At 42.4% G+C, this 288,358-nt stretch overlaps 1 protein-coding gene across 1 annotated transcript; it reads left to right on the plus strand.

The window, feature by feature from the left end:
• Positions 1-23,147: 23,147 nt before the first annotated feature.
• Positions 23,148-117,880, plus strand: KLHL4 (kelch like family member 4). The gene is made up of 11 exons (XM_090060634.1): positions 23,148-23,776; positions 90,959-91,132; positions 91,588-91,724; positions 93,182-93,378; positions 95,731-95,943; positions 97,862-98,048; positions 103,176-103,400; positions 106,658-106,820; positions 110,439-110,651; positions 112,838-113,009; positions 115,416-117,880. Exons 1-11 carry the CDS (start codon positions 23,355-23,357, stop codon positions 115,473-115,475), a joined length of 2,163 nt encoding a protein of 720 aa, XP_089916760.1. The 5' UTR covers positions 23,148-23,354; the 3' UTR covers positions 115,476-117,880.
• Positions 117,881-288,358: the final 170,478 nt, after the last annotated feature.

Raw genomic sequence — 288,358 nt, forward strand, 5'->3', positions numbered from 1 at the left:
TGGGGTTGCTGGCAGGGCCTCTGGGTGGATAGGTGGTGTGGCATGGTGCTGGTCCAGATGGAGAGGGCATCCCACTGGGTCTGTCTTCACTGCCCCTTGTTATAGGGGCAGACCGTGTGTGACAGGAGGCATGCCCAGGCAAGGGTCAGCCCCTGGCATACTGAGCATGTGTGCTCCATGCAGGGATGCGCAGTTTCGGGTGTCTGTAAAGGTGAGAGTTGCTGTTTCTGCAGGGTCTTTTGTCTTTCAGATGCTGGTTTTGTCTCTGTTCCTGGGTGAGTTCTGTGGTTCCTGGATGAATCAATGTGAGGTGATGGCCTAGTCATTACAGGCCATTCAGTAGAGGCCTGCTACCATTGTATTTCAATCATTCCGAATCATTCTCATTCATCTGGGAACCAATTTACATGGGAGGAGTACGTGACTCATACAGTTGCAACATGGGATGCCCAGGCAGAGGACACAAGATGGAGGCTTGATATAAAATGGAAACTTGACATGACTTTGGTTCACTTACAAACACAGGCCTAAACCATACTATAACCATATGAAACAATAAAAATCAATACAAAAATGATAATATTACAATATACAACAGTAAGAATCAATACAAACCTAATAATAATACAATATAAAACAGTGGATGTCCAAAACCAAAAACTTGCTAGCAAAATAAAAATGTTTGAAGCTTATCCTAAGTTTGAACTCACTTATATTTATCTATAGGGAATAGAGAGGGAGAGAAAAGTCAGAAATGGGTGGGGAAGGGGAGCGAATGCAATAAAAAAAAAAAAGAAACTGCAAGTTTTGCTACAGGATGACTTCATCACTGAAATACAGCCCAGCTTTCTTACTCCTGCTCTTAAGAACAAATGCCTCACTCTGTATGGCTTCAGTGACAATGAACAAAAGCCATTCTCAGGAAGATAGATGTTAGATCTGAGAGAATGAAAGACTGACCTTAGGCAGAAGTCCTTAATCTGTCAAGACTGAAATGTTATTTGATGTACTGTACTGATAAGTGCGAAACTTATATACCAGCTATGTCAAGGGGTATGTCAGTTCCATTCTGTACTGTTTACTATTCAGTGTTAATAATTAGTGAGTGAATAGGGGCTTTTATCCTAGAATGCAAATGGAAAAATTGAGGTATGTTACACATGGAGATATCAACTACCCATGGAAGTTATAACACCTGTACTCTGATTATGTACCTGTGCAATGGTAATTCATATTTTAGTGGAAACTTACCCAACATTTTTAATTAGTTTGTGGAACATTCAGAGCATGTTAGGTACTGTTCAAAACACAAACTATATAGATATCACTTAACAGTAAATTAAATGCCCCTGTATAGGATTCTACAGTAGGTAAATATGCATTGGGTATTGAGACTGAAATCTTTTAGCAAATGTATCCATTGGGGTGAAAATGCATTCTACACTTCTTTTAATTTTATTTTTAGGGTTTCAAATTTGAAAAATATCCAAGAGTGTGTTTTATATGATCTTTCTGGAGAAAGGAATCTCAGGTAATTTCATTTTGGAAAATTTGCTCAAACAAATCTCAGTCTAGTTTAACCAATATTTGTCTTTTAAAGTGGAGGAAGATAGGAGTCTTTTCAAAATAATGGTTATAAAACCTCCCTGACACCTTGGTCTGATCTACAAACTGTTTTCAAAGCTTTTGAAAAACTCTATTGAAAGCTTAGTGGAGTAGTGATGAGTAATACAATTACTTGTATTTTCCCTCCACATCCAATTTCAAGATGCCTGAACAGTTTCCTGATAAATCTTAGACCTCAAGTTTTTATGCTATAGATATCAACTGAGCTCTAGTAGAGTGTGGCCTAAATTAATAGGGAAGGACAAGCTTGTTCAGTTTTGTTCCCATTCTGGAAAGGCATGAGATACCAAAAAGATAAAAAAAGCAAAATAAGAGATATTGGTACTGTATGTAATGTCTGGAGGTGCATTTTCATAATTGGTACTCTTGCCTCTGCTATCAGAGAATACAGAGCCAGTAGAACTTGGAGAAATAGGAAATAGAGGTTTTCAGTACAGGACACTCCAGGTCCTTGATAAGCTGAATGTCCAATAGGCCGGGACAAAGTGGCTAGTATTTCTTTCGGATTCAGATTTGGCTGATTCAGTGGACAGTAATTCGATTTGGTGATTTGAATCACGTCCTGAATTGATTTGGCCAAATCTGAATCAGGCAAGCTCATCCCCAGCCTGCTCTCCCAGCCCTGGCAATGGCTGTCCTGCCTGCCCCAGCTCAGAAGAATGCATCTTCTTACAAAAGAAACAATGGTTCATGGTACATCAGTGATGCCCCTCATACTGGGGTGCTGCCAATGGGACTATCAACTCAGATGAATGAGAATAGCAATAAGTCTGAGTGGTATGGCTTTGATTGGATTTAGATAAACAGTATTAGAATGCTGAGACTTGGGTCTGTTCCTAGGCACAGGATAGAAAAGATCATGAGGCAGAATCAGATATTTTCTCCTTCCTACCATGGGCAATGCACCTGCCTGGCTTTGTGGAACCTCTCTTGTGCAGCCCTGGATTGGGCGCTCAGAGTCTGCATAGGCTGCTCCTACTGCCATGATGCTTGGTTGTGTTCTCCCTGAGGGATACCCCATACTCACCTGTCACATCTTGGTTATTATGTTCCATAGTGGGATTCCCTTCTACAGTGGGGGACACGCTGGGCATCGTCACTCCTGGGTGTTCCTGGGGCTCCATCTCCCCTACCCCCAGCTATGCATTAGCCTTTTGGGACAGCCAAACGATGGACAGTTTGGCTCCACTTAGGTGTTGTGTCCCAATCCCTCTCCATCTTTCTGGCCCTCATTGATCACAACAGTTTTCCTCTCTGCCATATGGGAATACTTGGGGCAGTGAGGTAACCCTGGTGATTGGTCTGGCCGATCAGCACCAGGGTCCCCTGAGCGGGCCCGGCCCCCTCAACCCTCAGCATACATCCTGTGGGCCTTTCTCCTGGCCCTGGGACTTCAAAGTGAAACAAAAGATAAACAAATGATTGAAATTTCAGGGAGGGGCCTCAGCCCACTCACATGTCCTGTGTCTGACAGCTTGGCCATCCTTCAGGTTCCTCCTCCAGCCTGACTCCCTTGCCATTTGGGTGATATATCCCTTTTAATTATATCCTGGACCCCTCTGCTAGGTCCCTATTCAATCTCTCTTTGTACTTGTTCGGAAGCCCCTGCTTGGCTTGGGGGGTGGTCCTGCAGCTACCTCCCTGGTGCATCCTCCCAAGCTGATTCCCTGCCGCTGGCTTTTACCCAGCTGGGCAGCATTCTTTGATGATGTCATCAGGCTGCACTGGCCCCAGCCACAGAGAAAAATGACTGCTGAACTGTGCGGGTGCTCCAGCCCTCTGCAGGTCATTTAGCCCAGCTGCACCTGTGGGAGGTAAGTCTGCCCTATTTTCAAGGGTTTTCATGCCATGGGAGGGGTCTCCTGCCCCTTTCTTATCATCCCCCAAAGGCAACAAGAGCCTTTCACTGATGTATAGGTGATAGAATGAAACATGAATTTATGACAGTCTTTTAAATATTGAAAACTGTACTTATCTGAAAACACTGCAGATACAGTTTACCACTTCTACTCACAATTCAAATGGTGCCACAGTATGTTGCCATAAGAAGTCCTGAAAACTAACATTTGAAATGACTCATATATCTGACCATAAAGTTCAATCACTTGGTTGCATTTGTTTTTCTTTACTAGTATGGCTAATTTTATGAAGATAGGATCAAGGCAGCTCACCTACTCCTAATACAGTGCAATGACACTCTACCACATGTGCAACACCCTGCAGTTGACTGGAGAGGTTTTTTGTTCTCAAATTTCTATGAAATGTTTTATTTTTTTCCTTTTGACAAATTCTTTTGATTGTTGACAGAGTTTGAAAAAAAATTACCTTTCTAAATTCCCTCATATTAACAAAGTAATATGCAGTCTCTAGAAAAAAGAATTCTAGATAAAAGCAAATAACTTTAAACTGTTTTAAAAGGGGAGGGGATGTTGTTACTGGACATTGCACATCAGCTGGTATTCTGTAACTGTATGATGTACATCTACATTCTCTTGTAGTGATAGAAATGAGATAAATTTCTGTAAATCTAACCCTGAAGAAAAGACGGTTAGAGTTGCAAAAGTTTTTCTGTGTTTGTATCATTAAAGAAGCAAGCAGATGTAACAGTTACATTACACAATCACAGGTCAACCTTGTGTTCTCATAACCACATAGGGACTGGTCACAACTTGTGCAGTTGTTTGACATTCTTATAACCTAAAATTTCATTCTTCTATAGAAATTGTTACATTTTGCACCTGTAACTACTATTTTGAGGTTAACAAAGAATTCTGATTTGAAATTAAGTTGAAATCTTTTGAAAAAACATATCCATTTTCAAGCAAGTGTTACCTCCTTAATACAGGTTTCCCTTGATTTACCTGGTACACATGTTTCCAGAAAACTGCACATAAATTGAATGTGCATAAAGGGAGCCCAGTTTATAATCTAAGAAATAGGGATGCATTCCTAAGGTAGTGAGGGAAGGAGGAAATAAGGTTGGAGTAGGGAAGGGGTGGGGAGAAGGGTGCGATGCAGCCCATCAGCCGCTCCTGGGGCTGCAGAAGCGAGCAAAGCAGAGGGAACTGTAAGTGGGTGGGGGGCATGCATTGGCAGGACATGGCTCTTGCTGCTATGTATACCCTGGGAGGGTTGTGGGCTGGTGGGCTGTGCCAGGCTCTTCCCAGGGGGCGGGTGCTCCTGCATCTGCATACAGAATAAGAGCAGGCTGTTGCTGCTGGCTGTGGCCAGAGGCAGCACCAGGCTCTTCCCTGCACTCAAGGAGGGCAGCAATGCTGGGGGATGGGGCTGCTAGCACCCCAAAATTCTCCATAGCCTCCTCAACCTGCCCTTCCAGTGCCACTGCAAAGGGCCTGGAAGAGTCTGGTGACACCACTGACCTCAGCCTGCAGCAGCAGCCTACTCTTGTCTCACATGCAGATCTGGGGGCATATATCCCCCAGGAAGAGCCTGGTGCAGCCTCTCAGCCTGTCGCCCTCCTGGGGTGGGTGCAGCAGCAAAAGCCCCATCCCTCTGCTCCACATCCCATAGCTACTTACAGCTGTCTCTGCTTTGTTCCCTGCTGCAGCCCTGGGCCTCTGCTTCTCCCAACTCACCCTAGTCCCTGCTGCAGCAGCCCCAAGGAGCAGCCAACATCAGCAGCCTGCAGCCACTGACCTGCACTGTGCCCCAAACCCCCAGGGTTCCTCTTGTCCCCAATCACCCCAATTCTTGCTGCAGCAGACCCAAGAGTGGCTGACATGAGCTGCCTGCACCATGACATGACACAGCCCAGGAACTGGGGTGAGTGGAAACAAGCAGAGCCCTGGGGAGTTTGGGGCATGGTGCAGCCCAGCAGCTTCAGGAAGCTGGTGTCAGCCACTCCTGGAGCAGCTGCAGCAGGGGCTGGGGTGAGTGGGGCCCTGGCCCCACAGCTCTTTCCCCTACTCCCACAGACTTACCTGCTGGGGGCAGGGATAAGCCAATTGCATAAGAGTGAATTTACTTTGCATATAATGAATTTGGGGTATAAAAAGTGTCATCGCAGAAGAGCAAATTCGCATATACAGAACCTGAATAAATCAATGGAAATCTATATCACCTCTTGTACCCTCAACCCACCCCTGAAAACAAACAAACAAAAAATACCCAAAGCCTAGAATGTACTGAAAATTGCTATTTGTTAAAAAGATTTTTATGAAGTATCCACTTAATAATGTTATTCATTTGGCAATACTAGATTAAAATATTATTAACTTTTTTGTACTGGAGAATATGGAAATCAGTTCTCAATCAATGCAACCTTAACCAGCAGTGCCCCAATGGCCTACAGCTACCTCTACGTAGAGACAATAATTCTTGGCTACTCTGCTGGAATTACAATACTTTTTACTATTGGTAGTACAGTACTTTGCTTTATGTAGACAGCTTTATTCTGGCAATTGAATGAAAAATTGCTTACTTTACATATTGCATGCCACAAAAATCTTATACATCGCAGACTTCTTCCAGTACTGACTTCAATTAAATTTAAACTGTTGACTTAGAAATGATATACTCCAGATCTTTTTACTAGTCATGAACCTTCAGACTCCTTTTGCCTCTTTAAATTAGTGCAACCAATATTATTGCCATTGTCTTATGGAAATTACAGCATCTATCTTTGCCCATATGCACATCCATGGGAATGATCTAAGTCCTTCATGAAAAGAAAAAAGGGTTCTTGCACTATAGGATCCTATTACTAACATATACACACTATTATACTTCAATGGCTGAAGGAAGTAAAAGATCGGACCTTAAATGGAAAAAAAAAAGAACATTGTACATAATTTTTAATTATGTATGTAAATGTTCTATTTTTTTCTCCAGGATCACCTCTTGGTCATCTGAAATCCAACTTCATTTTATTCAGTCCTGAAGGAAAAAAAGATTGGCAATAATTCATTATTTCTTACAGACAGGACTGAAACTAAATTTAATTTAAAGTCTTTTTCCAACTTCCATGAATGAGTAGAAAGGTGCAAGACCAGCACTTTTCCTTATTTGAAGATAAAACAAGTGAACACTAGCATTTTAAAGAGATACCCTAAAGTCTGACTAATTTATGAAGGGCTCCTATGTGCTACTGTAATCCACATGATAAACTATAAAAACTTTATTTTAGATTCTCTAGCTGAATAAAGAATAAATGGATATATAATATTAGAGATTTATCATTGTATTTAAAGGTGAAAGGTCACAAGGTACAGGTGGAAAAAAATCACATAATCCATGGCAGATACTTTATGAAATTTGAAAACAAATCAAATGAATGATAAATAATTTTAATCATACATACAACAAAGATTTAATTTATTGTCCTGGTTATACTAACTCTCATTAAACACTATTGTGTATTTTGAAATTTGTACACTGTGGACACATCTACTGTAGAATAATTTACTGTGTGGTAAAACATCACCATGCAGGCACTTACTGCACAGTAAATTAATCTACTGCAAGTCATAGTTACTGTGCAGTAGCACATGTGTAGATACTGAATGGGAGCAAATTTGCTCCTGGTCTGCCCTATAACAAGGGGGACACACTCAGGCCAGCCCCAGGGCCATGGGACTCAGAGGTTCTCCAGCCCCAGGGCTGAAGTGGCTCTTTTCCTGCTTCAGCCTGGCCTTTGTAACTGCAGTGACCTCTGCTGCTTGCCTGTGTCCAGTAGGTCCTGCAGCTGTGGCCCCAAGCCAACCATGGCAGCTTGCACAGACCTTGGGGCTGGCCCCCAGCCCAGTCCCACCTCTTGCCTGCCTGTTCTGCACTGTGCCCCTGTGTTGTGCATGGCAGGCACCTTCCCAGGCCTAGTTGCACCCAGGCTCTTGCCTGCAACCCGTGAGAGCCATTGAAGGAACCGTACTGGTGTCATCTCAGATACCACACACCACATCCTGGGGGCCTAACTGGTCCCAGGATGCAATCACAGAACATGTTGTACTATGGGCATGAGGCTAAGGTCCAGAGCTCATTTGCCTGGGGCAGGCACTCCAATGCCCACATTTGTGAGAGCCTGGTGGGCTGCATGTGGGAGTGTGGGCACGACCAGTCAGCATGCCAGTGCTGCATAAATGTCAAGGCCCTGTGGGAACAGTAGGTCTGTCACCAAATATAACTGCCAGTCAGGGGCTGCCTGCAGGACCATGCCCTATATGTGGTGCCTGGATCACAGCCTCATGCCTTGGGAACCTGGGTGGATCTGTGCCATGTTGTCTAGCACAGACAGCCTGCCAGAGCCTCTGCTGCATCCTGGCATTGGCAACAAGTTGTCAGTGGGAGAGGACCCCTCAGGGCACCAAGAGCATGTCCCATCATGATCCCTCCCCCCAGCATCATACAGCAGTTCTGGCAGTCCAGACCAGTGCCTGCCCCACCAGCTCTGGGTTTGCAGCCTTGCCCAGGAAGCCAGCCTGAGGATGGCACCACCCACCCTCACAAGTTGAAGTACCTGCCCAGAGGGGGCACCCGCATATCCATCTGGGCACTATGTGCTTGCATCCGAGGATGCCACCAGCAGTCGCACATACTTACCTGGCACGGGAAGCAGTGTGACCACATAGGCGGGCTCCCCAGGGCAGGTGATTGTCTCTGATATGTCCTCCGTCGGAGGTCTATATTGAGCAGATTCTTTTTGGTGTTGGGTGGTGGAACCAGAGTTTGCTCCATCCACTCCATGCATTGACCTGGTATTCCAGTGCTTCCAGGACTGGTGCAAAAAAAAACAGAAAGAAAAAAAAAATCACTGCCAGCAGGGCTAGATTGGGGTCCCTGGACATGCCTGGTATGCCCACATGGTAAGCCCTGCACTTGGAGGAGGACCGTCCCCACCCACTCCCCCACCCCTGCTCCCACCCCTCTTTCCTGCCTGATCTGGCTAAACTCCATGCTGGCCCCTGAGTTTCCTCCCACAGCATTCAGGGAGATGGGAAGCAGTGCAAAACTTTATTGGGCAACTGGTGACACCTCAGATATGCATCTACAGACCTCTCACACATGAAGAAATGTGTCAATGCCTGTGGTGATGTCTTCCTCAGTAGTGGGGGCAGGGATCCATAATGCAGGCACAGGTCCCTCTCCAGGCAGCAGAAAAAATTGTAGGGAAGTCCAGGGTCCCACACCAGGTTCTCAGGTGTGCCTGGGACACCAAGACAATCAGCAGCCACAGGGTAAAGTGGGTTGGGCAGGTGTATGTCCATGCAAACACAAACACTTCGTCACAGCACGCTTGGGGCACTCTCACCAGAGGCACACTCAGGGTGCAGGCATGATGACCCCTGGGGTGAGGGCAGGGGTACCACCAGCTCTCTGTTTCAGTTGGCCAGGAGCCTGTTGCCCCTAAAGCCTGTGTGCCATAGGCCTGTAAGCAAGGGAGGAGACTGCCTGGCCTGCAGGAGGAGAAGTGGATAATGGGTCTGGAGCACCCACAGAAGGTGCTGCCAGGAACCAGGCCAGTACTGACTTGGAAGGGGGTAGGGAAGACAGACTGCCTGTGGCAAGCACCCAGAAGCCCACCTGCTCCTGTGGAATGTGGAGGTGGGAGGTTCAGCTGAGCCTGTGCCAGGGCCTGCCTGGCTGACTAACCATGGCCCCTGGTCACTTGTGTATACATGACCCCTAATCTGAGGCCAGGCAGGGCATGGCCCCCAGTATAGTGTATGTTATCTCAGAAATGTGAACTCCAACAAACAGCCTCTTTCTCCTGGTTCTGCAGGTCCAGCAGCTGCACATGGTGGGCAGAGCAGTGGAGGCCACAGAGGAAGGCCATCAAATGCTGGACCATCCTGGCACTGGCAGTCACCTTCATTCCACCCACTGCTATGACCACATCCCTAGCCCTGCCTGGCCCCTGGCTTTTGCCCACCACCCAGCTGAGAGCCCCACAGTGACCTTGGACTGAGGTGCAGTGGGACCTCCTGCAGCCAGGTCACCCTGCTAGCCAGCCCCCCTGCCTAAGACCCCCCCAGCACTCACCCTGATTCAATGAGGCTGCTGAGCAGAAGCTGCCTGCAATGGGGCCAGCACTGCATGTGGGTCCTGCTAGCAGTAGCCTCAGGCTGCAGGAAGGGGAGCTGGCCATGCAGGTAAAGCAGTGGCCATATTCACCTGGGGGCAAGCCCCCCCAGCTGCTGGCATTGGTGGTGTGGTCAGGGTGCTGGCTGGCTGTCCCCAGGCTCCACCCAGCAGGCACATCCTCCCCACTGTTCTCTCACCCCAGGAGAGCACAAAATGCACCCCAGAAGGGCACACTGTACATAGTCTGTATGGGGAAGAGGGTGCTTTATAGTTGGTGGGTGGGGAAGTTGGGGGTGGGGCTCTGTTGTTCAACAGGGAAGGCAGGACGGGTTTTGTGTGGTGGGGAAAAAAGTGTTTTGCCGAAAGCTGCCTGCAGTGAGAGTGATACTGGGAGTGTATGGTGGGGCTAGGGTCTGTGGCTGACTGGCTAGGTGGCCTACAGTGGTGGATGCAGATGGAGGCAGTCTGCCAGTGCTCTTGCCCCTCACTACTGAGTGTGCCACTTGCCCAAGGTCCCAATGAAGGTACCTGTTGCTGTTGCTGCTAATGCAGCTGCTGCTCCTTCTGCCAAGTTTCCTCTATCCACTATGCTTTCTTTGCCCAAGCCTCATGGAAGACCTACCCCCAGGCCTTGCAGATGTTCACCTGGGGGATGATCACTCAGGGGATGCTGGCCTTCTCAACTTTGAGGCAGATGATAAGGGTGCACCAGTGTCCCTTCAGGTGGCTGAAGGTGCACTCTACTAACAACATGGGTGTGGCCATGACACCAGTTGAATTATGCTTGGTGGGGGCCAATCTGGCCAGTGTAGGACCACATGAGCTAGAGAAGGAGCAGGTAGGTGGGTTTCCTGATGAGGAGAAGCAGGACTGCCACTTTGCCCACTCTCCACCAGGGCTGGCAGGACAGAGTTGCAAAAGATATGGACATTGTGGGTGCTGCCAACCCAGCTGGTGCTCACATTGGTAAAGGTGCCATGGTGGTTGATGATGGCCTGCAGCACAATGGATGAAAAGCCCCACCAGCTGTAGTAGGAGCACTCACCACAGGGCAGGCAGGTGACAGGGATATGGGCCCTGACCAGGGCTCCAAAGCACTGGGGGAATGCAACCTACAGGTTTGTAGGGCATGGAACCCTACAACCACGTCCAGGTGGTTTTGGACCCAGAGCACGATATGCCCCAGCACATCCTGAAGGGCACCACACACCTGCAGAATGGCCCATACTGAAGGGGTGACTGACAGCGCAGGCTGGCAAGTTAGGCCTATTTGAGCAGGGCAATGATCAGCCAGGTCTCTCTTGGGATAGGTGGCCACATAGAAGTGTCCTGCTGCTCCAGGTGAGGACAGAGCTGGTTGAAGAGCTCCTGGAAGGTAGCCAGAATGAGTCCAGACACTGCTCATTGTTCCAAGTGTGCTGGATGCTGTGTAGCCACCAGTTCTGGCTGGGCAGGTGAGCTGACAGGTGGTGAGGCTGGAGCCCCAGAAGCTCATGGATGGCACCAGTGGTTGTGTCCCAGCATGTGCCAGTGGCTTCTGAACCAGGGGCTGGGCAGTAGCCCAGGGGCTAGGCAGTATCAGCATGAGGGCAGGGGCCTCAGATGTAGCCCTGTGGGGCCAGGCCAACCCTCAGGATCTCAATATTGCACGGTTAGACAGGAGGGCATGGTGTACAATTGCACATGCACACATTCAAAAATCAATTAGGTGCATACACACACATACACACACACACTACCAGCTCAGGCACATACACATCCAAACCAGCCTAGGCACGTGCATACCTGTCACCAATTCAAGCACAAACATTATACACCCCAAAAGTTAGACACAGATCACTAATTCGTATATCATGCACACAATGAACATATATATACATACACACACTCACCAGTTCATACACATACAACCTACCTACATGTACACACAGGTAAGTTTCTAACTTGGATGGTACAGTATGTATGTGTGTGCTTAGGGTACCTGGGGAGAAGGTTCAGGTGAAAGAGAAAGAGAGTTAAAGTTGCCAGAAACAGGATTAGAACCAGTGGATTACAAAGAAGCTGGATGAGAAAGTGAGGCTTGGGTTTACTTAAGGTGGACTGGGGCTGGAAACTGAAGCAGACAGCTGAGATATTTGGGGGGGAGCGGGCAGATAAGTGGTGGCAAGGAAGAGACAGCCAGGAAAGAAACTGAGGCCGAAACCTAGTTGCTCAGGGGAAAAAGAAAAGGCAGTGGGGATAAGAGAGTGGCAAAGAAACAGGGGATTTGTCAGCAGAGAGGAGCTCAGGACAGTTGTTGGAGGTGGCAGTGTGCTAGAAGCAGGAGAGGGAGAAATGAGACAGAAGTTAGAGTGGCGAGGAGAAAAGATTGGAGCAGGGGAAAACCCAACTTAGGGGTCAAAATAACTGTTTTATTAAACAGACAACACACTACACAGCTCCATGAAGTTATTGGTTCACACACACACACACAAAAGCACTCACAATGGCAGCAGGAGAAAGAGACTCAGTGGAAGGGCTGAAGTCCAGGTACGGAAGAGAAGCAGAGTCCAAGTCCTTGGCTGAAGATGGGGTGGTGGGATGTGATAGCTACCTATCCCAACTGGAAAGGGGTCCTTAACCAGTAGGTGTTGTCCAGAGCGGGGTCGCTGGCAGGGCCTCTGGCTGGATAGGTGGTGTGGCATGGTGCTGGTCCAGATGGAGAGGGCACCCCACTGGGTCTGTCTTCACTGCTTCTTTTTATAGGGGCAGACCTTGTGTGACCCTAGTGACAGGAGGCATGCTCAGGTAAGGGTCAGCCCCTGGCGTACTGAGCATGTGTGCTCCATGCAAGGATGTGCAGTTTCGGGTGTCTGTAATGGTGGGGTACAATGGTAGAGTTGCTGGTTCTGCAGGGTCTTTTGTCTTTCAAATGCTTGGGTTCTTGTCTCTGTTCCTGGGTGAGGTCTGTGGTTCCTGGATGAATCAATGCAAAGTGATGGCCTGGTCGTTACAGTCCATTCAGTAGAGGCCCGCTACCATTGTATTTCAATCATTCCCAATCACTCTCACTTATAAAACAGTGGGTATTGATATCAAAATAGCAGGGAACTTATTTGCAAAGAGGAGAGAGAAAAATAAAACTTACTATCTAAAATAAAATGTTAAAGTTTATCCTACATCTTAGCTTACTTATATTTATCTATAGGGAATAGAGAAGGAGAGAAAAAGTCAGAAATGGTTGGAGAAGGGGAGGGAATGCATATTTAAATAAATAAAAAAAGAAAAACTGGGGGGGTTTGCTACACAGATGCAATGGTGAGCCTCGCCACTTGGTTGCGCAACACAGGGAGGCAGGCAGGGCTGAGGCTGACTTAAGCCAGGTGGCAGTCATCATGGTGGTGAAGTGCAGTAAGCAGGGTGGCAAGCAGGAGCTTGGGCCATGGGTTGTCATTCCTGGGTCCTGGGGGTGGAGCAGCCATCACATAGTGGGCAGAGACTCTGGTGACAGCGTTGCAGAGGGCAGTGCCAGCACGCTACAGACTAGTCTGGGCCAGAAACACAGGTGGCTAGGAAGCACGTCATGGAACTGCCTTTTAATGAGTACTCTTGGCACCAGGCAGCTGTGGCTGGAGCCTCCAGCTCTTCCTGGATTCCACAGAGGGGCAGAGCAGGGTCAAAGGAGGCCCGAAACACATAAAGAGCAAATCTGCTCCCAAATGGCTGCACATGGCGGGCAGGTTTACTGTGCAGTAAACCCATATAGCATTAATTGTACATCAGTAGATGCACTCTGCATTCTAACTAACTGTTCTATTGGCCTGAATGGTGAGGAATAAGTCAGCATGCAATAAGGAAATGTACACTAAAAAGTGTATTTTGGGGGTTTAAGATAAACCAAAACTTTCTAAATTTATAGGAAGAGTTTTTCTGATGATATTTTAATGGACCAATTGTATAGGTAGGAATGATATTAAAAATCTTTCCAACCCTACTCAAAATGTATAGACAGTTTGTATTTTAATGATGCATCCAATTCTTTTATTTCATAATAAATGATGCATCCAATTCTTTTATTTCATAAATAAACATTTAGAAACATTTATTCCACAAAAGGAACAAAATGGCAATAAAAATATCATCTACCATTAACCCATTCACGGATGTTTATGAGTGTGTAAATTAGTGCACCTCCATTCACTTAAGTGACCTCTTGGTATATAGGAAAACACAGGTTAATTTGATTTTACAAAAAATTTCCATAGAGTTTAGGTAGCAGTCATATCCTCAGTAATGTTGTACCTCAGATGTTGAGTTTCAGCATCCAAAATTTAAAAAGATGCTGAAAAACAGGATAAAATGCAGAGGAGAACAACTAGGCACAGTATACGAACTATGGGATCTAAATAAAGTCTCTCTAATAGAGACAGGACAGATTCAATGCTATTAGATTCTTTATGCAGTAATACAGGATCAAATGCCTGGAAGTTGAAGCCAGAAAAGTTTAAATTGGAAGAATGTGAAAACTTTTGTCAGTGAGGGTAATTAACCACTGCAACAGATTACTGAAGGTGATCAGAATATTTCAATTATCTGGAGCCTTTTCTATCAAAATGAGCTAACTTTTTAAAACAGTGTTTTCAACTGAGCCACAAGAGTTTGGGCTTAATGAAAAAATTGCTGAGTGGAAATTCTATAGCCTGTAATATGGACATGGTCACACTATTAAATCACATGATATAGCTGCTATCTTAAATTGCACTGAAGGTGTGATGAATATGCCTAGGAATGAATACATCTCTAAAGGAGGGTTTTTCCCTATCTTTCTAACAAGAGAGAGAGAGACTTCCAAGTTGAAAACTATATATATTAATGAGTTATGGCCTTCCTTATGAGAGGAAAAACACTAATTTTTCAAAGGACACAGACTGATTAATCCTTTAGAGACTGCCATATAATAAATTAAATTAGAAACTGCATTAGAGGAGAATCAACTGGGCATTGAGTGATATTCTTGAAGAACAATAGCATTTTTAGTCTTTGGAAGTTTGGAAAAGAGATGGCATGTCTCAGGGTATTATCATTCCCATAGATCAAAGTTCATTATGGAGTATCCACTGTCACTGTTAAGCATCAAAGCATAATTAATAATATACCAATTACATACAATTTGCTGGAGTAATTAAGAGTTAAAGCAAACTATCTCATTACTTACCAGGTCCTCTGGCAAAAGAAAAAAGGCTGTATTTTACACAGTAAGTTAGAAACCAGACTGTAAATAGAGATTGTGCTGAATTGAATGTCACTATGGCTCTTGTTGTAGACTTCTTAAAACCTCATCCTCAAGGGAATTATTTAGTTCTTTGATGCAGAATACTAGTGAAAGAAAAAGTACTCTGCCATCTCCTGTAAGAATTTTAAAGAAGGGCTGAATATTTCAGCTGGTAACACATTTAACAATCAACCAGTATAGGTGTATTTGCAGGGAAAACTTTTTGTAGATTGAACCACCACCATAAAGGGAAAAAAAAGTCAATACTCAACTGAAGTATAGCATATTGCATATAACATATTGCATATAACTATAATATCGGCTTGTTGTCGCAAGTAGATCTACAGATATCATCTCCAGCTGAACATATTCAGTCAGTACATATAATTTTTCTCACGGGCAACTTTCTATAGTATGAGCACTAAAGGCAACATATATTCAAACCATAAATGACTAATAAGAATTTAAGCACATTTCAATAGATGACAAACAAATTCAATTCATGTATGATTTAATTGTGTTTATATGCTAGTAACAAAAGAAGGCTTATATTATTTAAAACAATATGTATGCAAGAGCTTTATGAAAAGGTAATTACTGACCACTGAAGGGAGAAGGCAAGGAATGTGTTTTGGATGACTTGTAATTCTTAGAACACTTTGAGTACATATCTTGCTAAAGTAAAAAATTGCTGAATTCATTTGAATTATCCTTTCCATTCATTACTGAGAGATCTGACATTTCCATGGTACTCAAAGTTAATAGGGACATAGAAATACTTCCTTTCTTCTTCAAAAGCAAGGCATTTTCTTTTTTCAAACACTATATATTTTCCAGAAAATTTAAACTGTGAAAATAGCTCTGGAGAAAGGAGAAATTGTTTTCCCAGTTCCACTAGTCCCAACTAGCAAGTTACACTCAGATGTGCTGTATAATGCTTGCTTGGTATTTTTTTTTATTTCTGGACAGGGCCAGCATACATGAACTTTATGCTAAATAAAATGGTGAGTGTGACATATTTGTTATATTCTTCACACATAAATATAGATTACCTCTAGAGTGGTCTTACTGGACTTCTGATAGAATGAGTCACAGATTGCGATTAACTGGCATATCAACTAATTTTGTTCTGTTGATTTTAAAGTGCTATATGCTGTAGAGTATTTATATTCAAGTCTCATAATGATCACTAGCTGTGCAAAAAGACTAGTTGATTTTTTTATATCCCACAATCATTATTTTAAGTTGAGAACTGACCAACTGACCATACCTTTATAGCAAGCAACAGGTTGAATGAGTTCTTCCACTACAAAAAATTATTCTCTTATTAAGACTGCTTCTGTTAAAAAATAAACTTCAGTTTATTATGACTATTACTGATACAATAGACAGATGCTTTCTCCTCTTAATTTTGCATTATAACAAACTGACTTAATATTCCAGGTATTCACTGTATTTAATAAGATTTCAGATGCTATTGCTCTAGAAACATTGTAAAAAGCACTCCACAAATGAATTCTAACAATATGGCTCCCATCCAAATACCATGCATTGCAGACTGTCCTTTTCTTCTGGTCACAGATGTTGAAAGAAGCCACCTTATTTACCTTCCACACAAACCTAACCGATGTATTGGTGCACCTCTAGTATTTTGAGAAACTCTACAATCCTCTCTGAAATCTGCTTAAGAGATAGTTGGGGGACAAGAAAAGTCATTCAGAAGGTTCATAATATAAGTAATTTCCTAAAACATCATTCAGGATCCTTAATAAAGAATTACAGCTTTAATCTTCTTAAAACTCGTTTCTGATCTTATTAGCACTCTGATTAATAAAAGACATCTTTAAATGGTTTGTTAAAGCAGTTTGCTGATCCAAACTTTTGAAGATTCCCACCTCCCATCTTTCTACCATTATTTTTAAACCAGTCAATCTCCAAAACAGGTTCAGACTCTTCAGAAACAAAGGCTTCCCAATAACTTAATGGACATTTGTAAAGAAAGCCACAGTCTTTTAAAGCTAATGGAAGGATTCTTGGGAGGAGGGAATTTAAAGTCTCACATTGGAAAAGGCAGTAGTCCTTAGGCAAATTCCTCCTATATTTTGAATTGTAGGACCTCTAGAAGTTATCCTTTGGGGACTGTGCAGCTGGTCCACAAGGTTATGATGCAGTTTTTGTAACATGTATAATTGACTTGCACCTTGAATGGTCCCTTCCTAGTCATCTATCTTTGTCAAATATCAGCACATGAAATCCAAAATGTCTTAGGATTACCTGTTCCAGTCTCATACTTTTTAGAGCCGAAGTTAAAGAAAACATAGTTCTGTAGAAATTTTCATTCTTCTAGATGTTAAAAATGACTCAACATTACAGTTGTCTTTCTCTCAAATTTGCATGAGACCACAATCTTGGGTTTATCTAATTCATATGTGAAATTATCATGTCAGCAGACCTTAAAAATGCTCCATACTTTTTAACAATGAGCGCTAATTTCTTCTCCCTACATGTTTTTAATGACTATGTTTCTGCTCCACATAACAGGTTTCATCACTATCTCTGTGATACTCATATCACTGTCACACTAACAACCATGATCCCAAACAGAAGGATTTACAATTACTGAAATGCTACTAGTGACCAGGGGCCAATCTGAAATATGACTTTTCATTCATAAGTACCACAGAAAACCTGATAACACAAGATTAACTATTGCTCAATTACACTTTTCTACCTTACTACTGAGAAAAAAACAAAACTAAACAGTGTCAGTAAGGCATGTGCTTGGCGCTATCATTAAAAATAGGAAGATGAGGAAGTGGTGAAAGTTAAACTGCTTTTTCCTAACAGGTAGTATTTTCTGAAGTTTGATTGAGATAAAGTAATTGCACCCCCATTTTACACAAGAATTTTTTTCCATGTGAAAGACATGGATTTTTTTCCCACTGTTGTTCTTCCATGAAATTTGATTAATAACTTATGCTATTTTGGTGAATACATCTTTATCACAAGTCAAGAAACAGATCAACCTTTTATATGAAACATTTTCTGGTAGAAAGTTTAAGCTTCTCCAGATTGAATTTTTGATAAATGTACATAAAAATGTACTAAAACTCTTACAAAACATGTGATTATGGTTGGAATAAATAATGGACATATAATAAAATAACCTGTTATTTTGACATTTGCAGCCCAAATAGGTGAAAATAAGCATTCAGAGTTGTGTATAATTATCTAAATAAGAGCAAAATTGTATCTCTCTTATGGCTTGTTCAGCACAAATTCACCTTGTCTACTATAGGTAGGATTGGGACTAACAATACTCAGTAAAAATGTTCTTTTGATCTAGAGAGTTGAGCCCTGTTAGAAATAGCCCTGCAAAATAAAGTAAATAAAGTAAATATTTACAAAACCAAAATATGTGTGACTCAGGGCATGTCTGCACGTTGCCCTACAGTGACATTGTTATACTGAGCCAGAAGTACTACTGCTCTGGAAGTACGGTTTACTGCTTTTGGAAGTGCTAAAGCACGGTGCAGTAATTACCAGTACAGTGCCATGGTTATTTTTAGCAGCTACTTCACCATAGCAATGCGCTATAATGGGGGAACACACCACTATGGCAAAGTAGCTGCTAGTCATGTGTAGACACCTGTGGATGCTATGTTGCCATTGCATGTCGCTGTGGCAATGTAGCACCACATACAGATGTGCCCTCTGAGTGCCAGCAGGAATGAGGAACTCAAAGGGGTTTTAGGGATTTGCTAAAGTAAGTACTTTAGTAAGGCACCATGATATGTGCAAAAATAATATGAAGTCATTCAACATCAATGTAGAAAGGTGGGAGGAGTGTGTAGAATCCCATACAATCTGGAAGGAACCTCAGGTACTGGGTACAGCTCAACATGGAGTGATTTTGAAGGTTGGCAATTATTTGGGCCTGTGGGCCATATAGGGTCTTTTGGGGAGCTGTTGTAGTCCAGGTCAGCACCCCTTGCTCCCATGCAACATCTCACCAAAACCTCCCTATGTTGGATGGGAGCTGGCATGGGTAGGGGTGGGCTGGCATGGTTGGAGGCAGCAGGGAGAAGCTGCAGGACTGCCATGGCTTGGGCTCTGGATCCCACTTTTTCCTGCCACTGGCATTCATCATGACCTGGGCAGGTGGGTCTGGAGTGGGGACTGCACAGTGATCTAGGGCCAGGACCAAGGCCAGGCCTCTATGCTCAGCCTGGAGCTCAGGCCCTGCCTGTGCAGGCTCTGAGGATGGGCTGGAGCTGCTGGTTGGCTTCAGTGGTGGTGGTCCCTGTAATGGACATGGCAGCAGCAGATCCTCCTGGCTGCTGCCACCGCCAACAGTGGCCCTGATCCCATGGAGTCCCACTGGAACCTACATGGGCAAGGCCTACATAAATAAAACATAAATAAAACAAATAAAGTATAGTGGACACAAGTTGTGTAAGAATAATGAGGTTATTTTGTACTTCAGCTGTATTCTAAGTTTCCAGATAGTATTCTAAGATAGCTGTTCAAAATGTGTTCATAATAAATTTTGCATCTGTCTGAACATGTTCTGAATTAGCAGAAAATAATCTGCACCTCAAACAGGAGCATATGTAGTATATTCTTAAGCAAAACTGAAGTTGTGTGGTTTTCTTGTTCTACTAAAAGGGTTTCATATTAGGAAGAAAGGAAATATGAATATAAATGTTGAAGCTCTGTAAGACAAAATATAGAATAACTATAGCAGAGTTGTAGCAGAACTAACAGAACGGTTGCTATAGCTCAGCAACTTGATATGGCAATATGATATGACTCTAGTCTCTGTCAATCTCAACACCATTTTACCCACAATTTGATATATTAACCTTTTAATTTGTATAGGATAGCCACTAATGTGGTACTTGCATTGTGCTAAGGCATATGTAAAAATTGTCATGTGTTCTTTGTTGCTTCTGCAAAAGTAATAGGAGAATATCACAGAATAGGTATTGTTGTTAAAATCCAACAGTTAACAAACTTAACCTTTAAAAATGTAAGTTATTACAAGATAATGTAATTCCGTCATATGATGGAGGAAATTAATTTCAACTACCAAATTAAAAAGAAAATAAAGGCATCCATATAAATACAACATAGATCATGAATTGTTTGCACAATTGACTGGACTAGTTCATAAAAATGAAAAATATTTTATATCATCATCATCATCATTAAGTTTGCTTTACCATTCTGATAGATGTCATAACATTGTTAACTAGCTTTCCAGTGGAGATGTATAACTGGAACCAAATACGGGCATACTTTTATTAGTGATATGACTTGCATTTAAAGCAATCCCTTCTTTAAAGAGTCTCAATCCAACATAAGTCCTCATTGACCAGAAATAAATTCAACCAATGGCTACTGTAGAGAATAACTTCCCTGTAGCACGTCATACTTTTTACACAGAATTTTGTACCATTATACGAGATATATATAAGTATTTGTTTTTTATCCTTACTAAGGGAAGCATTGTTAAATATGATAATATTAGTAGTAGAAGAGTTTTACCAATTTTGGTAACTATCATAGTTGGCCTGGGAGTTCTCTTTTCATGTGGCATGCATCTTATGGTGTAAGCCACAATAAGCAGAAGAACAACAGAAGTCTGTTTCTAGCAGAATTGTAGCCAACCTACCAAAAAGCATGTGCATATGAACAATGAAGATGTGCATAGCTAGTGCTTATATTTCTTTCAGTAAATGCAATGTTTCAGACTACATAAGATTGGGGGGGGAAGGGGGGAACAGGTTAAAAAAAGAGTCAGGCATAAAGACCACTTTTCAGGAAAATACAGATACACTTCTCAAATACATAATATTTTATGAAAAGGAAATTAGAAATGGTACTTTAGCACTGTTCAGTGAGAATTAAGAACCACTGTATTTAACCTGAGTCTAAATCAATCCTGAACTAAACCTGGACCCTCCCCCTCACCCCACAAAATAGATTCTATATATGGAAAATGTATAAATTTGTTTTAATATTCCAGGTATAGAATCTATTTATCGAAAGGTTGTCTTAAATTTATTCCCCTCCAACTGTTACAACAGGGAAAATAGTGACTGGGGGGTCAGGTTCCTCCCTTGTCCTTTTCTCCCTCCACTTCTTTCCTCTGCCACTTGCACCCCCACACTCCCATTTCCTCACAATCTCTGACTCTTTTCCCCCTGTTCCCTGCAGCCTGTGCTCCTCAGGCTCTGTTCCCTCCCAGAGCCATGCAGCAGGGTCAGTGCTGGGCAGGGGAAAGAGTTTCTATGTGCTCCATGCCCAGGAGAAAACCCAGCCTGTGCTGGAGCTGAGCTGAGCTGTGCTTGATTCAAATTCTCATGTTCTACTAAGTATCAATATGAGAATAAAATTTGCTTGCAATAAGGTCCCATATAAAAGCAAAGCAGTTATGACCTCCACCTTAATAGCTAACAAACAGTTAGACAGTTGTGCTCCAAAATGAGCTCCTGTACTCGTTAACTACCAAGCCTTTTACTTCCTCTGACTGACACAATCATATATTAACAATATTTTATTATATTATTTTAGTACCAACAATAGGGGAACATGTGTTTCAAAGTATCTATTCTCCTGCCTTTGCCTTCCTTCCATTTTTATAGGTGCCTCTCTTCTTGACTTCAATTTTTGTTTTTCCTGCAAATAAACTTTCTTCTCCTTTATCATTCTAAATCACTCTTTCCTCTTCTATTATTTCACTTTTCTCCACTTCCTGAAACCCTCTCACTCAGTGTTGCTTAATGTTTTTCACATTCCTCCAAAACATAATGTAATACAACTCTTCATCTGGATCCTGGGAGTAGGAGTGGACACTCTACTCTGAGCCTTTTGGGTAAGGTGGGATATAAATCTAATAAAAAAACAACATGCAAGCGTAAAAAGGCTGATGGTTCCTCAAGCCAGTTCCTCATTCATTTTGCTTTTTTCTCCCCAATCCTCTTTTGACTTTACCTTTCCCCCAAAACTTAAGGGGCACAAGGCAAAGGTAACATGACTGAAGGGAAGCCAGATTTGAGCCTCTTGGGACTGTTGGACAGAGGCAGTTTGGACATAAGAAGATAGAAGCATTGAGAGAGAATGATGTAGGTATACTGGAAAAACAGAGAGAAAGAATGGCAATGGGGGAGTTCTGTATTGAGCTTAGGTCAGTATTCCCAATTTTCAGGACTTATACAAACCCGTCCCTTTGAGGTTTTCATATTGCTAGCTATTATTTAATAATCCTTAAATAATGGCGTAGACTTAGACACTGCTACAAAGGAAGAACAAGCAAGCTGTTTGTTTTTCCCTAAGACTGCATGTGTTCGTATATCCAGATGTTATATGCATTATAGTATAATATTTACAGGACAGTTTACATTGTCCTACAATATAATATTTATAATACAGTTTACATCATCCTGCATATTAATGCATGACTAACAGTGAATCTACGTAATCTACTGAATTTGTTCAAAACATGTTGTGGTGCACACTATACTATCAAAATAATAATATTAATAATAATAAAACTACCTTTTGCATAGTCTGTGAGAATGTGGGGCAGGATGGCAAGAGGGTGTTTACACAGGCACTTAGCCAGGAAGTGCTGTGTTTTTCACAGATATGGTAATTTATGGAAGGGTTCTCATCTGCTTTTGCAAGCATTCTCTCTTTTCTTCTACCCACAGTGAGTCATAATTATATATGGAATTCTATCTCAACATAAGAATTTTCTTCAAAAATACTGTGCAATGTATTTTAAATGCTGCCTGTTTTAAGTAAGCATTATACCACTCTGGAGCCAATTACATAAATTTCACATAGTAAAATGAAGTATGTTGCAATAAATGCAAGGAATGGCATGAACTGCAGGATGCTTACCGATCATTACCAAAAATCTTCATAAGGAGAACATACTGAGTGCACCATGAATACATCCTCTGTAAAATGCAGCATTGTTTATTATTACGCTTTATGCAAAACCTCATGGGAAAGAAAGTCTTCCCACTTAATTTGTGTGTGCTTTCCTGCATCTTAAGTTGCTGCCTAAGATCCCTTAGGAGCATGTGAAGCTAGGTTATATATTAGAGAGCTGTGCTACAGTGCTGTGAGAGTGTATAAGCCTAGCAGCTGGGTAGTGTTATGGTAGCTGCTTTCCTGTGCTAAGCTGATTTACTTGTTTAAGGTCTGACCTCATCATCCTGTCAGTATGGATTCCCACCTATACAGTTAGCAGCAGCTTAGCAGCAGCTTGAAGGGCTTGCTGTGTATTAATCAAGAGAAAAAAGAGGGCTACTGGTATTTCTTCTTTTGTTGTCTTTTCTTAAGAAGAGGCAGAGAAAGACAAGGAGATAACAAAGAATACATTTCCTTTCTAAAGGATATCCCTTTGTCTTTTCTTCCTGCAACAATGTCAGTCTCTGGAAAGAAGGAGTTTGATGTGAAACAGATCCTAAGGCTACGCTGGAGGTGGTTCACTCACCCCTCACAAGGCTCCACAGGCACCGGAGGCTGCCTTCAGCAGGAAGGATATGAACATAGAGGAACACCGGTTCAGAACAGGTTGAAGAGTCACTCTCGGGAGAGAAATGGTCTGAAGAAAAACAACAGTCCTGTTCACCACAATATACTGGCACCAGTACCGGGTCCAACCCCTGTACACCACCGATCTATTCAAACCTGGCATCAGCAAAACCTATTAGAACAACTACAGACAAATGAGGCTATCCATAAAGCAAGCACAGAAGAAAATTTTATTAAGGAGGATTCAAGGAAAAACACACAGGATTTGCAGATGATCACAGAGGAAAACACAGATAAATCCACTGAGAGGTAGGAGAGTTGTCAGCACTGTGAAAAATATACTCCTTTTAAAGTTACTGCCCGGTATAGTCTTTGTTTCTAACTAGAGTTCTTTACTGCATTTTGTAAACTTGAAATATAAAAATACAGACATTGCTAATAAAAGCAAAAATAAGTTTACAATCAAAATAATATAAACCTTACCACAAAATGTTGATCTATTTTATTTTTAACATCTCGTCGTTTAACAACTACTTCCTTAATGAATAAGACTGTCATAGTTTATCAAATTTTCTTTCTGCCATTTACAACAACACTGAAGAGCATGTTGTTATCTTGTCCTGAATTCCTATGCACACTCATGGTACAAACTGATCCATCACAAAAGACTGTCCTCATTCTGACTTTCTTAATAAGTGCAACTTTGACAAATGGGAAACATTGAGCTGTACAAATTGTGTTCTTGTCACTCTTACAATAGTATCCTCACTGCCACTTTTTATCATTAATGTTGAACCAAGTGGAAAGGGAGCAACTTTACTTGGCTTTTATAAGGTTTATTTCAAATAACATTACTTTCACAGGTAGTTTGTTATATTGAGAGACTAAGCAAGCTTAGGTAATAAGTTATTACTTACAGCTTTGTGATTTTAAAACAGGAAAAGTAGAGCATGAATTCTTTTTAAAATGTTAATATTAAGGGGAAAGTACTCTGTGCAAATGCTTTGATTAAGCATGACATAAATTAGCAAAAAAAATCACCATATTTTCAAAATAGACACCAAGAGCATTAAATATATGGAAGCAATTTTGCTTAGGCTAGTAAGACTTCTCATAAAATTGGACAGAGTAAGTGTATTTTAATGTGACCTTTTTAATTTTGTGGGTGTGCTATAACACTTCTTTACACTATAACTCAAAAATAAACACCTAGTTTACTCATAGTTCAACAGCTGACAGTTTGTGTATTTTTAGCAGTTCTTAATCAAGTTGTGTTATGTGGCAAAGTGAACATCTGTGGTTCCTTAAGTATGTCTGTACAAAAGCCTGCATTTTGAAGTTTCTTGCCTGAAACTTCATCTCAGGTAGGATATTAACAGGCAATGTTATAAAAATGAATCATGAAAAATCAAAAAGGTATCAGTATATACAGATAAATACATTGCCTTTGCATGTAAATCAGTCCCTGTTAAGACCTTCACCTAGCTGACCTATATAGCTCCTAATCATTTGTAATGCATAAGAAACATCTGAAACATAAACAGAGAACTATATGTTGTTTCACAAGTATTTAGTGACATTTTGACTCTTGAACAATCCAAGTTGCATATAAATAATTTTTAATTAAATGAAAATATTACCAAGAAGACAGGAATTGTATCAGATTTTTGTAAAACCAGTGGAGCACCAAACAAACCATATGTTTCAAAATCCTTCCCATATCAAGTGAAGAAGGGGGGAAAATCATCCCTAAATTAATTCAGTTATGAAAATGACTAAGTCTGCATATGGAAACATCAAATATGCTTACTTGTCTATTCTGTACATAGCTATTCTGTCATGATCTGGCAGAATTCTGTGACTCAACACATCTGATTTAACAACTTCTTTGCCCAATCTGTTTCCATTTACAGTCTTTTAAAAATGTTGCATTTTTATTTTACAAAAATTATTGGGAAAAAACCCCAAAAGACCAAAACCCTCCATCAAGTAAAGTGAAATAATGCTACTTTTCAAGTTGGTATGTTTTCCACTGAAGTGTTGGGGAAAGATACGAGTTTTATGTGTTTGAGTTGATGTTTTCAAGTTTCATTTAAAAGGGAAATACCTTAATTCATTTATTTTAAACCATAAATTAGAAAGCCAAAATTAAACTTACAACTTAATTGAATAAAAATAAGTGAGCATGAGGATGCAATTATAATATACCCCAGCAATCTTAACTTAGCTGTCATGTCAACTTATAGCATTGAAAAACAAATATTTTTGCATCCCATATAGCATCATACACAGACCACACAATAATTTATAAGCTTACAAGATTTACAATAATTTATAATTTACAAGAACAAGAATAAGATAACTGACACCTTATAGTTCCTAGCAAACGAACAGACTAGACCATTACTACTTTTACAATAAAGATTTTACTATTATAAAATGACAGATACATTTTCATTTTTATGACAGTAGCTGTTCAGATACCCAGGCCAGGTTTTTCTTTACATGTACTAGGCAACCCCAATTTCAACTGAAGTCATTCAAAATCATTGCTAGTGATCAACAATTGTGAAAAATTCAAGCCCATGATCTTCTGAATCTCCTAAACAAATCTCTCTACAGCATGAAATTATGGCATAATACATTTAGAGATAGATACAACTTCACTACAAGTTACCTGATTACACCTCGGTATTAATCAAAGGGTTACTGTAGCAATAATTACTGTCAAGTAGCATATTGACTCCTTTTGAATTCTTTGCTGTCTGCAGAAGTCCTTTTCCTGAATGGGCATTTAAATAGAGGTTAAGAACAAGTAGGAAGTTGTTAAAGATTAACAGTACCAGAAAGTGTGGAAAAAGGGCAAGGGACTAGGCCAAGACATCTTATGGTGAGCAGACTTTTAAAATCTCTCCTATATGGCAACTGAATAGAAAAGAACTTTTAAGACTCCACTACTACTGTCCTAGCATCATCAGTAAACAAAAACAAAAGCAAATCCCATGACACCTTGCCTTAGAAACCCAGAAGCAGTGCTGTTTGATGAAGGTACTTGAAGCGCAGACATACCTCCATGTCCTGCTTGAAGAAAAGTGCTTGACTGAGTAGAAAACTGAATGGATAATCTATGAAAAAAAAATCCACAGAACGGTTTTGGCCTTGTGCATGCTGAGATGACTAAGTTTACCCTGACTCTATCTTGCAGAATCTACCTCAGTGCTCTGGGGTCAAGAGGAAATGGAGGCAAGGCATAAAGGAGTCCTTTCCAACAGTGAAAAGAAAGTAAATTGCAAGATTATGGATCCCATCTGAACAAAAGAAAAATTCAGACATTTGTTATTCTGACTTCTAGCAAAAAGTCTTGTGCCTGGATGATCTCACTTGACAACTGGTAGACAGACAAGCCAATGAGGCTTTTAGTGATCTCTCATGAACATCCATCTTTTTTACTAAGGTTATCAATTAAGGTGTGTCTTTCCCATTCATACTCGCCAGATGGGGAGCAGATGAATTGCTTCTTCACAGGGAGATGAATGAGCACTGTTGTGTATTCAGGCATGCATCACAACTTATTAACTTCACCAATTTCCCTTCAGTTATGAGGGAATTATATTTGAGAATAGCTTGGTGGCTGTCTGTTCTATTCAGTTTGCATAGGTTCTGAACTCTTTTGTCTGCCAAAAATCAGAGATGTTCAAAGGTATCCCGGTTCTATTATTACCAAAGAAACAGGTTAAGAGAAATCACAGTGTCTTCCAGAATCATCCCCAATAGTGAATATTTGACTCTTTGAGATGTTAGCATGTCCAATTCACCAAAATGGGCTTCCATAGCACTTCCAATTATTCTTGTAAAAATTGCATGTGCAAATGTATAGCATTAAAGTATAATAATGTCGGATAACAACTCCACTAACTTAACCTGAATAGGATCATATCCAGTGGCTTAATGAGATATTGGAGCCTGTCCTTACATGGCAAATGAAGCAGCCATTTAAGCCAGTTAAAATTTCAGTTGGTGCTGAGCTAGACCTTCTTAACTTGCAGACAGATGGAGTGGGGCAGAGAGGGGGACAGGAAGAGAGAAAGTGGGATGAACCACTGAAACATTAAACTTTAGAAATACAGCTTCTGTATAGCACAAGGGATACCTAGAGGATTTGCAATGCCAAAGAATCAAGACTTGATTGCAAACTTTCCAGTGATTGCATGGATTAAAGCCTTGAACACATGTGAATTGCTGCTAGTTCAGAGATTGTTATATGAACTTGAGGCACAGCGTTAGTGGCCAAGTTGTGTCTTGTCTGGAATCTAAAGAATTGCACCCATAGACCTGGACAATAAAGAGGTCAGTGCTGATAAAATGAATGTTCATGGAGAAAGTCAACTTCAGACTTGAGATTTAAAGAGACAGAATTCTTTGAAGCTGTCAGCCTTCTCCCTCAAAAGAAATAATCTAGAAGTGGCACCGGACATTTCAAGGAAAACCCTAAAGGATTTTTGGACACAGATTTAGAATGATTTTTTTCTGTCCTCTGAATTATACTGGATCCAGGATGTAGCTCTATTCTAAAATAACACACACCTTCATGCCTACAACAGCTTAATATCAGCAAATTCACAGGAATGGCTATAATACCATCTTCCTTACTGTTTCTTTTCTTTCCAACAAGCTCTACAGCAATTTTCACAAACATTGTTCAGGATAAATACTAGTCAGTAGGCCTGTGCGAGTAGGCAGCTATTTGATCCAGCATCATATCCAGCCATTTTGGATGCCACGGATCTGATCTGGAGCTCTGGATCAATTTCACGCTTCGATCTGGCCAAAGCAGCTCTGAAGCTGCGGAGCTGCCTTGGAGAGCCAGCCATAGGGTATAATGGGGAATCAATGAAATATCTATAGCTTTGTTTTTATTTGTCTGATTTGGATGAAAATTGCAGTAGTGGTAGCTGCTGCTAAGAGCATGCAGCCTGCCAAGTTTCAAGAAGATTGGTGAGGGGTGCAGGGGGAGCTGCACCCAAAATTTTTGAAAGCAAAACTCATGTCAGGTGTATGTGTTAAACCACATGGAGGTGAAAACTTCAGGGGTGGTAGCCCCTAATGAGGCCACAAAGCCTGCCAAGTTTCAAGAAGATAGGTGCAGGGGTTTGGGGAAAACTGTACCTCAGGCTGCTGACAGGCAAAACTCATGACATAGAAAGTCACCAGGACCGGGATTAGAACGGGTAGATTAGAGGGGCCTGTGATGAAGAACTGAGGCTTGGGGGTAACTTTAGATTAATTGATCTTAATTGATTAAGACAATGCCCAAAGCCTACAGAACAGGGGAACGATGCCGACACAGGGGCTGGGACTGGAGCCAGAGCTATGGGGGAGCTGAAAAGGTAGGTGGGGAGAGGGAAAATGGAACTAAGGGAAAGTGTAGGTGTTAAAGAGGGGCTCTGGGTGTGGGGAGCTAGAGGATGGCTCCAGGGCAGCTAGAGAAGTTGCAGGGAGTGGCATTAGGTGCTGGGAGCTGGAGAAAGATTCCATCTGCTGGAGAAAACTGCAGGACAGCCATGAGGAGCTGGGAAACTGTGGGAGGGGGGGATGATGACAGAAGGTGTGGGGGAAGCCTGAAAACAGAGAGATGGACAGCAGAAAATCACAGGAAAAGCAGCAGGGAAGACTGAAAGGTGGCAGGGCAGTGGGAAAGCATAGAAAGGCAGCAGAAAGTCACAGGGAAAAGGCAGTAGATGTCATGAGATGGACAGCATGAAAGCAAGGAGAGGCTGAGAGGTGGCAGAAAAGGGGATATGGAATTGGGAGGAGATCTGGAAACTAGCGGGGGGGCGGGCTGAAGCTGATAGGGAAACGACTGGGATTCAGTAAAACATGACCCAACTCGGGGTTGCAGATGACAGTGGTTTTATTGAACAACGGAGATGGTGACACAATGTCTTATTGGTTCCCTTGCACTCACACACAATGGCAGCAGGGGTTAGAGAAGCTTGGTGCAGGGGCTGAAGTCCAGTGAAGTCCAGGAGGAGAGAGAGACACACACACACAGAGAGTCCAAATTGTAGGAGGAGGTGTGCAGGTAATATCTCCCTATCCCAGGCTTTAAAGGGGTCCTTGTTCAGGAGATGTTATCCAGAGTGGGGTTGGTGGCAAGGCCTCTGGTTGGATAGGTGGTGTGGCATGGTGCTGGTCCAGATGGAGAGGGCATCCCACTGGGTCTGTCTTCACTGCCCCTTTTTTTAGGGGCAGACCTTGTGTGACCCTAGTGACAGGAGGCATGCTCAGGTAAGGGTCAGCCCCTGGCATACTGAGCATGTGTGCTCCATGCAGGGATGTGCAGTTTCAGGTGTCTGTAATGGTAAGAGTTGCTGGTTCTGCAGGGTCTTTTTTTTTTTCAAATGCTGGTTTTGTTTCTGTTCCTGGGTGAGGTCCGTGGTTCCTGGATGAATCAATACGAGGTGATGGCCCAGTCATTACAGGCCATTCAGTACAGGACTGCTCTTGACCATTGTATTTCAATCATTCCGAATCATTCTCACTCATCTGGGAACCAATCTACATGGGAGGAGAATGTGACTCATACAGTTGCAACATGGGATGCCCAGGCAGAGAACACAAGATGGAAGCTTGACATATAAAATGGAAACTTGACATGACTTTGGTTCACTTACAAACCCAGAGTTAAATCATACAATATCTATATGAAACAATAAAAATCAGTACCAAAATGGTAATAATACAATATACAACAATAAAAATCAATACAAACCTAATAATTATACAGTTTAAAACAGTGGATATCCAAAACCAAAAACTTGCTTCCAAAATAAAAATGTTAAAGCTTATCCTAAGTCTGAGATCACTTATACTTCTCTATAGGGAATAGAGAGGGAGAGAAAACGTCAGAAATGTTTGGGGAAGAGGAGGGAATGCATTTTAAAATAAATTAAAAAAAAAAAAAGAAAAACTGGGGGTTTTGCTACAGTATTTTCTTCCTTTCCAGTCCTGAAAAAATGTGTGTGTTGATGCAATTCACATAGCATTCTTTCATCAGATTTTATTTTTGCATTTTATTCCCTATGTTGCTTTAATAAATTCAACATCTACACATGCATTTACTATGGCCCAAATTTACTGTGATGTAACCTACTCTGGAGTAAGAGTTTTTGGGCAGGCATTTTTATGTGCTGGGATTAGAGGGTAGATTTGCACCCAGTTCCCTGCAGCCCTGCAATGGGCCTTGCTGCCACTGGGGGGAAGCTCCAGACATCTCCTGGGTGCTAGCCCAGGGGTTGGCAGGGAGCCTCAGGTCAGGAGATTTTGCATTTTCAGGTAGCAAATTTATTCAGGATTAGGGAGGTTTATTGTGAAGTAAGCATGTGCATGTGTAGATGCACATGCTTACTTTGCAGTAAGTTATTCTAATGTAAAGTTAAGCATCTTATGTAGATATACCCAGTGTGTCTTTATTTTCCACATTGGGGTTTATTCTGAGTAGAAATTTATTTTTGAAAGCACATCATAAACTATACTGTGCATTTCAGAGATGTGACTTTTTAAGGGATTTAGAAAATATCCTTTTAATTTTGGCTGAACACACAGGATTGTACCCCAAAATAACAAGTCTTTTATTGCACTTGCCTTTATGAAAATGGGTACCTCCATCAACTCTGAATTTGTTTACTTAATAAATTAGGGTTCTCTCAATCTCTTCTTAAAAGTTGAAATTGTGGTATCAGGATACCTGTGCAGTCTATTAACTATGACTAACTGTGACCTCTAAACAGATGGGTGGCTTTGAAAATTTCAGCTTTGGAGATTTGCATGCAGAACACACATTACTTGAATCTACAAGTCAATGGGGTAGGATGGGATACACCTGGGGGTGCTGAGGTGATTGCAGAGCTACTGGCCATCATCTTATAAAACTCATGGTGATCAGAAGAGGTCCCAGATGATTGGTAAAGGAAAAATAGTGCCCATATTTAAGAAAGGGAAAGAGGAGGATCCAGGAAACTACTGACTATTCAGTTTCACCTCAGTCCCTGGAAAAATCATGGAGAAAATCCTCAAAGAATCCATTTCTAAGCACTAGGAGGAGAAAATGGTGATTAGGAGCAATCAGCATGGATACACCAAGGGCAAGTCATGCCTGAGCAAGTTGATTGCTTTCTATGATGAGATGACTAGCTCTGTGGATGTGGTGAGAATGGTGGTGTACCTTGATTTTAGCAAGGATTTTGATATGGTCTCCCACAACATTTTCACAGGCAAGCTAAAATGATGGCTGGATGAATGGACTGTAGGATGGATAGAAAAATGTCCAGATCATTGAGCTCAGAGGGTAGTAATCAATGACTTGATATCTAGTTGGTAGCCAGTATCAAGTACAGTGATGTGGGGTAAGTCCTGAGGCTGGTTTTGTTCAATGTCTTCATCAACACCCTGGAAGATGGCATAGAGTGTACCCTCACCAAGTTTGCAGATGACAGGGTGGCAGGGAGTAGTAGGTACACTGGAGGGTAGGGCTAAGATTCAGAGTGACCTAGAAAAATTGGAGGATTGGGCCAAAAGGAATCTCATGAGGTTCAACAAGAACAAGTGCAAAGTCCTGCACTTAGGACAGAACAGTCACATGCACCAAGAATGCTAGGGGCTGACTTGACTGGGCAGCAGCTCTACAGAAAAGGACCTGGGGGTTACAATGGACAATAAGCTGAATATGAACCAGAAGTGTGCCCTTGTTGCCAAGAAGGCCAACAGCCTATTGGGCTGCATTGATAGGTGTGTTGCCAGCAGGTCAAAGAAAGTGATTATTCCCTTCTATTCAGCACTGGTGAGGTCACATCTGGAGTCCTGTGTTCAGTTTTGGGCCCCCCACTACAGAAAGGTTGTGGACAAATTGGAGCAAGTCCACTGGAGGGGCAACAAAAAGGGTGAGGGGCCTAGGGAACATAACTTATGAGGAAAGACTGAGAGAACTGGGCTTATTTAGTCGAGAGAAGAGATGACTGGGTGGGGATTTAATAGCAGCCTTCAAATACCTGAAAGGGGGTTCCAAACAGGATGAAGTTAGACTTTTCTCAGTGATGGAAGATGACAGAAAAAGGAGCAATGGTCTCAAGTTTCACTAAGGGAAGTTTAAGTTAGATATTAGGAAGAATTTTCTCACTAGAGAAACACTGGAACAGATTACCCAGAGAGGTGGTGGAATCTCCATCCTTGGATGTTTTCAAGACCCAGCTAGACAAAGCTTTGGATGGGATGATCTAGTTGGGAATGGTCCTGCTTTGAGCAGGGGATTAGACTAGATGACTCCTGAAGTTCCTATCAACCCTAATTTTCTATGATTTTTATAACTTAGATAGCTTTAAAACTGGCAAACAACCTAAAGGGAAACAGTTATACTCAAGAAATACCCTTCTCTTGTGAAGCAATAGAATCATAGAAAATTAGGGTTGGAAGGGGTGTCAGGAGGTCATCTAGTTCAACCCTCTGCTCAAAGCAGGACCATCCCAAATTAGATCATTCCAGCCAGGACTTTGTCAAGCTGGGCCTTAAAAACCTGCTATTTGAGACCAGTGCTCCCTGTTCTGTCATCTGTCACCACTGAGAACAGTCTAGCTCCATCCTCTTTGGAACCACCCCTCAGGTAGTTAAAGGCTGCTATCAAATCCCCTCTCAGTCTTCTCTTTTGCAGACTAAATAAGCCCAGTTCCCTCAGCTTCTCTTCGGGGCTAGGGACAGACATTCAAAAAGCCTGAACCTGAATTGATTAGTCTAACCTGAATTGATTGAAACAGTTTGCAACTGCACCGATATTCACTCTGGACTGAAGAAAATTCAGGCACATGCCTGCAGTGGCTCAGGCTAGGAGCTGAGGGAAACTAGAGCAGCCCTCCCTTCCTTTCAATAGGGCTCACCCTCAGAGCTGCTAAGCTGAAGGTGGGGGGTAGACCCCAGCAGGACCTCTGATTAGGGAGAAGTTTAAACCCCCATCCTGCCTGTACAATCCCAGGCTTTTCCCCACTCACTCGCTGCTCAAGGGGCAGGAGTGTTATCAGACACCAGACCCCAGTTAGCACTCTGAGGCAAAAGGCAGGGAGGGATGTGTAGTACATGCATCTGTTGATGATACCGAGCTTTTCAATCTCCCTCCCCCTGTTTCTTCATACTGTCTGAAAAACTGACAGGCAAGAGAGCCAGCAGGGGGCTAACAACACAGCATTTAGCTGCCCATCAACAAAACAAAAGACAAATTCAAGCTCATTAGTTCAAGCTCTTAAACAGCTTTTTCCAAGGAAAGAAGGGAAGAACATTACCAGCTGACTTGTTGATTAGCTCCAAAATCCCCTAAATTTTGTCTGCCTGTCCCAGTGAAATTACAGACACAGACACACACATCCACCTCTCAAAATTAGCTAGCATACCACATGCCTAGAGTTTGTGCGCTGTGGGAGATAGGAGGGAGGGAGGGTAAGAAGGAGGGTCCCTGCTTGAGCAGTTGGTTGGGGGGGGGGCACGGGGGGCGGGTAGGGGAAAGCCAGGCAGACTTTGCTGTGACTGCAGTATCCACCAGAGCTCTGGCTAGGAAGCAGAGGGGTGGAGGCAGCCCTTTTCTCTGGAGCAGACAGCTCAGCCCAGCCCAGCCCAGGGATGCTGGGAGACTCTCCTTTAAATTAAACTAGGAAGGGGTCTGGGACATACATTGCATAAACCAGTTTGACTCAGATCAGTTAAGTCTGATACTACATTCAACCAGGTTTATCTTAAACCAGCTTCAGCCATTTTGAAACTGGTTTATGTGCACTAAGCTTATGTCCTGTTATAGTTTTAAACTAGTTTCTGATCACTTAACCTGGTTTAAATGTAATGTCTGTCCCTAGCCCAGAAGTCATGTGCCCCAGCCAACAACACATTTTCATTGCTCTCTGCTAGACTCAATCTTGTTTATCTTGTCCATATCCTTTTTGTAGTGGGGGTCCCAACACTGGACACAGTACTCCAGATGTGGCCTCAGCAGTGCAGAATACAGGGAAATACTTACTTCCTTTGATCTGCTGGCAATGGTCTTACTAAAGCAGCCCAGTATGTTGCTAGGCCTTCTTGGAAACAAGGGCACACTACTGACTCATATCCATCTTATTGTCCACTATAACTCTCAGGTCCTTTTCTGTAGAGCTGCTGCTTATCCAGCCAGTCCTCAAGCTAGAGTAGTGCATGGGATTCTTCAATCCTAAGTGCAGGCCTTTGCACTTGTCTTTGCTGAACTTTATGTGATTTCTTTTGGCCCAATCTTCTAATGTGTTTAGGTCACTCCAAACCCTAGCCCTATTCTCCAGTGTGCTTACTGCCCCGCCCATCTTGGTGTCATCCATGAACTTGCTTAGGGTGCAATCTAACCCATCTTTCAGAACATTAATGAAGGTATTGAGTAAAGCCAACTGCACCCTTTCATGCATTAGAAGGTGCATCACGAGCAGGTCAAAGGAAGCTATACTTCCCCTCTAAGTGGCATTGATAAGACTGCAGCTGGAGTACTGCATCCAGTTCTGGGCACTGCACTTCAAGAGGGATGTAGATAACCTTGAGAAGGTTCAGAGGAGGTTACTTGTGTGGTTATGCACCTACAGGTAAGATCATATAAGAAGAGATTGAAGGACCTGAATCTCTTCAGTATCTGCAAAAGAAGGCTGAGGGGATCTGGTAGCTATCTCCAAATTCATCGGAGGGAGAAACAGCAAGAAATAGGGGATACTCTGTTTGCCAGGGTGCCCCTTGGAGTTACTAGGAACAATGGCCATAAACTGACAGAGGGCAGACTTAGATTAGACATTAGGAAAAATTTCTTTACAGTGAGGGTCGCCAAAATCTGGAACAGGCTTCCAAGGTAGGCTGTGCTCTCCCCTACCTTGGAGGTCTTTAAGAGGAGACTCGACCCCAGCACTCTTTACTGCCCAGGGCAGGGGGTCAGACTTGATGATCTACTGAGGTTCTTTCTGACCTTAAAAATCTATAAAATCTATAAAAACTGGCCCCAGGACTCACCCTGGGGCAATCTACTTGATTCTGGCTGCCAGCTAGATAGTTTCATAGTTTCATAGTTTCTAGGGTCGGAAGGGACCTGAGTAGATAATCTAGTCCGACCCCCTGCCATGGCAGGAAATAATACTGGGGTCAAACAACCCCAGCAAGATGTTCAACCAACATCCTCTTAAAAACCCCCAGGGTAGGAGCCAGCACCACTTCTCTTGGAAGTTGGTTCCAGATCCTAGCCGCCCTGACCGTGAAGTAGCACTTCCTGATATCTAGCCTAAACCTTCCCTCTGCCAGCTTGTGACCATTATTCCTGGTCACCCCTGGCAGTGCTCGGGGGAACAGGGACTCCCCCAATGCCTGCTGATCCCCCCTGACTAATTTATAACAGGCCACTAGATCCCCCCTCAGCCTTCTCTTGTGGAGGCTGAACAGGTTCAGGTCCCATAGCCTCTCCTCATAGGGTCTGCCCTGCTGTCCCCTGATCATGCGAGTGGCCCTCCTCTGGACCCTCTCCATGCTGTCCACATCCCTCTTGAAGTTCAGCGCCCAGAACTGGACGGTACTCCAGCTGTGGCCTGACCAGTGCCGCATAGAGGGGGAGGATCACCTCTTTGGACCTGCTCGAGATGCATCTGCGGATGCATGACAAGGTACGGTTGGCCTTCCTGACTGTCTCCCCACACTGCCGGCCCATGTTCATCTTGGAGTCAATGATGGCTCCAAGATCCTTTTCCGCCTCCGTGCTGAGAAGAAGGGAGTTCCCCAACCTGTAGATATGGTGCCAGTTGTTCCTCCCCAGGTGCATCACCTTGCACTTGTCTGTGTTGAATCCTATCCTATTCACATCTGCCCACCTAGTCTATCTAGGTCTGATTGAAGCCTGATGCTTCCTTCTAGTGTACCAACATCCCCCCACATCTTAGTGTCATCAGCAAATTTGAACAGGGTGCTTTTTACCCCCTCATCCAAATCACTGATGAAGATGTTGAACAGTGCAGGCCCAAGGACCGAGCCCTGCGGAACCCCACTGCCCACGTCCTTCTAGGTTGAGAAGGACCCATCCACTACCACCCTCTGGGTGCGGCCCTCCAGCAAGTTGGCAACCCAATTGACTGTGTGGGCATCGACACCACAGTCCCCCAGTTTCTTAATGAGAACGGGGTGAGAGACAGTGTCGAATGCCTTCCGGAAGTCCACTGCAAGACTATGTTCACTGCTACCCCTGCATCTAATGATCTGGTAATCTGATCATAGAAGGCCACCAGGTTGGTCTGACAGGACCTGCCACTGATGAACCCGTGTTGGTTGCCTCTAAGTATGCAGTCCCCCGCTGGCCCCTCATGGATGTGTGCCACTATAATTTTCTCAAACAGCTTGCCTAGGATCGAGGTAAGACTAACTGGCCTATAGTTTCCTGGGTCCTCCTTCCTCCCCTTTTTGAAGATGGGAACCACGTTGGCCCTCTTCCAGTCCTCTGGGACCACACCAGAGCACCACAAGTGCTCATAAAGCCGTGCCAGGGGTCCTGCAATGACCTCGGCCAATTCTGAGCCATTGATTACTACATGTTGAGCTTGACAATCCAGCCAGCTTTCTATCCACCTTACAGTTCATTCATCCAGTAGTTTTTCTCCAATTCAGTTGTTTGGCTGTTTTTGATTCTTCATTTTAAGAAGTTATAGAGAGTAAAGCTCTCCTTGAGGAAAAAAAAGAAGAAAAAAGAGAAAAGATATTCTTATATATGACTATAGGAGTTGTCTTACAAATAAGAGATTTACCAGATGTGAAAGCTCATTTGAAATAGCTGATGTTTTTGACAGTTATAATAATCACCACCATTATTATCTAGATAGTTTTACTATCCCTACAGTTGTACTGAGAGGAGAGTGAAATACTATGTACTGGATAATGGATCAATATGCCTGTCCTCATCCAAATTTCCTATTAATTTTTCACCAGCACAGACTGTTGCATTTCCTGTTGATAAGCATGCTTCTGTAGGAGCTTTCACACCACATGCATTTAAGTTTGCTCACATATGTTCAATGACACTTGATGTCATCTTAATTTTGCAAAGGCTAAAGGTCAGATTCTAAGAGAAAAAGAAGATAATCATTAATTTCCTTGACAAAAAATAGAATATAGAAACAGAGTATTTTCCATGTTGGAGACTCTGCCCAAATCTGAGGAAAACTGTTGTCACATCATTTCATTTAAATAATGCCAATGCCAACCAGAAACTTGCCACCACTTTCTGTGGACAAGAGGTTAAGCATGAGAAGTTCCCAAAATACCTTAGTGTAACTCTTCATCAGAGCCTTACCTTTCATGAACATCTATGGAATGTTGATAAAAAGAATGAAAGCAGAAGTTAACCTTGTGCATAAACTGGCTGGAATGACATGGAGAGCAAATGCAACCACGCTTTGAACAGCCACTGTCATGCTTCTTTTTCCTGAAGCAGAATATTGTTCCCCAGTTTGGAACATAAGCATACACACAAAGACAGTTGACACACAGTTAAATGCAGCTATGTGGATTATATCAGGAATACTAAAAAGTATACCATTGCTATGGCTTCCAGTCATAGAGAACATTGTTCACCCACAGCTCCACTGCAATGCCTCAGGTATGAGGGAATACCATAAGGCTATTGGTAACCCAAACCTCCTAATCCACAAGGACATCACTATGCCACCACCAGATAGGCTCAAATCTAGAAAACCCTTCTGGAAATACGCCAAAAAGTTCTATGATTATAAGAACATTGAAGAACAATGGAGTTGAAATTGTGCAGTTTTTCAGATGGTGCAACACATTGTGAATGATTGCCTAATTAGATAATTTAATGGAGATCTAAAATCAATCCATGAAGCAGTTGAATGGCTGTAGGTATTAATCTATGAATATTGTAATCCTAAAATGTTGAGAGAGAGAGAATACAGAAATTCTTTAATAAGAGCATGTCCATACTAAATAGCTTTTTATACTGTGATTACAAGTCTTGGTATCCAAGTTAGTAAAGTTCCAGTGCTGTTAATAACTGCTGACAGGAAAACCCCCCAGATATTTGACATATGAATAGCATATAGCATAGGACAATGAAGTGGTCACAAAAATAATGTCATCTATACATTTAATCATTATTCATTAGAGTAGGCTACCCACTAATTGTCACTATGAGTAGTAAGACAAAGGTAATAGTGATAAGGCAACCACTTTACAATTTTGACTAGTACATGAAATGGATCATGACACATGCAGCCAAACATGAGAAACCAGTGTGCTCTAGAAGCACTGTCAGTTAACTGCATCCCTTGCGGAGAGTAAGGATTCAGACTTACATGACATTTCTGATTGTAAAGATTACATTTAGAAACTGCTGTTGGCAATCTTATCCAGGAACACACTTTTATTTTTAAATGAAGATATGAGAAGATATTTTATCACCTGATTTCACTACAAATCTAATGTTGCAACACCTAAACTTTAGCTTTCTAAATCATTCACCAGTGTAATGAAGAATACTTGAGATATGACTGTATGAGGAATAGCTTTTTCTGATCTTGAATATCTGAAAACTGTTATTTAAAAAATGTTTGCTGGATGTTTGTTAAACAGATTTGGAAAACGTTAATAAAATCTAAAGGGTCATAAGACTGAACAAATATTCATATAAAGTCAAACAGAGAAATCTGAATGATAGTAAAGCTTTAATATATTTTATCTGAGAAGCTTCCTTTTTATGAAGCATTTAAAATATTAAAATTTGACTTAATTCAGAACTGGAATGAAAAATGAGTTTTTTAAAATCTCAACTGATAACTTTAAAAATGTCTAGGGTTAACTAAAATACTTGGCTTCAAGAATTTGATTGTGTACTTTAAAATAATGTAAATTAAAAGCAGTAATTTGGAATGAGAAAAAAATCAAAGCACTTCATTATAAAATGTTATAAACATGTTGATTTGATATTGGAGAAACTCTGGACTGTCTTCTACATTTTTCATTTATCAATAGAATTCTGGCAAGAGCTATCCAATTTCCATGTCATTTTTGATTTATACATAAATACATATTTCATTGGAATACGGTTCCATTAGAGGATTTTGACATTTTTAGTATCTAGCTTTATAAACTCTCCCATATAAATCTTTTTTAGGTAAAGTATGTAGAAGCTCATGAGAACAACTATTTTAGTGGAAGGGTTACGTATTTTAAATCATGTTTTGTAATACACGCTAAATGTCTTTATGATTGATGAAAAGCTTATTGTAAATATTCCTGGTTTGCAGGGATGCCTAGACTTTGCCTAAACATATCCTATTTAGTCATTGTGTTTTTACCTAAGCAGTGGTATAGTCTTAGAAATGCTCAAAATTTTAGAAAATGCTTTGGGCATCTATGCTTTCTTTTGCTGCCCTATTCCACCCTGCTGCACTGTGGCTACATATGCATATTCAAACAATCTGGGCGAATTCTCTCAGGTTTATTCTCCTGGTAAAAAAAAACTTCAGAGCCGTATGTACAGACATGTGAATGCTGATCCCAGAACAGTGGTGCCCATGGTCAGCCTGTGTTTCCTTGCAGCACAATGTGGGGATTGTGAAGAGGGCATGTTCTACTCCCAGTTGGAGAAGCAGACTTCAGCAAATGACATAGTGTCTCCCTGCAGGTGGAGAGAATGGATGCAGGGGGCCTATCATCTCTTTTGACAGAAGTGCAGTGACAGCATTTATAGGCTTTTGCTCTCCCAGAAGAAACTCTCTTGGGAGTACTTTAACCCTGGTTGTTCACAGGTTATTTTTCTCCTGGAAAGACCATTTTTGCCCTGGGACAAAAAAGCCTGAATATCTGTACAGTTAGGGTGCGTCCACATGAGCACGCACATGTCTCTTGCCCCTCCTCAAACCCCTTGGAGGCAGGGCAACAGGCATGTGCAGGAACAAAAAAATGCTTCCCATGTTGCAAGTTTGCAGTGTGGGGAGAAAATTAGACCCCTGGATATACAGGGGTCTAAAAAAAGTGAAGTTTAAAAAAGTGGCGCAGGACACAGTCACCAACCATTCCCTGAGGCAACCGGAGGCTGGGTCCTCCATAGAGATGCTTTGGCTGCCACAGTGTCTCTATGGTTGCCCCTCATCCTGATGCTGAAACACACTGCTGCCCAGGCCGTGTGTTTCAGCACCAGGGCTCGGGTGCCAGTGAGTAAGGGGTCAGAGGGGCTGGAGGAGGGGGAAAGGGACTGTAGGGGGGACCAGAATCATGTAACTGAAAATTATTCAGGTAATCCATGCACTTCTATACCATACCATTAACATTTCTAACTATCTTCTGCAAACACTATAGAAAATCAGTTCATCTGAATCATGGGCAATTTGCTTGTTCAATGATGTCAAAGAAAAGAAATGCAATCAAATAGAAGAAATGCCAGCTACTGATAGAATGCATTCAATTAATTTGAGATGAGATGAGTTTGCCTGTAAAATATAGGTGACATGTTAACAGAAGTTTTCCACTCTACAATAATATTTACATAGATAGAATTCCAGGAAAATTCAGGGTTTTTCATTTTTCCTTCCAGTACAGTTTATCATATTAGTGGAGCAGAAAATATTTTTACCTTCAGGAAATCAAATTCAGTTGAGGCAGAGTAAAGTACATAGTGACCAGTGGTACAGTCTCTGTTGACACATAGGCATGGTCCACAATGAGTGAGGGTTAGGCCCAATCCAGAATAGGGCTGTAAGGCTTTGTGACAGAATCTGATGTAGTTGGTAAAGGGGCTTCACATAAGCAATTTCCTACAGACCTTTTACCTTTCTTTTTCCAGTATTCAAACATCAAAACTACATTAACCACAGAGGAATGCCTGAAAACAGAAAGATAAAACATTTGAAATAATGAACAGACTGAAAAAGAATAGAAGCAAATATTAGGTGTTGGGCTACTCAGACATTCAGATGAAGTAATGAATGTGATATAAAGAACTAGAATCTAGCAGCATGACTTGGTACAAATGGAAATTTCTTAGATTTTCTACTGATATTCAAAAGCTTAGACACCCTTGGCATTGTAAAAAAGTTCACATTATAACTGAGAAAGTTGATAGTCCTACTCTTTTTATGCCACATGAAATGGCAGTATTGCATTTCTATAGCTAAGTGCAATTGTATTGACTTTTTAGTCATAGTTATCTTCTTATGCAGACAATATTGATTCTGATTATCAAGGAATGTGGCCTCTAGCTATGACTTCAAGTAACTATCTTCCAATAAGATTGGGATCATCTACACAGAAACTCATCCAGCTGTCCACTACTGTGGACATTATGGATACAAGGTTGACAAGGTGAAGGGTTCATACCTTGCCTTTTAAAAAGGCAAATAGAATTATCTGTGTCTACTTTAGTTCCTGGGCCTCCTGCAAATGCTGGCAGAAGACTGCCAGTGATGAATTTAGTAAACTTTACTTTGTTGCAGAAATACCTCTCTCACATATATAGTCCAGGTTTAGCCTTATTTACATACAGATAGTTTCAGATTATACATATAAAGCAGGATGTACAGAAGTAGAAAACATTTTCTTTACATTATCCTAATTAATGCAGTTACATTAGAAATGTATGTGGCTCGTATCTGTAGTACCACCAAGAATTTCAAGGTCCCTTAATATATAACAAACAAGCAGGATAGCATAGGCCAAGTGACAGATTTTCCAGTCCATATTTAATCAATTGAATGCCTTCTGTTTTGAAGGTATTTAGTTTATTTTGTTTTTTGCTGTATCTGATTAATTACTTGGTACTTATAAAAAAAATTTAGTAAGTTACCAAGATATTTCCTACATAAACCATTATATTGCATTGATTTGCAGCCTTATATGTGTGCACATATATATGCAACTTAATAATACTACTGCGTATACATTACATACATAAAATTATGCATATTCATAGATGTTTTAATCCCAAACAAGAGCCCCCCCTCCCCCATAAAGTACAGTATTATTTGGCCATATTACCCTTCAAGCAGATGGACAAATGAATAATAGGTAGGGACTTGTGTCCATCCATCTTCATCATTGACTGTTCAGAAAAGCCAAGTCAGTACAGGACAGAGACAATAGCTATAGGATAGGACAAGAGTAGAGTCATGAGCTGGCAGCAAGAAAGATGGTGGTGATGAAGGAACTGACTTCAGAAACTATCTGGATTGTTACACATGTACTTCAGGATACTTACGCTTAGTATTGCCAGCAAAAGACAACACTAACTAAAACCCTACGGAATGAACAATGCATGCCTCAGAGGCTGTGGGGGCATGGCAACTGTCCATAGGTGGTGGGGGCATGGCAGCGGTGAGTGGGGAGCTTCTGCAGGCAGCCATGGCAGCGTTGGTGGCTTTGGGGGTGGGGGCAGGGTGGCAAGCACCAACCAGCAGTTAGTGACCACCCACAGACGCTGCTGGCAATGTTGGAAGTGGCCAATGGTGATTGACAGCTGCCCACAGATGCCACCAGCAGTGTCAGTGGCAAGCGGGGGGTGGTGAGCAGCAACTGCCCACAGGCACCATTGGCAGTATTGGTGGCACATCTTTCAGGGGATGCACTGCCAATCTCAAGGGGGCATGTGCACCCCCAACATGTCACCAATGCCTATGCAACCCCTGCCATTTTCTTCTCTTTATGCAATTTTCTGTTGACTTGATAAGTTAAATTGATGAAGGTGTGACTCCTTCTCCTTTAATTAGTAAGCAGCAACCAGAACAAAATGAAAAGTGGGGGAAGAGGACAGGGAGTAACCTTAGAAATATTACTGGTACAATTCCTCAAATCTGGCATCAGAGTATACCTCTGCCTCAGTCATATCATGTACATGGCAACTTTTTAGCTGGGTGCAAATAATTTTTCACCCACTTCAGTATTTTCTCCTCCTTCCCCAGAAATGTATTTATCATTCACACTCAGTTCAATATTAATTAAAATATGCAGGCTGACTCCTATAGTTTCACTCCCCATAAGGTTTCTGTCTGTTCAGCAAGGCAGGGAGGGTGGTGGGGGAACAACCTGGTGCCAGGTATTTTTCACCTACTTGATGTGACAAACCCCCTTCCATAACAATCTCTTCAAAAGAGCTTTCAGTTGTATCACCACCATCTTAGCTATTTGTTGCTTTTTCACGTCACTATTTGGGAGATAGGTGATTAGTCATAAGTGAGAGTTACTTCTTTGGACAAATTAAATAGCATGTTAGCTTCTAGGCTGCTAGAAACTCATGATATAAATGGATTTGTCAAGCAGTAAAGTCCCCTCTATACATTATAGGTAACATGCAATTAACTGGTTAATTGCTCAGTTACCTTGAGACCAGATACACATGCAAAGTAGCTATCATATGATAAAAAGTCCCAACCAGCTATAAAGTTAGGCTTCAAAAACGTGTATTAACTTTATAGCTGGTTGCTATTGAGCTTCAGTTTGTACAAGTAACATGGTCTCCCATGCAGCTGGAAGCCCCATCAACTGACAGGGCTCTCAGCCACAGGGTGCAACCCCCAAGCCCTGGGGATCCTGATTACCCTGATCCCCAAGGCTCAGGGGATGTGTGAAACCCCTGGGCTTACACAGAGCTCTTGGTTCCGCTATACCCCGTGTGTAGCCAGGACTCAGAGCCCCATCACCTGCGGGACTCTGGGTCCTGGCTGTGCATGGCCCCCTGTGGCTGGGAGCCCCCTCAGCAAGGAGGGCTCCCAGCTATGGGTGCCTACTTCATGCTAATACAGGGAGAGCCTAAGACTGTGTTCTCCATACACTAGTAATAAGGTATGATTGAATCTAATGTGAAATCCCACAATTGTGCCTCCTGCCATGAGTGAGGGGGGAAGGAGTTGGAGGCCATAAAGCTATCCAGGACTGCAACATAACCTGAGGCAGCAGGGAATGTGGTATAGAAATTTGATAGACTGGTTTAGCCTAAATCACTTAAGTCTAATATTATGTCCATCCAGGTCAATCTTAAACCCATCTACGTGCACTGAACTTTTGTACGGTTACAGGTGTAGACCAGTTTTCTCAGCACTTATACCAGTCAAAGTGTAACATCTGTACCATAAAGTATAGCCATAAAGATTAAGCAATTTATACTTAACATACAACTTGGGAAATTGCTTCCCTTAAAGTTTTCTCCTATTCAGTCAGTTTGATGTTGAAGCAGTTTAACTGTTCAATTAAAATGAAATGTTCATGAGAAAAGTGAGTAACATCCAATTTCTGACTTTTATTTATTTTAAAACAAACAAACTAGGTACACTTTAGAAACTGGTGTAATAAACATCTATAGAATTTGTCCATTTTGTAAATGATTGGTAAAATCAAGCCCATGCTTTCTAATCCAATCTCTGGTTTAGAATTATGAAAGGATGCAGGTGGAAGGGATCTCCAGGCTCATCAAGCCCAAACCTCTGTGCAAATCCATGTTTCTATTTTCCCAGACAGATGCCCATCTAGATTCCTTCTGAAAATGTCTGATAAAAGCGATTCTAAATCTTCCCTAGGGAAGCTTGTTCCATCGCCTTATTGAATTTTATCCAAAGACTAGTTGGTGTAAAATGCATAAATAAAATCAAAAACAAGAATCAGAACTCAGGCATCCCCCCTACCAAAGGAATGCCCTCTTCGCTGGACTACAGAATAAGATTGCATCTTTCATAACCTCACAGAGGTTGTATTTCTCTCTGCTCGGTGGCCCAGGAGTACAAAAAGATTGGAAGAAAGATACTCTAAATACTTTCTGGCTGTTAGCCTTCCAACTAAGGTTCTTTCCTGGTAAGTCAGAGATGTTGGTTCACATTGTCATTCAGGCCATCTAGGGCCTAGAACCCAGATCTCCCATTCCTCAATGAATGCACTAAGCAGGTGTGTTTCTCATTGTACTCCTTTTCTTCCTAATTAAATGTCTTCCTCCAGATTCTTTGAATTCTAAGACGATAGAGGTGTATCATGTTTAGCCTGAAGCAACATACACACATTCAAATAATCTAGGAGAATTCTCCCAAGTTTGTTCTCTTAGTAAAGAAATTTACCCAGAGCTGCATATACGGACATTTCAAAGTTGAGGACCTGAAGAGTGAAGAGTGAAGAGATTGCAGTACTGACACTATGCAGCCATGTGGGGGTGGGTAGTTCATACATCTCAGCATACTCTGCAGGCTCCCTCAGTCAGCCTGACAACAGATGGCAGCAGTGTATAGAGCAGCCCTGATTGGCTGAGCCAGACTGCCCACGGTCAGCCTATGTTTCCCTGAAGCATAATGTGGGGATTATGAAGGGGGCATGTTCTGCTCCCAGATGAAACAGCAGAGTCCAGTGAGTAGCACGGTCTCCATGGGAATGATAGGGGCAGACTCCTGGAGGATGATACTCTCTTCTGAGAGAAGTCACAGAAACTCTCTTGGGAGTGATTTACCCCTCGTTGTTCCCAGATTGTTTTTCTCCTGGAGTGACCGTTTTTCTTCAGCAGAAGAAGTCTGAACATCTCCTGGAACATCAGTAACTCTCCTAGAAGAAAATGAACATCTGAGACAGACTCCAGACAGGTGCGAGGTTATCCATACCCTATGCCTGCATTTTCTATTGGTTACTTATTGAGAACTCCTTATTCACTGTTTTCATGCTCTCAAGGTACATAAGAATGCCTGTGAAAGAGAGAAAGAAAGAAAGATCTGTGCTAATTTCAGGATAGGATAGGATCACTTTTTTGAGGAGAGATGCATTTATTGGAGGGGGGGCTGGGGGGGAGATGAAGCAAATGGCTGCATAGATTTAGATATCTCACATGTGAGACAGGATCTGGGCCTTAATATGTTTGATCTATTGAATGAAAAATATATCAGATACCACTATTAGTAGCTCATATATTGTAGATAGTTTTGTTACTTGAAAAAAATGTTATTCGCCCCCTCTTCTATAATCTATAGTAGACTGCATCATAACAGGAACATTTTTTCTACACCCAAATGTACAAAACAGATCTAACACTCACTTCCTCTTAGATGTCAGAGCATGCACAGACATGCTTGACCCATAGTGCAAGGTCTTCTCTCTCTCTTTCTCTCTCATGTGGTGCCTTTTGCAACAAGCACTACCCTTCAGCACTGATACTCTAATCATAGGAGCATAGAAGTTATCCCATCAAGCCTCTTGCAATACCAATTCAATCTTAATTTGCTTAATACTAACTTTGTTTGTTCCCCAAACTTCTTACATTACTAGAAAAACATTAAAGATACTGTGTAGACTGCCTTGCTGTTTTTCCTCTTGCATCTCTTTTAACCTTTTCTTGGCTTTCCATCCATTCTCCAGAAATGATTTCCTCCTCCCATTCCCCCGCATATCAATTCTAACTGCATGTTAGCCAGTGGCTTTTTGTTGTCATCCCTAATAAGATGTAGTTTAAAGCCCTCTCCACCTAGTTAGCCAGATGATTGACAAGAATACCTAATGCACCACAAGCCTCTTATCTAAATGTGTCACCTTATAACTAGCTACCTTAGGATCCAAAACTCAGGACTATTCCAAATATACTGCTGTCTTGCTAATATATATATCAACAAATCTTTTTGTGCCTCAATTTACCTGGGTTAAAGATAGCGATTAATTACCTACCTCTCAAGGCACTGTAAGGCTTAATCAGTCTTTGCAGAAGATAGCCTTTGTATGAAAGGTGCCTAGGAGGTGAAAAGTATTATTAATATTTATTTGTGTATGTACTACATTGTTTCATAGTTCATATTTCCCATGACATTAATTAGCAGAAAAATCTCCGCTCATTGTATTACTCTTACATTTTCTATTGCAATAGAAGATTCTAAACAGTATTAACAGATAGAGTCCAAACTCAGACGGCTTTCATCAGCGAAGTGCAGGCATTGTCACTATTTTCTGTGCTTCAGTTCACCTATAAATTAGAAGTAAAGAGGAGAGGTACAATCTTTCAGGGTACTGATGTTTTCAAACTAGTTGACGTTTAGCAAAAATAGAGGAAATTCAGAACCTTTCAGGATTAGCCCATAGACTCCTAGATGAAAATGAAAGTTGATGTGGGAATCACTAAACTGAAAGATATCCTAAGTGTGGGAGAAAAGCTATTCTGAGATCTTACATATGGCTAGGGTTGCTAAGGAAACCTCTGCTTATACAATATGTTTAGCACAGCTTCTCAGCAGGGTTCAGTGTATCATATAATTCTGGATTTTACTGGAATATTAAGGAATTACAAATCCATACTCCCCCGCCAATAAATAATATTTGAATCCATATTTGAGTGTTTATTCTCCTATATTTGCAGTAGATTTTTCTTGCATTTTGTATCTCTTGCCATCACCATTGAGATTCAATGATTTCAGGGGCTCTGACTTATTTAAAAGATTTATTTTAAAGCTATAATTTTGCAGTTTAGATTTCTCTCACTTCAGGTTTTTTTCCCCCTAATTTTGGTCCATGTGGGTTTGCATATGAAATTAAAAGCTGTTTGGGGCAGCAGTTTTTCTTGAACCATTTTTATTCTGTGCTCAGCACAATGGAGATGTATCTAGTTCCGATGTCCATACAGGCTGTTTAAAGGGAGCAGAATGATCTGTAGTCTGGGAAAAAAAATCCTAGGAAACGGTTTTATTTTTACCTTCCACAAAAATATTTTATGAAAGTCTAAGGCTGTCCCCTCAATTTGTACTATATAAAGTACACTTAAATATGTTAACTACACATTGATCATAAATGTAATACCTTTTTGTTTGTTTTTCTTATTAAGTCTGTAACGCAACAAAAATGATCTTATCAATAAAGTGAATGAGAGACTATAGTCACTGAAATCAAAACTGTTATGATCTAGATAGATTGAAATTACATTTATAATGGATTATTATAATATTACCGAGATATTAAGTGGTGCTAATATAGAAGCCACAGTACTCTAGTACAGTTATGGACCATTCATTTATCAGACTATCATTTGATAACTTGTAGAGAAAGAAAGACATGTCAAAATATGCAGCTACAGAGCTCAGAAGTACTAAATCTCTTTATGCTGAGTAAAAAAAGAAGAAGGAGAATTGATTCCTATTATGAAGTAACCTAATTGCAGTATTCAAAACTTTATTTTTTAATTTAGGGAGCATATTTCTCACAAAATATTCCTGAATTATCTTTCTAGAGCACTAAAAGATCCAAGAGTGAAAATTTTGTTTTCTGGCTCTATTTGAGATCTTATATTTAAAAAATAATATTGAATTGAACCATAGATATAGCCAGGATTTTAAATCCAACACATAGAAGTGTCTGTGTTTTCTCAGAAATCCTCAGGAGTATGGTAGTAAAGCAGTTGAGATGTTTCACTATGGGGCCAGAGGCATGAGTCTGAAAAGCACTCTGGCCCACTCAGGCTGAAGGCCATCCCCAGTTAATCCATCTATATATAAATGGGTCACTGTGTCATTTGGGTTGGGAGTTTGACCAGATGTGATGCCAGACATTTTTCTTTTAAGACCTTAACTAGGCAACCCTGAACTTGTGATGAACTTTTGATCTTTTGTCAGAAAAATGTGAAACTTTTATGTACTCCAGTAAAAGTGTTCTGTAAAATAACCAGATCAATATGTTGTATACCTAATTATTAGATTTGGTGACAGAAGTTTGCCCACTTTCCTAATATAGTAGCCCAGGATTCCCATCATGCAAAGTGATGGCTGGCTATAACAGTTCCTTTAACTGGAACTAAACGAAGCTGGGCAGGTATGTGGAGGAAATCTGTCTTAGCATCATTTTTTCTTAAATTTTTTTTCATACATTTAAAGATTCTCATGTTAGTTCTAGAAGAAAACTAGTATCACTAGAACAGATTTCTGCTATATTTTAGACTTCCCAATCTATTTTATTCTAGTTATTCTATATTTTACCAGCAAAGACTCAATACATGAAGCTCACGTGAAGTGTGATTAAGCAGTAGGATGCAGACATATACCCTCTAATAACCTTTCTGAACAATTCACTATCTAGCTCAATTACTAGTTAGCTATGTTTAAATTAAAGCTTCATTACACTGTTTCAATTAGCATTACAGTGCATTCAGAACTGAATTTAATGCAATTAGCAAGATAAATGTAGTCAGCACTGGAATAAAAGCTCTGCCTGTCTGGTATCTGTCCTGCTTATACTTGGTTACACTGGGCTTCCCGCCCTCACCCTGTACTCAATAGCTTTCACAAAGTACCCCTGTACATTTTAAAAATACATTTAAAACAAAAATATCATAGTGGATGTTTCACTTATGCATTCATGCATAACAGACTCTCTTGAATCATACATGATTCTGTAGGCTCATAAACCTTTGTTTTATTCCTGGTGGTTTCTGCTGCGACACTATATACATTTATAATCACGGGAAGTACTATAATGTAAGTACTGATTTGATTTTTCTTTGTTGACAGATTTTAATAGGAAAATAATATAATGTACTTAAAGTTTCAAAGACAAGACTGCTAGAATTAGAACAAAGAAAAATGGTAAAATATTTGTGTTGGTTACTTTTTCTTTTATAAATTGCTCATCATGATCCTGTGTGTTGTTTTGTGTCACAAACACCCTTAAAATAAAGCATATGTGTTTGTAGCACTATCATTTACTTAAAGAATTTTTCATATTTTCCATTGATCATTTCAAAATTTACAGCAACACAAAATAAGAAGCAAAGAAGAAGAATGACCTTGACTTAAGGACTTTAAATTTAGCTATTCACAATCAGCATTTGATGCTGAATTTTGGCAGGATATAATTCTACTCCAAAAAAGACCATGTCAGTGTTTAAAGCAGTATAAAGCATATAGGAAAGGGCAGACCTCTCCTAAAATCACTACATCTTTTCTGAAAAAAGGGTATAACTACAGTAACACAAAGACTGACATGCAGGATCAGACTAGTGCCAGCTGCTTTGGCAGGTGAAAGAAAACATGAATGAAAAACTGCGTAACTTAGCTAAACAGTGCTGGGTCATGGCTCTTTTACCACAGTCCACCTTTAACAGGCTCACTTTTCACTACTATTTCCCCCCCTGAAACTTAACAAATAAACAAGTATATAATATCTTAGAGAAACCTTGGCAAAATCCATCCTCCCTGCCCTGCAAACTTGATTAGCTGGTATATTGCATATCTCTTTATAAATGGTAGTATCACATAATTTTACTTATTATTAAAGTAAGATCTAATGGATCTAAAACTTTAAGAATGACCACAAGTTCCTTTTTTAAAACTGCAATCCTTTGTTATAATAAGAGATCACAATTTTTTGCTAAGAGTTTAGCTGATGCTCTGCTTCATTTTTAAATTCTTTTAGGACCTTATACTCTGAACCGAAATGCTGATTGGTGCTAGGGCTTCATTATGCATTAGTTTTGGGTAGCTTCTGGAGTGCTTAACCCCTGGATTAACCCTGCACATTAACACCTTAAACTGGCTTAAAGCACTTGTTATGGAGCTCAAAGTTATGCCACTCCAGTGAAGGATTATCTCTTGATCCATGTAACCCAGCTCCTGTTTCATTAATATGTGGCCACTCCCCACAGATGTGTTGCTCAAGATGAAGGTATGACTGTAAGCCAGCACTAGGCCATTCAGCATTTGTGCAGCTCACAGCAGCTATATTTACATGAGACACTGACTGCACAGTAGTTCATGACAGGAAGTATGACGTGACACTGATGTGCAGTAGTCAAGAGCTATTGTACAGTCAACTGGATGAAAAAGCTGTTCCTCAGTGCAACTACACAGCAACTCCATTTTATACAAGTACTAAATGACTGTGCATTCAGCGTCTCATGTAGATACAACCAATGTAATGTGTTAGAAGGCTCTTAGTGCTAGTTCAAGTTTGAAGTCACATTTCAACCCAGCAGGGGCCTGGAGGACTGAAAGGTAAGAATATCTCCCTGACATTCAGGGCTTCTCCCCTGCTCCCTGCCCCCAGGGCTCCCCTAGTCCCCCCCCACAATCAGGATTCACCTTGCCCCACAACCCAACCTACTTCTACCTGTCTGTCCAGGGGATCAGACAGGGAAGGGTTAGCCCTCTGCTGGGCTGCTGCTTTTCTCTGTGCAGAGAGCTTTTCTCAGAGCGGAGCCTGCTCAGACAGCTATGGTGACTGGGTAGGCAGATTAGCTCTTCCCTGCCTAGTCCCCCAGGACAGACAGGGCAAGCAGCCACAAGTAACCAGGGGGTGGAGAGGGGGGCAGTTAGTGGGGATCTGTGGTGCTGAGAAGGGTGGAGGGGGGCAGTGGGCCTGACCTGGGCCAGCAAGGGAGGGGGAGGGAGGGCGGGCTACACCTTGATGTAAGGACCTTATTACATGGACCTTGTTACATGTTAATTTTGGGCCACTCCTGGAGCTCTTAGCCCCTGGATTATCTGCATGTTAACACCTTTAGATACCTTAAAACACCTGTTGTGTGGTTCAAAGTTACGCCACTCCAAGGCAGGATTATCTCTCATCTGCACAACCCAGATCCTGTTCTATTAACGTGTAACCACTCCACACAGATGTGTCATTCAAGTTGAAGTCCACTAGTGTCCCAGGATCCAGTGGCCACTCTCGCACCCCCAGCTGAGAAGAGACAGAAGCAGCAGCTTTTCTATTTTCACCTGCCTCCATCCCCCAGTTCAGGAATGGCAGTTTGGGGTACCTTTCCCCACCAGCACTGAGCATGTCTGTGTGGTGGGGGCTGGACCCCTTGCTCCACCCCCCTATCAAGCCCTGTGGAGAAGAGGAGAGCCCCCAGACCTGGCTGGGCTCCCAGAAGCCCTGAGCTCCAACCCTGTGGTCTCAGCAGCACCTTCTCTTTGCACCTGATCCATGTATAGCACCAAGAGAGCTGGTAGTACCTGCTGTGAGGTGATGGGGCAGCCTGCTCCCAGGGAAGGGGTAGCTGTGGGTGGATCCAGGCTGTGGACACAGGGGTCTGCTACTGCCTGTGTAGACATAGAACCTGGCTGTGGGTGGACTTTGCTCCTAACTGTGGAGCGAAGCCAACTTGGGTGGAATTGGTTGAACCAGCCACCACCACTGCAGCCACCAACCCTGGCCCTGGTCCAGAGTCCCTGCCCAACACTGTTTCCTCTGCTGCCACTGCCACTAGCTTCCTGGGGCTGCTGCCTGGCCTTTTCCCCACCCCAGCGGTATCTGTCCACTCACCAAATGTAATGGTGAGCTGCCCCTGCTGGGCCCAGGGGGCAAAGAGGCTAGGGAGCAGCTTAGCTTCCCTCAGGGTGAAGTTGTCCAGGCACTGGGAACAGCCTGAGGGACCAACTAGATATCAGCAGCTGTGCAGAAAAGAACCTGGGGGTTATAGTGGACAGTAAGCTGAATATAAGAAAACAGTGTGCCCCACATCAAGCAGAGGGCAATGAAAATGGTTAGGAACCTGGGGCACAAAACTTCTGAGGAGAGGCTGAAGGAAATGGGATAACTTATTTTGAAGAAGAGGAGACTGAGAGGGGATTTAATAGCAGCTTCAACTACCTGAAGGGGAATTCCAAAAAGGATAGAGCTGGACTGTTCTCAGTGGTGGCAGATGACAGAAGAAAGAACACAATGGTCTCAAGTTTCAGCAAGGGAAGTTTACTTTATATATAAGGAAAAATTCTCTTACTTGGAGGGTAGTAAAGCACTGGAACAGGATATCCAGAGATATTGTGGATTCTCCATATGTGGGGGGTTTTTAAGCCCTGGCTAGACAGAGGTTTGGCTGGGATGATCTAGTTGGGGATGATCCTGCTTTGAGCAGGGAGTTGGACTAGATGACCTCCTGAGGTCCCTTCCAATCCTAATTCTCTACATTTCTGATTCTATGATGCATGTGGCCGGGGGATGCACCTGGATTCAGTAAGGCTGAATCATGTGAGTACTGGGAACAGGAACCTGGAGGCAGGCAGGCAGGAATTTCACCACACAGCCCCTCACTGAATCCCTCAGCCTCACTCTTGAGAAACCCTGCTGCCTCCATCCATCCCCACCATTTAGAACACTGTCGCTATGTGGAAATGGAATGGGTGAAATATAGAGAATCAGAGAAGTAGGGCTGGAAGAGATATCCCTGCTCACCAGAAATCTAATAGCAAGTCAGAGCTATGTAGGTGGGGGGGCAGTTACAGAAAGTTTCTAGAATGCTAGGTTTGACTGGACAGCAACTTGGGCAGCAGTGACCACGAGATGATTGGATTTACAATCCTGAGGAAAGAAAGGATGGGTAGCAGCAGAGTAAGGACCTGGACTTCAGAAAAGCAGACTTCATCTCACTCAGGGAACTCACAGGATCACCTGGGAAGCCAGACTGTGCAGGAAGACAAGCAAGTAAGGCAGAAGTCTGGGTGGCTTAGCATGGAACTGTTCAGGAACCTAAATCACAAAAAGCTTATAAGAAGTGGAAACTTGGACAAATAACTAGGGATGAGTATAAGAGCATCGCTCAGGCATGCAGGGATTAAATCAAGAAGGTCAAAGCACAGCTGGAGTTGCAGATAGCAAGGGATGTGAAGTGTAGCAAGAAGGATTTCTACAAGTATGTTGGTAGCAAGAGGAGGATCAGGAAAAGTGTGGATGCCTAACTGAATGCGGGAGGCAATCTTGTGACAGAGGATGCAGAAAAGGCTGAAGTGCTCAATGCCTTTTTGCCTCAGCCTTCATAGGCAAAGTCAGCTCCCAGACTACTGCACCGGGCAGCGCAGTGTGGAGAGGAGGTGAGCAGCCCTCAGTGGTGATAGAACAGGTTAGGGACTATTTAGAAAATCTGTATACAAGTCCATGGGGCCAGATGGGATGCACCTGATGGTGTTTAGGAAGTTGGCTGATGTGATTACAGAGCCATTGGCAATCATCTTTGAAAATGCATGGCTATCAGGAGAGGTCCTGGATGATTGGAAAAATACAAACATAGTGCCCATATTTAAGAAGGGGAAAAAGGATGATTCAGAGAACTACAGACCAGTCAGCCTCAACTTAGTCCCTGGGAAAATGATGGTGCAGATCTTCAAGGAATCTATTTCTAAGCACTTGGAGGAGGATAAGGTGATCAGGAACAGTCAGCATGGATTCCCCAGGGGAAAGTCATGCCTGACCAATCTGAATACCTTGTATGATGATACGACTGGCTCTGTGGGTGCGAGGAGACTGATGGATGTGGTGTACCTTGATTTTAGCAAGGCTTTTGATAGAGTCTCCCACAGCTTTCTTGCAGGCAAGCTAAGGAAGTATGAACTGGATTAATGGACTGTAAGGTGATGAGAAAACAGGCTGAAGCATTGGGCTAACAGAGTAGTAATCAGTGACTCAATATCTAGTTGGCAGCCGGTATCAAGTGGAGTGCCCCAGGGGTTGGCCCTCAGGCTGGTCTTGTTCAATGTCTTCATCAACAACCTAGAAGATGGCAAAGAGTGTGCCCTCAGCAAGTTTGAAGATGACACCAAGCTGGGGGTCAGTAATAGATACACTGGAGGGTAGGGCTTAGATTCAGAGTGATCTAGACAAATTGAAGGATTGGGCCAAAAGGAATCTCATGAGGTTCAGGAAGGACAAGTGCAAAGTCCTGCATTTAGGACAGAACAATGCCATGCACCAGTAGAGGTTGGGGGCTGACTTGCTGGGCAGCAGCTCTGCAGAAAAGGACCTGGGGGTTACAGTGGACAGTAAGCTGAATATAAGCCAGCAGTGTGCCCTTGTTGACAAGAAGGCAAATGGCATACTGGGATATATTGTTAGGTATGTTGCCAGTAGGTCAAGGGAAGTGATTATTCCCCTCTATTCAGCACTGGTGAGGTCAAATCTGGAGTCCTGTGTTCAGTTTTATACCCCCCACTACAGAAAGGATGTAGACAAATTGGAGAGTCCAGCGGAGGGTGGCAAAAATGGTGAGGGAGTTGGGGGACATGACTTATAAGGATAGGTTGAGGGAACTGGGCTTATTTAGTATAGAGAAGAGGAGACAGAGGGGACTTAACAGCCTTCAACTACCTGAAGCGGGGTTTGAAAGAGGAGGAAGCTAGACTGGTGGTAGATGACAGAACACTGAACAATCGTCTCAAGTTGCAGCAGGGGAAGTTTAGTTTAGATACTAGAAAACATTTCTCATTGGGAGGGCAGTAAAACAGTGGAACAAGCTACCCAGCTTGGTGATGGAAGCTCCATCCTTGGAGGTTCTCAAAACCTGAGCGGACAAAACTTTGACTTGGATGATCTAGTGGGGGCTGGTCCTGCTTTGAACAGGGGGTTGGACTAGATAACCTCCTTAGGTCACTTCCAACCCAAACTTTCTATGGTTCTATTATTCTGTGATTGCTTTAAACTCTAAGCTAGCATTAACACTAAACAACATTTGTGGAGTTCAAAGTACAACATGTAACAAGGCCCTAACATGAGCTGGCTAGCATGTATAAGAGATAATTCTGCCCTGGAGTGGCATTACTTTGAGACAATAATGAGTACTTAAAACCAGTTTCAGATGTTAATGTGCAGACAATCCAGGGGTTAAGAACTCCAGGAGCTGCCCATAATTACTGTGTAATGAGGGTCTGAGAACTTTGATCAATACCATCTCTTAGTAAGGATCAACTGCTTTCAAATGTTTCACTTTCTTTGAATACTACTACTCTTATTACCTTAGTCTGTGAGGTTATTTTAGACAGAGAAGGAAAAGTTGAGGATTTTTACACACAATTTAACAGAAAACCTGTTTTGTTTAGTTACATATTGACAGGATACTTTTGCCTTTCAGGTTTTCCATGAGCTGTCCTCATAGAAAACAATATCATTACGAACAGAGATGGGCCCAGATCAAAATCCCACAACTACATTCACAAACTTTAAGAACATCTGAATCTGGATTTGAAACTGTAATTATTTTGCCAATAATTACAACTAGAAAAATATACAATATGAATACAGCAGCATATTTAGGATACTTATTCTGTATCATAAAATTGGAAAAAAGGATTTTTCATTATGGACATTAAAAATGATTCAACCTGAACTGAACTTTGAGATAAACATGGATTTTCCAAGCTAACTTTTTATATTACCTGATATGAATGAAAAACTACAAAATAAAAATGCCTAATATCCAAAAAAATCTATTAGATAATCAACTGCTTGAAACACACAATAATCTTATGATGATCCTGATTTAAAGACACTTTAGTAATCAGAGACTTAGCCAGGATTTCACTTCCCTTTGAAAAAATCAGTTTTGAAGATATTCATCAAAATACTTGACTGTAGCAATTAATTCTTTCTGGAACTTGTAATTGAATATTGCTATGTCATCCTTCTAAGGTTATTTAATGCAGAAAAAAGTATTTACTGCTGGCACAAAAAAATGTATACTGAATTTGTAGATCTTAGGTGGTCTGTTCATGCTCATGTGCTACCTAAAGCAGCTAGATTTAATTGATGCAATGTAATAGGCACTAAGAGACATTTTTCAAATCTTCTACCAATCATCATGTTTCTCAGAAAATAAAACAGCCTTAGTTTTGTGAAAACCAATATCATATTTATATTTGGAAACAGAACACAGTCAAGTCTGAGTGTTTGTGACTGAGGTGTGCTAGTGCTCTACTGATATTTAGAAAACTCAGAGATTGGTAGCTAAATGGTCTTGCCCAGGCTTCATTAAAATCAGTAATTTGGTTTCAGGAAGAATTTTCCTGGCTGTTGCATGCAAGGTTTAAAAGTGACTATTTTGGGAATTCTTGCGGTAAATGATTTCTGGCTAATTCAGGATAGTGGATATATAACCCAGCAGGCTGTCCTGTCACTGTGCCTAATTCTTGGAATTTACCATTATTTGGAAATGTGTTGTCAGAGTTCATTGAACTTGTTAGAATTTTATACAGCTAGGACTTTGCTGCAAGTACTGCCTGATAGTCCATAATTGTTGTTCTGTACTTTTAATCCTGTACTTCAAATTTTGGAATGGGTAAACTGCAACTGTGGTCTTTTTAACGTATTTTGAATTGAGAAATACTCAGTCTCAACTAGTTAACATTAATTTACATTAGTTCTTGGTGATCAAATTCTTTGTTATGTCTAATTCATTGCAATAAATATTTACTCTTTCCTTCTCATAAATACTTACAGGTTACCCATACAAAAATTAGATGGCAGATATGCATTTACATAAACACTAACAACACGCTCTAAGGCTTTTTTTTTCAAATTCATATTAGGTTCTGAATCCTCATTAGATATATGATTAACTGTTCACTTTTTCAAATTAGTAGGAGTCGTTTATTTTGTAAAGGATGAATGGAATAAAGAAGGAGTTTAACTTGATTGTAAACAAACTTATGGGATGGATTATTATACATGAATATATTTAAACTGAAACAAGTGGGCTAAGTATAGACAGTCAAAAAGCCTGAAGCTGAATTGATTCAATCTTTGCAGGTTAGTCTAAGCTGCATCGATTGAAGCAATAAGCAAGTGAACAGACATTCACTTTTATTCCAGAAATGCAGTGGCTCAGGCTAGGAGCTGGGGGGTGCTAGAATACACTTCCCTGCTTTGCTAGAGCTTGGGACAAGGCTAGCCTGCTTACCCTCTTTGGGCAGGTTTGTAAGGGAGGTGCAAAGCATCCTGGGATGCCATGTGGGACTGTGAGTTAAACTTGAATCTGGAGAGGATCTGAGACAGAACTTCAATAAACCATTTAACCAATAAACTAAACCTAAATCAGTGAAGTCTGATACTACATCCATCCAGGTAGATCTTAGACCAGTTTCAACCATTCTGAAAGTGGTTAATAGCTACTAAATTTCTGTTGTGCTATAGATTTGAACTGGTTTCCAATAACTTATACCATTTAATGTGTAATTTATGTCCCTAGCTATGCTGTTCAGTAATCCATCCTGACTACACATTTCAGGTTCTTGAGGAAAAAAAACCCCCATTTTAACCAATTTTCCTTATGAAGAAGTAGCCTAGTAGTTTTTAACTTACTGAAGAGTTTTAAAAATGATAAATAATAAATTATAATGGACTAGAGCTGGTAAAATAATAAAGAAGGGATTCTAAAAATATGTTTCTGAAACTGCTTTGCTATTATTTGTAGACTCATATCATTTATGGATATTTGTTGGCTATCAGTTTAATAAAATATAAACTGTAAATGTTTTAAAAATATACCTAGAATGGATTGCTCATTAGAGAAAATTATGAACATGAAAGTATTGTTCATTATTTATCATTCATCATTCATTCTTTTCCTGTTAAGAGCTAGTTGTCTATGCAGGAAGCAAAAATATTGTCAGGTGACTTAGGCTCAAGTAACTACATACCATAAATAATTGTTAAAAACAAAAATTAACAGTTGAAAATCAATCCTATTATGTGAATTTTACAAAGAGGTTGTTAGACCCCGAATCCATGCGGCGCCCAACAACTAGGGAGACGATGATCCAATTGCTCATGGATCCTGTTACTCATTAGCCAGAGCAAGCAGGGAGCAAACACTACTTGCACACATTGCTCGCAACAGCTCTATTTAGAATGGAGACAGCTTTGGGCAAAGGTCCCAAAAAATCAGCAAACTGGGGACCTGTCCTGAACATTAGTTCTCTTTACATTTTATACACCTTGATTTATACATATTAACATTCACTCCACCTATGTTCCTCCTTAGGTTCTACCCATTTCTCCTTCCATCTCAAGCTCCTCCTTGGTTTACTGTTTACTTCATTAGCATGGAATTGCCTATGCATTTGCCTCATTTACATGTCTCTCTATGAAGAACGCATGCGTAAGGCCATGAACTCGGGAACTCTCAGTCGATCACTGGTTCTTTCTGGTTCTTGCTGACTTCAATACCATCACCAAGGTCTTGCTTCTGCTTTATCTCCTGATGATAGCTGATGGACTGCATCTTATTCTTCTTACACAATGGGCTCTAACACTACTACCTTGTTAGAAAACTTATTGCCTAAGCATTTGCAAGGTTAGCTTCAATATTTCATCCTGCCTTGTGACCAGCAGCTCTGCTGAGACACAGGAAAATACTTTTGTATTCAGCTGCAAATCCAGTGCTCCCCAAAATCCAAATTATTGTCACCCTAACAGAGGTAATTGTCATATACAAATAATACATGCATGTACAGAAATCATGATTTATTCAGAACAATAACAAAAGATCTGAGTTCATCAGATATCCACTTTGTAACAAATACATTGCCCAGCTATACCTTTAACCAGTCTTTCTCACTAGTTACAATGACTAGAAATTAGGAATGATACTTCTGATTGGGACTGACTCCTCTAATTAATAATATACTAAAAAAAAGTGCTTACTATTGAATGCAAACTTTTATAATTATTCACTGTTTTCCATGAGGCCTTTCATATAAATGATACTCACCGTTTTTTTCCTGAATCAGGAACCTAAACTTTATAACAGATGTATTCTTGAACATATAATTGAGAGCTCTCAGAGACAGGGAGGTGAAAGAGCACTTTTGAGAGAGTTCTAACAGGATTAAGGAACTGTAGGACATTTTAAATCTTCACTATTCTATGTTACACAAGAAACGGTTTTATATTTAGCAACATTCATGTACCCAAACCTTAAAAATAGATTATTTCCTCTCCTGTCCTGATGGAATGGTCAGGAATAGACACAAATTTAATGACTGCCATTATACTTAACTTTATAGCTACTGTTGTCTTACTGCAGGACATCAAGTTTGTAGGGGGTGAAAAGACATTACCTGTCATGTCCTACTTGAAAATATTGAAACTAGATATTTTTCCACCTTGTTTTATTACCCATGTACTGTGGCTATGGCCACTGAACTACTGCTATATATTTTCTCATTCCACACATTCATTCCCAGGCACCATCTACGTGTCATAGGTATTGCACAATCATTTGGTTAATTGTGCAAGAACTGGGACCTGTTATGCATGCAAATACCTATTATACCATAATAGGTGTACTAACTTTATAGCTAGTTGCTTTCTAGTTTTAATTTGCACATGTAGCAGGGTCTTCCCTGTGGCTGAGCCCCACCAACTGACCAGGTACCCAGCTACAAAGGTGCACCATGCACAGCCAGGGATGGGAATCCCACAGCTGAGGGGACTCTCAGCCCCACAGTGCCCAACAACTGTGGATTCTGTATCCTGGCAGCACCTCACAACTGCTGGGACCCAGAGTCCCTAAGCTGCTTCATTCTCCCAACTGTGGGCATATACCACATGCCCATGGGTCTGGGAAACTATAGCTACTGTAATCTCCCATCTAGAGGGGCACATGGTGCTTCCTATGACCGTGATCCCCACAGCTGAAGAGGCTCCCAGCCACAGGAATGTACTGCTCCTAGCCTGTGCAGGGTGAGCTCTGCATCTGGCTCCCCCTGCACCATCAATAAGGCATTATGGGATCTAATCCCACAATCACACCTGCCATGCATGCATGGCATGGCCAGAGACATGATTGTGTGGATCCCTTCATGCCTTTACTTGCATATGTAGAGGGGCCCCACCATACATTCATCTGGGTTTTCAAGTGTATGGATTAAATCCTTCATCCTCAAAACCACATGATCAGTCACTAAGTAATCCTGTTATAACCACTATTTGTAAGATGCTTTTTCATGGATACAGTGGTGAAAGGTCTGATAATTTATTTTTTTGAGAGAGAGTGCACTTTATTTTGGGTCCATAGATTAAGAAGAGGAGGATCTACTCCCCGCAAATAAAAGAATTGGATCTTGTGATGGACTCACAGTTGAGTCCACTTTCCGAAGTTGTCTACAGATTCCCAGGGAACATAGAGGTTGCAGATGATAAAGATCTTGTTCCCTGTATTTTCTCAGAAATATGTCAACACAGTAAATTGCTGTGCATCTTCCTCCAACTCCACATCCCCACATTGTCTTTGTTCTGCTTCTTCTTTTCCACTCCCTCTTCCATTTCTTTTATCTTGGTCCCTTTAACTGTTGTACACCTTTCTCAAGTTTGCATCCTCTTCCATTTTCCCATGGGTCAGAACTCTGTTCAGCAGATTAGGGCTTCCAGCTGGGGGAGCTCTTTGTCTTTTCCCAACTGGAAACCCTGATCACCTGACCAGTGCTCCTGGCCTCCAGCCACAGATTGAATTAAAGGCACGATAGGAATCAGCCATAAAGTTATTGCACATATTTTGTGTAATAACTTTGTTGCTTATTTCTGGTTTTATCGTGGCATGAATTGAGTGGACTTGTGGCCATGTAACTACTTAAAACAGCCATGTCATAAGTGTAATGTGTGTCAGAGGCCTAAGTTGGCTAACCACTGCTAACCAATTTTTATACCAGCTTTTATTATTAGCCCAACTTTCTTCAAATTATGTATAAAAATTTAAGATAAAATGTGCAGTCTTTAGGTAAAAATCTTACTTATGATTACATTGAAAGTTTGCTGTAATACAGACTGCAGGAAACAGGTTGATTGTCGATATATGTGTGCAATATATTATCCCTCCCATACACAATGTACATTACATAGCCCCTCCATTGTATCTTACAGCTCTATTTTCATAGATTCACAGTGTGAATGTAGGTCCACTAGAGTTGAAGTAGAATGGTTCCTATCATATCTTGATAAATCTGGGCACATGTACAATATCTTTCCGTTAGGATCTTTCATGTACTTTACCTGCATATCATCAATTACATTCAGCCAGTGGTGAAGATCCAAAGTCTCATTTCTAATTTACATCAATTTAATCATTTTACTGGTACTGCCAACAATTAAAATTAGCCTTCCTACTCCAAGGAAGATTTTCAATGGCAAAAGGGAGTGGGAGTCTGGTCCTTGAATCCCATTTCTTTCTCTGATAAATCTCACCTATCATGATTTAAATTTAAGTGTAATTGACATTGTTTTCATTGCACTGTTAAAATATTTTAGAATTCAAACTATTTTCAACTGCAGAACAAATATAAAAAGCTTTTAATAAACTGTATATTATATTGTTCTTTCACCCTTCAGCCATATCTATCCACTATTTCTTGATTTCTCAATTTTTTTCTTCTTCTGAATCCCTCTACCTTGATCTGCTATCAGGCAAATAAGGTGAGTGTGGTATCACACATCAACATCACATGTTATTTCTGGGTGCCATTGTTTCTATGGAAACAAAGGTTTCCAATTACCGTGGGCAATCACAACATTCTGTATATAATGGCACTTCAGAAAGAAGAGGTATTTCTTCCCTCTTATCTCCCCTATTTAACTGATTACCACATCACTTGTTTTGGTATTGTTTTATGTAAAAATTTTATTTAGGGCCTCAGCTGAGATTAGATGTCACGGTATCATGATGCGTTAAACAAGGTTTTCTGCAGCTCATATTATAAACATATAAACTTTTCAAATTTTATATTTAAAAATTGTATATATTTTACAAATACATGTATTTTAATATTTATCTATGTTTCGTGTTTATTTTTATTATTCTGCTTCAGTTAAATACAACTAAGATACGAGCTGGCAGAAAATATCCCTTAGAATAGTTATCAGATTATTAATGTCACATTCTGTCTTATACAAAACTTCTGGCAGGTCTGAATTAGATCTGCTGTTTATTTTCAATCATTTCCATTGAAAGCTAGAGTCTTGTAGCTAAATGATACCATTTTACCTGAAAATCAGAGGAAGGTGGTTATTTTTAAAATGCTGTTATCTTAAGGATACAGAATCTTCACTGTGTCAACCCACTGAGATGTAGTCTGTAGAAAGCAGGGATTTGTGGATGTGATGATATCAGTTACGGAATAGAGGTAAAATTCGAAGGGTTTCAGTAGGTGACAGGAAGACCAAACATAAGAAGAAAGTTATGCTCAATTCTGTATTCATGTGCTCATGAAAGACTTGTTACACATTGCCTGTGACAGGATCATGCCACCAGGGAAGCCATAAGACCCCTGGCAATCACATGACTGTAGCCCCACTTGGCTCCCTGGGGTAACCTCCCTTTTTCCCCCGCCATGCCTTGATATAATTATTTTCTGTTGTAGAAGTAAGGCTGCCCCATGGTCCCTGAGTGAGCCCTAGTCTGCCTTGGCTAGTGAGTCCTTCCAGCTGACCTCCAGTCCTGTTCTTCAATGCCCCAGAATACCATTTGGCTTAATGGCTATTCATGTCCTTCTGCCCCTACAATCATATCCATGCTTCCCAAATGTTATCATAGGTCCATGCACTGACTTGCACAGGCTTCAGCCCTCTTTGCTTTATCCCACTGTAGCTGGCTGCTTTTGTTGTTGACTACCAACCTAAGCTCTCTTCCTCTGGCGTAGCTTCTGAGTCCCAGTCTTATCGGCCCTCGGCCATTCTCGCTATGCTTGGGCCCTCATGCCTCTCAGCCTGAGCCCACTCCTATCTCCCTGTTGGGGCTCAGGTCCTGACCTTCTCAGCTGAAATTCTCTCAGCTGAATCTCTGTTGGTTAGTGCAATCTAAATGCCCCAGTGTGCAAGCATCCACAGGGTTTAGGTCACCCTAAAAATGACATGCCCAATGTAAAGTTGGTTTGCCTCAGAGGTCAAGTAACTTCAGATCAGAAAAGGGTTAACCCTATATAGCAAGGGTTAATGTGGACTATGTGAATGCATTTACAGCACAGCCCTGTGGCTGGGAAAGCTCAGACTCTAGCTACAGCCTGTGCTGTGCTGTTTTAACCCCTGCTGATCCTGACTGGGCCATTCCCACACACCCTTCTCTTGCTTACCATCTTGGATATCCTCACCCTCCTGGACATTCCAGTTCCCATCAGACCTACCAACTTCCCCCAGATCTGTCAGATCCATCTTGACCCCAATAGCTCCTCTCCTCCCTGACTGATTGAATTTAGCTGCCCACACCTCCTGGAAATTAGTGAATGCCTGCATGCACAAAACCCAACTCAGATGTAGGTGGTTAACATTAAGCTGTCTGAACCTGAGCTGGGTTCTGCCATGGCTTGTTTGCACTCTAAGGATTATCACTGAATAATTTCTAGATGAGTTAATCTAATAGAGTTGTGGCATCATATTTAAACTGCACATCTCATATTTTATCATTCTTTCTGCATGTCCAGGATAATATATTGCCAGAAATCATGCAGAAGTCATCAGAAGTAATTATTGTTCTACGAGGGTATTCATGTTCTTAAAGTTTGCAACAGAAGTTCTAATTACTGATTTTTTACAGTTGTAGTGTCATGTAGGAAACAGTTAAAAACTAGACATGCTAAAATATAAAATAGCAATATCAGAGGTGAATACATTTTCTATTCAGTGGGCACATATACATGAGATGCTTTACTTGAGATTAGAGCGAATTACTGCACAGTAAGCATTGCTGTCTATACATACAGACACTTACTGTGTGGTAATTTGCTTTAACTGCAAACAAATTTGCTACCTGTAAATACAAGTAGAATATTGACTCAGGAGTCATTACTGCACAGTACAGCACATATAGATGGCTGACCAGGAGCAAATGTGCTTCTGGTCAGTTGGGCAGCAGGGGACAGGAGATTGCTTCCTGCCTCCAGGAACTGCCTGCTTTTGGTGCAGACTTCATCACCAGAGCCTGGGCAGGGACAATGTCCCCCTGCCCCAGCAACAGGGAGCTCCCAGCCTCCACCCTGCGATCATGATCCATGAGAGTCTTTTATGACCATGAAGCCAGGATTGGGAGAGACTTATCTCCCAGTCCCAGCTCTGCAACTGCTGAATAAATTACTCTAAAGTAAGCCCACCCTGGAGCATTTGCACATGTAGATGCACTCAGTAAAACTGAAATTACACAAAATGAAATATAGCAAATAGAAATCTCCAACAACAAGTATTTCAAGAACCAAGAGGGTATGAAAATATTATCATCATAATCAAATGTGATAAAATTATACGAATAAAAAGAAACTGAGAAGGCCCCAATAACTGAGAAATGTTACCATTTCAAGGCATGGTAAAGTAACATTGTACCAGAACCCATAAAATCTAAATGATGCATAAAGTATAATTGCAGTTTAAGGATACAAAAATATGTTTAAAATCATTGAAAATATCTAAAGGTAATCAAGCTCTCTCTTCCTACTATTATTCAGTTACTCATCAGCACTGAAGATAGAGACTCAAAAAAACGTTTTGTTACAAAGGAGGCTTCTCACTGTGATATTTCCTTTCTGACACATAATTTCAGTAAAATTCAACCTACATTTTAACAAAAGAACTTCCCAAAAAGTTCATTTATTCATGCTCTTATTTTATCAGATTGGTGGTCTCAAGAAAAGTGAATGTTATGGTCATTATATTCAAATACTTGTTCTCCTAGGCTTTCTCAATTATTCCTTGTCCTAACATTAGACATCTAACAGTATGATCATTCTTCCATAGCATTTTTCTATGTGCTTCCTTCTGGTAACACATTTATGTAACATTTAAGGTCTTTGATAAACATTTTTTCAGTTAAGTTTCCACCTTCAATGTTCTGGTATTAATAAGCTGACATTTTTTGGAACAAAACTGAAGTGCAGTTCTTCTCTGTAATAGACTATAAAAACAGTATCTTCTTGCTCAACAGATCTACTCCCTTTTGTGTATATTATCACATTTATTTGCTTATATGTTTGCCTGGGTGATAGTTTTTGAAAGTGTAAACATATTTAAATTACTTTTTATTCTAATTAACACTGCAGAGCTAAATCTGGCCAAAAAAAATAGTGAACCGGATCATGTTTTTATGTGTTGTCAATACAACTGTTAACTACATTTCATTCCACTACACCTGTTCAGATCCATCAGGCTTAATGTATATCAGTGAGATGATTGCTACATGAACCTTTATTATTGACATGCAAGAAGCAAAGTTTGTTTTTCATAATAAATTATGAGTTTGTAATAATGACAATATACAGAATTATATATTTATAATCTTTGTATTTAGGCTTGCTAAACTCAGCTTGCTTCAGTGGCATATAGAGGCAAAGGCCCATAAAGTTAAATAGCATGGTTACCAGAATGAAAGTCAAAAAAGGTGCCATATGGTGAACTTTAACTATTTTCACTGAGGGAATTTAGAAGGACTATCGGCTCCCTAAGATATTTATATACAAATGCAAGAAGCATGAGGAATAAGCAGGAAAAATTGGAAATCCAAGTACAGTCACAGAAGAATGATATCATCAGGATAACAGAATCATGATGGGAAGGTTTGCATGGTTGGAGTACTGTCATGGGTGGGGATAACTTGTTCAGGAAAGGCATGAAGGGGGGGGAAAGGAAGGCGGTGTTGCTTTTATATAAAAAAGACATTTCTTCCTTGGTGCAATATTAAGTGGGAAGTAGGCTTATTGAAAATTTCTGGTTTGAAGGTGAAGCCAAAGTGGATGTGTGCTATAGAACCAGCGGTTCTCAACCTTTTATGTATCAGGACCCATTTGTAACATTGATGGCTAGTCCCAAGCCAGTGCCCCTCACTCCTGACCTGCTGTCCCCGGGCCTTAGTCTCCCACTCCAGTGTCTGAGGCAAGGTGTGTGTGGGGGGGGGGGGGGAGGGGGGATAGGGAGTCCCCAAGCAACCCCTTGCAGATTGGAACTCCACCAGCTTGCAGGGGAAAAGTGGCGGTTCTCCACATTTTTCTCTTTTAAAGGAGAATCCATTTTTAAAGTTTGTTGATCCATTTTTAAAGTTTGTCCATGATATTTTCATATATTCTTGTGACTCACTTTTGGGTCATGACCCATGGATTGAGAAACAATGCTGTAGACCACAAAACCAATGGGAAAAGGTGAATAAGATTTTTTTTTAAGCTACTAACCAAAGTATCCACATACCGGAACCTGATGTTTACAGGGTACTTTAATTACTGTGACATCAGTTGGGAAGATAATTCAAGAAGTTCAGTATTTTCTTGGAGTGTGTTGGGGATAACATTTGGTACAGGTGCTGGAGTAGCCAGCTATAAAAGTTCTTCTTGATTTACTGTTCACAAATAGGCCAGGATTGGCCAAGAATATGAAATGGAAGGCAATCTGGGTGATTGTGACAATAAAATTATAGAGTTAAATATCCTAGGGAAAAGGAGGATTTCATAGATTTCATAGACATTAGGGCTGGAAGGGACCTCAGAAGATCATCGAGTCCAGCCCCCTACCCCAGGGGCAGGAAGTCAGCTGGGGTCATAGGATCCCAGCAAGATAAGCATCCAAGGAAGGGGAGGACAGCAGAATAAATAAACTGGACTTCAGAAAAGCAGACTATAACAAGCACTGGGAAATGGTAGAAAGGATCCTACATGAGTATTGGAGTATTCTGTCCAGTTTTGGGAACTACATGTCAAGAAACATGTAAATAAATTAGAAAGATTCCAGTGAAGAGAAATAAAAGGCATTAGAGGTCTAGCTAACATGATTTACAGGGAAAGGTTGAAAGAACTAGGATTATTTTTCTGGAGAAGAGAAGACTGAAGGGGAATCTGATAACTGTTTTTTTGCTTCAGGGAATAGGACAAGAAATAACAATCATAATTGCATCACGGGGAATTTGTCAGATATTAGGAAGAACCTTTTTAATATGAGGTCTGTTAATCATTGGACTAGGTTATAGAATCTCCACCTTTGGAAGGCTACTAAATTCTTTAATGGATTCAGTATGTTCATTTGCCATGGGTTTATACACTACACAAGTCAGTTATCAATAACCTGTGCCATCATACTATACTAATCAATTCTATATTATACTAACCAGTCTTACAAACAGAAAAAAAGCAATGTAAAATCATTTACTACTATTATTAATCTTACTGTGGTATTTTCCTTATATTTCCTGTATAAAACAAAGAATTCCATTAAAAGTACTACAGATATAGTTTAGCCTATTTTGAAAAGTGCTGTATTCTTAGATTGTTCACAATTAACTTGGTTCTTTGTTGCCCATAAAGAATTAATGAAGTACTTAAGGATTTGGCTAAGTCTTTATCACTATGTGGTATAACTAGCCCTGATGGGAGATCATAAACTCAATGTAGCTGCCTAGCCTGTCTCCACTATCTAGCTCTTCCATACTGCCACGCTCTTTCTTTCCTGCCTTGCCTTAATGGAACCATAACTTAATGGAGGTGTCCTGAACCTTAAAGTGTGGTTTCCTTTGGGTCACTTGGCTTCCCCCTTTTATATTTGTCCAGGCCCTAACCTTTTATGCTGGGGCCTGTTTTACTTTACCCCTTCAGGCCTAGGCCTACTAGCCTTGGGTCTTCAGAAGCAGCAGGACAGCTGGGAATGAGGTTTCATGATGGGGCTTTGGTTAAATCCCTCTCTCCCTCTGTGTATGACCCCCTTCCCACAAAGGGTGAATTTTTGCAGGGTACTTTAAGGCACCTGCAATGTGATTTCCATGTCCTCTCACAGGGGCTTCTAGTCCTCTGGACAAACAGCAGAAAAAATTGTAAGCAACCACTTTAAACAAAAAGAAAAATACTGTGTCACTGGGCAGTCATAAAAAAATCCTTTATCTCTGAAGGGAAAAAGGAAAAAGCCACCCCCCAAAAAAATCTAAAATAGAAACAAACAACTCCTCTCTGTCCTTACTCACCCAGGTTCACCTTTTGCTTCTGGGTACACCTGTGGCCTGCCTGGAGAGTTCTACCTCTTCCTAATCCTGGGCTAGACTGCTCTCCAGGCTGAGGGCAAGCCTGATTATAAGCCTTGCACCTCCCAGTTAGTTCGGCCTATTATCTAGCCTGAGCACAGGGCTTGCTTATTAATCACAGCCCTGGCACATGCCTGCCCTGTAGCTGCTACCTCCACAGCATGCAGCCACACCCTGGAGAAGAGCAATGGTGGCCTTAGGGTTATTGGGGCCCTGGGCAAGAGAGTCATTTGGGGCCTCTTAGAGGGTTAATTTGGATGGCTTATGTATTCTTTGGGGGAATTAGATAAATAGCTGATGTTAAAATGCAAATAGAGACACTTTCTTGCAAAAAATTGTTGCACAATTTTGGGCTCCCCTAAAGTGTGGGACCCTGGGTGGTTGTCCAGTTGTCTGGTTTGCCCTCCCCTATTGCCACTACTGGGCAGAGTTACTGGCTACTGCATCTGCCTTTGCCCCAGTCTACAAAAACTCTTTTTTAAGGACTTTCACCAGTTCTGTTTGCCTCATAGTCCTCTTCCACTAACAGGGCAAGGATTCCCTGTTACATAGTATCAAGAGTTAAAGTCACATCATTTAGGAACATATTTTGAACATTATGGAAAAGTTAAGATCACAATATAAAAGTGGAAGTAAGGAGGTTCTGTCTGTGTTTTGTTTTTGTCCGTTTCTCTGTTTGTATTTTGGTTTGCCTTGCAAAAGTCCAAAGTCTGGGGTACACTTAATGTACTACAAAAACATCATCCTGTACAATGAACAATAGAATATTATAGAACAGGCCTGTCCAGCTCATTTGAGTTGTTCGGCTGGATCCGAGTCATGGGGCTTCTTGTGGGCTGGACAGCCCACCTCTGTCAGAAGGGTGATTGGCAGTGGCATAATCTCTGTGTGTTGACTGTGCTCCAATTTCTTAGCCTACAGCCAAAAAAACATCCACAGCAGGGATCTTGACACAGAATTTTGGTGATGAGGCAACCAGCATCTGTATGGCCAAAGCCTCCACCTCTCACCCCACAACTGCTGAAAAATGTCTCCAATGGGGATGTCAACCCAGGAATTCTACAATGGCAGCTATATTAACCTCCTTTGTGTTGGCTCTGCCAACCCAGTGGCTCTAGAACAACGTAAGAAGATGTCTGAAGCATTAGCTTAAGTATGCCACTGTATTTTATCGTATGTGTCATTCAGATTTTCTTAGTGACCTCGAATAGGATGAAATTTCCACATCCCATAGGAATGGAGAGTACAGTATAAGCTAAACAGAAACTAATCCTGTTCTCTTGATATACGTGTGCTGAAAAAGCAAATGTGACACAGTTACCAGTGTTTAATTTTCTGCCTTCAGAAAAAAATATTTGAATAAGCCTGAGTTTGACTGCCAAAAGGTTGGCTCCACATACTGATTAATTTTAAATTATATTAATATGAATACCCAGCTAAGCATTTTATAATCTCTGTGCCCACATATAAGGTTATATGTATACCACCAGGATTCTTATTTATACCTCTCCATGCACACACCCTGCCAGTTGTTTTACCCATACCTTTATTGACAGATCACCACTTCCTTTTGTCTGCAACTCTGAGAAAAATTTCTTCCTCATGGCTCACACCCCATGATTATTCTGCAAATATTAAGTAGTTCTTTGCTAACAACAATTACACTTCAGTATAAGCTGTGCACAAAAGAAATGCATTCATCATTATATTTTTGTGTATGATTGTTATTCTCTAATGTTATCAGATCCATTGTAGTATTACAAAGGATTAGGCAATTGTAGTGAATAAGAGTGTACTGCTTTAGTAGTAATTTTCAGTAATAAAATATTTTTACTATTCTCGTGCATATGAATTTTATTTAAAAGCTGTATAAAATATTGAATGCTTAAGTACACATAATTATGGATGTTATGGTATATAGATACTGCTAACTGTAGGGTTTCTCTTTTGGTATCAAAATCGAGCATTTATTCCTATTTTTTCTGCATCCAGAGTACAATATTTGTTCTATCAAATATGTACTTCATCGAGTCCTGTCCATGACCAGTTCTCAGTGCGCTTTATTCATTAGCATAAGTATTTAATTCTTTTATCCACAAAAAGATTGCAAAAGAGCAGGAATAGTTATAACAGTTTTAATAAATGTAACCTTATAATAGACAGTACATGGTCATGACAGACAGGGAGTAATAACTTATGTAAATAACTTCTTGGACCAAGAATGTTCTTTTAATATTTGACTTTCCTACTGTATTGGACAAAGAATGACAACAGTTTCAATGACTATTCTCTTAGTCTTCATCACCATTAGTACTAACCTCATGAAAAGGATAGGGCCAGTTGGTGGGTAAATCTGGCAATGATGAGATCAGAAAATTGCAGACTTTTCCCATTATGTAATTTCCCTAACCTCCACTTAACTTATATTTGTATCATTTGTTTTCCAGTTCCTCGGCAAATAATGGGTATTTTATACAATGTACAAAAGATCAGAGCACAGATGTGTCCATTGTAGAGCAAAGTCATATCACCACAATACTAATGAAGAGACATACATAATTTATTTTCTCTAATACATTTTTAACATTATCATTCTATTATGTTTGTGAATACAATATATAGTGAAAAAAACACATAAAAGTGGCAATAATGAGGAAGCTTATAATCTTTCAATAAAACTAAATAAAAAAGAAATCACATCAATTATAGATAGAGACCTACCAAAATTGTGATTTCATAGAAAATATGTAATCCAGCATCCAGCCCCCCCCCCAAAAAAAGAGAAAACTTATGGAAAATAAAATGTTGGTTCCCCTGAGGGAGTCAGCAGTTTTCATGGTGCTGTGGCCTGGCCCCACAGTCTGCCAGGGAAGAAAGGGGGAGGCTGCCAATGCATAGGGAAGCTCAAGATGGCTGGTACTGCCACCCCTCACTACTGATTGGCAATGCAGGCTGTCTGTTAAGTAGCTCCACCCCTCTCCACCAATCAGCGTAGACTGTCTGGATAGCTGCCCATGGACACCCCCACTACCAGCCCCACACTCACTGCAGATACATCTCAGAAGAACAACAATTTTTATTCCCCTTACATCAAACAGACCCCCCTCTCCTTTCCTACCCAACAAACAGAGCTCCCCTCCTCATTCCCCCTTCTCCCAACAACAGAACCCCTCCACCACCCACCCCACCCACCAACAATAAAACACCCTCTTCTCCATGCAAACTATTTACAAGGTTGTGTGTGTGCTGTCCTATTGTGGGGGCCATGGAATGGGGACACCTAGGGGGCAGAACCCCAGGACAGGTGGCCAGCACCCTGGCCTCTGGCTATTCCCTTGTGGGTGAACATGCCATGGTGAGTCTGGCAGGCAGGGGGCTCACACCAATGTAAAGATGGCTGGTGGTCCCCCGGTGTGGGTGGCTCCCCCTCCAGCAGCCAGTGTCCAGGGCCAGCATGTGGTCCTGGTCCTGCTGCAGGCAGCTCTGTCTCTGTGCCCAAATGGATCTAGAGTGAGTGGGGGGCCTGGGCCCAGGTGGCATTGGATTTCCACCCAGCCCCTTTGGGCCTACTGCTGAGTAGTGGATGGCTGCCAGGGGACAGGTGCAGATAGGGTTAGGGACCAGGCAGTGGGTAGCATGAAGGCATCTGCCAGGGCCACCTTCCCACAAGGATCCTCTCTGGGGAGGTGCCCCAGGGTCATCCCCCACCCCCGGCACTGGCACTAGCCCCCAAGTGTTACCCTGCTTTGCATGTCATAGACACTGCACAAGGAGCTGTTTGCATGAACCGGGGGGGTGCCCGAACCACTATGTCCTGCTGCTGTTGATTGCCATGGTGCCCCATGCAAACCTTTGTACTTGGCATGGGATCCTGAGCTTTGATGGTGAAGGGGGACAAGCCTGGGCTGCCCTGCAACCTCTTCTGATGCCTGGAGGGCTACCTATGACTGTTCTACATGTCCCTGTTCCCTGCAGCTGAGGAAGACATTGTTGCTGGCATCAACACATTCCTTGATGTGTGAGAGACCCATGCCCACCTAGCTATGGGGGTACAGACTGATCAATAACATTTTGTACTGTCTTCCACCTCCCTGAATGCTATGTAGGGGGAACCCAGAGACCAGGGGAGTGCAGGTGGGCCAGGGAGTGGAGGCAGGGGGCTGGGGGCAGGGGCAGGGGCAGAGGCAGTGAGGGCCCTCCCCGCACTATGGGGCTTACCATGCATTCAGGGCTGGCATGGTCAGTGGCTCCACTCAGTCCCGGCTGGTGGCAAATGGCGTGCAGCTCTGGCCAGACACTTTGGATGGCAGGGCATGGCATACAGGTGCCTGGGCAGACCCCCCTCTCCCCCATGGAGCAGCTAGCACTGCTAGCAGCTGGCAGTGACATGGCTGACAGTGAACCATGGCTGGGGCTGAGGTGAGGAGCTGTTGATGCAGGCACTGGCACTGGTGCTGTTGGAGGCCAAATCGCAGGTGCTTGGTGGGATGGGCTGCTGTCATCCTGAGGGGCCGTCCCCCAGTGACCCAACACTGTGGGAATGGGGCCTATTTAGTCTGGAGAAATGAAGACTAAGGGAGGATTGAATAGCAGCCTAGGTGATTTCTGAAAGGTGGTTCCAAAGAGGATGGAGCTAAACTGTTCTTGCTAGTGGCAGATGACTGAACAAGGAGCAATGGTCTCACATTGCAGCAAGGGATGTTTAGGTTAGATGTTCGGTAAAACTTTCTCACTAGGAGAGTAGTAAAGAACTGGAACAGGTCACCCAGAGATGTTGTGGAATTTCTATCCTTGGAGGTTTTTAAGACCCAGCTGATCAAATCCTTGGCTGGGATGATATAGTTGGAGATGTTCCTGCTTTGAGCAGGGGTTGAACTAGATGACCTCCTGAGGTCTCTTGCAACCCAAATTTTATATGATTCTATGAAAAGATAAGTTACTGCTATTTTCTCCTAAATTAAGTAGGCTTATAACTTTTATGGTCTAAATAAAATCTTCTGAATGGGATCAGGGTAAGATATATCACTCTTTGTGTTACACTGGACATGTCTGCACATGAAATTAATGCACAACAATGAACTCCAGTTTATTTCTTTTAATCACAACACTGAATGTCACTCTCCCATTATTCTACTTGGACTGTTTTATTTCTCCTTCAGTCTATTACAAATATTTTATGACAAAAGAGATGTAAAATATGTCATTAATAAATATCTTGGGTGTACTGTGAGGATTATGTGACAGCAGATTTAAAAGCTGGGTAGGCAACATTTTTTGGTCGGAGTGCTGAAAACCCCCACAATGCCTACCTTGGAAGGTGCTGGAGTGCTGGCATGCCAGAAAAACAAAATGAAGGCAAGGGTTACATAACAGGATGCCCTGCATGTGCCCCTTGCCCCCCAGCCAAAGCCCCTGCACCCCAGCCCTGCTGACCTGTGGCTGGCAGCAGCTACCCAAAGGTGCAGCCAGAGGACTCCAAACAGCTGTGCCAGGCTCTGGAGCCCTGGCATCAGCTCCATACTGGTGTGTGCACCTGCACATCAGAGTGGGTGGTGGGGGAGGGGCCGTAAGCCTTGAGGTGGGCTGCGCTGCCCTGCTTTCTGCTCTGAGGTGCCTGTGCAGTCATTGCCAGCACAGACCTGATGCCAGAGCTGTGGAGCTCAGCACAGCTGCTTGCAGGCTGCCCGCTGCTTGCTGCAGCTGCCCAGAGCCCAGGCTGGCTACAAACAGCTGCCCTGGGGTCTGGAGCCCAGTCACCAGCTCTGTGCTGGGAGCAGGACAGAGACCGGGCTTGTGCTGCCTCAGACCTCTCACCCAGTGTCTGCTCTGATGCATGGGTGCAGAAGCTGGTATGGATCTGATGCCAGGGCTCCAGAGCCCAGCAGAGCTGTTTAGCACCTCCTGGCTGTAGCTGGCCCTGGATCTGGGTAGCTGCTGTAAGCCACAGAGCCTGAGCTTCTCCCAGCAGGCATCTGGGACACTGCAAGCCCTGCTAGGAGAAGCCTGGGCTCCAGCAGGTACCCAGAGCTGGATATGGCTGTGGCTTGCCAAGCAAAATGGCCTCGCATGCCATGCCCAGCACACGTGCCAAGGGTTGCTGACCCGTTTTAGAAGATACTCATTCATTGTTATGGAACTGAGCAACCAGCTTCTATTTTTTACATTTGCATATATGTTACTCTAAGCCATCAATGAAGTGAGTGTATGGTTTCCAGGAGGACCAAAATTTGTCCCCTTGTTCATCTTGGGTGTGTCTACATGTGCTATTACTGCACATGAGGTAATTGCAGAGTTTATTGCTCTGTTTATTGCTCCTGGGTGTGCCGTTTGAGTGTGCTTCTTGGAACAATTAATAGCAGAGCAATAAGCCCTACAGGTTATTCATGTTGTAGAAGTAATTAGCTTACTTGACTAGAAAAACAGACAAAGACCAGACATGCTGATACTGCTTAATTCAGTTAAATATTCTGAGATAAGGAATCCTGCACACCTTGGGTTATCCTTAGGTTATCTTGATATTTTGCCCTGTGCATAGATAGTTTAAGTAAACTTCCTAAATTTCTGTGTAATTTACTATTGTTTTGTTTCTCCAAGGTGTATTTTTTATCTCTTTCTCTGTCTTAAGTGTAAATACACTTGTAACTTTAAAGAGTCTGGGAAATCCTTTGAAGCAGACAAGTGGGTGATTCCCCTTGCTGTATGGAATTATCCCTGTGATCACAGTATAGCCCTAGATAAAGAAAAGCTGGCTCTGTCAGTTCTGATTCAACCACAATGTGAAGTTTGATTTCTTCCACAATGTTCAGTGTGTGGAGGCACACTGGAGCAGCCCTGGGCTGGTAAGGAGCCCCAGTCAGCCTGCAAGCCCAGGACTGCTCCCCCCAGCTCAATGTGCTGCAGAGGGAAAGCCTGGGTCACAAGGGAACTTCAGTGTGGGGTTGGCTGGCAGGCAGCCCCTGCCCTGAAGAACCCTTGTGCCCCAGCCAGCCTCTCCAGCATCTACACATGCACTGCTGTGGATTTTTTTACTCTGTAGCAAGATAGTACCTACATTTACAAGTACTATCCTGCTGCAGAGTAAATTAGTTTATTCCAGCCTAATAGGTTAAAGACAGTGAGACATTTTCTTCAGACTTGATTAGTGTACTGTGCAGTAAACATCTTGTGTAGGCACGCCCCCTGTGTAGTACCTTAGTTCTACTAATTTCAAAGGGACTACTAAAGGATAAATAAGAGTTGATGTACAATGCAGTCTGGCTTATAGCATACTGCACACTAAAGCATGCTAAATACAGTACAAAGAAAAAGAAACAATGGTCCCTGCCTCCAAAACATTACATACAATATTTTGAATTTTATCAAATGTTCCTAAGATTATTCCTTTCCTTGAGATACCTGCATTTTGATTATTGGAAGAGAATGTTTTGTAGCACTCATATTTTTTTCTCCACCTGTATAACTTGTTATCTTAGACAGCTACTCAGTTTTATTGGAAGATTTACTGAATCAGAAAACAGCACATAATTTATACCTTATTTGAAATAGCAAGAAAGAAACAATAGCATAACTGTTGGAATGTAGTAAGTGAAATAGTAAGGTAGGTAGGGTTGAAACTAAAATATTAAAATATGTTGTGGTGAAAGGAAAATTGAGACATATGAAGCTCATAAGCAAGAATAGCTTTTAAAGTGCCTTGTTATAACTTTGTTAATGAAACCAAAAAGGTAAGAGTGCTATGCAGTGACCACCTTTTAATAACTTCCATTTTACTGATTCTTTTGTGGCGCTAAAATAATAATCATATAAAATAATAATCTTATAATCAATAAATCTAGATTAGTCCAGAATAACACGAGACAATAAGTAGTTTCAATGGTTCAGTAATATGAAACCTGGCAAGACAAAGATTTTACACATCACAAACTCTTATCACCATACTTACTGGAATTTAAAACAACCCTGACTATAACATGACATGAGTAATTAGACTCTATATATGGAAAACTGAATTTGCTATAATTTTCCAGGTATAGAACCTAAGTATTGAAGGTTTACCTTGAATTTTTGTCCCTATCGCTGCTACAGTGCTACTGCCTCTTTGCCTTCTGCCTCCTGCAACTTCTTTGCTCTGTATCCCTTTCCCCACCTCTTTACTGCCAGGCCCTGCTCTCCCTATGCGCGTGGAAGTGAAGGCAATTATGAATACACTGACCTTGAAATAAACATAGCTTTAGTAATTTGCATACAAGTAAATTATTGCAGGTACCCATAGACTTAGTGCATCTAGAATTGATGCATTTTACTTTTTCTGAAACTGTGGCAAGCTTTAGTTCAGGGTCTTGATAAACACACTTTTAAGCAGCACTCTTGTACCAACTTAGAAGTGGTACAAACTGGGTGCATCTACACGTGTGCTTTACTGTGAAGTTGTCTAATTAGTTCTACAGTAAGGCATTTACATGTGCACTGGTATTAGGACACAGTAAATTAATTAACTCCACCACAGTTAATTACAGTACCATCATAGACAGTACTATCCTTTGGCAGATTATGTGTGCTGAAATGCACATGTAGATGGTGACAGGGCTGGCTGGGGCATGAGGATGTTAAGATGTGGCAGCTGCCTGCCACCTAGGCATTCACTTTAGCATTCTTGTATCCCAGCCAGCCCCTCCACTACCTGATGCCATCCCTGCTGCTCCCACCCTGGGGCTGCCATCCCTGCTGCCATCTCTGCTGCCACCCTGGGGCTGCTCCTCCCCAGCTTAAACTGCTGTGGTCCTAGGTACACATGTAGACACTACACCTGGGAGCAATTGACTCCAGTGCAAACTGCACTGAACTTCACATTGCTTTAATGGCATATGTAGATGCACCCAGTACGCGTCGCATTAGTCCAAAGCCCAAAGGCTCACAATTTATCATATAGTTCATTGGGCTGGGCCCTGGCAGAGTCAACAGTGTTTCAAGCCATGCTGACCCCACAGCTCAGCACTGCTCAGTATGTATGTGGAATCCAGATACTCCCCGCCACACCTGTCCTTCAAAGATCCACATGCTAATTAGTCTCCACTCATGACTTGGGTGTTATTCTCATGAGTCCTGGGTTTCTCCAAAAATTATCAGTAGATGAGGTGCAGGGAAAGCTGGTTCAGCTCCACCACACAGAGAGTGGGGCCACACTAATCATATGCAGCAGGCTGAGAGACAGAGGGATTCTGGGTGAAATGTTGAGGGCCCCAGTTGGTGATGCTTGCCAGATAGTTATGGCTGGTGAAGAAACTGAAATCATTGGAAACTGGAAAGAATGACATAGCTCAGCTGTTGGAGTGAAGAGGAAGTCAAAATGTAGTCAATGCAGTAGCTCCCCACTACTTGAAAAAGTTAACACTGAGGGGGGTTGCCCATAATAGGCATTATCATATATCTTATTCACATAGGCTGCACTAACCTATCCTTGTGGTAGGTTCTCATCAGTATGTTTGCCCAATATGGGCCATGTATTTCATAGTGATGCACAGGGTTGGCTGCATAGTTAATCAGTTTCATTGTTGGTTTCCATTGCTGAGCACATCACAATTTTGTCAGCAGTTTAATGATAAACAATGCATTTAATGAGTTTTCTTTGTATGTGAATATAAGGTGAGGGTCTCCCCCCCATGCTGATTGGGGGGAACCTCATCTTGTATTCGAGTAAATACCATAATTCCTATATGGGGTATTTAATTTACCACATACTTGTATGAGCAGGTCTCATGGTTAATGTATTTTAAATTTCACTTACAACTGTTCATAAAATGGATGCTCTTCAGAAAACTCACAAGATGCTTCTCAATGCTTGATTTTACTTAAATGTTAATTCATGAGCTAAACATTACAGTAGCAAAGCAGCAGGCAGCCTCTTAATTGGAGGTATTTACTATGAAATAATCTGATGAAGGAAGACTACCAACTATGTCACAAGAGGGCAGTTAGTGTAAATTGTGTGATTTCACTAGAATTTAGGCATACCTAGAATGTTTGCTAAAATAGACAGTTTGATTAAATTAAATCAGTAGCTTCTGGTACTGGACGCAGTTTGACTGTGGTGGCACAGAATTTCATGTCAGCAAATTTACTTTTCTTTGCAAGGTAAATTAACCTGTCTAAACTCCATTCTACCTTGACAAACCTGCTAAGTAGCTTCTAATAAGCAGCTCAAGAAGCAGTGTTCAGCATAGGTGCATCTCAAAATATGCAAGATGTATCATTTTTATCTAATTTTCCCTAAAGATAGAAATATGTTACATCATGAAATCCTGAAAATACATTTTATAAATCAAGAGAATAGTATTTTCCTGTAGTGCATTAGAAATGCACTCATTGCAGATTAGCTAAAACCATTATTTAGATTAAAAGAATGAAGCAAATGTTCAGGCAGAAAATACTACTTCTAAATTTCTTCAGTAGCATTAATATTGTATCAGCATAATATTAAATGGAATACTCTGGTTGAAAGTTACTCAGCAGAGAATTATCACTGTATGTATCTATTCAGGTGCTAAAACATTTTAACACAGAGATTTTAAAAAGAACAATTTATCACACTTTAAAACAACAATTAAGGCTCATGCTCAGAACATAATCAGTCTGAAATAATTATTTTGGGAAATGATACTTGCAGGGACAGGATTTTCAGGAGATTTAGTGCAAAAGATAGCAGATAATTGTATGGACCTCATGCTGTAAAGTCTAGGGTCTATAAACTGAGTATTTTTCTACCAGTAGAATCTTCATTAATAAAGGATGCCCATGATAATTAAGCAAAGATTGTCTCATCAGGTTTGAATTATGCTGAACTCTAAAACTTCCCAAGGAAATAAATATATTTTCCAAGAAACATACCATCCTTTTCATTACAAATGGAATAGATGATTAACCATTCATCAGCCATATTCTAAAAAATAATAAAAAATAATAATGCATCTTTCAATCATATACCTCATGTTAGTTTCTTTTCATAAGTAACATCTTCCTAAAATTCTCTGTATTCTGAGTTCTCTGTATTTGGTGTTTTTGATATGCTAAGAAAAACTATATCATTATTCATTCCATTGTTCCATCTACTCAACAGATTGTAGTTACCACTCCAAAATGAATTAACTCTTAATACAAACCTGCTAGTAAAGCATTAATATCAACTACCAAAAAGAAGTGTTACAAAGCAGCATAGTTTCTAGAACTCTCTAGAAATATTTTACTTAAAAAAAGAAGCATGGAATGCTACCTACTTGGTTGCAGTTAAGGATGTGTCTGAATTTCCATTATATGCATTGTTTATGTTATGACAGTAAGGGTACGGGCTAGTCATTTAACTAGATATATACAGCGTTATGTCATAGCAAATACTTTTTTTCTAAATAAATTATAAAGAAATCTCAGGAATGAACAACTGACAGATACTGAATACCTTTGTGATACCTTGCAGCTTGAAAATTATTGCTTCAAAACACAACTGTATGACCCCTATGGCTGTTTTATTATCTTGAAGGATATCTTCTGTGAAACTGCTATAAGAATTAATCTTTTTTACTCTACTGGGTGAGTTTTACATACATCCTAGATAGAAATTTAGATATTATAGTAATAAGCATAACATAAGAACCAACATAAAACAGGATTTCTTAGTAGCATGTAGAAAATTTGAATCAGTGTTTCAAGAACCAATCTTATATGCTTTATATTTATTTAAAGGAGAAGGGAAAAAATGAAAGAGTTTAAACATGGCAGTCATACTGGTGAGAATAGTTGTTGATAAATTTTGTATTAAAAGCTCTGAAATGGATGTAGAAAAATTTGAAAACATATGAGAATAAAGGAAGAGACAAAACAAAACTTTAGAATGCATCTCACAAAGGAGAATTTTGTATGATTAATATAAAAATAAAGCAAAACCTATTTTAAATTGCAATATGCAAGTTTGAAAAATCTATTTTAAATTGTAAGTTGGAAAGAAAATATTTCTAAAATAAAATTGCTTTAAATAGTATTACATTTTAAAATATGATTTTTATTTACATATGAAATTTGATGTAAATGGTGGGAAATAAAGAGAAGAATCAAGGAAGTTCTACTTTGAAATGTAGTAAGTACTTCTAATAGATAGAGCAATGGTGATGCTTAGGGGATGTATGGGGGTGCAGATGAACCCCCTGAGAGCGCCAGTGCACCCCCACCAAGCTGTACTCCCCACTCAGGCGATGGACAGGCGGGGCAGGTGGGAACACTGGTGCTTCCCCTGTGAGTGCCAGCCAGAGAGTGTGAGTGCTGGATGTAGGCTGTGGCTGCTTCTAAAAGCACCCCAGCCACTTCCGGGAGTAGCACAGCTGCTTTTGGGAGCAGCACGGCCTCTTGTCGGTTGATAAGTTTTGCCGCAAGTTGCTGCCCCCCGGTTGCTGACTGGTTGTTGAGGGGCACACACCACCCCTGATTAAGGTGGCACCAGTTGCTCATGAGTTAGAGTCTACTTCAATTTCTAATCCTTCAATCAGAGTACCTCCTGAGATGAGTGTACCAAAGTTGCCTATAATTACATTTTAGTGTTACCCTTCTGGCCATTTTTATAGAAGTAAATACCATATTTTCTTATGTATGTATGCCACCAGAATAATACATACCTTGTTTCTGAAAGGCAGAATGAAGAAAAAAATATCTTACTACAGAGGAAGGAATTGATTAGTAGCACCCAGGGAGGCAAGCCTGTTTTCTTTTCTGCTCCCTGTATATAATTGCAGATTTTACATTTGGTTTCACCTGGTAAGTAGCAGAATCTGCTCTTACCACATTCCTCAAATATAAAGTGCACTCAACTTTCCAGTAGCTGTTTTTCAGAGAAATGGTGTGTACTTTATGCAAGAATATAAGGTAAACCTAGGAACAGACACCATCTTTTCATACCATGTTTCTTGTAAAATCACAGTATCAAAATCATTAATAAAAGTTTTCTACAATGGGTAAAATAATGTATTTGAAAACCCAGCTGTTTCAAAACAAACAAAAAAAATCTCACTTAGAAATGGAGCAATTTGATGCTTCTTAGGATCTAGTCAGTCTCTTGAATCCATAGATACTTTAGTAGGATTATCTTTGGTAGAAACTGAGGTTCTCAACAAGTTTATCATTTTGCTTTTTTGGAGAGGTAGGGTGTCTTTAACTTCCACCCCATTAAAGACACCTATACACATGCCAGACATTTGTAGCAATGCATGATAATTAGCACGACTGGAGCAGACTCGATTAATCCCCACACTTCAAAATGGTGGTGCGGGCACCTTAACTAAAGCTCATTGAATGAGCTTTAGTTAAAGCAGCTTCACCACCATTTTGAAGTGCAGGATGTTGAATACATGTGATGCTACAGATGCTTTATATTGGCTCTCAAAGCTGTTCTAAGTAAAGCACTCCCCATCCCAGACCACACATAAAGCCTCCCTAAGAGGACAATTTACTACCCTAGATATCATTAGGGGACTGATAGATAAATTCCTACAATCACCTCTCAGGGTAGCTATGTTTAGTTAAGCCTCTAAAGAAGTGCAGGCTGGATACATAAATTATTTTATTTTCTAATATATGAAGAGAAATACTAGTCTTTTGGATAAAAATAATGAACATTATATTTCATACAAAAAAAGGTATCTCATGGATAAAAATTATCAGCAACATATTTTTTCCTCATAAGCCATTTTTCTGTCTCTAATAAAGATATGTTTTATAAAAACAGAAAGATGTTTTTTGTTAATCAAATACTGAATCCATCACTTTATTAATTGTAATCTAATAAGCAATATTCATGGTTTTGTTTTGAGTCCTTTAAATTTTACACATGCCATTGTTCTATCTGATAATTAGCTCAAGCTGTGTCTGCTTATTTCTTAGATATTTTATGCCCTATAGCTCATCTAAATCTCTCCAAACTATGCAGTTGGTTCAATAAAAGATATCACCCACAAAAATCCTTGCCTCTTGGACATTTTCTGAACATCATTCACCTGAAATGAAAGGATGGATGAATAGATAACACCCAATACCCCTATCTGCAATATTACAGATCATTAAATTTTGTCATTACCCTTCCTCGATTCTGATCACTTATTGAGAAAATATTCATATGAACTTTTGGCATTTAAGGGCCAATAACTCATGTTATATTTTTCTGACTATCTTGTTTAGGGTCTTCATTCTATTGATCAATTTGGAGAACTTATTTCTGGTGTATTTATTTTCTAAAGTAACAGTTAAATTCTGTACCCAATGCTAGGATTTGATTGATTCTCAGCTAAATGGTAAAGAATCTGAACAGAGATTTCCAAAGACAAGTAGGATATTTAATCATTAGGTTTTATGACCATTTGCCACTGGTCCAACTATGCAATTCTGGCAACAGCATGGGTAGACTTATATGAAAAAGGAAGATTAATTACTCTGTCTTTAATATTCTCATTCAAATTTTCAAAATAGTGCAATGTGTTAGTTTCCTAAACATTTAGTCAGCTAATTTGTCTGGAATTATATGATCTTTGTTTAATTGCTTCCTGATCTGGTTCTATTTCATGGTGTAATTTTAAGTCAAATGAAGAGAGCAATGAGCAGTCAGAGAAAAAAAATCAAACAAAATTAAAGCAGAAAATAAATGCATATTAAACTAACATTCATACTTGCTTTCAAAAATTAAATCCTTATGTTAAGCTTTAGATACAAACTATGTGAAAATATCATTACAAAAAACCCCAGTCACAACAGTTTGGGATTTTTGGCAGATCATCAGCCCATAAAACATCACATTTCTACAAACATCACAATACTTACAATCTATTTTGGACACAATCTGTTATTTTTGTCAAGCAGAAAAACAGTATCTTGGTGGTGTCATTTTATCTGTATTTAAGTTCATAATCACTATAGAGTTTCTAGCTAATACTACTCTAAAATAATTGTAAGATGGAAATGTAAGAGTATTTTGAGGGAAAAAAACCTTGCAGGACTTTCTTAGTTTCATATTTTAACTACAAGTTTTACCATATTCAAAGATTTCCCTTGAAAATACAAGAAAACCAAAAATGATTAGGAGGCTGACTGGAGGGACTTATTTATGTAAAAGAGATTAGGAGAATGTAATATATAACAGCTTGGTGCAAAGATAGCTAAAAGGACTTGGTAGTCTTCAGGTACACGTATTTTCATAATACTTGAAAACCAAACAGTGAGAAGAATTCTATAACATAGTATAAAAGAGTGTACTTAAAAGTAATGCAATTAAATGAATAAGAAGTTTTAAGGAAAATTCCCCTTCTGTAAGTTCTGTTTTACTGTGGAATATTTATACTAGGAGACTAGACAAGCAACTACTAACACATTTTTCTCTTTTTAATTCTGAGTCATGCAACAGAAGAAGTGATGCTCTGCTGATTAATCTCCTATCCCTTCCAATACTGGTAACACATTCCATTCCAGAACCTAACTGTGGGTGTTTACTACAGGCCACCAAACCAAGGAGAGGCGCTTGATCTGGAGTTCTCTCAAAAAATGAGAGAGGCCGTGCATGCAAGGGACTTGGTTGTCATGGGTGACTACAAATCACCCAGACATAGATTGGGAGGAACAATCAGCTAGGTTGGATTGGTCATGTAGCTTCTTAACTGTAATCAAGGAGCTCTTTCTAACCCAGGAAGTGCAAGGGCCAACCAGAAGTACTGCTCTCCTAGACTTGGTTTTGGCCAAAGGAGATGAACTGGTGTGTGACTTGAACATTGAGGGTAGCCTGGGTGACAGCAACCATGAGCAAATTAGGTTCACTGTCTGCTGCAAGGTTGACAAATCAACTGGCAGGATTGAAGTTCTGGGAATTAGTGTGAGGGGGCAATGCGGGAACAGGAACAGAAGGCAAATGGAGTGCATGAAGAGTGGTTGTTCCTCAAAGACACAATCCTCAAAACATAAAAGAAAACCATTCCCAGGAAGAGGAAAGGTAGCAAAAGGGCTGGCAAGCCCTCTTGGCTCAGTAAGGACATTGCGGTCCTCTTGAAAAAGAAAAAGGTGGAAGCTAGAGGCAGTCCTTATGGAGGACTATACAACAGTGGTCTGCATTTGTAGAAAATGATCAGGAAAGCTAAGGCGGTGACTGAGTTTAAGTTAGCCAAGGGAGTCAAAGACAATAAGAAGTCCTTCTTTAGGTATGTAGGAAGCAGAAGAAAAAAAAATGGAAGCATGGGGCCCCTGCTTAACACCTTGGGCAGCTGGTAGTGGATACCCAGGAAAAAAATGAACTCCTGAATGCCCACTTTGCTTCAGTATTTCACCAGACCAAGGGGAAAGACAAGTGAGATAAGGATCACAGGGGGCATGATGGGAATGATAGCCTTCCCACTGTGGATGCAGAGTTGGTGCAAAACCAACTAGAAAAGCTAGACATTTATAAGTAAGCAGGACCAGATGAATGTCACCCAAGAGTGCTGATGGAGCTGGCTGAGGTCATTGTGGAACCCCTGGCAAAACTTTCAGAAATTGTGGCACACAGGGAGATCCCTGAGGATTGGAAGAGGGCCAACTTTGAGCCCATCTTCAAGAAGGGGAAGAGGGAAAACCTGGACAACTATAGGCCAGTTAGCGTAAGGTCCATCCCAGGGAAAATCCTGGATAAACTCATTCAAGAATCTATGTGCAATATGCTCATTGAAGGTAAGAGTCTGAACAACAGCCAGCATGGCTTTGTTGTGTGTAGTTCTTCTCTTACCAATCTCATCTACTTCTATGAACATGTGTCTTGCCACCTGGACATGGGAAAGAAGGTCAACATTATATACCTTGACTTCCAAATGGCTTTTGATCTAGTATCTCATAATATCCTTGTAGAAAAATTGGAAGATTGGGGGCTTAACTGCTCAACAGTTCAGTGGGTGGAAAACTGGCTACATGGTACAACCCAGAGATCTCTCATGAATGGATCTGTTTCATCCTGGTGAGAAGTGGCCAGTGATGTCCCTCAGGGGTCTGTGCTTGGACCGGTGCTTTTCAACATCTTTATCAATGATTTGGATGTGGGGGTGGAAAGCTCGCTGGCTAAGTTTGTGCATGACACCAAGTTATGGGTAGTGTGGTCATGCCCGAAGATAGATTGCAGATACAGGCAGACCTGGAGAGGCTGGAGAGTTGGGCGTACTGGAACCAGATAAAGTTCAATAGTTAGAAGTGTAAGGTGCTCCATCAGGGGACAAACAATTCCCAAAATACCTACAGGTTCGATGGCAACAATTTGACTTGTGCCATGACCAAAAGGGAGCTAGGGGTAGCAATCAACCATTGCATGGCAGTGCGATGCTGTGGCCAGCAGGGCAAGCAACATGCTGGCATGCATTAACCATTGCATCTCTTGAAAAACTGAGGAAGTGATACTCTCACTGTACTCCACACTGGTGAGACCACAGCTGGAGTACTACATGCAGTTCTGGGTAAACCACATCAACAAGGATGTGGAAAAACTTGAGAGGGTCCAGAGAAGAGCCACCCATATGATGAGGCGACTTACAAGACAAGTCAGATGAGGAGAGGTTAAGGGATTGGATGTCTTAGGCTGAGAGGGGACTTGGTAGCCACTTACCGCTACATATGGGGAGTACATCAAGAACTCAGTGAACAGCTGATCACCAGGATACCCCTGGGGAAGACCAGGAGCAATGGATGCAAACTCCTGAAATGCCACTTCAGGTTCAATTCCAGGAATAACTCCTTCACAGACAGGGTGTTCAGACTGTGGAATAAACTCCCTCCATTGGTGGTGAAAATCTTCCAAAGGAGACTAGACAGTCACCTCACTAGGGTCACTTGACCCCTGTTGTCTTTTCCTGCCCAGTGCAGGGGGACTGGACCCGATGATCTATAAGGTCCCTTTCAGCCCCTAAAAATATATGAATCTATGAATCCATGGGAAATAAGAGTTTAGGTTCCAGATGCAGCCAATAGTTTGGTTGATAAATGCCCATGTGTGTGCACAGCTGCAGCACAGCATGCAAGCAAGGAGCAGAGGGGAGGGGAGAGGGAAGGAGTGTGTGGGGGGCAGATCAAAACCCCCCTCAGTGAAAGAGGAGTGGGACAGGGGCAGGGGCAGATGCTGCCCAGCTGGACAGAGCTGCAGCTCATATGGGAGGTGTGGGGGGGAGGAGAAATGGCTCCTGCCACTGTACACCCCCAAGAAGGGCATGGGGGGGTGGCCTTGGATCTGCACAGGGCAGGGTGGCCAGGCTGGAGGTGCAGGCTGGAGCTGGGGCTGCACTGGTCTTTTCTCAGTGGGGGGCTGGGCTTGGGGCAGGCTGGGAGGGTGTTATGAGAGCGCTACAGCCACCTCAAATTTTACTGTAGCTCCCCCCACCCATAGCTACCTTCCAGCACTGCTGCCACCTACCCCAAGCCCAGTCTGGCTCAACCCCTGCCAAGAACAGCCCCGCGGAGCCCCTGCTCCAGGCCACAATTGCAGTCCATCCTGCCCCATGCCTGCCCCAGCGCCTGCCCCACTTCCTCTCTCATCATGGGAGGGCATTGATCTGCTCCCCTATGCCCCTTCCCTCCCCCCCCTTCCACCACAATACAACACACTTACCAAATTACCAGCTACACTGAGAGCAGCGACATGGAGCGGGGGTGGGAAGTGACCAGCTTATGCTAGACGCATCTGCACATCTTGGTGACTACACTGCACCATGTAAAAGTGAATTCATACTGTAAAAATAAAGGGTCACAATTAATTGGCTGTGCATAACTCAAACCATGCAAAAATACATGCAAATTGAAGCCCAACAGTATACTTCTTCCAGTTTAGGAAGTGGTCTACAGGACATTTGTAGTTTAGGTGTTCTTTTAGCATGCAGTAAAGACTGTAAGAAGGATACTTGAATACATCATTAGAAAAGCATTCTTCAGGATCAAAACACAACCCAACCTAAAACTATACTTTCACCAAGGTGTAGCTGGCTTTATTTCAGTGACGTTGCTGTAGCAAGAAAACCAGGGCCAAATCCAATTGTCCTTACTCAGTAAAAACTCCTAATTACTTTAATGTAAATGACTATGCATTTGACTACCAATATAGTATTTAGTTTATTAGGTTCTATCATGAGCATGCAATGAAAAAGTTAGGAGGTTTGTTATCAAAAACAAGGAGGAACATTTATATCTCAGAACCACTGCCAGTATGACAATTTAGTTTTGTAGTAGCACTTAAGTTTAAAGAACATGGTTGCCCAATTTGCTCAGGTCTCTCTCTTTTTCTTTTTCACAGCTGTGTACAAGATAAACCAGCTGACAGCTGAAGCCAAACAATGTCAAATGAGAAATAAGGCACACTGTTATAACATTGACAGTAGTTAACCATTAAAGCCATTGAGTTAGCAAAGATATATTTGCCACCACCAGCAATTATTAAAAGAGATTGGATGTTTTTTCCACAAAAAACCCCCAACATGCTTCTACTTCAAACATGAAATTAACTCAGGGGAATTTTGAAAAAAAGTTTTTTGTTATATTCTAATGTAGACTAGATGATAAAAGGGTCCTTTCAACTTTGTAATCTATGATTTTTAGCTATCTCTTTAGTATACATTTTACATTTTCCCCACACCTCTTATGAAAGCCAGAAGTCTCCTCTTGAGATGTCCAACTAGATTTATAGAGGGTTGTAAGTGATGGGGACATTTCTGCTTCAATAGGCAAATATCTAGGCTGTAAGTCTGCATATCACTTGCCTGGTAATACTCTCATGGGACTTGCCACAGGCATAAGAGCAATGTTTCATCACTTTCTCCAATGAAGAAGCAGAAACAGATCCTGGGAAATGTCAAGTTTGATTAAAATTAAACTGTTACAATGTATAAGAAATTTACCACCACCAGCTCAGAATAATTACAGAAAACTTTACCTATTAAATCTAAAAATCTGTGGGTGAATTGAAAGCTGAGGCTGCCTATAATAATACAACAATAGTAGAAACCAGAATGCCAGCAGAACCTAAGATCCTCTTAAGGACTCAATGTGGCAACGATTTTCTCCTTGTCACTTGAACTCACTGTGATCAAAGAATCTGAATCGTAAAGTATAATTGTAATTTCTTTCTATCATTCTATTTCTACTCTATTCTTGAAACAAGATCATTCCCTTGGAAAAAAAAGGGTAAAGGAAGGTATTCAGAGATGATTTTCTCCTCTGGCAGCAATTTGAATCTACCATTTTTGTCACTTTTTCCTCATGCATGAAATGCAAGGGATTTGAATCACTATTTATCTGATGCTTCCCTTCTGAGTTCAGTCTTTTATTTTTATCTTTACAATACAGCACATTTGGATTGATTGAATGGATAGGCATTCAATCAAATACATAACATAAGGTTCAGTCAAACACAGAGCTGTACAGTGATTAGAACTGGGGATAATTCATTTTCTGATGGATTTGAAATTGGAAAGAATGGAAATGGTTGAACTTCATTCTTAATCAACTATGGCAGCTATGGCAAATTGGTTAGTGAATGAATTATGCTAGATGTCAGTCATGGTTGGGTATTTACCCCTCTTCAACTGGTCCTTAAGTAGTCAAATTAATCATGGGTGCAACTCCACTGTATTTAAAGGTGTTATGGCAAGGATTGATTTTCCTCCATACATTCAATGAAAAGGCAAGTATTTGTGAAAAGACTGTTCCACAAACTTGAATCAATATGTGTGCACTATAAATGTAGTATAATATAAATGTATTGCATGCATATATCTCTGTGTGTGTGTGTGTATATATATATATATATATATATATATATATATATATATATATATATATATATGCGGTATATAAGTTGTGAGCACATGCACACAATGTAGACAGAAGTAAAAATTCTCTGAATGGTAATAAGGGGTCAAGAATAAATACTCTCTCTTGTCAGATCCTGGATCTACAGAAGCCAGGGGAACTAACCACTAAATTTAGTAGTGCAGAATTAGGTGCTAGATATACTGTATTACATTGTATTTTTTAGGAGAGTCAATGATTTCTTATGGTGATCTTTTATTGGACCAACTGTATTGCTGGGATAGAGTTAGACAAGTTTTTGAATGCTAGACATTCTTCATCAGGTCTGACAAGAACATAAGATAATGCTGCATTTGGTTTGCTCTGGTTAGACCTGATGAAAAATGTCTTGTATTCAAACGCTTGTCTAACTCTATCCCAGCCTTACAGTTGGTCCAATAAAAGATATCACCCCAAGAAATCTTGCCTCACACAGTTTCTGGAACATCACAGCTACAACATCACTCCTACACTACCATTGTATTTTTAAATAATAGATCACAAAAAGTTTTTATAAGAGGTCCCTGTTTTACAAATGTAAAAACTGAAGGGTGAGGAGGTGAATCCCGTTCCCACTGTCAGTCAGCCATTACAGAGTGAAAATTAGAACCCAAGTCCCCTGAGTCCCAATACAGTGCTCAACCCATCAACCATCATGACTTTTGTTTCCTTATCTTAGAAAACGACATTAAAGTAAGGAGTAAAACTTTAAACTTTCAGCATAACCAACAGAAAGAAATGGGAAATGACCCTTTAAGTCTAGTATTATTGGATCAATACTCTTTAAGAATTTCTGTTATACTGCAATTTCTGTAACTCAGGTAAAGATAAAGTGAAAAGTGGATTCTGTCCTATTATGCTCCAGCAACTCTCTCTCTTTACAGAATTTCAATAACAAACTGTTCACCAACTGTAATGAACACCGGTGGCTCAGATGAATACTTCCAATCTGCAAATCATGCAGAACAGACGTTTCGCAAAATGGAGAACTATCTCCAGCAAAAGCAGCTGTGCGATGTTCTTCTCATTGTTGGAGAACACAAGATTCCAGCTCACAGGTAGAATTCCTCTTCCTTTTTACAGGCTTTAAAGCCTGACATTTCCAAAAGCTAAAATAATATATGCTCCTATGTTGCCTCTAATTAGTTATGAATGAAGAGGTATAATAATTACGTCATCAACCAAGGTAACTAATGTGATCACAGCTTCATAGTCACTATTGTAAATAGAAAGAAATTCAAAGATGAACCAGTAAAATCCACTTCTTTTCTCCCTTCCTACAGTCAAGCTTTAGAGAGACCAGTGAAGCAAAACAGCACAACCAAGCACTCTGAAAGAAAATTAGATTACTTAATTATCTTTTGAGCTTCACTCCCTACCAATGAAATATTCTAGTCTTACAAAATGCATTCCTATTGCACACTCATATGTATTGTATAATGGACTGAATTTCATGCTTTCTATTTAGATTATCAACTAATTTACATTTTCCTTAAAATGCTTTTATTTCAAGGTTGGTTCTTAGTGCCGTATCTGATTATTTTGCGGCAATGTTTACTAATGATGTGAGAGAAGCAAAACAAGAAGAAATCAAAATGGAAGGGGTAGACCCAGATGCACTAAAGGCTCTGGTGCACTATGCTTATACAGGTAATTCCTAAATCTTTTTTTTTTATTCTGTAAAGAAAGGTAAAAACTGTCATATATGCAAATAATTTTTCACTTCACACATTTTATATTAGGGTTTAGATATACAAATAGTTCATGGGAAATGTATTCATGAAATGCACTATCAGCTGGAGATGATAAATTTAGAAAAATAACTCTTATTCTGAGGAAAAATAAAAATACATATATGATCAATATGGCAGGACAGTGACTGCTTGTTTTCCAGCTATACTATTATCCTTTTTCATTATTCACCATACCCGTCTACCAGCCTCAACATTTTCTTCTAGTATAATCCATAGTCAACAGCTAAAAAAGACCAAACCAGAGAACTGTGAAATTATCCTTTCCCTGATGCTCTGAAATGTTCATGGGAAAATGCTGTAAAAGGGAAATCTGTTACTATAGTGTATAATCCAATTTAAAAAATCCACATTATTCCAGGATATACAAACTCTGGAAGGATGTAGATACCGGCTCTTTGGCAAACCATACTAGCCAGATAAAAGCTCACTCCACCATAGAAGCCAACCCCCCCCACCCCCAAACTGTCCAAGCTTTTAAATGTGCATGTAATGTGTCTCTTTCCTCATGACTGTGCCTTGGATAGAAAATTACTCTCCCAGAATATAGCAGTTTATTTACATCTAGAACAATGCCCTTTGCACGCACTCTGGTATGGAGATGTGCCGTCTCCCACTCAGCCAAATGTTATCTGCATTTTTAGGCGAGCTTTTCTGTTTTATTACATAATCCCCACTACTATAATCTGCCACTCCATTCTCTATTCTCTCTATTCTCTCCCTCTCAAACTCTCACTCACTAACTGGTTTGTTTGAATGAGATGCCTTTTTGCAAACAGTAGCTTCATAATGGGAGCACTGGATGATGAAGAACTGTAGTTCCTATCCAGGTGCTAGACTGCTAGTGCTTTAAAGGTAAAAATAAGTAAAAGTAGATGTTAAAAGGGTCCTTGTGTTAGCAGATTACTCAACATGCTGACGTTTGAATAGAAATACTAACAAAATAAGACAGTTCCCAGTTTCCAAGGAACTTTAATTCTACTAATTTTTGAATATGTGACTTTGCAACCTCAATAATGATGTTTATCGAAGTTTTGTATGTTGCACACAAGTCTAAAAAATCTGTGTTTTTTTAATTTTTAAAAGATCTATGATCATTACCTCTCTTTTCCTTATTTCACCTTTCAAAGCAGAATTAGGCCTAATATAAAATTAGGCCCAGTATAATAGTTAAACTCATTATCTGTGCATATATACATCCATAGCTGGTCAAATGTTTATGAATTATAGCACCTATTAGTCTCATGAACTTTCAGATGAGGAAAGTTATTGAGAGAAAATGCAAAAAGAGACAGCTACAGAGGAAATAACTGGCAAATGAATTAACTGATCAATTCCTTTATGTCAACCATACAGGTATATTAGAATTGAAGGAAGACACTATAGAAAGCCTGCTAGCTGCAGCTTGTCTTCTACAACTGTCACAAGTCATTGAGGTGTGTTGCAACTTTCTTATGAAGCAACTCCATCCTTCAAACTGCTTAGGAATTCGCTCATTTGGAGATGCTCAGGGTTGCACAGAACTCCTGAAGGTGGCACATACTTACACTATGGTAAGATAAAGAATTCAAAGTGCTTGAAACAATAATGTTAAGAAGGCATGTGAATATTGTACTGGCTCTTGCAAAATAAATGGGTGACAGACAGAAGGTGAAACTTCAGATCAGCAGAACTCTTCATTTTGTTTAGCAACAATTTAAATTTCTTTCACAATGCAAAGATGGAATATGGTATTTAAAATAAAGGCAGGAATGAAACAACATATTACTTGTATTAGTGTTACTTGTACAGTAGTCCCACAACAGTCCAAAATCTGCTATATTCCTAGCCACTCCAAGAGATTGGAACCTTCCTCCCCAGCTATTTCTTTTGCTGTAGATAGTATTATTAACTACACCCCTTTAAAAGCATGGCAGCTAGGGGTAGGGCAAATATCTGGGAGGGAAGGGAGCAGGCAGAGGGTGGGCAAGTGATAGTGCGTGCAGGCAGCTGGGGGTGGGGGGGAGAGGGGTGACAAATGGCAGGAGAGACAGGTGGCAGGGAGACGGAGACAGAAACAGATACTGGGGGCAAGGAATGGGGGGAAGGTGTGGGTGTCTGGCTGCTTTCTCTTCCAACACTTTCCCTGTTGTAGTGGTGGGGCACAAATTTAATAATTGTTTTATATACATGGAAAATTATAAATTTCTTATAATTTTCCAGGCAAGGTTCTTTGGGTAAATCTGATAACTTTTATTAGAACAACTTAAATAGTTGGAAAAAATAATTAAGCAAGCTTTTGGGTTCAAAAACTCTTCATCAGGCTAAGGAAGTTTCAGCAGTTGGTATGTGCTCTTCCTGGATGGAATGAAAAGTAAAGAAGCCAGTGGCTGGGCTGGTATGCATACAAGCTGGCAGTCAGTGAAGATGTAGATTGAGAAGTCAATGGGTGAGAGACAGGCTGGGAGAGGGGGAGAGAAGGGGGATGAATAGTAGAGAGGTACCTGGGGGAGTCAAATGTCAGGCAGGTTATAATGTGTCATAAATCCAATGTCTATATTTAGTCCATGATTTTTAGTATCCAGGAGGTTGATGAAGTGCATTTCATAGGCTCGTCTCTGGGAAGTGCTTTGTAAATTTCCTTTGAGGATTAGAACTGAAAGATTGGGGAGATCACTTCATCAACCTCCTTCATCAACTTCACTTCATCAGCTTCCTGGATACTACAAATCATGGACTAATAGACATTGGATTTATGACACATTATAACCTGCCTGACATCTGACTCCTCAGGTACCTCTCTACTGTTCATCCCCCTTCTCTCTCTCCCCCCCAACCCCTGCATTGACTCCTCAATCTACATTTTCATCCCCCTTCTCTCTCCCCGCCCACCCATTGACTCCTCAATCTACATTTTCACTGACTGCCTATCTTGTATGCCTGTTCTGATAAACAGATTATGGTATATTTGAAAATAAAATGTTGTCTTGACTTCCTGCTTCTGTTCCGCTTGCAGGTATTTTAATATCAGTTTTACAAATCTGATTTATAAAAGAAATTTAGAAAACATGCAAATGCTTCTGTCCTGATTCAGGACATGACTCTAGGAGTCAGGAGTATTCAATTCTACACCCAATTTTTGTCAATGATCCAATGTATAAACCTGTTCAAAACTACTTATGAACTGGTTTTCAGCTATGCAACCATAACATTAAAATTCATTAGTCTATAAAATGGGTATCACTTGGACATACAGAATTTAATTTTTTTTAATGAAAAATCCTGTTATTAATATAAACTAAAATAAACTTTAAAACATACTGTCAAGTAGGTTAAAAATAGAGAGTTCTCATGAAAGTGAAAAATTACTATCCCTGTCGTAACCCAAGCACTTTTTAGGAAGGTTCTTTAAAGAACTGTAACCTTCAACACAACTCCAGCCCTGGGCCTAACTCACTTTTAGACTAGTTATGTACCCCCCGCCCCCCGTCCAGTTACAGTATTTAGTGTTTTTATCCATTGTTTGGGACAAAGTAAATATCGCCTACCTGTAATTCTGCTTCTTCCAGGATATCAGCACCTAGAATATCTCATTTCTGGGCCTCAGTTTCCTATCATCAGGCTTTTCATATTCTCTAAAAGTTTTTTGACAAAGGCAGTTAATCTTCAGCCCCTTGTTGGCTTTCCTCTCCTACTGCTTCCCTCTAAAAGTTGTTTTAAGTCAATTCCTATACATACTCCCCTAAAGATCACTAGGCTGCCTTATCTGTTCAGTTCTAATTAAGAAGTCACATTGACTTAGGTATCATTAAAAATAATTTACCCAGATGCTATAAGAGAAGAGGAATATAATCTATGTAAGTATAACTCATGTTCTGAACCAAGGTATTAAAACCATGAGTTCATTGAAATATTTTTCTTTCTAGGAACACTTCACAGAAGTAATAAAGAATCAAGAATTTCTTTTACTTCCTGGAAATGAAATTGCAAAGCTTTTATCTAGTGATGACATCAATGTTCCAGATGAAGAAGCTATATTCCAGGCTTTGATGATGTGGGTGAGGCATGATTTGCAGAAGAGGCAACGAGACCTAGGAATGCTCCTTTCTTACATTAGACTGCCACTGCTTCCACCACAGGTACTTGGAAGTACATGATTAAAGGGTAATACATCTAAATCACTACGGCCTTAGAAACATGTTTAATTCATAGTTTCATAGTTTCATAGTAGCTAGGGTCAGGAGGGACCCGAACAGATCATCTAGCCTGACCCCTGCCATAGGCTGGAATGAATGCTGGGTTCACAAGACCCCAGGAAGGTGATCATCCAACCTCCTCTTGAATTTGCCCAAGGTAGGGGTGAGGACCACTTCCCTGGGAAGTTGGTTCCAGATTTTGGCCGCCCTAACTGTAAAAAATTGCCTTCTGGTCTCTAACCTAAACCTATTCTCCATCAGCTTATTACCATTGTTCCTCGTCACCCCAGGTGGTGCTGGGGAGAAAAGGGCTCTCCCTATTTGCTGTTGATCTCCCCTGATGAGTTTGTAGAGACGATATTTAAACCTTGAATTCACAATATTCAAGGTGTAAATATATATTTTTCTGAACTGGAGATTTAGTTCTGAACTAGCGAATTGTTGAGTACCTGTACTATGTTATGGTGAAGTTAATTTAATGTGCCGTAATGCTGTTGGTATTTGTAGATGGTACCCATGACTGCAAAGCTAATTAGTCAACTGTGCAATGAAGCACATGTGGGGCGTGTCCAGATGAGTGTGGTCATGCAATATGTAGCGCTGCAAACACATTTGCAGTGCCACATACCACACAGTCCAGTGTTCTCTGCACTGCAAAGGCACGGCACCCAAGCATGTGCTGCACCAAGTTTTTTTTTTCCATGGGTTTTTTTGACCACTGGTTATCTAGGGGTCAAAAAAAACTGTGGGGAAAAAAAATGGAGCAATGCATGCTTGGCTGGCGTGCACTCCTAAAAATCGGAGCTTGACTACCTGGAGTTGGCAGAATCACCACAGATGCAGCCCCAGGAAGTGCACAGGACCCCAGGTAAGGCTGCTGAGGCTGTGCTGGCCCCATCCTCCCCTACCCCATGGGAGGCAAATTGTCATGCACCAAAGCACTCGGCACGGGTGTTCCCTGGGGACAAGTAGTGACAGCACAGGGTTCACTGCCGCTACTTGTACCTGGGGAATCAAATGTCCATGCACATTTGAACATGCCTGTGGAGGTGCCTCTGGTGTTACTCATTGCTTAGATTGAAACAGATACATCATCAACATGACAATTAGAGATGGACATACAGTTCTGAAGCAAACTGACATTCTGTGGCAGCTTGATATTTGTACTGTGAGATTTTGTTTTTGTTGAGATGTGTACATGAAATATATATATGGAGAAATATGTCTTGCAATGCGATATGCAATGCCTTATGAAGTTGTTACTTCACATTGTCTTACATTGTTTATAACTCAAATATTTTCTTCTCTGGTTTGCTCTAAACTTCCTAATTGGTCAGAATCATAGATTTTTTTTTCTTCTTATCCAATGTGTTTTTAGAATTTGAGTGGAACCACAAATCACTCTGGTCTGGACTATTTGGAATGTATGTGGTGACAGAAAGAGTGCAAGGTTTTATTGTTACATATTAACTATTACTCTGGCATATATTTGATTTTAAACTTATATAAACATACTGGCTATTAGTATAATGCATAGACATTTTTGCATTAATATAAAAGCATGTGTTAAAACCATGCTACTATTTGTGTTCAAGTCTCTCTGCTGATTTCAATCAGAGTAAGACTGAGCTCATAGTTTTAACCTGATCATAATGCATAAATAAAAATATAATCTTTGAAGAATTTATTTTCTTGTATTTGCAATATTTTATGTCAGGTAATCTATTTGGACTAAGACAAAGTTAAAATGAGAGATGGGCCCCAGTTGAGGGTTAGGATTTGTAATTTTGTTTCAGTTATCAAGCTGCATCTTCCCTTTTAAAACTTGGGTGCATATAGATCAATACTTGTCTTTGCTCAGTTACTAGCAGATCTAGAAAACAGTCCCATGTTTGTGGATGACCTTGAGTGTCAAAAACTTCTAATGGAAGCTATGAAGTATCATCTGCTACCAGAAAGGAGATCCATGATGCAGAGTCCCCGAACTAAACCTAGAAAGTCTACAGTGGGTTCACTTTATGCTGTGGGAGGCATGGATGCTACTAAAGGCAAGTATGGAGGTTTGTTTGGCTACCTTATGAGCATGACAATGCATGGAGATTATATAACATTAGGAATTTATGTAACTATTTTAAGCTTTTTATTAAAGACAATGGAAGATAAGGATGGTAAGAATTAAAAAAAAATCCATTTGTCACATTCTGCCTTCTAACAGGAAGAGTGACTGAGCAGGACATAAGCTCTAGACACTGCCTAAAAGAAGGGATCTAAAGGAGTGTCTCATTCTCCAATCCCCCTCCTGCAACCCATACCTTCCTACAATATCTGCCAACTACAGGGAGAGCAGTGCAGCCACTGCTGTGTAGGAGTGCGAGTGAGTGAGAAGCATTCTGTGAAATGTAGTTTATGGTGCTGGGAGAGATGTCACCTGCTTTTTTTCTGCCCAAAATTGGTGTTCTTTTGGCTACTCAACATGCATGTCAGCAGCAAAAAGAGAAAATGACATCTTCCTCAACAGCAAACTCCCCTCATCACTGCTCCAATACCATGTGCTGCTGCTGTTGCTTTGCTGACCCCTCTGTCAGAGTTGAAGCTGCTGCAGCTGCTGCATGGGGAGGTATGTGGGGGGAAGAGAAGGTAGAGAATAGGGGAATGGCCTGGGTACAGTACTGGCCAATAATGCCTATGACCGTACCTCAGTGGGGAATTTACTTCTCAAAGTCTGGGCTTTAGATGCAGTTCACTGAGCATGCAAACATTTAGGGTTTTTGAATTTGGCTGCAAAAAGTCACAAAAAAATTATGGTATTTTCTGTTTGGAAAAAGCTTGGAAGATTTGAGACTTCAATTCCAGCCAAAAGGTTGAAATATGTAAAGGAAAAAGTATAACTCAACAATAATACATTTCTGCAACAGTTTGTTATAGGTCTGGTTCCAAAAAAATATGTACATCTTCTAAATATAAACAATCTTTAATTACTGATTAATAATAAACTATTATTGAATCCCCAGTTAGACTTATTCTATTTTTTTTGATCTTGCAACAAAATTTCACAGTTTTCAAGACTGAAAGAAAATAGAATTTATAGTTGGAGACTGACTGTTACAGCTGTTATTTCATGGCTAATAATTTTGATTGTCATAGCTGAAGTAGTTTTCAATCACAATGCCAGACAGATGAGCAAGAAACCCAGGTTGCAGGTTGTCCTTTTTGGATTACTATAAACTGTACATTGAAATGTCATTTCATAGCATTATGAAAGGAAACATTTTTAACCCCCCCAAAAAGTTCCAAGTGCAGGTTCATGAAAACTTACATCACTTTGAAAACAGAGAAGTTAATATAGTAAGAAACACAGTAACCCAGGGTTGGGCAATTATTTGGGCCAGAGGGCCAGTTAGGGAGTTTGGATCAGCTGTTTAAGGCTGGGTCAGCGTCATCCCCACCCCGATCAGGTCAGCACCCCCACTGCCCACGAGCCAGCTACAGCACACCAAAACTTTCTAAATATCCGAGGACCCCCATGATCAGGACACTCAGCTGAGGGATGAGATGGAGCTGTGGGTGGGTAGGAAGCAGCATGTGGGAGTTGGACAGGAGGATGGGGCCAGTGCCAGGATCGTAGGGCAATGACAGTGTGGGGCTGGGGCTAGGACAGGGAAGGGGGAAGACCCATAAGGGGGGCAGAGTACACACACTGGCAGAGGCAGCAGAAGGAGCTGCCACTGCTGGGGCTACTGCAAAGCAGAGTCTGTCCACTATGCCACCCCAGCCCTGCTGCATGCCTGGGGGTAGCAGTACCGGCCGTATGTGCCACAGCCTAGGCTGTCCCCTACACTCGGGCTGGTTGGGGCTGAGGGACCTGCCATGGGCAGGACAAATTCCTTTTGCAGGACAGATCCAGCCTTCAAGGTGCATTTTGCCTACCCCTGGTTTAACCTCACACTTGCTGTATGCATGAGTCTGGAAATACGATTATTCTAAAATGTTATGGGGTTACTTTACAGAACTCTTGTTCCTGAGAAAATAAGAAACAAGACAGAATGTTATAAGTAGTTTCAAGTCTAGTAACTCATTAGATATTACTGCAGTTTGCTGTATGAGTTGAATATTAATAGCATTTCAATACAGTTACCCATTCTATTTTTAGGTTAAAAGAGTGTTAAATAAGATAGGACTGTACCTCACTTCCTCATCATGTATGTATGACAGCCAATGTTAACAATAGTAAGCAAAATGTTTAATAAGATTGATGTGTACCTCCTGAAGTGCCTGGAATAGTTGTCACCCTACTATTTCTTAAATGTGGAACACAGATGTTGACACATCACTAGCATCTAAACTAAAATGTAACTTCTATGGCTGTAGCAAGAAAATTTGTTTATTATCTGCTACCAAGAATTGGAAGTTTATTTTACAAACTGGTTTTCCATTAAAAAAAAAAGTTCCAGTTTATTTTCCAAGTAGAGGCTATAAAAAGAAAGGACTTTTCAATGAAATGTGCACTTCCCGTTAGTGACTTTTCACTTATTACCTTGGAAAAGAGCCATTTGTTTGAACTTTTGCCTTTTGATATTTAGGAAGAACAGCATTTCCTCACCTCCCACTCTCTTAGTGCCATTCTTTACCACACCCAGAGCTGATGCTGAATTTGTAAATTTAAGTCAACACCCAAATAATCATTGTAAAGTGCAACAACAGCACTGGAGGCAGGAGGAGGGTAGTATTAACTACCTTCATAGCAAGCACACCCTTATGTAATAGAGAGTAAGAATGCTAGGAAAGCATGTTAGTTCTTCTCTCAGATGATATCTTGAAGCCAAGTCATTATGTGAAATAGATCAAAGAATAATCAAAACTGTTCTGGGCTGCATTATTCTAAAGTAGTAGTTCTATTCCTTGGTTTTATACTCCAGGCAATGCCTTGGAAACTGCCTGCTCTTAGTTTTCACTAATTTTTTGACTCCAGAAAAATAGCAAAGCAATTCTGTTGTGAAGAATTCAGAAGCACTACAGAAGTTCTGATGGTTTCTAATGTGACAGATTCCTATTTTAAATCTCTGGGTTTCTCTTGCAAACCACGTTTGCACACCTAACAGTGCTAACTTTGCATGGGACCCCATGGGACCCTTGGAAGGATCTCAAACCCATGGCACCCTGATTGAGAATCACTGCTCTAAAGTGTTTACGTATCTGAATCTCACTAGAGTTGAATGGATTCTGGGACCCTGTCTCCCTTAGGCTCCTTTCCAACACATGCAATTTGTTTCAGCTGTTTTTTTATGTTAGTATGCTGGATATTTATTTCAATCTCTTACTATAATAAGAGCTGGGAGCAAAAACTAGCTTGTTTTGATTATAAAGAGCATAGGGAGTATTCAGAAGAAGGAATAGTAGACAAAAGAACAAAATGGATAAAACAATGAAAAGAATAATCCAAAGGATTGGTAACTGAGGACATGAGGAGGAAAAAGGAGAAAGGAATACTATTAAGAAGTAAGAAAGGGATGATGTTGCAAGTTAAAAGAGGGGGCAAGTCAAAATACAGAAAGGTGAAAAGATATTTTAAAATACAGCTTTCAAAGTCTTGGTTATTTTAGTTTCACAGATCCCACAGCATCTTGGAATAAGATTTTCCGAACAGGCTCTGGTAGAAAGTCCTTCTTTTTAAAATGTTTTGTAAGGATTATTTTTAACAATACCTAGATTTTGAAAGGCAAATAGATCAGAACAGTTGCTATTTGTTTTTTAAATGTAATGGAAGATCCAGGACAGACTGTATTTGAGAGATCAGTATGCAGCAAATACTAATCTTTCTCTTTCTTCCCCTTACCATTCTGGCAGCAAACCCTAATTGCAAGTTTGGTGGCAATTTATATTCACCAATCAAAATTATCAGTTTTTACAAACTCCTATTGGGGGTAGACAGGAGCCCAGTTCTAATTTTCTCCTTTGGTTGTCCTTGTGAGCCTATGAATGAAACCTACCAGTCTTGTCAAAGGTACGTTACAGCTTGTTATAGGTGTGATTAACAATTGCTCCTTGACTACTTTGGCTATGGGCCAGTAGCTTTCGTGCTGTACTAAATCAGCACGTAGAGCAGCAGCAACAACAGCTGCTGGGTAACAGGAGCCATTGCTTTGAAAGGTGCCAATTCTGAGTGGCAGGGAGTCAAAGTCTTACCAATAGTAGGAAGCCTGCAGTAATAGCATTATTAAAAACTCAGTGTAAAAAGAAAAAATAAGTGAGAATATGGCTTGCATGTTATAGCAGTCTTGCAAGGCCATAAGAGCATAGCAGCATAATCAGTAGCATAACCACTACGTGCTTCTTCAAAACTTAACCCCCTGATTGCCTACATTTTAAAAAAGTATCAAACCCTACTGTGAATGGATACTCACACATTTTCTAAATGGCAGAGCTCTAGTTCCAGTTTTTGTATGCTTGTAATATTTGAAGCACAAATATTAAAAAGCACCACAGTGTTCTGATCTATCTGTCTATCTATCTATCTATCTATCTATCTATGGAAATCAAGAAAATATTTTATGGCAATTAAATAACTATGAACATAATAAGCCTGAAGAACTTCTAAAGATTACAAAGTGTTTACAAGCAATTCTGTATTTCCTAGCACTCAGTTTACACTTACAGATGGCCTATATATGTGTTAATATTATATCAATGCAACAATATATGACAATAGTATATTAATTTGATTTAATGCAATTTACTAAGATTTAACAGCAGCAGCCTAAGTATTACAGGCATTGGTTATAAGAATCAGTGAGCACATCTACATGAGTCACTTTGAGTGCAAAAGACTAATTCTACTCCACATTAGCATGGTAGGCAAAACCTAGGCTAACGCGCTAAGGCCCAGTAAATTTAGTCTATTGTGCATTAGAATCACAAAAAGACCATTTGTGCTAATGTGCAGTAGCACTGATTATGGCACATTAAGTTAGTACCTGTAATTACAGGCACTAAACTTAATGCTCCATAATTACAGTGCATTAATGATTGTGTACACGTACCCACTGGCCATCTTTTTCAATGTTTTTCAATTTAATAAAGTTTCTGTTCTTTTGGGATGGACAATCTACTAAATAGTATATATTAATGCACTATGCCCTCATCTATTCAGAGTTTCAAAGTGATTATGCTTTTAACAGGAACCACAACAATTGAGAAATATGATCTTAGGACAAACAGTTGGGAACAAATTGGTACCATGAATGGTAGACGGCTACAGTTTGGAGTAGCAGTAATTGACAACAAGCTTTACATTGTGGGAGGACGAGATGGTCTGAAAACCTCTAATACAGTTGAATGTTTCAACCCAATTACTAAAGTTTGGACTATAATGCCTCCAATGTCAACACACAGACATGGCTTAGGTAAGAGTTACGGTTTCTTTGTAATGTATAGCTCGTACCATATTCAAATCAATGCAAAAGTCAATTGACACATTTTTATAGTACCCAAAATTATAAGCATTGTTTATAAGGGATATTTTTGAGAGCTAACCAGTTTCCTATTGTGTTAAATGTTTTCCTTAATTGTTTCCATATCACCCAATTTGCACTAAAATTTTGCGAAAGAATATACATATTTCAAAATAAAAAATCAGTAGGAAATTCTAGAATCCCATGTGGCATTAAAGGAACCAATTTGGAATATCTCCCATTCCTTATTCAACTCCTACATGTACCATTGAATTCAGTTAGGGCTTCAAGTGATTAGTAACTAATTATGATTAATAAAATATTTTTTTTTATGGTTTAGTAGACCTAACTGGACCTACTTTAGATAGTGCCTTTAATATACCCACTGCATTGCTCCTTTTAATTTATTTAAATGAATATTCTACTACTTTATCTATTGTGCCATTCTGACAAAAATCTATACAACTCTGATATAACTTAATATCTTTGGGCCTTCATTCCCCTGTAAGTCCTCATATGCAGTTAATAAAGAATGTATTAAATAATCAGTAAACATCTAAATGTATACTCCCATTTTAGAACAATGAGACGGAGAAAAATTTAAGTTTGAGAGGACAGTATAAGTAGGGTTTAAAACACCAGAAAATCTCTCTCTCTGGATTGATTTGTACCATGCTTCTTAAGAAATGGACAGCTTGCTTGTGTTTTGGTAAAAACAGAAACATTGTAGGAAATCTGGGATGTGTTCAAGAAGAGGTGGGTTATTTTTAATGCAATAAAAATTAAAAGCTACCAAGCTCATATTATAAGCACTCCAGGTTTTTATGGCATGTATTACTTTTATGCCAAGCACTCTGTATTGACATGACACCTTTGGGTTCTTTCCAAGTTTGTCAAAATAATAAAAGCAAAGAGTGGTATTAAAGACCATGAGGGTTATCATTCTCATATTAGGGGTTACATTCTTATCTCAAGGAAGTCAATGGGAACATTATTATTATTCAATGGGGCAAAATATTAAATGTTAAAATCCTGTTGTCCAAGGACAAGAGCCATTGTGGATACAAATTAGTATAAAGTGCTGGATTGCTATTTAAAGTATAATTTTAGTCAATTTGGTAATTTAATTGAGTTACAGATGCTGTTTGATTAATAAAAAACTAGTATAAATGAATGTTTATTTTTCTTTTATACATACAATACCCAGTAGTATGTGTGAAAGTTAAGAACTTTTGAACCCTTGTATAAACTAATTAGGGAAATGTGACAGGGTTAATTTAATATTTGCTTTCACCCTGGGATTATTGCCCAGGAAAACTTTAATTCAGTTGTTTGTAGGCTGATAATGTTAGTGAAGTTAAGGAATCAGGTTAACTAAAAGCAGGCTAAGTCTGAAAGTGCAGAAGAAAAAAAAAAGTTGTAAAGACACTGTAAAGTTTAGAAGTCTTCTGTCCTTGATAAGAAAACAAAAAACAAATAAAAAGACAAAAAGCACCAGAAGTGTTTTAAGCATAGCATGTTGGTTTTTTTTGTTTTTTTTTCCCGAGATCCAGGCAAAAGTTTGTACAATTAGCACACAGAAATTAACTCCAGCACAGTTCATGCCAGAGTTTATTTCTCCCAGGCACAGCATTTGCCTACCTATGTCCCCAGGCCAGCAGCACACTGAGCTGAGGCAGAGGGCTTGAGGTCAGCTTGCCAGCCTCGGACTCAACTTGGCTCAATGTGCTGTGGAGGGGTTGTCTGGGACACAGAGGTGCTGCAGTGCAGGGCTAGCTGACGGGCAGCTCCTGCACTGTAGCACCTTCATGTCCCAGTCAGCCCCATTCGCCATCTACATGAGCATTTTGACATAGTCTGCTCTGCCGTAGGATAGTGCTTGTCCTGGACAGTAGTATTCTACAGGAGTTAATTAATTTACTGTGCCCCAATATGCATGTACGTGAGGATAGTGACACTAATACAAAGCTAATTAGTCAGCTCCAGAGAAAAGCGCCCATGTAGATGCAGCTACTGATGGAAAATATGACAGGCCAAGTAGCTTAATAAATAATTCGCAGAGTATAAAAAGGGGTTTTCATTTGAGATCTTTCCATCTTGAGGTGGATGAACTGCCTAATTAACTACTTTGTCAGGGTGGTAATTTACTTTTTATGATTTTTTAATTGTTAAGTTTGCGATAAACATACAGAATTTTTACCTCAGTATTGATAATTATCTAACTGAGGGCTTTTTTTTAACTGTCAGCTCCTGCTAAGCCTTTCGTATTCTAAACAGAGTCAATTTTTATCTTGTCTCATTCCAATGAAACCTGGTAAGATTGTAATAGTGCAAATTATTAAAAGGAAGAGGGAAGTTATTGGAATGACAACAACACAACTGCCACAAGTTAGGTTCCTCAACCCACATCAGCCTGATTTGCTAGGCTATTTTGCATTTGAAGCTCTATTAGCTTTTGTGCAATTTATATGGAGTGAGCGCTTATGAAAAATCTTAAATTGGTATGTTATATTTGGGCCTGCAAATATGGATTTAGAAAAATAATTTTAGCAGCAGATTGAAATTCTTTCTTCCTTTCTTTCTCTTTTTTTAAATTTTTGCTTTGGTTATTATACGTAGCAAAATAAAATCCAAAAAAGAACAAAAACAAACAAAAAACCTTCAAAGATTTGTAAGATAACTTATCCCTAAAAGGGGTAAAGCTTCTTTGGTAATTGAGTAAACATTTTCCTGTCCCATAATATGTAGGAGTAATAACATGAGCTTTTTGTAACTTGAAAGCTTATTTATATATACATTAATAAGTATTAACAGCAGCAATATTGCATAAGTCAAAAAAGACCAAAATGGACCAGTCATGGAGACAGGAATCCTCAGAGTTATAGTTGTTTTCCCCCTGAGAATTTGCTGAAAGGTAGTGTTTTTCCCAGAACTATAGAAATGCAGTACTTTCATTGAGTATCCTGCGCAGATGATTTTCATTCTGCTCAGTGACATATCAGCTTTAATACAGATGTGCTTAATTGAAGTTGTATTTGTGTGAGGAATTTTTTAAGGCAAATGAAAAGTCATAAGTAACTTTTAAAGACATAAGTAATTTTAAAGTCATAGGTACTTATGAAAAGTCTTAAGTAATTTTTAAAGGCAAATGAAACTGGCCTTTGGCTATCAGGTATCAGACTAAATTTTATCCCTAATTTTTTTCTAAGGTGTAGCAATGCTTGAAGGACCAATGTATGCAGTTGGAGGCCATGATGGATGGAGTTATCTCAATACAGTAGAAAGATGGGATCCACAGGCACGGCAGTGGAATTATGTTGCTAGCATGTCAACTCCTAGAAGCACAGTAGGGGTTGCAGCATTAAATAGCAAGTAGGTAAAAACAAAAAGATTAACCCCTTATTTTGTTTTCTGGTATTTTCTTCTTATAAATGTTCCTTTAATGAGTAAATTATGTTTTAAAGGTGTTTTGCTTATTTATAATTACAATAATTTGAGAATGATTTTACAGTCAATTTAGAAGTTAGCATTTTAACACTCATTTTAGACTTTTCATCTATTAGCTTTTTAAAGAAAGTTTCCATTTCCACGTTAAAATCAACAAAAGTCTGCTATTACAACATCTATAAACCCCTCCCCCTGCAAATTGACAGTAATCCCTATCCACCAAAAAAAGGTCTCTCTCACACACACACACACACACTGCAGCTGTGGCAAGTCCCAAATAAAAAGAAGAACAAGGAACAAAGGAAATATATTGTATACAAAGAAAGCGAAGGAAAAGTTTTATGTATCAAATTTGAAATAACTACTATCCCTAGAGTTTCTAATCCTAGCAGGGGTTTATTCTGCCCCTTTCTCATTTAACATAGACAAATTAAATTCCATGGGATGTTAGACATGGATCTTTCAAATAAAATATGGTATGTGCACTCTCCAGAGGTAGTATCTAATGAAGTGGTCTGTAGTCTTGCTGAATGAGCTAGTCTTTATGGATGCCTATACACGTGCTCCGGGGGGGAGCAGTTGCATTTGAATTAGAGCTACTCTCGGGATCTGCTCTAATTAAAATGCTGGAAGTGTCCCATGTATTCAGTGTCCTGCATTTCAAAATTGCAGTGCTTTAACTAAAGCTTGTCAAACAAGCTTTAGTTAAAGCACCCCTGCCACCATTTTGGAATGTGGGATGCTGAATATATAAGATGCTGCTGCATGCTGGAGCATTCTGATTGGACACTTCAGCAGACCCAAATCAAATCTGCTCTGGCACATTCTAATCAGAATGTGTCAGGAGACAAATAAGAGTGCCTTAAGGTGCCAGTCTGCCTTGCCTCCTGCCTGACTTCAAACTGACATGGCTAATTATCTCTCTCCAGATATACTAAAATTCTCAAGAGCTTTGCATGGAACTAGAATTTTTATCTAGGCATTTTAAACTAAAATTGTCATTCTTCCCACTCTTACACACTAATTTCTTTGGTATTCTATTCCAAAAATGTCTACATTTCACTACAGAGTGAATATCACATTGGTACAGGACAGGGTCATTTTTACTTTCATTTTTCCTTCTCCGTCATATCTGAGATTGGATGGACATAGGAAATCTTGTCTTAGACAGAGCTGTTGGAGTCAGTGTACCATCTTATCTAACTCTAACAATCCTCCAACCATGATTGTTTGAGGGGTATATATGAGCTCAAATGGGGTATGGACAGATGATCTTACCAATATCATGTTTTACAATACTATTTCATGCTGCCAAGCTAATTTATGTGGATCTAAATTCAACTGAGTTATGACCCATGGATGCGTTACATCCACCCATGGGAGAACAAAGCTCCTAAATGCCTTTATCCCTACAGATATTAAGTTTCTTCACACGATTTAAGTTACAGTGCTTAGACATTGAACAAATTTAATGCATATATTTACACAAAAAATTAGAGTAACAGAACTATTTGAGTTCCCATTCTCTTACAGAGGAAAGACCTTGCAAACATCCTTAATATAAACTTCACCAGAAGCTCCTCAGAATGTCTTCCAGAATGATATGCAGGAAATTGCTTTGTTGAAGAGGAAATTCATCCTAATGTAGCTAAGCCCTTGAGCACTCCTGAAATAGGCTGCCTGTTTTCATGAGCTCTAAATTTAAATTATGTCTGTTAGTTTTGTGAGGTAATCTACTGCACAACAGGGAATAGGGTGAGATCATGTTTGCTTTGATTTCTTCCATTGCAGCTTACCAAAAGTCTTCCATGTAGTATTTTTCCTTTTCCGACATTTCCCTAGACCTGTATTTTTGACCATCAGGTTTCTTATCTCAGCAAAAAACATTTTGCATTTTGGTAGGAAGCTATTTTGCCCAAGGAATTACTATAAACACTACCAATGTATAATATAGGATACTCGGCCTTTTCCTTGGAGAAGTAAGGCACATCTTACACTTATTTTTAAACTATGTCTACTGTGGTTTTTAGCATATAGTCTTGTGTTGTGTTATAAAGGGTCTCTCAGAGGGAGAGGGGATGGATCCTAGAATCTCTCTGTATATATGTAATATATATGTGTATCTCTATATTAGATATATACATGTTGTCCACAAGAATTATAAAAAGGTGAGATTTATCCAATGCACCAATTAAAAACCAAACAAACCAAAAACCAAACCATAGCTGTGTAAATGCCAATCAAAGTGCACCCCAAAAACAATCTACCGCCAACACCTATCCATTAAATGTTGGATTTCATTAAATGTTCATCTTCTGTTTCAACCATAACTAATGCCGCTTTCACTTGCCAGGGAACTAGATCTTGATCTAGCTCCTATTTAGTAGCAACCTCATGCAAGGTTCAAGTTATTAGTATAAACAAGTTGCCAATATAAGCAAGGCAAACTGTTTCCAAAATAATATAATAAACTTATGCAGTCTTTGGAATACAGATGCAATTTGACAGGTGTTCTCCAATGAGAAAATATACAGATGTACTCTGTACCAGCTATAGTGTTCAGGCTCTCAGCAAGTAGCATTGCTACCTGTCCAATCTGGAAGTGAAAAGGGCACAAATAACTGACAGGTTTCACATAAAAAAAACCCTTACATGAGCTATATTGAGCTCATATGCCACCACAACTGCCTCAAATCAGTCAAAGATCTATAAGGGCTTGAGGACTTATGAAGAAGCTCATGAACAAACAATTTAAAAAATGTGTTCATTCGTGGGACAAGCACCATTTCCAACATAGGTGCCTAATCAGGATTAACCTTCAGGTTACTTTGATTCAGGTCCTAACATTATGCAGGCACTGGAAAGACAGGCAGCTATTAACATTAAGCAGAAATGAGCATGTCACTCACACAGAATAATGATACATTAGTATAAACTGCCTTACTGTTTGCCCAATAGTATCACAACATGTTGAACAGAATGGATGACACAGCTGGTTCCTGAAAAATCATCAGCCTTAGGGTCTTTCAAGCCCAAGCAGCGAGATAAGGGTGGGTCAAAAATGTTGTTCATATAATATTTGGTTCGTTAAAAAATCTTTTAAATATTAAAGCATAGTAAATCTGTTTAACAAATGCTGCATTTAAAATGTCAAACAGCTACAAGCAAAAATGTTACTTGATGGAAACAGTACTGGTATTTTCCCCTTACCCCAGACTACCTGTTTCCTGTTTTGTTTTTTTAAGGTTGTGTTCCATGAATAGCTCACTTACAAAGAAGGATTTTTAATTTTCCTTTCTTTTTTTTTTTTTTTACTGCTTAAAATATTTACATTACTGAAAAGGTAACCTTCCCTCCTTATGTCTTAGGATAGTAATTAGGCAAAAAGAATTACATGGTATAATTGTTAGATACCAAATTTCAGTAATTTCTAGCATTTTAAAGCATTTTAAATGAGACTAACCAAATAAAATTCCTCTTAAAATAATGCAAGCAGTTGTGTATGTTAACAGTTCTGGTTTATCCTCATGTGGGTTATTATAGGTTATATGCTGTTGGTGGACGGGATGGCAGTTCCTGCTTAAAATCCATAGAATGTTTTGATCCTCACACTAACAAGTGGAGTATGTGTGCTCCAATGTCTAAGAGAAGAGGAGGTGTTGGTGTTGCAACATACAATGGATTTTTATATGCAGTGGGAGGTCATGATGCACCTGCTTCCAACCACTGTTCTCGACTTTCCGATTGTGTGGAAAGGTAAGGATGTTTTTATCTTCTATGGAAACAGAAGTATAAATTTGCTTATGTTGCAAAGGAAACTTCTTAACTAAAAACATTACATTTGCGAAGTGTGTTCCAAATGTTAAGTACATTTTAGAAAAATGTAAGTCTCTGCTGTAGCTAGTTAGAAGTAAGAGATTTTAAAACCAGGCAGGGTAGTCTAACTTACATGTCATAAGGTCTAGATATTGGCATGTGTTTTACAAAGATAAGGAAATAATTGAGATTGTGAAAAGGTCCAACAGTCATCTCAGTTATGTATTTATTAAGCAGAATAAAACACTATAGATTAATTTAATTGGAATTGCTTGAAGGTTGAGGGTCATGTAAAAAAAACCTTGAACAGACCCTGGAAGGTTTGGTTTGTGTACCGAAGAAGTGATTAAACATACCAATTTGAACAATTAATAGATGTGTTTTTTCTGGAAGGCAAATCGAGTGCCTTGCGTTATGATGAAACTCCTAATTTACTTGTATAAGATTCAACAAAGATCTAGTTAATTTGTTTTAAAAAACAAAAAAGAAAAGCAAAGAAAAAGTTTTAGAAATATATTAATTAAAAAAGATCATAATTTACAGTAGTGAGAACAATTGATGTTTCAGTTCTCTGAATGTTCAAAAAAATGAAAAATATGTTTTAGATGTTTAAACTAAAACTTTCAATAAATTTGTTTCATGTTATATGAATTATTGTTTTGACATAAAATCATTTGTATTTTGAGTTCCTTTTAATATTTTTCAAAAATTTTTTTTCAGACCAAAAGGTAATTTTAAGTGAAGTAATATAATTTGAAAAATGTCAAAATTAAATATTTCTACTTTTAGATTTTCTTCCCTTCTCTTGCAGCATGAATAATATGATGAAAGCAATATTAACTCAAATGAACCAAAATTAATTACAATTTTTCATTGAAGATATAATTTTTGTCAAAGAAAAGATTTAACCCAATATATTTTCCTGCTCCACTCACCTTATGCTTTCCCTAATTAAGTATTTTTCAAAAATACATTTTATTCCTATGCAGGATCCTAACCAGTTCCTATGCACCTTTAAAGTTCCACTTGAAACCCTCAGTCCTATATTCGTTGTAGCTATACATGAAGGACAGTAAAGACAGAAGGATAGTTGTTGGACGTAAATACATTTCTTGGAAAAAACTTTCCAAATTAGTTCTTATTAAGCAAAGGTAGATTTATGTAAGAATCAGTGAAAATAATTTCCATAAGAAGTACTGATAAAATATGCAAACAGTGTCTCAGAAAAATGCAAACACCATTATTATTTAAGAATAATAATATTGTTTTGTTTGCTGCTGCCCCTTATCATGGTAATGTGTGGTATGAGCTCAGAAGATAAGAGTACATTTATTCTCTGGGGAAAGAGTGCGACATCCTGTTTGACAATGACTCATCTGGCTATTTAATAAGCCCTGTTGGCAGAATGTGTAGACACTACTGTTGTAGTCTTCTGCAGTGTTGCTTTAGGAAAGGCAAGTGAAACATGGATGAACATACAAATAGTTATGGGGCTTGTTATTGTTAAATTCTACTTTCAGTCATCTTGATCTCCTAACTTCAGTGGAATGCATTCAGATTTAGAGCAGGTTAACTTCAGGATACTGTCTTGATTTATTGTGCTGTGGCCAACAGGGAACTGAAAAGGTAAAGTTTTTCCACATATTAAATCTTGCTAAAGGTCACTAATAATTACACAAGATAAGTTTTACTCATGCAATGAAATTTATTTTAAATGTAGCTTTGGCATAATACAGTGCAGGCAACTAAGTTATGAGCAAAGGGATAAAGCTATACCTTCAAATCTACAGCCATTTATATCATTAAATAAATGTTGCAATACTGTTGGTTAATACTTTGTTCATATTCAGATTGCATTACAAGAATTAAATTTATTTAAGCTGAAAGGAGACTAGAACTATGGCCATAAAATGGGAATATATATTTAATGTGCTTAAAGAGTCCTCTAGTGGTTAAACACAATATTTAATCATGTTATTTCTACTGCTCTACATGAATGTAGACAGAACAGATGAACAATATCACACTTGAAATTAACCTGAGTTATTTAGATTTTAAAATTGTGGTAATCCTGACTTGCTTCACTCTAATTATTATTTTTTCATTATTGTCATAAAATATTGTAGATATGATCCTAAAACAGATGCCTGGACCACAGTAGCACCTTTAAGCGTTCCAAGAGATGCTGTTGGTATCTGTCCTCTCGGGGACAGGCTGTATGCAGTAGGGGGCTACGATGGCCATACTTATCTGGACACAGTGGAGTCATATGATGCACAAAACAATGAATGGACAGAGGTAACTTCATATAAATAAATTAAAAGCTGAGCACTAAATTAATTAGTCACAAGGAAAAAAGAGAAATTACATTAAAAATAGAACAATAAGTCTCACTTTTTCTGTAATGTATCAAGACACTCTACTATCCTGATTTTGTTAGTATAGAGTGTTGGTTATAGCAATATAACCTTATATCTTTAAAATCACTAGCTAATTCTCAGATAAAACTGACATTAGGATGGTGTTAAGGTGGTGTGTGTGTATGAATAATTTAGAGTATAAAACATTAAATACTTTAATTATCCCCAAAACAGCTGTTATGAGATCACAAATTTCAGAAGTATTGACATTAAAATAAAATAAAGCAGGTTAAGCTATGGTACAGCACCCTCATCAAAGTTGCCATTGCTTTGGAAGTATGTCATGCCATAACTTAATGAATATTAGTATTTGTGGTCCCAGATCAGATAAAAACTGATTTTTAAAGACAAATTGAACACATTTCAAAGACACTTGTCCCTTTGTTTCTAAAGGTGTCCAAGATATTCTTGTATGTTAAACAAAAAAGGTTAACTCATTTTCTTTTTCAGTTTCAATATTAAAAATAAGTTATCATTGGCCCTGGGTTCTAGACAAACTTATGGCTACCTTTGCCACATCATACGTTCCACTGAACATAAAGGATTATTATTGAGATCAATCTGATCAACATTAAACAAAACAATCCAATTTCAATGTAGACTTTGCAGAGACTGACTGGTAAGGTGCCACATTAAGTGTTTGGTGACATTGTAATTTACTGCTAAGTTGTCTTAGACAACTACATGTTACGTATGTCTGCTATACAACATTATGAAATCCTAACTTCCTGTAGTCTAAAAGATTTTGGGACCTACAACAACAATGAAGTCCTGATTAAATGTGACTATATAAGGAGAAATGTTATCCACTAAATATTATTTTCTCCTTATATGTTAGTTACTGTTGAAGTGCAACTAAAGCTGACAATGTAGTGCTCATTCACAATGTAGTGCTTTCTGTCTCAAAATAAATTATAAGGGAATCCATCCAATTTCATGGATTTTTTTCAGAATGACCAAAAAGCTGCAATTGTCTTGAATTCTGTATTGTTCTGCCTCATATGTATATTAGTTACCACTACCCTCTACTGGAAGGATTTTTAAGCCTGCTCAATTTTTTCACTATTGTTTTCTAGAGCAGTGATCCTCAACCAGGGTGCTGCAGCAAAGAACTCAGAAAGAATTGCTCTATTACTTTTCTTTAGTCAAAAAACAAGTGAAAACTGTGAGCTGGCATTTTCTGAGGAGTGCCAGTGAAAGGTTAAGAACTGCTGTTCTATACCAGCAGATGTTATGTTAAGGCTAAGTACAGACATTCAAAAAATCCTTGGTGGAAGCTCTCAATCACACTTTACTTAAAGTGCTGTAAGATAGAGCAGGAATGAACTAGGCAGATATTCACCATTTGGTGTGTGTTGGGGGCTCATTTACTGCCTGCAATGGCCAGGGCCAGCGGGCAGGGGGCATGCCCATATGCCTCCCAGGAGGCTGCTGGAGTAGCTCCTCTCCCCAGCTCCGCACCCCCAACCAGATAGTGACTATCAGCAGCAGCAGGGGAAGGGGGGAGAAGGGAGCCCCTTCTGCTGCAAGCCCCCCCCCCCCCAGCTTCTTGGCTAGGGTCTCAGGAGTGGGGGAGGAGAAGCAAGCCAGGTCTGTGTGGCAGGGGGCCTCTCTTCTCCCTCACCCCCACTTCTTGAAAGCTGCATTCAGGAGTTGCAGCTCAGGGCTGCCTGGCCTGGCGTTTTGCTATGCCGTGAACTGGGCCCTGTGGGGAAAGAAACCCCCCTTCCATACAGCTTGCTGTATGGGGTTTCACAGTTGGGGGTGGGACAAGACTGGGATTGGCCAGTTCTGCCCACCATGGGTGGGGCGTATTCCCTCCCCAACCCCAGTTCTTGGCATAGCAAAAAGCTGGGTGGGGCACAGCCCTGTGCTACAGCTCCTTGCTGCAGCTGTCAAGAAGCTAGGGTGGAGGGGTTGGGATATGGAGCCCCCCTGGCATGTGGAGCCAAGCCATGGCAACTTCAGTTGAAGTTTGGGCCCACTCTCCCTCCCTCGCCTGGAGGGCGGGGGTAGTTTTACCTGTGTTCTGGCTGGTGGTCTGCAATTTGCTGGGCTAGCCACTTCCAGTCCACAGTGTGTCCCACAAACTCAGGAGACACCAGTCACCCCTGCAAAAAATCATGCTAGTAGCAAATATCTCATGAGTCTTAGAAAGACACACTTTAATTAATTTCCATCTGCTAGAAAAACATTGCTTTTAGAGAAAGTAAACTACTTGGCTTTATACCTGTGAATCATAGTTTATATAAAGTTAACTAAACAAAATGTTTCTTACATTTAGGAAGTCCCTGTCAATATTGGAAGAGCTGGTGCCTGTGTTGTTGTAGTGAAGTTGCCGTGATGGATACTTCTGGTGAAATAAAACTTGAGTACAGTTCCGTGAAACTGTGACAAGAGAAGAAGAAACAAGTTCCAGAATGCAATAAAAACGATATACATTTCAGCAGTCCTCCACTGTAGGGAAGACTCAGTTCTAAGCCATTATATGGTTTGAGCACAAAAATTTACTTTCTCTGCTCTGCAAAGTCAGAGGTTTTTGAAAAATATGACTCAGTATTTTGTTACACAATACACATTCGTACAATAATATCTTTAAATAGTTTGTGTCCACTATGGAAGTTTACTTGTTATTTATAAAATGCAATAGCAGCTACGGTAATCATGTGTCCCTGAACAAGTGTCAATATACATTGTTTTCCTTTCAATATCAGGAGCAATGATGACATTAAAATTATAAGCTTATTTACTATAAAGTAAATGAAAAGCAAATAATACAACACATAAAAATCTTCCTTCAACAGATAACTGCGTAAAAGAAAGTATCTTTAACAGCTATTCACTGGCAACAGAAAATCAGTAGCTGGAACTTCATATTTAAATTCAGAAATAAGATTAATTAGTAAAATATTTAAATTTGTCATATAAACAAATTCCGAGCAGCATAGAATTTGTTCTTTTTGCAATTGCATTCCCTCCTGCCCCCAAATTTTATCCTGATCCTCTCTATGCATTTGTAGGACTGGAAATATATCCATCTGAGAAACATATTAAATTAAATTCTGTAAGTCAAATTTAAAATATATTGAGTTCAAACAGTAGCACTGCGACACTATTGCTTTATTTTTTTAGCAGATACTAAAGGACATCTCATTTATTGCTACTCTAACTTTTATTCACTAAAAATTGATGATTTGACAATGCATTGATAAGTGCTATTATTATGCTGATCACAATGTGTCAGATTATTCACTGAATAATATTTGCCTACTAACCATCTGTCAGAAAGTGTTAAATGAATTTGGCATTTCTTGCAATAATCACCATGCATTAGACTTTATCACCAGTAAAATGATGGTAAAATTACATTCATAACTTACAAAATGGAAAATGTATATCATATTGATATGACAATCTATGACCTCAGCTGAAGAATGCCAGCTTCCTCCAATGTACAGTATAAATATTAGAGTCCAGGAACATGTGTACTGTGTAACAGTATGTACCATTGAAATAAGCATGTTTACATTTTATCTAAAACTATGTAGAATGCTACAAAACAAGATTAACTTCAGTGACAGAATCACTTGAAAAACAGCACATAATTAGCATGCATGCCTTTTCTTCTGTTGTGTGCTAATTTAAGGATATTGGTTTGTTTTTCTCATTTTGATCATGTCATGTACTGGAATTCTATAGTAGAAAATGTAATGTATGTAAAATGTTCTATACTGTAAAACACGTTATTTGGGTAGTGTCTATTTTAGCTTTCAAAATCCATTTATTTCACCATGAAAAAAAGTCAGAGTAAAGTAGTGAAAATGCTCTATGAACAAGTAAAAAATAACTTTTGTGATAGAATGTTGCATTTTCAGAATTCTGCTGTATGCTATTTTAAAACACTTTATACCACAAATTGTGTAGAAAACTTCTAAGAAAGAGAGATCACTGGGATATTTATAAAACGAAGCAAATAAAGGTTTTTAAATTTTAAAATTAATTTACACATTATGTTCATATTGTGGGCATGCTGGATTTAAATAAATTTTACTTTCTCTCCTAAGAAAAACACCATGAAATTCTGGGTTGCATTTAACAAGGGATATGCTTTTTGATTGTTTGTATTTCAAACCATATTGGTTTGCTTTATATCAAGTGTTGCTCAACATATCAAGTTTGCCTTCCCTTTTCTGATGATGTGCTATTACTAGAAATGATCAAGTGCTCATTCATATAGCTAAAACATTTCTAAATGGGAGAGAAAATCTAGTTTAACCTTAGTATGTTAGACACAGCTATGAGTTAAATCCATGCTGTCATCCTACTGTATTCTTGAGATACTCTCTCACTCCAGTTTCTGCATGAGGTTCAGATAATAAACTAAGATTATCTTCCTCTTTTTCACCAAGTCCTAGGAACCTCACTCCACTATTCTTTTCTGCCTCTGAGTACTAAGATGCAATACAAAAATGATGAACTTCATTGAGGCGTTCCTAAGAGCTTCCAGGCTCTCTCCAGCAGACTTGTCTGATTCACTTGCCTACGTGCTGTAGGCATAATAACTGAAATGCATGGAATGGCACAATCCAATTTACCAGATTTGAACAGCTTTCTTCAAAGCTGTAGTTTCTAAATTGAAATGTAAACCATTTGGGAATAGGGCTAGCCAGATAAAAAACTCTATGACACAAGCCTGAGATTTTGGTATTAAGATTTTTTAACATATGAGAAACTGAAGCACATATTTGAAGTTGGAATACGATATAATAAAATTGACTTTGTAAAGGTCAATGCCCTTAGTCCAGCCTGCAGTTTTTGAAGTCCAGAATTTTCCAAAGTGAAGGAAGAATGGGATACTATTGAAAAGAATCATGTGACAGACCACTGTATTAAACAGGGTAATGCATTATGGTGCAGACTGTAGAGGAAAATATGGGCATATTTGGTATCTGTGTAGACTTGCAGGGTAGGGACAGAAACTAAACATAAAGAGGTATCAATTATAAGTATAATGGTACTTTGATTACTATATGAAACTCAAAATTCTGGCTAGTTTCACTCTACTCTCACAAAATTGACTATTCTTCCAGTGGCAAGATGTATGATGCTTCTAACTCTACTTTAGCAGAAGTTATCAGCCCTTTTGTATGTTACTCCAGTTGCACAAAACTGATTTAAACCTTCTCATCTATTAATCCAGGTGGCTTTCATACCTCCAGATTGGACCTACCAAGCCTGATTTTCCCATGCCTAGACTAAAGGCTCTGGGCAAACTCATTTGGAAACTACAATTTTTTGTTAGTTACACTTGAGGCAACATATTGGAGGACCCTAGGGTGAACAGTGACTGAAAGAGTATGAAGGTAATCAAGGCTGAAGGTCCCTGCAGAAATGTCTCTATGTTTAGGGTCTTGGCAAAAAAGCATGCCTAAATTGGGAGTGGCTGAAACAGGGAGTCTCTCAGGAGTCATCTCAGGACTCTCTTCTGGTTCATTAGAAAAGAACTGGGTTGAGGAGGGAATTAAAAACTGCATTAGTAATTAATTTTTCATATCCTCTCTGTTAAAACAGTTCATTTCAAGCCTACAGAGGCCAGTAGTGGTTTACTTTCTGAACACAGAGAAAGAAGGTTGGGAGGAGGTGGAATGGTAAAGCAGAGAACGTATCCCTTCCATTTTCCACCCACAGCAGCTCAAGCCTTATTCTGTCTATATTATTTTGTCTCCCTGCCATCTGCCTTCATCATTTCATGTGATTCCTGCCAGAAATTTGTACTGTTCAGCATTTAAAAGCCAAGGAAAAATGTGGGGAACCAATGAAATGCATCTGCTTCTGCTATAAGGTCTCCCATTTAGCATTTGCCTACATCAAAACCCCTGAAATCCCTCTCAACTTCATGCATCTCTCCCTGGCATATCTACTCACCTCTGCTTGCCCCCATACACATGCCATCCTCCCTGTTAACTACAGCCTATGTTGAGCACATATGAAGAAAATGTGGTAGTACACCTATAGTTTCATACTTTCATAGTTGTTAGGGGCTGGAAGGGACCTGACAGATCATTGGGTCCAGCCTGCCCTGGGCACCCAGGCAGGAAAGACTACTGGGATCAGATGACCCCAGCAAGATGGGTTTCAAGATGTTTTTTGAAGATTGCAAATAGTCCATGCATCCCTGTATCTAGAGTCTTAAAAAGTACTAAAGCACTGTATGTTGACATTCAGATTTTCCAACACTAGGGCTCTTTCTCAGTCCCTTTCTCCAGCTATCCCCATTCTGCACTATTTTTTAAGGTCTTCACTGTTTATTCTCTGCCCTAGGCAGGTCACAGGGAGCAAGCCCTTAACTGCTTCTCTACTACTCTCCCAGGTCTCAACATTCTTTAATAGTGGAGTCATCCCCTAGGAATATCCTTTCAGACCCCAAATTAGCTCCCTTTTCCTATTTCTTCTTTCTCTGTTTAATAGTACCAAATCCAACCACAACCATTTAATTAGGTACAGTTGAGAAGCACCAGTTCTATCAGAAGTGAATAGAAACACTGTCTTTAAAGAGACCATGCCGCCTGTGTGCTTCCTGAACATACTATGTTCCACACATAATGTTAAAGAAGTAAAGCTGCAGTCTGCTGGAGCACAGTAATTACTAGGACTGTGTGAAGCTTTGGTCACTGATTCAAATCAATGATGATTTAGCCCAATTCAGCAGCTGAATCTCAAAATCCAAAATGAATCAGAAAACCCTTTAATCTCTCTGAATCAAATTGAGACCCTCCAAATCGATTCAGAGAGATTCAGAGAGAGAAATGATTCGGACATAGACACAACTTTAAATGTTTTTTTCTACGTACCTCAAGGTACCAGGCAGCTATTGAATGCTGAAATGGTGGGGTGGATGGTGCGTCCCATGGGAGCAAGGAGGGGGGGCATTCCAGCACACTTGGCGGTGGATCCAGAAGTGGACCAGAAGCACTTCTAGTCCACTTTCAGGTCTGCTGCAGAGCACTCGGAGGACCCTCCCACTGCCTCCTGGGTCTGGGGGTGAACCTGGGGTTCGACCATGGCTAATTACTGGTCCATAAGGTGTGTGTGGGGGGATGTCCCCTGCATGCTTGGTGGCAGACCCAGAAGTGGATCGGAAGTACTCCCAGTCTACTTCCAAGTCCACCACTGACCATGCGGGGGGCCCCCCACACTCCTGTGGGATGCTCCATATGTCCCACCATCTCAGTGTTTACAAACCATGCCTGATACCTCCAGGTATGTAGAAAAAACATTTAAAGCTGTGTCTATGGCCGAATTGCTGATTTCCTGAATCAGCATTTAATCTTCAGATTCAGATACAGCCGAATTGAATTGGGACAGTGCTCCGAATCAACTAATCAAATCACTATTCCCCAAATTGGGCTGAATCCAAATCAAATATGGCCCACTTTGCACACCCCTAGTACAGAGTTATTAAGTTAGTGCTACCAATGATGAAACCCTAGAAAAGGAAACATGCATTATTCCTCTACAATTCCTGATGTAATAGTGAGTATAATAATAATAATAAAAAAAATCACTGGACATTTTGATGTGTCAAAATTCATTTTCACTAATATTTGAAAATGCATCTGATATTTAAATAACTTCAGACTTTTTTGAGGGGGAATTTCTTTAAACTGTTTACATTTTCATGGAAAAAATCAGATTTGTCAAAATGATGTTTTCTGATGGAGAGCTATTTTAATGAAAAATTTCCAACCAGGTACTGGTACTGAATGGACTTATATTTAAACTCCACAAACCTCTTTCTGCCTAATGTTTCAAATGTCTAAATTTTTTAATAGTTCTAATGATAAAAATATAGACAGCCCCTTCTTTAAAGGTTTTCAGAAATATAATAGCCTCAAACTGTAAGCCATATTTTACCCCAGCTATATGGAAGCATGTGTGAGAGCTTGTTGGAAAAAGAAAACATAAACATAGTTTTGAGCATATTTTAAAGCAATAAGACTAGATTTTAAAAATGCTGAAGAAAACTGGCATTACACCAGATTATGCGTGGCTGGGTCTTGGGCCACTTGGGGATCAAGTTGCAGACCTTGGTAAGGATGGGTGAACAGCATCCAGGGGACAAACCAGGTCAGGGAGCTGAGGGAGGAATCTAAAAGCCAGGAACAGAGCGAGCTGTCATGGATCAAGTTTTGGCTTGTTGCCCTTGTGCTTTCTGTTCCTTTTCAGGGATTTATACATGGGAAATGGAGAGTTTGCTGACACCACATGGCCACTTTGGTGATAGGTTGTAGGCAGAAAGTTAGGCCTTGCTGGAGGCTTTATGCCAGTCTTGACCAGCCAGGCAGGAGGGTGGGGAGATCACCTTGAGGATGGCAGGCTGGGATGAGCAGCTGTACTGGACAGGACAATGCCCCAGTGACCTGATGCTTGTGGGCCACTGAAATGAACAGACACTTTAAGAATGAAATCAATCTGTTCTGCTTGAGTATCAATTTATTTTTAGAATAATTATTTTTAGGGTGGATCAATGAAGGTGTCTCCTGGAAGCCTAGGAGTAAAAAGGGTATCCAAAAAAGGGGAAGTGGGATGAAATTTCAATTAATATACTAAAAAACTCCATACCAACAACAAAAACCATGTTAGAAAGAAAGTATTAACTATTTTTGCATACTGATTACCTTTGCATTTAAGATTAAAGATGACATTTCTTTTTTTGTTGTTCCAGAAATATTTGTAAGTATCTGATATAACCCAGGTAAACCCAAGGGTGTGCCTATTCTGAATAGGATGGGATGGGTAGGCAGGAAGGGGTGCTATCAGAGGGATGCCAGAATTTCAAGCAGATCCCTTTTTCCTCTATACAGTTAGCCTAAGCCCAAAGTTCTTAATTATATACAATTTATTGAGTTATAATATACATAAACATAAAACTAAATATCATATGTATATATTTACATAGTGAACATTAACCAATAACCAAGGTCAAACCCTAAATAACACTATTTACAACAACATAATACAACATTCAATTACAAAATATAAGGTGAAAATATGAACAATCTTAATAACATCTATTCCTTAATATAGCAAGAGACAGTCCTTCTTCCAATGGAGCCTTCGGTGGGGGTGTCCAGAAAGCACCAGGGGCCCCTCTCCTTAGGGCCTTGACTAGGTGAGGAACTGCTCACCCGGCCCCTTCTCTGGGTTTGTCTGCCCCAAACGTCTTTTCCCTGTGGGACCCAAGGGCCCAATCACTCATGCTGCCTCAGATGGTGGAGGTCAGGGCACAGCTCAATGGGATCTCCTCTGCTGAAGCACCTCTCCAGGCCTCTCCCAAGCCACTGGGCTCCTCCCTACCCTGTGCCCCACTCTGAGCACTGAAGGCTCAGCTCCCCTCAGCTGCTGCACTACAGCTGCTGGCTTCTGGGTTCTGGGCCTCACACTGCAGCACTACTATTTCCCCGTGCCCTAGCTTCAGCACTAAGGGCTCTTTTAGCACAGGCTGGGCCCTTCAGGCTCTCTTTGTCCATCCTTACGCTGGGTGGCTATCCCAAGCAGCCTCCACTGCTCCCTGGCTCCCAAGGCTTGGAACTGCGTGCCATCCTACACACCGTCCTCATTTTCCTGGGAGATGAGGCCTGAGCTGCCTCACTGCAGTCCCCAAGGCCCTGCTGGGGTTGCAGGCTCGAGCTGCTGCTTGCAGGTCCCAAATCCTGGGGTCTGTGCACTGACCCATGCACCGCGATGGGCCTGAGCAGTCTCACAGTGCTGTCAGGGCTGGGTCTCCAATCACCGTCCCTGTGCACTGTCAACAGCTCAAGTGGTCTCGCACTGCTCCCAAGGCTGCTCCTCCAGTGGCAGCTTCAGAAGCCTTGGGCCTACTGCCTGCTGAGGGAGAGGTCCCCAGCTTTTCTTGGCCCCACTCTTCTTGAGTCCTTTGCTGCATCTGACCCTTGTGCTGGGCACACACCTTCTTTTATACACTCCAGGACTCTGTTCCTGAAGTCTTCTGGACCTGACAGTTTACAGTCTTCATTCAGGTCTGGGGGAGCTCTTTTCCCCCTTCCCTCAGGAAAGAGGCATGGCTTTGTTTCTCCTGCTACCTCCTGTTTGGGGGATGGGCTCCACCAATCAAAACATCAGGATCTTAAGCTTGGTACTTGTCACGCCCCATAATGCCAGTGCACCCTTGACCTGTGAGCCTGGGTCGGCACGACCGGCTTGGCGCGAGGAGGGGGATTTATGACTAGGCAGGTGGGTGATAACGGTGAGCAGGAGTCAGGATGATTTAAACACAGCGTGATGGTTTCACAAAAGATTTATTTTACTTATGCTTCTGATGTGCTTGCAGCGTAGGGAGAGGAGCTGATTGATTCAGTTACAGCATGCAGATATCATGTTACCCAGCATTTACAGGGTGGGTAAGACAGTTGCTTCCGAGCGATTTATATAAGCCGTTGCAGTCTGCAGATTACTAAGAGCTTTTGATAAGAAAGATAACGTCAAAGATAAAGAGATAAACAGACCAGTAAGACGAGATACGCCAGAAAGATAACGTAAGCGGAGAGATGCTCTTTCTGTTCTTCTTGAGTGTATACACAGTTCTCTGCTCTCTGTTCTCTGTTCTCTGTTTTGGGCGGAAGTTCTTTCGAAGTTATACTTTTCACAGGTGACCAAATACTATACGCCAATTATAAATAATTAATGAGTTGGCACTTGTGCTTTCTTTGTTTGCTCAGGTTTCATAAAAAAGGGGGGTTATTTTTACTTGGGTGGTACTGGTTCTGTTTGGTCACAGGATGGCACGCGTAGCATATTTAATTTTACAACTTCACTAAAGTCAGCTAATCTCGTTACTATAGGTACTTTATCTTTTGTGCTGGGCCGTCAAGGTCAGTTTGTCTCTTTCCTATGAAAACTTAAGTAATTTGAAATGAGGCACAGATAGGGGTGTGTATATGCAACACTGTTAATACAGATGCATAAATTACAACCGCAGAGTTTGTTGCGTTAGCTTCTGACCTTTTGTTATCTGACCTTTTGCCATCGGCATCTAAAATCAAAGACTTTGATCTTTGACAGTACTTAACTCAAGCTCTGAAAGATGAGCCTGATAAATGCTACACTGATAAATGTTAGAGAATAAAATAGTTTGTGAAAGGAAGCATGATTTTTTAGGATTGTTTAAAGGTAAATTGTTAGACACCAAATCAAGAAAAAGGGAGGTAGTGATGACAAAGTGGGCAGGGTAATCAAGATAGCAACTGTTGCAAAGTGAGATGGCAACATAAGAAATCCCTCTAGTAATGAAGTTATGTTCTTTAAGATTTCCTGTTCCTTGAAACAGAAGAGGAGAACGTGAGCTTTAATTACAGGAGCAGCATCATTGCTGGCAAAAATCTGTGGCAGCAGCATATACTACCACTTCTCAACTGCAAACTATGTCCCATGAATAGTTCTGGTGATAGCAATCTTCTCTTACTTCTCTGACTCTATAACCTAGACCCCCATTTATCATGATTCTTGTAACCATAATGATTACTACTTGTGCTACCTCCACTTATCTGTCCAAATTATTGGATTTCTTTCCTTTGTGGCTCTAAATCACCTCTCTCTCTTGGGCTTGCAACCAGCTGTCTCTGTAACCATTTTTACAGTCATGTATATTAATGTCATTATATAAAATATAATATTTAGTATGGGTAATAAATCATTTCTCAAAACAAGGCTAATAACATCAGCTCCACGGAGCCCTGGTGTCTTCCTCTCACCCTCAGATCATTATTCATCCCTATCTTTTTTGAACCCACTGTGCGCAGGCCATGAATCATTGGGGAGCTAAGGCAGCAGCGGGGGATGCCCATGAAATGCTATAAAGTTTCACCTCATCCAGTCCAGCACAAAGGTACAGCCCTGTTCTTTTCAGCTCCTGTTCTCCTTTCCTGACCCATTTCTAACTTTAGTCTTTTCCCATTTCTTTGTTACCTTTTTATTCCTATGGCAACCCCCAGGCTAGTGGGGAAAGGTGAAGATGGACACTGGACAGAATACACAGCACTCAGTTCACATTATCAGGATATTCACAAGCCAGTCACAAAAAAATTAATTATCCCCATCATTTGATTAACTGAATGACAGTGTATAAGGTGTACTTAACTTTTACCTATTAAATTTGAAAGAATAAGAATATGTGTGGGTGTGTGTGTAGGATCATAATTAAAAATTATCAATAAATAAATCAGTTTATGAGGCTCCCAGATTCAGAAGCCCATGGTGCACCCCTACAGCTGGGAATCCCATCATCTGCAGGTTTCAGGGGTGCATGGTACACCCCCATGGCTGGGAGCCTGGATTAGTTGACAGGGCTTCCAGCCATGGGGGCTTGCTACTAACCTGTGGAGGGGGAGCCTGGGATCTGATCCTAGATCCTGATCCTACTAGCAATAAGGCACAATGGGATATTATACTCAATTCCACAATCATGCCTCCTGCCATGCATCTGTGGCTGGCAGGAAGTGTGATTATGTGGATCCTACATCAGATCCTATTGCACCCTTACACACCTGTCTAAGGTGTGACACTGCCCTGTTTTCTGCTTTTATGTTTAATGTGAATCAAAACATTTTGTTTTTGTGTTTTTACATAGAGGTATTTACATAACAGAAAACACTTCCAATAGTAGTTATCAATGTCTTACTTTACATTTTTGGTTATACATGAGTGAATGTTTTAATCAGTTTTATTAATTTTTGTTTTAATACTGTACTGGCATAAAGTGAAATAGGAAGTGTCAAGGATAATAGTGGACCATTTCTCCCCCTGTATTCACTCCCTCAAGACAATGGGCTTAGGTAAGCAGATTACTTGTTTTGAGTGTGTAACACAGTGACTGTATGTTCACTAATATACCACATTCTTTTTCTTCCAATTCTTCTAGCTGTTAACTGTCCAAGAACATTTGCTTCATTTAAAAATGGTCAGAGATGGCTTGAGCTAATGGAAAAGACCTTTCTATATCTGGAATCCTTCAGTCCTTTCACTTAAAAGAAAATGACAGGGAGCATAGGTGATACTTTTTTTTTTACAACAATTCAATACAGCTCTGATCCCTGATATGAATACCTGTGTGGAATTTACAAAGGAAGGAGCAGAAGTTCCTAAACAGTTGAACTGGTAAACATTAAGGGTGCAGACAAAAGTAATATTTTTCACCCGGTCTGGGTCCTGAAAGTGCTTACAGCCATGACGTAACACATGTGCATGGCTGCAGAGTGCTTTTAACATGGCCAACTGTGGAAAAGAATAACTCATCAAATCAGGTATTAGATTAAGGCACTCTGCTTTATAGTTTCTTAGGAAGTAGTCTTCCTTTTAATTTTTCAGGCACGGTCTGGGCTTTCAGCAAGGACAGAGGGGGAAGTGAGCAGCATGGAGCTGTTTGCTGACCAAGCCTGAGCTGGGTGGAGTGAAGCAGAGTCTCCTTACCCACAGACCCGACCCCAACTACCCCACTGGGGTACTGAAAGTAGAAGGACTGGGCCTGCAAGATGAGGGTGCTCCATACCACTGCACACCTCCTCCCACCAGTGGCAGCAGCAGCTGTCGGCTGCTTTGCCTGGCCTGAGCTGGAGGGCAGCAGGTGGAATGGAGCTAGTCTTGTGGCTCCTTGCCTTTTGGCAATCTCTCCCCAGCACCCCAGCCAGCATAACTGGGGTGAAGGGTGAGGTGAGGGGGCTCTATTCCACTCCTCCACCTTGCAGCTCAGGCTATGCAAAGCCCAGCCAGGAGTTCCATGATCCTCATTTTCTGCTGGCCAGGAGGGCTGGCACAGGCAAGCCTGATCCCCCTGACCCAACAGTCCAACATCTGTTGGGTCAGGGAGGGCTGTAATTCATAGCGCGTTCTGTAAAGTGCCACGAGTTAGAGCAGAGGCCTAAACATCTGTAAGCACCCTAAGGTAATCATTCTGTTAATAATTTCAAACCATAAATAGGGAGAGAGAGAGATTTTTAAGGAAAAAAAGCTCATTTACCACTAAGTAGAAAACAAGAAAGAAATGGGAGAGAGAAGATTTACTACTGCCCTGCTCTCAGAAGATACTAGTATACTGCATGTGAATACATGATTTGAGAAAGCAGGTGAATGTATGATTTGAGATTAAATCTTACTTTTCACATATGAACTGCATAGGTTGTCATAATACCACAAAAGCTATATAAATAAATTAAATATGCTATGTTACAGCATGAGAAAGGGGCCAAACTGAAATCCTAGAATTCTGTGAGAGTCCACATTTTCATCCAAACTGTGCAGTTTTAGATTTTTAAAATATATATTAGCTTAGTCATTATTTTTGCAATAAAAAAATTGCTCAGAAGATGGTGCTGTGTGATAACTTTCTTAAAAACTATTTTCTCACTATAATATGTAACTGTCTTGTAATATGTTTAATTTATGTCATTATAAACCAGACAAACCTTATTCCCTATTTTACAACCCTCAGAGTCCACTGCCTTCATTGTCTCAGCTTCCTCCTCCATCTCTCCATTCTTGGGAGAGTTATATTATTGGAAATTTAAGAACAAGTTTGAACATGTCAAAAACTTCATCAGACCTTACTATTTCCTAATTTTGCCAATGTGACAGTGACTACTGTTGAACCTTTCTAAATGACTTGTGAGGCTTTCAACATGTTCAAAACTTGTGTTTGACTCTATGTCTTTTCTTTTACTGTTCTATAAATATTTCCTTATATTGTTAATTAAAAAGGTGGAAAAACCCAGATCTTAAAAATGAAAAAAGACACCACTGATTTAAAAAACAAACTAAGTAAGGTGACTGCTTACTTATAATGATCTTGTATACAAGCACACAAATTAATTGCTAGTACAATCAAATTCAGTTTGTTTTCTAAATGGAGTATTTTCAGTATTCTAATTTAATTTTTCAGTATACTATCTATTGGAAGGGTAAACAAGATATTAAGTTTTCAGCAGTTAATCAGATTCTTCAATAGAAACTCTTAGACCATGTTTGTGAAATAGGTTCCAAGAGCATGACATTCCATTCATGGAATATTTATTCCAATTATTCTTCCTATTTTACCAGAAACATTTCCTTTATTGCTTTATTCATTTTATAATGAACTGAATGTTTGACCTTTGCTCCTATTTCATTCTGTTGCCTCCAACAAACTAATAAGGAAAATGCACAGAAAAATATAAAAAAGACCTGCTTGTTTTTTTTTTAATTCCATTAACAGCAATGTATCATACATCTGTTTGCAGGGTTACCTTGAAAGGTAATAGAGAAATTAACACTATACTCTTCATTCTAAGATCTACCAATTCAAGGGAAACAAATACATTTGGGAAAGTTGTTTCATGCACCATGGCTTGTTCTGAAAGCTGCTAGAAGGCAAAAAAAGTTCATTTTTTTCTTCCTATTTGTTCTTGATCAGTCTTGCTTCTTATATTTTGTCAGAGTTCTCATGCAGGGGTGTTCCTCAGGGACAACTAGCAGCAGAAAAAATATGTGCCATTGCTATTTGTTCTCAGGGAGTGCACATTCTTGATCATGGGCTTTGAGTTACACATTCCTATAATGGGGATTGAGATGATTCTGCGGTTTATAGGAGTGGAAAGATCGTCAAAAGTATAACAGGAGTTTTAACATTAAAATACCTTTCAAATTTTTACCCAATCACATTTTTAAAAGTTAGGAAATACCATAACTAAGACTGCAGGAAAAGTCTTGTTCCACCTCAGCAGTTCTTGGCTGACACATGCACAGTAGTACTGTTTAAAGCACAATCTGCTTAATACGTAAAAGCTGTGTGCAGATGTTCAAACAGAAGATTTGCCACAATGCAGTCACAGAAACTGGTTTGTGCTGATTTTCTGTGCTACGCTGTTACTGGTCAGTTAGTCTGTTGCTAACTTGTGTATTTCTATGTTACATTGTATTTACTTCAGAATCTTAGATAACATGCACTAAATCTATGTCGGTAGAAGTTGCTAAGTGAAGGCTAGACAAAGTAGACAGACTAAATGACTTCTTGAGTCCCTTCAAGTCCACTTTTTCTGTGATCCTTTGAGCCTTTAACAAATTTCCACTGAGCATGAGGTCACTTTCAACTCTTTTATATGATTATATGACTACTTTTAACTTACAAGGAAAGTCTGAGGGCTTATTTAGTCTGTAGAAGAGAAGACAGAGAGGATTTAATAGCAGGCTTCAACTACCTGAAGGATGGTTACAAAGAAGATGGAGTTAGACTGTTCTTAGTGGTGGCAATTGACAGAACAAGGAGCAGCAGTCTCAAGTCACAGGAAGGGAAGTTTAGGTTAGATATTAAGAAAAACTTCCTCACCAGGAGGGTAGTAAATAGTTTCATAGTTTCATAGTAGCTAGAGTCGGAAGGGACCTAGGTAGATCATCTAGTCCGACCCCCTGCCTTAGCAGGAAAGAGCACCGGGGTCAGATGACCCCGGCAAGGTGCTCATCTAACTTCCTTTTAAAAATCCCCAGGCTAGGAGCCTGCACCACTTCCCCTGGAAGCTGTTTCCAGGCCCTAGCCACCCTGACTGTGAAGTAGCGCCTCCTAATATCTATTCTAAACTTACCCTCCGCCAGTTTGTGACCGTTATTCCTGGTCACTCCTGGCAGCGCACGGGGGAACAGGGACTCCCCCAATACCTGCTGATCCCCCCTGACCAGTTTGTAGCAGGCCACAAGGTCCCCCCTTAGCCTTCTCTTGTGGAGGCTAAACAGGTTCAGGTCCCGTAGCCTATCCTCATAAGGCCTGCCCTGCTGACCCCTGATCATACGAGTGGCCCTCCTCTGAACTCTTTCCATATTGTCCACGTCCCTCTTGAAGTGTGGCGCCCAGAACTGGACGCAGTACTCCAGCTGCGGCCTGACCAGTGCCGCATAGAGGGGGAGGATCACCTCCCTGGACCTGCTCGAGATGCATCTGTGGATGCATGACAGGGTACGATTGGCCTTCTTGACTGCCTCCCCACACTGCCGGCCCATGTTCATCGTGGAGTCAATGACGACTCCAAGATCCTTTTCCGTCTCCGTGCTGGCAAGAGGGGAGTTCCCCAACCTGTAAGTAAAGCACTAGGGCTGTGTGAAATTTTGCCGGCGGTTTCATTTTGACACTGTTTTGATTCATTTCAAGCTTGAATCAGCAAAACTGGAATGAAATGAAAGGCTTCGAAACAGCCTGAAAACAAAATGAGGGTGGTCAAAACAAGTTTTGAAATGTTTTGAGTTTTGAAGCTGGCCTTGCTTGCAGGGAAATAGAAACTAAGGAGAGGGAATGGCAAGAGGAGGGAAGAGAGAGGAAGGATTGCTCTCATATTGACTGTGTGTAGCTGGCCAGTGATTTGGATCCCTCCCTGAGGTCTCTTCCAATCCCAGTGCTCTGGAGGAGGGATGGAAAAACAGCATAAAAAGCGTTATTTGAACTAAGCTTTCTCTGTGCCTTCGCATTTACAAGTGACACAAGTTTTGCTCTGACCAGTTTGAGGTGCAGTTTCACAGAAACCCCTCCACCTATCTCCTTGAAACTTGGCAGAATTCATGGCTACCATGCCTGCAAGTTTCACCCAAGTCAAGCAAGAAATGTCGAAGTTATAGGCAGTTTCATGCTTCCCCATTATAGCCTATGGGTGAAATGTTGGAACAGCATCGAAACACTGAAACAGTTTCAACAAAATGAAATGAAACAGTGCTTTCAAAAAGAAACTCAAAATCAAACACAGTTCCATCAAAAAGGTGAAATGGAAGTTAAAATTAAACAGTGCTGTTTCACATTAGCCCTATAAAGCACTGGAACAGGTTACTCAGAGAGGTGGTGGAATCTCCATCCTTGATGGTTTTTAAGTCCTAGCTGAATAAAGCCCTGTCTGGGATGATCTAATTGGGGCTGGTCATACTTTGAACACGGGGTTGACTACATGACCTCCTGGGATTCCTTCTAACCATAATTTTCTATGACTTCTATTACAAGTACATAGCCAAATTATATTTACGTTTCCAATATCAGAAAGAATGAATTACTTCCACATGTAGCAGTCACTACATGGTTTACACATCAACTAATTTAGCAGCTCTGATTCTTCTCCCTTCCCAGCACACCCGCAGTCTCCAACAATAAGCAAGGTGCCCCTTTCTGGGAGAATCCAAGATGGTGGAGGAGGGAGAGGGGGAAAGAATGCACACTTTGCATGAGATTCCTAAATCTTATTATTTTACCACTCCATGAAGTTTCACATTAGTCTTACTGAATCTGGAGACCTTTGCACTCACAAAAACAGGATTTGTTTCTGCATGCACCTACCACTCCTAATTATAAAAGTACCTATGCATGTAGTGAACATTAATGCCAATGACATATGGAAAGTATTGCTATCTATTCCAACATAAAACAATAGTGTTTATGGAGAAATTATTTCTCTTGAGAAGCAGAAGCTAATCAAATATAATAGGATTTTTTTTTTCATGAAAGGTACAGCTATGTTATTCCCATAATGTCACATCAATAATGAAAGATTATTGTTCCAGGGTGGCACTACTTCTTATGCTTACCTTGAGATCTTTCTGGTCCTGAAATCCAGACAATTCTATGCTTAGAGTAAATGATTAATATTGTAGCCTGTGCCCCCACCTCCTATTTTGCACATAACCCTAGGCTCCTGAAAAATATGTTAAAGCTTAGAGGTTTTGTAAACAGTCTGCTTTTCACTGCATTTTTTTGAAAAGTAGTAACCTTCAAGTAACCCTTTAAGATTGTGAAACAATATAAGAATGACCATATCACAAAGACTAACCGTAAACTATAGGGTAATGGACTTTAGACCACAGTATATTAAAAAATAGCTATATTATACCAAGAAAGCTTAATTCAGCATTGAGTACTACCACAGACAGAATATGTCTGAATTTCACCTCCAAGGGCACATCCAGATGAGTGCGCATGTGCCCCTTGCCCCACCTCAACCCTCTTTGAGGTGGGGCAAGAGGCATGTGCAGGAATGAAAAAATGTTCAGAACCAGGGATCCAGTGCCAGTGAGTAATGGGTTGGGGGGGCTGAAGGAGGTGGGGGAGGACTGTAAGGGGGACCCCAATGGCCTCACCCACTCTCTCAGGCCCACCAACCCTGGTCCTGTCTGGTTTCACCCTCCACCAACTCCTTCAAGGCCCCCAACCCCTGCCCTGGCTGGTCCCACTCCCTGCCAGCCCCCTGAGGCCCCCAACCCCTCCCCTGGCTGGCCCCTCCCCATGCCAGACCCCCCAAGGACCCATCCCCCAAGCCCCCCCAATCTCTGGCCCTCCATAGTTAAAAAAAAACCCTGAACCCTGTGTGTGGTAGCCAAACCCCCCCTTTTGGGGGCTGAACCCCTTGTGTGGGGGCCAAAACCCCTGTTGGGGAGCCAAAACTCTTGTGTGGGGGCTGAATCCCCTGTTGGGGGGATGAGCTCCCTGTTGGGGGGCTGTAGCCTTTCTCTGGGGGTTGAAACCCCTGTTGGGGGGCCAGAACCCCTGTCTGGGTGCCATTACCCCTGTGGGAGGGCAGCAAAATATGTATTCATGAATTCATGAAACATGTATTTAGAGTTCACTTTATTATTATGATAAGAGATTTGCTTTAAAACTGGAAGATATATCAATAACACATTGTCCAAATGATTGTTGTCTCTGTCTCACTTTCTCTCTTTATAGTGGTCTTTTGTTTTACTTGTGGAGGAACATGGACTTGTGGGTATTTTACAGCGTGACTTTGGGATTTTTTTTATCAGGGATTTTTCAGTTTTCCAATAGGGAACATCAGAATTCCTGCTAGGGAGGTTAAGGTTCCCATAACCATTCATGGCACCAGAGGAGGGTGTCAGAAGGTCCCCAGGATTCTCTGAATTTCAGCTTGGTACCTCTAGACCCAGAGCTCATTCCCTCCTGGGGGAGCAACTATGCTTTTTTTTTTTTTCTTTTTAAAATGATTTTAAGGGCTATACAAGGGGAAAAAAGGTCCCTATCTGTATGTTTTGTCAATATGGACCATGTGTTCTACATGCATACTCAGTGCTTGTTGTATTCAGTGGACTTCATAGTTGCTTTCCATTACTGAGCATATGCTGCTTCTGGCAACAGTTTAATTACAGACACTGTATTTAATAAGAAGTTTTTCTATATGCAAATATAAATTGAGGGGCTTTTCTCACCATGGTGGCTAGGGGGGGAAAGCTTATTTTATATTCAAGTAAACATGGAATTTTTAGAAAGTACTTAAACACAATATCTCAATCAAAACAAACTGCAACTATGCAAAAGGAGCTTTGTTCATCCCTGAGCTCTTCAGTACATGGGTGGAGGGGGGAGGAGGGAAAGAGAGAGATTTATTTAATTCCTTAAATGAAATTTCCCAATTAATTCAATACATAATTAATTAATATTCCAGTAAATTTGCTTAAGTAGCAACTTAACAAACAATTAAAACTTGCATCTAGATGGCAAAAGAACAGGTATTACCTTGGCTTTAATTGCATTTATTAATACATTTAATAATCAGGTGTTTTTCCAAAAAGGTACATTCTAAGAAGCTGAATTAATATATCTGTCACTGGTTAGAGTGACTAGAGGGATGTGGTGGTCTACACCCAAGCTGACCACAAACCATGAGAAAAAATAGCCCAGGAAGGGCTATTGACAGGTTAAACTTACCTGCAGGCTCCAAAGCAGAGATAAAACAGTGGCACATGCTGATACCATGCTGTTTTCAAATCACGTGCTCCATGCACATTGGAGGACATGCAGGGAGTGACATATTAAGGCATTGCCTGGAGATGGAGAAAAGCCAGGTGTTGGAGGTGGCAAAAGATCACCGAGAGCCAGAGCAGGATGGATGATTTGAGAGCCTCCATGCTCTGACCCAGACATGAGCTGGGCAGAAAATACAAGGAAAACCCTGAGCTTCATTAAGCCAGGGAACCAGAGGCTCTGGGGTTTCCCTACAGAGAGAATTTGTCAGATGAGGACTCGAAGGAGTGACCACTCACAAGGAAGCAAGCCAGAGGAGTTTTGGTGACTGTTGGACCAAGGGACTGGAGACAGCCACTGAGTCAGTCATGTGAGTCTGATCCTCACAAAGCACCAGGGATAACATTCTGAAAGACATGTATATATATTTTTTTCTCTCTCTCTCTTTTTTTTTTTCTTTCAGATTTTTTTTCTATGCTTATGGATTAGACACACTGGGGGTGTATTAGCATCCACTAATCATTGATTAAAGGTCTTTCAGGACTGACACAGTACTGTTGAACTTTGTCAAGAATGTAGTTGTGGTGAACATGAGAGCTCCCCAGCTAGCCACAGTGCTGGTCTCCCATTTCCTTTGGGCATGCCACCCACCTATCTCATCTGCCACACCTTGCTATTAAGTAATTATGATTTAAATTAGGTGGGAGGCTGCTCATTGAATGCCCTATTCTCCTGGGCCTATGTATGCAGCTCTAACCACCCACTGCAGCCTCACAGATGTTCCTCATAGCAGTGCTAAGCTCCAGCCTGGGGCCAGGCCCAACTTGTCACAGCATTGAGTCTCTTCCACTCTGCCCTGCTATGGTCACACCCATACTGCCTCTCTCTCACAGAGGCCTCTCACTCTCCACTGGCTCTCACCCAGTCTCTTTCATTCCAACCTTCCTGGGCCTCACTTGTACCACCCCTTCTCTCCCAGGGACCACATTTTCCCTGCCTTCACCCAGAGGGTCCTTAGGCTTGCTACTATTCACTCCCCAGCCAGCAAGCACACAGCCTTTTGGGCATCTCCCACTACACTCATCTGACTGAGCACTGGGCGGTTCACTAAATGCTGTGCTGACTTTCCCTTGGTCTGATAGCTGGGTAACTCCCCCAGTTGCTCTCCATCAAGGGGCTGATGGCTCACTCCCTTCTCCTCCTCTGCCACCTTCCCATCAGCCTCCAGCCCATCTGCAGCTTCAGGCACCCAAAGGTTTACCTGGACCTAACTCCAGTGCCCATGCTTGCAGGGCCTCCACTAAAGCCTCTGCCCTCAGGGCCCCAAATCACAACCCTCACTCACCATGCTTCACCACTGCCACTCTTTACTCCACCCTATAATCTAGGGTTGAACACCCCCTGCAGACTCAGGTGCCACTCATCAGTGTGCCTGGCCCACAACTCACCCCTACTTTACCCTGTACTCTGGGGTCAAACATCCCCACAGTCTTGGGTACTGCTCATCAATGTGTCTGGCCAGCAACTCACCCCTTCTCATCAGGGTTTCAACTGTTATTGCCCTCTCCTACAGCCCAAACTACTCCTCTCATGGAGTCCTCCACCCCTTCAGGCTCAGGTGCTTCTCAAAGCTTACCTTTCCTTTACTAGCCCCTTTGGGGTCTTGTACCCCAATGGGCTCAGGTGTCCCCTATAGATGTCCCTGGTCCCACTCTCTCTCTCAGATGTTAAGAACTTAATACTTTCCTAAGTGGTGAGCAACCCACTGGTGCTCTGCCACAGTGATCACTCCAGACTTAGTAACATTAAGTTGACTGTATATAGAAAACAAAAGCCTAGTTCTGGAAAGTTACCATTTGTATCTTGCAACAGGAAGTTACTACTTGTTTAACAACATGGCTGGCATATGTAAAGGGTGTAGGGGAGGCAGAGCCCCAAGAAATATGCTAAGAATGAACCCTGTCTTCCTTTGAAGGGCTGGAAACTTTATAATACAAAAGCTTCCCCTTTAAAATATTTTCTATTGTAATCAAGTCATGAAAAGTGAGCAGAGAGGGACTTCATTTCCCCCCTTTTGAATGAGACCTTGGAGTGTCACAGGATGTGTTAAAAATCAATCAGTAGGTGGAAAAGGAAGTAAAATCAATGACAAGGAATCAGGTGAAGGAGTTCCTTTCCCCTAGCTACAGCCCCTAAAATGCAGCTCACTTCTTCCAGGTCTAGAGCTTGAGATGTTGGGGGGTGCCAGATTCCTTAGCTCCCACATAAAGAAACAGCAGCATGAAAACCACAGCAGAGCCTCCCTCTAGACATGAACATTTAAAACAGCATAAACATTTTTATTAATTAATTAAGGGCACATTACATTTTATAGCTCATGCCTACTTTTTCATTCCTTCAAAATTCTCATCCTGTGTGGATATTCCAAAGCTTCACCAGGCCCTCCTTTTATTTTTGTCCATCTCATGGGTTTGCTACTCCTATGCTCCCCAATTCTCATATATTCATTCCTATAAATGATGTTCTGCCCCCAACTTCTACACAATTTAGATGTTCTGATTCTCATTTTCTAACTTCACATTTTTAAAGAAGCAATTTTAATGTTGATATTGAAGGTACATACATATCAAAATTTGCAAGTAGGATGTTTGTCAGCAAATATTTATACTGGAAAGTTTTAGACATCGCAAAAAAGAGCCCAACTGGATATATCAAAATAAAAATAAAATCATCTCTTCTGCAAAACACTAAAGACCTCATCAGTTTCTTACACTCTACAGAGTTAGAATCAATATTTATTTTAAAAAAAGAACTATTATGAAAGACAGTTTCTGCACAAATTCAAGAATTACTTGGGTACCCAGAGAGTAGTGCAACTCAGTTTTGAACTGGGGGAAAAATTTCTGCAGATTAGCTAAACTAATTTGAAACTTATTTATTAATCAGTTTCTTTTCTGGGAAAAAGAACATTGTGGGTTTTTGGTGGAAAGAAAGACATTTTCAAAATAAAAAGAGAAATGAAGAGGAAACTAGAGAGTCTTAGAAATAAATTGAGGAGATTTTCAAAATGTGTTTTATCTTTAAAATTAAAAAGCTAACACAGAACGAAAATAACACATTTTTATAGTTTACTACACCAAAAGAGTAAGTATCATGAAGCAAAAACAGAAAAATTATAGAAGTATGAGGCACTTAAAACCTTTTTATACAAATAAACTTCCAAACTAAAAAGAAGCATGGTTTCTGGTTTTTGCCCCTACCATCATTTTATTTTGCAAATTATTTCTTTCATAATCTTTCATATACACAGGATAAATACAGACAGTAAAAAATCCCACTGCTGAATTGATTCAATTTTTGCAGGGTAGTTTAACCTGCATAGATTGAATTGATAAGCAAGTAAACAGAGATTCTCTTTTGATTCTGGAAATGCAGCAATCTGCCTGATGTGGCTCAGGCCAGAAGCTGGGGGGTACTAGAGCATGCCTCCCTGCTTGGCTGAAGCAAACAACTTGGGGCAAGGCTAGCCTTACCACCCTGTGAGGAAGTGGGGATTTTCAGGGGAGGTGCAAAGCATCCTGAGATGCTGGGCAACTGTGAGTTAATTTGAATCTGGAGGGGATTTGGGACAGAAGTTCAATACAAAAATGCTTTAACCTAAATCAGTTAAGTCTGATACTACATTCACCCAGGTTTATCTTAAACCATTTCTGACCATTTTGAAAGTGGTTTATGAGCACTGAACTTCTGTTGTGTTATATATATGAACTGGTTTCTGATCACTTATACCAGTTTATGTGTAACTTCTGTCCCTAGCCACAATGTAACTGAGTTAATATTCAAACATGCACAGTTACAATATACAAACAGTTAAATTTCATTTAAAATTTAGGCCTCCACAAGCTTTATCTGATTTCATCAAAAGAGGAACTAGATATTGCCCTTGTCTTTCTGTGCTTCAAACTCAGGCTCTGAGAACCTCACTTTACATATACCTTATTTACCTGTTAGTGTCCTTGTATTTGTTGTGTTGGGTTCACAGTTAAGTCTTTCTTTTTCTCTGCTGACTTGTCATCCTACAGTACTTAAAATTCTCCCAGGATTGTCAGATTTGTTCATCCCTCAAGTAGCAGATATAATGTGATTCCCACTACACTGGCACCTTGTCATAAACATACCATATCTAGAGATGAAAGCAAACTTTTGGTACAGTCATTTCAAGAACAGTGTTTGGGAATTGATTTGATAATTGTCACTGTCTTGAAAGGTTTACATCCTTACAGCACAATTTATTTGAAACTTTTATCTTCCTTGGGGAAAAAATATCGTTGAAATGTTGTCTTTATAGATAACTTGATGCTGTAAGTGACTTCTGGGAAAACCTACCTTTCTTTTGTTTCACTCAATATGTCCATAATATTTGGTATTTGACAAAGTAGCAGTGAAGTGGATGTGTAGGAAAGAAGCCATCATACATTCAGCGGTAGCTGACTTCTATCCTTGAGGATTAGAATACAAGTCACAGTACGAGGGACTGTTTATCAAGAATCTTGAGTTATTCTATACATAATTACATTCCATTTAGAATCAGAGAACCATACAATCACAGAAAATTAGGATTGGAAGGAGTATCAGGAGGTTATCTAGTTCAACACCCTGCTCAAAGCAGGACCATACCCAACTATATCATCCCAGTCAAGGCTTTGATTGGCCAGGTCTTAAAAACCTCCAAAGATAAAGATTCTACGTCTTCTATGAGTACCTTGTTTCAGTGCTTTACTACCCTCCTAGTGAGAAAGTTTTTCCTAATATACAACCTAAACTTCCCTTGCTGCAACTTGAGACCATTGCTCCTTGTTCAGTTTAGTTCAGGGGCAGCCAATTATTTCAGATGGAGGGCCACTTACCTAATTTTGGCAAGTCATCAGGGGCTGCACAGGTAGCCCCACCCCTTGTCAGGTGCCCCACTCCCTGATCACCATCTTGGGATCAGAACTCCTGCCTCTAACCCCTGACCTTTGCCACCCAGAAGTACTCCTTTCAGCAAGAGGATTTGCCATCTTGGAATGAGAAAAATACCAAATTATATTCTAAAAATCAAACGTGCTACAATATTAATTAATTTCATTTAAAAAAATTGTCCTGATTTACATGCATTTGTGTAGTGTACATAGAAGTGATAGTATAATTATCTTAAAATGAAGTCTTACTCTTGTATACTGTGGGAGGGTGGGTATAGGTTTTTGGGCATGTGTGCTGTGGGGGAGGGTGTGGGTGTCTGTGTGGGATCTGTGGGGGTTAGATATAGGCATCAGAGGTGTGGTTATGGGGGTATAGGTGTAGGGGATTTTGTAGGGGGCTGTGAGCGGGTGGAAGAAGGTGGCCAGGGATGGTGGTGGCTTGTGTGGAGGAGGAAGGTTTGCCCACAGGCCACCACTCTGTGGCAAGCAGAGTCCCTGCCAGCGTTCCTGCAAGCCTGGGCTCTGTGCTTCTGCTGCTTCTGGCCCTGTGCTCCTACTCACTGTCATTTCCCCCCATTTGCTACTGCTGTCTTTCTCCTGCTACTACCCCAAGCTCTCCCCCCCTCAGTAAAGGCACTGCTCCAACTGTGTCCCAGCTGCTCCTGCAGTCCTGGCAATGCAGCGGGGAAGCAGGCTGAGCCAGAGCTGCCGGCAGGTGAGTGAGCGGGGGAAGGAGTGGGGAAATGGCTGTGGCAGGCAGAGTGAAAGGACAGCAAGTGGGCATGCGGAGTGCAGCAACAGCTGGGTGATAGCCTGGGACCTGTACTAGTGCACTGGGCTAGTGCTGGTGGGTCCTAGAGTGGGGCAGCAGGAGCATGTGGTCTGGGTCAGCACAGTTCTATGGAGCCAGGCTGGCTCCTCCTCTCCCTGCTTGAGCAGTGCAGCCCAGATCCATACAACCCTTGCTGGCCTAAAAGCCATGCTCCTGGGCAGAAACTGCTGCTGGGATCAGGGGAAAACAGCTCCTCTCCCTTGCCACCACCAGGCAGTATTATCTGTACCCATCCAAAGCCCATGCCATGCTAGGTTGTGGTGAGGCTCCTTCATTGCCGCTTCTGTGCTGCCCGGCACTGCAGTGGCTGTATAGAGCAGCCACAGGGCAGCTCACAAATGGCGGTGAAGGAGCCTCATTGCAGCCTAGTGTGGCCACAGAAAAAACTGCTCAACATCAGTGAGTGGGAGGGCCTGCTTCCTCCCATGTTGAGCAGCAGTTTCTGCCCAGTCCCTTTTGCTCAGCTGTGTGGGATAAACTTCTGCTCAGTGTAGAAGAAAAGTGGATCTTCCTCCTCCCCCTCCCCCCTCCTGCTGCTGGCGTCCATGATTCAGCTGCTAGGAGCCCACATAGGGCTGCTTGTGCCACCTCTGCACTGCCACTGATGCCCCAGAGGTGGCGGTGATGTGGCAGAGACACAGGACAGCCCTGCATGGGGTCTAGGTGGTTGCACCAAGAAGCCTTGGCCACAGGAGGGTGGGGTTACTTTTCTCCCACACTGAGCAACAGTTTGCCTTGTGCTGTTGCTACCTAGCCCAGAAAGGTGAGTGTGGGGTTGGGGCTGGTCCCTGTCTGTACCGTAGGGCTGGGAATGGCGGGACTGGAAACAAGTGGGTGTGTGGGACCCAGCAACAGAAGAATGGAAGTGCAGAGACCACAACAGTGCCCCAGGGCCAGTGCTGGCAGGGCCCAGAGTGGGGCAAAAGGAGTGCAGGAACCTGGCTGGCAGGGGATCTATTGAGCAAGGCCAGCTGTCACTTCTCCCTGCTGGCACAGCAAATCATGGCTCCATGACCCCTGCCAACCCACACCTCATGCTTCTGACGACTTGCTCTGGTCCCCATTGGCATTGGCAGCAGGATACTGGCATGAATACCAAGTCCCCCCTCCACCCCCGCCACCCTTTCCCTATTTCCCTACCCACCCCCAGTAGCTCTGCACCAAGTGGCTCCCAGCTTCATGGCTGGACTGTGGGACTCAGCAGAAGCCAGTCTGGCCCCAAGAACTTGGGTGGTCACCCATGGTCCTCCCTGCCTCCCTGCCACCACCCCTTCTTACATGAATTTCACACTCCAGTGCAGGGAGACACAAACAGCACCATGGTCTCTTGCCAAAAGCTCCTGCTAGGCAGGGGCTTCTGGCTGTGAGGGGGTGGGGGGCAGGCAGTAGGGCTGTGTGAAATGGAAGCGTCCCATTTCTACCAGAATTTCAACAAAACAGTGTTTCTTTTTGATGTTTGTTTTGAGTCAAAATGGCTGTTCTGTTTCATTCTGTCAAAACGTTTTTCCATTTTGACCTTGTTTTGATGTTTTGCCCATAGGATATAATGGGAAAGGACAAAACAGACTATAACTTTCTCATTTCAGGCAAGATTTGGATGATATATGCCAAGTTCTAAGAAGATAGGTGCAGGGGAGTCTGAGAAACTGCACCCCTAAATCTTGAGAGTAAAACATGTCACGTATATGTGCTAAGCCACAGTGGCGTCAAAACTTCAGGGATGGTATCCCCCAATGAGGCAACAAAGCCTGTTATGTTTCAAGGAGATAGGTGCATGGAGTTCAGAGAAACTGCACCCCAAAATCCTGGAAGAAAAAATTCTGTCACATCTACATGTTAAGACACAGTGGGGTTAAACCTGCAGGATTTCTAGCCCCTGTGGATGCCACAAAGATTGCTAAGTTTCAAGGAGTTAGGTGCAGGGGGGTTGGGAAAACTGCACCCCAAATTCTTGAAAGCCAAACTCATGTCACGTGTATGTATAAAGCCACAGCAGGGTCAAAACTGCAGGCTTGCTAGCCACTGCTGAGACCACAAAGCCTACTAAGTTTCAAGGAGATCAATGTAGGGGCTTGGGGGGAACTGCACCCCAAATTCTTGAAAGAAAAGCTCATGTCATGTGTATGTATTAAGCCACAGTGGGGTCAAAACTGCAGGGGTGGTAGCCCCTAGTGAGGCCACAAAGCCTGCCAAGTTTCAAGAAGTTCAGTGCAGGGGTTTGGGGGGGACTGTACCTCAAGCTGCCGATAGGCAAAACTCATGACATAGATGACACCATGTGTGTTCAGGCACAGTGGGCTGAAAACTGCCGGGGTGGTGGTCCCAGCTGAGGCCACAAAACCTGCCAAGTTTCAAGAAGATCAGTGCAGGGGTTTGGGGGAAACTGCACCTCAAGCTGCAGACAAGCAAAACTCGTGACATGGGTGCTTGTGCAACTGTGTCTGTCTTGGGGCACCGGGGTGTGTGGGAGGGAGACTGTTGTAGGCCTGGCTGCTAAACTACTGTGTTATCTGTTACCAATTAATCCTGATTCACTCAGAGATCAACTCAATACACAGTACCTAGCTGCTACATAACGACTTAACTAACATGGATTAACACCTACAACACCACAGACTAAGGAGAGGAAATAATCAATACAGACAATCAACTGCCCCAAGACAGAGACAGTCTATTTCACAAGCACCCATGTAATGAGATTTGCCTGGCAGACTTTGTGGCCTCAGCAGAGGCTAGCAGGCCTGCAGCTTTCACCCCACTGAGCCTTAACACACACAGTGTCACACATGTCATGAGTTTTGCCTGTCAGCAGCCAGAGGTACAAGGCCCCAGAAGCCAGACTCCCCCTGCACCTATCCCCTTGACAGCTGGCAGGCTTCATGGCCTCAGCAGGGGTCACCGCCCCTGCAGTTTTCAGCCCACTGTGCCTTAACACAGACAGGGTCGTCTATGTCATGAGTTTTGCCTGTTAGCAACTTGAGGTACAGTTGCTCCCAAACCTCTACACTGATCTTCTTGAAACATGGCAGGCTTTGTGGCCTCACCAGGGGCCACCATCCCTGCTTTTTTGACCCCACTGTGGCTTAATACATACACATGACACGAGTTTTGCTTTCAAGAATTTGGGGTGCAATTCCCCCAGAACTCCTGCACCAATCTTCTTGAAACTTGGCAGACTTCATGCTTTCAGCAGAGGCTACCATCTCATCAAGATTCATCCAAGTCAGACAAAAAACAACAACATTATAGATATTTTATTTATTCCCATTATACCCTATGGGCAGATATCTGAAGCGGCTCCAAAGCTTTTCCAAAGTGATTCAGAAACTTCAAACCACTTTGGAAAGCCTAACAAAGCCAGAACTTCAATCCAGACATGCTGCTTTGGATGCCAAAGATTCTCCAGATCCGAAGCGCGGTCTGAAGCCTTGCACAGCCCTAGGCAGCATGGCCAACAATACTTTGGCATGCATCAATTGATGCATCTCCAGCAAAACCATTGCAAAGATGTGATTCTCTTGCTCTACTCAGCTCTTCTCAGCATTGGTGAGACTGCAGCTGTAGTACTCCATCCAGTTCTGGGCTCCGCAGCCTAACATGGATGTGGTAAAGCTTGAGAGTGTCCAGAGAAGGGCCACTTGTATGATAAGAGACTTGCATGGCAAGCCATATGAGGAAAGCCTGAAGGACCTGAGACTCTTCAGCCTGAAGAAGAGAAGGCTTAGAGGGGACTTGGTAGCTGCTTACCACTACATCAGAAGTGTACATCTAGGGCTTGGTGAACAATAGTTCATCAGGGAACCCTTGGGGAGAACTAGGAGTAATGGTCACAAACTCCTGGAAGATCATTTCAGACTCGTTTCAGGCTCAACATTAGGAAAAACTACTTTACAGCTGGGGCGTCCAGACTGTGACCATTTCTGCTATACAAGTATAGCCATAAATGACAAAGTTATAGGCTGTTTAGTCCTTCCCTATTATAGCCTATGGGCAAAATGTTGAAACAGTGTTGAAATGGTGAAATGTTTCAAATTTCCTTGTTTTCTTTCGAGGCTGTTTTGACCATATCTGTTTCATTTTGAATTTGCTGTTTCAACCTCAAAACAGGTCGAAACAGCATTGAAACAAAACTGGTGGCGAAATTTTACACAGCCCTACCAGGCAAGTCTTACTTTTCAGGGTCCTGCCATGGCATTCTACTATGGGTTCTACTGCCCCTGGCTCCTGTCATCTTTGACAGGCAGCCTGGGGCAGATAAATATTAATTTTCTAAATTTTTTAGGGGCCCAATGGGTTGGATAGAATGGCTTGGCAGGCTGGATTCACCCCACAGGCCATATTTTGACCACCCCAGTCTAGTCCATCCTTGTTCAATCTATTACCACTCTTAAGATAGTTGAAGGGTGCTATTAAATACTCCATCAATCTTCTCTTCTCCAAACAAAATAAGCCGATTTTCCTCAGCGATTCCTCAACAGTCATATGCCCCAGCTCCCCTAACTATTTCTGGTGCCTTCTTCTGGAGTGTTTTCAATTTGTCTATTTCCTTTCTGCAGGGAGGAAGGATGTGGTGGGAGAGAACAAAACAGGCCTCATCAATGCTGAATAGAGGGGAATAATTCCTTGATCTGCTGGCAATACTTCTACTAATTCAGTTCAATATGCTGTTAGCCTTCTTCTCAACAAGGGCATACTATTGGCTCATATTCAGCTTGTTAGCCACTGTAACCCTCATGTCCTTTTTTGCTGAACTGCTGCTTAACCAGTTGGTCCCAGCAGGTACCGGCATATGGGGTTCTTCTATTGTAAGTTCTGAACTTTGCACTTGTCTTAACTGAAAGTCAGGAGTTTTCTTTTGGTCCAGTCCTCCAATTTGTCTATATCTCTTTGTCTATCTCTCTGACACTACCCTCCAGCATATCTACTATTCCCTGCAACTTGGTGTTATCTAGAAACTTGCTGAGGTTGTATTCTATGCCATCTTACAGGTTGTTGATGAAGATATTGAACAACACCAGTCCCAGGACCAACCCCTAGGGCACTCCACTTGGTACCAGTTGCCATCTAGGCATCAAGCCATTGATTACTACCTTCTGAGCTTGATGATCTGAACAGTTTTCTATCCACCTTACAGTCCAGCCCATACTTCCTTAGCTTGCTTGCAAGAAAGCTGTGGGAGACTGTATCAAAAGCATTGCTAAAATCATATCCACTTCTCTCCCCACATCCACAGATCCAGTCATCTCATCATAGAAAGTAATCAGGCTTGTCAGGTATGACTTGCCCTTGGTGAGTCAGCATGGATTCTGACTGTTCACAATCACTTTCTTTTCCTCCAAGTGCTTAGGAATGGATTCATTAAGAACCTGCTCCATGATTTTTCCATGACTGAGGTGAGGCTAAAAGCTCTGTAGTTCCCTAGATCCTCCTCCTTCCCTTCTTAAATATTAACACTATATTTCCCTTTTTCCAGTCATCTGTGACTTCTCCCTATAGCCATGAGTTTCCAAAGATAATGGCCAGCGGCTTTACAATCACATCAGCGAACTCCCTCAGCACTCTCAGGTACATCGTATCTGGTCCCATGGATTTGTACACATCCAGCTTTTCTAAATAGTGCATCACCTGTTCTTTTGCCACTGTTGGCTGCACACCTCCTCCCCAAACTGTGCTGCCAGGCACAGTAGTCTTGGAGCTGAACTAGCCTTTAAAGACTGAGGAGAAAAAGGCATTGAGTACTTCAGCCTTGTCTGCATCATCTCTTACTAGGTTGCCCCCTCCTCCCACACTTAGTACACTTTCCCTTATCTTTCTCTTGTTGCTGAAATACTTGTAGAAACCCTTCTTGTTACCCTTAATGTTCCTTGCTAGCTGTAACTACAGTTGCTCTTTGGCCTCCCTGATTTCATCCCTGCATGCCTGAGTAGTACTCTTATACTCTTTGCTTTGTATTTTAGCTCATTGAAGCGTTCCTTGCTAAGGCCAGTTGGTCTTCTGCCATACTTTCTAGTCTTCCTGTACATTGGTATGGTTCATTCCTGCAACCTCAGTAAGGTTTCTTTAAAATACAACCAGCAATCCTGGACTCCATGCACCATCAGACTAGCCTGCCATGAGCAGGGGGAAAAAGAAAAAGCAGCATTCGAAAGTGGCATGTAGTGGACAAAGGCCTGAACTACAGAAATTGTGCAATGCCACCTGGTGGAAAAATAGGGTAATTACACATTTTTGAATGCTTTTGTGTTTGCACACAAATCTGTAGACTCAATGCTTTAATTTGCGGCGAGCCAAACTAAACTATGTCTAAGCAGTTTTACTTTAACAAGCTGAAATACTTTTAAAATGTTGGGAAATCCCACTCATGCAAACAGACACATAGTTGAAGTACCTGAAAGGGCAAATATCATGACAGGTACATGTACCCCAGCAGAGTAAGAACGCTAGATTTCAGAAATGCAGACTTTGACTCACTCAGGGAACTATGGGTAGGATCCCCTCCTGCTGTCCTGCCTGCTTCCCTGCTCCCACAGCTGCACGCATGCAGGGCACATTGTGGGGGTCCCTGGCTGGGTGGGAGGGGCATCTCATCCCACTGCCCTGCACTGCAGTCAGGGCATGTCCCTGTAGTCCTTATATAGAAAGAAAAACAAGAGGAGGAGCAAGCCAATACCTGTTCAAGGCACACTGTGGTGTACTACCCCTTGGTAGTGGTCATGAACCACTACCAGTACTGTATGTGCTCCCCCACCACACACGCACCCTGCGCCCAGCACTGTGGCCAAAACTGCAAAGCAACCACTGTGGCAGCAGAAGCAAATGGTAAGTTTGCAACTGATGGAGTGTGGCACTTCTTAACACTTTAATATTTTGGGGTAACTTTCTGATTTCTTATAATTGCCATTCCTGAAATGTAAGAAATAGTGCAGGTGAACGCTGCATGCCAGACCTGCCTCACAGGACATGCAGCATCCCAGGTGATATATAGGTAATGTCAGAAATATCCCACCAACTTTGTATAGTAGAACCCTGACTGAGAAACCTCATGAATGTCAAATTCATGCAACTTGAGGTGAATTTTCCAACAGGAAATAATAGAAAAGTGGGGGTTGCATTCCTTAGACCTCACGTTTATGACACAAAAACTACCAAATAAAACCTTTTTCAACCAATACTTTATTTATTATGTTACAAAAACGTATTGTAAACATATTTATTCAGTTACATTGTAAGTAAAATACTAAAAAAATACAAAATGGACATACTCCAATCTTCAATCCACCCATCAATGGGGAGCTGAGTCTTCATCCAGGTCAAACACATCAAAAGATGGTGCTAATATCTCTCCACCAGAAGTGGCTGGCTCTCCCCCAGAAGTGGAGGGCTGAAAGTTGGTTGACTGAGTTGAGATAGTGCTGTCCCACTTCCTGAAGAACTTGTCCAAGAAAGAATGCATCGAGCAGTGCCGCTTCTCCCTATAAAGCTCCATGTAGCAGGCACTGGCTTCCTTCATCAGCCTGGCAACCTTAGTACTTCTTTCACAGTTGGGGTTGTTTTCATTAAAGAAGACTAGGTAACCATCCAAAAGTTTGAATGCATCAGCCATGCCTTTCATTGTGAATACTCAGGGGTAGGGCCTTTCATTTTCTTCCATGAGCTCTTCCTCTTCATGGAGCTCCCTATGCAGCTCAAGAAGATCCTTGTTTGAGAATCCCTCCCTATGGGAATTGAGCAGCTCAGCCACATTTTCCTCATTGACCTGCTCAAAGCCTGCACTCTTCACCATCTCAATGATCTCATGCCTTGTATCACTGATAAATTCCCCAGCACCAAAGCCTCAGAAATCATTCACAACAGCAGTTCAGATATTTTTCCAGACACCATTAAGGCACTGCTGTGTAACATCATTCCAGGCATCTCCGATGACATCTATGACCATCTTGATGTTAAATGTCTTCCAAAATTATTTGACGTTTGTCTTTTCCTTTGACTCTGTCTCGTTGATAAGCTTCTTGAAGGTTCTCCATAGATAATAGCTCTTGAAAGCTCGAATAATGGCCTGATCCATGAGCTGGATGAGTGACATTATGTTCAGTGGCAAGAACAGCACCTTAACATTCTCACTGAGGTCACCAAGGCTTGTGGGGTGCCCTGGAGCATTATCAAGAAGCAGTAGAATTTTGAAAGGCAGATTTTGCCTGTCACAATAAGCCCTCAATTCCAAATGCAGCAGACTGGAAAAATAATCTTCAGACAATGTTCCAGTAACCCATACTTTCTGGATGGCTCTCTATTAAACAGACAGGTGTTCCTTTGCATAACCTTGAAGTGCCTGAGGGTTTTTGGCATGGTAAACCATCAACAGTTTGAGCTTGAAGTCGCCAGCTGTGTTCACTCTGAGCAGCAGTGTGCAGCAGTCCTTCATGGACTTGAACACTGGGGCGGTTTTCTCCTCGACTGAGATAAACATTTGACTCAGCATCCATTTCCAAAAGAGCCCAATTTCATCCAAGTTCAAAACTTGCCTCGGATTATAGCTTCCCTCCTCAATGGCAGCCTGTAGTATTGAAGGAAATTTATCTGCAGTACTTTTATCAGCAGCTGCTACTTCACCTGTCAGTTTGAGATTATGAAATCCATGGTGTGCTTTAAATCTATCAAGCCATCCGGTACTTGCATTAAATGACTTGGCTTCAGGATCATCATGTTTTAACACTTCATAAATGCTGTGTGCCTTTGTTTGAATTACCTGGGTCAAAAGCAGCACGTGTTCTTGATTCATGTTGTCAACATGGGTTCCATTTTCTCCATGATAGCCGTCCTTGTAAAAGAAACACAGGCAGTAGATAAATGTGTAGCACTCTTACAGGACTCCTTAATTTTCTCCACATTTTCTCTAACTGTATGGAGAGTTGACTTACTGAGCCCTGTAGGACACCTAATTTCCTTTGTCTTCTCACCCTTTTCACATCTCTTCACAACTTCAAGTTTTTCTTCCAAAGTTATATCTTTTCTTTTCCTTGTAGAGGTGGAAGCACTTGTAGAATCACTATTAGAAGCACTCATCTTGAACACAAAGGCAACACTGAGGCTGAATCATGAATCCAGAATCCTGCTTTGGAACCCAAGCTGTGCGTAGCTCCATTTGACTCAGTCCTAGCATCTCGCATATATACGCGAATGACGCACATCTCGGGATGTATTTTTCTACTTGGGTGTTAATATTAATTCATGTAAACACGAGACTTGGGTAAGTCAAATATGCGTTAAGCAGGGTTCTACTGTACCCTCTAGGGGGGAGTTGAAGAAGGTGATGTTTGGATTGTGAACCAAAACCCATCCTCTTATTTTTTCTTCCCCTAAAGAAGACTTACAAAATCAGACATTGAAAACAGCGAATAAATGAAAGAATGAATAAATAAGACCAGTAGAAGAAATAGAACAGAATAAAGAATAAGAAAGAATAAATATACATATGTAGTGATAGTATCAATAGTAGTGTTTAAATAGTGATGAAATGGTATATAAATAAACACATAGCACATAAATAATAAATAGTAGTTTATAAATAGTGTATAAATAAATAGATATGGGATACAGGGAAGGAAAATCTCGACTATTTTTTTCTACTTTTCTGCTACTGTGCAATTTTATTTTTTAAATAATGACTCCTTTCTATGAGAAAAAATCATGTAAATGCACCACCATTTAAAGGATGAAATAAACTTTTGAAATTCACACAGTTCCTTCCAGAAGTGACATTTTTTCTTTCATAGGCAGATAGGCATGGGAGTCTGTGCAGTTTGGGGATGAGTGGGAGAGGCGATGATTTAACCCTTACTTTGTGGGGTTGGGGGTGTCTTGGGAGTCATGGGATTACTGGCTTAAATGTGCCCACTGTTGTAATTCAGTACGAAAGACAGCAGCAGGGTGGACTGGTATGGTAGGTGCAATGCTTGTGGTACCCCCAATCCTAAGGATCAAGACAAACCAGACTTTTGAGATGGAAGCATGCTTTGATGCCTCGCCCCCCTACAGAGCACACCCCATCCAAAACCTGACAAGAAAAAGAGGCAATACTGAACCAGGGGTGAGCAGGAGAGAAGGCTTTACACTTGAAAGAGGGCAATAAACAACTTCTCAGGCTATTCTGAGCTTATGCTTGGGTTTAGCTTTTTGCATCACCTCCACCACTCCCTTCTTCCCACCCAGGTATGAACCCTGCCAGCTGTGTACAGGTAGGCCACTGTATGTGGGTCCCCAGCCAGGCAGGTGAGGGGACAGCTCATCCCACTCCCACCTCCCAGCTCTCCTGCTCTCACACATGTATGCAGGGAGGCTGGGCAGTGTGGGAGTTGCCAAGCAGAGGGTTGAGTTGGGAGGGTTGTGTTCCCCAGCACGGTAGTGGGGGGAAGCTGTCCTGTACTGGGCATGGTGTGGGTGGGGAGTGCAGTAGGATGGGGATCCCCAGGTCCCAGTGACCTATAATCTGCCTCTACTCCCCTTCACCGACCTCCCCAATCTGCCATGCTGCTGATGCTTAGCTTGGGCATTCCCTAGGGTTCGACCTTGTCTGCTGTTTCACAGGAGGATACAAAAGACAGGAGGCAGATCATTCATTCTCTTTTATACAAACATCCTTTAATGTTTTATTCACCCTCTTATTTTTTTATTTGTAAACACATGAATGTTACATTTGTAGAAATCCAAGCAGAGAAGTATTCACAGTTCAACAACGAGCAGCTACATTAATCCAGACCATGCACCACCCCTGCTACAAGACATTCAGCAGACAGGCACCCCAACCCCATTTCGGCAGCGGTACCCCATAGTTAGGCAGGAACCCCTGCAAGGCAGACATCCAATGGAGAGACTTTTTTAATGAGAAAAAGTCATGTAAATGGAGCACCATTTTAATGTTGAAATACAGTTTTAAAATTCATACAGTTCCTGAACTGGCATGTTTTCTTTCAAAGGCAGATTGGTGGGTGAGGTGGAGGAGGATGCTCATCCCACTGTCCTGCACCACTGCCTGCCTCCCCTACTCCCATAGGTGTGTGTAAGCAGGCTGGGAATTGTGAGGATCGCTGGGTGGCAGGGGGTGTGGGCTGGGGGGAGCTAGCACATATGCACACAGATGCCAGTCTGGAAGTGCTCCACACACTGAATACTTCACAGACATTTCTGAAAGTTTATTTGTACTGCTTATTCTGATTATTTCTACTCTACTCATTATTCATGTGATTATTTCACCCACCCCCTGAGTGTTGCCACCCACCAGGCAGTAGGAATGAGGATACCTCTCTGGGTACTGATTACTCTTATTTTTTTCTGATTATTACAGATTTTCCTGGCTTTATGCGGGTTCTGTATGTGCGGTTTCACTCTTACGCGATGACTCTTTTCATACCAAAAAATCTTTATATGCAAGGTAAATTCATTCTTATGTGATTGGTGTAGTGGAAGTTAGGGCTGTGCAAAATTTCAATCCCTGATTTGATTTGGCAGAATTTTGCCCCAATTTTGTGGCCAAATTTCTGAATCCAAATTAAATTAGAGGACCCTTTAATCTCTCTGAATTGAATTGGAACCCTCTGAATCAATTCAGAGAGATTCGGAGATTCAGCCATTGAGACAGCTTTAAAAGTTTTTTCTACATAGCTCTAGGTAGCAGGGGTTCCTGGATGCTGTGATGCTGGGGTGCATGGTGTGTCCCACAGAAGCACAGGAGGCTCCCCAGAGCACTCAGCAGCAGACCCGGAAGTGGACTGGAAGTATGTCTGGTCCACTTCTGGTTCTGCTGGGGAGTACACTGCACTCCCCCCACTCCTGTGGGATGCTCCATGTGCCCCAGCATCACAGCGATCATAAGCTGTGCCTGGTACCTAAAGGTATGTCAAAAAAACTTTTAAAGCTGTGCCTATATCCAAATCACTGATTCTTTGAATCAGCATCGAATCTTCAGATTCAGATTTGGCTAGATCAAACCAGGGACAGTGATCCGAACCAACGAATTGAATCACTGTCCCTGATTTAGGCCAAAACTGATTCTGAATCAAATAGGGCCCACTTTGCACACCTCTAGTGGAAGCCTGCAGTCAGCTGCTTTGTGTGGTGTATTGTGGGAGTGACACACACCAAAATATAGTCTCCCATGTGGTTCTGTGCTCCTTGTTTGTTGTTTGCTAAGCATGTTTCTGTAGTTACCTTCTCCATTAAGGTAACATTCACCACCACCTGTGTTTGTGTGTACTGTCTGCTGTTGGTGAGTACCAAAATTGTCTTGTAAAAGTGGTAGAAATGGGCCTGGGGGGCAGTACAGTTGCGGTCTTGTAATGTATCTTTATTTGTTACATTGTAAAGTGTGTTCCCTTTATGCAAATTTGAGTTATGCACCGTTTTCCAGGAACACATGTACAGCATAAAGTGAGGGAAATTTGTACTCTGATTATTGCTGATTATTATGATTACTATGATTATTTCTGATTATTACATTGAACGCCCACCAGCCAGTAGGAAAGAGGGCAGTCGGCCATTGTCCCCCCCCCGATGCTGACGCCAAGTTGTATATCATCTCAGGTGCTGACACTCTCCAGACAGTAGGAAAGAGGGCCATCTTAGAAAGCCTGCTTAGAAAGCCAAAGAAGATCTATTTAATATTTGGCATAAACATAGAGAACAGAAGTCAAGATGGAATGCTTATTTATAGCAATAGTCATTTGATCAGAATGCATGAAAAGATGGGACCTCAACTAGAACCAGGGAGTGACCAACCACACGGCCTTGACAGATAAAGTGCACATGGAGGCAGGCCTGCCTGGAATTGTGACACATACACTGCATGCTTCAGAGACAATTCTGATAGTCGTTTTCTAAAGATTATGATCACTCTGATTATTTCTGATTATTATATTAAGTAGCTGAAATGGTTATAATATTTGAACTTGAGCAAGCTGACCAGACCAGAGAGGGTTGGGCTGCACAAGCTATAAAAGAGCATGATAATTAATCTGACACAATGGTAGGATGTCCTCCCCCTGACACAGATTATTAATTACTTTTGGAGGCAGATTATTATGATTAGAGCCAGATGAATATTCTTATTATCATTTATGATTATTAGTATTATTATTATCATTACTCTAGATGGATCTAATTGGGGTCATTTTCCTCACAAGATATAAAGTAGCACAATCATGAAGCAATAAGGCACCCACCAAGCAGGGCCAGGCTGGGACCACAGAGTTTGGGGCAGGCACCAGAGGAAGGCAGACAGCAAGGGAAGGAGGCTAAGAGGCAGCAAACAGACACAGATACATTTATTATTGTTGGTTTTGATTACCATTAGGAAAAGACATTGCCTCAATACTAAAACTTCTTGCTAATTCTCTTTGTTTACCTGCTGGACAAAATGATCAGAATGCACAACAGTCAACCAATTACTGGCCAGCACACAACCATGACTTTATGCTCTTTTGTATGTTGATGGTACACTGAGCCCAAGTAGTGAATGAAAAGCAGGTGCCCACCCAGCACCCCACCATTACTTTGTTCTCTTTTGTATATTGAGAGTATGCTGAGCTGTTTTGCATCTGGGAGAGTATGCAACAATCAGATCCTGGAGAGTACACAGCAGTCATATACCAGAGGAAAAACACTGAAGTCCAAATTTTTGGCTATGTTTGATGCACCCATGAATTAGCTGCAGTACCAAACAAAAAAGAACAGGAAAATTGCATGCATCATTTTGCAAAAGAGTTAATGAAACAAATTTGAGTAAGTAGGTGCTTTGATTACCTGAACATTTCTAAGTTTTCAGTATTTCAGAATCTTGTACAGCATAGGCAGGTGCAGGCAGGTTGTAGGCTGGGAGGGTGAGCATGTAGTCAGCCCTGGAAGTAGGACACACAGTGTGCTTCACAGGCAGTTGTTATCCTGAGCACAGACAAAAGCATTCTAATTATTCATAAATAATAATATGTTAATATTAAAATAAATTTCAATTAAACAAATTAAAATTATTATTTGATCTGCATGTAGATTTGCTTCTATATTAACACACTACAAGTTCTTCTTGACTCTGTTTAGAAATTGTTTAAGTTGAAGTGGAGTGGGGGGGAATTTTTTTAGGCATTGTGTAAAATTATAATCAGCAGGATGATTATAATGAGGCAGAAAAGGATCTTGGAGTCATTATCAATTCCAAGATGAACATGGGCTGCCAATGTGAGGACGCGGTCAGGAAGGCTAATCGTACCTTGTCATGCATCCACAGATGCATCATGAGCAGGTCCAAGGAGGTGATCCTCCCCCTCCATGAGACACTGGTCAGGCCACAGCTGGAGTACTGTGTCCAGTTCTGGGTGCTGCACTTCAGGAGGGATGTGAACAGCATTGAGATGGTCTAGAGGAGGGCCACTCACATGATCAGGGGACAGAAGGGCCCCTACGAGAAGAGGCTACAGGACCTGAACCTGTCTAGCCTCCACAAGAGGAGGCTGAGAGGGGATCTGGTAGCCATCTATCAACTGGCCAAGGGGGACCAGCAGGCAATGGGAGAGTCCCTGTTCCCCCAAACACTGCCAGGAGTAATAAGGAACAACAGCCATAAGTTGACTGAAAGTAGATTGAGGCTAGACATCAGGAGGCGCTACTTCACAGTCAGGGCGGTTAGGGTCTGGAACCAACTTCCAAGGGAAGCTTTGGGAAGGTGCTTGGGTGATGCGGGGATGGGAGGTACGATGCCTGTGTCACCTCCGATGCCATTGCCCAGGGATCCTGGCAAGCCTGACTTATGAGGAGGCAGGCAGCTCCTCTGGGTAGCTGTGCACGAAAGAGTGAACCCCACCCTGCACAGTGTCCCATGCAAAAAACACACAGCAAAAGTGGCCAAACAGCACCAAAAGACTTGTCGGGGGAATTGGAGAGATTTGCAAGAAAGAGTGCACCCCAAACCTTGAACGCCCAATTCAAAACCCCAGCAAAAGCAGCAATACTGCACCAGGGGAGACCGGGGCGAGAGGTTTTACATTTGAAAGAAGGCAATTAGCAATTTCTTAAGTTGAGCTCCCTCTCTTTGTTCTCTCAAGAGCAGGGGACATTTATTTTATAAAAAAGTCCTCCCCTGCCACCTCAGCATCACCATTGCACTTGCTCTGAGCCCATGCTTGGGGTTTGGTTTTTGCATCCTGCACACCTCTTGCCCCACTACATACCCCCTGCCCTTTCCCGCCCTACTGTGAGGAGGGATTTTGCCAGTCCTTCACAATTAGGGAGCCAGACATAGAAACACAGCCTAACATGAGATTTTATTGTAAGGAGCACCTTACAATGAGGTTTTATTGTAAGCAAGGAGCACCTAACATGAGGTTTTATTGTAAACAAGTAGTGTTGAAGCCATCAGATACTTGGGCTTCTTTGCCTTTACCCCACCCACACAAAGAACTGGCCCTGACTCCCTGAAACACAGGGGTGCCCACCTGGCCCTGCTGGCACTTGTGCACCCCTCAGGTGATTCTACCAAGGTTGGGGGAAAAGGCTCAACTGTAATGCTCTTGGCTACCTCCTTGACAGAGGCAAACAGAGCAGAACTACTTTGCCCTTTCTGGGGGTGTAGACGCTTTTTACTGCTGCTCTTCAGCAAGTTCTGCAGGACATCAGATATCAACTCATGTGTCTTCTCAGCATCCACATGGCACTGTGCAGTCATGTCCAGAAACTTACCTGTGTGGTCTAGCAGCTTCTCCTGGAAGACAATTGTGTTGTCTGCTATTTGGTTCTCCCAGACATCATCATAGATTGCATAGATTTCATAGATTTCATAGACATTTGGACTGGAAGGGACCCTGGAGGATCATCGAGTCCAGCCTCCTGTCCCAGGGGCAGGAAGTCAGCAGGGATCACAGGATCCCAGCAAGATAAGCATCCAAATGTGTCTTGAAGGTGTTCAAAGTGGGTGCTTGAACTCTGGTGGCAGTCTATTCCAAACCTTGGGGGCTTGGGCAATGAAGAAGTTCTTTCTTATATCCAGCCTGAATCGGTCATGGTGGAGTTTGTGACCATTCGATCTTGTCACCTCTTGGGACAATCTGGTGAACACACGTTCCCCCAGATCCCGATGAACACCCCGATAAACTTATAGGTGGCCACCAGATCACCCCTGAGCCTGCACTTTTCTAGGCTGAAAAGTCCCATGGCTCTCAGCCTCTCATCTTAAGGCCTGTTTTCCTGACCTCTGATCATGTGTGTGGCTCTCCTCTGCACCCTCTCAAACTTCTCCACATCCTTTTTGAATTGTGGATCCCAAAACTGGATGCAGTACTCCAGCTGCAGCCTCACCAAGGCTGAGTACAATGGGAGAATGCCAAAATGACTCCCAGACTTTGTCCAGCCAGCCATCTGTGGCTGACACTTAGTTTCATGATGCCTTGAATAAAGCCTCCATCATGCTGTTTGGACTGTTGCTGGCTGTGGCCCATATCCCTTGAGAGCTCTGCTGTAGAGTGAGTTGAGGTCTGAGGTTCGAGGGCATGTGTCTGGCCAGCACCTGGCATGGTAGCTGGTAAACAAATGAAAGACGTTTTTATGGTTTGGTCACATTTCCTTCCCCCATGTATTCAAGAGGACAGTGACAAACCTCTACTCCTACCCCCTGCAGTGAAGGAACTGCCTGAAGGCAGCAAAACAAAGCCTACAAGGCACCATTCACATTCCCAAAAGCTTACAAGTCCCTGGTTTGGGGAGACGTCCCCGGCTGCCACTTCCCATGTCAGCTGCCAACAATTAAAAAAAAAATGAGTTCAGTATCTGTTGAAATACCCTTTATCAACCCCCAAAAGAGCATGGTGACCCACCTCCAGCAAAGAGCATGGTGGAGAGTGCTTAATTGCAGGCTTGAGCTAGGGCCAGAAAACATCATGGCAGCCTGCATGTTGCACAACATCTGTGAGAACCATGGAGAGGTTTTCAGCCAGTTGTGGTATGACACAGTGCTAGGGAGCACCCCGGGGTTTACTTTCAGGAAGCAGGCTCTGGAGGCACCAGATCCCCCCAGCGGGGGAGCGTAGGGGGTGGGGCTGCTGGCAGGCACTTCTGGGAAGACCGGAGCACCTGATTGGCTGTTGGGGCAGTGGCAGGAAATTCAAACCACAGCTTTTAAAAGCCATGGTTTGATGTAGCCCCTGGCACTCGGGAGCCAGGAGCAATGGGGAGAGGAGGGATCCAGGCACACGTGTGTCCCACACACATGTGTGCCCCCTTACCAGATCTGAGGCAGAGGTGGATGCAGCAGCAGTGGAGCCAGAAGTGGAAGCAGCATCAGCTGATCCCCCTAAGGTAAGTGGGCAGAGGAACTGGACGCAGCTGAGCTGGATCCAGAGGGGAAGCCCCCTAGATCCTTCTTAGCTGAGGCAGTAGGGAGCTGCACTCCCAAGCCATGTGAACAGAGCGCGCCAGCGTTTGCATCGGTGTTCGCACCGGTGGGTGAGCAGGAAGGGCCAGGAAGGAGACTCCTGCTAGGGTAGGGCAAAGGCACTGCACTAAGCTAAAAACAAACAGCAACTCCTATGATGGTGTTGGCGCAGAGTGCTGACAAGGTCCCTGCCTGGGGGGGCGCAGCCTAACCGGGGTTTGTCTGAGGCCTCCACCCAGACAGAGTCTATGGGGGAGCTGGCATTCCCTCACCCCCGGACTATTAGCCCTGTGTTTCCCCGAGGACACAGGGCCGAGACAGTCCCTTCTCGGGGTGGTGGCTGCGATGTTACCCCCAGACTAATGAGTGTGCTCTGGGAGAGGGGTTGGCCAAGCATAAGGTGCCCCTAGGGAGGCATTCGGAGTCTGGAAGGTGGGCGGGTGCAGGGAGGTGGGCGGCTCAAAGCAGGTACTGGCCCACCACACCCTCCACTGCAGAGTGGCAGACAGTCACCTCTAGAACCAGGGCTGCTCACAACACAGCAGTACCAGTTCCTCCAGTCCAGCTGGAGAACAGGTACAAGACCCTGGCAACACTGGAGGAGAAGGAGGGAGAGGAGGCAACCGGAGAGGAGGCAACTTCACACTCTCCATGCTCTGAACAGGCTGAAGGAGCTAAGCAGTTCCTGAGGAGAAAGCGTCGAGTGATCGTCATAGGTGACTCCATCCTGAGAGGTACAGAGGGTCCTATCTGTCACCAGGACCCCTTGACACACTAGGTCTACTGCCTACCCGGAGCAAAGATTCAGGACATGATGGGGATGATCCAGGCCATGATCTAGCCCACCGATTACTACCCCATGGTCCTAATCCATGTGGGTACTAATCATGCCACCATGAGAAGCCCTGATCACCTGATGGTGGACTACCATGCTCTGGGGGGCATGCTGAAGGAGATAGGTGCACAAGTGATATTCTCTTCTGTCCTACCAGTGAGCAGACGTGGAAGATGGCATGAGACGTGCATGGCATGAGACTAACTGGCCACTTCGGGAATGGTGCCTTAAGGCAAGCTTTGGCTTCCTTGACAACGACCCGCACATCACGATGAAAGACATGCTTGGATGGGATGGGCTCCACCTTTCCCCTAAAGGTAAGCATGTGTTCTCTTCTAGGTTGGAGGATCTCCTCCGGCAGGCTTTAAACTAGGCTCGTTGGGGGAAGGGTAAGATAAGGGAGGAGGAAGCCTTGGATTGCTAAACCAAGCAGCACTCACAAGTACAGCCCAGCCTAGACCGATGAGTGGAACATATACACAAATTAGCAACAGGGTCCAGGGCAATGCTGAGATTAGGAGGCCAGTGTACACATCCACAGGAGGTCTCAAATGCCTCTACACAAACACTCATAGTATGGGAAACAAGCAAAAGGAACTTCTCCTCCTGCTAGCTGACACCAACCCAGACATAGTGGGATTCACTGAAACATGGTGGGACCCAATGCATGACTGGGTGGTGAATATCAAGGGCTATAGGCTGTACAGGAGGAACAGGACAAGGAGGAAAGGCGGGGGTGTGGCACTTCATATTTAGGAGGAATACACATTCTCATCAGGTAGCACAGAGTCAGAGGAGAGGCACACAGAAGTGCTCTGGGTTAAAATACAGGCAGTTGAAAGAGACTTAACAGTGGGGGTCTACTACAGACCACCCAACCAAGGTGAAGAGCTAGAGCAGGAATTCTTAAGTCAGCTCACGGAGGTAGTTATGTCAAAGGATGTGGTCATCATGGGTGACCTGAACTTTCCAGACATCTGCTGGGAAGAGCAGTCAGCCACGTCTGACCGCTCACGTAGGTTCCTAGCCAAAATGCAGGACCTCCATCTAACTCAGGAGGTGCACAGCCCCACCAGGGGAAATGCCCTGTTGGACCTGGTGCTGGCCACGGGTGACAACCTGGTGAGGGGACTGTGGGTGCTCGACCACCTGGGCAACAGTGATCATCGCCTGCTGGAATTCACCATCCAGCACAAGGTGCAAAAGCCTGCAGCAAGGCAGCAGCCCTAGTTTTCAGGAGGGTGGACTTCAATGAGCTAAGCAGATTAGTTGGGGGGGCACTGAGGTCCCAGAGGGGAGGGGAGCCAGGTTTCCAAGAAGAGTGGTTGCTCCTTAAGGAGACGATCCTCCAAGCCCAAAGGGAGGTAATCCCAAAATGGATCAAAGGGAGCAGGAGGGAACAAAAGCCCCCATGGCTCACCAAAAGCATCCGGCAATGTCTTCTAGCTAAAAGGGAGGCATACACCCAATGGAAGGGAGCGACTGTCACCAGGAAGGATTATACTACAGTTGCTCAGGGATGCAGAGGGGCAGTCAGGAAGGCCAAGGCAGGAATGGAACTGGGACTAGCTTCCTGGATCAAGGACAACAAGAAGTCCTTTTTTAAATGCATAGGGGGCAAAAAGAAGGTACCGGGTAACGTGGAGCCGCTGCAAAACACACTAGAAAATTTGGTCGTCACACCAGATGACAAAGCTAACCTATTTAACGACTTCTTTGCCTTCATTTTCCTGAGCAGGGACCAGATCAGCCCCCCCCCCCACCAGACCCCTCTCAGGCCCCAGGCGAGGCGCACCTAGGCCAAGGGTCAGGGAGGATCTAGTCAGGGAACTTCTGGAGGGACTGGATGTATTTAAATCAACTGGCCCAGACGATCTCCACCCCAGAATGCTGAGGGAATTAGCTGATATCATTACGGGACCCCGACACGGCTTTACGAGCACTCATGGTGCTCTGGTGTGATGCCAGAGGACTGGAAGAGAGCCACTGTGGTTCCCATCTTCAAAAAAGGAAGTAAGGAGGACTGGGGGAACTATAGGCCAGTTAATCTTACCTCGATCCTGGGGAAGCTTTTGGAGAGAATTATCCTGGCACATGTCCACGAAGGGCCAACAGGGGAGATTATGCTTAGGGGCAACCAACACAGGTTCATTAGAGCCAGGTCATGTCAGAAGAAACACTATCAGGAGTGACTAGAAATAACGATCACAAGCTGGCAGAGGGTAAATTCAGACTAGACATCAGGAGGCGCTACTTCACTGTCAGGGCGGCTAGGATCTGGAACCAACTTCCAAGCGAAGTGGTGCTGGCTCCTACCCTGGGGGTCTTTAAGACAAGACTAGACAATCACCTTCCTGGGGTCGTTTGACCCCAGTACTCTTTCCTGCCAAGGCAGGGGGTCAGACTTGATGATCTTCTCAGGTCCCTTCTGACCCTACTAACTACAAAACTATGAGATGCAGCAGCCAGACAGAGACATGGGCGGGCAGCAGCACACAGACTGAGGCCATATCCATAAGGAGAAGCTGGTCAGGAGGCCCGCGTATGAGATTGCCTAGCAACACGTATTATGGATGCTGCCAACAACTAGCAGTGGTTGTTTTGGTTAAAATAATTATTTTAACTACTTGCAACCTAAACAATCTGTTTCTTTCTGCAGGGGTGTGTGGGGGGAGGGAACAGGGTGGAGGATGAGGAGGGCATGGGGGGAGATGGAGTGGGGTGCTCTGGGGTAGGGTGTATACAGGCATAGACTGGGGTAGGGGTTTATTCTTTGGAAGCTGGCATTGGTCGGGGGGGCATGACTCATTACATGACACCAATTAGCTGCCATCTCTGTGAAGGGTTAAATAAAACTCTTGTTGGCCAGATGTGGGGGTTGGACGGATAGGGAATGAGTGATATAAGCAGCCTGCAGGAGTCTGGTTTTGATGTGTGTGTGGCCAGTGTGGGGGGTGGGATGGGTTTTGCTTGCCTAGGTTTTTGGGAGGATCTTGTATAGGTGTCCACTGTATCCAGTCGCTTCTTGTCCAACTTCTATAAGAAACTGCATTCTCTAGTGCCTTGTCTTGCAGTCCTTCCTCCACAGTCGTAGAGGTTTTCTTCAGTCTTGAATCAATGAAGTCCTAATGGTGGAGAATGTTTCAGAACCTGTAGCTCTCTTGCCTGCTCCCTGAAGGATGCCCCCAGGAAACACTGCTCACATTGTAAACACTCCCACATTTAACTGTCACTGGAAGGAACCCGCAAGCTGCAGCCTCCACAGTGCCAAACTAGGACCTGGATGGAAGCCGCAGTGGTGAGTAGTTCTGCCTGGACAGAAAGGTGTCCAAGCAGAGAAAGAGCTGGCTGTGGCAGTGGCTCTGGCATTATGACATCCTCCAGGCATTTCTCAGAGTCTCTTAATCTTGTACCTCTCTTTTCCTCCCTCTCTTTCCAAGCAGACCTTTCTTTCCCAAACTCCCCTCTAAGCTGGCCTGTTTGTGGCTCCTTAGTCCTGAAAGGTTCCCTTTTCCCTGCTTCCTCTCACCAAGTTTACAGTGAAGAAAGGAGAGAGAGAGAATTTCCAGGAAAAATCCTTAGTGAACTCCCCCTTCCTTGGTTTTCTAGTTAAGCAAATGGCTAAGTATTGGTCTAACTTCTGAGTTTTAGCTACTTAAACTAAATATATATAGGTTAGCTCTTTTAATTAAAGAGCTTATATTAAAGGTTCCTTTTTAAAGATGTGGGTGGCAAACTGACTTTCCAACTGACTGGCAAACTGCCATGTTTGCTGTCCCAGTTTGCTATGGGAGTCTTCTTTTATACCCTGAGGGGCCTGGCTCTAGACCCTCATTAAGGCTTTTGTCAGACACAGGCAGCAATCACCCAGCAATTACTCAGCTACCAGCACTGCAGCTGCTCATAGCATGTACCCAAAACACACACAGCCCACAAAACTGTAAGCTAAACACATAGGCATCCTTGGCTCACTTATCTTCCTGAAGCAGGATTTGGTGCCTGACACCTGATCTTCTTCCTCTTCCCCTTTCCACTCTTGCTCCCAGCAAACTGCTTGCAAACGTCCCTGTTTGCTGTTCCTGTTTGCTTGCATATTTAGACAGATATGGCATTGCAAATTCAATGCAAATCCTCACTTGGAAGAAAACAGAGTATAATGCTTCTAGTGTCTTGGTGGACTGTGGTCTGGCATTGAGAACAAGGTATGAACAACAAACAGCTAACTTTGAAAATATGGCTAACTAAACCATTCTTATCCTTAGGATCCTAAGGATATTAATGAAAATTAAAAGGCTCATATAAGAAACTACTGAATGAATGAGAACCCCATAAAAAACCTGCATTCTTTCATTGCTTTAATTTATTATTTTCCAAGTGCAGATGCTGAACATGAATATGATGGATGAGCTACTGTATAATGTGTCATATGCAATTCCTATGATAGGAAATAAGAAATAAATGAAGCTTTCAAAAACAGCAGATAAGAGCCTCTTTCTGAAATATGTACATATAAATTGATCTGCTACTTACTGTAAGATTCAGGGCACGAGAATCCCTGACTGGAATCCCAGAGCACCTATACACCTGCAGAAAGGCTGCTCCAATGCTCTGTAATTACAGCACATTGGAGTCTATATAGCAAATATACCAAATTTTATCAAGTCTGCTGGAGCATGGTAATTACCACACTTCAGCATACTCCAGTATCACATTTATCAGTGTCCCTGCACTGAAAAATGGTGGTCAGGGCACTTTAACTAATGCTTGTTTGACAAGTTTAATTAACATGTAATGCTCCAGGTGCTTTAATTAGAATGGGTCTCAGAGCCACGCTAATTAAAGTGCTCCCTCCTGCACTCCTGGATCACATGTATAAATGCTTTCAAGGTTTTGGTGGAATTTAATCATTACCAAATGAATGATTTGGAAGTTTCACAACCAGAAGTCCAAAAATTTCTTTGAAAAGAAGGGAGATTTTAGTCATTTAACACAAGGATCTAGAGTCCAGAATTGCAATTTATTAAATGTATTTATTCATGATCACAGTTCCCTAGATGGAATTCCACACTTGAATAAGAATCATATAAGGGATACCATTATCTTTCAATTTCTAGTCCATTGTAGAATTACTTAATTCAGGCCAAACTGTAACTAACTCTGCAGACTTTGTAGCAGTTCCTTAGCCTGGAGGCTAAACTTTGCTTCTTCTGTATGTGGCTTTACTTAAAAAAAAAAAAAAGTATTTTGGAGGGATTTCACATTAATTCCAAAAAGAACATGACATTTCCAATTGTTTCTTTTTGTTTGATTAATTTTGTTTTCAAATAAACACAAAATAAAACCAACTGATGGTAGGAGATCCCACATAGACTAAAACACAATGTGAATTATTGAAACCACAAGTGGGGGAGGGGGTGCTGTAATTACAGAGCATTGAAGCAGCCTTTCTACATGTGTATAGGTGCGCTAGAGATCCAGGAGTGGGGGAGGGGCACTTTAATTAGAGTGGCTCTGACACCCATTCTAATGGGTCTAAAACTGAATTAGTCAAAGCATACCTATATTACAGATCCTCTGCCTATGCCAGGAGAATCCCCTGGTAGGAGATGCATCATTTTTCTGTATATTTTCCATGGCCAGAGGCACACCACATCCCAGAATGCATACCTTTGACCACAACAGCTACTCCAGCAGAACATTTTATCAAGACTAAACCTAAGACAGCAATGTCAGGCTGAAAGACTGTGACTTTTATTGAGATATTTATTCTAAAAAATGGGACTACTGAGTACACAACACAGCCTTCCTTGATCTTTTAAGTTTAGATGTATATAAATATTAAACTACTACTATCAGACTACTTTTAGAAGGGATGGAGAAAGGAATACCAGTCTTTAATAGGACAAGGCTAAACACTCCTAATTGCACTTTCATCTAATTCATTATAAAACACTTAACTGCATAGGAGAAACACTGGTTGAGAACTTAAAGCACAGATATTAGTGTTGTTATTATATCTTTACAATATAACATCTTTCCTTGCTTTATATGATGAATAACTAACTTGTATACCTAAAAATGTAATGGTTCTGCACCAAACTTCCATTTACCTCTCTGTGCATAAAAAGTTTGCATCAAAATTGTTTTCTGAATATATTAGAAATATCTTTACAGATGCATATTTAGCCATCTTTATTACCCAGTGGCAGTCTGGGCATTTCAATTCTCTTTAATTTTGACATTCAGACATTTTCTGGGAGGCAGAGATATTGTGTAGATAGTTTCATATAATATTTGATCCAGGATTTAGAGTTTGGATCAGACAGTGCTGAAATGTCACAACATTTCATCCACAGGTACCATATGTTCTATATAAAATGACCTGATCTCCTGATCTCACAAAATGTGTGCCATTTTGAATTGTGTCTGTTAGGAAATAAGCTGTTCTTATGAAATGTCTGTCATCCTGGGCTACCACTCATGAAAAAGAATCCACCAAATAAGCCTCTTCTGGTTTTCACCATAGCCTATCATTAAAATCTTACTGCATTTGGGGCTTCAGATATTCCCTCTGATGAGATTCAAGTAGGTTTGGTTACTGTTTAACTTGCTTTACCCTTTAGTTCTGAGTAAATTGGGAGTAATCTGAGACAGGTTATACTGATGTTCTCTTCCAGCACTGGCAGTGAATTAATATTCACTGTTATCCCATCAGTATTTTTAGTTCTTTCTATCCATATCAAAATTTTTCACAAGCAATCTCTAAGAAACGATGGAAAAACTCTCCCTTTGTAGAAAAGTTGCTGTTGAGCACAGGATTTCACTTTCTGAAGATTAGAAAAGGGATACTAGAAACCAAATGAAACCACAGATGTTGGACAAAGCTTGGTCCAATAACTACCTATGTACCATTTTTTTGTAGTCACTTCTCTGCTTTTTACATATATTGTATGACTCCTGCTTACTCTTTTACTTTAGCAGACAACACCAACTCTCCTTTTTTTGCTATGCACTTATCAACCAGCAGTAGTAATCAACAGTATACTGGAGGGGAGCATTACTCCCCAGCTGAGCCACAAAGCCCTAATATCAGCTTTCTTAAAAAGTACTATTAAATTAGTAGTTTCTTTCCCATCTGGTCTTATTTCTTGAAGTAGCCAATTAAGTAAATTATTTTCCAAAGACCTTTGGGGCAGAAAGAAGAATTCAGTTATTTTTAAGTGTATTTTTCCATGCATTAAAGATGACATTAAATTTAGTGGTCTCATTAGGATATAGTTGGATTTATTCAGATTAAATTCTCCAGAATATAACACTAATGAAATCATAGACACCAAAACTCCAATTCAGGGCCATGCCACCAAATGGATGTGAGAAGGGACGGAACTCTTGTTGTGACAGCAACAGCAATCTTGCCATTCCCTGTTTTCTATTTGAGGACTATTTTGAGAAAGTGGCTATACCTGGGATCAGAATACTAGTAACACAGAGATCCTACAAAAAGCTATTGATAGTATAAACATGTGGAAAGCATTGGGGATAAAAGGTTACCAAATCCTAGCTAACTAAAAACATATGTGAAATGGATACCAATTGCTGGTATCCCAATATCCAAGAGGAACTGTGGGAAACCTAATAAATAGGAAAAATATTACTTTGCACTGATGACAAAGCAGCTGTTAGAATCTGTTGGGAATTTTCCATAAGAATTTTTTGCCCCATGGAAAACAGTTTCCACAATATTGAAATTTCTAAAACTTTCTGCTTCCTGACAGGAAGTAGAATTAACACTGAGTACTTAACTGCATGCTGTTTTGACTCTTATAAAAATTTCAGTTCTGGACTGTTTTGTTTGTAGTCAGTCTGTTGTCCTGTGGGGTCAGGCCAACTCTCAGGATCTCAGTATTACACTGTTAGGAGAGTGTGACACAATTGCACATACACAAACAGGCAAATCAGTTAGGTGCATACACACATACATACACTATGAACTCAAACACATACACATCCAAACCAGCCTAGGCACATGCATACCTATCACCAATTCAAGCACATACACACACCAAAAATTAGACAACAATCAGCTGTCAATACCCACACACTCCGTACACATACATGGATCACCAATTCGTATATCACTTACACAATGAGTAGATCATCACTTGTGAATATATATATATAGTTTACACACATACCACCCAACTACACATACACACAGGTGAGTTCCTAACTTGGATGGTATGGTATGTATGTATGTGTTTGGGGGACTTGGGATACTTGGGGGAAGGTTAAGGTGAGAGAGAAGGTGCAAGGAATGAAAGTTGCTGGAACTGGGATTAGAACTGGTAGACTAGAGAGAAGCTGGGTTGAGGACCTGAGGCTTGGGGTTACTTAAAGTCAAGTGTCCCCAGGGTTACTCAAGGTCACTGTTGCAAGGGAAAAACCCTGGTGGCAAGGAGGAGACAGCCAGGAAAGAGAGAGAGGCAGAAAACTGGAAGCTTGGGGCTGGAAACTGAGGCAGACAGCTGGGAGATCAGGGGACAGATAAGTGGTGGCAAGGAGGTAATAGTTAGGATACAGGCAAAAATCCAACTCAGGGTTTCATAGCTTCACAATTGGTAGGGTTGGAAGGAACCTGAGTAGATCATCAAGTCTGACCCCCTCCCATGGCAGGAAAAAGTACTGGAGTCAAATGATCCCAGACAGGTGTTCATCTATCCTACTCTTAAAGATCCCCAGGGTAGGAGCCAGTACCACTTCTCTTGGAAGTTAGTTTCAGATCCTAGCCTCCCTGACAGTGAAGTAGCACCTCCTGATGTCTAGTCTGAATCTACCCTCTGCCAGCTTGTGACCATTATTTCTAGCCACTCCTGGTAGTGCTAGGGGGAACAAGGACTCCCCCAGTGCCTGCTGGTCCCCTCTGACTAGTTTGTAACAGATCACTAAATCCCCCCTCAGCCTTCTCTTGTGAAGGCTGAACAGGTGTCCCTTAGGCTCTCTTTGTATGGCCTGCCCTGCTGCCCCCGATCATGTGAGTGGCCTGTAGGACCCTCTCCATGTTGTCCACATCTCTCTTGAAGTGCAGCACCCAGAACTGGACACAGGACACTAACTGGAGCCTGACCAGTGTCACATGGGGCAAAGGATCACATCCTTGGAGCTGCTCAGCAAATTTGAACAGGGTGGTTTTTACCCACTCATCCAAGTCACTGATGAAGATGTTGAACAGTGCAGGCCTGAGGACCGAGCCCTGTGGAATCCTACTGCCCACATCCCTCCAGGTCGAAAATGACCCATCCACCACCACTCTCTGGGTGCGGCCCTCCAGCCAGTTAGAGACCCATTTGACTGTGTAGGTGTCAACACCACAGTCCCTTAGTTTTTTAATGAGAACGGGGTGAGAGACAGTGTCGAAGGCCTTCCTAAAGTCCAGAAAGACTACGTCCACTGCTACCCTTGCATCTAAGGAGTTTGTGACCTGGTCATAGAAAGCCACCAGGTTGTTCTGACAGGACCTGTCTCTAATAAACCCATGTTAGTTGCCCCTAAGCATAACCTCCCCTGCTGGCCCCTCATGGACCTGCTCCAGGATAATTCTCTCAAAAAGCTTCCCCAGGATTGAGGTAAGACTAACTGGCCTATAGTTTCCTGGGTCCTCCTTCCTCCCTTTTTTGGAAATAGGAACCACGGGGTTTTAAAATAGCAGGTTTATTAAACAGGCAACGCACTACACAGCCCCATGAAGTTATTGGTTCCCACACACACACATACACACACACACAAGTACTGACAATGGAAGCAGGAGAAGGAGACTGAGTGGAAGGGTTGGAGTCCAGGTAGGGAAGAGAAGCAGAGTCCAAGTCCTTGGTTGAAGAGAGGGTGGGGATGATAGCTACGTATCCAGGCTGAAAAGGGGTCTTTGTTGAGCAGGTGTTATCGAGAGGGGGGTCGCTGGCATGGCCTCTGAGTGGATAGGTGGTATGGCATGGTGCTGATCCAGATGTATAGGGCATCCCAAGGAGTCAATCTTCACTACCCCTTTTTATGGAGCAAAGTACCTCTGATCTCCTATGGGGAGGGCCTGTCCAGGCAATGTCAGTCCTGTTCCAGAGGGTTCCAGGTGTTCTTACTCAGTATGTGCAGCTGTGGGACAATGGTGGGTTGCCTCATCTTTTGTTTCTTGAATGCTGAAAGTGGTTCCAATGGCTGGGTCATTGGTCCAGGTATTGGTTTTGATGGTTTGGTCATTCAGAGGGCCCTGTTTTTAGACCTATTGCCATTGTCTCTCAAGCACCCTCATTCATCCCCATTCATTCAGGAACCAAATTACATAGGAGGGGTAGGTGTGAGTCATAGGTTACAAAACAGGGCATGGGGACAAGATGGAGACTTGACAAACAAAATGGAAACTTGACATGACTTATGCTAACTTACATATGTAGGCCTAAATCATATAATATCAGTAAAACAGTAATATAGAACATTAAAAATCAATATAAACATAATAATTATACAATAGAAAGAAGGAGGAAAAAACCAAAACAAATACAACTTGCTACCAAAATAAAATGCTGAAGCTTCTCCTATGTCTTAACTCACTTTTACTAAATTATAGGGAATATAGAAGGAGAAAAAAGGTCAGAAATGGTTGGGGAAGGGGAGGGAATGCATTTTAAAATTTTAAAAAAAGGAAAAACTGGGGGTTTCGCTACAAGTTCAGCATTAAAATGTATTTTCTTATAGTGCTTCCTATAGTAGTACATTGTGTGATGAGCAATACAGCTCATTTTCCTAATGAATCCATTCTCACCCATCGCCCATCAGTTGCATTTATTGGTCCCACAGAATGTAAGGGTGTTGTCACACATTACAATTAGCACATGCTAATTGTAAGGAATTTTAGGCTGTGTCAAAGTAAGTACATGCAGTGAGCAGTCACACATTAAAGGCCCAACTCTCTTGGCCCAGATCAGCATCCTGCTAGCTCCTTCCTGGCCCAGATTAGGGCCTTGCCAGCCCTTGTCCCCACTCCCTATTGCTCCTGGCTTGCCACATTGTTATTGCTGCTATTTCCCAAATATCAGGTCACTTTCTAAATCAGTCAAAGAGAACCTGTACATAGTCCATGCCTGCTCAGGGAAAGGGGATATGTGACTGGAAGGGGAGAAGAGCTGAATAAAATTGGTTGTTTCCTATTCAGTTTATTCATCTCAGGACCTTTATATAAACTATGTACCAGTATTTGCCTCCTGAAGAATTTAAACTTACATGCATTTTTTTTGTTCCTAAAGGTTGATTCTGCATAATCATACCTTAAATTACTGCTATGTATACTATCCACAACTCTATTTTAATTTATATTTATCTTGGAATAGATTAATTTTTTATACATATACAAAAATACTTCAAAATACATTCAAAGACTGTACTAAGCCTAGGCAACAATACTGGAGTTAGCACAGTAATGTTCAAGCTATGGTCCATGAGCCAGATCCAGCTTTCAGAGCCATAACATCTGGCCTGTGGGGCTTCCTACAGATCTAGAAATTTGGTGGGGAGGTAGAAGCATTAATTGACGTGGTTCTAAGTCCCAGAGCTGCAACAATTAGTACCTCATCAATTAATACTGCCAGCACTCTCCCACTGCCAAGTTTCTGGACCCATGGGGAATCCCACTGGACAAATGACATGGCTCCATATATGGGACTATGCCGGCACAATGAATCGTTCCATGGCTGGATACAGCCCAAAAAATTGCATCCATAGGCCAAGCCTGTGCTGGTTCAGTTCTGTGGACCAAGTCCATGCAAAAGGGAATAGCCCACAGGCCTGGACTGGTTGAGGGTTAGCACAATTAAGATATGTTAATTTAAAATGATAAAAAGCTTATAAGAGTTAAATAACAAATAATATATACAATCATGCTCAGTCTTCATATGATGCGTCTTGTGCTGTTTGTTGTAAAGTATGCTGCCACTAGGATAGCTTAGCTCTATATATTATTTACAGTCAGAACCCTTCCATGTGATCTCTGCACGGTATACAGTTTAGTTGCAGGGGCCCACTAGACTTTATTTTTTAAGAAAAGGAATCCATCCCTGCTTAAGACAGAGGGGAAAGGTAGTGAAAAACTGTGTGCACAGCTGTGAGATAAGGGTGAATGAAAGGAGAAAGAGGAGTTACTAATGAAGCAAAATTAAACGGACTGAGACAGAATGCTTTGGGTGATAAATTACCTGTAGAGTAACATTTCATTTCATGCATGCCAAATTTTACTCTCTTAACAGTGAATACTGGTAAGGATTCAATTTTCCAATTATAGTTCCAGCAGTTTTTATACTGACTATCAAATTCTCTTTCATAACTTTATTTAAATTCTTCTTCCTCCACTGAACTATAAAGCCACTTTCTTCCACAAACATATCATCTGACAGGTTTGACCTGCATATACTCTTGAATCTTGGAAAAAAAAACTATTAATTGGCTGCTGTAACAGGAGTTTTCTCTAGTACTTCTTTATCTGAAAAAATGTTTTTTTCACTTGCTATCAAGTTGCTTTCTTTGAAAGGAAGACCAAATTCTGCTATGGTCACATGTGCCTTGCTCCCACCATAGCAAATGCTTTCTAGATTGTATAAAATGGAATTGATCATCTCTGTTTTCCCCTGTATATTGTTAGTTCATTGAAAAGTATTTTGAGATATGCCATTTTTCTTCTGAAGATTAAGGTGTTGGTGAAAGAATCTGGGCAAGGAAGGGCTGGAGACCTCAATGCACTGCCTTTAGCATTAACACATTGATGGATGTCTTCACTTTTCAGGTATTTCAGTGACTATGGTTGCTAAGGCCTTGACTGTGAGCACTTTTGCTGAGGTTAAAGATATCAGTAAATGCCATTATCCAAGATGCTGAAGGGCAAAAAAACCAAAACAACAAAGACCAAAAAAACCCATCTCCATAAAATATTTTTCTAGGACAGTAAAGCATTTATGTAACCTCTTCTGTTTCACAGAGCTTTGCTAACCAATGTTGGAAAAGTCTTATTTCAGTCATGCAAACAGAGTCACAAGTCTTAGAAACCATTAGTTCCAACAACCTGGAGAAGAATTTTACTAGTTGATATACATTCTTCTATAAATACACCAGAGCTGTGCCAGCTGAGGATGCCTTTCCTAAGCTGATTCTGATGATTCCCAATTAAAGTTATACCATGAGTGGGAGTAAGGTGAGACTTTGGAGTAAGGAGCAAATCCAAATATTGAAGCTAACTGCAAACTGTTTGCACAGTTCCCATTGTAACTCCTAGGGCTGAGATCCTGAGCAACTAGTTACTGACAGGTGATCTGTTACCACAGATGAGTGACTATAACAGAGAAGCACTTTGTGAAGAGTTAAGGTACTGTGTAGAATCCCGAAAGGAAATATTTTGTAAATGACAGTGATCTTGACTGACAATGAATGTAAAGTGTTTTGGGAAATGCTTAATATTAATGTGAAAGCAAGTGGTCTAAACATCAAGAGCCTTAAACCAATAATAAAGGGTTAGAGGAGGAATAATGAATAGCACAGTAACTATATATAATTTGATTATTCAGATGAGTAAGTTCAGTTCCCTGATATTCAGAAGCCAAAGACTGCCATCTTTGGAATCAGAAGATATGTGGAGTAAAGCCCTTTCCCTTCAGATTTTGCTGAACCATGTTACTTTATATTCACTGCTAAGTAGAATCACATCTCTGCTTTCAATAATGTCAGACAAGTACTCATGAAAATGAGTAAAGATGATCAGGAGGTGGCTTGTGGTAAAACTGGATAACATAACTAATATAATGTACCACATTTTGTGAGCTGATATCATTTTTCCATGCTGCATGGATAGATGATAAGAGGTTTCTATACAGAAGAAGAAAAAAGAATGAGAAAGGGAAGGACGAAATGTGTGGGGCATAGGCGATGCATAGGGGCAGCATGGGGGGAGGCATGTGCCCTCCCTGACAGGGCCACCCCTGATGCTTGCAGGAGCTCACCATCTGTGGCCTTGCTGCTGATGCTGATGTTGGTGCCTGTGGGTGCCCCACCCCACCAGATGTAGGAGGCACAAGTCGCTCATGGTGTGGGGGGCACTTGAATACCTCATCAATTTGAGACCTCAAGTAGATGGACCACAAAAGGAGAGCACAAGTCATTTTTGTTTTGTCATAGATATCTAAGGGCTCGTCATCTGCATCTGCTGATAAAGCTATATGGCAAGGGACAGAAGCCTGATCCTTGGGTCCCTGCATGCCAGGACCCTTAAAAACCCATGTGCCAGCCAGCTAAATGGCACATGGATTGTTAAATCTTTCCTGGGCACAGGTACTCCAGTACTGAACTATCATAGCCCAATCCTGTAGTCTGTGTGCACTAGGACCTTTAAAACCTGGTGTGTTGCTCAGTTGTGGCAGCCCAATCAATCCCTGGGTGCCTGTGAGTGGGGACATATTAAAATATTGTGTGCCACCTAGCTGAGCATCACATAGGGTTTAAAGATCCCAACACATGGAGACCCTGAAATCAGGCTTTTGGGCAGCTGTATCCCAGGCCCTGATGCTGTTCCATGATGCTAAGTGTTGGGATCTGTCATGGGCCAGCCTCAACCAGTCACAAATTCAATTTAAGGCATGATAAAAAGGAGCCACAAAGTTGTTACACATTATATATGGAATAAGTTTGCATCTAATTAATTCTATTATTGCACCTGAAATTGACTTTAACATGTAGCTGGGTTACTATTTAAGGTGCAGTTAGTCATGTCTTAAACGTAGTGTGTGTCAGGTGCTATAGAGTAACAGAATGTACTTAATAAGTCACTGTCCTTCATTGATTAGGGCTTCAGCAAGTTGTCTACTCCTCATGACTTTACCCTCAAAAAGGAGTGTTTGGGAAGCACAGATTAGAAAAAAGAGATGCCATATTGGATGGTCCATGTAGGGAGAATGACCCTCATTTTGTCATCTAAAATTAAAGCAGTAGAGCAAGAAACACATCTTGAACTCTGTTTTTTTAATAATTGAATCTTCCATAATGTTCTTTTCTGTTCACCCTCCTTCATGAAAAATACTTAAAGGAGTTTTGGGTACAGTACCTTCAGTAGGATAATAACACAAAACTATGTGTGCATCTGTATTGGTAAGGTCACTCTGACATTTAAGAGTCTGAGAGACAGGGCTGATTTGCTACTCTGGATGCCTTGAAGGCATGTGTGGATGCTTATCTTGCTAGGATCATTTAACCCCAAATGACTTCCTGCACCTTGGGTGAGGGGCTGGACCCAATGATCTTGTGAGGTCCCTTCCAGTCCTAGTGCCTATGAAATCTATGCTATGTCATGATTACATTTCCTTATGGAGGTCACACTTAGGGGGTCCTAATACAGCCCTACTGGGGCTTTCAGCTTCAGTTTCCTCTTGATCTAAAAGACCATACATTTATCAGTTTTCAGGCCATGGTACTTATTCAGTAAAGCTTTTCCTGATGATATTTTTAAAATTGATTTTTAAATCAATTATTTTTTGGGGGCAGGGTTCTAGCATTTCTGTTAATGTTGATATTATTACTTATTGCCCATTCTATCCATAATAGATTAGTATAGATTAGGTTGTATCATTATACAGGATCTTCATATTACTTATCTGTAGCAGGGCACTGGGATGTGCCTGCTCTTTTACAAGAACAAGTAGCCTAAGAGGCTGCTTTTAGGTGGCAGAGGGGAGCTAATGAGGGACTCATCTAACCAGAAGAGGCTCAGGCTGGTGCTGTATAAGCCCAGAGCCTGAAAAGGGAAAGCAAAATTCGAATCTGAGCTGGGCAGGAGCTATAAGGACACCAGGGAGCACGGCAGCCACCCCTGTGGCCATGATTCTCTCACAATAGCACAAGGTGTTTAGGTATGGAACTACTGTTTCCTGTGTGCTTGGTGATATTGTGTCAACTCTTTAAACTCATTACAGTCATGTGTTATTCCCCATCTCCCACAAGGGACACCACACGTGTGTCAAACTGAACGGGTCTCAAAGTTTGCAATGAAACGTTATATTAATTAAAATTTTTGCTTATAAGAGTGAAATTCAGAAAGATCTTTATGTCTAAACATTTTTCCACGAATAAGACCTCAAAGGGTAATTTTGGCTCATGGCATAAGAGGAAAGAAGTACAAACTGCAGCAATGAACAGCAGAAGAGAAATTGTGGTTTGGATGGTATAAAACAGGGATGGGCTAATTGTGACCCATTTGCCACAAGTCACATGGGCACCTTCCATGTATGATATGCAACAGAAATGGGAGGGGACGGGCAGCCCAATGGCAGTGGAAGATAGGAGAAAGAGCAGAAAACGGAAGCATATTAGACTGGAAGCACAGAGTAGGAAGCAGAAAGGCCAATTGGGCAGGGGAAGGGGATCAGAGTGGCACTCAGGGAGGGATCTAATTTGTGGCAGGCTTGCCAAAAAAGTTGGGCCCTACTGACAAAAATATTCAACCTCTTTAAATATCCCAGAAGAACTGTTTTAAATTAGAATAAATAATAAACTAATTTACATGCTGCTCAGTAATACTGCATATCCCTCATTGTCAATACTTTTGTGATTTTAAGCCTTGTAATTGGGATGTTGCAGACACAGCATCTTGCATGTCTCCACATTAATGGATTTAACAGCAGGGATCATCATTACAGCTTAGAAAACTGACCAGAAAGTATGTGGCTCTTGCTCAGAGAAAGATACTATCCTTCCATATTAATTCTATAAAGGTTTCTTATAATTTACTAAAGAGATGAGTGGGAAATGGATTTAGTTAAAATGATAGAAATCTGTAAAGCTTCATTACCAATTACAAAAGAATACTGGAATGTTTAGAGGAAAACTTCAGAGAAGAAAAGAGATTTGCTCTTCTGTGTTTATTTAACTTATACTAGATGCAGTCACTGAAACTGACATATCACGGGTTAGATTTTTTTCAACTTTAATTAAAAATTGTCTTAATATTTTTATCGTATTTTCTGGTGACATTTTAACACGGAAATTATTACCTGTAACAACTCTTGAAGGCTGTAATCTTTAGGGGTGTGTGAAATAGGTTATATTCTATTTAGATTGAGCCCAAACTGGGGACAGTGATTCAATTTGTTGATTCAGATCACTGTCCTGATTCAATTCAGCCACGTCCGAATCTGAAGATTCAATGCTGATTTGGAGAATTAGTCATTTGGCCATAGACACAGCTTTAAATGTTTTTTCTACGTACCTTGAGGTACCAGGAGTGGCTCATGAATGCTGCAATGGTGGAGCATCCCACAGGAGCATGGTGGGCTTGGCAGCAAACCTGGAAGTGGACTGATCAGCCACAGGGGGACCCCTGGTGCCCCCCCCCCCACTCCCAGGAGGCACCAGTCGTCGAGCAAAGCAGGTGTGGGAAGGCACCTCAGCGTGCACCCCAGTGGGGCTGGAAGTGGACCGGAAGTGCTTCTGGTCCACTTCCTGGTCTGCTGCCGAGCATGCTGGGGACCCGCCCCTCCCCGCTTCTGTGGGATGCTCCATCTGCCCCAGCACTGCAGTGTTAATGAGCTGTCTGGTACCTTGAGGTACCAGACACCTGCAGCACCCTTATAGGCTCGGCAGTGCTACGTTGGTTAGCACTACAGAAGAAAAAGACTTGGGGGTCATCATTGACCACAAGATGAACATGAGCCTCCAATGCAATGCTGTGGCTAGTAAAGTGACCAAAATGCTGGCGTGCATCCATAGATGCTTCTTGAGCAAATCGCGGGACGTCATTCTCCCCTTGTACTCGGCCTTGGTGAGGCCGCAGCTGGAGTACTGCGTCCAGTTTTGGGCTCCACAATTCAAAAAGGATGTGGAGAAGCTTGAGAGAGTCCAGAGGAGAGCCACACGCATGATCAGAGGTCAGGAAAACAGATCTTACGATGACAGGCTGAGAGCCATGGGACTCTTTAGCCTGGAAAAGCGCAGGCTCAGGGGTGATCTGATGGCCACCTATAAGTTTATCAGGGGTGACCACCAGGATCTGGGGGAACGTCTGTTCACCAGAGCTCCCCAAGGGATGACGAGGTGGAACGGTCACAAACTCCTGCAAGACCGTTTCAGGCTGGACATAAGGAAGAATTTCTTTACTGTCCGAGCCCCCAAGGTCTGGAACAGTCTGCCAGCGGAGGTGGTTCAAGCACCTACATTGAACACCTTCAAGAGTAAATTGGATGCTTATCTTGCTGGGATCCTATGACCCCAGCTGACTTCCTGCCCTTTGGGCAGGGGGCTGGACTCGATGATCTCCCGAGGTCCCTTCCAGCCCTAATGTCTATGAAATCTATGAAATCTATGTCTGAATCGTCGAATCTGTCTGAATCAATTCAGAGGTTTCTGATTTGATTCAGAGAGATTAAAGGTCTCCTGATTCAATTCAGACTTGGAAATTCAGCCACTGAATCAGGCCAAATCTCTGCCAGATCGGATAAGTGACTGAAATTTTGCACAGCCCTAATAACCACGGTAGTGATATTGTACCTGTCATAGCAGCAGTGAGGACAGAATTCCTGTCAAAGCAACACTGTAGTTAACAAGACTAGGTTGTCTTCTCTTGGTCATGTCTCTTCAAAATGATTTTCTCTTAATGTTGTTATATTCATGAGAAAAGGAGCATAGTGTAGTGTGATGGAACATTTCCCATGCCCAGGTGAAAATATAAGCATAAGAATCTTCCTCATTTCTGCTGTCGAGCATTATTAGAGGAAAATCCTGTAGCTGCTTTCATTAGTGTTACCTTCTTGTGTATCAGACAACAAGAATAAGACTATGATTTATGAACTATGGCATTATGAAAGAAGAGAGACAATGTTCCTCTCTTTTCTTAAATAAAAGGTAGGGTGTGGGAGAAATAAAGAGGTAAGAATTTTACTTACTCTACAGTGTTTAAAATACACCATTTATAACATTTAGCATAACCAGTTAAAGTCTTTATGTATTTCCTTTAAATTGACTTTTCAAACTACCTTTAAATGAAATAAGTTTAAAACTGCTTTAAAACATACTTCTGAAACTTGGAAGAATAGCACAGATAATGAGAATATGGAGATACAGGAATTTTAAGGAAGATAGGAAGGGGGGGATGAATCACATGCAGAGTCATACTTGCTTTGGACTGTCTCAATGCAGCCGTATTCCATTAAGTCAATATGGCTACAAAAAGATGTCACATTTGTTCTGGGATAAACCATTTTGTCCCAGAACAGGATGCAAATATTCAGGCATCCATGCCCATTGTCCCAGAATAAATTTTAAAAGGTTCACAGGAGAAGGACATAAAAAACTGAGGATAACCTGTCTGAATTGTTGTTTTGGGATTGCATCATTTAATCAATGGAAGAAAAGTAACGGTGCATTCAGCAGCTCATTAAACTCAGAATAGATGGACAATGTGCATGCAAACACGTGCTGAGACATTTCTGTTCTGAGAAACACAGGCACAATGTGTTCAGGGACAAATTCAGTGTGTGTCCCCAGCCTATTATACATTTCAGTTTTACTGAGATTGGGAATAAACCCCTAAATTTTAATGGTGTGTGTGTGCGTGCGCATGCACGTGCATGAGTCTGTGCAGGCACTCAAGGAACCAGAGCTACAAGCCCTAGAAGCCCCAGGACCCAGGATTCACAGAAGTTCTGGGCTACCATGGAACTGAATTGAGTTCTCATTGAAGTCAACAGGATTCACAAATTAGAAGTTTCATTAATTAAGAAATAAAGTAGGCAGACAAATGGAAAACTAAGTTCCCTTGCCCATTTTTTTCATTAACCCTGTCTATTCAAATTGGGCTACAATTGTCTTTATTTTTGTCTGCAAAAGGCAAATATCACAACATCTAAGCTATCTTATTCATGTGTTCTTCATTATACAAAATTATGTTTTGTCCTTGTCCTTTTTGAGATCCCAGTAAAAATTAAATTGTTACTGCAAGTGACCTTAAGAAATTTACTAAAGCATTAAAAAGGGTTTTATTCATATTCTGTGTTCAATCCCTTTCCTTTTTCTGTGCATATTACACAGAAATATAATTGCAATTTAATTGGCTGAATGGGGATATACAATTTTTAAACTTAAGCTGATATTACTTTAAAAAGGGCAAATTAAGTATTTTAAAGAATAAAGAATGTAAGCAAATGGAAACAGGGAAGAGTTATGTTACTCAGAGGAAACTGAAAAGTACTAATTTGCATTTCTGTAATCAGTAATAGGGGTTATGCAGTGTCAATTATGTTCCACATGTGACCTTTTTAGTTTCTAGGTAATGTGCCTCAATTAATTGTCTGTGGCATCATAAAGAACCCTTTTCACTGCAGCATGACGATGAAAAGCAATAAAATTCTTCCTCTGCAGCTGAAGTATGAAATGCACAACTGACCTTAGCACTTAGCAGTAGCTCACTGATGCTAATACAGACCTTCTATTGGCATAAATTACAATGCAGTCAAATTCTGACTAGCTCAACTAATGCTTTCCAAGTAGACACGGCAGATTTTTGTAAAGTCATAGAAATGACTGTGCTTTGAAATTCATGTTTCAGCCCATCTGTTGAGCTGCATACTGTGAACCAATTAACAATTCTGTTTTAATGAAGCTGAATGAGTTACCACTTTACATACCAACCTAGTTAAGGGTGGAAGATAAAACAATGATTCAGTAAAATTGTGTCAGGCAAAAAAAATCAGCTCTGAAAGACTACTATAAATACACAGAGTGGATAAGCAAAAATTGAGTAGATGCCATCTTACAACTTGACTTCACAGCTCCTTCTGACTGAGAGATTTAAGTACAATGCACTGTAGTGGCAATTAGCATTATGCTAAGAGTGGTTTTGTTTTTCTTTTGGCAAATTAATACTAAATTACTCTTCACACGCATACAATGTTTCTTCCTCTACTGCCAACACTCTTGCGAATGAGTTTTCACATACCAAATGTTCCTAGAAAAGTTGCTTGGGCTTTATGTTAAACTTTGGACAGAAGCAGAGTTACAACAGAAGATTTTTTAGGTTTTCATTTCTGAGAGTCATGAGGGATGAAGGTAAGTAGCAGTGCAAAAGAGACATTAAGAGAAAGAAGGAAAAGATGGGGAGATAGGTGGAAGTGACCGAATTACTTAACAACAGTGATATAGGCTTCTAATTTCCTTAAATCCTTTTTTTTTTTTACATATTTTACCTTGAGCCCTTTTCCAGTACTTTAAATACAAGATGTGTCTTCCTCTTATATCAGAAATTTACAGTGTTCTCTAAAGAAGGCAAAAAGACTAAGATTATACTTGGCTTTTCTTTCCTTCCATATTCTGACAGCATTTTTTTGTCATTACACTGTGCTGTAGAGTTTCATTAATGAAAATCATTATTGCTGTTAGATGGTTCTGTAGAGCCTGGGCTTAATTCTGAGATACTGTGTCTTGCAAATGAAAACAGGCTCTAATGTGTTGACACTGGATTTGGACCTAGCCCCTATACCTTTGTTCCAGGTGAGCACAACCCTCAGACTGACCACAACATCTGCCAGTTGATAATAGATGAGTTTACTGATACAGTGTAATAAAAAAATAGCAACAATACAAACAATCAAGGAATTCTATATCTACCAATCCTAGGGCTGTCATCAAAGTCAAAATACATCTCGTCAAGATGCAGGCTCCATTCTATGGCTCTCTCTGTTGTGTGTCAGCAGTCTGAATGTGGGATACCGAAGCCCACAGCCCTGCTCCACTGGGGTGAATGAGATGCGTTGCCTTCAGTCCATGGTGGCCTTGGGGATCCTTCCTGGGCAATGGGGATGGGGACCCCTCTCAGGGAAGAGAAGGAGGAACAGGGAGGGACAAGTTGGAACAGACAGGGATGGGAGGCAACAGGGAGGGACAGGAAGGAGGGATAGGGAGGGAACTTTTGTTAATCTCAAGTCTCTGCTTTTGTATTCTCCTTCCCTTTTGATGACTCCTGATGTCTCTTCATCCATGGCTATCTCTGGCTGGCTGTCTCTCTGTGGTCACACATCCATGTAGCCTTCTGGGCCTTCTCCTAATTTGGTCTGTTCCCCCAAAACCAGGATTTAGCCCCCCCCCCACTACTCTGGGGCCTTGTTGCTGGTGTCACTTATCTCATGTTAAGGGAAAGTATGTGTGTCATTGTTGTGTTAGCTTTGAAGGCTATGATCTCATTTTATGGTCCATCCATTGGCTTTGTTGTGTTAGACAGCCCATCTTCTTCCAGGACCAGGAGAAGCTGTGTGTGTGTGTCTCCCAAGCCCTTTAGAAATCCATTTAGCCCCTGCTGCCCATCTTGAACCCTTATAATACATATATCTATACCTATAAGCCAAGTCCCCCAAAATCAGACCTTTAAGTGCCATTTCCAAACTAGTGAATATGGTAATATATTTTGTATCTAATCAGATACTTTGTGGCATACATTATCAAGTTAGGAAAAACATTTTTCTATGGTGATTCACTATCACTGCCTCATATAGTCTACACTGGGCCTAATGATCCCCCTATTCAAGTTAATGGAATTCTCTATTCAGTCAAGGCTGAATCAAGGCCACTGTTTATTTCTTCCTTTATTAAATCACATACAGCAACATGTATATGTTTTTGTTTTTGTTTTGTTTTTTTGGCATGTATATTAAGTTAACCTTTAAATTTATATTAAATTAAATTGACTTATTACATTCAAGAATAATATTAAGATTATCTGAAGAAAATAATAAATACTAAGCAAGACTCATTATTGATTTTGTGACCAGTGGCTAACTTTGTGCAACTTAGGTAGACAATAAAAACTTATCCTCCAAAATGTTGCATGTGACATTGGAAAAATGTCCATATAATAGGAAAATCAGTGCAGGTACAGTAAATGGTGTGTAAAATTGAGTAGAAAGATCTTCACTTTTTCTCCATATTTATTGTCACCAACTATTCTTGGAATGGCAAGAAGTTGACAGAGCATTCAGTGGAGGTTTCCATCCATCTGTAACTTGTTTTCATTAAACAGGATCATTTTATGTCAAAAGAATTTATGTTCAGTTCTGACATGCATTATATTATATGCCTTCAATACAATAAAAATGTTTTGATCACCCTCATTTTTGAAAATCATTCATTCATTCTGCTTTCCTTGTCTGGAATATGCCCTTCATTTCTTCCATAATGGTACTTTATGCTGTTCTTCCAGGGGAAAAAAAAGAGTCCAATCTATCCCAGTATTTAGGCACATCCAACATTTAGGCACCAGAGGGATCCTCAAATCTCTCCCCCATTACCTTATGTATTGCTCAACCTTTTCAAACACTTGAAGTCCTCATATACCTAAACTTCTGCCACTAAACTCCTGTACTCCTAGCTGATTGTTTAATTACATAAAACATTGCCCCATATATTGAATGTCAGTAGCTCATTGCTATCAGCTAGGGAACACTGAGGACTGTGGGCAAGAGACCATATTCTACAGAGATGAAAAGCTGCAGGTTTTCATAGCAGAAAAAGAGTAAACTTCTATCTCTTCCTTCTCACTACTCTGGGCTCAGATCAAATTCCTCTGGGGAATCTGGGATTCACATCTTAGTTTGTGTGGACTTTTCCATTGAATCATGGAGAGTTAGACTTTCTTTCTCCATGCCTTTAATACCTATCCTTTTTTCGCCATGTCTCTAAAATGGTAGATGGGAGAATATTTTTTCTATACTCTCCATTTCTCTTTAGCAAGGAACCCAACCACCCCTATCAGGTGGCCAAAATGACCCAAATAATCTCTTCTTGTATCCTTCTTGTATTCAGCTTTGAAAAACTAGTGTACCCCAATGAGTAAAGAGCTGGGTGCGGAACAGGCTGGGGAGCTTGTTCCCCATTCAGATCTACAAGCATGTAGTTGGGTGGAGAGCAAGCTGAAGAGCCTGTTCTGAACTCAGCTCTTTGAGCATGAACTCTTCAGCCTATTCCCCACCCAGCTCCACGCTTTCAGGCTAGGTGGGGAACAAGCTCCCCAGCTCCCTCCAGCAGGGAGCTCTCAGCACCAGCTCTGCACCATGGTGCACAGGGCTAGCACTGTGGAGCCTGCTGGGAGCTGAAGGTCTCCCAATGTTGTCCCCATGGTTGCAAAGTCAGTGCTGGGATAAATGGTTTCCCAGCCCCCTCCCCCTTGCATTTGCAGGAAGCAATTTTTTTATGATTAACAAGGTTTACTGTGTGTTAAGTATGTGCACATGCCTGCTGTAGAGTAAACTACACTGCTGTGCTGTTAAGCATCTTGTGTAGACGTGCCCTGTGTGTGCACCCTGCCCCACCCCCACCAAAATCCAGGTATCCGGGACACTAACACACACACACACACACACACACACACACACACACAGAACTCGGGTGTCCTGAATACACACTCACTGGGATCCCCTCCCCCTGCGCACATATTTTGAACACTTCAGCCCCTTTGAGTCTGACCTAGACACACTTGGGGGGCATGAAGCTGTCCAGAACCATGTGCATTAACTCCCTCTCCTGGTGCTGTGACCGTTTCAACTCTGCTGCACTATGGGGAGTCTCTTCCAAACAGCAGGTAGCCTTATGGAGCCTCAGTCATGCAACTCTATAGCCTGGGTGTAAGCAGACCCCTGGCTTGTCCATTTTTTCTCTACATGGCCTAATTCATTCCCCTTCCCATCTCACACCCTCTGGAAACAGGAGATCATGAATGACATGTGCTCCTGGCAGCCTTGTGGCATGGCGGTGGCGGGAGCTTGGTGGCAGTAAGTGGGAGAGCTCCCGCAGATGCCGTCACTGGTAAGGAGGGGTGGTGAGCACTGATCAAGGCTCAGCGACCAGCTGCAGTCACCGCCAGCAGCATCAGCAGTGGCCAGTGGGAATCATGGATGTCCCGCAGACGCCGCCCGGTGGTGTCAGCAGCAGGGTGGAAAGCAGCGACCACCCACAGGCACTGCTAATGATGTTGGCGGCACCTTTTTGCAGGGGGTGCACCACCATGCTCAGGGCGCTTGCACCCCCTACGCTTCACCCCTGCAGGAGACTGTAGTTCATGGCCTGAGCTCACAAGATACAACCATATCTTATAACACCTCTTCTTCATTTTGCTGGGGCCTCATATGCACATCTTTCATTCCCTCAGTAGGTGTTCAGGTGCCCATCTTGGACCCACCATGCCAGCCATGGTGAGCTGGCCTTCTGCACACAGAAATGAAGCTTTCAGACAAGAGGGAGGGGTTGCTTAGCTGGCAGGAATTGGGAGGTGGGGGGGCAGTTCTGGGGCTGGGATGCCTGTGATCCTGGGAGGGGGGTTGGAGGTTGCCCTGAGAGGTTGATACAGCCTGCATCATAAGAAACAATCGGATGGCACACACTGGACCACACCCATGGGATGGATCAGAGGGGAGGGGGAAAAGTACAGATAACAGTTCCCATGCAGGAATCTTTCCATCGCATATTCCTTTCCAGAAGTGGGAGGGCGAGAGAGAGGTCTGGTGGATTTTTTTGAAAAAGGGGCAATTTTTTCTTGTTCCTGCAGTGTTTGTCAGATGTAGCTGCTTGGTATCTCCTGTCCCTGACCTGAGGGTTCTCTCTGCAAAAAACTGCTCTTTGCCCTTTTGCCTGCTGAGCCCAATAAATGCTAGTGATGCCTTTCTGTGAGTACCGTGTGGGGAGGGGGAGCTCTTTGTATGCAAGTGCTCTGGGTATCTGTGCTTAGTTTTGAAAACTCCCATGGAGCATAGCATGGTCCTCAGTAATGGCAAGGTTGTGTCAATTTGGCAGATTTATGATCCCATTGAATAGAACAGGCTCTCTTGACCACCCAAGGGCATTTGTACACATGCATGGACTGCAGCGCTGGGTGCTTTTAAAAGTTTCCGGCGCTTTGTTGCATCCATTTTTATAAATGGCAAATGTATGTCAATACTGAGAAAATGGCAGCAGCATGGTTTTGAACTAAAACACACTGAAGTTGTTTTCATTCAAATGCACAATCCTGCCATTTTGTGTACACTGATCCACATTTCTCCATTTATACAAAAGCATGCAACACAGTACTGGGCATGTCAGCTTGCATGCTCTGCAGACTTGACTAATTGAGTGTTGTCTGACATACTGGATTTCCAGTGCATCAGAGAAGACAAAGGTACATGTATAAATGCCCCAAGACTCTAATGTAAACACTCCCCCACACACCTGAATTGAAATTTCATATTTGAGGTTTTATACCTTCTCAACATGAAAGTGACTTTTGAATGAACCAGGCAATTCCAGAGAGTTTTTTGTTCAGAATTGAGAAATAACCTAAGTCTCAGGCAAACATAAACCTGGTTAGAAAAAGATACTGTTTGCATCAGGACATTACAAAATATGTTCATGTAAGCAGCCACTTATTGCATCAGATGTATCTGAAATCACTTTGGAAAATGGAAGATTTAGAGAGTAGACATTATGGATTGTAGGTACCAGAAACAAGAAATATAGTTAACTTTTTTGGTGTTTTTCCCCTGAAGAGCCTTCAGGTAAAGAAAGTGGAGTGCTATTATAATATTCTGGGTGAGATTTTGCTCCCTGATTTGCACCCACACACATACTTGGCTCTTATTTTTTGCTTTCTTTACAGCTGTACAGAGCTCAGCAGCTTCACCTGATAAGCCTTAGTTGCTTCATTCACCCCTGAATGTGCTGTCATCTCTCTCCCCCTTCCCCAAACTGTAGAATTTTTCCATACTTGTAACTGCTCTTAATGATTACCCATCTGGAATTGATTTTCTCTAACTCAAGCAATTTCTCTAATTCATTGCAAGGAGACAAAACAAGGGCAGGATAGAGATGTACCTTACAGAGTACATAGTACAGTACAAAGACCCAATCATGATCCACTTGAAATCAAGGGGAAATTATCCCCATTTCAGATTTAAGTGTTACTATATTTCAACAACTTGAATGCAACTGAAGGACTTAAAAAAAATCAAAACCAAAACATACATGCCAATGTCTTCCCAATCCAAATTCACTGCACTATCCATTAGACAACTTCAGAAAACACACACTTGGCTGTCTAATTGCCCTGAGTGCAAATATTCAATGCCTTTTAAACCCTTCAAACAATTTCTTGGTAAATAATACATTGTTCTGGGCCATGGGATCATGGGTCCACTTTCTTTCTCGCAAAAACACAATGCCTCCAATTACTTGGTAATATTAGGGTGTCAGTTAACTAGGCAATTGAAAAAGAACTGATGGAATATTGACATAATACAAAGTACCTGGTGATCCTAAGTCATTCTTTCTGGGGCATGAGCTACCAGATAGGACAACCCAATGCCTCCACTCCCTACAACTTCAGGAGATTGACCCTGTTTGTCTGTTGCCTTTCAAAATTCTATACATATTTTAGGGAATCTATTGAGTTCAGAAGGAAAAATCTAAACACTGCTCCTTTTACATGCAACAGATTCAGAAAGTGGGGAAAGAGTTTTCTGTCCTCTGTTACCAGATTTGCCTATCACTTTAGGGTGTGCTCATTTATTAGGGATACATTTCTAGGGTCTTTGTAATTCTATCAATGTGCTGCTTGTGTTACTCGTGTTTCTATATGGAGCTGTATCTCTAACTTCTGCAAGTCCTCATCCCCAATGGAGCTATCTTGCAGGACTCAGTTTCAATGGGGCTGGGTTCCTCTAGTCACCAAATCAGTCAAATCAGTCAAATACACACACACACACATGCGTGCACACACACACACACACACACACACACACAGATTAACGTGATGTACCTGACCCAGCTGGCTTGATCAGCTTATACAGGCTGACACCCTCATATGCCAGGAATCAGTTAATTAAGGTAACAATAAAATGCAGTCAAACACAAGCACACAGGTGAACAGAATACCTCTGAATCCGACTGTGTGTCCAGCTGACACCCTCGTGGGCCAGCATTCAGTTCATTAGGGCATGTTTGAGCCGAAGTGGGTCAATCAGCCTATACAAGCTGATCCCCTTATGTGTCTCAAACTCAGCGCGTCCTAATCTTTTGCCCTAACTGTCCTAGTAGTGATAGCCTCTTGATGAGCAGAACCCACAGTATTTCTGGGCTTCACAGGGATCTTTGGCTTAGATAAAAGAAGCATTGCTGAAGTGGGGAACAGAAGTAGAAAAGGAAAAATACACCTAGTTACTGCCAGTTTGACGATATAAGTTATTTAGTGCTAAGTATATGAAATTTATAATGGTACTAGTATTAGTAGACATGTAAGGAAAAACAAATAAAACAATTACAATATTACCCTGGTTTAATTGAGTATTTGGGAAAACCTAACTCAAGTTTATCTAATAAATGCAGGTTCAGAAAGCTATGCCTAGAGAGAAAAAGAAAAAGAGGGAGAAAAAGAGGGAGAGGGAGAGCTGGGATCTCACCATTTCAAGGCACTTGGGTGATTTGTTGACAAGCAAAGTTTCTAACATGATTGTGGAAGGGAGGCTATCTGTTTCTCCCAGCTTCTTAAGAACAACAGCAGATGGTGTCAAAGAGATTTCTCTCTCTTGAAGCACACCGTTTGCTGCTTTACAACTTTCTTATACCCTTAGTCTAGCCTCTTCAAAGCATACTTTTATTTGTATAAATCAAGAGGGTCCCAAGCCATAACTGACAGGGAAAATCCTGTTATATAAACAGTTTCAATTTAAATGAATTACTTTTCTCAGTGACAAGGGTTTATCTGGTTTCGAACATCTCAAGAAACTGATTAATAACCAGGAAAAACATCAAGTTTTAAGGAATAACCAGACACCTAGGAGCCAGATTGAAATTATTATGAATATAGAAGATATACTGGAAGGGATACCACATTGTTTCTTCTCAAATGGCCTAGCTATGCTTGCACTGTGAAGTCAGCATCAGTGTTTCGTATTTTACTTGTTGTAAATAAGCCTCAGCTTGGCATGACTTTCAGATTTTACTGTAAATCTTTTAACAGACTTAAGGGGATTACTTGGAGTGTTCATGAACTTTGTGGGGAGGACTTCCATCAGTCATCTCAGGAAAAGTATGACAGCATTTGTGGTCAGGGCTCCAATAGGCTGGACGCTGTAATGAACCCTTAACCATTGTTCAAATATTGCTCATACCCCCTCTGACTCAGTCTCTTGCCTCAGCATTCCCTAACCCGGAAACCGAGTTTTAGTCAATCAAGTTTAAATAGGTCTCCCATAGTGGGACCAGGGAATGTATGGCCCAGGATGCCTATTAAACTTTTCTTCTGCTTAGTTCGGGGTGGATGAGATGTGTGTGGTGGGGGGTGGGAGGAAAAGAAAAAGTCCTTTGTAAGTCCAGCAGTCTGGGTGCCAGGGCTTCCTCAGGAACACAGAGCTGACAGGTAACACCTCCCATTGGAGAATGTCAGGTGTTTTCTAAAGGGAACATCATAGACACTGTGTCCCAGAGGGTTTTTTTGTGGGGTTTGTTTTTTATTTTTTTTTTATTGCTGAGTGGGTCTAAGAAAGGAATATTAAATTAAAGCTAACAAAACACTGGATATCATTATTCATATAGTCAGGAAAAGTGACAATTGGAAAATGGTAACTAATAAATAGTGTGGAAGTTTGACAAAAGTGTTTTCAGACCTAGCTGCCCTACATACGTATTTGTGGGACTTCCAGCAGCATACCTCAAACTCTGTAAAAGACTATCTGAATCAGCTTTCTATCAAGTGCATATGGTTCCAAACCATTACTCACATGACCAGAATTATTAGAAATCGTCTTTAAGACATGAAAACAGAGAAACATTCTCTGTTTCTTTATGGTCTATTGAATGTATCCAAGGTTGGTGGGACTTTGTGTCTGTGAGGTAGATTCATGAGCTTCTGGTCCTGCATCTTGTATTGAGCTTCTCACAATCTACATTTCATACATGCATTTGGTTTCCCCAGACAAGTCAGAAAGTAGTGATGCTACATATTAGTATGTGTAGGTATGCTGACAAACATTTTGGGCATGTTCAAGTATTTTTTTTTACTTCCATTAGGGAACCTGCTTATTGCCATAATTCAATGCAGGTGAATCAGTTATTAAGACAGGTTAACTGTTAGCCAAGGCAAAATAGCAACAGACCTACATTCAGCACTTGCCCACCTGCACCCATGACAATATGCAATAAGATAAATTCAGCAATAAGCAGTTTTCTTTATGTGAATAGTTCTGTGCTAACTGGAGGGAGGATGTGGGTGAGCCTTGAGACAGAGGCTTCACTGACTTTTGTCTGTGATAGCCCAGGGGTGGATCTGGCCCAGTGCTCGGGCAGAGGATATGAGCTCTGGCCTAAGTTGGATCACCAATTTGGGGGCGTGGGGGGTGCTGGGGAGAGAAGTGCCACAAAGCCCCATGAGATGCAGCGGAATGCAACCTAACAAGTAATGATGGGATGTGGTACTGATGTTCATTACAGTGCTCTAACCTACAGCACCGAATTCTGATACTACATCCATCCAGGGTTATCTTAGAGCAGGATTCATCATTTTCCAGTGTTCTATGTGCCCTGACTATCTGTTTAGTTATGGCTGTAGAGTGCTTTCTGTATGCCTGTTGCACAATAAGTGTAACTTCTGTACCTGGTCAGCATTTACAGCCTGACACAAAAATAGTGAGAATCCCTAATATCAACTGGAATTTGTAGGCTGAGACAGATTTCCTGAACCATCATATCAATCAAGTTGTGAACAGACAAGGATGTTCAGTGGTGTTCAGTGGCTCCCTAACTCAGTTGCTTCCATCATGATGCCTAGGATTTGAACAGTGATAAACAAAACCTATCAGATTTGTACAATTTTCAGAGCAACTCCTTTGATCTTCTTGGTAAGCCTTATGTGAACTAGAAAGAAAATCACACATGAAATCATAAAAAGGTAGGGTTGGAAGGGAACTCAGAAGGTCATCTAGTGAGACTACCTGCTCAAGACTGGAGGTCATACCTCTGCACAAGATGAAAAACATCAAACAAAAATATATGCTAGATCTTTCCCCATCATCCAGTGAGAAACCATATGTAAGGGATATTTGAGAATGACAACTGGATCTTATGATCCAGCTAAGATTAACAGTCCACAAGCTGCTTTTCTTCAGGTTCCCTGTGGTATGGCCCATAGTCTATCTTCAGGATTTTTTGCCTGATTTCCCCGTTAATCTATAAGACACTGCTTCATTCTGAAGTTTGGATGGCACCTTTATGTAAGTTCACTTATATGCCTTCCATTTTACTTCTTATGCGGAATGTATTTATTAAAACATTATGCAGTAATTTAAAGTCATTCAATTTATGTCTAGGTTCACCCATAATTAACATTAATACTGACAAACACCTGTAGAAACCAGTACATGGTTATTGCTGTTCCTTTTGTTGTCAGTTTGAAACAATTCAGTTTGTACAAAAAAGCTGCCTCCTCACAATTTTCAGTTAGTCATGTCCTGAGTCCATTTGGTAAGGTTTTTTTGATGGTTTCCCTGTGAAATATATTTCACTTTATACTGACTTCTCAGATCAAAAAGAATCAAAATTAGCTGAATTTATCATTTTGTCTAACAAAGAACAAACTCCTTGTTAGTGATGAATCACATAAAAACAACAGACGTTTCTGTACAAAAAGATAATGTTTGCATGTTGACGATTATGCCTCCTTTATCAAGGTTTATGTTTCTTTTTGGGTCGTGGAAGGGAAGCTAAAACAATGTAGTATGTGCACTGCAGTCTATATAAGGAGGATCTCACTGACAAGGATTCTTCTAAGGATACCCCACCAGACTCCTCAAACCACTTCAGTAGCTCACATCCATTTTGAGATCAGCATTGTACTTCTTTAAGATAGTACCAGTTTGGGGCTTAGGAAGGAATTCTTCCCTTACTACCAGATGGTCTGAGGCAGAAGGAGTTCTTCATGCTTTCCAGAGACTATTTGGTAGATGGGGAAGTAGAGTTCAAATATTCATAACTTTGTAGTTGGCAAATGTCCAATTGCTGGTGCTCATTCCGTAGAAGGCCCAGATCCCTAACAGATGAAAATGAATTTAAGGGAAAATCCCCACAGGTACCTGGGAATAGCAGTTGGAGTTTGTAACAACTGTTCAGGTGGAGAGTTAATTCCCTTTCACTGGTACCCCTCAACGCGTACAGGAGGGAAAGGCCAAATTCCGTACTTCCTCCCCTTCTTTCCTGTAAGGTGAGTATGAAAAAAGGGAAAGCTGATGTCAAGAATATAGGAAAAATAAAGATCTGCAATATACTATTTGTTGCCTGGCCATGTTCCCGGATGTTCCTATACTGACATCTACAAATCACTTCATTTGTTACTATTAATATCATTTAAATCACTTATATTTACCCAATACACACTGCCATTTCCTTTGGTCTTACTGAGATTGCCACAGTGCAGTGACTACATTGACTATCTGTATGCTGGATCTACATTGTCAGAGCCACAAGAGGCAGGCCACAGAACTATGCCATTTCTTAGCTGAAGCTACTTCACCTTTTTCCCCTTTAGAAGTTGAGGGCACTAGCATCCTTCTCTCCCTCATAGCAGAAATTCCATGTTGTGCTATTTTTGTTCTCAATATTGTGTAAGACTAGTGAAGCAAAGAAGTACACCTTTGCCAGGTTGAAATGTTTCAAATTAGCATTTAATACATAAATGCAAATTGCTGAAACTTTCACAAGGTGTAAACACATCCCACTAAAATTTTACGAGTCAATATCTTGACTTCAAAAAAGCCTTCGATCTGGTATCCCATGATCACCTCTTGGCGAAACTGGCCAATTGTGGCCTTGGGTCCACCATGATCCACTGGCTGGGAAATTGGCTCTGTGGTCAGACCCAGAGGATAGTAGTTGATGGAAGTCAATCATCATGGTGCCCTGTGACCAGTGGGGTCCCCCAAGACTCTGTCCTTCAACCCATACTGTTCAACATCTTCATTAATGATTTGGACTTTGGAGTCAGAAGCAGACTGGCCAAGTTCACCGATGACACCAAACTTTGGGGCAAAGCATCCACACCAGAAGACAGGAGGTGATCTAGGCTGACTGGGACAGGCTCAGCAAATGGGTGGACGAGAACCTGATGGTGTTTAACACCAAAAAATGCAAGGTTCTCCAACTTGGGAGGAAAAATCTGCAGCATCCTTATAGGCTTGGCAGTGCTACGCTGACCAGCACTATGGACGAGAGGGACTTGGGGGTCAGGATTGACCACAAGATGAACATGAGCCTGCAGTGCTATGCTGTGACTAGTAAAGCAACAAAAATGCTGGCTTGCATCCATACATGCTTCTCAAGCAAATCCCAGGATGTCATTCTCCCCTTGTACTCGGCCTTGGTGAGGCCACAGCTGGAGTACTGAGTCCAAGTTTGGGCTCCACAATTCAAAAAGGATGTGGAGAAGCTTGAGAGAGTCCATAGAGGAGCCACATACATGATCAGAGGTCAGGAAAACAGACCTTACGATGACAGGTTGAGAGCTATGGAGCTTTTTAGCTTGGAAAAGCGCAGGCTCAGGGGTGACCTGATGGCCACCTATAAGTTTATCAGGGGTGTTCACCAGGACCTGGGGGAACATTTGTTCACCAGAGCACCCCAAGGGATGACAAGGTCAAACAGTTATAAACTACTGCAAGACCATTTCAGGCTGGACATAAGGAAGAATTTCTTTACTGTCTGAGCCCCCAAGGTCTAGAACAGCCTGCCATCGGAGGTGGTTCAAGCACCTACAATGAACGCCTTCAAAAGTAGATTGGATGCTTATCTTGCTGAGATCCTATGACCCCAGCTGACTTCCTGCCCTTTGGGCAGGGGGCTGGACTCAATGATCTTCCGAGGTCCCTTCCAGCCCTAATGTCTATGAAATCTATGAGTTGTTTACCACAATGCCATGTATAATAGCCAGGGATCCAGGTTTTTCTTATCTTTTAAAAAAGAAAAATCTGGGAAACCGTAGGTTTCCCCTTGCAGGCTGGCAAAGTTCCAGCCTGTAAGGGGCTGTTTGGGGCTGGTGGGTGTGGATGCAGGAGGCAGGGAGCACACACATCGACATGGCAGCCAGGCAGTGTGGTGGACCGCAGTTCCCACAGCGCCCTGCAAGTAAGTCTATGGGTGCTGGGGCAGGGGATGGAGGACAAAAGTGATGCTTTGGAGGTGGGGTTCAGGCAATGCATTGGGGGAGCACGTACACACCCAAATGTCCACACCTACAGCAGGGAGTGGGGCTGCAGCCTGGCTGGAACAGCTTCAGGAAGAAGCCACCTCTGCAGCCCAGCAGGTGGGATCCATCTGTGCCCACACACTCTCTTCCGCACACGCCTACCCCCTTCCTTACACACTGGGGGGGCTGGGTCCTTGGGGAAGGGGGCAGTAGGTTGGGAACAGGTACTGGCAGGGCCAGGGAGCTGTGGGTCAGAAGTGAGGGCCACCAGCAGGGCCAGAGGGCTGTGGGTCAGGAGGGAAGGTCACTGGCAGGGATGGGAGGGGGGGCATGGCTATTGGTTGGGAGTAAGGAACACCAGCTTGGGAGTGAGGGGCACTGGCTGTGGGTCAGGAGCAAAAGACACTGGCAGGGCTTGTGGGTGCTGTAGCTTGGGAGTGAGGGGGAATGGCATGGGCAAGGGCAGGACATCAGCATATCAAAGCTGCTGCTCAGCACTACAAAGCAGTTAGGAGGACAGTTGCAGGTGACCTCATGTCCTGGTGAGTGAAGGGGTCAGGATGAACTCTTATTTTCCATGATAAAAACCTCGAAAATCCAATGCCAAAATACACAGGTATTTAGCATTTATTTTATTATAATGATTGAAGCACTGGTAGACTTCCAAATTGTTTTTAAATTGTAAATATGTCAATAAAACACTGTTCAACTGATATCTATATCTATAGAGATGTTTCATTTTAATCATGGAAAAACACAGCTTTGGGGTTTTTAAACAGAATTTCAGATTTTTTATCAGAGAATTTGAGATTGTTAATAGAAAACCAGGATCCCTGATCATATCAAAATTTGAATGGCAAACCGTGTACCCCCAAAACAATTTTCACCGTGATTTCCTCCTACAAAGTAGACCAGTCTTCAAGATTCAAAATGTAGCATATTGCAAAAGTCTAAATGATATTATGCAAAGAATGATTAACTGTAAGCTCTTATCCTCAAACTGCAAGTCTTCATTAATGGTATTGATTTAAGCTCATCATTTTATAAATACTTCTGACTTTTGCTAGTCCAGTTTGAAAATGACTTATTAAAGATTTTTACTTTTACTCCAAATATATATAGTTCATTCATCCATTTGACTTTTTAAAATAGTCATTCTTTGCACTTGATGATCAAGGTCCATTAACATTATTCTGAAATAGTAGTATTTTTGTTTTTAAATTAATGCTTATGTATTTACTAATGAAGCAACCTTTTCAGTGTGATGTTTTTTAAAAGCTCAGTCAATACATTTAGAACATCTAGAAACATGCCTTTCAGCACAAAGAAATTCTTCTAACCAAGAAATTCATGTACTTGGACAGGAGAATTCTGCTTTTGCAAATACCAGAGCATAAGCCACACCTCTAGATCAATGAACTATTGGAAAGAACCCTACAGAAATGTCTTCCTTCCAATTATCATGCTTTCTGGTCTTCTAAGCACAAATTACTCACCAGTCTCTTTGACCCAATTCCAGATACTCTGCTACAAAGAGTATTTGTCTCAGTGATGCATGTTCAGAGCCTTTCGAGTGACAAATGAGCAGTAACTGCAGCTATCACAAGGAATAGCACAAAGCTATAGAACTGCCTCGAAAATCAGTTTGACTTCCCATTGTAAAATCTCAGAACTATTACAGAACTGGACAGTTATACTATTTTTTTCTGAATCACAATAGGACAAGCTGCTGCTGACTTCATAGAAATCTGTTATTCCATTAATCACACAGCACCAAATTATTTCCTCCTCAGCAACTTGAAAGAGAAACCCCCCCCACAAACCTCCATGTAGTTTCTTTATAAAAGCTCCTGTCTGGATTGTGTAACAGGCAGATAACTTCTCTTTTGTGAAGTTATCACTGTAGAAACTGTCATGGTGATATTCAGGGTTCAAATTACACTCTGATTCTTGATGGGGTCTGCGCCGGTGGCAGTCGGAGCCAGGAAGAAACCGCTGCCACCACTACTTGAGGTGGGGGAAGGTTGGGGGCCTGTCATCTCTTATGGGTGAGGCTTAGGCCCCCCGTGCTCCCCTGTAAGTTGAACCCTGGTGATATTAGGCCCATGCAAAACAGAAATTTGAAAGGCACAAGCTGAAAGATCAAATCAGAGGAGAGAAACAAACTACTTGTACAAATTAAAATCATAGAAGATGATCTCAAGAAGTCACCTAGTCCAAGCACTGCTCAAGGCAGGATCATTCTTGTCTAAACCAGTCCAGATAACTGTTTTTCTAACTTGCTCTTAAAAATTGACCAGAATGGAAATTCTATCCAATGTTTACCACCCTCATTCTGAGGAAGTTCTTCCTAATATCAATCCTAAATTTCCCTTGTCACGATTTAAGACTGTTTTCTTTCCCTGTACCCTGTGGCCACAGGAAATTGCCTATCACAATGCCTTTTATAACCACTCTTGAGGTAAGGCAAGTCTCTTATCAAACTCCTGCTCAGTCTTCACTTCCCCAGTCCAACTAATCTCAGTTCCTTCAACCTTGCCTCATAAATCATGTTTCCTAAACCTCTAATCTACAGTGGAAGTGTAGGACATGTCTAATGGTTAAAATCTGGTACAATAAGATAGTGTAGCTGGTATCTATAGTCATGTTTACCAGACTTAACCTTTCTGAAAGGTCTAATATAAACCTTTGGAAAGAATTCTTAGAAAATGTTGGTAATTAAAATATTAGAGTCTTTACACACTTCTCATTTCTTCTTCTAGTCCTCCCTCTTTCCTCTTCTTTTTCTTTTTCTTTTTCTTTTCCCCTTCATTACTTATTATGGCAGACATATACATAGTTTATATATGCTATATTTACCCAAGTCCAGTATGACTTTGAACTTAAAACAATCTCCCCAATAATTAGATTCTACACCTGGAAAATTAGAAATTTGTTATAATTTTCCATGTATAGCATACAATTATTGGAGGGTTATATTAAATTTAAGCAGAAGCAGGGATGAGGGGCCAGATCCCTGCCCCTTGCCTCTGTGGCCCTTGCACTCCCTGCCCTTTGCCCCCTCCCGTGCCTGCCTTGCCTGTCATTTCTTTCTTGTCATGTTGCCCCCTGCTGCCTGGGCTCCATGACACCTGTCCTCATCCATCTGCAACCTGCCCCCCTGCCTTGCAAGCCTGTCATTCACTGCCTGCTCCCATCACCTCTTGCTCCCCATGCCTGTACCTGTCCCCCCATGTCTGCCCTTCTGCTCCCAAAAGTTTGATTAGCCTTAGATATGGACATTTCAGACAACATTAGATCATTACTATCTCAATAAGGTATGGGAAGTGAAAGCCACTTTCATTTAGTCTAATTACCAAACTAAATTAAATGATTAATATTATCTTCATATTATTATTACAGCTATTATTTTTACACTGACTTCAGGTATTAGTTGGGCTTGTCAGGTATCTGTTTCTACATTTGCTATGAGTTCATGCCAATGTAGGCTCAATTGGTGTAACAAAATGAAGAATGAGACTCTAAATCTCTGTTTCCACACACAAATCAAAACAGACACATTTATTATGTGGCAAAGCCCCCATTAAAAAGCTCAGAGCTTCCAGAGGTGGAGGGGGGAACCTGTTTCATAATTTTAGTGTCTTTTGTGTGAGACCCTGAAACCAACTCAAGAACGTATTACTTTCAGGTGTCCACTAGATGGTGGCATAGGGTAATAAATAAGAAATCTACTAAAATACGACTGCTTTTTTGACATAATGCAATGATAATAAGAGAGTACTTCTCTTCAATGGAACTTCTATGTTCATGTTTGTAACAGTACAAGGTTACAGCAAATACCAAATGTTGGAAATGCTGACCTGTCCCATGCCTTCAAAGAAAACTGCACAGAATGCAGCGGGGGATTTACTCAAGGGAATGGTCTCTTTCATGAGAGTACAGGAGACCCACCTCCAATACCGGCGGCAGTTGTCTTGACCTTGGCAGGAGGAATGTGCTCACAGAGCTCAGTGGGAAGCAGCAGATAAACTGTATAGTCTGCCTCATATTCTAATTTCTTCCCTTGGTCATTCTTACATCATGGCCAGCCTTTGTTTCCTTTGCTACATATAATTGCTCCAACTTCATTATAATTTTGCCTGTTATACTTAGTGGTAACTATCATTATCATATCATTATGCATGCATATAGACTCTGTTCCACTGTTGCACATGCACTCTCCTGGCTGGGGGTCAATCATAAGTTATCCTGTGCTCCAAAGTTCCTCTTTATGTATTGTTCCCTAATAAAATCAAGAACATTTGACCATCAGGATATCGATCTTACCTGCCTGTATCTGTCTTAAGCTAGTTCAGTTGGATTTTGCAGTGTTTGGACATTTAGTCTTGTGACTCCAGCTGTAATCTTGCATTGCTAACTCAGCATTTGTTATTAGTTATTTGTATCCCCTTCCCTACACTAAACAGTAAAGCAAAGAAGAGCTTCTAATATCACCTGTCAGCTTCCTGTATTTCAAATACTTTAGACTCTGCCTTTATTAGGTTTAGAACATGGGGAAGACAGGACTTGCTGCTTCAATTAATGATTGCTGTACATTGGAAAGTAGTAAGCAAAATGTATTGTACAAAGTATAATGTACAAGACAACTTAAAGATCACTGGTGATCACAAGCCCAAGAGACAGTGACATAAACATAAGGGGTGTGTCTACACATGCAAGAGTGCAAATTTGAGCTGGGGCTTTTTGCCTCAGTGCACATGCCCAGACATGCACTTTGGTGTGGGACAAATTTTGCCACTTCGGGCAAAATAACCCTGCCTGGCTCCTCCCGGATCTGCAGCCGGGGGAGCTAGAGCCCAGGGCCAGCACCTGCATTGTCCCCAGCAGTATAAAAAGCTGCCCTGCTCTGGCCACATCAGTACAAAAATCTACCCTGGCAAGTAGCTCAGGGCTACCTGCTCTCAGGAGCTTCTGGGGCCCAGCCAATTGGTATCTGGGGACACTACCCCTTGTGCCAGCTGGACTGCTGAAGCAGCCCTGAGAGTTCCCTGCACCCTCTACCCACTGCAGCAGTCTGGCAGTGGGGGCTGCTACCTGGCTGTGACCTGCTGCGCACCGGCCAGACCTGTAGCTGCACGGTTGGCCTTTATGCGGCACTACTGCCATGTGTGCCGCTGCCTGGCTATCTGGGCAGCTATAGCTTTGAACTGTCAAAACATGTCATCCTGGCCCCAGTTGGCCAGGAGGTCAGCCACCTTCAGCTGGGTCCAAGATGCCAGCTCTGAGCAGGTAGGTTCCTGCCACTGGCATCTGTAGCAGGAAGTCTGGTGTCCCCTACCAGAAAACTGAAAAATCCATGACAAAAAAAAATCCCAAAGTCGCTCTGTAAAATACCCCAAAATCTATGTTCCTCCATGGTTAAAACAAAAAACCACTATATATATATAGAGAGAGTGAGAGACAGAGAGACAGTGATCAGTTGGGTATGTTTTATTGATATATCTACAGTGTTAGAGCAGGGTCTCTATCATCATAATAAAATGAATTTAAGTACCTATATGTTTTGTTGCATCCCACAGGGGTAACAGCCCCCCCTCAGGGGAAACAACCCCCCTAACAGGAGCCAAATGGCCCCTGCAGGGGCTACCACCAACCCTGCAGGGCCCACATGCCCCACCCCCGTCTCTCCCAATTGCTGCCTCACCTGGCCCCATCTCCTGCTGGCTTCTGCAGCTCCCCCAGATGGCTGCTGGTAAGTGCTGGGGTGTTTTTTTTTAAATTATTGTGGGGATGCTGGGGTGGAGAGACAGGGATCAGGGGCCTCAGGGGGCTTAGGGTGAATGGGGTCAGATGGGGAAGGGATCGGGGGGTTTGGTGGGCAGGCAGTGGATGGGGACAGGCAGGGAAGGGATAAGGGGGCTCAGGGGGAAGACAGGGGGTGGGGCCAGGAAGAGAAGCAATGGGGGAGCAGGCAGGGGGGCCATATGGGGAAGGGATTGGGAACTTGGGTGGGGCCAGTGGGGGTCCTCCCATGATCCCCCGCTCCAGCCCTCTTGACCCCTTACTTACCCACACTGGAGCCCTGCTGCTGGCACACTGCCTGCCCTGCAGGGGCAGGCAGCATGCTTCAACACCAGGGTGAGGGCCAATAAGAGAGATGCTCTGGCAGCCAGAGCATCTCTGTGAAAGACCCAGCCTCTGGTTGTCCAAGACCGTGCCCATTTTAGCTCCATTTTTTTTTGACCCCTGGATATCCAGGGGTCTAATTTTACCCCTGCGCTGCAAACTTGAGAAAAGCGGTTTGAGATGCTGCAAGAGGCACACGTGGACTCATCTGGATGTGCCCAAGTAGTTTAGAGTTTTTCCTCTCACACTACTAATAGGTATGAACCAGGTAAGAGATTTGGCAAGACTACAGTGTCAGCAATACTCAGTCATTACCTAGCTCTGCATCTCCTTTTCCGTTATTCAACTCTACAAGTGAATCATCTTTCAGTTCATCAAAGCTTAGTAATTGAATGAATTGCAGCAGGCTACTTGAAACCAAGCAAAACAGAGGTATTGACAGTATGAAGTGGGAAGCCCCATTAGGAACTGGCCTCATCTGTAACAACCACAATTATTGGGGCTATCAGTCTTCAGATTGTTATAAGCCTGGAATGTCAGGGTATTTCTGAGTTCCAGTATAGTAATAGGGAGTGGGTAAGTGAAACAGGGGGCCTAAATTGAAGTGGTGGGTTTTTAAATACACCGCTTCATTTTAGAGTGCGTTAAACTTTCATATCATGCACACACCTGCCTCTCCAGCGGTGGGGAAGGGAGGGAGAGCTGCCAGCGGGTGGAGCGGTCCCCCAGCTGTGGAGGGGGCTAGTGCTTCCCTCTGCAGCAATGGTACCTTCCCCCAGGCAGCACCTGCATGCAGGCACCGGGGCTTGGGCAGCCCCGGGGGGCACTGCAGCTGTGGAGGGAAGCACTGGGCACCTGCGCAACTCAGGCAGGAAGGCAGGCTCCAGGGGGGAAAAAAAATAGTAAAAGACTAGGCTGGCCACTTTTCTTGGACAGATCCAGCCTTCCTGGGCTGCTTCCAAACTGCCTGCAGGGCTTCCTGCAGAGCACCTGAGCTGCAAGGAGCCTGGTGCTTCACGCTGTGGATGTAGGGGCATGAAACTGAAACTCCTCAGAGGAGTTTTAGTTTCCTGCACCCCAAGTAATTTAAGATGTATTATGCTGCTGAATTTGCTACAACAGCTGTAATTAATGCACAATACATAACCAATGCATTCAAACACTGACACCATCAAAATGGTACAAAAGGATTTAGCCCACTTTAAAGTGTCATGCACAAATGCCCCTCATTTAGTTTACACATGGCCATAGACATATGTCTATTACACATGGCCATAGACATATGTCTAAAGTCCCTGGAAGATGTTATATTTATTAGGTGATTAACATGTTAATTTTAATATAAATAGGAAAGTAGCACACATGCAAGAAATATATTACATAAAAATATTGAACATTGATAATATCACAAGCAAAATGGAATGTGAGACATCTTAATATCTGGTTTCTATTGTGCCTTAATTTGATCATGTGATGTATAGGCTGGAGGAAGCCTGATACCAGGGAACAGCTCCCCAGTTCACCATGTTTAAAGGGAGCTATATGCAGCTGAATTACACGCACACTTATTAGGTCCTCTGGCATAGCAAGAAATGCATTTTTTGGCATCCCAGATACAGTTCCTCAGATCTCAATTGCATGATTAAATCAACATCTGTAAGGGGCCTGAACTGTAGGAAAAAAAGCCTAGCTTAATATGAAACTTGACAGATTTTGTTGTAGCAAACACAGTAAACCATGCACTTGAGATCTATGGCTTGATTTCAACTCAAATGTAGGAGACAAATATGTATTCTTGAAAGTGTCTAATTAGTAAAAATCAAAAAGCAAAAACAATAACAAAAACAAACAAGGAGTTCATCTGGTTACCAATGCAGGGAATTGTGAATACTGTTCTATCAGAATTTACTCGTTAGCAGCATCTAATATCCCATATAGGATATTAGGAAATACTTAAATTTAATGTCTTTTTGCTAACTTAACTTCCACAGAGTCAAGTAGCTAGAGCCAAAAATCATCTCATTATCCATGTTCAGAATTTCCTAGTATTGTTTATATTTTGCATGAAAAATTAAAAGGTTGACTAATAGTGGGAAGTTTCTGGATACAAGAGAAAGAGTCGTCCCATAAGAGAATGATTATGAAAATACTCATACTCTGAAAAAAAAAGATTAGATTGATACCTAAGAGTTAAATTTTCCCAGTAGGTTCTCTTTACAAAAATAAGGATATGCAATGCACTTATTAACACACATAAATATAAACAAAAATATCACAAAATAATTATGAGTTTATTTTTTCTATGAGCTAAAAAGAAAGACATGAAACAGACCGCTTTTTGTATTTCTATTTTCAAATAATTGGCAAGTGCTTCAACACAGTGATAGAGGCTACACAAATGCATATATAGATAATTACAACCTTTTTTATATATATTTTAGGAATATCACTAAATATAGAGAACCATCTAAGAGCTTTCTAAATGAAAGAACATGGAAATTTAAAATTAATGAGAATGAAGATATTTATTAAAATATAAGACAAAACAAAACATTTACCTGAATCTAAGATGACTTTGAATTTAAGAGAATGCCCTAAAGAATTAAATAAATTTTCCATGTGTAGAATCTAATTATTAGTAGGTCATCTTAAATTCATCCTCCCTCACCACTCCAGTGAGGCAAACAGTGGTAGGGGGAAGCAGCGGGGGAGTTAAGTGACCTGCCCCCTGCCCCTTGCTCCCTGCCCCCCACCCCCGACTTTATCCCCTTAGTTCACCTTTCTCACCTCCCTGGTTCCTGCATCCAATTGCATCTGCTCCCTGAATGCCCCCCAGTGACTTCCCTCCGCACCTGGTCCCTGCCACCACCACCTCTGCCTCCATCTGTCCACTGTCTACTCCTCCTCTGCCAGCCCCTGCTTACCCTTTGTCTCTGACTTTGGCCCCAGACCTACTCCAGCCTTCACCCAGCCATGAGATAATGGTTTCAGTGGCAGCAGCTCTGGCCAAAGTGAACACATTTTCCATGCCCTGGGCTGGGGCTGTAGAGTAGGTGGTAGCAGTGGAGCAGGTGATGGAGCAGGTCAAGTGGTGGGGATAAAGATCTGTCAGGGAAGCAGCTGTGACTGAGCCTGAGCCCAGGTAGGGCTGGAGTGAGAGTCTCATCAGGCACCTGCCTCCCTCACCCCCTACCACACCACCAACACCTTGTACTCAAATCCAAAAAGGGCCTTTTTCTCCATATTAAACAGGGAAAAGCCTAATCTTGATTTGAGTAAATATGGTAATTAAAAAATATTTAGCCAAATAGATCATTAAGATTAGGAGAAGAAGTGGAGCTTCTATGCAGTGAGGATGGGGTAGAGATTAAGAATAATTAGATATGTCCCTAAAATATAAACAAGAGTTTTGGCTTCAGTTTTCAGCAAGTTTGATTATGTAGAAATTAGTAGCAAAGCAGGATGACTAATAGGTCACTACTGACATGGAAATTTTTCCCATTTGAAATAAAAGTGAAACTCAAACTGTTTAATGTGCTTAAATCACATGGACCAGATAATAACCATCCACTGATAACATCCAATAACTGCAAATTAAGTATTTGTAATGAATCAAGTAAAGGGTGGTACCTGATACCTGAAGAATAGCCAACATATCTTCTGTATTTACAAAAAGAAAAAAAGATCTATGCCACTTCAGACCCTTAATGTGAGTTCAGTGGCATAGTAAAATTAAATAACAACTTTAAATAAAGAAATGTATATAGAAAAATCATCATTAAAAATAATAAAATGTAACACAAGTTTACCTGATGTGCCAAACTAACCCAATATCTTTATCTGATAAACAACTTTTCTTAAAGGAAATGCAGTACTGCTAATTTACCTGGACTTAAAGTATTTTATTTGTTGTCACATTGAAAACTATAATTTAAACTGAAATTATGCACAAGCAAAATAATGATAATGTGGGTAAGGAAACAGTAAAAGGGGAGACGACAGCAGCTTGTACTGAGGAGAGAATGGACACCAGTGGAGGTCCTCAAGGACTTGCCTTTGGACTGATCTTATTCAATATTTTCATTGATGAACACAACATAACAATGGTAAGTATTAGAAATTGGCTTATGAGACAAAGTTGGGAGGAAGAGGATCCAAATATTAAGGAATAATTTAATGTCTTTGAGGACTGAGTTATGACAATAAAATAAAGTGCAGGGTTATGTGTTTTGGGACTAACAACAAAAATTCAACTATAACTTAGAGGATCTGTTAAAAATGGCAGGTGAAAAATGATACCTGGGTTTATCAGTCAATCACAGAATGGCCATAAGCTACTAGTATGACACAGCCATGAAAACTGTACGAGGCTGGTCATTCATATTCTAGAAAGACAAACTTAAACTGAAACAGGGGCAGAGAAGTACAATGACCAGGGGAGCTTGTTTCAGGTTTTTGTTTTGTGGAGAATGAGTATGACTACTCACTATAAATATATCAAGGAGATAAAACAAGAGAGGAAAAAGAACTATTTAAACTAAAGTTTACTAGTGGAACAAGAATAAATAGTTATAAGAAACCTTTTAATAGGTGTCAAGGGGGCAAAAGTCTTACCATTCTTAAAATGGACTTAATAAGTTCGTGAATGCCAATGTTGTCTGTAATATCAAGGAATTTGATCTGGTGACCCAGGAGATCTCTTCCAGTTTTAAGATTCCCAAAAAAGCACAGTTCTTCTATTTTTAATGCTTTTAAAAAGAGGAAGAAATAACACTTAAGTGTTATCTGGCAGAGTATTAGTTCCATGACTACTGATTTTATTTTGTTCCCATTAAATGTTGCATAGAAACAAGTTTACTATAATAAATAATGCAATAGCTATTTAGAATACAATTATTTTATTTAGTAGAATAGAGTTTTACTATTCTAATTATTGTTTTTTTGGATGACAGTAAAGTCTGTTCATACATTGGCAATTTTTGTGAACTATATTTGATCTTAGCCAAAAGGCTGAGAAATTATGTGTAAGTCACTTGTATGACAATTCCACATCTTTTTCAGGATTTAGTCTCAGTGAAAAATGAACCTGTGTTGAAAATTTAACTTAAATTATACTGGATATAAATGAGATTTGACACAGGGATAGATAGAGGAAGTTGAAGACAATGACAGGTTTTAGAGTTCCCGATTTTTTAAAATCTCATTTCAGTATAGATTTGAATTAGCAGGCCAGAAAGAGAGAACAATTTAGATTCTCTATAGGTTGATTAGAGCATCTTTAGAACAACTTGGAACTTGAATATATTTTACCTCTGAGTTAATAGCAATTTCTAGAATATAAATATTTGCATTCATTGTGGAGATAATAGATACATGATAAACATACAGTGCTTTATAAAAATAGAAATAATTTATTATAATAGATTGAAAGTATAACATTACACTTGCTAATATTGAATTGAACTTATCTGAGCATGGGAAGCTTTCACTATTTTATTATTATTCTTCATATAGGGTAGTGATATATGTGTGGGGGGGGGTGCAGAAGCAGCAGCGCATTGCTTCGACCAGTGCCTGTGTCCCCGACGGGCCTTTGAGTATCACTACTAGGAGTCTGGCTATTCGTGTCTGTGACCACCCTCTTCACTGGGTGTGGGTGTTACCGTGGTCATTCGTCTTCCTGTGTCGCCGACCCCGCCTCTCTTCTGCCACGACTTGCTGTTACACTAGTGGGATGGGGCTAGTTCACGGGTCCCTTGGTGGGCCGGGTCTGCCTCATTGTTACACACGGGGCTCCTGCCACCCCTACACCCCAGCCTCACGCCATCTGTGGCCTCCACTTCCCCGTGCCTGCTCTGTGATGATCTTGCAGACTTCTCTAGCGACCTGTGTCTTTGGGTTTTACCCAAAGCCCTTGGGTCACCCCGGCCCTGACGTTGGGCCCTTCACACTCATCTGTATAGATGCCTTAACTCTATTGCAAAAGATACTATCACCAAACCATCACCCTATACACCCTGATCTATGTGCTTCTTCCAAGGGGTTCCTCTGTGCTGACTACCTTGCCAACCCACTACTAGCACCCTATAATAGTGCCCGGGAGGAACGCCTCCTGGATATTTAGTGCTGCCCCCTTATCCTTCACTCGACGTCCTCTATTCTCAGCGGCGATCCCGCCCTGATCTCTCTCTTCTACCAGGTGATCCTTCATTCTCTCGCTCCTCTTCAGCGATCCCCGCATACACCGCCTTGACACTTACTTCATGGTGCACTGAATCGTCCTGGGTGGTCTCAATGTTCTGTGTCTCACCCGATCTGGCCCTTCGGGGTCTATCCGCTGGTGATCCCATCATCGTTCCTTCTCTCTGTCCCACCGTCCTCCCTGGCACACTGGCTCTTTGCCATCCATCCCACTGGGCTAGTGTCAGGGATGGCTTGGACAGCCGTTCATTCCCCTCACCATCCGCCCCGTCCGAAGTGGCAGCCGCCATTTTTAAATCCCCCGGCCGGCATCTGACTTCATTGTCTGTACATAGCAGCTGTACATAGACGCGGCAAACAAGCCTTGTGGGTTCTCCCTCCGCTGTGGCGTCCCTCTTGTCCCGCCTTTCAGGTAGGTCTTCCTGGCTTCTTCAGGTCCCGGGACAGCCTGTATAGATCAGGTCCTTCAGTGGGGCTTTTTGGCATTTTATCTAATAGCTGATTGAATTATCTATTGGATAAAGGCACCAAAAAAGCCCCAATAAAGCTCCCAATCTATACAGACATTAGGAAAGCTGGGTCCAACTAAAGCAATGCCTCTTCTGGGCATTGGCTGGGCTCGGTGTAAGAGCATGCTGAGTCTTAAGTAAAGTACCAGGTTTTTCTGGTTTTTATCCCACATCTGCATGTACCTTTCCTGCCTGTCTACCTTCCTGACTATATTATTCAATTATTGATAAGAGGTATACATACATACCTACGAGAGATGGAGTAGAGCAGAAAACATTAGTGAATTCATTACATCTTTTTAATTAATAAATAGTAAATAACTGATGTTACATATGTATATGTAAGAGGTATATATACATACATACATCTCCCTCTCTCTCTTTCTATCTATCTGTCTATGTATCTATCTATCTATCTGTAATAGGTATTGATAAAAGGTATGTCTGTATGTATATATATACATAGCTGTACATCTACACACATGCACCTCTTATCAATACCTGTTACATCTATCTATCTATCTATCTATCTATCTATCTATCTATCTATCTATTAGGGCTGTGCAAAGTTTCAGGTGGTGATTTGATTCAGAGGAGACTCGGCCCGATTCGGTGGCTGAATTTCTGAATCCAAATTGAATTGGGGGCCAATTAAAAGGTTCAAATGAATTCAAAGCTCTCCAAATCTTCATAAAAGATTCAGAGAGCTTTGATGATATGGACAGTCCCCAGTGGCTGCAGCAGGGACCTGCAGCTGACTCAGAGCTAATAAGTACTAGGGGTGGGATGGAGGATCCGGGGGAGGGGACCATGGGGGAACCTCTGCCATCTGCAATGCCCTGCCTGCTTCCCCAGCCCCCATGAGCCCTGTCCGCTCCCCCAGCATGCCAGCACCTTCATGGCTGCTGTGACTCCAGAGCTTTAAGGAAAAAAAAAAGTGGAGAAAACGCCCAGGACTCACCACTCCTGCAGTGGCCTCAGGGCTTCAGTGGGCTTGTGGAAGATCTTCCCATGTGGCATGAGGCAGCGGGCGGCAGCAGGGATTGTCCCCCACTCCCCCCCGCAGGAACAGTGTGTGTGGGGTTTTTTCATTTTTCTTTTCTTAAAGGGCCTGAGCCATGGCGGACTGCAAAGAGATAGGGGGTGGGAATGGGGCATCAGGAGGGGTTGCAGCATGGGACAGTGAGGGGCAGTGGGGGTTGCCCCTCACCTGGCAGCACCCATTGAGTTGGGGCTTTTTTTTTTTTAACAAGAGCCAGGAGATGGGGTGGACAGAGCAGTCATTGCTGGGCTGCGGGGGATAGGCTTAGCTGATTTGGAGATTCAGAAGAATCAATTCAGGACAGTGATTCAAATAACTGAATTGAATCACTGTCCCCCAAGTCAGCCTAATCTGAAGCGAATACTAGCTGATTTGCACAAGCCTAATATAGATACATATATGTATGTGTGTATACCACCAACATATACATATGTAAAATTAATAAATATTTACTATTTATTAATTAAAAAGCTGTAATAAATTCACTAATGTTTTATGTTCTTCTTCATCTCTCATTTTTGTAAGGGTGTAGAAGTTTGGCATCAATATTAAGGAAAATTGATACAATTTTTCAAAAATATGGAAACAGTGGAAAACCTCTTTTGATGATTGTTTATTGAATACAACACTACACAGGATATGTTGAAACATTCTGAAATCTTGTAAGTAATGCTTCAATAATAAAATAATTTAAATCCACTTTGGTTTTAAGAAGCCAAGTGCAATCCTATGAAATAATTAAGATGCAACAGACTAGAAATTCTCTTGCTACAAACAGATGATTAAATGCCCCATTGTGATTTATATTGGTTGCATCTCACAGAAGCTTGCAGAAAAATAGACATACAGCTCCCTGGAACAGCTCTTACTCTAGGGCACTATTCTCATATCTTACTAGTAGGTGGGGGAAGCAGAAAACAATCCCATTTTCCTGAACAAATGGATGCTCTGGTCTAAGCTGTACATAGGCAAAGCAAACTGGCACAAATGATATCAATGGAATTTTTCCCATAATTGTATCAAGAGTAATTGTCGACCAGATTGGAAAAAGTTACCCCATTTTAGACGTTAATTTTTGATCACTAAATCCCGCCCCCATTAGTATAAACATGTCTGTGTGGGCCCTAATATAGAGAAACATGGAGGGAGTAGGTAACAGCTACCATTGTGGTTGAACAAGGGACTCCACAAAATATTGGAAATTAAATAATTATTTACCATCAAAATGTGAATTGAAAAGAAAAGTGGCAATAAGAACATGTCCATATTCTATTACTAGAATAATGGGCATTATTGCTGTACAAATCTGCATTTACTTCATTCTAAGGCACAAATTCATCCCCCCCACCCCACTCCATTTGACATGGGAAGGGGAAAAAAGCCCCTTGTCTTAAAATCACATACAAGAGTGATGGGGAGAGTGGGAGGCAATTGCTATGGCTCCAGCCCCTACCCAGGATACAGTTATACCCATAACTACTGTCTGCCCCCCACTAACCCTCCCACAGCCTTATCCCCCCTTCTCCTCAAGCAACCCTTGTTTCCCCACCTGCCCTTCTTCCTCCCCGCCCCCGCACCTTTACTCTCTACCAGCAGCTTCATCCATGTTGAAGCCTAGGGCACTGACCAGATCCTCACTGGGCTGGGGCTCTACTCAGTGCCCAAGACTGTAATGGGACAGACCAAGGGTAAGGGGAGAGGGAAGTGGAGAGCAGAGGCTGTGGGGAGGAAGCAAGGAGGAGCAGTGATCAGAGAAGCCAAGGGAAGGAGGAGAGGGGAGAAGAGAGGCTGAAGGGAGAGGCAGGAAGGGGAGTAGAAGGGAAAGGGAGGTCTGAGGCTGTGTGGAGACAGGCAGGGTGCAGACATGAGCAAGGGAAAGCTGCTTGACCTTCTCACCTGCCCCTCCACCTTCCTACTCCCTGCATTGATGGGACAGATGAATTACGGATGACCTTCTAAGAATTAGATTCTATACATGGAAAATTATAACAAATTTATATTTTTCCATGTATAGAATTTAATTATTAGATTATCTTAAATTCTGGGTAATTTGACATTTGAGTAAATATGGTAATGTACAAAAGAGAGGAGAGGTCTTCTATTGAAACAGTGGGATGAAGTCAATTGCAAACATTTGGTGCCTGTACAAGAGCTGGGAGGCTCCTGTGATGCACTGTAATTACAGTGGGTTGGAGCAGATTTGATAAATTGAGTCTGCTGGAGCATGGTAATTACCATGCTCCAGCCAGCCTCCGTGTCTTCTATATCAGCATCCCTGTGCTTCAACATGATGGTGGGGACAATTTAACTAAAGCTCGCTTGATGTTCTGCGTGCTCTCAGAGCCAGTCTAATTAAAGCACCTCCCCCATGTAAAAATGCCCATTGAACCCTGCTTTTTAAATTGTATTTTCAAAAAAAATGTTTTAAAAGGGAGCTTAGATAATAAGGAATTAGAGAATTAAAACAAATATAACCCCCTTGCCACCAATTAAGAAACCCCTGTACAAATTAATTAATAAAGAGTGGGCAATTATTTTCAAATATTCCAATACATAGATATGGAATACATTATATAAAAATACTATTAAACTACAAAATGAGTACACCCCCCAAAACCTTAACTAGTTAAATAAACGTTATTTTTAACATAAATGTAACATTATTATTATTATTGTTATTATTATTATTATTAAGAGTTCATGCCCAAGGGCCATATGCTTGATATCTATGATCTAAAACACTTTTACCGGTGGAATTATGATCCATTATTTATGCTTAACTTATGAACTACAGCCACATCCATGACATTTTCTCAGATTCACACAGGAACCAATCCTTATGGCTAGACATAACAGTTCTCCAAATTATGAATCCTATGCAAGAAGATAAATGGAAGCACATAGATCATCTTCAATACCAGTATATGATGAATCTTGATAATGTTACAGAATTAGCTGCAGTTTGGGGTAACTTTTGGTCTTAAGTGACTACATTATTTTAACACACAGAATTATTTTCTTTCTCCAAAAGTCATTCTATTTTTTTTCTGCAGAAACCAAAAAACTCAAAACTAAAGGAACTGAAAAGTAAATTGTGTAACAGAGCCAGTATACCAGTCCCTAAAATCTCTAATCCTGAGCAGAAAGGTGTCAAACCTTACAGAAAAGTCACAGAATCATAAAAATGTAAGGCTGGAAGGGACATTAAGAGATTATCTATTTCAACACTGCACTGAGGCAGGATCATCGCTGACAGAGGTTCTACGACATTCTTAAAAGCTTCCAGTGAAGGAGATTCAATAACCTTCCTAGGCAACTTGTTCCAGAATACCACAGTTCTTAGGATATGGACCGCCATTCATGCATAGTGCTATAAAATGCCTCAGCATTTTGTCAGGAGTGTACTTGGTAGCCATGCTGGTCTGAGACAACACGCCATGTTGTTCTGTTGGTCTGAGACCAACACGGCTACCAAGCACATTCCTGACACGTGGAAGATGCTGAATTCTGGCTGATTTTGGATATTAAACTTCATTGCAGAACAACAAGAAAGTTTTCACCTCCCTGCCTGCCATCTGACACCTCGAGGGAAGGAATTATAGCTAATCTACACATCAAAGATCTACTCAGCACAGCTCACAAAAACACTTTTGCAGACCCAGAGGGACAGTCTTCCATCTTCAGCTCCTTCTGTGCAAAAATGAATTTCCTGGTACTACAATTTCTAGACATTTTCTAAATTTTTTGTGTTCCCACATTTTGCATTCATACTCTATGTTACACTCAGCCAAGGCTTTGGAAAAATCATTTTATCTACCTTCTGTCATCCAGGAACAAAGTACATGTTTTAGTTGGGTGGGGTGGGAGGGGTTCTGTGTTGAAGAGAAGCAAGTCCTTCTCTTGAGATGTTGCCCTTCTATGTTCATAGGAAGCTATTGGTAACTATTCTGAAAGCAAATTTTAACCAAACCAGATGTGTACCCACCTTATGGTAATTTCACTTAGACCATGCTTTTTTAACTTGCTTATAAGAACATTATGTGTCAAAAAGTTTGTAGGTTAGAGTCAGGATATATTGCATCCATTACTTATCCCTTGTCCAGTTGCTGTATCCCAGAAGGAAAGACACTGATCCAATATAATTTGTTCTTGAGAAACCCATTCTGACCTTCTCCCCCTCCTCCTACTCTTTATCATTTCCTAGTTACAGGAACTTGCTGGTTTAATCATTTGTTGCAAATTCTTTTTAGGAATCAAAATTAGACTTAGACAATAATTCCCTCCATCTTGCATTTTTTACATTTTTTTAATATAGGTAATATGTTCGTAATCTTTCAGTTTTCTGGGATTTCCCTGTGTTCTCCATCATGGGAACTGAGATATGTGAAAAAACAAACAAAACAAAACAGTGCTTCACTGGAAGAGGCATCACCTCATTGTGACCTAGTTTGCCCAATGTCAATATAGACCACACACTTCAATGGTGTTTTTGGCACTTTTATCTAATAGCAGATTGAATCAGCTATTAAGACGCCAAACCAACCCACTGATGTACACAATTTGTCCAGATGTTGGGTGAACCGGGTCAAACTGAGGCTATACCTCTTCTCGGCACACACTGACCTTGGTGTGGAAGTGTGCTGAGTGAAAGTAAAGTGCTGCTTTTTTTTAATGTTTGTTACCAGCCCATGAGTTCTCCAAAATAATCACTGATGATTTAGAGATTGATTTCCCTAGTTCCTGAAGCACTCTAGACTGAATTTAATCAGGTCATACCTATTAGAACACTTGATCTTATATATTCTTTAATCTGTTCTTCCCATATTCTGACCACAATGTTAACTTTTTGTTAAAATTCATTTAATTAATTATCTTTTCAACTATTTTATGAAGATTGAAGCAAAGAAGGCATAGATTATTTCTTCATTCCTTGAAGCCTCCATGAATTACTCTCCTTTTACAATTACTAGTATTCCTATGCTTCCCTTCATTTTCCTCTTTCTGGTCCCTTCTTTCAATATATTTATAAAACTTTAACTTATTCCCTTTCATAACCATTTCTATTTGAAACTCATTTTGCACTGAAGCCTACCTGATCTTATCCTTGTGCACTTGTGCTAGTTCCTTACACTTATCCTTAGTCATATCTCCTTGTACAGAAAGTGGAGATTATTGTTTTTTTTTTTTATTTTAGCTCTTTGAAGAGCTCTTGACGTAGAGCCATGTGGATCTCTCACTATGCTTCATAACTTTCTTTAGCATTAGGATACTTTGCCAGTATGTCCTTAATATAGTCTCTTTCAGAAACTGCCAGTTCTTGTGCACTTCTCCATTCCTTATACCATCTTCCCAAGAAACAATACCTACACATTCCATGAGCTTGTTAAAATCTGTCCATTATCCTTATCCTACTGCTCTCTATCATCATTTTTGGTCACCCACATCTGAATTACCTTCTATCTTTAGATTTTAATAAAATATTTAAGGTAGTCACTCACCGCTACTTTTTTAAACTACTTATCTAAAATATATTCCAAGAATTTAATAGATTATATACTATGATGTACTATTTTCGCAACAGACACCCAGATCATGTCCATCTTAGTACCTGATCATACCCTCTAAAAACTTTTAATAGTTTCTACAGAATATGACTTGTTTAATAATTTAAGTGAACTACCATAGATTTTTAATATTACATTAGCCCTACTTTGCACTTTCTCCTTTATTTTTACCCCAAAATATTTAAACTGGCCTTTTCCTGAGCTTCATAGAAAGCATAAAACCATTTTGTTGTATAATGCACCCCACATCCCTTTACTCTCCAAACTGTTCATCGTAAAGAAGCTCTACTCCATACGCTCTGCAATATATTTATCTCACAATCTCTCTTTTATACCAGTTATGTCACATATTTGATTGTTTACTAAGACACTTTATCGTTGCTGAGTCCCCACACAACTGGCATTTGTGTAGGCATCTCAGATGTGCAGTTATTTGTGCTCTTAGCTCACTAATCACCCTATTGATGTTTTTCATTCCTTCCCTGGCCCTGATTCTAGCACTCTAATCAAATTTTTTTCCTTTGCTTTTCTGGTGGGATTTTATCTAGTTTAATGCCTTTCTAGCTAGGTTTGTAAATCAGTTCCCAAGGAGGTTCTCCTTCACTGATAGTTTAAACAACACATTTCTTCACATCATTTCTCCATCACAGAGCACCAGGAAACTGAAGCCCTGCTGTCAATATCATTTAGAAAGCCCAGCAAATATACCTTTAGTTTCCAAAACCAAATACTGATAAGAAAAAAAATCCCATGCTCCCAGAGTCTTGTAGTCATTTGTGCTCTGATTTAGTTCATAGCTGGCAGCAACTTTAGTGCTTATAAGTGTACAAAGTATAAAGTGAAAATAAGAACCATAGCATTCTGTGACATGATGGATTTACTCTCCAGGCAAGCAGCACACTTCCTAGGATGATAAGTCAGTCTTTGCCTCTCTCAGATGGGAGTCTCATCCTCTTGGTAGTGGTAGCTGTAAACTTCTCATTCCTCCTGTCTATGCATTCAGCTGATTAAATCCTTCTAGTATTCCCCTTAGTCACCCTACTGCTTCTCGTACTTATTCATTCATACAATTCTTACGTATTTCCTGAAGGATTCCAATAGGTACCTCTCATAGTAGGTAGTACCCTTCACCTGTGGGTACCCAAGCTGCATTCACTACTCAAGATCAGGACCTGCAGAGAGTCCAACAGGGAAAGGATGCCTGTTTAAGCAAGACCTCCCACATGTACCACCAGCAGTGTTGGCAACATGACACATTTAATCCACTATAGATTTTGCCCTCCAAAATGCATGTCACAGATAGGAGAAAGAGCTTAATTTGTTAAACACATGACTTATAAAGTTCATTTCCAAACACCTGTTGCCTAAGCCATGTATTTAATTTCTCAGGGAGCTTTTCAAAATATCTCTTCCACTTTTAAAAGTTCTTCTCTGGTGCACAAATTCATTTCTCAGTCCTTCTATTATGAAGTTCTCACCTCAACATAACATGATGGATGCTCTTTGAAATGAGCTTTTGCTCAGTTTGAAAACAAAGATTCCAGTATTGGCAGAGAGGTCTATCTTGTATTAGCCTTTTGACCTCCAATTTTAGGTTCATATGACTTTAGTCAATGAGGAAAGACATTGCTGTCTTCTTTAATATAACCACTGTTAAAGATTTCTCATTTCATTTACCTTCAAATAAGATGTTTTCGTAAGTAAGCAGGTTGATGTCTGCTTCCTATGATGATTTGAATGCTCCTTGGAACCTGTATGAGTGTCAACTAAAGCATAACTTGTTTTTTTTTTACTTTCATTTTGATAGTTTATCATTTCTTAAATCTTCTGACACAAGGGTCAAAATAATTCATAAAGGTGATAAGATTCGTCCTGTGCATAATAATGACCCTCTTCTCCCAGATGATTAGTGTCTGCAGTTTCCTTATCACCTCCCTCTTTTTTCAGCATAGGATTGAAAAAACAATGATCATTTATTCTGTGTAGTTCCAAATTAGTAATAATACCAATTGATTCAAAGCCTTCCTTCTGAACAGGAGATGCCCAACTGGTTTTAAATAAATACTTTAAGCTGTATTTTCTTATTACTTTATACAAGTTGGTACTTTACAAAGTAACTTTGATCTCAGAGTGACTTTTTAAGGTAATGTTTGGACTAGAAACCACAGAAGCTAGGGAAAAGAATTGCAGATAGAATTCTGTGCCCAAATCTTTCTGCTGATACATATGCAAGAAGACTGGAATGTAAGATGGAGTTCCACCTATTGTTGAGGTATTCCATTTTCTTGCCTGAAATCAGATTTCTAAACATGTATATCATGCCATTTACCACAGTTAAAAAAAAGAATACTCCAAAGAAATCCACTGATTTTGTAAAGCTAATTAAAATGGTTATTTGAATTTAAGTTTCTATTTCAATCTTGAATATGCTTCATAATAAACCTTCAGTTTGCAAGACAATCATCACGCTTTATGACTTCTGGAAACTGCTTCCAGAAATGTAAGAGCTTCCTGCTAGAAAGAGACATAATGGGTAATTTGTTCACCCTACTGGCCTGAAAGAAGAGGTGGCCTTACTCCACCCTGCTTGCTCTACTGTTTGCCCAAGAGCCCCAACTCACCCTTAACTTCTCAGTTACAAAATCCCCACTGTGCCATGCCATTCAAGCTGTTGGCTTCCCGAAAATGAAAGCATTTTGTGGCCATGCGGCTGTCTGATTCTAAACTTCACAGCACTGTGTTAGTAACTTGGGCTCTCAGGACCCTTCTTCTAGGCCCGGGCAATTGAACTTGTCAGGCGGGGTAGGTTCACCGCCTTCTTTAACATGCTGAATACAGCGGGCAAACTCCTGAGCAGGGGTGGGGTTGATGGCCCCTGCCACTTTTACTTTGCTCAGGCTTAATGTTGCAGTCACTTTTTGGGGTCGATAGATGACTGTAGGTGACCGCATAACACACCCAAATGCTGTAGGGCTCAAAGTTACTGCTCACTCTTTCTCCCCCGGTGACTTCAAGGAGAGGTAACCGGTTATCTTGCTCTCCTGGTTTAATCCCACACTCTGATGATATACAATGTGAGCCTAAAGGTCATCAGAGTCAGTAACTGAGCGGGAGCCATCCCGCCAGGGACAGAGGTTCACCAGCGTCCCCTCTGTGTTCTCCACTCCTTTCTGGAATCCTGTTCATGACACCATGTCGTGCGCTGCAGGGTTAAAACCTGAGGCACTGTGCTGAGGTTCGTTTTGCCTTTAAGAGAGGGAGTAAGATTTTCTCTAGCTACAGGTCACGGAGTTGGTTGACCACAGGCTAGGGTACAAAATTTATGAGTTGTAGAAAAGAAGCTTTTATTTTTGTTTACTTACACGCCGATGATGAAGACGCATAGGCACAGCAGTTTGATTAAACACTTTCTGTTTCAGCTATCTAAGTTACAGGCAGACTGCTAATTCTTTCTTCGTTGACGGATCATAAATTGGGTCGATGCACAGGGGGAGGGGTTACACCAGGAGTTTTCGATGGCGGAGAAGCGATTGTCACGGTTGGCTGGACCACAACAGGCAGGACTGATTGATTGAGTCCTAAAATGGCTTCTGCCGGGTTCGGACTGGGCGCGGTTTTTAAAGGTTTCACCCTTTCTTTCCCCCTCGTCATTGTTGATGTCAGATGGTATGTTGTTTTTTCACGCCCCTTTCTAGTAAGGGGGGTGATTGGGTGAGAGACTTTGTGTTTAGGGCACTACAATCAGGAGGAGTACAAGACAGTAAAAAGCACTAATTTTTTTTTGGTTTGGTCAAGACTGCATGCTGTACACAATAGAATAGAAGACGTTCTGAAGTGTTGAGCAAAGGAGTAAAAGGCAGCTTTATAAACCTGCTGAAATCCATATGATTATGACTAAACAAAAGAAACCACTACTAATAAGCATTTAAATATTCATGCTCTATAAACTGAACACTAATTTAAGTGGCTTTTCATGAATATTGAATACATTTACCTTTACAGCAGTAAGAACGAATATTTGTAATTGACAGTAGGGCTGGAAAGTTTTTGAGGTTGTGATGGTCGAAAAAATATATGAGGAGTAAGGTTTTTTGGTAATAAATTTTGGTGGATGAATAATATATATTTGGGAGAGATGTTAGACAAGCTTTTGGGCACAAAATATCCTTCTTCAGGGTGCGATTCTTTTGGGGTTGTAACAGAATAGTATCGGGTCCAAAAAAGGTCACTTTATATTTAAAAGCTAATCTAATATCTTTTATGACTATACAGTTGATCCAATAAAAGATACATTACCAAAAAAAAACCTTGCTTCTCTTACATAGCAGGAAATTTAAACAGGATATTTCCCATGTAAATAAAGTTACTTATAGTTACTAAAACTTTGGAAATAAGCCGCTAAAAGTACTAATGCAGTTTATCCAGTACAGCTTCTTGTATACTACAAAATATTTAAAGGAGAAATACCTTGAGATAAAAGCCATGTTTTGTATATGTTATTCATCAGTATCAGTTCCATTTTCTGTTGGTAGCAATTTGCAAATCCCACTCAAGTCAACGTTCATTAAAGACATGAAATAACTTTAATCTTATGTAAACCTATCCTCTAACTAAAGCCTTCATAAAGATCAATCAAAGTAATCTTATACTTACAAAAATGATTGTAAGATTTGTGTTATATTTAACATGTATTTACCACTTCTTAAAAGAAACATTTTTTCCATTCTCATAATATAATTGAAAACAGGTCATTATTTACCAAACCATTTAAAATATAGCAGTTAAGGAAGGTACTGCAGCAATACTGTCATCATGAACGAAGTCTATTACTTTTTTAAACTAAATTTTTAAAGATTTTAGTTTTTTAGTAGATGCCAAACTAGATGCCAAACTACATAAATGTAATGTGCTGTAGTTTAATATATTTCTCTAATGAAAAGAAATGAGTTATTTTGTTCTACTATTAAAATCAAGCCTAATGCATCCAATCCAATTTTACAAAGCTTGGGGGGGCGGGGATTGCGGGGGGAGGTAAGTGGTTGGATGCAACACACTGATGATTATTTTGAAACATAGTTTCATAGTTTCTAGAGTTGGAAGGGACCTGAGCGGATCATCTAGTCTGACCCCCTGCCATGGCAGGAAAGAATACTGGGGTCATATGACCCCAGCAAGATGTTCATCTAACCTCCTCTTAAACACCCCGAGGGTAGGAGCCTGCACCACTTCTCTTGGAAGCTGGTTCCAGACCCTAGCCACCCTGACTGTGAAGTAGCGCCTCCTGATATCTAGCCTAAACCTTCCCTCTGCCAGCTTGGGACCGTTATTTCCAGTCACTCCTGGCGGTGCTCAGGGGAACAGTGACTCCCCCAATGCCTGCTGATCCCCCCTGACTAGTTTATAACAGGCCACAAGATCCCCCCTTAGCCTTCTCTCTTGGAGGCTGAACAGGTTCAGGTCCCGTAGCCTCTCCTCATAGGGCCTGCCCTGCTGTCCCCTGATCATACAAGTGGCCCTCCTCTGGACCCTCTCCATGCTGTCCACATCCCTCTTGAAGTGTGGCACCCAGAACTGGACGCAGTACTCCAGCTGCGGCCTGACCAGTGCCGCATAGAGGGGGAGGATCACCTCTTTGGACCTGCTCGAGATGCATCTGTGGATTCATGCCAAGGTGCGGTTGGCCTTCCTGACTGCCTCCCCACACTGTCGGCCTATGTTCATCTTGGAGTCAATGATGACTCCAAGATCCCTTTCCACTTCCGTGCTGACAAGAGGGGAGTTCCCTAACCTGTAGGTCTGGTGCCGGTTGTTCCTCCCGAGGTGCATCACCTTGCACTTGTCTGTGCTGAAACCCATCCTATTCTCATCTGCCCACACTTGTAACCTGTCTAGGTCTGATTCTAGCCTGTGGCATCCTTCCAATGTGCCCACATCCCCCCACATCTTAGTGTCATCAGCAAATTTGAACAGGGTGGTTTTTACCCCCTTGTCCAAATCACTGATGAAGCTGTTGAACAGTACAGGCCCGAGGACCAAGCCCTGGGGAACCCCACTGCCCACGTCCTTCCAGGTTGAGAAGGACCCATCCACTACCACCCTCTGGGTGCGGCCCTCCAGCCAGTTGGCGACCCATTTGACTGTGTGGGTGTCTACACCACATCCCCCCAGTTTCTTAATGAGAATGGGGTGAGAGACAGTGTCAAAAGCCTTCCAGAAGTCCAGGAAGACTATATCCACTGCTACCCGTGCATCTAATGATCTGGTGATCTGATCGTAAAAGGCCACCAGGTTGGTCTGACAGGACCTGCCACTGATGAACCCATGTTGGTTGCCCCTAAGCATGCAGTCCCCTGCTGGCCCCTCCTGGATGTGTGCCAGCATAATTTTCTCAAACAGCTTGCCTAGGATCAAGGTAAGACTAACTGGCCTATAGTTTCCTGGGTCCTCCTTCCTGCCTTTTTTGAAGATGGGGACCACGTTGGCCCTCTTCCATTCCTCCGGTACCTCACCAGAGCACCACGAGTGCTCATAAAGTTGTGCCAGGGGACTTGCAATGACCTCGGCCAGTTCCTTTAGAACTCTAGGGTGGAGATCATCCAGGCCAGCTGACTTGAATACTTCCAACCACTCCAGAAGCTTCCTAACTAAATCCTCGCTAACCCGTGGCCCAGGTGTGCCTCCCCCGGGGCCCGAGGGGGGCCCAGCAGGGAGGTGGCTGTTCTGGTCCCTACTTAGGAAGATGGAGGCAAAGAACTCATTAAACATGTTAGCTTTGATTTCACCAACTAACAAAGAGCTGTCTGAAACAAGAGTTAATTTTTTTTGGTATTGCCAAGAACCCTTGTTTTTGCCAACATCATTCTCTACCTTCTATTTTATTTTGTATCATATTTTTGTGCCCATAAAGTGGCTCCACAAATGGTAGACTGATTGCAGATTTTGTTTTGTATTCTTTTAAACAAATTTTAACAAAAATGGGTACCTTAGGAAAAGAAACATGGAAACAAAAAAAACCCAGATCTATCTTTGGGGTGTATATGTTGTAGAACATAAGAACAAGTTTCTTTAGAATAGTTTCTTTCACAGAAAGTTTTTAAGTAAAAGTTAGACAAACATCTAGACAAAAGTAGATACAGGTATACTTAATACTACTTCAGTGCAATAGAATGGATCAGATGACTTCTTGAAGTCTCCTTCAGTCCTACATTTCTATGATTAAATAACATATATAACAACATTTGCTTTTATTTTGGAACAAAACAAATCCCATAACCTTATGTAAGTTTTAACTGTCATATTCTCAACATTTTGGCAGTTTAGGCTTTGTACCCTTACCTCAGTTTTTGAGGCAATTATGCTGAAATGCATTTTAAGGAGTTATATTACCCTTTCCTGAATCTGGCTTTAGAAAAAGAAGAGAAGACTGGTATGGGGATTGTACGTGATCTTGTCTTCCATCTCTTTGGTCTGGACTATCACGGAACCTTCATGGAGATTAGTCACAGACTAATTAGTCCTGAATGAAGCACATGCCTTCAAACATGTTTTAAGTTATGTACTTTGACCTCAGGTCTTTAGGCTGATTTGCATTAACTTAAATTTATTCATTGACTTTTAATACTAGCCATTATATATCTTGCTTCTGTGTACAGATTTACACATTTTCAAACAGCAATGAAGTACTAGCATCTTCAGAAAAAGGTCAAGTTTTGTGATCTTTTTCATTTACATTTTTGTCATAGATAAAAGTGACTTTGTTCCAAGCAAACCTTTTTATCATCAATGCCCAATGAATTCTGAAACTTGACAATCATGGAAATGGTTGCAAAGTTATATTTCTAAAATAGCTTCTAAAGAAATACTGCCTACTCTCCCCCAAATAACTTATTATTTTTTCTATCTGCTGCTTAACTCTTGTCTCCATGAAGAAGCATTCTCCAACTGTTTTGATGTACATGTTGCAGCTATATCATAAGCAGAGAAATTATTTGGAAGCAGACCTAACCTTTTCTTAGGACAAGAAAATTACAGAGATTCCATTGGGGTTTGGGTGGAGTCTTCCGGCCTGCAGCTGCAGATGTGGCACCAGCTCTGGCCCACACTGGCAAAAGGTCGCTAACCTCTGACTTAAGGTATAGACAGACGCCACAACTGTATTTATATCCAAGGATAATGATACAAATGGTTTCAAACTGAAAAATCTGCATGATTCTATGGTAATACTAGTATAGAAAAACCACACCAACTTTCACTCTACTCCATCCACTCCAGTATGTGGGGCTCCACCTGAGGTCAAAGTTAGGTAGATTTAGCTAACCTGTATAGTTGCAGGATGATGCAATCATAACATCTGATGCATACTCCCAACCACAATCCCCCTCTTCCCTTTTAAAATGTGGCAAAAATGTACATACCCATCCCCAGAGTCCCTTGCTTCACCCCCACTCAGACCACTTCAATCTTTTCCTAACATCTTTTACTGTCAATTACTAGAACGAATTAAAAACCTAATTGTGGACTGAAAGTTGATGTAGCTCCCTAAATAACTACATCTATTTCAGGTCTATTCACTCAATAGAATTCATTATGTTGGGCTCCATTCATATTTGAATATACTACAATGCTCACTGATTATATCATAATTGACAAGCTAGTCTCCTCATATCCCCAATCAACATTTGTCCTTTCTATCTAAGTAAATGGAACACAGAAGAACAGCCCTAGAGATATAGCTTTAATGCTGAAGCACATTAAAGACAAGGGAGGGAGGAGGGAGTGTAATACAGATATTGCATTACAGTAAAAAACTGCTTTGTTAAATTTATGTGAGTTATGTTGCTGAAACAGTCATGCTTGGTAATTTAGACTGAACCCTAGAAGGATAAACTTGGGATTGTGTAAACTAAAAAAGTATAAACTTGGAAGTATTACTAAAATCAAAGTGTTAAAAAACATGAAAACAAATATTTATTGTATTTAATCTGTAAGCTTTTTGGTGCAAGGATGCTTTGTATGTTTGTACAATGCTTAATATAAAGAGTAGGGCTGTACAAAATTTCAATGGACATTTCATTTCAAAGGTGTTTTGACGTGTTTCGAGCTCCACACACCGAAACCAACATGGAACAGAAGGCTTTGAAGCAGCCAAAATGAAACAAGAGCACTCAAAACATTTTGAAAATTTCAAAGAGTTTTATTCATTGACTCTTACTCCCTGATGCCTTCATTTCCATTTTCACTGATTGGCTTTCTTGCCTGCATCACATGACAGCCTCTGGATTCTTTACTATTCCTTCTATCCAGAAAGAGCACACACACCAACTGCAGGTGCTTCCTCAGCCCGACAAAGGGTTTTCAATGCAAAAGCTTGTTAAGATATATTTCTCTAACTATTCAGTAGAGAAATATATCTTATCTGTTTCTCCAACTATACTCAAATATATCAGATTGACCCAAAGAACCTTGTCTGCCATGTCCTTATACCAACACAGCTACAACCTACACCCCTGGTACCTGTCCCCAGTCAGCTGAAAGGACAGAGGCACAGCCCTGACCACATCTAAGCCTCAAGGCTGGGGCTGGTAGGGAGAATTCTCTGGCAGCTGCTGGAGAAGAAGCTTTTGTAGGAAAGGAAAGAAATGCACTGTGACAGTTTGGCTGCCTGAGATGCTAGTGCTACTATGATGCTTACCTGTTGTTATTTAAAGTGGTGGATCAGGATGAGGCTATAGTGGAGGAGGCTCATTGCAGCACACTATCATGTTGTGTAGAGGCCACAGCACCAGTGAGGGTGCAGTAATAGCGGCGTAGAGAGCCCAGAGACAATAGAAGGTAGAGTGAGACTGAGACCTTATTACAAGGACGATATTGATATACTATCTGCAAGGCATGGAGCATGATAAGGGGTGGTTGGAGTCAGGCATCTAGCCTATAAGGCTTAGGGTGTCCCCTTGAGGCATCTACTTAGAGCAGGTCCCAGCAAGGGCTCCAAGAACCTACAGGGTTTAGTGGGGTTCATTAGGATCATGACTGAGCTGAAGCTCGAGGGCAGCCTCGCTATCTATTATCTTTTCCAACAAAATGTGGTGGCAGGCAAGAAGAGAAGGCACCTTTAGGGTGGAGCTGGCATGGTCACAGGGCCCTAGGGGTATCATGGCCTAATCTGTGGCAAAGTGCACTTTCCCAGAACCCCTGCACCTATCTCCTTGAAAGCTGGCATGCTTCATGGCCTCAGTGGGGGCTACCTTGCCTGCAGTTTCATCCCCCTGTGCCTTCACACTCACACATCGTGAGTTTTGCTCTGAACAGTTTTAGGTGCAGCTTCCAAGGAACACTGCACCTATCTCCTTGAAACTTGACAGGGTTCATGACCCCTGATGTTTTTGTTGGAATCAGACAAGAAATTACAAAGGTATAGGCATTTTTGTGATTCCTTATTATAGCTATGGGTGAAATGCTAAAATGTGTCAAAGCAGCAAAACAGTTTTGGCAAAATGAAATGGAACAGTGCTTCAAAACAGTGAAATGGAACACTGTCCCTTCAAAATGGTGAATCTGAAATTGAAATAAAAATGTTGCTGTTTTGCTCAGCCCTAATAAAGAGGCCTTGATGGGGCTGTTAGTCATGTTTCAACAGGAGCAATTTCAAAGTTTTGAAGTTAAACAACTGCATGTTCTAAAATCCCTGTTCATGTAATAAGGGTCATTTAAAAAATAGACTGTCTAAAACAGGGAAGCAAGCAGGACAAGAAATGCATCTCAAGTTAATGTTCCTGTCAGAGAAAAGGAGAAGGTTCTGATTAAAGTCTAAAGGGTCAGGAACTCAGCCATTCCCAGGATGCACAACTATTTGTAATAACTAGCAAAAAAAGTAATGCTGAAGGAGAAAATAAGTCAGACCTGTCAGGCTGAGTGACAGTGTTCACATTTCAAGAGTAGTCTATTGTTAATTCAAATGGAAAAACAGGCAAAATATGAAAATGAGAGATTAGCACTTATTGGAATAGAATTATACTATAAATGGTGGCTTAATTATCTAGACTTGTGATTGAAGAAAAAAAAATCAAAGACCCTTTTATTTTCAGTGGGTGGAACAAACCACCCCTGAAGACAGCATAAGTTTTTGTGTTGAATTAAATGGAAAATCCATTGCTAATTTTCAGGGCATCATGTGAGAAGATACTGATGCTCACTTCATTCTGACTTTTCCATGAGTTGACCATCATGAAATATGTTTTTCCCCCTGTAAAGAATTTAAACATTCTTTCTGTCAATTTCTCTGATGAATTTGAAATGCTTCTTGAATGATAAAAGCTTAAAGGATTTGTTCTCAGATTGAAATTTGCCAAAGGATTCACCTTCATAAGAAATTTATAATTAATATTTCTTTGCACTGAAGCTTGAACCATCATGTCATTAGCTATTACTAATACAGGCAAACAAGATATTGGCATTTGGCTTGATTACTTCATTTCTTTACATATATTCTGGCATTATGAGGCCCTGATCAGAAGTAAACTGAAAGACTCCCATTGAATTTAAATGGAAGTCATGTTGGATCTTTTGAATAGGAAGAGGACAAGATTCGCTCATATAGTGCCAATTAAGGCACTTTGCTATAAAGACTAGAGTGTACATGTGCCTGCTATACAGACAAGTTCTCCAACCAGGGGTCACTACTAGGCTTCTCCTTGGGCATTACTATCTTTAGGGAAGTCCACTGATTGATAACCCACACTCTACCTTGCTTAGGAAGGGACAAGTGGTCAATTAGCAGCTGGTAGCTCTGAAAAGCAGCAACTGCCACAGACCACCTTGGGAAGGTTCTTCCCCCTGACAACAGGTGGTATCAGTCTGGTTTAGGTCCAGTGAGGTCCACAGAAGTAATCCCCATGCCAGGCCAGTCCCACATACTGGATCTGGCAGCAAAGCACTCACTATGCTGGAGTGATCTTGCTTGCAGGACCGGGTCATCCAGCTCAAGGGATTCATCACAGGTCTGGAAATTTAATGGCAGGAGAGTGGTGTCAGTGGGAATGCAGCTAAAGCTCCCCTGCTGCCATATTTCCAAGCCCAGGGGGTCACAACAGACCCAATCATGCAGCCTCTGCCCCATATTTGGCCTAAAGGCTGGAGGTTGAGCACCACTGCCTTAGGGTCTTGTTACACCTTATGCTGAAAGCTGCAAAAATGTTAATCTGTTTAGTGTAATTCAGTTTACTGGAGCAGTCAGACCTTATGGCGAAAAACTATCTCTGAGTGGCCTTCACCTGCACAACTGTGACTTGCCATTAGAGGCTTGGTGAGCAAAGGCAAAACTAGGATCTAGGGGCAGGACTGGCTTGCTGTTCCCACCAGGAAGAGTGGAGATGCAGCCCCAGAGAGCTTGGTGACCTCAGGGCCTCCTGCGGCCACTTGGACTGGCTCGCTGCTCCTGCCAAGCAGAGCAAGCTGGACTGAAGAGCGGTGGGGGACAGTGCCTCCCATTGCTTCTCAGCCTAGCTCACTGTGCCTGATGGGAGCAGGGGTGGCCCAAGTAGCAGCGGGAGGCACTGAGGCCACTGGTTGCTCCCGAGCTGCAGCACTGGATCTGACCAACATGCCTAGGGCTAGGGTGCTATTCACAGCCCCACTGCTCTTGATGTCCCCATCCATCCTGACTCTGGAGGAACCACTACATCCTGGAATGTTGGAGGAGTTGAAATTGGCTGGAATAGGTGTAGAAAGAAGCCACATGGAACAGGAGCAAAATTAGGTGGATTACAGATAATCCTGCCCTGGAATTTTGTAATTTTAAGACAAACTATGAGTGCTTTACACCACATAAAAGGTGTTAACATGCAGCCAATCCAGGGATTAAGAGCTCTAGAAGTTGCATAAAATTACCACGTGTAACCTCTTGTGCCTCTCCCTGTACGTTGTGGGTAGGGATGACTCTCAAGCCTTGCCGTGGCTTCTCAGGATGGACGTTCTGGTCACCAAGTGACTTTGGGGTGGTTCCCCAGGGGCCTCGCCTGCCACATCTTTGATGATTAATTTGCTTGAATTGGGAGGACGATGTTTGGTCCTGCCCCCCTGAGGCCTTCCCTTGGTCACTTCCTCTGCTCCTTTTATGTTCTCAGTTCTGTACACAGAATACATACATACATGTACACATAAAATAGTATAAATGTTTATATATTTAAACATTGTTTTGCTAATCTAAATGTCTATACATTTCTTTTCTTTATGTGCCTTCTAATATCTCAAAACATCAACAGAAGGCAACAGATAGTCAAATGGAATGCTTGGACATATTTCTGGAAAAGCAAAGCATAATACTTTAGTGATTTCTAAATATCTTTTTAGATTGTTTAGTATTAAAACAATAACAAATGGCCTAACTTTAAATCCTTTAAAGGAGTTGTTATCATTCAAGATTTTGCTGGCCATATATATTCATAGGTATTTTATTATTTTTTACAGAGATGTTCTTTTCCGCAGTTTAATGATAAATTAGAATATTACAAGATTCATATATTTATGATGGTTTAACTCTAAGGCTGTTAAATCATAGATTACAGGTACACATCTAGACAGCAAAAGCCTGTTAAATAGGTAGGTGAACCAAAACAAAAGAGTTCAAGGAACAAGATGAACATGCAGTAAATCTGATTTCACCTTACATGCCTAAATGGCATATACACAGTTTTGTAATGCAGTTGCAGATTCTATTTTGCCACATGCCAGACACAAAACAGAAGGATGGTCCTCTCCCATCTTTCAACCCAGAATCTTAGTGGTTATTCCTTACACAGTAACAAGAAAAGACAGGTCCTAGGATTACCTTACCCAAAAAGGAGGCTTGGGGTATAAACAAGCATTCATTTTCTGGGAAGTTTCCAGTAGTAGAAAACTTCTCAGGAGAGAAAGCATTTAAGTATTCCAATTGGCAACTCTTCTCTACCATGCTCCCTATGTCTACCCTGAACAAGGGATCACCCCAGTCTACAGAAGGCACGGGGAGAAGCAGTTGGTACTCTCTTCCCAGTCTCTGGTGTGTAAGTGCCAAAAGCTGCAGTTACATGGCTGAATAAGGGGGATAGTATTTTGCTGGTAGTGGAGAAGAAAGTGGGACTGTTATAGGGCAAGGAATATGGCTTTAATATTCAAGATTTAATATTCTTTTTAAATCTTCAAAATATTTAGAATAGACTAAAAATAGAATACTGAAAGAGATTCAAGTTTTTTCAAGAATTAAATTGGTCTTTATAATTTAGAGTATCAAGTATATAAAAACATGGTATTGAAAATCTATCAGAAAAAGGCTTGCAGGTACAGTAATATCTAGCAAAAGGCTACAATATGTTTTATTTCAAACCTCACTTGGTACAACACTGTCAGGCAGCTGATCGGCAAATCTGTCATTAAATAGTTAATGAATTTAAAAAAGAAATGGTTGATGAACTACATTGTTTTTAAAAAATCAAATTGTTACAAATTTTCAGTACAATGCCAAGGTAATAGGAGAAATAATGAAAGAATATTCCTGTTTCCTTGGATAAATTAACTTCTCTTGATAATACATTTCTTTGTCTCAAAGCTTGCGAAGCTGAAGTTTAATTATAATTGCAGGACCCTTATGAGATTTGAGCTCTAGGGGCATGTCTACATGTGCAAATGCTGAAGAGTGGGTTTACTCTAGAGTAGTTTACTCTAGCACCCAGGGTAGGCACCTTCTCCTACAGGGATCCTGAAGCAGATTTGCTGCTCCTGGCAGCAGTATGCCCCTGCCACTTCTGTTCCTGCACCAGGCCTCTGCAGCATCCAGAGGGAGGTCAAGGCTTCACCTGGGTGCTAGCCCAGGGGCTGGCAGGGAGCACAGGACCAGGAGACAGCTCTCCCTTGGTGGGGGCTGGGATATTGTTCCCTACCCTCCAGGGTGGGTGTTCCTGCTGCCAGGGGGGTTCTGTTACCAGAGCCTGGGTAGGGACAATGTCCCCCTGCCCCAGAAGCAGGGAGCTCCCAGCCCTGGATCCCCAACTGGGGGCAGGGAACTTGGAATTTGCTGCAGGAGAGGGACAGATTCCACCCCGCTGCCAAGATCTGCTGGTGGAGCAGCTAGGAGTGAGCCCCTGGCTGTGCGGGGAATTCCCACCCAGCTGGAAGCTCACTCCTAGTTTCCCCACTCCTAGTTCCCCTGCAGTGCTTTTCAAGCCCCACACCTCAATTACCTGATCAGGGCATGGGGCTGAGACCTGCCCCTGACTGTGACAGTTTCCAGCCAGCCCTGGCCTGCGTGGGAAAGTCTTCATGTGCAGCCCAGAGCTGGCTGGGGACTGCCTGAAATAGGACAGTCCCCAGCCACCTCCAGGATACACATACAGACTTCTCTGTGCAGCCAGCTCCATGATTATGGAGTTGGGACTGGGAACAATAATCTTCCAGCCCCTGCTCTGTGATCATGAAGATGGGGCTGGGAGCTCCCTGCTGCTGGGGGCCACTGTCCCTACCTGGGCATCAGTTTCAGAGCCCACCTCAGCAGCAGGCAGCTCTCACCTCCTGCTGCCTGGCTGACCAGGAGCAAATATGCTCTCAACTGACTGTCCACATGTGCCATACTGTGCAGTAATTACTCCCGAGTATATTTGCTACTTGTATTTCCAGATAGTAAATTCACTCAAGATTAGAGCAAATTATGGCACAGTAAATATCTGTACATGTAGACAGTGATACTTACTGTGCAGTAATTTGATCTAATCTCAGGTAAAGGGTCTCATATAGACAAGCCCTAGAAGTCCTTCCACTGACTGTGAAAAAGAAACATGCAAGGAGAGAGATAATCATCTATTTTCAAACAAAACAAAAAGATGAATCTTTAAAGGAACTGAATGTTTAAATAAGTTGTATAAAAATTTAGAAATCTATGCCTATGATAGGCAAGCACTGACAACAATTTTCTTTTGCCACAAGATAGAAGCACACCAAGCAATTACATCAGAGCAGCTAATATGGAGTAATTCCCCACTCTCTTCTACCTTGTAGTGATATGTGTGCCCAGAGCTTTATGGAGTGTTACAGTAGAGTCACTGTGATACTCATGGGATTATGTAATAATCTTAAAACACTAAGCTATAATACATTTTATGAGAAGTCTTTGGAATCTGGTCAATAAGGTGAAACTTCTACATTTTGGATTTTAAACCTCCATTAGCATTCATTTGTTCTAGTTTGGGAAGAACAGAGGAGGAAAATGAAATACTTTCAGAACCCAATGACCTAACAAGCTGGAGGATAAGCAGTTAAAGAATGACTTAATTTGGGGAAAAATGTGGTGGTTGGGGATTTCATAGATTTCATAGTCATTAGGGCTGGAAGGGACCTCGGAAGATCATTGAGTCCAGCCCCCTGCCCCAGAGGCAGCAAGTCAGCTGGGGTCATAGGATTCCAGCAAGAAAAACATCCAGATTTCTCTTGAAGGCATTCAAAGTAGGTGCTTGAACCACCTCTGGCAGCAGGCCATTCCAGACCTTGGGGGCTTGGATAGTAAAGAAGTTCTTGCTTATGTCCAGTCTGAAACAGTCTTGCAGGAGTTTATAACCATTCAACCTTATAATCCCTTGGGGCACTCTGGTGAACAAACATTCCCCCAGGTCCTGGTTAACACCCCTTGTAAACTTATAGGTGGCCATCAGGTCCCCCCTGGGCCTATGCTTTTCCAGGCTGAAAAGTCCCATGGCTCTCAGCCTTTCATCATAAGGTCTGTTTTCCTGACCTCTCATCATGCACATGGCTCTTCTCTGGACTCTCTCAAGCTTCTCCACATCCTTTTTGAATTGTGGAGCCCAAAACTGGATGCAGTACTCCAGCTGCTGCCTCACCAAGGTCGAGTACAATGGGAGAATGACATCTTGGGATATGCTTGAGATGCATTTATGGATGCAAGCCAGAATTTTGCTCACTTTACTGGGTGCAGGACTAAGTGGTTCCCTAAGGACACAACATATGAAGCTGGAAGGAGAAATGGTTTAGTGTGGTTTGTGAGTTAACAGAAGGGGTTATACTAGCTAGAGTTTTATGTGGGGTATCATAAACAGCTCAGACACCAGGAGCTATATCTGGAAACTCTTTCGATAGGTGATAAGAAATGTGAGTATAGACTATTTGACTGTTTGTGTTCTAAATAACATTACTTTTCTTTAAACAGGCTGTTTGGTTGCTTTTCCTGGAAGGAACAGATTTGTAAATACTGTACATAAATAAGATGTTGGAAGGTCATGTTTCATGATCATCAGACTGCCACCCAAAAGTGTGATCCAAGAGCGTGGTCCCATGCTAAGACAATTCAAGATCTATATGTGGAGGAAAGAGTAATAAAAAATGAGCAGGAGGGTCATCAGAAATATCATTAGTGTAGTATCTTAAATTTATCTTGGAAAGGCAGATAGAAACATGTTTTTTAACAGGAATTTGAAAAAAACACATTTCACCTTAGCATTCTGCTAAATTGTGCACACTTAAACCAACACAGTAACTTTACTATCTAAATGCTCAACATTTCAAGCTCTAGGTCTTCTATAAGACAAAAATTTGGGTTTGGAAAAAGAAAAAAGAGAGAGTTTTCTATGACATAGGCCATTGTAAGAGGTTCACTCCATATTTACCTATGCAAGAAAAATATCTTAAGGATGAATAATTTGCTGTATGTCAGTATATAGAAAAGTTTACCATATGATTTGATCATTCTTAGATGGCTTTTTTTTTTTAAGGAATGCCATATGCTGAAAATTGTTACTTAGCACATTGGCAATTATATTACTTTGACAAAACAATCACATTATACTGTTCCTAAATAAATGCATCTACCTACACAAGCTTTTTAAAGAGTCCTCTTACAGATATGAGATATTGAGATTAGACTTTTTATTGATTTGTATCCTTAGGGAGGGAAATCATAGGGTGCTTGTACACATGATGATTCTCATGATGTATACATGAAGAAAATGTAATATGTGTGGTTTAATGGCATCATACATTACACATGTACCAATTTGGGCGGGGTGTTAGATGACCTTGCTTTACTGCAAACTAAACTACATCCAGATGCAATTTAGTTTGCAATGATGCATTGCAGCTGTCAGCCCAGAACAGGTGGGTGGGGCCACCAGTAGATGGACCCTGAGCAGGCCTCCCCTGTTACACCATCAATCCCAAAACATATTTTCTTAAAAGCAGGGCAACGCTAGGTGTACACTGGACACCTAAATGCTCCTATGGGTAGCCATCAAAAGCAGCAACACAGCTTTCAATTTGGTTTTACGTCTGCTAAAACTAATGAAAACATTTAAGGAGTGCAAGAACAATGTAGTAGCCTATTCCAATCACATGGTGGAACATCTGCTTATTTTATAAGCCTATAAAATATTTATTCACTTATCCACCATTCATTGAAAACAATGGAAACCTATGTCTGAACTTATTTCATGGCTTGTATGATTTTCTTTAAAGAAAACCCAACACATCTACCCTTCCAACCACATGTAAATTCAAACCTGGCTAAATAAATGTTATTGCAGCCTGCTGAATCAAACTTTTGAAAGGTCAGCTGGACAGCCATCAAATCATATGATAACTGATAACCAGTTATTTTGTTGCATGTGACATGCAAGAAGCCAGCAGTCCAAACTGTCACCTAAAATGCTGTACTTGCTCAGGATGAGATTTTTTCATGCTATTTTTTGGCCACAAACATATTAATATTCAGTTATACACCCCTGAAAATAGTGTTTGTAATGGAAATGGTGACAGATCTTTAAGTACAGCATCATGAATAGTGACAATATAATTACAGGTAAGAATTTATTGAAGTAAACATCTCATTTATGAAGTGTCAAACAACAGGCATCGGAGAGCAGACTACATCTCTGACACTTCAGCTAGCAACAGGGCTGATTGATAGCAAACTTATCTGCCACCAAAAGCCAACAAACATGAGAAAAAGATTTTTTCTTAAACCAACTCAGATCTGTGTGGTCTATCTATGCTTCTTAAATGCTCTTTGCCCTACAGGGGGAAAAAAAAAACCCAAAGTCCACAGCCCAATAACAGATACTGCATTATCTTCAATTAACCCTTGAGTTTGAATTGCTGCTAAAGAGTTGCTTTAATAATGCTAACTAGTAAGTGATGTCCATTTTAGAGAGAGATTGCTAGGTTATATTATGAAGGAAAAATATAAATCCTAATTTCTGCAAAGAAAATGTCTAACCCCAACTGCATTTGAAATACACTTTGAGGGTAAGTACAGACAGTCAAAAGTCTTGAGGCTGAATCAATTCTATCCTCACAAGTTAGTCTAAGCTGTATAGATTGAACCAATAAGCAAGTCAACAGACATTTACTTTTGATCCTAGAAATGTAACCACCTCCTTGCAGTGGCCCAGGACAGAAGCTGGGGGGTGCTAGACCATGAGTCTTTGCTGAGCTCAAGCAGATAGCTTTGCCAAGGCTAGCCCACCCACCCTGTGAGGGGTGGGGTATTTGCAGGAGAGATACACTGAGAGTTAAACTTGAATTGTAAGTAGGTCTCAGACAGAAGTTCAATAAACTGATTTAACCTAAATCAGTTAAGTCTGATACTACATCCATCCAGGTTTATCCAAAACCAGTTTTAGCCCTTTTGAAAGTGGTTTATGTGAACTGAACTTCTATTTTATTACAGATTTGAACCAGTTTACAATCACTTATACTTATAATCAGTTATGTGTAACTTCTGTCCTTAGCCTCAGTGCATATTATGGTGACCAAATGAATAAAGACAGTAAATAGCACAAGTTTAGAACCAAATTAATAAAATCATTCTGAAGTTTCAGAAGAGAGAAAACCCATTTTATTAGTTTGAGGACTGCTGAAGGGAAACTCTTCTTGTCAGATTGCCCCTGTAAACAAGTCTGAGAAATATTAAAAACTGGCAAGATTAATAGCCTGCTTGCCAGTGTTAAAATATATTTACCAATACCACCTGTAACCTTCATTTGGGTGCACAAAGGGGTGACAATAAGTATAATAGCTTTAAAGATGCTCTTATTTGCAAATAAAAGCATGTATGCCAGGTGGGGGACACACACATAACATAGGTCTTTCTTTCATAACTTAGGACAGCAAGGATAGAAAAGGGTTTGTAAAAATGATAATAATACAAAAATACTTAAAGCCATGAAAATTAAACTCCATACACATTTTGAAACAAGGTAAAGAGTGTTCCTGCTAAGACTGCAGTCACGCATGAGGAATAGCACCAACCACACACATACAAACAAAATCCATTAGGTCAGTATGGACCTCAACTATTAGAAAAAGCAATTGTAATAACCTGAAACTATTGTCTTGTCCTCTTGACCTTAAAGGTTCACTGCCATTTCTCCATGAAGCAAGAATAACCTGAAACATTCCATCTTTCTATGACATGATGAATGAGCTTCGATTAAAAGTAGCTAAAAGAAGAAAAGCCACTAATGTGTTTTATACAGTCACTGATCAGTTCCTGACATGTAATATTTCATTTGCTTTAGGACATTAAGAGATGTTGTGTACCTAAAAACAACAGATTGTATGATAGTACATCTATCATTACACACATCATAAAAACAAGAAGACATAAATTTGTTTCTGCCTGTTAAAGTCTAATTACCTGTAAAATCATTACTTGGCACTTTAACAAATTGACACCATCAACTTAATGATCCTCAACATGTTAAAATTTACAATGTGTTTCTGCTGCTTTATGCCCAAATCATAGTAAATGTTTGCTGATTTGGATGACATTATATGAAGGGTCAGTCCTATTTTTTTCTGCTAAGTTTTAGTAATGCCACTGTTGTTACTCATTAGCTTATATGTACCATGCAAATAATTTCCATGTTTTAGAATGACAGTTTACACAGAACAGTTCCACTGCCCACTTTTCAGAAGCATGCTAAATAATGGTGTAATATCTTTTCTGTTCCACAAGTAGATGTGTGTTGTAAGTGCTAAAAATAGTGCTGCAGAGGTGGAAATGTGTGATAGGTTATTAGTTTCCAGGATATGTTTACACACTACATAGTTGGTGTGTCTACATGAGACACTAACTGTGTAGTAGCCAAATAATATTGTGCACTTGTGCATCACAGCAGTAACTGTGCTAATATACTACTGCACAATATTATTAGGCTACTGAACAGTGTCATTACTTAAAAGGAGTTTGCTGGCACTACTGCACAGTAACTCTGTTTACTGCACCTTTATTTAGTATTTAATTATACAAGTACTAAATAAAAGTGCAGTAGCATCTTATGTAGACGGCCTGAGTTAGTAGCAATATCCATAAGATAAACTTCAAGAACTATTGAAAAAATGAATTTATGAAAACCTTTGGGTCATCTTGACTGACCTTTGTCCCCTAATGGAAAGTTAGAAGCAGCCTTTGGGAACATAAAAAAAAATCACTATTAGGTAAAACAAACAAACAAAAAAATCTGGCTTTTCCTTTAGCAAAATCAAATTGATTTTATATCACAGGAGGAACAACCTTGGGTCTTTAAATCAAGAACAAGTTTAAAGTTCAGTATATTTTAATCCAGTAGGGGTACACACTATAACATTATACCATGAAAAAGGGAGAGATTCCTAGCTTTAGGACATAGGTCTGAAACACCCAAGCCCTGGTACTTGCAGCCTAACTCAAGAGTAACACAGAATTGCTAGTGGATAGCTTGTTTAAAAATGTCTGGACAGGAAAAGGGAATCACAAGTTAGATCTATTTCTAAAGTCAACAGATAAATATTCTGGAATACAATAATTAATGATACCTCTACTTCTGTCTCTCTGGGAAGAGGCAGAAGTGTTAAATGAAAAATGAAGTGAATGTTAGGATTCCCTAAGAATATCAAAAATAACCATTAAGCACAATTCTTCACACTTTGAGCAATTGCAAGTAAGATACAATATGCCCTAATAAGCTTGACTATATCACATTTGCCTCCAGATGTCCACAATCTTTCATAAACAGCTTTAGAAACAATTACAACACATAATGTGGGAAATGACAATTATGAAATGCCAATGAAAGTACAGAAAATCAGAATGTATTTTACTTACCACATAGATGTGACAGATGTTTGCTCTATAGACAAAAAAAAAGCCAAAAAGATTATACATAAATTGGCACCTACTAAACAGTTGTTCTATTAAAGACTTTGTGGGAAGAATTAGCTTGTAAAAAGAAAAATGTGACAGGAAACGGATGTTTGCCATATCACAGACTTTTTATGTAAATATATCATTTTCACTGACAGAACAGCCTACTTTTTTGTCTTATCAATAATTAATAGCTAACCTTAGAATACAAGGAAGTTGAGGGGAAAGGGACTTAATGGTGGGGGTTTACTACAGACCACCCAACCAAGGGGAAGAGATAGACTGGGAATTCTTAAGTCAGCTCACAGAGGTAGTTAGGTCAAAAGATGTGTTCATCATGGGTGACCTGAACTTTCCAGATATCTGCTGAGAAGATCAGCCAGCCAGGTCTGACCACTCATGTAGGTTCTTAGCCAAAATACAGCACCTCCTTCCAACTCTGGAGGTGCACAGCCCTACCAGGGGAGATGCCTTGTTGGATCTGGTGCTGGCCATGAGCGATGACCTGGTGAGGGGCTGCAGGTGCTCAACCACCTGGGTGACAGCCATCACCGCCTGCTGGAATACACCACCCAGCGCAAGGTGGCAAATGCCTGCAGCAAGGCAGCAGCCCTGGACTTTAGGAGGGTGGATTTCAATGAGGTAAGGAGAATAGTCGAGGAGGCACTAAGGTCCCAGAGGGGAGGGGAGTTGGGTGGTCAAGAAGAATGGTTGTTCCTTAAGAAGATGATCCTCCAAGCCCAAAGACAGGAAATCCCAACATGCACCAAAGGGGGAAAGAGGATGCAAAAGCCCCCATGGCTCACCAAAAGCATATGGGAACATCTCCTAGCTAAAAGGGAGACATACACCCAGTGGAAGGGAGGGGCCATCATCAGGGAAGACTATACCTCAGTGGCTCTGGGCTGCAGGGGGGCAGTCGGGAAGGCCAAGGCGGAGATGGAAAATGGACTAGCTACCCAGATCAAGGACGACAAGAAGTTCTTTTTTAGATATATAGAGGGCAAAAAAAGGGCACTGGGTGAAGTGGGACCTCTGCAAGACATGCTAGGAAATCTGGTTGTCACACCAGATGACAAAACTAACCTATTTAACAATGTCTTTTCCTCCATTTTCCTGAGCAGGGACTGGATCAGCCACCCCCCACCAGGACCCACGTAGACTCCTGGGGAGGCACACTCAGCCGAGCGTCACAGGATCTAGTCAGGGGACTTCTGGAGGGACTGGACATATTTAAATCTCTGGTCCTGATGTTCTACACCCAAGAGTGCTGAGGGAATTAGCAGAGGTCATTGTGGGAGCCCTAGCATGGCTTTATGAGCACTCGTAGTGTTCTGGTGTGGTGCCAGAGGACTGGAAAAGGGCCCATGTGGGTCCCATTATCAAAAAAGGGAGGAAGAAGGACCCAGGAAACTACAGGCCAGTTAGTCTTACCCCGATCCTGGGGAAGCTTTTTGAGAGAATTATCCTTGCACATGTCCACGAGGGGCCAGCAGGGGAGGTTATGCTTAGGGGCAACCAACACGGGTTCATTAGATGCAGGTCCTGTCAGACCAACCTGGTGGCCTTCTATGACCAGGTCACAAAATCCTTAGATGCAGGGGTAGCAGTGGACGTAGTCTTTCTGAACTTTAGGAAGGCCTTCGACACCGTCTCTCACCCCATTCTTATTAAAAAACTAGGGGACTGTGGTGTCAACTCCTACACAGTCAAATGCATCGCTAACTGGCTGGAGGACTGCACCCAGAGAGTGGTAGTGGATGGGTCATTTTTGACCTGGAGGGATGTGGGCAATGGAGTCCCTCAGGGCTCAGTCCTTGGGCCTGTACTGTTGAAAATCTTCACCAGTGACTTGGACAAGGAGGTAAAAAACACCCTGTTCAAATTCACAGATAACACTAAGATGTGGGGGGATGTGGGCATGCTGGAAGGGAGGAATAGGCTTCAATCACACCTAGCCAGGTTACAGGGGTGAATGGATTAGAACAGGATGGGTTTCAACACTGACAAGTGCAGGTGATGTACCTGGGGAGGAAGAACCAGCAGCAAACCTACAGGTTGGGGAACTCCCTTTTCATCAGTGCAGGGGCAGAAAAGGATCTTGGAATCATTATTGATGCCAAAATGAACATGTGCCAGTATGGGGACGCGGTCAGGAAGGCCAACTGTACCTTGTCATGTATCCACAGATGCATCTCAAGCAGGTCCAAGGAGGTGATCCTCCCTCTCTGTGTGACACTGGTCAGGCTGCAGTTGGAGAACTGCATCCAGTTCTTGGTGGCGCACTTCCAGAGGGATGTGAACAACATGGAGAGAGTCCAGCGGAGGGCCACTCGCATGATCAGGGGACAGCAGGGCAGGACCTACTAGGAGAAGCTTAGGGACCTGAACCTGTTCAGTCTTCACAAGAGAAGGCTCAGGGGGGATCTAGTGGCCTGTTACAAACTAGTCAGGGGGGACCAGCAGGCATTGGGGGAGTCCCTGTTCCCCCGAGCACTACCAGGAGTGACTAGAAATAATGGTCACAAGCTAGCAGAGGGTAGATTCAGACTAGACATCAGGAGGTGCTACTTCACGGTCAGGGTGGGTAGGTTCTGGAACCAACTTCCAAACGAAGTGGTGCTGGCTCCTACCCTGGGGGTCTTTAACAGGAGGCTAGACGAACACCTTGCCAGAGTTGTTTGACCAGTACTTTTTCCTGCCACGGCAGGGGGTCAGACTTGATGATCTGCTCACGTCCCTTCTGACCCTACCAACTATGAAACTATGTTACTACTACCAAACCTTGAAATGGGTTATTGTAAATGAAAAGCAAAGCTAAAAATCACTATATAACTGATTTAAAGGAACTCTAACAACACAGCAGCTACAACTAAAGTTGTAGCACAATTTGAGACCTAGAAGTAATTGCAATTCCTGATATTGAAATTAAAAAGGTTTAGGATTTAGGACAGACCATGCAGGAGTTGCTCCTCTCTCCCCTCATTGATGAGGATACAATTCAAATATTTTTCAATATGGGGACCTGGCACATAGCTAATCAGTTTATATCCCACCACACAGATTAAACACTGGTAATAGATTCCAAGCAATGAAAAAATCCTTTCCACCAACTGTAGTTGAATTGTTTCCAGACACCTGTCAAAAATGTGAAATTAAAAAATCACATTCTGATTTGTTTTACAGAGAATCAATGAAAAATGTTATATTTAACTGTTAGTTCACAGTTATGTATTAGAATCATAGAATCAGAGGACTGGAAGGGATCTGCAAGATCATTAAGTCTGGTCCTCTGCCATGGGCAGGAAGTTAATGGCCTCAAAAAAGCTCAACAAGGTGCTTATCCAGCCTCATCTTTAACACCTCCAAGGATGGCAACTGTACCACCTCTGCTGGGAGTGTGTTCCAGATTATGGCAACCCTTATGGGAAAAAAGTGTTTCCTTATGTCCAGCCTAAATTTTCCATCTATCAGCTTGTACCCATTTGTCCTCATCCTCCCCTGAAGTGCCTCTCTGAAGAACTGTTCCCCTATATTTTGATGCTAACTGCTAACGTACTTCTACCCCTTACTGAGACTGAATAGGCCAAGTTCAAGGAGTCTCTCCTCATAGAGCCTATCCTTCAGGCCCCTAATCACATGGGAGGCCTTTCTTTGTACCCTCTTGAGCTTATCCACATCTTTCCTGAAGTGCGGTGCCCAGAACTGGACATAGTACTCTAGCTGTAGCCTCACCAACACTGAATAGAGAGGGAGAAGCACCTCCCTGGATCTGTTGGCAACACATTGGCTGATGCATGGCAGAGTTTTGTTTGTCCTGCTGGCAACCTTATCACACTGTTAACTCGTGTTCATTTTCCAGTTGATTGTGACCTCCAGGTCCCATTCAGATGCTGTGCCAGCCAGTGTACTACCACCCATCATATAGTTTTAGTGAAGGTTCTTCCTATTCAGATGAAGAACCCTGCACTTCTTCCTGTTACACCTCATCTGACTCCATTCTGCCCTTAAAACCAGTCTGTCAAGGTCATCCTGGATCCTTACCTTATCCTGTGATGTGCCTGTATTTTCCCACAGCTTAGTATCATCTATAAACTTAATCATTAAGCTTTCCACCCCGTCATTTAAGTCATTAATAAATATACTAAAGAGCATGGGTCTAAGCACAGATCCCTGGGGAACACCACTGGAGATAGTCCTCCAGGATGAGGCCATCCCATTGATTACAACTCTCTGGGATTGGCCTCTAAGCCAAATGTCCACCCACCTCACTGTAGACTGGTCCAGCCCAGTACCCTCCGATTTAGTTGGGAGAATCTCATGGGAAACAGAATCAAAGGCTTTACTGAAGTCCAGGTAAATGACATCAACTTCATGTCCCTTGTCCAGCTGGTTAGTTACTTGGTCATAAAGGGACACCAGGTTCGTCCCTCTACAAAGCCATGCTGGTTACTTCTTAATACCCCAACAGTTACCAGCTTGTAATTGATGACCACCTTAAAAAAAAATTTAAAAATTTTTCCTAGGACCAAAATCAAATTAACTCTACTGTAGTTTGCAGGGTCATACCTCTTCCCTTTCTTGAAGATAGATACCACATTGGTTCTCTTACAGCCATATGGGACCACTCCCAAGTTCCATGAATCTTCAAACAGCTTCATTAGTGGTGCTGCTATAAGCTCAGCTAGTTCTTTCAGGGCTCTCAGATGCCATCTGGCCGAGTAGACTTGAAAACATCCAGGGGTTCTAAGAGACGCCTCACCTGTTCAGGACTGATTTCATGTAGTCTGTCAATTTCCCCATATTCTCTGGGATTCTGGACAGGTAAACAGCTCCCATTTGATTTTACGATTACTGATGTGATGCTCTTCCTTTTTGCAGGGATCAACTGTGGACTGCCCCTCCATTTTCAGTAGGGGTCCCACAGTGGAGCCTGATTTTTTCTTATCCTTTTCTCTGGTTGCTGAACCATTATTCCATTGCTTGTAAGCTTTTTTCTTTTTCAGTAGTTCCCTAATATCCCATTGAGCCAAGCAGGTCTCTTGGCTCCTTTCTTTCCTACTTTTTGTCTGTGTGGGAATGGCCTCTTTTTGAGCAGTGAGAATTGATCCCTTAAGGAAGCACCACCATTCCTGAACTCCCAAATTCAGTTGGTGGTCATAGAGGGCCTCTCCAACTAACTTTCTGAATTAGCCAAAGTCTGCCCTTCTGAAGTCTAGGACTTCTGTTCTACTAAATGTTTTCCTAGCCTCTTTGTGGATGGTGGAACTAATCAAGTTGTTCCATATCTTCTAGGGTATCTCCAATCCTCAGGCCACACATGACATCCTCTCCTTTGGTCTGCACTAAATCCAGAATGCCTAGTTTAAAGTCCTTTTAAAAAAGTCAGCAATTCCCATAGAGAAGAGCTTCTTCCCTCTGGTTGTGAGGTGAATACCATTTCTTGCATGTAGACCACTCTTGTTGAACTGCATACCATGGTGGAGGAATCCAAAGCCTACATGGTGACACCATCTCCTAAGTCTTCAGTTGACCTTCTGAATGTACTCCTCCCTACAACAGCCATGGCCTCGGACTGGGAGGATTGAGACGACCACTTGTGTTCCTAGTTCCTTGAGCTTCACCTCTATGGTCTTGTAGTCTCTCATGATTCTACCAGGGCTGTTTCTTGCCATGTCATTGATACCCATGTGCACAAGGAGTATGGGGTAGCGGTCAGTAGAGCGGGCCAGTTTAAGGATCCTTGCTGTAACATCTCTAATCCTGGTTCCTGGAAGGCAACAGACCTTTTGAGCAAAGGGGTCTCGATGACAAGTGGCTCCTTCCATGCCCCACAGCAGGGAGTCTCCCACAAGAATCACGCTTCATTGTTTCCTTGATGATGAATATTATCTATGTCAAATTAAGATAAAAACTAATTTCCCTTTCTAGGACCAGTTTTCAACCCCACTCCACAATTTCCTTCAAACAGATAAGGCTTTCCTGAAATATTGCATTCTATACCTAATCCCAGACAAGAGGTTTTTTGGGGAAATGTTATATAAAACATTCATGAAGTGAAATTTTGTGCTTTGCTTCTAGTTGCTATATTACAACATGACAAAAAATGCAAAGTCCAAGAGTACATCCTATGATGGTTGTAAACTTAAGTGCCATCGGAAGACTTCTGTTTTAAGTTTGAATCCTTTTAGCTTAAATTATAATAGCTGTAGTTGGCCTTTAGCTGTGTTACATATAAGTTAGGCTACATGGGCCCATGTATATGCCACAATTTTTGCTCTTTCATATATTGCACCTGTGTGTCTGTTTGCACAAGTGGGATTTCCTGATATTTTTAAAGTATTTCTTGTGCATTAAACTAAAACTTGGATATAGAAATTCTTAGGATTTTAAGACAATTAGGCCCGCTTTACAAATTACAAGTATTGTGCAATTAACTAGTTAATCATGCAATTACCTGCAGACCAGGTACATATACAAAATAGCTATCATGCCATAAAAAGCTCAATCAACAATGAAGAGAAAGATAAAAAAGGTGTACTAACTTTATAGATGATTGCTATCAAGCTTTAATTTATACATGTTGCAGGGTTTCCCCTGCTGATGGGCCTCCCAGGCTGTAAGAGTGTATCTGCGGTCCACTCCCTCTCTTCTCAGGACTTTCCTGCCATGACTAAGGAGATGGAAAAAAGGTTTGATGTTATTCCCTAAGGGGTGGGGGGGAAGAGACACCAGACCACCCAGGAGGGTTTCACCAAGTGCCTATTTTCTATTTTTCTGAAACAGCTTTTCCTTCTTCTCTCCAGTGCCCCAAGGGCAACATCTATGCCTAATCCCACAATTTATGTCTCGCTGTAGTCGTTATCTCCTCATCTGCTCCTGGTGTACCAATCTCCCCCTTGCTGTGTCCCAACTTCCCTATTCACCTGTGCCTAGGTTTTACCTTCAGTAACAGGGGTTTCACTTAAGCCCCCTGTTACACACCTTCCCCCTTTTGTCCCCCAGACCTAAGATCCGCTGAGTTTTCACCATCCTCGACCTGGCCAGCTGGGCTTATCACCCTCAAACCCATGTCTGTCATATCTTCAGTGCATGACAGGAAGTAAAGTCTCCTGCTCTTCTTCCCTGCCCAGTGCTTCACTGTAAAATAAAAGGATTGTAAAACAAGAGACCATCTCATTAGTCTGGCATTATCAAGCTTGGCAGTTTGTAGATGGCGTAGGGGTGCATGGTCTGTGATTAATATGAAGTTTTGACCTAGTAAGTAATAACAAAATAGTTCCACCACCCCACACACCTGATAGCCAAACATTCCCTCTCAATTGTAGAGTGTTGTGTCTCCGTGGGTGTCAGCTTTTTGCTAGCAAAGGCTATTGTTCTCTCTTCCCCCCAGTCCTCCTGGAAGAAGATAGCTCCTAATGCCATGGTGGAGGTGTCTGTATGAAAAAACATCTTCTCAAAGTCTCAAGTATAAGGCACTGGATGTTGACACAGGGCTGTCTTAACCTGTTCAAAGGCTAGGATGGCCTGGGAGTTCCACTGAAGCTTGTTCCTCCAGCCTTTGGTCCTCTCCATCAGGGGTGCTGACTTCTCTGAGAAATCCTTAATAAAACACCTGTAATAATTAGTGCAACCCAGGAAAGATCAGCTGTCTGAGGGTTTGCGGTAATGGGAGTTGTCAGACCTCATCAGCTATGGGCTTTATTTTTCCCCATCCGGCCATAAATCCAATTACTGGGTCTCCTTCTTCTCCAGTGCACACTTCCTGGGGTTCATGGTCAACCTAGCCTGTTGGAGTTCGTTGAGGATCTCCTACAGGTGTTGGCAGTGTGTTTCCCAGTCACTGGAGAAGACAACAATGTCATTAATATACGTGACTGTGTATTCTTGATGGGGGGTCAACAATTGGTCCATCAGGCACTGGAATGAGGTCGCCGCCCCATGGAGCCTGAAAGGCATCCTCCTAAATTGGAACAAGTCCCATGGGGTTCCAAAGCCTTATTTTTCCTTGTCAGCCAGAGCCATCAGGATCTGCCAATAGCCCTTGGTGAGGTCCAAGGTTGAAATGTATTTAGCTTGACTGACCTTCTCCAACATATCCTCAACCTGGGGCATTGGGAAAGCATCAGATGTTGCTATTTCATTTACCTTCCAATAATTGAGACATAATCTTATGGCCCCATCAGTCTTTGGGACCACCATCACTGGGCTTCTCCATGGGCTCCAGGACTCCTTGATGATGCCCAACTTTTTCATCACCTGGATTTCTTGCTTGATCTCAGGCCATAGGTGCCAGGGTAGACTTCTCCAATGATTACGTACAATCTGTCTGGGTGGGGTTTGGATGCTATGTACTACCCCTGTAAGTTTCCCTGGGGTCTTGCATAATACATCATGATACTCGGACATTAAGGTCTCTAAGGTCTTCTGCTGTTTGGGGTTGAGTCAGTTATCTACCTCCAGTCTCAGTGAGTCCTCCCCTAGCCTTTGAGTTTCCCTCTCTTCATCTAGTTCCTGGCACTCAACTAGATCTTTTATTATCCATCCCTCTCTTTGATGCCACTTCTTCAATAATTTAATGTGATAGATTTGTTTTCTCTTAGTGGGCTCGGTCTGAAGGACCTCATAGTTTACTGGCCCTGTGCACCTGGTTACTTGGAATGGACCCTGCCATTGAGCTATTAACTTGTGTGGACTATCAGGTAGTAGTAATAGCACCCAGTCTCCCATCTTCAGTTCTCTTTCTACAGTATGTGCATCATAGAGTTGTTTATGTTTTTCTTTTCTCTGTCCTTGGTTCTCTTGAGCTATCACCAGTGCTCTCTCTAACCTGTCTCAGAAACTGGTCTCAGCCTGTGGCAGTGTTTCTCCATCTAGTAGGCTTCCCATCCTTCACAGATCACAGCTAGGAGGCCTATTGGGTCATGGCCAAAAAACAGTTCAAACGGGGCATACCCGGTGGATGCTTGAGGAGCTTCCCTGATTGCAAACAGAAGGGGAGGGATCATCACATCCCATCCCCAAGGGTCACCCCGCATACACGTCCTTAACATCCCTTTTAGTGTCCAATTGAAGTATCCCACCAATCCATCCATCTGGGGGTGGTACATGGAGGTCTGGAATTGTTTAATTTTCAGTGTGTTACATACCCCCACACAGAATCTTAGATGCGAAGTTCTTACCCTGATCTGTGAGGAATTCCCAGGCAATCCAGACCCACACAATCCTTCTTATAAGGGCATTGGCTATCACAGATGCAGTCACTTAGCACAGGGGGATAGCTTCAGGAAGCTGGGTGTCATAATAGATGATTACTAGGATGAATTGGCAGCCTGTCCAGCTGTAGGGAAAGGGTCCCACCATGTCCATGGTGAACCTATCAAATGGGTATCTCATTAATGACAGTAGTCTCAATAGGGCTTTGTGCGGCCTTAGCCCCTCTGTTTTCTGACACTCAGGGCACTCTGTGCAAAACCTCTCCACCATTTTGTAGAGACCCAGCCAGAAGACCTGTCATTTCAACCTAGCCTCTTTCTTGTCCCTTCCCAGGTGTCCTCCCATAGGAAGAGTATGGGCTACCTGTAGCAGATCACCCCAGTATTTCCATAGAACTAGGACCTGCTGTTTCTTGCCTCCCTCTTTCTGCTCCTCCACCCGGTATAGGATGTCCATCCTTACCTCAAAGTGGGGGCTAAGTTTCACCCTCTCCAGGTCTACCACCTCTCCCTCTTGTCTGGCCAGCTGGGTCTGCCATATATTCCAGAACAGTGGCTCCTGCTTTTGTTCTTCCTGGAAGTAGGAGATGATGTCTCCCACTCAAACCTCTATGACTAGCTTATTCTGTCAACTGGGACCCTTGTGACACCGGAAGCTACATGCCATTTTTTCCTTACAGGGACTCTCCATTGTTGTCTCAGCTTGGGGTGTCTGTGGGCAAAATCAAGACACATGCCCCTTTTTGCTGCACCTGTGGCAAATTATGTCTCTGGCACCCCAGCAGGTAGACTCTTGGCTAGGTAGTCTGACCATCTCCCCTTTTCTTCCTTTGCTAGGGCCCTCCAAGTGCTGCCCCATTCTGGGCCCTCCTGACCACTCCTTCTTGGGGCCCTCTCCCTCTGCTCCTGCTGCAACATAGTCTTCAGCCAAACATAAAGCTTCTTCTATCATCTTTGGCTGATGTTGCCTTACCCAGTGTTGCGTGCTTCCCCCAAGGTCAGTCAGGAACTGTTCCAGTATAATGCAATCCACCACCTCCCCTACAGACCTGGTCCCTGGTTGGAGCCATCACTCCACTATGTCCCTCAGGGTCTGAGCAAGCAGGCATGGTCATAACACCTCTTCCCCTTTTTGGGCCTGGAACTTCTGTCGGCATGGCCTCTGTGATATCTCAAGGTGGTATAGTATGGCCTCCTTTATCTTCCCATAGTCTCAGGCCTCTGATTGGATGAGGGCCCAGTAGGCTGCCTGCATGAGGCCAATGAGCAGGAGGTCTATGTGCACCACCCAGCTGCTTGGGTCCCATTTACAGGCTGCAGCTGGCCTCCCAAAAGTGTCTACATAAGCTTCCACATCATCCTGGGGGTCAGCTTGGGGAATTGGGATCAGACACCATGAAGTCCTCCAAACTTCTCAGCAAGAAACTTGCAGATTTTAGGATTAAAAATGATGGATGCTTGTGTTGAGGAAGATTGGCAAGCTCTAAAGGAGGCCATCCATGAGGTTTGCACAGAATCAATTAACTTTATCACTTAATGCCATCAGGACTAGTTTGACTAAAACAATGCTGAGGTAAAATCCCTTCTCAATTAGTAGAGGAAAGCTTTCTGTGACTGGAAAATCCATCATGCATCCAGTCAGAAGCAAGGAACTTTTCAACAACTTGAATCTAAAGCCCAGAGGAGGGCTCAAGAAGTCAAGAACAAATGGTGGGAAGAAAAGGCAAAAGAAATCCAACAATGTGTTGACAGTCATGACATGTAGAGCTTCTTCAGCACAATCAAGGCTGTATGTGGACCAAGCTCTTGTGCACTCAACCTGAATATTTTTGAAGATGGCAGTACACTCCTCAGATGCAACAAGTCCATCAAAAACCCTTGAAGGACCACTACCAAAAGCTCCTGAACTGGGAATTGAGGTGACTGATGAAACCATTGAATCCACCCCACAGCATCCAGTAAAGGAAGAACTTGACAGTCTACCAACCTCTGAAGAAGTCCACCAGGTGATAAGACAGGTGAAGAATAACAAAGAATCTGGACCTGATGGCTTCACAAAATCTGGAACACTGAAGAAATTTCCACTGACCTAAGGAGCGCTAATATTGTCACCATTTTTAAAAAGGAAGATAAATCTGTCTGTGGAAATTGAGGCATCATCTTCATTGCTGTGAAGATCCTAACTCAAATTCTGCTGAACCTACTGCTTCTTCTTGCTGAGAAAGTCCTTCCTGAGTCTCAGTGAAGCTTCAGACTACCAAAAGACACCACAGACATGTTTTTGTGATCTGGCATGTCCAGGAAAAAATACCAAGAACAACACCAGGAACTGTATATGGCCTTTATTGATTTTACCAAAACCTTCAACTCTGTTAAGTGTGAGGCTTTATAGAAGTTATTGTTGAAGTTTGACTGCCCAGAGAAATTTATCACCCTCTCTTATGACCAGATGATCACCTTCATCCTATACAGTGGCTCCGCTACAGAGCCCTTTGCCATTTGAACTGACAACAGGCAGGGCTGTGTGATAGTATCAATTCTGTTTTCCATCTTCCTTGTGCTCATCAAGATACTCTTCTGTGACCATCTGCCACATGGCTTTGGCATCAAGTACAGCATGGATGGGAACCTTTCAATCTATTCCTTCTCTGTGCCAAAACCAAAGTTACTTAGGCCTCAATTGTGGACTTCAGTAGCTGATGAGTGTGCTCTCATTGCACATACAGAGGAGGATCTGCAGATGACCAATAACTGCTTCTCAAGCATACCAGTGTCTGGAACTGACCCTTAATATTGGAAAAACAAAGGTGCCTCACCAGCCTGCTCTGGGCCAATCAATCCTCCAGCAAAGGTCTTCACGGACAAACAGGAGATAGAGAATGTTGGACACTTTGTATAGGTCAGCATCCCTCTCTCAAAGAAGGCCAAGATTGACAAGGAGATCCAGTGGAGGATTCAGTATGCCAGCTATGCCTTTGAATATACAATGATTCAGTCTTCCAATGATCACGACATCAGGACTCGAACAAGGCTCCTACTACATAAGGCTGTGTTAAATACCAACTCTTCTCTATGGCTGTGGAACCTGAAAAGCCTCGAATACCATCAGCAGCACTACCTCTGGAATATCCTTGGTATAAAGTGGGAGGATTGTCACACAAATGCCAGTATCCTCACTGATTTTAGCACCTCCTGTATGGAAGATTTGATTATTTACTCTTAGCTGCAGTGGACAGGGCATTGTTTGCACGTGTCTGATGTATGCTTACCAAAACAACTGCTATACACCCAACTCAGCCAAGCACAAAGGACATGTGGGACTTCAAGGATACCCTCAAGGAGAAACATTAATAAGTGTGGCATTACCACAGGTTGGGAAAAAACTAGATTGGTATAGGACTACAAGGTGATGCCTTGTGAGAGAAGGTAAATCTGACTTTGAAGAAAGTTGTCTCACCCTGGAGGCAGAAAATGATAGTAAAGGAAGGAAACAAAACAAGACAGAAATCCATGGTCTGATCCTCCCTTTAACCACAACCTATGGTGTCTGATAGAGAGTCAGCGTTTCCAGCATTGGCCTTCTTATCCATCAACAGATTCATCTATAACTTGACCTGTAGGGGTAATAATCCTCAGCTGTGAGGGATTACCACTGCCACTAACATCTATAGGACCTCAAGACAAGAAAAATCTCTCTCCCAGGAGAAATTTGATATCTATTTACACCTGGAAGAAACATTATCCTGGTATCTTTAAAATAATCCCAGTGCAACAGGGAACTCTTACCCTATTACAGAAAGTGGAATGGCCCCTTTGAGAGAAGGGATTTTTGTGAACCAAGGCAGCTATCCAGGCTTTCCAGAAGGTCATCTGATGGGCCACATGACCAGAAGCGGGTAGGGATGTGGGCATATAAGCCCTCTCCAGAGCCGGAGCTGAAAGTCTGTCTCTTGAAGTGGAAAGAAAAGGAGCCTTGCATGGTGGCTGCCTGCTGAAGATAGATTGTGAGCATACCATACGTGTAGATGGAATAGAAACCTGGAGTTGAGCTCAGCCAGGGAGTCTAGTCCAGAAGATCTCTGGATGCAGAGCTTCTAGCCAAGATGTCTGAATAGGGGTGCTGGGTTGACCCCAGAGCTGTTTTCAGGACTTTCAACTCAATACTGGTCCTGCTACACCAGGGGCAGGAAATTATTTCAGGCAGATGGCTTGATGTTTCAGTGCCAGTGCCAGTGGGGCCCAGAGTGGGGTTCAGGCTGGCAGAGGTCTGTGGAACCAGGCTTGGCTGCAACAGCAGGGAGAGGGAGGAACTGGTCCGGGTCCATAGAACTCCTGCTGCCCTGCTCTGGGCCCCACTGGCACCAGCCCTGGGACACTAGTGTGGGGTGATCCTGGAGCTGGTGCAGGGCCCAGGCTGGCAGCAGGGGTGGGTTACAAGCTGGTGTTGAGCACAGGAAGAGCAGCTCCTTCCCCTCCCCATGGCAGGTGCCCTGCAATGCACCTGTTTGCAGCCCATGTGAGGCTGTCTGTGCCTGCCCAGGACAGCTCTGCATGGGCTGTGAATGGCTGCAGCAGGGAGCACCAGGCATGAGGCAGGGGAGGGGCTGCTTTCCCTCGGGCTCCTTCTCTGCCCTCCCCACCCCCCTTACCTGAGTTCCTAGCATCGTGCAGCCACGTGGTCCCTGTTGGGGTTTCTGATTGGTGGGGTGGGGCCAGGCAGGCCCTGCTGTTGTGGCTTCCCTGGGTCCTACTGCCCCTGGTTCCTTTCATTTTTGACAGGAACTAAAAACAGATAAATATTAATTTTGTAAATCTTTTTAGGGGCCCCTTGGGCCAGATAAAATGGCCCTGTGGGCTGGACCTGGCCTGCGGGCCATATTTTGCCCACCCCTATGGTACATCCAGGTAAGAGAAGCCCAGTAGGGCTGTGTGAAACAGCATCATTTTTTTTTACTTCCATTTTGCCATTTTGACAGGATAGTGTTTTGTTTTAAGTTTGGTTCATTTTGAAGCACTGTTCTGTTTTGTTTCATTGAAACTGTTTCCCTGTTTAGACATTGTTTCAACTTTTTGCCCATAGGCTATAATGGGGAAGCACAAAAAACTGCCTATAACTTTGTCATTTTTTAGCAGATTTGGATGAAAATCAGAGATAGTAGCCCATTCTGAGGGCATGAAACCTGCCAGGTTTCAAGGAGATAGGTGCAGGGGTTTCTGAGAAACTGCACCTCAGGCTGCTGACAAGCAAAATTCATGACATATGTGACTCATGCCCCAATGAGGCCTCCTTCTCCTGTACAGCCTCAACCTGGCCCACGTCTTTAAATAACAGCAGGCAATAACTTAGTAAGCAGCACAGTGGCACCAGCAGCATCTCAATTCAAACTCAGAGAGCCTTTCTTTCCTTTTCTGCAGGAGCTTCTTCTCCAGCAGCTTCCAGAGAACTTCCCTGGATCACAGTCACTGGCCAGCTACACAGGCAATAATCAGAGAAGTCCTTCCCCCCTCTTCCCCTCCCTCTCCTTGCTGTCTGTTTCCTTTCAAGCAAACCCAGCTTCAAAACTAAAAATGTTTTGAAATGTTTTGACTGCCCTCATTTCATTTTAAGCCTGTTTCAGAACCTTTTGTTTCATTTCAGTTTCACTGTTTTGAGCTTGAAATGATTCAAAACAGCATTAAAAATGAAACACCCAGTGAAATTTCACACAGCCCTAGTTGACACCCTTCTTCCAGAGTACTAACATCCTTGGGGTCCCCCAGGAAGAGGATCTCCACTGAACCCCTCCTTGCATTCAATAACACCAAGTTGTGGCAGGCGAGTTGAGGGGAGGGGCCCCACATCGGATGGATGGTATGGCACCTGACATACTCCCCACCTTAGGCACTTCCACACTGTAGTTATAATAAATATCCATTAGCTAGGAAATGCAGGTTAATTTCCCACAATACAGAACACACACAAATAGTGTTAACATGCTAAGGATTATTAGCACTTAATTTCTAAAAGAATCTTAAAGAAAACATAGTAACTACAAGCTCACAGAGTAAGATTCTAGGAGTACAAGGAGAGAGTGATTAAAACTAGTGCCAGAAAATGTATTGCTGGATAGGGAGAAAGAAATGGAATAAGTTGTGTGACCACATTTTATGCAATTGCAAGAACTGGGACTTAGTTGAAGTCTAAGCATTTTTTTAACCATTCTCATTTCTTACTGTTTTTACCATTGTTGCGGGTAGGTGTTATAGGCCTTGAGTCCTTTCTTGTCTGACAACCTACCCCCTTGCAACATCAGGGTGAGATCTCAGAAATGGAATTACCTACGTGCTCTGAAAGTCATTCTTGTTTTCCTGTCATGTCTTAATATTCTAGCTGGGAGATGGTACCTGCAGGTGCTTAGTGAAGTCTCACTTGTTGATTTCTTTGTGGGGCTCCAACCTCCCCTTTACCTGACCCTTACCACATCCCTGGCTCAAACAGGTGTTGTGGTTCTGAGGTTCTCCCTTCATGGGTGATTACTATTCACCTGTTTCATAGTTTCATAGTTTCATAGTAGCTAGAGTCGGAAGGGACCTAGGTAGATCATCTAGTCCGACCCCCTGCCTTAGCAGGAAAGAGCACCGGGGTCAGATGACCCCAGCAAGGTGCTCATCTAACTTCCTTTTAAAAATCCCCAGGCTAGGAGCCTGCACCACTTCCCCTGGAAGCCGGTTCCAGGCCCTAGCCGCCCTGACTGTGAAGTAGCGCCTCCTAATATCTAATCTAAACTTACCCTCCGCCAGTTTGTGACCGTTATTCCTGGTCACTCCTGGCAGCGCACGGGGGAACAGGGACTCCCCCAATACCTGCTGATCCCCCCTGACCAGTTTGTAGCAGGCCACAAGGTCCCCCCTTAACCTTCTCTTGTGGAGGCTAAACAGGTTCAGGTCCCGTAGCCTCTCCTCATAAGGCCTGCCCTGCTGACCCCTGATCATACGAGTGGCCCTCCTCTGAACTCTTTCCATATTGTCCACGTCCCTCTTGAAGTGTGGCGCCCAGAACTGGACGCAGTACTCCAGCTGCGGCCTGACCAGTGCCGCATAGAGGGGGAGGATCACCTCCCTGGACCTGCTCGAGATGCATCTGTGGATGCATGACAGGGTACGATTGGCCTTCTTGACTGCCTCCCCACACTGCCGGCCCATGTTCATCGTGGAGTCAATGACGACTCCAAGATCCTTTTCCGTCTCCGTGCTGGCAAGAGGGGAGTTCCCCAACCTGTAAGTGTGGTGCCGGTTCTTCCTCCCCATGTGCAACACCTTGCACTTATCAGTGTTAAACCCCATCCTATTCTCATCCGCCCACCGTTGCAACCTGTCAAGGTCACCTGTGCCTCCCACAGACAAAGACAGATATGCTTTCAGGCCTATATTTCTTCTTTTAGCCATTCATGATCTTGGCCCAAAGTCCTCATGACTAGGTTTGTCTTGGTGTCATATTAACAATGTTCTTTAAACATCAACTGAGGAAATCAACTTAAAGTTCTAAAGTCCATTCTCCACTAGGATATGCCCCTATATAATGTATTCTTATCATGAGCTGGACTCTATGGCTTGCCTGTGCCTTGCTCTGCCCTTTGGACCTTGAGAGTGCCCTTGTCTGGGCCTCTTCCCTTTTTTTAACCACTGCCCTCTGGTGTTGAAACTGTCCAGGGTCTCATGCCACGTCTTGGCTCTAGGGTCTTACTCCTTCAGGGGAGCCACTCCCTGCCACTTGGTTCATCTCCTGTTCCTGGTCAGCCACCCAGCTGCCACCTGGTGCCACTCTGTTTGGCCACGTGTCACCTCCTGGCTCCTGTCCCCACTCTTCCCCAAGAGGTACCTCACAGTCCCAGTACAGCCAGTTCTGGTCAGGCCCCAGGCTCCTCTTGTTCTCCACTGGAATGGGCATTTATCTTGATATACTGGAAACTTATTTGAAGCAACTGTTGATAAAGTAATTAACACAGTAATATTAGGAGTATTGCAGATTTAGTTAATAGTCTTCATGCAGGTAATTACAGGATATGTTTCTTTTCTTTTCCCAACCCAGAAAAAAAATAAAAGCTTCATAACAGTGAAGATTAATGTACACAACCTGTAATGGACAGATAAACTGCTGTGTCTGTACATCACAGGTTGCCGAATTAGAAGAGGAACATGACTTGTTTCACATTTTGAACCATTAGGCCACTACTATTGATGCCTATACTTATGGATTTAAGAAACTAAGTTCAGGAAAGATAGATTTGATAAGACCACTTGCTATCACACATTTCTTAAATGGAAGGACACGTGTCTTAATGGGGCAGCCTGTCCTGTCTAATCTGGTAGTAAATGTGGGAGGCTGCCCATTACATGCCTGGATGCCAGGAGGCATTATCTGTGGCTCCAAACCTCACCTACACCAAAGCCTATGCCTCACAGATACCATCCACAAGATACTCACACCCCATATCACAAATGGTGCTCTAGGGTCTCATGGGGTCTCTCACTCCACCACCCTCCCTGAGAGCAGCAGGTCATTGTGCTTGCTACAGGTCTTACTTTTGACCTACACTCAGCCTCCTAGTGGTGGAGGGCTTACTGGGGTCAGGACTTGCCCCTCATGCTCTGGCTGAGCCCTCACTTTTCTTGGCCTCTGGGTCAAACTGCTCCCTTGGCCTCTCTCTGGACCAAACTGCTATCTCAGCCTTAACAGCCCCACCAGGGGTTCCTACTATGCCGTCTCTAGGGCCTCAACACCACACCCCTCCCTGGGGTCCTATCATCAATGTCACAACTGATTCCTTCACCTTGGGGTTGGTCCATGTGCTGCCCTTCAGGCTGTCCCATAGCCCTACTCAGCACATGTCCTTGGGCTGCCCTTCAGGGTGGCCCTCAGCCCTACTCAACCCTGTTATGGGCCCTCACTACCATCCCCTTTCAGGGATTACACATCTTCCCTCCTTTGGGACTCTGAGGTTTCTTTCCCCTGTGGAGGCTCAGTTGGCTGCAGCTGTGCCAGGCTCCAACCAGCTGTTACACTCTCATTGGGCTCAGGTGGCCATAGACATGCCTGGCTCCATTGTACCCACAGTGTTGTCAGAGCTAGGGGTTAAGGCACCCCGACCCACCTTTCACTGGGGTGGTAACTGCCTGGCATTTCCTGGGGACTTCCATGCTACTGGGCCACCCATCCCTGGCAGGGTGCAGTTTTAGGTCACACCCAGGGCCAGAAGCCTCCAAACCATCCCCATAAGCTCCTGCCTTTACCTCCAAGATATTTCATACAGTCTTTCAGCCAGGCAATGCTTCTGCCTGGCTGCCAGCAGCAAACTGCTGTGTTTATATAGGCAGGCAGTGTTTTAAAAATGGCTGCTGCAATCAATCACTTGCTGGCTGCTTGACTCAGCCCTTAAAGTGGCAGGCACTGCAAGTGCACTGCCACAGTCATCTTTGGGAGGCATGCTGTTTCTAGGCCTCACTGTAGTCAAATGTGTAACAAAGGCCTGCCCCAGGGGCGATGCCTCCTACTGGACCTTTTGCTCCTGTTCCATCCTGTTCTCCACTTTCCCATCTGCTCTACTGCCATGCCTTGATGTAAATATGTATTTAGAAACAGGAGGCTGCCCCAGGGATCTCTGACTGAGATCTCATCCACTCATGAGTTATAGTCTAATTACTCATCATCACCTTAAGAGCTAATTTCTTGGCCTCCTCATCTCCTCTTCTAACCAAACCCTAGCCTCACAGATGTTACCAGGAAATTTACACCCTACCCCTGGGCTTTGCCTTGCTCCTGGGCTCAATTAATTCAATGGGCTGTCAGCCACAGTCTGCTCTCTCCACATCTCTCTGGACATTGTGTTGTCTCTGCCCCTCTCTGGGTACTGGGTTATCTCTAAGTCCACCTCTGCTTCTTCCTTTTACCTGCTCCCAGGCTCTGGCTTTACTCCTTGGCCTATTATCTTCTCTGCTCTGCTCTCAGGTCTGCTGGAACCCCCAACCTTATTCACTAGTCCCAGTCTTAAATTACATGTGCTCTCCAGGCAAATTCACAATATTCTACTTGCCTACCCTGCTCTTGGGCTCAAGTGTATCCCTGGGCTGAGTCAGTTCCTCTGCAAGCCTCCTGCTCATGGCCTCAAGGGTCAGACTTCCTACTCCAGCTTAGGCCCTGGGCTTATATATTCGCTAAGCCTGACCCCCTTCTGGTCAGGTGTCTTCCCCAGGGTGTTACTTCAGTCTTGGCTGTGACCTTTCTCCTTTTAAGGTAACAGGAGCACTAAACTGTCTGTTATACAATGAACAAGTAAGCTTATGTTGAATGTTTTCTTATTGATGTTGAAAATATGATTTCATCATGATTCTATTTCACTATTATTTCCCATGATTCTAAAACAACTTTGTCAAAGGATGCTATAATGAGTCAAGACTGCATCCAACACAAGGCCATTTGAAAGATCAGAACTCTATGTGTAAAATAATTTTTAAAAAATATGGCAAACTACTCATTACTACCTGGCCCTAAGTCACTTGCATATGATACAAAGGCCAACTGATAATGGATGTCTGTATACTGCTAAATCAGTCATGTCTGATTAATTCCCCTTCTGTTTCTTGGAGATGTTTCCCCTCATCAAAATATCTAATGAATATGGTGGTGTGATTGAGGGGTGGGGCGGGGGTAGAGAAAAATTCTTCCCAAACATTCTGGAAGTAGTTTTATATCCTTTGTTTTACTGAATAAAAACAGAAAAGGGCCTAGCAAAATGTGAGAAAATGAGTGTTTCCCACTACCCTGGTGAAAAGGTACTTACTGGTAGCCCTACAGTGAAACCGCAAACAAGGCAGCTTTTCTGTCACTAAAAGCTCTTCCAAAAACTCAGAAGTCTGAGAGATAAATGGGTATCATCTGACAGGCATAAATTGAATAAGTGCACTCTCTCTGCCCAGTCGCTGCTGGCTGCACTGGTAGCTTGTAGTAATCAGGGGAGAAGCGAGTGTGCCTAACATTTCAATACCACCATTTCAAAAGCAGATTTTATACCTTGAGTGATCTGCCTGAGGTGTCCTTCTAGAGAGAATGTTCTTCTTCTGATATTTATTTCTATACTTTCTAGATTATGAGAATCACTGCAATGTTTCCTAAAATTTAGTGATAACATACATCATTTTTAAATGACAAAATACCTACAAAAATATGAAATGAAGTGGGAAGTTTCCTTCTGATAAAATAAACTATTTGGCTGAACTATTTATCTTATGACTGATGGTTGCTTGTTAAACCAAACCATAAAATAAAAATCTTAATTACAAGTGTGTCCTCACTAGTCCTCCCTTTCATTATCTATTTCCGTTTTCATTTTTTATCCTTTTAAGATTTCTTTAAAAAATAATAAAGTAATTGGTAACAGACTACTCATGACATAATGATCCCATTGGTTTCAGAATACCCAATAATAATTCAAGTGAATTCTGTTGTCTTATGTGTTCCACAGAGTACTTTCTGGCATCTGTACAGTACAGGTACAGCAACAAACGGATGAATGACAGAATCTGCCATTTGAAAAGCTTTTGAAACAAAAGTATTTCACTATGAAACAGTTCTCTCCACTTTTCAAATCTTAAATATACAACTTCAGTCCTCAATGCTTAGTGTGGTCTAGAAACAGTTTTTCTGAATGCAAAATTTTATTGCAAATCTTCTATTTCCCTCCCTCCAATCACACTTCCTTTTTGTCTCTTTTACAGAGAAAAATGGAATGGTACGAGTAGTCTTTTTCCAAATTCACTCTATCCCTGCATCCTTATTCTCAATGACCCACTAATTCAGCAGCTATAGCTAACATATCTTACCAGTATTTCCCATCTTCAAAGGCTATGACTTATCTCTAAGCCTAAGGAAGATCACGAGTTTGTGCTTTTTCTTTATATATACTAATTCATTGGGTATTCATTATTACAAAAGTCCAATTCATTATTTTCTTTCATCATCTAGCAATTCTATACCTGATATTTAAAGTAGTTGCCCTTTAACTTTAGCAGATGCTCTAGATCAGAAGTCAAACTCAGTTGCCTGATCCATACTCAGACTACACGACTTCTAGGAACCAACCAGATGACCGTGCATGTGAAGTATGTGGTGCTGCAGACCCATCTATGGCACCACATTTGCAGGTGTTCTCTGCACTGCTAATTTGTAGTGCGTGGTGGGGGATATCCGGTGTCAAAAAACCCTGCACCTAAAAAAATGGGTTGGCATACAAAGTGGCAGCACAGATCCTGGCCAGCTGCAGCCACACTCCAGCTGTTGGACAGGGTCCCTGCTGCAAGACTGGCACAGCTGCAGCTCCTGGAGGTTCCCAGGACCCCAGGTAAGGATGCTGGGGCCAGCCCAGGTACTGGCCTCAGTCTCCTCTATGCACCTGGAACAACATGCTGCATACTCTTTGTCCCCAGAGAAATGCACATTCCCACTCATAGGGATGTGCTACTTGGGCGCTAGATCTGGGCCAACCTCTGGTGGTGGGTCAAGCAGTGGCAGGGATTTATATAAAAATTTTGTTGCTCAGGGCCAGCACAGAATCATGTCCTCAATAGGGCTTCATACACTGGATTTCAGTGGCAGGCCCTGCCCCAGAATATATGGCTCCTCTCTGAGCCAGATGGTCCAGATAATGTGGTTTTCTGGGCCATATATTTGACATCCACACACCTAATGGACTAGGGGCAGAAATTACACATAAACTGATTTAAGTGATCAGAAACTGGCTTAAATCTGTAACGGGACAGAAGCTCAGTGTACATAAACCAGTTTTAAAATGGCTGAAACTGGTATAAGACTTAACTTAGTTAAATGATTTTGTCAAACTGGTTTATGAAAACTTCTGTCCCAGACTCCTTCCTGGTTTAAGTTAAATTACAGTCCCCCAGCATCCCAGCATGCTTTCCAACCCTGGGCTGGGCTGTGCTGCCTGCTCCAAATAACTGTTCACTTTTGTTTCAATTTAATCTGTGCAGCTTACACTAACTTTGAAAGACTGAACTGATTCAGCCTTGGGCTTTTTCACTGTCTGTACCTAGCCATAATGAACTTTACCTCATAGGAACTTCCCAACCAAACACTGAGAGCATTGTAAATAATGTGTTTATCTTTGCATAGACACTATGACATTACAAAGATTCATTTTAGAAAGATGTGTAGTGTTTTAACAGTCATTAAAAAGTGGCTATTATTACCCACTATAGCCTAATTAATTATGGTATATGCAGTGTTTTCTATTCTGGATATAAAAACAATGACCTCATATTTAACAGGAGCTTTTCATTCAATTAGCGCTTGTGTAACAAATAAAATACTTGGGTTGACTACCATAAACAGAGATATTATTTTATATTATGTAAAGTGTTTACTATAAAAATCTGGTAAATAAAGTGTTGCACAGGACACAAACTAGGATACATAGTTTTATTATTGTAATAAATTAAATATATATGAATGCATTGTGGCGAGGTGGCCATCCCTCACTAGCCACACCTAGCTCCCACGTGCCTCTGGGCATGCCGCCTGCTTGACTTGCCCACCACACCTTGTTGTTATTTAATCAAGTTCTTGATTAAGGTGAGAGGCTGCCCATTGTTATATCCTGATATTAGGGGGGTATCCACAGCTCTGTACCACCCCTACACTGCTGCCCAAGCCTCGCAGATGGTATCTCAGGCAGTTAGTTGGACCCTCACCTTCGCCTATTAGTTGTGACACCCAACCATAGGGACCTTTGGCTTCTGTAAGCCCTGGCCCCATCTCAGGCCTAATTGGGATGCTGAGCTCCCTCGCTTATCATGGGTATCACTTGTGGTGGGCCCCTGGCCCTTTTGACCCTCTGGTTCTGGCCCCAGCATTTACCAGTCATGTCCCTCAGTGGGGTCTTCACCTCCCGTCTGCACTTATAGTTTCATAGTTTCATAGTTAGTAGGGTCAGAAGGGACCTGATCAGATCATCAAGTCTGACCCGTTGCCATGGCAGGAAAGAGTACTGGGGTCAAACAACCCCAGCAAGGCAACTTTCTAGAGTGGTGTTCCCCATTCCCAGCTCAGGTTCTCTGTTATTTCTAAACCACCTGAAGGTGAGGGCTCAGGTTAAGGTGCCCCTACTCACCTTTCACAGGGGTGATCACTGGCCTTGCATTTCCTGGGGGCTCCCACACCACTGAGAGCCCCATCAGGCCACCCACTCACAGTAGAGTGCAGTTTTAGGTCATGCCAAGGACTAGGCGTCTCCAAGCAATCCCCTATATCTCCTCCCTTACTTCCAGGATGGTACCAGTGGCGTTGTAGCCTGATGATGTTGTTGCTTCCTCTGCCAGCAGGGAACTGATGTGGTTATAAAGGCAGCCAGGGATTTAAAATGCCTGATGCAATCAGGCACCTGCTGGAAGCTTGGCTCAGGCCCTTAAAGTGGCCTACAGTGCACCTACAGTGCCCTGCCACATGCATACTGTAAGGATAACCTATTCTCCTGCAAAGCTGCCTTTTGATATTAGTATTATTTATTAAAAGTTTTTTACTAAATGTTTTCAAGAAAATTATTGGATGCTAAAAGTGACTCTTAAGTGAAATGTAAAGCTTTGGAGTCCTTGTGGTAGGTTGGGTTCTTTCAATACTTATTTCAATACTATCATATTTGCAGTAATCAATTACTATTTTATCAGTTCATGTAGGCATGATTTGTATGAATTTTAGACACTGATTAGTTTAATAATGTCTTCAATTAGTTATTTCTAAACCACCTGAAGGTGAGGACTTGTGCCCTTACAAACATAGAATATGTATGTAAATGATGAGTCAGACTTTAACACCCACCCACCCTTCTCACTTTTTCTGAATTTGATTCCAACCTAAAAAAATGGGGAGGTGGGAGAGGGAGTGACAGTATATTTACTTGGGGAGAGAAATTATAATGCTTTAAGTATCCAAGCTAGCTTAGATAGCTTGCATGGCAGTACATTTTCCCTTGTAGGTATATCCCACATGTTAAAAAAGGAAAGTTAACTATGTCTTATATGTGTTTGCTTTGCTTAAATTCCACAAATATACAATGTATAGTATATAACATTTTCATAATTTTACATCAGCAACATAATGGTTAGGGCTGCCAAGCTCTGGAATGGGAGGTAGTGCTCTCCCCTACCTTGGGGATCTTCAAGAGGAGGTGGGATAGATGTCTGGCTGGGATATTATGATCCCAGCACTCACTCCTGCCCAGGGCAGGGGGTCAGACTTGATGATCTGTTCAGGTCCCTCCAACCCTAGAAACTATGAAACTATTAAACTAACTATAACATATAAGTAAAGAATGGCTTGAATTTTTTTATCTGGTGAAAAATGTTTCTTATTAAGATTGTGCAGGTTTGCCCTTTCTTGTATGTCCTGGTAAACCTTACTGTAAATACTGATGTAGTGGTGTTAAAATAGTGTAAAAGCAATTCTGAGAGAATTAGGGAATACAGGTGTTTTTTATTGAGATATAACAATGAAAAGATATCCATTAAAAAAAAAAAGTGCCTATAAGAATCTGAGGAGAATATGCATCCTAGATGTACCTTAGCAGTAGTACTTCAATGCCACTATGGTTTCTATATGGAAAATATATTCCCTTCATTTGTATATGTAACCTGGGTACACTGGGGGGGGTGGGGTGCCCTGTCCTCCAATGACAGTGGTGGTGGTCAGGCAGGGTACTGAGGAAGGGATCAGCTACTAGAGTAGCTTCCTCCCCTCTCTATAGAGCTAAAGCAAAACAAAATACTTAACTATGTACAATTTATTACAAGAATAAATACAGACACTTAATATAAAACATAGAATAAGGCTTAACATAATACCATATATAATATTCCACAGTTCACATATAATACTAAATATAATCAAAATAACTTACAGGCTATACAACACAATTAACATATAGGTATAATAATTTTATCATAATATTTCATTAAACCTTCACAAATAACAATACCAATATACACATTGAGACATTAAAACACATAAAGCATATAACCCCCCTTGAAGAATAGCCCTAGCGATTTAGTCTTTAACACAACAACCTCAAAATAGGGAGTGAACTCAGCCCCTCCCCTTTAGGGCTCTGGGATGTGGACACAACCCTCCCGCAATGGAAGGTGGAGGCAGCAGACCCTCCTCACCCATATCAGCCTTCTCTGTGGGGCCTGCTACCCCAGTAACTCATGCTTCCTCTCTGGAGAAGTCAAAGTATCATCCCCTGGTGGCTGATCCCCCAAGAGTCTCTCCTCAGTGCTGCCTTCAGCTGTCTTTGATGGCCCGGTGCCCTGCACTGAGCACCCAGGGCTCTCTCTTTCTCAGGGGAGCCAAGCCCTTGCATACTCCCACTCCCTGGTCTCATACTGAGGGTTCTCCCCTTTCCCAGGCTCTTCTCTGAGCACCAGAGCTCTTTTAGAATCATAGAATCAGTGAGTCGGGAGGGACCTAGACAGATCATCAAGTCCGACCCCCCGCCATGGGTAGGAATGAGCACTGGGGGTGGGAGGGGTCATAAGACCCCAGGCAGGTGCCTATCCAGTCTCCTCTTGAAGATTTCCAGGGAAGGTGAGAGCACCACCTCTCTGGGAAGCCCATTCCAGGCTCTGGCCACCCTTACAGTGAAGTAGTTCTTCCTAATATCTAACCTAAACCTATGAGGATATCTAACCTAAACCTCCCTCAGCTTGTGGCCATTGCTCCTTGTGACTCCAAAGGCTTTGAGGGTGTGGGAAACCATGGGGGGGCAACTTGGGAGGGGCTGGGAGGGGTGAGTCTCCTGCCCTTCCCCTCGCAGGCCCACATGACCCCTTGCATGGTCCACAACTCACCCACAGAAGCAGCAGCTGTTTGGGTGCTCAGGGCCCTGCTGGCACAGCGCCCCATGCAGCATGGGGCAGTGAAACTCAGTCCCAGATGCCTGGCACCCAGTGCTGCCTGTGCAGTATTGCACAGGCCTGGCCCAGCTCAGCACAGCACTGTGTGTCTTTGGGTCATGAGGCTGTCACCTAGGGCCCTGTGCTGCTCATTGAAACCACCTGTTGCACTGGGCCAAATTCTGTGTGCATGGAATCTGCCTGGCCCAATGGCAAGCAGGGCCTGTGCATGTACGACTTAGCCCAGTGCAACAGGAAGTTTCTGCAAGTGGTGCAGGGCCCTGAGTGAAAGCCCAAGCAGCCCGGAGCTTCCTGAAAGCACATGGCACCATGCCACCCCAAGCCAGACCTAGCCTGCATGATATGGCAAAGGCCATGCTGAGTGCCAGGCAGCCGGGGCTGAGTTGTGCTGCCCTGCATAATATGGGCAGCTGTGCCAGGAGGCCCCAAGTACCCTGACACCACTACTGCTGTGGGTGAGCTGTGGTGCATGTGTGGTGGCATGTGGACCATATGGGGGGGCATGTAGGTCCTGTGGGGGGGCAGACCATGTGCTGTGGGGGGGCTGTACCCTGTGGGGTGGGCAGGGGACCCACCCACCCTGAGCAGCCCCCTGACACAGTCCCCACACACACCCCACACCACCTTCACAACCCTCCACACCCACCCACATCATCCAACACCCCTTCCCTCACCCCTTCTGCAAACCCCATATCATCCCATCATACACCCACCATGCTCAGCTGCCAGATAGGATGAAATCTCCTGGTAGGAGCTGTGGCTGCAGGGGCAGCTGTCCCCACATCCTACTTAGTGAAGGGGTCAAGGGGAGCTCTAATTGTTCTATGATTAAAAAAAACAAAAGCAAACATCAAAACATAGATATTTAGACTTTATTTTATTATGAAAATAGGGACACTGGTAGGCTTCCAAATTGTTTTAAAATGGTAAATATAGCAATAAAACGTTGCCCAACTGATTGATCAATCTCCCTCCCTCCCTCCCTCCCTCCCTCTCCTATGGTATTTGTTTTAATTATGGAAGAACATGGATTTTGGGGTATTTTAAAGAGTGAATTTGAATTTTATTTTTGTCAGAGATTTGGCAGTTTTTAAATAGAGAACACCAGGATTCCTGCTAGTGAGGCATGTGGCAGGACCTAGGTAGAGGAATGTGCTCAGGATTGGCACCCAAGACCTAACTGGGCAGTGGTGATGCACCCCTAGTTTGAATGGGATGGGCTCTGTCAGGGGCCAGTTGAGCTTGACCAAACACTGTGCAGAGGCATACAGTATCTGGAGAGTCCACATAAAGTGGGGCCGAAGGTCTACAGCATGCCTGTGAGGAACTCATGATCCACCCTATTGAATGCCTTCTCCTGGTCCAGGGACAGAAGGGCAAAAGACAGGCCCTCCTGTTGTGCTAGCTTTAGCAGGTCCTGAACCAGGTACAAAGATGGAATGGTGAAGCACCACGTACATCTGGTTGGGATGGAACATGTCCACCAGCACAAACTGCAAGCACAGTGAGATGGTCTTTACTGCCACTGTGTAGTCTGTGCAAAGGAGAGACATGGGAGGCCAGTTACTTAGATAGTGGGGATCCCCCTTCTTCAGCAGGAGGGTCAGCATGGCCTTCCAGCATGACAGGGGGAGCTCTCCACTTCTCTTGGATTCAGCACAGATCACGGCAAAGGGTATGACAAGCACTTCTCAGAAAGTGCGGTAGAACTACATGGTCACCCTGGGTGATGCCCAGCACCTTGTTGCCAGGCATCAGGTGGAGGGCAGCTGAAAACTTGGCCAGGGTGAGAGGAGCCTCCGGCCAGTCTTGATCACCTGCCATGACATGCAGGAGTCCCTCCCACAGAGTTTTACAGGCTTTGGCATTGGTCGGATCCAAGAAGAATAGCTCTCCATAGAAGGCTCATTTGCACTAGCGCATCTCACCTGGATCTGTAAGGGGGGTGCTGTTATGTACCAGAAGGCAGGCAATGTACTTCTTTGCCCCTCACCTCCTCTCCAGGGTGTAGAAAAAGCATGAGCTGTGGTCCATCTCCCGAAGGAGCTGAACACATGAGCAGACAACTGCACCATGGACTTGGTGGTCAACCAGAATGCAAAGCTCTTCCCACCTCTCCTGACACTGCAGAGGCAAAGGTTGCTTGGGTCAGACATCCACCAGGGAGTATTCCATCAGGATCTCCCTGAGGACACCGATGGCAGTTGTGGCAGGGCACTAGTAGTGCCTTCCACTTTAAGGAGTGGGCCAGAGAGGTGCAGGTACCTTATTAGGTTGGCCATTTTAAGGCCTAGCTCCCTGAACTGAGGGCAATTTGAGATCAGCCAGCTGAGGATAAACATCTCTCTGCTGAGCTCTGCCAGGAATACTGTAGAGGGCAGAGTGAGGCTGTGGGACAGAGGAGGCCTCATTTGTCCTTAGTAAGACATGAAACTGCACCATGCCAGGGAAGATGGGGTCTGGTGGGGCAGCCTGTGGTGGGGGAGTCCCCAAGAAATGCCAGGCTAATCACCATCCTAGTGAAAAGTGAGTGTGGGGTGCCTTATAATCCCAGCCCCCCATACTTGGTGGGTTCAACTGGTACAGGGGGAACCAACATTCATGGGAGTCCTGTGGTAGGCACAGGTCAGCAGAGGGACCTGGAACATTGCCCATGCTCTTTGTGAGTCCTGTGACTACAGGGACTCAGAGATGGGGCCAGGGCACCTGAGCCTCACAGGACGTAATACCCCAGGGCAGAGGGCCATGCAGGGCTATGGACACCTGAGCTGGATGGGGTGGAAGATCCCAGCAAGCCCCAATGAGGGGCAGTGTAGGGAGCCCCAGTGAGGGTGACAAGGGCTTGAAGCCCAGTATGTGTTTGTTTGCCTGTGTGTATGTTTTCTGAAAAACCCACTGCAAACCACTGATGCATGCAATCTGCAAAGCTTGGGCCACCGTGTTGGGGTGGAACGGAGCTGCGGATATTACCCTAACATTGGGGTTCAAAATGGGCAGCCTCCCACCTAATTAACATCCTAATACTATTACATTAAGGTGTGGCAGGAGAGTGAGGTGGGCGGCTGACCCACAGACAGGAAGTGGGCTGGTGCTTGCACAAGGCATGAAAGTTTGCCCCTGTCACAGTGGCTTGGTTTTGCTCTCTGCCTGACCAGTCCCATGTAACTAGGGTGATGTTAAATCTCCACTAAGGACCAGGCACTGATGATGGTTGAGGGTGTTGATGTAAGTGGATGCCTGGTGGAAAAAGTCCGCCAACTGCGGGTCCTTCACAGGGGTGTACACATTCAGAAGGTTCAGGACCAGGCCCCGCACCTGGACCCAGAGGTGCAGCAGGTGGCCAGGCACCACCTCAATGTCCTGGAAAACTTCAAGCCGCAGGCCCAGGATGAACAGGGTGGCCACTGTACAAGAGGTGGCTGACAGGTGACTAAAAAAGACACTGCCTCCTCCCCACTCATGCTGACAATTAGATTCATCACCTGAGTCATCAGGGTATTCTACAAGAATATCACAGGGTACCCCCCTTCCTGAAGGAAGGAGAGCATCCAGCTTCTCCAGAGACCCTTCCTACAGCTGTGGACATAAAGGATCATGATCCTAAATGACCTCATAGCTGGTGGGGTGGTGTAGATGATTTGGCAGGGGCCTCGTATGCCTCAATGTATGGCATGGGGCCCGCTAGCTCACACACCACCCTCCCATAAGCAATAGAGGGTATATATGAAACTGTGGTCCCTCCAATAGATTATGGCATTGCAGCTTTTAGGACTCTTGCCTTCCTCTACCAGCACCCTTGCAATGTTGAGGATGCTGTCAAAATCTCCCCAGCAGTCCAAAGTGAGCTGCACTTTACTGGCAAACTGCTGGGTGCACTTTTGGGCAAGGAATGCAAATAGTTCACCCCGGGGACTGATGGGACTGAGAGGTCTGGAGGCACCACGAAGTCTGCTAATTCTCAGGTTTCCTCCTCCTGGTCCTGGACCTCAGCGGGCTCCTTAGGCACTGTCTGAACCCCTCAGTTGGCTATGACCCCAGACTCTAGTTGGGATTGGGAGAGCTCTGCTCCTCCTTGGTATAGGGGTGGGGATAAGGGTGGGATGGGACTCCCTTACAAGATGGCAGGGCAGAGCTGGAACCCCAGGGGCTTTGCACAGGTTCTCCAAAGATTAGTCTGTAAGTAAAGGGAACCAACCCTGACCTCCTCTGCTGTGGGATTATAGCATGGGCTGATAGCAATGTTTTTCTGGGAGGAGGGGAGGAAACCTGTCAGACACTGTGGTGGCATCAGTGCCTGCCTCAAGGTCCTTGGAGAGAGGACTTTCCCCTTCAGTACTCACCATGGTGAGCCCCAGGGCCCCCATCTTCCCCAGAATATCAAAGGGAGGACTTTGCTGCCAGACCTACCATAGAGTCAGCCTCAGCCTCAGCTTTGGTACCCATGATCTCGGAGGATAGATCCTGGCCAGTGGAGTGGGGGCTTATCTCCATGGGCTATTGCTCAGGACTGTCCAACAGCCCTGAGGCCTCCTCCACTGGGATTTTTTTTCCCCATGTGGTGGTCCAGTGGGGGGGGGGGAGGTGTTTCTGTACTTCAGAGGGCTTTAGCAGTGCCTGGGTCTTCTGCTTAGCTTTGCATCCACAGGGGACCTGCACCCACTCAGCCATGGGGTGTTTTTTGGATGGACAAGCTCCAGTAGGAGAAGATGTGGGGTGGGGAGTGGGGCAATTACAGCAGAATAGGGAGGAAAGGTGGAGGTGTGGTGCTCTACGTCAAAGAGTAATTCACTTCCTCAATGAGCAGCACTGGGTCAGAGGAAGGGGCAGACTGAAGTGATCTGGGTCAGATTACAAGGGGGCCGGGAGGAAAGGGACTTAACAGTGGGGGTCTACTACAGACCATCCAAACAGGGGGATGAACTTGACTGGGAATTCTCAGGTCAGCTTGCAGAGACAGTTAGGTCAAAGGATTTTGTCATCATGGGGGACCTAAACTATCCAGACATCTGTTGGGAAGAGCAGTCAGCCAGGTCTGACCACTCATGTAGGTTCCTAGACATGTTACAGGACCTCCATCTCACACAGGAGGCGCAGAGTCCCACCAGGGGAAATGCATTTTTAGACCTGGTCCTGGTCACAGGCGATGAAGTGGTGAGGGGACTGTGGGTGCTCGATCATCTGGGCAGCAGTGATCAACGCCTACTGGAATTCACCATCCAGTGCAGGATGTCATAGGCCTGCAGCAAGACAGTAACCCTGGACTTCAGGAGGGTGGATTTCAATGAGGTAAAGAGATTAGTCAGGGAGAGACTGAGGTCCTGGAGGGGAGGGGAGTTGGGAGTCCAAGAAGAGTGGTCGTTCTTTAAGGAGATGGTCTTCCAAGCTCAAAGGGTGGCAATCCCAAAATGGGTCAAAGGGAACAAGAGTGCTCAAAAGCCCCCTTCGCTAACAAAAAGCATCCAGGAATGTCTCAAAGCTAAAAAGGAGGCATACACCCAATGGAATGGAGGGGCCATCACCAGGGAGGACCATACAGCAGTTGCTCAGGTTTGTAGGGGGCTGTTAGAAAGGGTAAGGTGAAGATGGAACTGGGACTAGCAACCTAGATCAAGGACAATAAGAAGTTCTTTTTTAAATACATAGGGAGTAAAAAGAAGGTTCCGGGTAACGTAGGGCCTCTGCAGAACACGCTAGGAAGTCTGGTGGTCGCACCAGATGTCAAAGTTAACTTATTTAACAACTTCTTTGCCTCCATATTTCTGAGCAGGGACCAGGTCATCCCCCCATCATGATCCCTGATGGTCCCAGGGGAGGTGCAGCCAGACCCAGAGTTGGAGTGGACCTAGTCAAGGACCTCTTGGTGGGACTGGATGCATCCAAATCATCAGGTCCTGATGATCTCCACCCCAGAGTGCTGAGAGAATTAGCAGAGGTCATTGCGGGTCCCCTGGCACAGCTTTATAAGCACTTGTAGTACTCTGGTGAGGTGTCAGTGGACTGGAAGAGAGCCAGCATGCTCCTGATTTTCAAAAAAGGGAGGAGAGAGGACCCAGAAAATTATAGGCTTGTTAGTCTTACCTCGGTCCTGGGGAAGCTCTTCAAGAAAATTATCCAGGAGCACATCTGCAAGGAACCAGCAGGAGAGTGCATGCAGGGGAGTGTATGATTAGGGGCAACCAACATAGGTTCATCAGAGGTAGGTCCTGTCAGACCAACTTGGTAGCCTTCTATGATCAGGTCACTAAAACTTTGGATACAGCTGTCGCGGCGGGCATAGTCTTTCTGGACTTCAGAAAAGACTTTGACACTGTCTTTCACCCCATTCTCATTAAAAATTAGGTGACTGTGGTGTCGATCCTTACATGGTCAAATGGGTCACCAATTGGCTGGAGGGCCGCATCCAGACAGTGGTAGTGGATGGGTCATTTGGGGACCTGGTGACTGTCTATAAACTCGCTAGGGGGGGCCAGAAGGGTTTAGGGGAGACACTGTTTCCCCTAGTGCCCCCTGGCATGACAAGGAACAATGGACACAAGTTATTAGAGAATAGATTTAGATTAGACATCCACAAGAACTACTTCACAGTTAGGGCGGCTAGGAGCTGGAACCAACTTCCTAGGGAAGTGGTGCTGGCTCCTACCCTGGGGATCTTTAAGAAGAGGCTTGATGACTACCTGGCTGGACTCATTTGAGTCCAGTCTTTTCTCCTGCCCAGGCGGGGGGTCAGACTTGAAGATCTACAAGGTCCCTTCCGACCCTACTTCTATGATTCTATGACCTGGAGGGATGTGGGCAGTGGGGTTCCGCAGGGCTCGGTCCTTGGGCTTGCAGTGTTCAACATCTTCATCAGTGACTTGGACGAGGGGGTGAATAGCACCTTGTTCAAATTCACAGATGAGACTAAGATGTGGGGGGAGGTGGGCACACTAGATGGGAGGGACGAGCTGCAATCAGATCTGGACAGGTTACAGAGGTGGTCGGATGAGAATAGGATGGGTTTCAACACTGGCAAGTGCAAGGTACTGCACCTGGGGAGGAAGAACCAGCAGCATACCTACAGGCTGGGGAACTCCCTTCTCACCAGCACAGAGGCAGAAAAAGATCTTGGAGTCATTATTGACTCAAAGATGAACATGGGCCGCCAATGTGGGGATGCAGTCAGAAAGGCTAACCACACCTTGTCATGCATCCACAGATGCATCACGAGCAGGTCCCAGGAGGTGATCCTCCCCCTCTATGCGATGTTGGTCAGGCCCCAGTTGGAGTACTGCATCCAGTTCTGGGTGCTGCACTTCAGGAGGGATGTGAACAACATGGAGAGGGTCCAGAGGAGGGCCACTCACATGATCAGTGGGCAGCAGGGCAGGTCCTATGAAGTTAGGCTATGGGATCTGAACCTGTTCAGCCTCCACAAGAGGAGGCTGAGAGGGGATCTGGTGGCCATCTATAAACTGGCCAAGGGAGACCAGCAGACAGTGGGACAGTCCCTGTTCCCCTGAGCACTACCAGGAGTAACAAGGAACAATGGCCATAAGCTGACAGAGAGCAGATTCAAGCTGGATATCAGGAGACACTACTTCACAGTCAGGGTGACTAGGATCTGGAACCAACTTCCAAGGGAAGTAATCCTCACTCCTACCCTGGGGGTCTTTAAGAGGAGGCTAGATAGACACCTTGCCAGGGTCATCTGATGCATTCTTTCCTACCTGTGGCAGGGGGTCAGACTTGATGATCTGCTCTAGTCCCTTCTGACCCTACTGACTATGAAACTATGGGCCAGTACAGGGCAGGTTTTCATATTGCTGGGGCTGGGATAGGTGCTGGCCCCAGGCTTTATCTGCCCCAGCTGCATATCTGGGCAGGGTTATTTTGCCTGAGGTGGCACAACTTTCCCCACACCAAAGTATGTGTCTGGGCATGTACGCTGAGGGAAAAATCCTTGGCTCAAATTTGTGCTGCTCCTATTTGAGTTGCTGCAAGATCACATACTTGCATGTGTAGACATGCCCTATATGTTCAAGCAATCACCAAAGAAGGTGTGATACAATTTAGTCCTCTTTTTCCATAGAAATACATAACGTACTTTAGAATCATGCTAAATTATTTGCCTAATACATGAGTTCCTTTTTTATCTGATTTAAAAATTTAATTAATTTCTCTTGTGGTCCTTCTTGTATTATGGAAAAGTATAGATAATACAGAGGATGTGAGGTATTACTTTATAATTAGGAACAGCTTTTCCTTTTTTCCTTTTGCTTTTATCCTTTCATAACTTTCTAATTTTTTCTCTTATGAGAATGTTCACTATCTTCATTTCTCTGGAGCTCACCTATTTCTACTAATACATGTGTTCCATCAGGAGAGCTAATCAAAAGCAAAAACAGAGTAGAGGATGATCAAATAATTGTATCATGAAGGCAGCTTTGGGAACACCTTCAACTTTTCAGAAAATTAATATTGACCATCTAGTTAGGCCTTTGTAAGGTTTCTGTGATCCTAACACACTAGTACGCTAATGAAAGACAGCTAGATTATCATGGTTTAAGTTATCCCCCCCCCATCTTACTTATCTAAGTTAAAGTTGTTTGAAAGATATTTCATTGCAATTATCTTATCTTCAAATTACTACCTAAAATAGTTTGAAATGCAGTTTAATGTGATAAGACTTTTTTAAAAGCCAATTTTCCCCTTAATTATAAGAGCCTTCCTACTCTTAAATGTTTAATATGGGAAATAGTTCTCTGAACATTTTCCACATAGGATAACTTCACACTTAGGAACAGTGGACTGGAAGAGACCTCTCTAAGTCATTGAGTTTGAGGCTCTATCATATAATCACTTTTATAAACTGATGGTGTTCTATGTTCAAAGTAGCTAGTTTTATGTTTTGATTTAATAGCTATTTTCCCTTTCTGTGCTGACTGTCAAGGATGTATTCATGAACATTTAATCATTGTTCATCCCTCAAGACATTAATGACAGTATATAGAGAAGTCATTGGTGAGACCATAGATGATTGAGGCCAGCCCAAATCTGCATATTTGACTGGAAATATTGCTAGGAAAAAAGGAGTTAGATCCGGGTTATGTCTTTCTCTTTCCCATATTTATTTCCCTTTGTTTCTCTCATCTATTTGTCTCCATAATAAAGTGATTTTATTTGAAATGATCAATAGCTTGTCATACATCATTGTACCACTGTGGATGATTCAGTGCTCAAGTCTCCTGAGTATTGATAACATTTGAAATGTAACAAGCTCTTGCTAAAGAGATTCCTATCCATCTGATTCTGGACTTCTGACTTCAGACAGAAGTCTATCAACAACGAGATGAAGAATAGCTGTCACAGAGATGAAAATGTGTTGATGCAATCATGCATCCTTTTTTACTCTAGTACTAGTAGTGAAGGGATCCATTTTTGAGTATGGTTGCAGTTATGCTGCCAGAAAGAAGTATGATGATGGTAACAAATTTTGGTGTACATCCTAATCTCATCAGGATCTTCCATAGGCCCTCTTGATTGATCGAATCAAAGGCCTTAGGTCAATGAAGACTATGTAAAATCTTGGTGTTGCACTTCTCTTGCAGCTGTCTAGCATCAAAGGTCATATTTGTTGTTTCAGACCACTCAAAATTACCACACTGGGAGTTGGGTAGGATCTCCTCAGTGAGGAAAATGAGTCTATTGAGAATGCAGGCAAAGATCTTCCTAGCTATGGACAGGAGTGCAATACAATGATAATTACTGCAATCCTATCTCTTTTCCTAAATACAGCAATGATGATAGCATCTCTCAGATCACAGGAAATGTGTTCGTGTTTCCAGATTTTCATAATAATGATGTATAGTTAGTAAGACAGCTTTTTTCCACCTTACTTATAAATTTCATCTGGTATACCAACAGGGCTTAGACCCCACAGTGATGACTTTTTGTGTGCTTGGTCCAGAATTTGATAAAGAAAATAATACTTGATTATGAGAAGAATTTCATTTGAATTGTCTTTCCCAATCCCCTCCTTTCTGAGTGTTCCTTCTTCATAGCTCAGAGTGCCTGCCCATTCTAGCATTGAAATCATCATGAAGAATTATCTTATTGTCTTTGGGGATAGATGACTATCATGGAACAGGGTCCTTAAGGATGGCTGTAATCTCCCAAGTCTCCTTGACCGTGCCAATTTGGCTCAATGGGCACCCTCAGTTCTCGCTCACCACGTCTTTGATGGAAATATAAAAAATAGGGAGGCTGCCTTTAAGTCCTTTTGGACACAGTTTGTTGGACTCTCTGAACACTGCAAGTTCCTGGACCCCTTGTGGGTTCCATTTCACTATGGGTGTTGTGGTGGCACCATAGCTTTATGGCTCCAGCCACCCCTTTACCACACCCCCAGCCTCTCAGATGGTACTGGAATCGTCTTGCCTAGGCTTCATTATAATTCAGCCCCTTGTCCTCACTGGGCTCTGAACAGCCTTGTCTCTGCATCCCTTGGCACTGGGCTCTCCACAGCCCTGTCTCTGTGCCCTCCCTGGCGCTGGGATCCCCACACTGCAGTGGGCCCCTAGTGAGGCCTCCTCCTCCCCCAAATAGACTCACCCAAACCCCCAGTGTTATGGAACAACAAACAAAACACAAGCCCCTGAGCTATAACATAATACAAAAGACATGATGTGCTCTGCCCCTTTAAAAGCATCAAAACTGCATCCTTGGCCCTAAGTGTCTAGTAAGCAAGGGTACCTGTGGAGCTCATGGAGCTCACCCAGCACCATTAGCCCTGGATGCAGCATATTGGGCAACAGCTGCATCACTGAAAGCTTCTTCCCCTCTGGCTGCCTGGTCCCAGCCCAAGGGTTTATATAGGCCTTGGGCCCTGCCTCTTCTGGCCAGCTGACTAAGTGCAGGTGCAGCCAATTCCCTCATTAGTCAGTTGCCATGGCAACCTGCACCTGGGCTCTTATCTGGCCCTTTGTGTTTCCTCCCTGGTTAATCTCTGCTCTAATAGGAGTAGGCACCTTAGTGCCCTGCAACAATGACAAAACTTAATCAAAATTACAATCACTTTTTTTTTATTTCGTCATCTACATTAGGGTGTATACACTGATGACTGTTGGTCATTTGAAGACAAAAGTCCGTAAGAAACTCATTGGTGCCAAATGGATGTTCCAGCATCCATTTACCAATCCTAGTCCTGACACTGGATTTATCTCCCTTCTTTGGTCTTTACCAAACTCATATTTTCATCCAGGAACCAGATCTTGGTCTGGGTCCAGATGCCAGCTGTGACCTCTTGCAACACAGATCACATTACTACTGGACCAGATAATATTGATTATAGCATCCAAAGTTCATTCTACCAACATCATATACATCACAACTTACAGCGTCCCTCTTCTGTCTACGTTGGACATAAGGCAATCCTTTTTTGAAAGAACAAATGAACACTGATTTAACATCAATTCCAGAAAGATACAAAGCCTGTCATAGAACATATTAACCTCCATCGGTGTTCCATTGCTGACCTCAGAGTAGCTGTTCTTACACAACAAAGCTTTAAAAACCAATTTGATTGTGTAATTGCAAAACAATAACTTTATCCACAGATTGGATTCTGTTAAGTATGGACTAAACAAAGAACATGAATTCTTATCCCATTATCTAGACTAACTTTTACGATTAACTCAGTGGATTAACTGTTTTGTTTTTCTCTTTATCCACCTTGCCTCTCCCAGCAGCATACTCTTTTTTTCTGTCCCTTCCCTAACCTTTGTATTCTAATCACTGATTTCTTTCTGGTGGCTTTGCTCCCTGCAGTGCCTTTGTAACATCTGATGAAGTAAGCTGCTACTTACAAAAGCTTATACATCTCTGATTTAATAAGTCTTAAGCTCCTACTACTATGATCCAACCAGTATTACTCTTACTGAAATGAATGTTAGATACTTTGACTTTAATGACAGTAGGAGAAGACTCTTGCTATTTTTAATGGATAATGCATTATCCCTGGTATTTTTGTAAGTACTGAAACATGCAGTCTATTCATCCCTCAAACATTATATATAATAGAAAGTCAATTTGTCATTTGAAATGTTGAAGCAAATTCCTCTGTGTTAGATAGTCTGTATTTTTATAAATCATGGAAACAGCACTGTGAAATGTACAACTTCTTTCATAAGAAAGATAATGGATTGAAAATCTGAGAGGTATGAAAATGTTTGGCTTTAGATGCCCTTATATTTTGAAATAATATTTTATTACTGCCAAAATTAACTGGTAATTTTTTTTAATGAAGTAACTCAAAAAGTTTCCAAAATAAACAAAACAAAGCAAAACAAAACAAAAAAAAGAAAAAGAAAGAAGAGCCGTATAAATTACACAGACAAAGTTAATATGCACATAATGGGCTTAGATCCTGTATTCATTGTGCACACAAAAACTCAGTCATTAAAATAAAACCCTAAACCTGTTTGTAACAGGGAGCCAGAGGACTCCTGTTATTTTAAGAGGGGACTGCATCAGGCTGAGCTGGCTGTGGGAGGGCTAGCAGTGAGGAAGCAGGAACTCCAAGTAAACCAGTTACTAACAAACAGGCAGATTTGTAGCTACAGTGATAGTAGTTACATATTCTGGAGGGGGGATGGTGGTAATTCTGCCAGAAAACAGTCACAGAGCAGTAAACTGCAACAGAGTAGGCATATAGGCAGCTCAGAAGCACAGAGATGCAGGTGGCTGGGCTAAGCCACAATGGGAAAGCAGAGCAGCCATCAAGCCCTGAATAGAAGCATCTGTCAGTGACTGGAGAACCATCTGATACAAAACCAGTGCCTGAGAGCAGGCAGTCTGGCTCTGCAGAAACAAGACCTCTGAAGTAAGACGGCTTCAGGGGAATGGTTGACTTTTACCTGAGATGCCTGGAGACCTGAAAGCAAGGAGCTAAGATCTTCTTGCAGGGAGCTTGGCCCCAGGATGAGGAGAGTTTGTTATAAAACAAGTGTGATTGTATCTTATGTTATAGTTTAGACCAGTGGACCAAAAGTGACTAATTGTGGGGGATATGGAGGGATGGTCACAAGGTGCCCAAGGGACACATCAGATTTTGAGCCCTGCCAGGGTCTGGGCTCAAGATGTTAAGAGGCAGAGACCGGGAAGTGTTAAAACCTAAGCCTGAAAAGGAAGTAGAGAACGCTTAAGCTAAGAAGCCTGGGTCCAGTACCTGGGAGGACCAAACCAGTTCCAAGGGCCCAGAGCCCAAGAGAGCAAGAAGCCCAAGACGATGAATCAGGGCCAGGGGTCCGAAGCCTAAGAGGGGTGAAAACAAAGCCTGATAGAGAAAAACTAGGGCACCCATAAGCTCAGATCTGGTTCAGTGGGCCACCTAGATCAGAGGGCAGAATATGGGGAGTCTGGGGCCCCAACAAGGGCATGGAAGCCTAAAGTGGTCTAGAATTAGTCTGGGGCAAAGTGCCCCACCCAAGTGATGAACTATAAGGTCTGTGAGGCATAAGCATAGTTGTAGGAGAGGTCAGAGGCAACAGAATTAGCTCTGAAGGTAATTTTAGTGTGAGAGAGTACAGATGGTCAAAGAGGGCCATGCCTAACACCTGAAGACATGGCAGGGATCAGTGGCGTTTAGGAGGAACCCACAAATGAGTAGCAGACCCAGGCTTTCTCTGGAAACCAGGTGCAGTCTCCCTTTCTCCCAATAAAAATAATATCAGAAAGGCATAGCAATTGAGCCAGTAAAAAAAGTGGGCACCTGGAGACTTGATGCAGAGCAGAAGTTGCAGAACCACCAGGGGGCATCATGGCCAGCCCTGGGGCTTCATCTTGCTACTCTGCCCAGTGCATTTTAGTCCTCAAAGTGGTAAACAAAAATGAAATCTGCCTGGAGAGACTATAACATTTTTGCAATTGCTGTTGTGCATCTTTACAACAAACCTTCATATATTTTCCCACAGCAAGTGTGAAAGGATATTTGTAGGAAATAGGTGTTTCAGAGCAGCTTTATCATATTTTGGTATTTGCTCTTTATGTCTACAATGTTGAAAATAAACTTCTTCTTGGCACAGAAATTCATTGAAGCAGTACAGACCTTTTAAGATGTCAGTCCCTGAAGGTAATCCAGGTATAAATTGTTTTGTTACAAATTCAGGTTTTACTCTTTATTTTCCAGAACTGCAACATTTTGCTGTTCCTTTTCATATACTGAGGTCATTAACCACCTGTTAATTAAAGGTCCCTGAGGCATTTCTCTCCCTTTGAGAATTTTAAGGTCGAGCATCTTATTTCTCAAAGATCAGGCCCAACATTTAGAGAAGTACCTTGTATTTGTAACCCATACTATAGTGATTGCCACTTACAGATCCCAGAGGATATTAGGATTTAAATTACACCATAACCTTTGAGTTCACTCAATAAATGCTTAGTTAAGTGCTAACAATCATTTTCAATTTCATATTCCGTTAAGCGCAAAGACTTTTCACCAAACCTCTCCATAAATGCAGTAAAACACTCTGTAGTGTGGTCTATGTCTCTTTCAGATTAAAGATAGAAAGATTTTACTTGTGTAAATTGACAGAATCCTGCACTCACATTCACTCTCAACTTCATAGCAATGTGGCTAAATTTTACCTTAGCATAAATACCACTTTCTTTTGTGATGCTCACCTGCCTTGGTAGTTTGTATGTTTTGCAGAATTACTGTAATATAAACAGGACAATGTTAATCAAGCTGCATAAAAATAGACAGTTTCTGAGATAAGGAAAACTGCTTTAGAAATTGTATAGTAATGGTCTGCCAGCAAGGTACAGCTAGCCTTGGACCAGTGGGGAGATTTTTGACAGCATCCTTGCCACTGTGAGGGCACTGGTGGGGAAAGGCAAGGGGCCCAAAAGCTGCAATGCCCAGATCTATAAGTGGGCCCGCAGTTTCATAGATGCTCTCTATGCATATGGGAGGGCACTATGTGAACCAGCGGGCCCCACACTGGGTGTTGAGATGTGTGAGGCCCCTGCTGAACAATCAACTTCACTCCCCCCAGCCATGAGGTCACTTAAGATCATGACCCTTGGAGTCTATGGCTGCAGGAAGGGTCTCTGGAGGTGCCGGGTGCTCTTCTTTCTTCATGTGGGGGGGGGTACCCCATGGCATTTTTGCAGGAGACCCTGATAACTCCAGCTGATGAAAGAAATTGGCGGCTGGAGTGGGGAGGCAGGGATTTTTTTAGTCACCTCTCAGCCACCTCATCTGGGGTGGCCACCCTGTTCTCTCTGGGCCTGCTGCTGGAGGTTCTCCAGGACATGGAAGTGGTGCTGGCCCACCTGCTGCACCTCTGCATCCAGGTGTGGGGTCTGGTTCTGAATCTTCTGAATACGTAGGCCCCTTTGAAGGACCTGGAGTTGGCAGATTTCTTCCACCAGGTGGCCACATATGTCGGCACCCTGAAGTCTTGTGATTGCCTGGTCCTTGGCGGGGACTTTAATGTCACCCTAGATGCATGAGACCAGTCAGAGAAGAAGTGGAACCAGGCCACCATGGGCATCCTCAGGGACATCCTGATGGACTACTCCCTGGTGGAAGTCTGGCATGCCTGTCATCCTATCGAACTCCCTGCCTTAACTTATGTGAGGGTGCAAGGAGGAGCAGGCATGCCATTCCCAATTAGAATGGGTTTATATCTCTTTGCTGCACTTTGCCCAGTCCCACTCCTCTGGCATCCAGCTGACCCCTTTCAGCAATCACCACCTTACCTGGGCCCAGGCCACGCTGGGGTCTGAGCATCCAGGGGTGGCCTACTGACATTGAAATGTCAGTCTGCTGGAGGATGTGGGCTTCAGAGAGGCTTTCTGGCAGTTATGGCTGGCCTGGCGGGAGCAACAGGCAACTTTCCCCTTGGCTCAGAGATGATGGGATATGGGGAAGGTGCACATCCAGCTCTTTTATTGTGGCTGCACCCAGGGGCACACCCAGCAGAGGAAGACAGTCCAGGAGCAGCTCGAGTGGGAAGTGCTAGAGCTGAAGAGGCACCTGGCCACTGACCCAACCAACCTGTCCCTCTGTGGAGAATGTTGGGAGAGGCAGGAAGAGCTTTGTGCTTTGTGCCCGCAGTGCATTTGTCCCCTCACACTTCCAGCTCTTTCGGGAGATGGACTGCAGCTCACACTTTTATGCCCTGGAGAGCAGGTGGGGGGCCAAGAAGTACTTCACTTGCCTTCTAGCTGGTGATGGCAACCCCCTCATGGATCTAAGTGAGATGCGCCAGTGCGTATGGGCCTTCTATGAAGAGCTCTTCTCCCTGGATCCAACCGATAAGGCCTGTCAGACCCTCTGGGAGGGACTCCTGCAGGTCAGTGCAGGTGACTGGGACAGGCTGAAAGCTCTTCTCACTCTGGCTGAGTCTTTGGCCACCCTCCCACTGATGCCTGGCAACAAGGCTCCAGGCATTGACAGGCTGACCTTGGAGTTCTACTGGGCTTTCTGCGACATCCTTGGCATGGACCTTGCTGTGGTCTGGGCTGAATCTGAGGGAAGTGGGGAGCTTCCCCTTGTCATGGTGACCCTCCTGCTGAAGAAGGGAGATCCCCATGACCTAAGGAATTGGCATCCCATGCCCCTCCTTTGCATGGATTTCGAAGTGGTAATGAAGGCCATCTCACTGTACCTGCAGTCTGTGCTGATGGACGTGATCTATCCTGACCAGATGTACGCAGTACCCAGACATACACATACATGGTTCCATTTTTGACAACCTGTACCTTGTTTGGGACCTCCTGGAGCTAGTGCACTGGGTGGACCTGTCTTTTGCCCTCCTATCCCTGGACCAGGAGAAAGCATTTGACAGAGTGGATCATGGGTACCTCACTGGCACACAGCAGGCCTTTGGCTTTGGGTCCTGCTTTGTGTGGACTCTCCAGGTGCTGTACGCCTATGCAGAATGTTTGGTCAAGCTCAACTGGACCCTGATGGAGCCCATCCCGTTCCGGAGAGGGATGTGTCAAAGCTGCCCGCTGTCAGACCAGCTGTACACCTTGGCTCTGTAGCCCTTCATCATTCTCCTGCAGAAGCAAATGGTGGGGTTGATGCTCCAGGAGTCAGCAGTGCAGCTGGTCCTCTCAACATATGCTGATAATGTACTTCTCATGGTCCAGGACTCAGGCAACTTGGCGTGGGTCGAGGTCTGCCAGGCATTGTACTTGGCAGCCTCCTCTGCCTGGGTCAACTGGGTCAAGAGCTTTGGCCTGGTGATGGGTGGTGGGTGGGCTCACTCCCACCCACGCTCTGTGATCCTGCACTGGGGTGTGGGCTTGCTGCTTTACTTGGGCAGTCTACTTATTCCCCCACAGACCCCTCCCTGCTAGAGAACTGGCACCAACTGGAGGCAAGGGTGGTAGAGTGGCTCTGGGCATGGACAGGGCTCCTGTGACATCTCTCCCTGCATGGGAGAGTGCTGAACCATCTGGTCCTGTCCATGCTCTGGCACCACTTATACATCCTGCCTGTGCCCCCTGAGGTCCTGGTGGGACTCCATAGATGGGAGCTGGAATTTTTTGGCTGGGATGGCATTGGTTCACTAAGCCTCCCCTTGCAGGAGGGTGGCCAGGGCCTGCTCAGCCAGGTCTTGGCATTCCACCTTCAGGCTCTGCAGTGACTGCAATATGGTGTTGGCAGCCACGCAGCATGGGCCACTGAGGGCATGCTTTCCTCGGCCACTTCTCGGGGCTCTGATATGACTGGCAGCTCCTCAGCCTGCAGTGCTTCTCCCTGCAGGACCTGCAAGGGCTCTCAGATTTCTACCAGGACCTCCTCTGGGCCTGGAGGCTGGTCTGTGCCTCCAGGTCCCCTGCAATAGTCACCCAAGGTGGCAGCCTCCTTGTCGAGCCCCTTCTCTGGAACCCCCAGCTGAAGGTGCTGATGGAAGAGACGCTCCAGTTGTGACAGAGGTTGATCCTGGCTGTTGTCACCCATATTGGAGACCTCCTGGACTGTGATAGGGAGGACTGGGTGGACCCCTCTGCTTTGGCCTCTGCTTTTGGTGCATAGGTCTACCCACCACATGTGCAATCTGCCGTCTGATCCAAGAGGTGAAATCTGCCCCACCTCCCAATGCCCTTGCCTTTTTTGACCAGGTGCAATGGTAGTCCCCACCCTGCCATGTCCTCCAACCCACTGGAATTTGTCATGGGGCTGGCGCCTCACCTGGTTTCACGGCACTCCCTGCTTCACCACCTGAGCCAGCTGGAGTGCATCAGGCTGGTCTGCTTTTCCACCATCCATCGCCATTACCCCTACATGCTCGTGCATCGTACTGTCCATCATGCTGCCCTTGCTTCCCACCCAGACACCAAGTGGTGGGACCTGCTGAGCAAGGGCATGGCTGGGGCACCCCAGTGGCTGAATCTGTATTCCACTCTCATCCCATGAGCCACTGGGGACCTCAGCTGCTGGCTCCTCCATGGAGGTGAGCTTCACAGACACCCCAGCCTCCTGCCCCTTCTGTGTGCAAAGAAAGACCCTGGCGCACATGACCTTTGAGTATGCCAGACTGAAGCCCCTCCACCTCCACCTCCAGAGCCTCCCCCTGAGGTTCTGGTTGAATTTCACCCCCCACCTTTTTGTTTTTGCTCACCCCATCCATGGCTCCACCAAGTCCTAGGAGCTCCTGGTCAACCTCCTCATGGCCCTGGCCAAGTGAGCCCTGTATTTGACTGGGAAGGAGGTTCTGGCTGGGAAGGTGCCCAGAGAATCTGGGGCCACTTTCATCTCACTTGTCCATGCATGTCTTCAGGTGGAGCACCAGTGGGTGGCATCCACCAGCTCTTTGGGTGCCTTTGAGGACTGGCAGGTGCAGCCTGGGGGGGGGAGGGCTCTGCTCAGTGTCCCCCTCAGGCGCACTTATTTTCATGTTTTGATCCTTTCACCCATATGACACTCTTATCCTCTTTTTTGTCTTTTTTGGCCCAAGAATTCTGTTGTATCTTTCACCCATTGGCTCCACACCGTAGGGGCTATTAGTTAGCCAGGTGGGCCTTTGATCCCATGATACTTGAAGGATACAAAGAGACAAGAGCTTCTGGGACCCAGCCAATTGGTACCTGGGGACACTACCCCTTATGCCAGCTGGACTGCTGCAGCAGCATCCCAAATCCATTTTTAAAAATACCCCCAAATCCATGTTTTTCCATAATTAAACAAAAAAAACACACACACCCATCTAGAGACAGCATTCAGTTGGGTAATGCTTTATTGGTATATGTACAATGTTAAAGCAATATGTAAGCCTATCATTGTCTCTATCATCATGAAAAAATAAATTCTAAATCTGATGATGTGGGCTTTTGGTTTTCTTAACACATGATGGGTGTGTGATGGGGGGATGTGGTGTTTGCAGGAAGGGGGTGAGAAGGGATGTGGGGAGAAGGTGGGTGGGTGTGTGTGGAGGGTTGTGGGTTGGTCTGTGGGTAGATGTGGGGCAATTTCTGGGGGGACTGTAGGTGTGGGGGACTGTATGTGGGGGCTGCTACAGAGGGGTGGGTTCCCTGGCCCCCACAGGGTGCAGCCCCCTCAGCACATGGAATGCCTCCCCACAGGGCCCCAGCTTCCCCCTGGAGGGCCACAGCCGTATCATCCCCAGGGCCCCAGCTGGGTTCTGCCACCCTTGGGACAGGCTCTGCCACCCAGCCAGGCTGGGCTCGTGGTGACAGACCCAGCATGGCATGCAGGGACTGCTTACCAGGCCCAGCCAGGTCCTGGGGTCTATCTGAAGGCCAGCTGGACTGGGCCTATGGCAGCAAGACCCAGCGCAGCATGAAATCCCTGCAGACTGGGTCCAGCTGGGTCCTGCCTCCACTTGGGGCCACTCTGCCACCAGGCTGAGCCATTCCTATAGCGGCAGGACCCAGCCCAGCATGTGGGGACCACACAGAGCCTAGCCAGGTTGTGGCAGCCCTGGGTCAGCTGGTGCCACCAGGCTAGGCCAGGCAGCTTGAGCTGGCCAGGGCCAGCTTGGCTCTGTGTGGTCCCTAGGCCAGGCAGCACCAGCAGCCCTAGGGCCAGCAGTCCTGGCTCAGTTCTGCCTGGTCCCTGCATGCTGGGCTGGGTCCTGCTGCTATAGGAACAGCCCCATTGGGTGGTAGAGAGGCCCCAAGGATCACACAACCCAGCTGGGCATGGCATGCAGGGACTGTGTGCCGTGCTTGATCTTGCTGCCATGGGCCTGGCCCGGCTGGGCAGCAGAGGGGCCCCAGGACCCAGGTGGGCCAGGCACGCAGCAGACGGGCCCCAGAGCCAGCCACATGCCACATCCCACCTCTGCCTCACTGTGCCTGTGGGGATGTGAGAGCCCAACTGAGCCCCATGTGGCTCTCTAGTTTGGCTTTGCACCAGAGTGGGTCACACTGCTTTGGGAGGTGCAGCTACTGTGTGTGCCTCCCAGAGGTGTGCAACCTGCTCTAGTACAAAGCCAGACTAGTGAACTACACCAATCAGGGCCAGGTCCTCACCCTTCAAAGCCCTAGGGACATTCCCCCCACCATTCCCCAAACTGCCCCACATCCCCCTACCACCGCTCACCCATACACACCCATGAACCCCCTCCTCACTTACCTTGGACAGTGCTGGGGGCCAGGGACAGCAGAAGCACCAAAAAGATACTCTGGCCAAAACCAGAGCATCTCTTTTGGAGGACCAACTCCTTGCTGGTTCCAAGCATGGTCTGGGACCATGCCTTGCTCTACTGTATTGCATAGCGGTTTTTCTAGATCCCTGGATATCATGGGGTCTAATTTTCTCCCCGCACTGCAAACTTGCAGTGCAGGGAACATTTTTTCATTCCTGCATGTGCCTCCTGTCCCACCTCAAAGGGGTTTGAGGTGGGACAAGAGGCACGTGCAGACTCATCTGGACATGCCCTATGTGTTGGTTCTGACCCCGGGTGCTGCCCTTGAACAGCTGCCATGGTGGACACATGGTTTTAGAGAGAACACCATAAAAGTATTCATTAATTTAAAATACTTCCTGGATCTACATCACAGAACCTTTCCATTTCTATGTAAGATTCTTCCAGGAAGAGCTTTAATCACTGTTAGCTTCTAGCAGTATGACTGTTTCCAGCAAAAATAGTTGTTGCTGGTGGGCTAAATGGAGGTGAAGGAGACTGAGTATAGACCAAAAGGAAAAAGAATCTGAATGGGAAAGCCCTTGGATTTTGGGAGATCCATGAGGTTAGTCAGTGGATCTTCTACTCTCATCTATGCATAGACAAATGTAGTGAGAAGACCTGAGAGAAAATTCAGTAAGCTGAAATTAATTACTTGTGTATCAGGCAGAATTTGGTTGTTAGGGATTAATTTGAAAGTTCCTAGATATTTTTAAAAGTCTTCGCCTGCTTCAAAAAACAGGAAGTTCTGTATAGATAGATTGAATATAGGTTCATGAAATTAATTAGGGGTCTTTTCTCAAGATAAATGCAGGTAGCTCATTAACATTAATGAGAATATGCTTTCCATAGTAAAGGGAGAATAAATAGACCCCGAAAATATATATATATCTCAATTAGAAAAAGAGCAAAATCTTGTTATATTGGTTAAGGTCAATGAGAGCTTGTAAGGAACAGAAGCAGAAAATCACTTTACATATAAAATACTGAACTTTGAAAGCCTTGTGAAAACAATCCTGGCACTATAATTACATTAACTTTTTGCCTAAGTGGGTTTTTTTAATGTTTTGCATTAAATACTTAAATGTTATCCATGAACTCAGTTTCAGTAGAGAAGTAAAGAATCTGATATTTAAGAACCCAATTCTGAGTCTGACTCAAATGAAAAAGTTAGGGATGGAATTTTATAGCAACTTCTGAGTGGTATGAGGGTGCAACTTCATTGGTCATAGGCCCTCTGGCCAGAGACAGGTAATAGATAGTTAAACAGAAAAGGCTCCAGTGCTGTCATTTCTGCAATTACCCTTGCCTTTCTCTGGCAACTTAGAGGCTTTATTAATGGCCGATAAGTGAGTACGTTTGGCTCATTTTACCTTATTTCTTTACTGTCCATCATTGTTAGATTCTTCTCCTCTCCTTGTCATTGTCACACTGAGAATGTTTTCCAATACACAGAATTATACTCTGTAGTGCACTTAATTAGTTATTAACTAAGTCATTGCTTCTCCAGTGCATACCTACAATCCCCTCTACAAAGCAGTATGAATGCTCTTCATTAAAAAAAACAAAAAAACCCCAAAACAACCCAGGTGCTATCATGATCCCTTCACTTATCCCTGTCCTGCTCCCCTCCCTCCCTCCCTGCCCGACACCTTCCCCTCCCTGCCAGCTGTTCTGGGGGGCATTGGAGATGGGCAGCAGGAAGGCACTGCCACTGTAACCCCCCCCCCCCCCCGCTTCACCGTCAGGAAGGGAAGCGTAGGGAAGCCCTGCTGCTCAGGTGGCTGGGGTGTATTTCCATTCATGATGACACAGGAGGCATGAGAAAGCATAGGACATTCGCCATCAACAAATGCTACAATTAATAAAAAATCCAATTAATAAAATATCAATAAATTAATAAAAATAAATTAATAAAATAAATAAAAGTTCCAATTAATAAATCAGTAACATTGATACAAATTAATAAAAATCCAATTAATGAAAAATCTCACATGCATGAGGCCTATGCATACCAAACACTGGGATCTACACAGACTGCTCAAGGAATCAGTTATCATAGATTTGAAAAGCTGTATTATGTCTTTTTTTCAAAAGCAATATTACTGGACAAAATCTGAAAAAAGCGGGTGGGGATTGACAAATCAGTATACAATTAAGTATTCCATATAATCATCTTTCTATGATTTCTTGTTATTCTGCACAAAAACAATTCCTTTCTTGTGCATCACACTTATTTTATAAAAAGTAAATAGATAATTAATTCAAAATTGGCTTCCAGTACAAAAAAGGTCTCATAACTGAATAAGGAACCTTTGAGATGTACTCACAGAGGATAATTAAGTCTGTCCACATTCTATTGAGACATTATATTCATGATCTTGCAGCTTTTTAGTCATGCTAAGATTATGGCAGGATAAATGTTTATTCAGATCACTGGTGTGTGCATATTATCCTTTGAAAAAATGGAGTATGTCAATCTTATGCTAACAGATATGATATTTAACACCATTTTATCATCAAAGCTGGACCTAAAACAGTGGGACGAGTGAGCTTCATAGTTTATATCACAAAGTGCAGAATGGAAGTTATCTTTCTGAATGTGATTAACTGAAGAGACAACAAAATTGTAATTAGTTTCCACCACCTTTGTAGTCTATTTTTATTAAATATAACTTTCCAAACACAGGCAATATGCTGGAAAAAAAAGTTTAAACTATAGTGTTTTAAATTAATAATAATATTGCCTTTTTTTATCTTCATTTTTTTTAAGTAGTAAAAAGATTTGCCTAGCCATTTATCTCTCTCTCCATTCTATGCTGTGCTCATTACCTATAAAAGAACAGACTCCAAAAATATAAAACTTTATCATTAGGGATCTTGAAACAGATACAAATGATCTGTATGGACATGCTAATGATTCCTTCAGAAACATATAGTTTTGGAATAAATCTTGGGGTATGTTCGGGACCTTCAATTCCAATTGGTTGCTCACCACGTTTCGTGATCTGACAAATCCCTCAAAACCAAAACCTAGAATGAGGATGTGGAGGATACCTTAAGGCCCTAATTACTTCTAAAAAGTATTGAACAGCACATACCTGTCTGACTCTTTCAAGTACTCCTTTTATGTTATGTTTTTCCTGCATCAGTGAAGTATTCCTGTTTTTTAAAATACAAGGAGGAATGATTGGGCATAACATTGTTTTAGCACCTTGCCAGAACCTCCAAAAGAGAAACAATAAACTCCTTAATATTTTCACATGCTCTAACCTTTTACCTGCATCAAATGACATTTACTTTAATACTTTTTCTGTGCCTTTTTCTCTTCAATAAATTTATATTAACTAATACTACACAGCACTTTCTATCGATAAATATCAAAGTGCTCTCAAAGGTCAGTAATTTCTAACATCCTAGTTTTATGAATGAGAAGCTGTGGCACAGATAGTGTGAAGCCTATATTGGTTAGATATGTCCACTTAGCTAGTAGGGCACTTGTACATGTGACAGGGGTTTAGCCTTTCAGAGTTCCATTCTGTGCTAACTAAATTGAAATGGTGGGTTTTATTTTTTCCATCACTTTGTACACATCATTGCTCTTAAATCCCATAAAATGTTCAGTGTGCTAGTCACAGTAAATTAGTGCAGGGGGCACTGTGGAACAATTGATCCTACTGATCTCTTCATACTAAATTACAGCAGGGGGTGCCTATAGCTCACAGCAAGCTGATATGTGCAGATAACCAAAAGTGGTGTGATTTCATTAATTTAGATAAGTTTATTAAGTAGCATTTCAATACTTCCATTATTTTCATTATTTTATACATATTTTTACAAATTTATTTTTATTTTTTCACCAATATTTTTATTTTTTAAATTTCTTTTTTTATTAATTCATATCTTTATTTTTATTCTTATTTTTTATTTTCCTATTTCTTTGTCATCAAATACACATTATTTCATGTGTAAATCCACTTGTTTTTATTATTTAACTTGAACAGCCACCACTACAAACAGGGCGCTGGAATTCTCTTAACACTTACCTGCACAAATCTGCACTGTGAATTACTTATACATATATATATATATTCCTCCCATGCATATTGGAGTGTTGTGGTGCACCAGTTGGAATTCCAGTAATGCATTCCCTACATTATTTCACAAGGGGTCCCTATCCCAGGCAGGGGAAGGTGGGTCTGAGCAGAGACATTTCACCCCCCATAAAACAAAGCAAAGAAAAACCTTGAGACTTGAGCCCTCTCTGCCCCCCCGTCCATCACCAGCATCCCTGCAACCCTCCCCCCACACTAGACACAATGTACTTATGAGACAGACAGAAGTGTTGCATTTAAACTTTTAATTTTACTTATATAACCACTCAATGGTAACTTCTGAATGGTTTAGCATTCACCACTGATAGATTGGTGAACTACAGATCATCCTTACCATCTACAGCAGCCAGAATGTGTGGCCAAGCAATTCTGCACAATAGCTACTCCACCAGTGTTTGCATGCTGATCATAGGTGGCACTGTGTCCTCTCTGCCCATGTCTCTTTCTGGCCATTGCCTCCTGCACTTCCTCAGAACAGGAGTCACTGAAAATCTCCCCCCAGTCTCACAAATATTGTAGAGAATGCAGGCTGCTACAATGAATGCCATAATATTTGCTGACTCCACCAGTAGCTCAGTGACTTCCATCATGCTTTCAGATGTCCAAAGGCACATTCAACAGTCATCCAGAATTTGCTGAGGTGGTAGTTGAATAGTCTTTAGCCGATCAGTAACTTGTCTTCCATATGGATTCATGAGCCAGGGCAGGAAGGGGTAAGTTTAAGGGGACTTAAGGAACTGGCAAGCATCATAGTTCTGTCACTAGCACTGATCTTTGAGAACTCGTGGCACTCCGGCAAAGTGCCTGAAGATTGGAAGAAGGCCAATGTGGTGCCTGTCTTCAAGAAAGGGAGGAAAGTAGATCTGGGAAACTATAGGCCCATCAGCTTGACCTCTATCCCAGGGAAGATCTTGGAAAAAATCAAAGAGACCATTATTGACAAACTGGCTGAAGGCAACATCCTGAGGGATAGCTAGTATGGGTTTGTTGCAGGTAGGTCTTGCCTGACCAATCTTATCTCCTTCCATGACCAGGTGACATATCACCTGGATAAGGGAGAAGAGATTGACATCATATATCTTGATTTTAAAAAAGCTTTCAATCTGGTGTCCCTTGATCATCTCATAGAAAAAATAGCCAACTGCAGCCTCAACTACATCACAGTCTGCTGGCTGCAGAATTGGCTCCGTGGTCAGAACCAGAGAGTGGTAGTTGATGGAAGTCAATCATCATGGAGTTCTGTGACCAATGGGGTCCCCCAAGGTTCTGTTCTTGGGCCTATTCTTTTCAACATCTTCATTAATGATGTGGACATTGGTATCAGAAGTGGACTGGCCAAGTTTGCTGATGACACCAAACTTTGGGGTAAAGCGTTCACACCTGAGGACAAGATGATGATCCAGGCTGACCTTGACAGGCTTGGAAAATGGGCAGATGAAAACCTGATGACCTTCAACACTGAAAAATTCAAGGTACTCCACGTTGGGAGGAAAAACCCACAGAATGCTTATAGGCTCAGCAGTGCTACACTTGCTAGCACCATGGCCAAAAGGGACTTGGGGGTCATGATTGACCACAAGCTGAATATGCGCCACCAATGTGATCTGGCAGTTGGCAAAGTGAGAAAACTCTGGCTTACATCCATAGAAGCTTCTCTAGCAAATCCCAGGATGCCATCCTCCTGCTGTACTTGGCCTTGGTAAGGCTGCAGCTGGAGTACTGCTTCCAGTTCTGGGCTTCACAATTTAAAAAGGATGTGGAGAAGCTTGAAATAGTCCAGAGGAGAGTCATGTGCATGATCAGAGAGCAGGAAAACAGGCCTTATGATGAGAGGCTGAGAGCTATGGGACTCTTCAGCCTGGAAAAGTACAGGCTCAGGGGGGACCTGGTGGCTACATCATATAAGGGGTGTACATGAGGATCTAGGGGAATGCCTGTTCATTACAGAATCCCATAGGATGACAAGGTCAAGCAGTCACAACTCCTCCAAGACTGTTTCAGGCTGGACATAAAGAAGAACTTGTTTACTGTCGAAGTGCCCAAGGCCTGAAACAGACTGCTGCCAGAGGTGGTGCAAGCACCTACTTTGGACTTCTTTAAGAGTCAGTTGGATGTTTATCTTGCTGGGATCTTGTGACCCCAGATGACTTCCTGCCCCTGAGGCAGGGGGGCTGGACTGGATGATTTTCTGAGGTCTGTTCCAGCCCTAACGTCTGTGAAATCTATTAAATCTATGAAGCTGTATCCACTATGGTAATCAGGGGGGAGGTCATGGGAACACCACAGGCCACTGCATTGGGGACCCTGAGCACATATTGTCCTTCTTCCACTGTGCCAGGCAGTGGCAAGTTTTAAAAGACATGTATGTCATGAGCACTGTCTGCCCAGCCTGTATAAATGTTAGTGAAGCATCCTCAGTGATCATCTGCAGGCTTAAAGGTCACTGAGATAAATCCCTTCCTGTTGGTGAATGACTGACTCCCCCAGGATAGGGATAGGACTGGGATGCGTGTGTTGTCCAGTGAACCCACAATTATGGAACTCCATGGCCTTGAAGCTTTCAACAACTTCCTTAGGGTTATGGAGACAGATGAAGATGTTCACTGTGATGTTCCATAGCAGCTGGCAAACCTCATGTACCACCATCCCAGCATGTAGGAAGCCATGCCAAACTGCTTCTCAATGAAGAGGAGGCTGGTAGGGGTGCCCAATTTCATGATGGCCATGGCCACCTTCTTTTCTAGTGTGATGGGGTGACTCGTGACAGTGTCCTGGTGCTCAATGTGTGGTGACAGCACTATAACTATGTGCAAAAATGTGTCCTTCCTCATGCAGAAGGTCTCGAGCCACTGATGATCATCCCAAGTCAACAGTATGCTGCTTTCTCACCAGAGCTGATCATGTGGGCCCAGACCCAGTGATCATTGTTCTGTAGGTTGATCCACAGAGCCCTGTCAACCTCAAGATCCATATCTTTCTCTTGGTTCTCTGACTCCTGCCAATGGCCCACTGACTGGTATAGCTAGGCATGAGAAACTGCTACCCTGCTTTGATTTCTCAGTAGAAGGCCCATCATAACCTGCATTGAATTCAGTAGCAGTATCTCTGCATTATGAGTGCCTTCATTTTCGGGCTGGATGCCCCCAGGGCATCCAACAACTTCTAGTTCTCCTCGCAGATTCCATTAGGAGTCAGAAAAATCATCTTCTTATGCAGAAAACAATAATTACTGTGTTGTAACACCTGCTTTTGCTAAAGGGGTTGACTAGATAGAGCTTTTGAATAGGGTCATTAGCATTATAATATCCACGTTCTTCAAATTTCAATCCATTGGGTTCCTGTAACTACTGCTCCTGTACACCTCTCTGCATGGACAGGGCTTTTTTGGGTGCAGGTACAGAAGAGCAGGGCCTCCCCCATGGCTGCTGTGCCATGCCTGGCATAAAGAATCCTGACCCTGCCTGCCAAGCAGAATGGGTTCTTCTCTGAGCACTTAACACCACTGACAACATATAGAGGGTGCATGGGGGTGCCAGTGCATCCCCTGACTGGCCACGCTCACCACTTAGATGATGGGCGGGGGGGCAGGTGGGAGCACCAGTGCCCCCCCTACAAACTCTGGCAGATCGCTGCAGTCACTCCCACAA

This window comes from Crocodylus siamensis, chromosome 8, assembly GCF_052110815.1.
Source record: "Crocodylus siamensis isolate JL-2025a chromosome 8, ASM5211081v1, whole genome shotgun sequence".
In the NCBI taxonomy this organism is placed as follows: domain Eukaryota; kingdom Metazoa; phylum Chordata; order Crocodylia; family Crocodylidae; genus Crocodylus; species Crocodylus siamensis.

Bases quoted from the DNA above. Each gene is read 5' to 3' on its own strand.
- KLHL4 (XM_090060634.1), top strand. From the start codon at position 23,355: ATGTCAGTCTCTGGAAAGAAGGAGTTTGATGTGAAACAGATCCTAAGG. The intron at 23,777-90,958 runs GTAGGAGAGTTG...CTCTCTTTACAG, and splicing joins ACAGATAAATCCACTGAGAG to AATTTCAATAACAAACTGTT. The intron at 113,010-115,415 runs GTAACTTCATAT...TCTTACATTTAG, and splicing joins AAAACAATGAATGGACAGAG to GAAGTCCCTGTCAATATTGG.